The following is a 288,358-nucleotide window of genomic DNA, read 5'->3' as shown; positions in this document are numbered from 1 at the left end:
TATAATGTTTTGCATTGATCCATCGTCTGCCACATTGAGTAAAACTATATCATATTAAAACATAAAGAATAAATATATGCAATACACTTTGTTTCTACCCCGCTACTTTATCATTGCTGTCAGTGCCAACTCTGATACTAATAAAGTCACCATGTTAAGATGTTTGCACTTTTAGTAATCAGTGACTCCTCTGGTTGAGATAATGGTTATATACAAGTGTTTTTGGCAGGTGGGGAACACTAAACCCTCTGCTAAGCCCTGTCATTCAGCAGGCATACTGAAACATGTCTGGGCACTCATCTGGGGAACCACTTTTGAAACATTACCTAAATGAACTTAAATGTCAGTGGGACATTTAAACTGCATGTACAGAATATCCAGTGAAATCTGTTAACAGTAGCTTGAAATTTTTCTGGCTTTTCCCACAAATGCTGTGTTAATAAGCTTTTATCGCCTGGATGATTTTTCTTCACAACCATCTTTGCTGTTGCTAAACTATCTCATAAATTTGAATTCAGAATGCTTGCCATGTCTCTCTCTTATGTCTGCTGCTTCCATGAACCAAATCTAGCAGTGTCCATGGATACTGCAGCCTTCCCTGCACCGGAATAACATACTCCATCACTGTAACCTGTAACTACAATCTAATAACTAATAAAAAAACTAGAATCGTGCAGTTTGTTGACAAAGACATTACTCTACATGAAATAAACATATAACATCAGCAACGCGTCGTGTACAGATCCACTATTGGTTTAAATATTTAGCATGAATTGGAAAACACATGCAAGCTTTAAATTTTCAGTTTGTCAGATGTCACTTGCTAAGAAGTCTTTATCTTTAAAAATGATCCCTCAGCTTCCTCTGCCGCTCCTACATCTTTCTTGATCTCTAAGAGAGTTATCGCATTAACATTTATTTCTCCTGAGAATTGCAACAACGGTACCATTCGCTAGCAACACACATTGTGTGTCAAACAGCACAGAAACAATATGTGTTTTGGGTGATATTTGTTGAGTGGTTTGAATCACTACATTTGAGATTACCTACATTTTATATTACAAGTTATGTCATATGTGCTTGCACCTCTCAGGTTTAGCAAGCCAGACCCTGACTTACCACCACTTTATTGGCATCCACATGCCTGAACACATGACACGGGTGAGAAGAAAAAAAGAATGCATGCACCACATGCTGACTTAACCGTCTCCTGGCATTAGCTGAAGGGCTCAAAAATGGATTTACTTTATAGTGTTTTTTATGAAATGATATTACATTATTTTGTATTATGTGATATGTAATCACAGTCAAAGTCTAGAACACTTCCTCATGGAGTATGCCAATGAAGGATTTGCTGTCTGAGTGATTCTTTCCCTCATCTCGGTGCATCCTTTGCTTGTGTTGGCCTGGAAACAGGTAATGCTTTACCAAATGTTGGTTTACTGTACATAATCGCTGAGATATTCAGATCCACATGAGGGCTGGATGAGCAGATTAATAGTATTGACAAATCCTAATTAGCGTCATGCTGAATCAAATGATTAATGTGAACAGTTGTTAAGGAGGCAGTGTGTGTCTAAATAGACCCAGAGGCTAGATAATACAGTAATAGCCTATGACTCACGCTAGCACTGTTTTAATGAGAAACAGACAGAAAAAGACAGAGAGAAAAAGAAAGAATGTCAGACAAACTGAAAGTAAGAGAAGGAGGGAAAGGAAAACAGAATGAAATGACAGTGTTTTGCATTGCTATCCTGTTGAGTGCCTATCTTCCTGCCTGGCTCCCCCAGTGTTTTTACACCTCGAGTTTTAAGCAGCGATGGGATTAGTTTGTAGGATTGTTGGCTTGCATTGTGTGCTGAGAGGATAGGCAGCGAAATCCCTTTTTCAGCCACCACTACTTATCCTTGTCCCTGTGTTGTCTCTTTCAAACAGAAGCGCCTCGCTCTACATGCATGTAATCTAGGTGACAAGAAAGAATGAAAAGAGAATTGAATGTGTATGAAGGGATTGAAAATGGGATGGCTGACAGGGAGAAGAATGTGGCGGGTATGGAGGTTAGTGGAATAGTCTTCGGAGGAAAGAGGGTGTGAGTGTGTCTTGAATGTGAGCTGACTTTGTGGTTCACAGGTAGCTTCCTCGGCTCATTTAAAATTGGTGTGTAGGCTCATAACATGAGCACTGTGCATTTATGTCTGACATCAGCATGTAAATAATTCATTCTCAACTTCATGCCTGAATTATTGATGTCTTAAAGATTACAGAAACAGGCAGCAGAAAACAGCAGTCTAGAGGGAGGGAGCGTGATGCAAGATGGAGAAAAGAATTATGATTTCATCATTATTTACAGTTTTGTTCCAAAATGAGTTTTTCGCCAAATGAAAAATGTGACATTTAATCAGATAAAAAATGATTGCTAGCATGAAAATAAACTTGTGGTATAATATATTTTGTTATTAGCCTTTTGTAATTTATAAAACAATAACATTTCAAAGAATATAATTGAGCAAAACAAAACTCGAGAAACATGGAAATATGGAGAAGGTTGTCTGGGAAGGCCAAGCACAAAGGTGCTATTGTGCCCTATATACTCTATAGAAGTACAGCTTTTTATAATTGCATTGTGATTCTATGGGCAGCAGTGTTGAGCTGCTTACCAACCATCCAAGTGGGGATAAAGCCAGCTGTTGTTTTTTATCCCTGGCTTCTTCTCTTGTACCATGAAGCATTATCACCAAACTTGTTGAGTAGCTTTCTGTAGCAGAGTTGGGTAATTTAGTTAGTAAATATAAATGAAATCTGTTACATATAATCAGAAAAACTTACTAGCTAAATACTTAAATGTAGAATATAACACTTGCTTGGAGGTTCTGTATCATTTTTGTATTGCAGAAAAGCCTTCTTTTGACATATTTCCTGACAAAACTAGCGAAATGTGAGCGCAACAGCATCAAGACAAAGGGTAGTCTTCAAGGAGCATTATATGTGTTTGAACAGGTGTCAGCCATTTGACAGTATGCTCTCAAATTTTGAGTATTGTTTTTGATTAGTTGAAAATACACTGCCCTCCCAAGCCAAATTAATGCAAATCTGTCACTTGAGTTTCCCATGCCTATGACCAGCTTAATGTACCAAGGAGACTGGCCACATCATTAGGAACTAACTGGCTATTCAGTCAGTATCTAAATGCCTGAGCTCCAAAATCTCTTTAGTATTTCCTAGTTTAAAAAATCTATGTGACCCATCTATGTGAAACTGTGAACATCTTTATTCTAAATTTTCAACATGCAGCACCAAACAACTACTCACATCACAGATCTTGCAGGATCATGGGTACTGAGGAACTACAGAATCCAATAGGGTTCATACAGAGGTGAAGGAGCAGAGGTAGCATAAGTCAGATTCAAGACCTTTTACCCAAAAGACTAGGGTCTGTGCCCTGTGAGATGTAGCTGCCTGTTGGTTAGATTTAGATAACTTCTCAGTAAGGTTTAGGAAAGATTCTGGCTTTTCTTAGAATACCCCCCGTCACAAAGTAACCACATAGTAGAAAGCAAATGTTTCCATTTGCAGCTACCATCGCCACCGTTTTCTTGTTTAACAGGTTGATGAGTCACGCTGTGGTCTCACGACATCTGTTATGGTGCAGTGCTAAATGATGTTAGAGGCTGCTGCCCTTATATCATTTTTAAAAAGGACTGTCTAACTGTATGCACACACATGCACAAACTATACTCTAACACAAATGCTTGCCAAAATGTCAAGTTGGTTCAGAAAACCCCTTTTCAGATTTTTTAGAGATCAAATGTCATTGAGCACATGCAGGACACTTCTGAAATAGGTTTGTGGTTTGTTTTGTCATTTGGTCAATTGCAATATAACTCAATTTATCAACTGCAAACTCAAAAATAACTGTGATCTACCATGTATGTTGCCTTTTCTGAGAAATTTCCACAATGAATAAACTGCCCTATGAGTATGTAGCATAGAACTGGAGCACAACAACAAAAGAAAGTTATATCCATGGATGGATGGATGGATGGAAGGAACATGCAGAAAAGGATTCTTATCAAAGAAAGGAAGAGAGACTTCACATTTCTCTGTATCTTTTGTTTACTTTGTTATCCCCTTTCTGCAGCAACCAGAATGAGACTTGTGTGCTTACGACATCTTTTTGTGGGTGTAACTGTGTGTTTGTGGTGGCTGTGCTGCCTGCTCAGGGAGGCACAGGGCCCAGACACTTGGAATCATTTAGTGAGAATTTTGAGTGTGGGAGGAGAGGAATGTGCGCCCAGATAAAAGAAAGAAACGTGAAAGAAAAACAGAGCAAAGAGAGGGGGTGGAGAGTGCGACAGATAGACACAGATATAGACAGAGAGAGGGCAGGAATGGAGAGTGTGGCAGGTGAAGTAGAGGTGGAGGGAAGATAGGGGGATGTGCCACCAGAGAGAGAAACATTTGGAGTGGAGAAAGACAAGCTAAAGTCAAAGACGGGGGTGAAAAGCAGGGCATAGCGAGGGAAACAAAACAGAGAAAGGGAGGGGAGAGCCCAAAAGACATAGATCTGGAGCAAATGACAGACAGTGGGAGCAGCACAGAAAGAATAGGAGAAAAAAGCTCAGAAAAAAAGTACAAGCTGCCCACTCCTTACCTACTGTTCTCCATTAAGCTGATTTTTTCAAATGGCTCTTGCAGGTCTCGCTTAGGGGGAACATCTATTCCTATCACAATGCTGCCTACACACACCTCGCAGTGACAGGCAGAGCGCGAGAGAGAGAAAAGAGGGGGGCCCAAAGTATAAATGAACGAAGATTTATAAGAGAGAATAGTGGAAAAGGAAAGGAGGGGGGCGACCAGAGCATATTGTGTAACTGAAAGTATAAACCAAAAGTACAACATGTTATGTACCGTTTATTATTAAATCAAAGAAAATATAAACAATGTATGCATTTTTATTACTTCAGTGACTCAGTGCTGAAATAAAAAAATGCTTTAAAACCAGTGGTAAACCACTTTGTATCAAATGTGCACAGATGTTCAGACCTCTTTTCTCTTTTGTATACATTTATATTTTTGTTGTCGACACATGTACTATACCCTCCCACATCCTTATTTCATGTTTCTGGTCTCTCTTGCCATCTCTGATTTGTGCTAAAACTAACAACCTTATACGAGCATCCCTCAGTACCGACTGACTGTGGCTGACTGTAATTGCATCCGTTTGGGTGTGTACACAGGTGTGTCTGCAGGACAGCCGGAACATGCAAAAGCTCTGTGACTATCTGAAGAATAGATGCCAAAATGTAGGTCTGAATCAACAGCTGATCAGCGTGATTCAAAGCAATCACTAAGGCGTCCAAAATCATATTTCTTAATTTTTACTCATCCCAATCGGTGACGGCAGATGGCTGCCCTCCCTGAGCCTGCTTCTGCTGGAGATTTTTTGCTGTTAAAAGATTATTTTATCCTTAAGTGTTCGCTCGCTTGCTCATCAGGGATTCTTTGTTGTCACATTTACCTTCCAATATGAAGTACCTTGACATGACTGTGTCTATCATAGAACTGAATTTACGTAATTAATTAAGGTCAACTATTTTCCTACTGAGAGATGAGAAAAAAGTTATTGCGCAAGAAGCCTTTCTTTATGTTCTCATACAAATTAAAATGACAAAGCATTCAATGCAGCATCTATCCATGCAAATGTGCATTTCCTTCTGCCCTTATACAAGCTGAAAAGCCAAATCATATGATGAAAAGTGACTATCCATGCAAATCTGCAATTAGCCTCCTGACTCAGCTGATGAGCTATGTATTTCAGCTGGACAGATTATACACCGAAACAACACCAAATCAGCAGCAATTGTTCACTATTGACAAAAATCAGTCCCTTGCTAGACCCCTTGTGTGCAGGTCAAGATGACTTCCATCCAAAATCAATCTCAGGGAGTATTGCGTGCATCTCTATGGCCATTCCTCTATCTTCAAGGGAATAATATGCAATGGGCACGCGTTTAAAAAATTTAATGATGAATCAGAGTTCAGTTGATGGACGTGAGGCCCTATTGACCAGCTGGGGTCACGCAATGAACTGGGCCAGGCTGACCTTCATGGCTCCTGGCAACAAGGCGGGCACATTCAATCTCACTTGACCCACTCAGCTTTGACCCTTGACCTGTGGCAATGCTGCCCTTGTGTGAACTATCACCTTGAGGGATCAATAGCTCTTGACCATCGCCATAGGCTTTTGGCCTGAGCGCTCATGGCGATGGAGGGACCACAGAGATGGTGGAATTGGGGTGCAGGCTGGCAGAAGCAGCTGACCTCACAAGGGTCGGTCACTGACTAATGATGATGCGGAAGATTTATGCTGAAATCCAATCCGATAAGGGGAGAGGGTCACCGGAATATGTGTGGATATGTAAATTTCGAATAGATCAAAGCAAATAATTTTTATCCGTCTTTAATTCCAACTCTGAATATTTGAGCTACAAATGTCAAATTTAGCCTACAGACTTCAAAACCTCCGGCTGGAAATTTGAACTCAGTGAAAGGAATCCTTTCAAGTTCTCCCAATCTGTTAATGTCATACATGGATACCTCTCTCTGTACTTCAAACTAGGTTTTCGCATTTTGATCCTTAGTTATTGTGGTTTTGTTGTGTAGTTTAACAAGTCAGATCGCTAATCCTCTTATGCTAGAATGGTGTAGCAGCGGCATCATAAAGTTGAGCTGCCCTGCATTCTAATCAGGAAGGTAAAGTTCTTTGATCTCGAGTTGGAAAAGCTTCCTCAGTTTCTGCTTTAGAGCTGATACTGTGAATAGTAGCGGCTTTATGGTCTAAAACCCTTCCAGCATTTGCTTTGCTGTTGCTACAGACTCTGGTATTATACTACTTACAAAAACAGCCATTTCAATCCTTATTCCCACATGACAATTTCCAGCTTTATTTTAACATTAGACTGGAACCTCAAGATTTCAATACACGCATTGGCAAATGGCAAAACGCACACACAAACACACATTGTGGGTCTCGGTGGGTGTCGGAGAGATATGCTGAGGGTGTTTTAACAGCAGTGAATCATCAGCAATATAACTCGATGGGAATACTGAATGCATTCTTCTCTCTGAGATTATACACACAGCGGAAAATATGAAAATGGGGCCCTAAATTCATGACACCAAAGAGTCAGAGTGGTGGGTTGCTAGAAAAAATCACTTTAACTTTCGAATGAAGAAAAACCACTTTAGAAAATAACTAAGAAAATTAGAACTAAGAACAAAGACACAAGGAGGGAAAGAAGATAATGAAGACAAAAATATTGGGGAGCAGAATGCATGTCCAAAAGAATGAACTCAGAATCAGTTTAAAACAAAGTGATGCGGAGACTAAGATGGGAAAAAAGCACCCGAATTCATCAGATATATGAATGAATTGAGATGATGTAATTTTAAGAGAACAAAACATCCATTCTTTCTCTGATAAATGAATAAACAAACTTAAAAACAAGAAAAAAATCTGATTTGGCCTCATATAGGTTTGATATTAGCTAACATATGCCAAAAAAGGATAGAGTACTGAAAAAAGTCTAATTACACTATGCCTTAAAACAGAAAACAAGCTCATAGACAAAATATGTGCAACATCTTCACTGCATTGACAACAAATATGTTACATTAAAAAAAAATACTCCAAATAAGTAAAACAGAAGCAGCTAAGAAACACATTCAACAATTTGCCAACACATATGTGTCATAAAGAAATGTGCTGAAAATACTTAAAAGCTTATGTAAATGATTAAATGTTGCAAGTCCTACACAACACAACAGACGTTCCCACAATACACCAGTAACTGAAGAATCTAACAACCACTCCAATGTTAAAAAAAATAAATATAAAATGAGCAAATATTTTTAACACGACTGCACTTGTGGAAGCATTGTAGGGGTTTCTTTTTCAGGGATTCAGGCACATCCCAGTACATATACAAATATGTACAAATATGTGTTTCTATCGAAACAGCATCACAAAAAGCATTATTCATCCAAAGAAAACTTAATGTTACAAAAAAAATCATCAAACTCCTGCCTCACAAAGCCTTAGTCACTTCACTGCAACAGCCAATAGTTAATGGGAGAGACAGGTGCTTCGTCCTAGATGGTTCCTTGTACATAAATTCTGTGTGTGTGTGTGTGTGTGTGTGTGTGTGTGTGTGTGTGTGTGTGTGTGTGTGTGTGTGTGTGTGTGTGCATGCATGTATGTGTCTGTCAGCTTTTGTGCAAGTGTCTGTTCTCTCATTTCCCATTTCTCATATCTCATGTCTGCGGTTTCACAGACAGCAGGGCCCATCTCACGAGAGCTGAGGCATGACTCAGACCTACGCAGACTTGTGGCTGGCAGCTGTGACTCAGAGAGGAAAGAAAAGGATGGAGAGGGAAGGGGAAGGGAGTTAAAGAGGATCAGAAACAGAGTGAGGTGGAGGGTGTCGGAGAGGGAATGTCTTGTCCTCTTCACCCAGCATCGCAGAGATGAGCAGCTGGCCATGAATACATGAGTGGCAGCATCACTCACACATGCCACTGATACATGCAGACACACAGGAGCAGCTGAAAATAGCAAAACAGAGGCCTTCCGCAACATCTGCTAATTATCTGGCAGAAAGCAGGCCCGGGCCCTGGATCAGAGTAGTCCCAGCTGTGGGCCTGGACTGGAGGATGGCACTGATAGAAATGGAGAGTGAGCAGGGAGAGAGAAAGCTTGGTGAGAAAAACTGTCAATAACAAAGAGCTTTACAACAAGCAAACTGGCTCCCTGTGCGGCAAGCGCATAGATCAGTCTGTCATAAACACATAGATTTATTTTATCCATATGTGCTGCAGAGAAATAACTAAGGCCCCTGCCTTCCAACTGCATTGGCAGGAATCACAATATCCTTGACAGTCAGTCAGTTTGCCCACCTTCCCTCTGTCTCCATCCTTCTCTCTCTCTCTCTTTGGTATCTTCTGCACTCAGAAAAAGAAAGACAAACTCATTTCCATACAAATGGAGTGAAAGCCTGCAGCCCAGGGACCCAGTGGAATTGCAAATATTTCATCTTTGCCTGGGAGCCTCGCACTATTACACCTTGGCCATTATTCCCTCTGTTTTATTCTTTCTCTTCTTTTACTTCCTTTCTCTTCTTTGCTCTCTTACACGCTCACCTCTGGTATCCACCCATGCTCACGCTGACCCTGCGCGTATCTATATACCTACTGTCTTCCAAATCACCCATCTAACTTCAAAAAAAAACAATCCCACTACAGTGTTTATAGCATTTCATCCATTCGCTATTCCTCAAGTGCATTTAAAAATAACTTTGCTACAAAGTTAGACTCAATTTAGACTACGAGTCAGGAGTCTTCATTGAGGAAGTTTTTGAGCAACTTTTGGGGTGAACACATTTATGACTTTCGAGTGCTGCAGTACAGCTAGAAACCAACTGCTGCCCCTCTGTTTCACTTTCGTCTTCTTTCTCTTCCTCCAGAATCCCTCCATCCTCGCCTACTTCCTAGCATCTGCCCAGTGCCCACATTCTTGGGCACACATGGTGTCCAGCAGCTGCCAGGTCAACATAGGTGCTGGTGCACAGATTGCCTGGCGCTGGCCTCCTACTCAGGCGAACTGCCAGTTGTGGACACAGAGACAGCCGGGAGGTACTGCGGAGGGTAGAGGATTTAACAGACTTCATAAAACACAGTGTGTTGGCTGTATTTTTTAATTACTGATCAAAAGTAAAGAAAAGCATGCATGAGATAAATGGTCACATGTAGACTATGCATTGATGATAGCTGTCAAATGTGTGTTGGATTGGCAGTGCGAAATCATTTAATTTGAACATTATCATTTTATGGAAAATATCAGTGGGGGTAGATAACCTGCAAATCTCAAAAGCATTTAGCACCCCCTTTTTCATTGGACACACAAAACATATTAGGGTTTTTTCTGCTTACACTACATTTTATTCTCAAGAGGGAGCCCTGTCCATGGGAGTCCTTTACATGGCTTATTTTACTAGTAGGTTTTACAAAGAAGAGCAAAGGGAAGACAGGCTAGGCCCCAGATGGACAGTGTGTAATGTTGTTAGCTATAGTTAGCCAATTTAGTCACACTGCCAGCAGCTCTCATTACATGATCTAATTCTCCCTCTCTATATATCTCTTCCCCTCCTGTTTCTCAAACACACTCACACACACACACACACACACACACACACACACACACACACACACACACACACACACACACACACACACACACACACACACACACACACACACTTTCACACAGGGCAGAGAGGATGGAGGATGAACCAAGAGGTGAAAGACAGATAGACTGATGTGTGTGTGTGTGTGTGTGTGTACGGGTGGAGCTGGTGGAGGTGGTTGCTGCACTACCACTATGTCTTCAAGAGGTTATGCAGGGCCCCTTGCTCAGGAACTCCTAGTTTTCCAACAAGAGAAAGGCATCAAAATTGAATGATGATATTAATAATTCAGCGTCAGATCTCTCCAAGAAAACAGGTTTTCTGAAACGATAAAATAAAAATCAATGCTGCCTCTCCTATCTCTGTCTTTCTTTCACTCCCCATCTCTTCATGCATGCATGGAGGAGGAAGGAAGAGGGGGTGGAGAGGATCAGCGTATGTGGCTGCATGCCTCTTTGTTCGTGCCCCATGTGTGGGAGCTTCTGTCGGTGCGCTTCTGTCTGCGTTCTTGCAGGTTGGACATCAGCTTCGTGCCCGGCGGTCTGCGCTGTTACTCAGTGAATTCCCCGGAGGCAAGAGTGCTGCTTCAGCCTTGCCACCTCCAGACTGGGTCAGAGGAGAGGAGACACCACGTGGAAGGAGGTGCAAATCTCAGTGGACTTACAGGAAGAAAAAAAAAACAAAAAATAAAAAAAAAAACAGGCTCGCACACACAATCACATGTAAGCATACACCCATCTGAGCAGACACTAAACAAAAGCCCTGGCTGTGATACAAACAGGCTGCTCATGCGTTAGAACAAAGCCGTTTCATTGACGTGGTTGTGTGTCCATTGTTAGGTTGATGTGCTGAGCAAACCAGGATACAGCATGAGCTAATTATCACCTCGGTATGAAGCTGTCTGAAGAGGAGCAGGTACACACCCACACTGCATGTGCCTGTGTGTCTGTGTTTTGTGTCAGAATGTCAGACACACCACTGTGTTTTTAGTTGGCTCTGTCTTTTTTTTTTATATATATATCTCCAGTACACCAACCTGTCTTAGTCTGCTGCCTCTCCCACTTAGCCCACAGAGATCCAAATGTAAAAATAATACTGAAATCTGTCATTTCTCTCCTCATTTTTACGCAGTGGTCGCATGGATGGGTTGTCAGAATTTTCTCCATAGTCATTTTAAATTGGGGAGTTTGCAGCAAGACTGTGTGGGCTGGGTAGTTTACAAATGTTTTTGGAAATACTAGACTCGCAAGGTTAGTTGGTTGGGACATTTCTGGCGCTGACATGATGAGGAGGAGGAAATGTAAATCAGATACACAAACTGGAGGAGGACTGTTTGTCAAGTTGTTTCCTAAATAAAAATACGTTTTATTAAGAGATGCTGAGATTGGGCAGTGCAACAATAACAGCTATGTTATTCAGACTGTGCCAGAGAGAAGTTGGGATTTACATTTGCGCTTTACCTAGACTGTAGTGCCTTTTGCACTCTTGTCAGAAGTAATTTATATAAAGAAGATACATTAATGTTAACTAAAAAAAAATTCAGCAGGTACATGTCCGGGCCAGACCCAGGACACGCTGGAGAGATTATATCTCTCGGCTGGCCTGGGAACGCCTTGGTGTTCCCCCGGATAAGCTGGAGGAGGTGGCTTTGGAGAGGGAGGTCTGGGCTTCTCTGCTTAGGCTGCTGCCCCCGCGACCCGGCCCCGGATAAAGCGGATGAAGATGGATGGATGGATGGATGTGCTTGCAAAACCATAAGTATTTAAGTATGTACAAGGTGAGAGGTTGGCAGCTACAATGTCCACAGTTTGACTACTGGTCAGCTGAAATCCTTGTTTTTATTTATTTATTTTAATCTTGTGTGGACTTAATAAATTCATCAACACAAAAGAGGCACAATTTTAATAAAAAACTGAAGCTACAGATTCAGGCTATAAGGTTAAGTACAGTGCTGAAGGTACATTTAAATAAGAATCATCCAGTGCCACAGCCTGAAATTCTGTACGATCAAACCACAAAGTCTGCAGCTTAAATCTATTTACTGTCATGCTTTTATTGGTTTGGGGTGAAATTCACCGGTGTTGTGCTTTGTTAACATGTTCAACAACAAAGCCTTTTAGATTTGCTGCCCTGATTCATGCCTCTGACTGGCTTCTTCTGCAATGGCAGCTGAAGCTTGTGACTGCTGATGTAAGTAAAGCCATTAGTTCTTCTTATTGATGGCCAAAATGCCAAAATCTACAGTAAACAAATATAGATTTAGTTAAATATACAGTAATCTAAAATGAAATCTTAAAATTCTAACACAGTGTGGAAATCTGGTGTTCTAACCGCTTCGTAACACCACTGTCCATGCAACATTTCTTCAAATGAATGTTGATCCAAGGGATTTGATTCTACATACAAATTATGTTGTAGATGAAGGCTGCTTTCTATTCGCGTGCTCTATATGCTGTCCCCATTTTATGGAACACATCCTGCATGGGGAGATTAGAAGCAGCACTGACTAACTTCCTGTGATTGTTGTGGACAAGCGACGAGGCCTTGTATGTTTGTGTGTGGGTGGCACATCTGGCACTGGAAGCTAATAATCTGTGTTCGTGTGTGGATGTGTGACTCTGCCTTGTCTGTGTGCTTCAGGGATTCATATCTACTTTTGTGCATCTAAGTGATCATTTGTATTTGTGTCTGTGTATTAGTGCTCTCTGATGTATGTGTGAATGTTCCTACGCATGCACGACCCTGAAAGTTTGCCCATGCTTATGTGCGTACATCCTTTCCAAGTGTGTGTTTGGTGTGTTGTGAGAGATGGAGGAGGTTCTGCTCCTCTGACACAGCCACTGTGTCATGCAGACATATCCAGAGTAGAAGAAATCATTACACTATGTTCTCTGTAATAAATTAGTGGGTTGAGGTAACCCAAGGCAAGGTAATACAAGGTTAATAATGCACTGTTATTCCCCACTGGCAGAAATAAACAATCTCCTCTGTTTATTTGCCTTCGCTACACTCCCACGAGAAGCCAGAAACAGCAGGACAGAGGCGTGGAAAGAGGGAAACAGAGGGAAAAAAGATAGCGGGATGAGAGTCAGAAAGATAGATGACAAATAGATGATGCTCCATTCCCGCTCTGACACCCACCTACCCCTCCTGCCGTGTCCTTCGTTTCACTGCAGAGAAAAATTAAAACAGGTCGACCCACGTTTTTTTCTCCTCTTTTTCCCTAGTCCCTTTTTCCTTCCTCCACACTGGGTCATCTCTCTCTGTTTATCTGTCTTCCTTTCTCTGTCTTCCTCCCACTCTTCTGGTCATTGGATGGGCCAGGATGGGAGTCACGACAGGCTCTGGGATGACCCCCCCAATATCTGTCATTTATCACATCCCACAATTGACAGCTGCCTCTACCCACTCACACTTTCACCTCTGCATTTCTCATGCAAGACAATGTGTCACATGTAGCATGATATACTTATATGCCTATTCTTTCATTAAAAAGAAAGAAATTCTATATCCACCAAAACATACCAGTTTTCCATTAACAGTATTTCACTCTATAAAATAGAAGCTTTGGCCAGTTTCTCAGTGATACTATACAGTGTGTGGTTAACTCTTCACTTGGAATGTAAAACAAAATACAGTTGCGCTATTGAGTGTGGCGAGCAGGTCAAATTTCAAGGTATGCTCAAATTTGAAAACAATGTATTTATGTCTCCCTGGATCTTTTGTATGATGTACCTCTGCTAAGTGTATATGTGTGTGCTTGGAGACACACAAAGCCTCACCATTATTCAACATATGGCCATTAAATAGCAGCCTTTCTATAAGAGCACCAAGCCTCAGGAAGAAAGAAAGGGGACTCGTCATCCCCGTCGTGCTGTGAAAATGAACAGTATTTCATGATTTCTGTGAGAACACTGTGAGCCTTCATGATCATGCAGCAACACAACAAGAGACAGAGCAGAGCAAGGGGAGAGATAACGAACTTGTCACGTTTTGTTGCAAGAGATGGCGTTTCTTCTTCGTGACAGTTCTCCCCCTGGTGACATTCAGGCCCCCACAGTCATCATTCGATGATCTCATGGGTGACACTCACACATAAACACAAACACACACTCACCTGCCCAGCAATAACCTCAATGTACTTCCTGAATAGCCAATTCACAGAATTATGCTTAGTTTAAGCAGAAACTGGGTATGCTTTAGGAGCCCACACATTTTTTGCAAACAAATACATGTATCCATGCAAAGGTTATAGTTCAACCGTGAGCTCGGCCGATCAGTGCACATGCAGCCCTGGTTAATGCAGGAGTAGGAGGCAGAGACCACAGATACAGAGTGGAGTGAGCACTAGTGTGAGAGTCAGATAGGAAGTGAAGTAGCTAAAAACAGAGCTCACATGTGAGGCAAGCCTGTCAGAAGTACTGAAACCACAGGGACTCACTAACTGGGTCACCAGGGCCTCTGGGTCTGGGTGAGCTGTGCACTTTTCAAAGATAGGCCAACTTCTCTACATTAAAGAAGAGCAGAGGAGTTTTTGATCTATCTTGTCCACCTTAATCTCCACCAAGGGAATGCTCATTATGCCCTCTATACCGCCATGATCATTTTTTAGCGTTTCCATTTCCCAAGGTAAACACTTATTTTCTCCGTAGGTCTTTTGCGGTGCATGTGCATCACTAAAATGAGGTCGACATATCCCTATTGATTCTGTTTAAAAGCGCATCTCTTTGTAAAATTGACTAGAAAGCTTTAGATGAGGTGTGTTTAACTTGAAGAAACCTGCATTTGTAAAAATGCGCACTAATTAGTGTTGGGGTCATTACTCACAAAAAGTAACTATTAAGAAAAGTAAAGCAGTTAGTTGATCACTGGAAAAAGTAAATTGTTATATTACTTACTCGTTACTCTGTAAATTGACCTGAAACGTATTGTCATATAATTACTAGTTACCAGTCCATATCTCTATTCCACAAGTGCTATAGACCACTCCAACATTTCTTCAGTCTTGCACAAGTACTGTATAAGCTGATTTTAGTACCAATTCACAGAGAGAAAAAGGCATGTTTATTATTTTTTTCTTTATAAATGAATATAAATGAAGAACTTTGGACCACAGCTAATTGTAATGTAATTGCTGAATTTTATATAGTAACGCATTACATTACTAATTGAAAAATGCAGTTATTGTGATTATTGTAACCTGTTACTTTGGAACACGTCACACCCAACACTGATACTAATCCAGCAAGTGCATTTATGTATGTGCAACACAATGGGACATTTGTTTTCTGCAGATTTTGTTTTACTTTAAGCAAGCAGAAAATCTTCCACTGAAAAATGTGCCAATGACTGTTAAATCAGTTCCCAGCATGGAGCAACAAACTGATAATGGAAGATTATTGACTTAATTAAATGAACCCTGGGAAGCCTTGGTGCATTCCCTTAAATCTCCAATTTTCATTGTGAGAAAATTATAGCAAACAGTATTTTGTTAAAAAAAAACATGCATAGCAGAGATTCATAGTAAAAGCTGATATATGAAATGGGCATTGTAGTGTACAGATCAGCTGGGCAATTGGTTGTTTAATCAGATCAAATTCTGGAGTTACTTTCATAAGGACGAATCATTACTGTAGCCTTCATGCATTCCTTTTCATGGCAGAGTACCTGTGAAAAACAGGCTGCTTTCACAAATTTGAATCTGTTAGCCTAACAGAGGTTGCTAAGACTAACTTATTTACTATTTCAAACTAATATCACCAAATAAAAGAATACTTCAGTGTTGCTTCATTGCAGGAATAAACGGTCCAGTTGCAAGTATAACTTTGTTTTGCTAGGGCGTTGCATCAAATTTGACACTAGAGGCAAATTATCAGAATGATCATATTTACATGTTTTGTCTCATAATTGTTTTCATAATAATAGGGACATTCAGCAATGATTTATACGCCTTAAGCTTCAATCAACAGTATGTTCAGATCAAGCTGAAAATTCACAAATTGTATCATGATTGTTCATGACATACAATTCCATCAAACATGTCTAGCTCCATGGGAAGCCATTTACTGTCGCACTTGTTAACAGTGTGAGGTTTGGCACATAATGGATTTTATACTTTCAATAAGCTGCGAAAAAGTTGATATTTTTGGCACAACTTCACCTACCTCCAAGATGCATGTAGGAGAGAAATATGTCTGAAGAGGTTGAAAGTCAAGGAGAACTTTATTGGTTGACTATCATGATTCAGCTGCTACCTTCATAAATAAACTTTTGGAAAAAACAAGATGTGTCTCTATCTTTTCCCCAAAAAATTCACATGACTAACTCGCTAGCAGGTTGTCTGTTTTGACTTAGACCAAAACAATTGCACCAAAGCCCTTTGGAGGAAGTGATCTTGGTGCAGTTCCACACGAACTACAGAGCAGTTATTTACAGTCTGGACGTGATCACAACCAACTACCAAGTGTACATTGTAAGTCCTAAAAAACCTAAAAAAAACCCTAAAAAACTTCCCACAGTCACTTATGCTTTACATTGTGGGATGCAGCAGGTTACTATAGATGTGCTAAAGGTCTTTAAAGGCTAGCAACTAGTCATGAAACGAATGGAAATACTCCATGTTTTCCAGTAGTCTGCAAACAAAACCTTCTTCCTGTATTTTCTTTTGTTGCTCCCACCTCAGACACATTTGGCCAATAAGCAGAGTGAAAATTGTGACTTTTTTTTGTAGTGACGCATTTTGGTTTTCCTTGAGTTCTCTTGGAATTTCCTCTATAACCAAACCAAATCACTGGGAAAAAAAAAAACAAGTTTAAAATGTCATTACCAGATTCAGAGGAGAGTAAATTAAACATAGGTGTGAAAACACGCTTATATGCAAACACTGACAAACTGTTGGCCAAGTGATGGTGAAACTGAAAAGTGCAATGTAAATTGGAAACAGAGACCATATGCCTTCAAAGCAAAAAGTTCCTTTTTAAATGCATTGATTGATGCAACAATGCACATCCCTTACTGTGATGGCATTGCTCTCTGTTTCTGGTCTCCATCACACTTTTTCAAGTTTCATTACAACTCAGAGAGCAAATGCAGAGTGTTTTTTAGACAAGTTGGTGTCTTTGGAGCAAATAACAGGTGACCATGCCAATCTGCTAGCAACCAAAGCCATCTGAAGATGATATTTGGTGCACCACACTCTTTGGAGCTGATTTCACCGAGCAACAGCCAGCAAAATCCAGCAACTAACCGGCTGGGAAATACACATTTTGTCCTAGTAACTGTAGGTTGCCAGTGGCTTGCCAGCTAGTCTGTAGGCCCTTACTTGATCACTTTAGTTATATTTTTTTATTTTTATGTGAGCATTTGCTTATTGCTGTCACACACAAAAGCATCTAGAAGTTCTTGGCTCAAAGACATTAATCAAGCCAACGCCCAGAGCCCACACAGAGCAGAAGGGGCAGGCAGCCCACATGTGCACACTCATTCACAGCAGAAGCTCACATGAACACTCCTTTGCTATTATAGGCACACCTACAATCTCACATGGCCCTAAGCACTTACCTGCAGCTGTTGATTGTACTTCCTGTGTTCTTTATTTTCCCACAAAACTTCACACACCCACAGCCTCTTTGCTGCCTACTTTGTTGACAATATCTTTTCTCTTCTTTAAGATCCCCCATGCGGCTGTTTTTCCGATGACTGTGTCTGAGTCAACCAATTACGTTGGCATTCGTCTTGGTTTTATTATCTGAACACAGTGTGCCCAATCTCAAGCCTCTTCACATTCGCATGGTATGTGGTCAGTTTCATATGGGCAGTTTGGCAAAGACGTGAATGAGATCCAAGCTTTTCTGTATGATTAATGCAGGATGACTCATTCACCCCAGCGTTCCGTCATAAAGACACATACGTGCACAGGCACACACAAACACTTACACATGTGTGTACGGGCATACAACACGCACATCATTAAATACATAAAAGGAATATATGTATGTATTCATCACACCCACGAAAATTTCAGTGCTCATAGATTTCTTGCCAGATGTCAAATGGTTTTTTATGCAGTTAATATGTAGGCTGTGGCTGATGCTCTCATTGGTCTTGAAAACTCTCCGACTCTGCAGCTGACACTCAGTCCCTTCAGAGGCTAGCACCAGGCACTGAAGCTTCACTTCCACAAGAGTGTCTCCTTTCGCACAGCCAACCCGTATTTTACGGTTTTCTGTCATTCTGGGTGGTTCGGAGCCAGTACAGTAATTCCATATGTGTCAGCAAAGAAGGAATTCAATGTGGGTGATTGTAAAACATAATTGCTTAAACAAAAAACCTCAACTTTTCCTGAATGTGAACAGCGTGTTACTGGATGATCTGACATCTGACATGCCCCTCCTTCTCCCTCCATCATGTCACTTTGATTCAGGATGAAGACCCATCTGTTTGGACCATTTTAAATTTTGTAGAGTAGCCAACTATAGCATATGATGCACTGAAAAGTCATATTAGTATTTACGATCTTACAAATTTTCTTTTTTTAGTAGAAGCGTGCAAGTAGTGTTTGTGCCAAACCTGTAGCTCTGCAGGTAAATTAAGGCAGTTAAAGTATACCTTCCTGTTTTGTACATGTTCCAGCCTTTGTTTTTTTTTGTTCTGCCTTCAGTCCCCTGCACTTCGTCACTCACAGCTCCTCTGGTTACGACCTGGCCCCTCTTGGGTGCCTCTGGGGCCCGCTGGCTAAATGAGTTTCAGCAGCCCCAGGAACTGGAGTAGCTGGCCCCTAAGCTATCTTTGGATTATAGAACTCTAACCTGTCTCTCTATCAAGGCCTCCCAAGGCCTTTGAAGTTTCTTTTGGCTTTTCCTTCGTCACGCTATCCCATGAATGAATGAATGCTCTGCCTTCACCTCTGCCCTCTACCAACTTCTCTCACTCTGTTTTTCTGCTCATCTCACCACTCCATGTCCTCCCCCTTTCCATCTCTTAACCTCCACAGTGAGATACCCCCTGCTTCTCCGTCCCACTCCTGGTTTTCCTTATCCCACTACTATCCCTTTCTCTCTCCTTTCTTTGTGTCTTCAACTCTAAAGACATTTCTCCTGTCTTCACCCAGTTTTCCCTCAGTCTTTATGGTTTTCTCCTCTGGTCCTTTTTCTTCATCACTTTTATTTCCCCAACCACTCAAGAGCATCTTTTTCTCCCACACATTTCTCAACTTCTCACATCAGCTTTTATTTCCTTCTCATGTTCTACTTTTACACCAAAATGTCCACTTTAACCACTCTCTCACTCACTATTCGGTTTACCTCCCCCTTCACTCCTTTCAGTACCCCTCCCTCACACATTCCTTTGCGCTGACTGGCTGTGTTTACATTGACATCCCCTATTCTGTATGTGGACCACAGTACCGCAAACCCATCAGCACAGAAGCACACAGATGCGCACAGACCCCAGTTCATTAACCCTCTTGTCTCAGTTTCCAGACAAAATAAGCGAAAGTACGAGTAAATAACACAGTTGAGAAAAAAATACAAAGCAATGCCTTGTTTTATATCTGAAAATTCTATTATCACATCACTCTTTTCACACTAATTACACTTGTACAATGTAGTGTGCTCTCTAAAGGTGGACATTTTTCATTAACATGAATGGGACAGTGGGAAAGCTTGAAGTTCAAATGGAACTCAAACACATTAGAGTGCATTTTGCCAGCAGAGGTTACAGAGTAAAGTCAACAGCTGCCAAACTCTAATAGTGCCTTTAATCATATACCACCTGATCCTGCAGCGTGATAGCAGGGTAGCCACAGCCCAGATTCATTGATAAATAAATGCAGCCAAGTGCATCTTTTTATAGCTCCAGCAGCCAGAGGACAATATGCAACCACATGCGCTGTGTTTATTTCATTAAACGGAGTAAGTGGTAGAACAAGGTTGCATGGGTGGGGTAGAACAAGACAAAGACAACAACAGTTTATCTATCATAAGGTCATCTTTTTCCGCCCTGTAGACGTCACCAAATGACAGTCGGCTCATTCAAATGTCACTGCCTGCTTCTTGGGTTGTGTAATGCTACGCACACATGACCATTTCTGTGCATTATGTTAAGACAGAAGAGTAGTACAGAGGCGTCTTGTTTATTTGCCGAGCCCTACTCAGTCCATTCCAGGTACTGTGTTGTGCAAGATGCTCCCAACCACCACTGCCTCTCCTAAACCCTTCCATATTAGGATGTTAATTCTGCTTCATGACATACTGTACAGTATGTGTGTCACTATTTCGTGTCCTGTGGTATTCTTGTATTCACCTGTCAGTCTGGCTTAATGCATCTTATTATCCACTGAAATAATGGTCTTTTGTGGACAAGCCTAAGATGATAAATGGGTTAACACTGTAACAGTTGGCTTTATCACTAATCTGGTATTATTTATAAAGCTAATATAGCCAACATTCATGATTTAGCATAGCTTGACTAAACCCAGTGTTTATGGGTGAAACACATGCATGACCAATCCGGAGCTCCTCCTCAGTCTGCCCTGTTTTTTCTTGTTTTGCTTCTTGCTTCACTGATTGATCTTGTGTTATATCAGTCTATGTGTGTGTGTGTGTGTGTGTGTGTGTGTGTGTGTGTGTGTGTGTGTGTGTGTCTCTGAGAGAGAGATTATGCTGACATATCTACCTTGCTAGGTCACTGTTAATTACCATAAAGATAACAAGGTGTTGGCGGTGGTTAAAAACATTGGCAGAGTGAATCATTTTAACCTTACTGGAAAACACGCCTTTGCTTCCAGTAAAGGTCCCTAAGTGCACACACGCCTCTTCCCTAGGCTTCCCTGAAAACTGACATATATGCCAATGACTCTGAGACTGCCCAACAAGGAGTTAACACCTCAGATTCAGAGATATGGCAAAGAGAGGAGTGGGAGGAGAAGGATGGTGTGAAGGAGAAAAGGAGTGGCTGGCAGCAAGCTCAAAGGTGGTGAGCTCAGGGCTGTGGAATCAGGAACTGCTGTTTGCTCTTTATTCTGCTACGCCCCTGCACTACCGCCACCGCAACACCCACACCTCCACCCATGCTCTTTACTCGTGCAACCTCTGCTCCACTCCGGTCCAGCTGGAATGCTGACTTTCAACCCCCATCCACCCCCTCTATATTTCTCAGCCCTACTTCTATTGCACAACGGAGAGAAAGAAAGAGGAAGCAGCAGCGTCCCCTGTTATAGGCTGCCTGCCATAAGTTTTGTTTGACCAGCAGTCTGTCTGTGAATGCGAAATCAGAGAAAGTTACCTTCTGTGCCGTCTTTTACTTGAGTGGAAGTGCCACTGTCTGACTAAAAATATCTCTCTGAGCAGCAGAAGGAAAGTCTGATTCCATACGAGGCTCTGTTAAAACCCACAGATTCAGCAGTGCAGACCTCAGTCTGATTCCAGTGAGGATCATTCCTGCCTCTAGTGCTGAAGTTTGTACTGATTGAGACAAGGAAAAATATTCGCATACAGTCTCAACTGGGGCAGATTCCAGTAAAAGCAATTTGTGTAAATCTGTGTCCAGGGAAAATGGCTTCAGAGTGGGCGTTCTGATCTAAAAAACATTACTTTTCAGCTTTGAATGAACGTTATGGCTCTTACTTTGGCACACAGCCAGTCTGTTGTAATATCTCTGAGTCATACTGGCGGTATCCTCTGTGAGGTTCAGAAAAGAATGACAAGTCCTTTTTCGTTTAGCTGTTCTTCCTAACACATCAGCCTTTTAAATAAGCCAGGTCAAGTTAACCTTCCCTCAGAGTTCAGACACTTCAGGCATGGCTGGCATGAAGTACTCATCAACGTATTTGTCACTCTCTATCTTTGGTGGTAATGGACCATAGATGCTGTCTGTCTCCTCTTCAATGTTATGAGTCACCCACTGTACTGTATGAATAAAAGCCTTGTGTGTGTGTTCATGTGCGAAACAAAAATTACTACCAAAAGAAAGAAAGAAAGATTGTGAAAGCTGAAACATCTGTCATATGTTTGAAATGAGCAGGGAAGGGATGGATTTCTGCTTACCTGTGCACCGTCAGCCCAGGAGGGGCAACAAGGACATTTGTCATGAAGCCGGGGAGTAAATAGTGAGGAAACAAGCCACCATCTGTCTGGGCCCATTGATTTTCACATGAAAAGCAAATACATCCATTCTGTTTGCGCTGCCTTGCAGCTCTGTCTGCCTGTTGGGCAGGCACAGAGTTTAAGTTTACCTTCCGACATCATGTTCCTTTGATAATCCTTATATATGACTGAATCTCAAGCATGCTGTCTCCCTTTTGTGGGGTGTCACTGGCTTAGAAGAGGAGCAAACATGAAGTGCTCTGATCCCTAGTGAGTCACTGTAAGATACAGAAAGCCGGCATCACCAGCAAAGTGGAAGGTTGGTGAGGTAAGCAGATAGCATGCCTGCTCTTTAAACAACAAACAATACAGAAAGGTAGTGATGTGTACATGAGCGAATGGAACAAGGGCACTGACAAAAAAGGTCAAGGATCCAGCCTCTTACGTTCTGATCTTTGAAATTGCAACATTTTCCTTCTCAATCCTCCAGCCTACACCTCAAAGTGAGGTAGATGTGAGTGGACACAATATGTCACAAAGGTGTGTTTGAAGGTAGGCACAAGAAGAAAAGGCAGGAAGAGCAAGATGCAGAGACTGATCCTGAGGGAGAGAGAAAGCTTTAATGTCTTGTGTCACCACCACCTGCCTCCTCTTATGAAATCTCTTCATGTTCCACCCACTGAGTTTCCAATCCTCCATTCTGCCCTTGAACAGACACTAATTCAACCACCGAATCTAATCCCTAATGCAAAGACCTGATAATTTCCTTTCACTGTCACCATGTAAATGTTTATCATTAAATAGGTGGTATTCATAGAATTATCACTGAGGGTGTAATGACTTTTTATGAGGTCTGACTAAGGTTTGTGGGTAGATAACCTAACAAAAAGTGCCGAGGTGCTCTCTGTGTGTATTATCCTCCCTATTTGGCTTTGATCGTTTTGGCATTTTGCTGCAGACACTTTAGATATACAGCTGATGCAACCAAAATGTCATCCCTCTTTTTGTACAACCGCTGGAGAGAGGGCCTTTTCATTTAGGGGGGAGAATTTGAAACAGCTCTAACCTTTCATCAACAATGCTGCCACTTTACGCGGTGGAATTCCTAATTCAATGAGAGGCGTACCAAGGCACCTGCTTTCATCAGTGCTTAGGTCCTCTGAGAAAGTCTGCAGAAAGAGAGAATAGGGATGGAGAGAGGCATTATCAACTTGTTGACAACACTGGGGTGTCAAAAACAAAATGAAACAAGCACCTAAGGGCATGTGGCACAAACAAGCTTTTACGGATGGGACAATAGCAAAAGCTATACACACAGCTACACACATACAGATGCACAGATACAGAAGTATGCATGTGCATTGCATTGTGGGGATCAAAATCTGTCTGTATGTGTGCACTTTAGCTCTTATGCTTGCAGATTCTGTGTGTGCAAATCCATACGCATTTGTCATTGTAATCTTCTTATGATCTTATGCATGTCGAAGCATACCTGACCAGAGAAGACAAAGTGAACATACATTTTCAGCCATGCAATCCCTCAAATAGCCTCCACTCCTACATGGATACGCACAATGTGTCATCGCTCGCTTTGTAGTTGCATTCCTGTCCCTGTTCTCTAACTATCTGGTGAAAAGTCTTTGAGTATTATCATAGGGGCCACTTCTTAGTACTGTATTTCAAACTTTGCTTTGCTTGGTCTTTTATTGCCATTTTACTTTTTTCTTCTACTTGTCCCTCTGCTTCCTCCATATCCCCCATTTCTGCCTCCTACACCCCCACCCTCCTCTCTTCCTCTCTCCACATTCTTTGGTGAGTGGGTGGAAAGTTCAATGGGGATGTGGGATCCCAGAAGGGCAGGGGGTTTGCCTCTTAGTAGCGCACAGCACGAGTGCAAATCAGGGGCTTCTTATCCACTGGTTCAATCTCCCTCCCTGCATCACCACAACTTAACAGCATCTGTCTGCCTCTGCTTATCAGCAGTGGAGGTAAATGCATAGTGGTGTGGCACTCATTGACTGGCCTAAAAAATGCCCCACAGATTCATATTAAAGAAACTCTGGTTAGTATCTCTTAGTTACAAAGGTACAATGTGGTGCTAGTAGTACCTCATCACCTGAGCATCTTTTACATATAGCTATAATTCTGAAACTACTGCGGTTCACCTTTACCTCTTTTTGCTGCTGTTCTCCACTTCAAGACAAAAAACTGCAAACAGTTAATGAAAGAAGGACCTCTACTGGATATGTCTTAATACTGCAACTGTAAGAACTGTTATCTTTTAGATCGAAGTAGTGTCATCTTTGACTCCACTTTCTCTAACAAGAACAGGATTTTGTTGGATGTTTCATTAAAAGATACACATGCCTGAAGTAATTATATTAAACTGACAAACTGCCCAGTCTTGTAATGAAAAAAGTATTTACTGTCTTTGTTATCTGTGTTACTTTTGTTACTGCAATGCTTGACTGCCTCACTTAGAACACACTTGGCAAGTCCAAAATGAAAGGGTAGGGCATTGCTGGTAAGTCATCTCCAGTAAATTGCATAACTTTGCTATAGCGACAAACCCATCACAGTATTTTTTGATAGCATTCCTCACCCATTTGTCACAGTGTTTACCTTTTGTTCACTCTTATCTCTGTTGCAGTGCAAGCAAACAAACTGGTTTTAGAAGCAGCTCTGGTCCGTGGGCTGTGAACGTAGGAGAGACACAGGAAGTGGTGGGCGACCAGCAAACTGTATTTCCCCTTCCTGTCTATGTCCTCCCTCCCTGCTTGCCTGCCTGCCCTTTGGCTATTAATGTAACTCTAAGCTACCCACCACACACCCACATGGCTATTGGGAGATGTTGTGCTCTAGAAATCACAATCGCGCATGGACACACACATGCATGCACAAAAACAAACACGCATACAGTCCCAGCAGCAGATGCCAAGTGATATCAGAGTAAATAATTAGAAGCTAAACAAGCAGGCAATATATCAGGTTGCAAAGTGTAGAGAACAGAATGTGCCCTCTCGGCTGCCTCTCGTATCAGTCTATTAGTTTATGTCTCTTCTTCTTACCTTGCTGGTGCATACAGACAGCAGAAACAGACAGCAGGGTGCAATTAAATAGGTGTCCATCACTCAATCACTATGCCTATCACAGCCACGAAGGAGGTAATGTACAGTTTGCATGCACAGTAGGAAAATACCAGCTGCGTGATAACAAGGCTCTCTATTCTTTAAGTAGGTACACCTGCCCCTGCACACAAACACACACACACACACACACATTTCTAACACAAACTTACAGTTACACACACTACAATGGTACCATTACCATTCAATACTGCAGTGAAAGAAATGATTGGTCATTTCTGTTTGCTATTTTTTCCTCCCTCCTTCAAGTAGGCCTGTTATTTTTGAAAGTGGGCTCAAAAGTGGGCTGAAAAATTTGGCACTTCAGCGGTGCACTTTCAGTTTCCACATCTCTTCCTCTCTTTGTTCAATCTACCACTTGTACATGTAGCACAGCCTACACACACAAGCACACACATACTACACACATGTGCCCATGATCCATGTTCCCGTCGCAGTCCTTATCTCCTCCCCCTGGTCATCCAGCTCATATGTGAGAACACAGAGAACACACACTGGCATGAATCACAGTGAATCATGGAGCCCAAATAGCACCCAAAGAGAAGTGTTGCATTTATTTAGGACATGGGCTATTTATAATGGCCTGGGCGCACAAATTCTCATTATAGGCCACCGAGGACGCTGACAATGGACAGGCAGATGAGGGGGTTAGTGAGGTAGTGACTCCTTTTAAATGTCACCTGCAATGTAGCTTCTTATCTACGTGCTGTTGTGGTGCAGTCCATCTGAATGCAATATTTAGAGCAGGATGAGGTGGAGCGCAGGTTTTTTATAAGACACAATGATAATGTTGCACATAAAATATTAATTTTGGTTTTAATTTGCTGAGTCCTTATGGTAAAAGGCTCTAATGTTTCACCTGCTTAAAGTCAAATTGAATTACTCGTATCATGTTTAAACACTTACTATAGATCGTCCAGAGTAATTTATTGTTTATAATTGGTGATTAAATTGGAACAAAAAAAATTAACAAAACTTCCTACACCATAAACATGACAACAAAGTCGAACTCCCATGCAGACCTCTGCCTAATAAGCTTGTTTAAGTCTAATTAGCGTAACAAGTAGCTGGAAAATAAACAAACATAATTATCATATCAAATGCATTAGCTGTTGGGGGGGATGATAGACTAATTTGACAAACACTTTGTTCTTCTGTTTTCTTTTGGCTTATTTTCTCTCCCAACATGCCAATCATGCTCAATGCATCACATCAGGACCGAGATGGGAAGTACAGGCTCATCAATCCTTGGCAAGCTAACACCGAAATTACACTGTGTCTGATCTTGAAAGCAACAATAAACGGAGCCCAACCCCCCCAAAAATAGCCAAAGAAAGAAGAAAATGCATTTCAGGTGAAAGAGCTTAGAGAAGCAATCAGCACCTCAACAATTACATCCAGTGAATTGATTAGATATTGATTGAGGAGAGCTAGACACCTGACCAGAATCTACAAATCCAACACACCCACATTACCAATCAACAGACGCTGATAACACCGCAACAACAACAACATAATAAACATAACACCGTCATAGCTATTCTGTCTTTCTTCTGTTCCAGTGAAAAAAAGGAGAGGAGAAAAAAGGAGGGACCATTTCATTATCAGCCAACATGTAAGCTCATGCTGCATGGCTTTACCCAACTAGGCGTTGTCATGGTAGCAACTTGTCACCTCATCTGTGTCTCACCTTGAATGAAAGGAGGCCTGCGGGACATGTGACTTCCACTGGGAGGATGTAGGGGGGCGTAGTGGAAGTGCGTCAGTTCTAGGAGCAGCTGGGGACACACCCACGGCAACCTGTGTTAGTGTTTGTCTGCATGTGCGCGTAAATGTGCGTTTCTGTGATTTCGTAGAAGACAGCAAAGGAAGCTGGTTTTCTCAGGACCACGTTGCCACCACAGGGACAAAATCAACATCAGTAACAACAGTGGCGGCAGCAGCGAACCAGCTGCTGCTCCATCTGAAGACTGCCCTTTACTTGGTGGCTCGCCGAGGAGGGCTACTCCTGTTCTCATTATGGATGGAGCCTTGTATCCAAACTATACAGAGTTCATTCATAAATTAGCACTCCACCCTCTTGTACAAATATGATCACTGGCAAGTAACCAGGTGACTAGATTAACTAGATGAATACTTTTAACATTATTTGCAAGTTTTTATTGGTTTTACTCCACCACTTGTCGTATGCGCTAATTAGATCCCTAAATCTATGTTAAACAAGCAGGTATACACAGAGTTCATTTACAAAGAACAAAACTATGCACTGTCTTTATGACCTGACTTGTACATCAGTGGTTTGCACTGTCAATGATTTGTAGTATTTTCTAGTGTTTGTCTGTATTCTCACTCTGCCTGTCTAAGAGTCAGAAGTCCCTTTTTCTGCATTGCCTCTTGAAGTTGTTCCTGTCTCTTGAGTGTTCTAGAATGAGATTGCTGTGTATGCGTGTGTGCACGTGTGCACACGCGCGTGTCTCCAAGTTTGAGTGTGCTGAGGGGGTGATGAGGGGAGAGGAGGAAAGGCACGGCAGGTTTCCATGACAACAACTTTTTATTTGTGCTTTCTCAATGGCGTTGGTGGAGACAGACATACATGATAGATGGATAGATGGATGGATAGATAGATAGATAGATGGATAGATAGATAGATAGATAGATAGATAGATAGATAGATAGATAGATAGATAGATAGATAGATAGATAGATAGATAGATAGATAGATAGATAGATAGATAGATAGATAGATAGATAGATAGATGTGGATGGATGTGGCTAAGAGAGACAGAGGGAAGACACAGGCTAGTGGGCTGGGGTGCATGGGCAGGCGGGGGTGGAAGAAGGCAGCAGAGTTGTATTCCTGCTTGTTTGCTTTGTCTAGAACAGAATGTCTCTTTGTGTACACCCCTCCCTCGATGCAAGACAAGGAACCAGCAACTTGCTTGCAGCCATCCAGAAATACCCTTTGAATATAGTGAGATATGTGTCTACACTACTTGATAGGAAGAAAGAATACGTCTCAAGAGCAGACAGGAGCAATAAGACCCATGTGCATGTGCCTAGACAATCGCTGTAGGTGGGTGTTTGCCTTTCGGTGTCTTTTTGCGGTAAAGACCTAAATAATTTGTCACTTTCCCAAAAATAACTTTCAAACCGAAGATGCAAGCTTTGTAAGATAAAAGATTAAGATCTGACACGAGGGACCCAAGGACCGGTTACTGAAACCTCTCACTACCTTTGTTTACTTTGATGCTGAAGCCCAATGAATTTGACGCCCACCTATAGTGCCGGAATCGGGTGGCCTGAAAAGCAGAGTCACTGTGCAACTGCAACATCAGCAAATCAACAAGTGATATGCAGAGTTTTGCACATATTAATGTATTTATTTAGCATGCATAATTCATGAAATAAGGGCACTTTTTGTGTTATAGAACAATGCATGCTTAAGAAATATGTTGCAATTAAGGCAAGGCCTTTTTCACTAAACAGACATTTTTTTAAAAAAGTGGAGGTATACTCTTGGATGTACCGCAACATACTTGACAGCTCACGAGCTCATATTATCTGTCAAATACTACTGAAACCCTTGTTTACAGTTGTTTATGTGGAACCTTGTGAATCTTACGCCCACTTTGGAAAGTAAAGTCAGCCCACCTAAAGACCACTGGTATTCTCTCTTTTCATCTGTGCAATGCACAGATTAACCGAAGATATCCATTTTAATCAAAACAGAAAATTGCAAAAACACATACAAAAAAAGCACTGTGTGGCATTCATTCTTAAGATACAATGTTTCTCACTGCACTATTTTACTCTCTCAGCAACAATTTGGGCACACACATGCACACACACGTGCACACACACACTGATAGACTGTCTATCTGTGTGGGGAATGACTCACCTCCTCCACCTGGAGTAGAGCCAAGCCTTTCTCGCCTCCTCCCCCTTCATCTGTGTGAGCCCTTCACTTCACTCACTCCAGTTCCACTATGGAAGCATTTCAATCATTCAAATTAGCTGTAATCACAGCCAAAGGCATAGAGTGGGAATGGCAGCACGTCACTCTGCATACTTGAGAACACTTAATACATTGATTTTATATTGAGCATGCTGTGTTTCAAAAAGGGGGAGCTGGGGAGGAAATAAATAAGCTATCCAGGCCAAGCCTTTTTTGCCATGCATGCTTCCAAGACAAAGGATGGAAGCAGGGATGAGAGGCCGGCTTTATAATGAGCAGTGCTAAGACTCCTTTCAGTCTTCAGCATTGACATGTGAGAAGCGGTGCATCAGTAGCACCAGCTGCAGTCTTCACATAATGACACAAATTATTGGCTCGTTAATGGGTAGCTTAGCCTTGAGTGTTCAGCCTGCAACACCATTGTAGCAGAGAGGGGAACACAGGATCAATCTCTGCCTCCTTGGATGTGCTGTAAAACATGGGATGCATCTAGAGGACATCTTATCCACATCTCTGTCTCACTCTCTCTCTATTTCTTTCTCCCTCTCTCTCTTTCCCCCCGTCTCTTTCTAATTCATACTGGCCCCTGGAGACTCATATTAGGAGACTCCTACACTCGCCCCTCCTACACCCTCTTCCTCCTCCGCACACCACCCTCAGAACCACTATCTGTCCACCTCCACAGTCGGCTTGTGGACAAACCCAGAATAACAATGTGATCTTGCCTCTTAAAGATACACAAGCAGCTTTTTGCATCCTTATCTTCAGTTCATTATCTATCAATTCAAGAGCATGCTACTACATTTATGTACTCCCCGTAGCTCTGAGGTTAAGAAAAATGAATAAAATACAACCACTTATAGATTTACTTCATTTGATAGAATTGTTAGCTGTGGCATATTTGTGCTGGCATTCAAATATGCATTGTAATATGAAGCAAAATAATGAAAAGAAAAAAACCAAAAAAAACCCCAAAAATGATCATAGCTATATAATCATCAAATACAAAAAACTCAACATCACAGTTGCATTTGACCACTGAGGCACTGAAACACCAAAGCCTCTGCAAAGCTGCAGCTCCGGAATAGCAATCAACATCAAACAGAGAGTCAAGTACAAGACGCAGCACTCACAGGCTGCAGTCAATGAAGCTCTCACAGAAGGTATTGGTCCTCACTGGCCTTTATTAGGTTTACTTAGAGTGCCCTCTTCTGTCATTTCAATGAATTTTATAAATGACATTGCAAAAATAGCAAAAGCGATTATAATTTTGTATATCTAAAGAACACACATGCTCGCCCACGCACACACATACACATACGCATGCACGCACGCATGCACATAGGTTAACCTTATTGTTGATTTACTCGTCCTAATTAATTTCCTGCTAGGCAAATTGATTGATATGAAAAATTCCATAGTGTAAAATCTGTAAAATTACACGTAACAACAAAGAAGATATATATCTATATATATATATATATATATATATATATATATATTAATGTATTTTAAACAAGCACAAATGCAGATCTTATGTGCACTTTAAAAAAAAAAAATATCTCAGCATGCCCATTTTGCAGCTTCTCACCTGACTGAAGCTGTCAGTGAAGCTTGACAGGCCTGAGTCTACCACAATGGAAAACTGTGGTGTTGAACAGGAAGCCATGAGGTGCGCTTGTGTAGGAGGTGCTGAGGTAGAAACAGGGTAGTTCAGAAGTTAGAGTGCTTACTGCAGCACTATCGTCTTCTATTTTTAACCTGACTGTGGTCTTAACTTTCTAATCTTAATTGCTTGCACCAAGCACAATTCGTTTAGAGTCAGTCCACAATTACAGTTTCAAAATAGCTTGCTGCAAGCAAAAGTTTGTGTAGTGGCCCTTTAATCGTGAGTTCAGTTAAGAGTAAAACAGTTTTATCTTTCCACTTCATAGTGCGTGTGTATGATTGAGGTGGGAAGGTCGGGGGGTGTTTACTGTTTACATTTTAATAATTTTGTACTCTTGCATTTCAGCCTTCCTTTTGGGTGAGAATAATTGATCTTTTTATTCAAACATTTTTGTGCCCTTCTTGTTTTTGTTCTTTGTTGTTGTTGTTGTTGTTTTACATAAGCATCACTGATTTGTAATCTCAGCTGCACAAGGCTTAAACTGCAAGGTGTCCCTTAACCTAACCCACAGTTTGAGACAGCAGTTTACTGTAAGGCACTGGCCCATCGTACACATACTGCCACCTAGTGGAATAACACCGAATAGCATTTTGTTTTGTTTTGTTTTGTTTTTCAAGCCTATGGCTATACGGTACAGAAGAGAGATGACAAATTAAAGGAAAAAGCAGAACCCTCAACCGCAACAGGAAGAGGACTCACTGCCTTTGTTATGCTAGTTTGGACCCACTTGTCCCCTTAGAGGTACAGGTTACTGCAAATAAGGACTATGTTGTTCAGTGTAGTGTAGACTGTACAATAATCATTTTGATCTCGTGAAGTACTTCTTTTGCGATGAGTGATGAGTGTGCTCGAATCCAAGATGACAATGTCCTTATTCATGGGGCATGAGAGGACACTGGATGGCTTGGTGATTATGAAAATATTTGAATCATATGCTATATATACTCCAGTGTCACCAAAACTCATCTGAAGTAAACATCTGTGGCAGATTTTGGATATTAAAGGACTGAACAACTTTTAAAAGTAGGTTCCAATCCTTCAGTGGTGTTAGATGACTTTTCAAAGCTGTAGTCCTTTTTTAAATAATGTTTTAAATCCTTTTGTTATTTTTTGTTTTGTTTTTTTCTGGAAAAAAGGATATTGTTGGTGGAGTTGGTGGATACTCCAGATGAGAAGAAAAAAAGAGAATTTATTATCTGAACATATAAGATTTTAAGATAATGCTCATAGCAAGCATGAAGGACCATTCACATGTCCGTAAATTACATTTCAAGTATAATCTGAAGATTCTTGTTTTTCCCACATTTGAGAAGTCAGTAATGAGATGTAAAGTTGGTTATGGAGTCCGCCATTAATGTAACTGAAGTAGGCATCTAGTGTCTGCACCATTATTGTGCCAGTATGCTGATTTATGAAGAGGCCTCAAGCCTTGCTTTAGCTCTTTCTGAAAACTCTAACCCTCAGTCATTAATATGATTAATATTCAATGATATTTGTTGATGAGGTCCGCCCCGAGTTCCTGAAGGCTCTGGACGTTGTAGGGCTGTCCTGGTTGACACGCCTCTACAATGTTGCGTGGAGATCAGGGGCAGTACCCCTGGACTGGCAGACCGGGGTGGTGGTCCCCATCTTTAAGAAGGGAGACCGGAGGGTGTGTTCCAACTACAGGGGGATCACACTCCTCAGCCTCCCTGGGAAAGTCTATGCCAGGGTGCTGGAAAGGAGAGTTCGTCCGTTAGTCGAACCTCGGATACAGGAGGAACAATGCGGTTTTCGTCCTGGTCGCGGAACACTGGACCAGCTCTTTATCCTCTCGAGGATACTTGAGGGTGCATGGGAGTTTGCCCAACCAGTCTACATGTGTTTTGTGGACTTGGAGAAGGCATTCGACCGTGTCCCTCGGGGTGTCCTGTGGGAGGTGTTGCGGGAGTATGGGGTGTCTGGCCCACTGCTACGGGCCATTCGATCCCTATACAACCGTTGTAAGAGTTTGGTTCGCATTGCCGGCAATAAGTCGGACTCGTTTCCGGTGGGTGATGGGCTCCGCCAGGCTGCCCTTTATCACCGATTCTGTTCATAATTTTATGGACAGGATTTCTAGGCGCAGCCAAGTGGCGGAGGGCTTTCACTTCGGTGGCCTCAGAATCTCGTCTCTGCTTTTTGCGGATGATGTGGTTCTGATGGCTTCATCAGGTGGGGGCCTCCAGCTCGCACTGGAACGGTTCGCAGCCGAGTGTGAAGCAGCGGGAATGAGGATCAGCACCTCCAAATCTGAGGCCATGGTTCTCAGCCGGAAAAGGGTGGAATGCCCACTCCGGGTCGGGGATGAGTTCCTGCCCCAAGTGGAGGAGTTTAAGTATCTCGGGGTCTTGTTCGCGAGTGATGGGAGAAGGGGCGGAGATCGACAGACGGATTGGTGCTGCGGCTGCAGTGATGCGGACGCTGCACCGGTCCGTCGTGGTGAAGAGGGAGCTGAGTGTAAAAGCGAAGCTCTCAATTTACCGGTCGATCTACGTCCCGACCCTCACCTATGGCCACGAGCTGTGGGTAGTGACCGAAAAGAACGAGATCGCGGATACAAGCGGCAGAAATGAGCTTCCTCCGAAGGGTGGCTGGCCTCTCCCTTAGAGATAGGGTGAGAAGTTCGGCCATCCGGGAGGGGCTCAGAGTAGAGCCGCTGCTCCTCCACATCGAAAGGAGCCAGTTGAGGTGGTTCGGGCATCTGACAAGGATGCCCCTGGGCGCCTCCTGGGTGAGGTGTTCGGGCATGTCCCACCGGGAGGAGGCCCAGGGCAGACCCAGGACGCGCTGGAGAGATTATATCTCTCGGCTGGCCTGGGAACGCCTTGGTGTTCCCCCGGATGAGCTGGAGGAGGTGGCTGGGGAGAGGGAGGTCTGGGCTTCTCTGCTTAGGCTGCTGCCCCCGCGACCCGACTTCGGATAAAGCGGATGAGGATGGATGGATGGATGGATGATATTCATTAATATTCAATACTCGTTACAAAATAAAGAGGTTAGAAATTTTCCCGTGTGTATTTTAGTTACAAAATCAAGAACTGCTAAATATATAAAGAAAAGTTGATTTCATATGAAAACCAAGGCTTAGATGGGACTGACTCTCATAATTTTAAATGAAAATACTAACTCCTACTCTAACGCTTTTACTGTTTTTTAGCGATAAATGTGCCAAATCATTGTCATGTATTTTAATATCGTGTCGCTCTGGTTTGAAAAAGAATGAGAGATCAGGTTAAGCCTTAAATCTTCTTCCTGAAACGGTCTCCAGGACTCTGCCCATCTCTGGACTCCTCACCTTGTAGTGGTATTAGGCAAGGAGCCAGCATCTAGTAGTCTTCCTCATTTGAATAGAAACATCAATTAAAACATCAAACCTTTATTTTTGGGTTTCCAGTATCATGTTTTGAGAATCTAAATTTATGAACAACTATATAGTATTTGAAGGTGTTTTTAATTACAGCAATGTAAAAATGAGAACATTTGATCCTAATCAGGATCAATCTATACTTTTATGTGGTTTATGCCAAATTATGAACTTATATCTAAAAGTCACAGCAGAAATCAAGATTTATTAGACCATATTTTTTCCGTCTTCTGTTGTACATTTTGGTGATATGACATGAGTTATAGCCTCAGTTTCCTGTTCTTAGCTGACAGCACTGTAGTTTTCTCCTGCTGCTGTGGTTATTTGAGTCACTGTAGCCTTTCTCTCAACTTGAAGCACTCTGGCCTTTGTGCTCTGACCTGTGGCAACAACAATGAATTTTCATCCAATGACATACCACATAGTGGATATTTTCAATTTTTCAGATCTTTTAATATAAACCTTTGAGCTTATGTGGAGAAATCTCAAAAAATTAATAGCTTCTGAAATTCTCAGACCAGTCGCCAGACATTCGGACCATGGCACAAACAGCCAAGTTCAAAGTCACCTCGCTTTCCATCCCCTTTCTAATGCTTAACTTTAATTCGAGCAGGCCATCTTGATCATGTATGCATGCCTAAATGCTTTGTTGCTGGTGTATGATTGGCTGATTAGATAACTGCTTTACTAAGCAGTTCAACAGTTGTACTTATTTAGTGTAAAATGGTGGTCGATAATCACCGGCTACTAATGAAATATAAAAGTTTTAGGGTTTTTATGTTTGTTTGTTTTTTAGGAGTACAGAACACTGAGTATGTGAATATGTGAACACTATATGTGTTTAATTAAGAGTTTAATTACAGCAATGTAAAAAAGGAAACTGCCACATGGTGGCACTAAAAGCAAAATAAAAAGGGTACCAAACCATGAACATTAATACATTCAAAACACCATGTTAGTCACCGCTTAGTATGACTATAGGCCAGGCCATCTGGGGCATCTCCAAAGATGGAATAATTGAGCATCAGTCTCTCTAAAAGTATATTAACAGAATTTAGTGATTGCATCAAATAATCATCATTTCTGAGAAAAAGCTTGTTGTTTGTTAAGTTTCTAGTAGTAAAAGTTCTCCTAGAGCACTTTTCATCATCAATCAGGGTTACATTAGAGTTTTAAATAGGCGTGTTTATCGATTTCTGTTCATCTCCAGCCAGAGACAAGTCTCACATATAAGCTAAATTCTCCCTTGGACCACAACTTAAAGAAAGACCAGAAATAGCATTAAATATTACCATCATGTTTACAGCATTGTAATGCTTCTCAGGTTAATAGAGCACTTTTAAATTAGTATATTATTGAGTGTTTATTCAATATTACATGTATCAAAATGCTGCTATTAAGTATGGAACAAAATTTAAATAATGACATTTGTTTCTTCTACCTTAAAAAGTATTATGTCATTTACAATATGTATCGTAGTCATGATGTTTTCTCCACAGAGACATGCTGTAAGGAAATTCTGAAGGCCCAGGAACATTTTGTTGTACCTGAAAGTTGTTTGTTTTTTTAAGTGCAAAAATTTCTGGGTGTGAAGAGAATTGTTTTAAATTATATGTGTAAATTGAAATAAAATAAAATATGGACATTTTCCAGGCTGAGTGCAGGTCCAGTTTCATCTAAATGTCATTAGGGCCTCAGAATTCCTTCTAGCAAAACACAAATTCACTTCACTTTGCAATGTCCTGTAGTCATCATAAAATCCCCATTCACAATCCTTCAATGCAACATGTATGGCTGCTTTGTATCCGCCAATAATTTTCCCTGTATGAACTAAAATAAAAACATATCTTACACAATATAAACTAAAAACAAAACATGCACTATTACAGCTATAACATGATTTTATATGTAAAGGCAGCTTCAATCTTTAAATATATCATTATTTCAGAGACAGAAGGATGTCTTTGTGTTATTTGTAAATGTAAATGATGTGGCTTTCAACCACACAAGGAAAGGATTTATTTGGGCTTATTACTGTAGGGTCTTATATGTATAAATGTATACAATACAATGCAATGTCAGATGAATAACAACCTATAACATTATTTGTTTACCAAAAATTATCTCAAATGCAAAAGCACTGAGAAAAATTAAGCAAGCCTGTGATTCATTAGCTTGTAGAATCACCTTTAGAAGCAATAACTTGTCTGTATGACTTTGTCTGTCTTTTACATTCCAAAAGTTATGAGTACAGTGGTTCACAGAAATTCCCATGGACCTCACCCATGATCGAATCTTCACTCTAATCAAAATGCAAGAGAATGTCATGTATTTGGGTGAAATTTTTATTTAAAAAAATATTAAAAATACAGCCTGTTGGATATAAATTGCAAATGCTATCCATATGATAAAATGTATGTGTGACTCAGCTGACACTGGGAGATAAACAATACAAAAGTAGTAAATTTAGGTCAAAGTAATGAGTAGTATCACAAACTAACCATCTCTTATTACCAGCTTCAATTACATTTTTGATTTTTAAATAAATCAATTTAGATAAATATAGAACTGTACAGACTTGTTCATGCTTTCAGTCTCTTTGCAGTACCTTCAAGCCCACCAGGGGGACATAGCCCACACTTTTGAAATTAAAGCAGTAATCTGATGATTTGTGGTCTGGGATGAAGCCAAATTACTAGACTAAGTTATACTAACATTAAAAGAGTTCAAAATATAATAACACACTATATGTCACATAAATAGAAATAATGCAACATTGTAACATACACTGAAATAAGAGGTGTACCACAACTCTTATTGGACACGCCTTATTTTTCATGATTACATGAAAGTATAATGTATGTTTGTTTTTTGTTTGTTTGTTTGTTTGTTTTATAAAATTTTAAAAATTATTCCTGGATTGCAACTAACAATGTTTTGATTTGATTTGTAAACAAAATGTTTTGAGCTGGAAAAAGATGAACTAAATCTAATGAACTAATCAACTATGTGGTCAAAAGCCACTGAGCTATAATTGATCATTAATTTATAATCCAGATAATTTTTTATTTTTATTTCAAATGTTTGTTGTTTTTTCTTACAAAGCTGATTTTTGGTTGCAGTCTAGGCTTGGAAGTAGGAGTACTGAGGCTCCTGCAGGACACTGGTGGTCAGAGGCTATGCTTCACCACAATGACAAAAATAAAAATGAATAAATAAAGACACAAATACAAAGATTTTAAGTAATTCTTTCTGGTATTTTTCAAATTGAGTCATTTTTTTTCTCCAAATGTTTAGATCTCCCATTAGTCAATTTTGGTGAGCGTATGAAACTACAACCTCAGATTTTTTGTCTTATTTGAGTAACTGTTTCCTTCCTACCCACTCAGCAGTCTGACCATTCCCCTCTAAACTCTCGCATCCGGTGCTGCTCTAAATTGGATCATGAAAAACACTTTAGATGGCTGAGTTGGAAAATACCAGTTTCTGAAATACTCAGACCAGCCTGTCTGGCGCCAAAAACCATGTCACATTCAAGTTCACTCAAACCACTTTTATTCTAAAATTGTATGGTCAGTTTGAACTTGAGTGAGTCTTATTGTCAACATGCTCAAATGCCATCTGATTAGCAAATTAGATATTTTGTTAACAAACAGATGAACAAATGTATCTAATAAGAAAATTAAAAAATTTTATTTCACTTTTTTACAAGTGAATTTAATATTATGTATGTAAATATATGTATACGTATGTAGTCTTAATGTTTCTTTAACTGCAACAATGTAAAAAAGAAAACCACCTCATGGTGGCACTAGAGGTAAAACATTACCAAGTTCAAAATGGTTATTCATGAGGATTTAAACAGTCATCCATGTTACTTAAATTATCCTTATATGAGACATGATAGACATAAGATTGTTAAACATGTTTACTAAAAGGCCAAAGTCCCCTGTTTTTGTTTATATAACTAGATAGCACGTTGAATCATTTATCTATCCATGAAGAATGTAAACAGAACATCTCATACTACGCAAATTATACAAACCTCTGTTCCAAAAAGTGAGAAATCTGTGTAAAATGTAAATAAAAAACCAATACAATGATTTGCAGTTGTGACAAGCCTATTTTTTATTGATACTACAAAACTAATCTATCAAATGTTTAAAACAGAAAAAAAAATATGAGAGCTTTTTGAATTTTATGGCAGCAAAAAGTTGGAGCATTGCCATGTTTACCACTGTGTAGCATCTCCTCTTTTAACAAGTATCCATAAAAATCTGACATCCGAGGAGACCAGCTGCTGCACTTTTGTGGGAGAAATGCTATCCCATTCTTGTTGTTGTCATGTTTTTCTTTTCATGATGCTCCAAATGTTTTCAATTAGTGAAAGGCCTGGACTGCAGGCAGGCCAGTTCAGTCTTTTCTACTGCCAAGCCATGCTGTTGTAATAGACGCTGTGTGCTATTTAGCATTCTCCTGCTGAAATATGCGAAGCTTTCCCTGAAAGACATTCTCAGGATGGGAGCATATGTTGCTCTAAAACCTATATATCTATATCGTTTATTGGTAATGTTACTAGCTAAAGAACGAAATCCACTTTACCTCAGTCCATTTTAAATTAGCTTTGCCCCAGAAAGGATGGCAGCGTTTATGGGTCATGGATCGTATATTGCTTCCTCTTTGCTTTAACATGCATTTGTAAGTGGCCCAGTGACCCATGTTCTTAAATATTGATTACCGGAAGTGCTCCTAAGTCCAATTATTCCTACGTTTTCAATGATCTAGTGTGAATAAAATGTAGGATTTTGTGTTTTTCAGATAATTGCATTTGGTTTTATTTACATTTTACACACCCTCCCAATTTATTTGCAGCTGGGGTTGTATAATAATTGAAAGGTGCCAGTTAAAACATGTGAAAACTGACCAGTGAACCAAATTAGAAGAAGCTGATCTACAGGTATAATATGAATACATGGGGACTCAAAGGAAGTGGCAGCCTACAAAAACATTAGTACAGTGTATTTCTGTGTAGTCTCTGTGTAGTTTTATATTAAAACACAATTTTGCCTTTGTACAGATGTAATTTGCCTGGTTTATCTTAGTGTATTTTATTTTTACATCAATGACAGCATAGATTTTACGTCGGCTTGTTTTAAAATAAAATGTTTTTACGAATATCTATTTTTTGCTCAATTCATAATATTATCCTAGGCTATCACAGTATATTAAAAACATGTACAAATAAGCTCCCCTAAATAGTTTTAAATTCAACTTCATTTGAGGTAATGAAAGTTAGTGTCTGATATATAATTCTTGTCGAAAGAAAACAGGGGGTCCCAAGTACTGAGAAAATGCAGTGGGAAAGCATTAAAAGCAAAAATCATACACCTTTGATATACTTTATTATTTATTTATTTAGAGCATGCAAAGTAATACCATATCAGCACATGTCACATCTAATAAAACTGCATACAGAAAAAGATGCTTTAAAAAGTCATATCACAATAACACTTTTTTTTTTTACCAACTGATGTTATGTTTTTGTTAATTATTGTTTTTGGGGTTTTTTTTTTTTTTTGTCTTTTTACAGAGATTGGGATAAGTATTTTTACGATTGAATCTTATTCTAATCTCATTGAAGAGCTATCTTCTTCAGTGATGCAAATATTGTGACATGATCCATCACGCATTAGACGTATTAGTATTTCCCATTAACATTGATTATGGAATCGATCCATTCTTTGTAGGTGGGTATCTTAGTATACCTATGGATTGATGAAGCACTGGGATTTGGGCTACTGCTGGTAGACACCACCCCATATGCCTTTCCATCTCCACAGACTAATGGACCACCAGAGTCTCCCTGAAAAGCATTAATACATGTGCTGATTAGACCACAGAAACAAAAAAGTTTCTGACTAAAAGTTTAATTTTTTCTAGTGATGTCAGCGTTAATCTCCTTAAAATGACGTTAACGCCATAACCGCATTAACACGGCAAATCTCCATTAGCTCTGTTAACTTGCTAACCCCATTAATGCGGTTATGGCGTTAACGTCATTTTAAGGACATTAACGCGGACAACACTTATTTTTTCATGCTAAGTTACAAAAAAAGTACGTACTCTTCCTGGTCCAGTCTCGCCCTTAGAGCAATAAAACTTATCCTTAGCACACCTCTCATCATCAGTCAGGGTTACATTAGCTTCTAGGAGTTTCAAAGACATATGGTTTTCTTCTTTTGTTCTTCCCCAGCCAGAGACGACACATGATTGTGGGAGGGAGCCATCACCATGGTCTGCGAGAGCAATGGACTTCACTTTATTGTTAAATTCTGCCTTGGACTTCAACTTAAGGAAAGAGCAGAGATTAAAAAAAGGTTTATTAGATATTAGAATTATAGCATTTTGATGCTTATCTAAATTAAATCATTACAGTAATGAATCATTATTACTTATGGCATGTTATTAAGTACAAATGAATGCTTCTCCTACCTTAAGGACCATTATGTCATTTTCAAAATTATCTTCATCGTAGTCATTATGCGGAAAGGCTTTCTCCACATGCACGTGTTGTACACCATTCTTATGATGATAATTATGAAGACCCAGGAATATTTCGTACGTCCTGAAATACAATAAGAGCAAAACTGTTAAGTGACAATAAAGAGATTATTTATTTATCTACTGTGTTCAATAAAATAAACATATATGGAGCCATCATAAAACATATTTCCCAGTTTCAAGACTTATCTTATTAGGGGCATTAGAATCCCTGGTAGTTAAACATAAAGTGTGTTTAACCTACTCAGCTTGGCAGTGGGCTGCAGTCAACACAAAATTCTCATTCAGAAGGAAGCCACCACAGTGTGCTGTATGACCATTTGCCTTGTTTTGCTGTAAAAGCACCATGTACGGTCTGCTATGTGGCACGGTCTCATGGCCACCGATGATTTCCCCAGCGTGGACTGAAAAAAAATCCAATACTTTATAAAACAAAAACATACTGTCTTATAGTTCAGACATGATGCAATACATAATGGATGCTTTGATGAAGGCACGCTACTGGGGAAGCCCCTGAATGTGTTTATAAAACTCTGTGAAGACAGAACTTCAGGGTTAGATGATCATGACTGCTCCAATGTGTCTTCACCAGTTCTGCTTCATAACCAGTGGTATTCCATAATATTTATCTGTATGCTATAAATCTATTTATTCATCGTATAACTTATTCTAGGCAATTACTTCTGCACAGAGGCAAAGCAGGTTTCTTCATGAATTACATAATATAATACGTCTATCTGTGTGGTGGGAAGAATCTTACCTTGATCATGAAGAATCAGCACAACAGTGAGTATTGCCAGGTTACAGTGGGCGAACATGATGAGACAAAAGGCAGGCTGAGATCCTGAAGAGCAGTGGAACACATCACTGACAGCTTCACTCTTTAAATACTTCATTACATTCGAGACAGAAGGACGTCCTTCTGTTATTTGCATATGCAAATGATGTGGCCTTCAACCACATAAGGAACACCTCCACAGCCTGACAAAAACTCTTATTTTTATAGTATTCATAGTATTACATTACGTATATATTTAGATTACCAGTTAGCACTTCAGGCTTAATGCTTGTCATAGCACAATGAAGGAAATATCTTTGTAATATTATAAGTTAGTAAATGAACTGATTGTGAGAGACGCATAATTCATTTGGCTATAAATTACTTCAAGATTTTTAAAAAATGCTTCAGTAAAATCTCTCTCTCTATACATATACATATATATATATATATATATATATATATATATATAGATAGATATATATATATATATATATGTAGGTAGTAGTTGTTTTTTGGCATAAACAGATTGTGGTGAAAGGCCAACTGCTGGCATTATCTGGCAAGTCAGAAACAACCTAACCTGCAGATAGGGTGCTCTTTGTCTTATGTAGCCATCAGTGGTTAAGCGTGCAACTGGAAAAACAGCTGAGCTGATAAAAGCGATGCAGACGTTTGAGGTACGTAAGATCTTTTCTGATAAATTGTCAAAAGTGGGATGTCTGTTTAGTTCATGGCATGAGCGTGCGACTGTATGCCACTAAGGCCAAATTCAGCAGCCTGGGTTCGACTTCAGCCCATAGCCATTTGCCATGAATCTTCCGATTCTAGTGCTTTACTGCTACTCTCCGCTGTATTATCTAATAAAGACAAAAACCTAATAAAGACAAAAACATTTAAAAAAAGAAAACTGAAAGTGTTTTTGCAACAACAGCTTGTGCTCCAACAATTATATCACATATTATTAAGAAAGATTTAAATAGTTAGGGTGAAAATATAAGTGATGCAGCAGTGTGAAAGAAGCAAGTAATGATGTCAGGAGTGTGTAAAACTATACATTACTATCAGCTAGGTAAAGATACTTTGTCCTTCAAGCTGTTCTTATCTTTGCATAAGACAATCATAGTTTACTATATACTGAATTTACTATAGTCATTGTTTAAATGATTGTTTATGAGAATGAATTGTTAACGTGAATGCAAATCTGATACGACTCTCTGTAAGGTCTAGGTTCCAAGAATTGTTTTCAAGAAAGCAGTTATGAACAGATCTATGCCATGAAAACTTTCAGTCCACAGATCTACCAACATATACAATAACAGATTACCATGTACTTTCATAATGATGAAGACGAATAGTCACTTCACACTAGTAAAACCAGCAGTCACTATAAGAAAGAATCAGTGTGAGTTTTACTAAATACAGAAGTGCTGAAGATCAAAACTTGACCTTATTCTGTTCACCTAATGATAATGATAGAAAGCATTAGGCAATATAATTAGCACACTTGATATCGTTACGTCCCCAAGAATAAGGCTAAGGGATGAGGGGAGTGACAATTGTACGATTGGGAAAAGAGAAAGCCAAAGAGAGCAAATTGTGAAAAACTATGTTTTATTAAAAAAGGACTCATCTCAAACAGATGGCAACACAGCTATTTCAACTAAACAAAAGTCATCCGCAAAGTAAACTATCCTAAGGAAAAGACAAAGGAGATGGTTAACCAAACTAAAGGCATACTTTTGCTGCCAGCAGATATCAGCTACTCAGTATCAGCTCAAAGAAAAGACATCTCATAGTTAACGCAAGTAGACCACAACACTAACACTCTCCACCCAAGACTGGTCCACACACCAACTGAGCAGCACTTCACTAGCTTATATACTGCTGGGTGGCTGACTGCTGAATGACGCCAGTGCACTGTCTCGTCAGGAGAGATGGATGAGATATGACACACCCACGCAGCACACTGACCTGCTAAAGCAGTAACATTATATTATGAATTATCCAGTTGTTTCATTTTGAAACAAAGTGCCTATTAACTGCTGTCTGTCTCAAGTGACGTGGTACTGCTTATATTGCCTAAAGTATTTTCAAACAGTACTTGTAAGCCCATTTCCTGGTGACCTGAAATATTGTTTTGACTTGCTGTGAACAGTCACCTAATAGGATTTTAAGAGTGTATCCATAAAAACTCAATATTCAGATAGACTACACATTTTTGTATATTTTTAATCTAAACAGCAAGGCAAAGTAACAGACATAGCACCCAAAATTCTGCAAATTCTGTCTGTTACATGAGCTATTTATGTAAGAATAATAAAGGCCTTATATTTTTTGATAGGATATGATTACATATTTATTGGGGAGAATATGCACCTGACTCAAATGATTAGTTACTTCTCAGTTTCAGTTACTACTTTTTGTTACAGGTTTTAAAAAAGTAATCAACCAAAACAAAAAATTTTGAAAAATAGCATATTTTTTACTACCACTCTACACTTGCTACTCCGGAGGTCTATTTTAAACCTTCAGTTTTTCTACTCATTTATCTGTTTATGTATGTGAAGTAATGCGTTCATCCATCCCATTCTCTTCTTTGGCTTGTGTATGGTTTTAACTTTTTTTTAAATATTAAAATCTCCTCTATTTTTGCCCATTATAATTTTGTTTGTTTGTTTTTGATGCAGATTGTTCTATGATTCATTTGAACTTCAGTTCATATCTCAGTCTTGTGTAACTGATTGAAATGTTCCTGCATCTATCAATGTGCCTGCAATTTGCAGAAAGCAGAGATTACTATCACAAACCATTTCCTCTGCATGATTATGTAAAATCTCAGTATTTCACACGCAAATTTCTTTCAGTCTTTGAGGTGCTATTACATGTTTTACTCTTTTTTTTTCTTTGACGTGAAAGCGCTTGAACAGTTGCACCTTTTCTCAGACTCAGTTCGGTTTAAAATGTAACAATGGATACTGCATTAAATGTGGTAAGAATCAACTAATTTCAGAAGGCTTATATTGGTGCAGGAAAATCCTTTTGCAGCACATAGTGCTCAAAGTGAAAGGGCACACACATTTCGGTCATTGGCTCTTCTGCTAAGCATTGACAACAAAACAGGGAGACCTATATGATGTAGCGTATTTTCGACTTGCTACATAGTCATAAAGAGAAAATTATGCAAATGATTTTCTGCCCAAGACGATTTATTCTCAGTGAACCAAGTCATTTTTCATTTTGTAGGTATGCCGTGGCAACCTACAAAATAAAAATGTGCCCAAATGCTGACTATGCTAAAGTGATCACTTTTCTGATGCATTATCTTTTTGCGGCTTTTTATCATTTTATCGCCACTGTACTCCAATCAGAGAAAAATAACTATGCGGGAAAGAAGCCTTTCTGCACGCATCGCTGTGATGAAGAGAGATATGCTGTGAAACGTTCGTCACAGAGCTCCTCAGCTCTGTAACGAGCTGGGGATGATAAAAGATAAACAAGAAGTCGTGCACAAACTTTCAGAATTTTGATGGTGGTTAAAACCTACTTTACACTGGTTTCACTACCAGCCAGTAAAAGAAAGAATCCCCTGAAAATGAGGTGAATAGGAAACTACAGTACCGCAAGAAGCAAAGAGTCAAAGCAAGCAGAAATAAATTGACAGCTCTTTAGAATTCATGCATCAGGTATCAGGCATGCAGTGTCCAGGTTCTTGTATTCAGAAAAGATTTGAACATTAAGATGGACAGGAGGAAGGCACAAGAAAAAAAGAGAAAGAAAGAAATATACAGGGCAGACATGAATTGAAAACACTGGCAAAAGCGCACTCATAGACTGTTTACATTGTTGTAGCTTGTGTTCTGTGAAATCAGTGCAGGCATGAAGGGTTTCTGAAAGGTTTCTCCAAACCATTTGAGCAATTGAAATAATGCTGGACTTTTTTTTCCTTTTAATGTTTCTAGTAATATTTGTATCCGCTATAACAGGCACATTCCAGGCAATCTAGGTAGGTATGTTACTGGTTATCTTTCAAGGGTACATGGATAGAAAGTGGTAGAACAGGTACTCAGATTTGTACTCTTGTCACAAATATTTAGTTTTTGTTTATTTTTGTTGTTATTGTTTTTTTTGTTTTTGTTTTTTTAAAAATCTGAATAACCTTGCTTGCACATTAGCAAATACATTTGTTCTGGCCTATTATTCCTTATGCAAAGTGTAAAATTATGTATTCTGCATGAACAGAATGTTTTCGGACTATGACATAAGTTATAGTTTTATTTAGATATTTCCGTAGCCCTACATTTTAATGTCACTGCTATATACTGCACAGTGATTTCTATAGTAAATACCTTATTTGAACAAATATATTTCCTCCAATGGCATTCCATCAGAACAAAACAGAAAATCAATAAATTTTTTGGACATCAGTTCAAATGTAAGCGAAAACATCCCTCTCCTTTCGTCTCAAAGAGCGTCCTGTCATAAAGTTTCTGGCCTGTTTGTGTCCATTCATTAACCTCATAGGACCTGGCTGGATCACATTTTTGGGTAGTCCAGACCAAAATACAAAGTTTTGCTGTACAAGGGTCTGATATCTACTTACGAGGACATTTTCATCTTTCTCTCATCTTTCTCAGAAACAAATATTAGGTAAAAAACAAACAAACAAAAAAACCCATCTAATTCTTTGTTTTTACATTCGTTAGGTCTCAATCTGTCCAAATAGCAAAGAGAAATTAAAAATGCATGCCATGAATAGGTTCGGGTCTTAGGAGGTTAAACTGCTGCCATCTTGTGGTTACATTTGGCTAATGTGAAAATATGCAGGATTAAATCTGCTTCACTACAGCCAGGGTTCTTGTAATAATAATAATAATAATAATAATAATAATGATGATGATGATAATAATAGCATATAGCAATTATTTAACTCGTAGTATATTGCTATTCAAAGGCTTTGATGGAAACTGCCGGGACTGTCCAGCATTTTTTTGTTGTTGTTGTTTGGGGGGTTTTTTGTTTTTGTTTTACAGGAATAGACCAGACCGCGTGTAAACTCATAACCTCTTCACCAGCTCCATGCTCCAGTTCAACAAACCCTCAGCTGCCCATTGTTCTTTCTGTCTACTCTGATCCCTGAGGTAAGAAAGCTGCTTTTCATTGCTCCGACCTCAGTGGATGCGTCCTGTTCTGTAGGTGGTGCTTCAGCACCCTCTAGTGGGTGAGCGAGGTCATGCAAGAGCATGAAGCCTTTACAAATAAAAACATAAATACATGAATACAACGACTTTACATACTTTTCTCTGGTATTTTTCACATATTAACCCATGGATGGATGGATATTAATTTTTTTTATTAATATTATATTATATTTCCTGTGAGCCAGTACTAAAATGAAAAATAAGTATATAGTACATATTTTATGTACATTTTCTTTGATATATATAATTTCACAGAGAGATATTTTATATTATATTATATTAAAGCATGTTTTTTTAAATAAAGAAAACATGTCCCCATGTCTATGGTATAATCAATTTAAGATCATTTATGTGCATATGCCGTGATCTACTGCTCTAGTCTAATCTGCATTACACTTTATGGCAGGAAGAAACTGGAGGATCAGAATCAGAAAACTTTAATAATCCCTAAGGTACCTATGTGGGTTACAGTTGCTCCAAGACAGTAACAGCAACAGACTAAACTAATTAAATAATACAATGCATTACAAAGTTTACAAACTTAAGAAACAGCACTAATATATAGAAGCACTCAATTATAAATACCAAGAATATTACAGATGTGAAATATAAATGAATGACATTTAACTCTAACCTGTGAACTTTGTCATTTGTTATTTTACTGTAGAGTGTGTGCAAAACTAGATGGAGTGAGATACACAACGATTAATTTAGTCATAATGTATACTAGTAGTTAGGGCCATGCGAACTTCGATTTGAACTTCAGCAGATCATCTTGACTATGTTTAGATTCCTAATGCATTGAGTTGCTGATGGCTGATTAGATGTTTGCATAAATGAATAGTTGAACAATTGTGCTCAAAGTGGTCAGTGAGTGTACATGTTCATAAAATGTGCTTAAAAGAGAAAAACCTGATTGCCCTAAAGGCAAGCTGAAATGATCACCAAATTCTTATGTACATTCTCAGTGTTATTTAGGTCATATGAGACATCATGGATATACAAAGTGTTGGATGTGTTTATTTGAACAGCCAGTGTACTGTATCTCATATCAGGTCATTTAATGATATATCATCACATGAACTATGTAACCTGAGCAATTTTTTTCAGATCCCAACCCGATGTCTCCATTTAACATAGAATAGAATAGAATAGAATAGCTTTTTATTGTCACTGTTACAAGAACAGTGAAAGGCAGTTTGGCATCTCTCCATGTGTGTGAAGTACACAATAGCGTAAGTATTTACACAATGACAAATTTACATTTACACAAGAAAGATATGTACAAGTTATACATACACCTGCAAACATACACGCACATACATACATATATGTATATATACATATTTGCATCCGTACATGCATACACACACATATTTCCACATACACACTTACATCTATATACATACACATACATGCCATCTAACTAGCAGGTGCATTGAGAGGTGCAGTGTGATCAGTGATATTGCACATTGAGTGGGGTGGGGGGTGCTGTTGGAACTATACTAAATAATGTTATAATAAATACAGTTTAAAGAGGTAGGGGTGTTGTTTGCATTGAAGTATAAACAGAAATACGATTTATAAATAAGGTGTAATGTCCATGAGTGTTGGCAGTGCAGTTATCCTCCAATCAGGGTGGAGGTAGGGCATGTTTGACAGCCTGTGGGTAACATTGTGCTTTTGTGATTCTGTTCCTGTTTGTTTCACTTGTAATGCATGCTTTAGCTTACATGTTTAACATCAAGTGCCTTTACAATGTATTTCCTGATTTTTGTTCATATATCTAGGAAATATATATGTTTACATTGACTTAAAATATGCTGCATAATCATGTAAGATATGTTTTGTTTGCATTGCTATTATGAAAATAAGACATCAAAGAAAAACAGTGAAAGAACAACAGTTTATTGTTTCATTAAATGTTACAAACAAGCATATCGTTATGGGTTCTCTTTGAATCTACTCTAAAAGAAAGGCAAAGCAATAATTAATTATTGCTGTTTTTAAGAACATGAAATGCAGTGTAAGTATATTAGATCACAATGATATCTTGTCTGTTAGGCAGTCTCAGTTCAGTGGAATCAGTCTAAATATTGATATCTCAGTCATCAGATCTCTAAGTGATCTGAGGTTTAAATGTATTATGACTTTCACTTATGTTTTAGTATGCAGTCAATCCAGTCTCTGTATTCAGGTATCATAGTATAACCGCTGGTGTTTTGCTGGTTGCCAGACACCACCCCATACGCCTTTCCACATTCACAGACTAACGGGCCACCAGAGTCTCCCTGGAAGTACAAGCACAGTATGTAGTTATTGTGATCATAAGTGAACAATGAGCTAATTATCAATGCTGATCAAACAGTTTCTTTTTTCATTCTTGTTACAAGATGCAAAATCTACTTACTTTGCCTGGTCCAGTTCTACCTTTAGAGCAGTACTTTTTTTCCTTAGCACAAAACTCAATGTCAGTCAGGTTCACATTGACTTCTCGGAGTACGTCAGATGCTGTACCATTCTCTGTGTTTCCCCAACCAAGGACTGCACATGATTTTGGGACAGAGCCAGTATCATCACGGCCTGCGAGAGCAATAGATGTCACATTCTCGTTGAACTTAACCTTGGGATGCAACTTCAAGAAAACGAGAGATAAGAAAATTTTAGTATCAATATATACAGTATATATACTAACAGCTGTTTGTTGATGACTGAGCATTTCCTAATATAATAAATGAAAGTTGATTATGGCTCAAATTAATAATAATCTTTTTGTTAAATACAATTATTTTGGTCTTTATTTACCTTAAGAAGCATTATGTCATTCATTAAACAAGTTTTGTCATAGCCTTCGTGTGGAAAAGCATTTGTCTCATTAACAGTCACAGTCTGTACTTTATTGCGATCTTTGTAATCATGAAGTCCCAGAAAGACTTTGTACGATCTGCAAAAATAGGGGAAAAACATTTTGAAACAATAAAGATAATAATTTTTAGTATTGACAAAAGAAAAGATAAATACTTCATGAAACCTATATCGCAGTCAAAGGTTATGGCTTGAAGTTGTGTAACTTTAGCATTATTGTGATAACAAAATTTACTTGGCCACATAATTCATTTTAGATAAACATGAGTGGGTAAAACTCACCTGGCTTCGCAGTGGGCAGCAGTCATCACAAAATGCTCATTTACAAGGAAGCCATCACAGTATGCTTTAATACCATTTGACTTTTTCAGCTCCAAAATCACCATGTACGGCCTGCTATGTGGTGCAACCTCATGGCCACCCACAATTTCTCCTGTATGAACTGGAGACAAAAAGGTTTTCATATTCTATGCATCAAAATCTTAACTTCATGGACTCCGTTCTGACTTTGTATAAAAGTTTGCGCTATGAAAAGAGCCTTACCTTGATCATGAAGAGTCAGCACGAGTATCAGTGCTGTCAGTTTACAGTGGGTAAACATGGTGAGATCAAAGTCAAGGTGAGTTACTGAAGAGCAATGGGGCACTTCACTGACACCTCAGTCTTTAAATGCTTCCTTGTAGTAAAGGAGGAAGTGTTTGTGTTTTTGTACATGCAAATGATGAGGTGTCAAACCACATTTATAAAGAGATCATCTCCAACACGTCCAGAAGCTGAAAAAATGTAGCTTATTAAATGTAGCTCATTAATCTTAGTTGGAGTCTTTAAGAGACAGGCTTTGCTATAAATTGGTCCAAGATTCAAGTATATGACTTGATAGAGTTAACTCACAGTACGAACTCTATGAACAATGTTAAAGAAAGAAAAAATTTTATAACATTTTGAATTTATAGCAAGAATGTTAAAACCATGGGGTAAAATGTTTTTTGGGGTTCATGATGAAAAAGAAATTTAAAAGAAAATTAAGAAGCTGATTAACTTAATATACTTTAAGAGTGACAACAGTGTAAATGTGAAAAGTTATTGTTTGTTAGCATGACGTGTTAACTGGAAAGCTATGACTGTTGCAAGAGTTGCAAGAATTTGTGCACATGGCTTCAAGAAAGCATCTTCACACTATTCAGTGAGAACGTCTGACGAATTACTTGGAAGCAAACTATTTTCAGAATGTTGGGGGCGCGTGAAACAGGAAGCCAGCTGACATGTAGCACCAGTTACAGGTCAAGTCATCTGTCACCTTGCATTTTTGTAATACTTTAGAAGTCGGGCTGGTGTTTGACACTTACTCCATACCCTTCCTATTACCACTAAAATGTTTTTTAAAAAAAACATGCAGGGAGCAGATTAGTGAGCAGCTCAAAGTAAAGCCTGTAGATCAGGGGTCCCCAATCCCAGTCCACGAGGGCCGGTGTCCCTGCAGGTTTTAGATGTGTCCTTGATCCATCACAGCTGATTTAAATGGATAAATTACCTTCTCAACATGTCTTGAAGTTCTCCAGAGGCCTGGTAATGAGCTAATCATGTAATTCAGGTGTGTGGACCCAGGGTGAGATCTAAAACCTGCAGGGACACCGGCCCTCATGGACTGGGATTGGGGACCCCTGCTGTAGATAGACACCCATGTAGTTTGGGTATCTGACTATATGCCTACTGGACACCTCCAATGTAAAGTGTTTCTTGTGTGTCCAACTTGGCCAAAGCAAAGCAATCGTGATCTGAAAAATACCTCATCTGCCAAAAATGATGAAGCCAATGTTATATCATGTTATACAGCAATGTAGAAGTAGCAGGATAAATTCTTAAGTATACAGTGTTTTACTCAGACAGCCCTTCGCGGTATAATATGATACGCCAGTTGTACAATCACAAAGGACGTGTTTAGTTTGTATTACAATGATGAAAATAAGACATCAAGAACAAAGAGCAACAGTTTATTGTCTAATTATGTGTTACAAACATGTATAACATCGTCATCATTGTAATCAGCCTGAATATTGATATCTCAGTCATTAGATCTCTTGATAGTGATCAAGTGTTTCACTTGTGTTTCAGTATACATTCAATTCAGTCTCTATATAAGTATCTTAGTATAAGTGTGGACTGTTAGATCATTTGGGTTTGGCCTACTGGCAGACACCACCCATACGCCTTTCCAGCTTCACAGACTAATGGGGCACCAGAGTCTCCCTGAAGTACAAGCACAGAATGTAGCTTTTGAATTCTTAAATATATAAAATTACAGTCTTTAAAATTACACAGGTGTATAAAATCAGTAACCACAACAATTTAATTTCTGCTCTTCCTGCTTGCTTGCACACAGGGCATAAAGGTTGCCAATAATTTGCTGACTCAACAACTGCATAGTTTCTAACCTCCTCTTGCATAAACCTCAGCACAAAAATTGTGCACCAGGAACTTCATGGCATAGGTTTTCATGGCTCAGCAGCTGTAGGTAGTCTTTAGGTGGCCCAGTTCTTGTGTCATTATGTATGTATGAACTGCACACCCAAGTTACATTATCCCAAATACAAATCCCTCTAACCACCTTATTTATGAAATTATTTTAATGCTTTGATGCATCGCCTTTAACCCTTTAATTTTTTGTCACTTTTAAATCTGTTTTTTTCCCTTTGTAGCTCATTATCAATGATATTTGTGCTTTTGATGAATCAGTTGATGGATTCATTACCAGTTCCAGTTTTGTATATCTGGCTTGGTCACATACCTAGAAATGTTCTTGCATCTATCGTCCTTGTTTGTAATTTTCAGGGACTGTTATTGCTTGTGATAGAATACTATCACAATTTCCCCCAGCTGACTTGTGAAACTGCAGTGTATTCTTTCAGTGTTATCTGGGTTATCTTTCAGTGTATGAAGCTATTCCTGTCTGGGTATATCCTGTCTCTCTACAGAGCCATCATCTAGGCTTGCAAGAGTAATAGGTCTCACATGCTTGCTTTATACCTTTGCATTATATTATATCCTCTATGCATGAATGCCCTTATGTTCAGTAGATCATTTATGAAATTCTTTGCAATTTGGTGCTCATGTGGAAATTGTTCCATGTTCCTTAACAAGCATTTCCACATTCAGTGTATTTTATTACTTCTACACACATTGTGAACACCTGGTCGCAGGAGCTTGTCCCAGCTGTCATAGGGCGATAGGCACCTGGACAGGTCACCAGTCTGTCGCAGGGCTAACACACAGAGACAGACAACCACATTCACACCTTAGGTTACTTGATCAATTAACCTAACCCCAGTAACTGCATGTCTTTGGACTGTGGGAGGAAGCCAGAATACCCGGAGAGAACCCACACAAACACTAGGAGAACGTGCAAACTCACAGAAAGACCCCGGCCTGATGGTGGAACTGAACTCAGGACCTTCTTGCTGTGCGGTAACAGTGCTAAGCACTGTGCCACCGTGCGGCCTTAAACACCGTTTCCTGATTTTGCAGGAAAAATAAAATTAAGGTCATCTTGGAAAAGTACAGTGAAATGACAACAGTTTATTATTTGATAATGTGTTACAAACAAGCATATCATCCTGGATTCTCTTTGGATTGACTCTAAAACAGTGGTTCTTAACCTGGGTTCGATCGAACCCTAGGGGTTCGGTGAGTCGGTCGGCAGAGCCTCCGCCGTGACATGCACGGCTCATTTTGTGCACCAGTAAAAAACATATCTATGTCTTGGATTTGAAAAAATCACATTTTATTTTTCACTAAAGAGGGGTTCAGTGAATGCGCATATGAAACTGGTGGGGTTCGGTACCTCCAACAAGGTTAAGAACCACCGCTCTAAAAGAAAGACTAAGCAGTAATTTACTTATTTTTGATTTTAAGAGCATCTAAGATCAGCAGTTATCTAACATTTATACTTCTTTTAGACCATAACTAACATCGACCCTCAGGATTGTAGCTGGTAGGAAATAAAGCAGCTCTACCTTAGAGTGAAAGTATCACTTTTGTTAGGCAGTCTCACTTCAGTGGAAACATAACAACTCACTTATCAAATCACTTCTTTTTCATGGTGAAAACAAAAACTCACACGTAGAAGTTTATCAAATTTTGTGGTTTTCGCCATCACTCTGAGACAGGATGTTTGTAATTTTAGGGACAAACATAAGTTTGTAGGATTATAATATAATCCAAATATGCAGGACTGCAGTCCTACATATTTGTTTAATATGGAGGACATATTCTGGTCAAAAATGACTCCAAGATTCCTCACAGTAGTACTAGAGGCCATCCAGAGTACATATGTTTCTATGATTTTTTTGGGCCAAGTATAATAACAAGTTAAGTCAAGTCAAGTGGCTTTAGTGTCATTCCAACCATGAGCAGTGGTACTGTACACAGTGAAATTACACAATGCCCCTCCAAGACCATAGCGCTACATATGACATATAACAGACAATCAACACAGGACTACATAAAGTGCAAAAATTGCAAAAAAACCCCAAAAACAAAACAAAGACGGTGCAACACCAGCCAGAACAGAATAACTTCAGTTTTAGCTTCATTTTTAAGCAGATGCAAAGACAAGAGAAGGAAACCGTCATGAGGCTGAAAAATCAACATCATTTTCATTCAAATCATTTTTAAATCTAAGCTTTTTGTCTCATTATAAATAATATTTGTATTTTTGATGACTCACTCATTGAGTCATTTGAACTTTGTTCTGGTTTGGTCACATATCTGTGAATGTTCTAGCATCTCTCATCCTGTTTGTAATTATCAGGAAGTATAGATTTCTATCATAGTTTCCTCTGACTGATGTGTGAAACTGCAGTGTATCTCCCATGGTTCATTATAACTGAGTCTTTCAAAAAATGTCTGTTTTAAGTCTTCACTCATAGCAGTAAAATATTTCCCTAATTATGTCACTCCTTATATGGGTTAATTTTTAGAGAATACCTGTAAATCAGTGTAGTGATGAATACCTGCAATATTTGGTCAAAAGTTTTGGGCCACACTTTTTAATCGTTGAATTCATCTCTCTCTCTAATGGCACAGGTGTATAACATCAATAACCTAGTCAATTTTTGGTCTTCCCAGATAGCCTACAAACAACTGTAAGTGATTTTTTTTCTTGCAAAGTAGAAGAATTTAGGAACCACAGCAGGACAGCCACAAAGTGACAGACCACGTAAAGTTATAGAGAAGCCAAGTGCTGAGGCACATTGTGCAGCACAAGTCACCAACTATTTGCTGACTCAAAAACTGCAGAGTACTAATCCTCCTCTGGCATTAACATCAGGACAGAAACTGTGCTCAGTGAACTTCATGGAAAGTTTTTATAGCTGAGAGGTTCTTGTAGGTGTAGTGTGGTGGCCCAGTAATTTTATCATCATAGAATATGTATGAACCACATGCTACACATACACATATTGGTAGGTGAACCATATACAGATATTGAATATTTAATATAATTTAGAAATTTACAACAATGACCCTTAAAAATTACAGTTTTGTAAAAGTAAGTGAATGACAGAAACAAGAAACAAATTAGTAAAATATTTGAATTTAGAGAAACTCTGTGACAAATGACAGGAAACAAACAACTCAACATTTCAATCATAAAAAAAGAAAGAAAAAGCCTGGTGTCAACCTCTGAAAAGTTAATGCACAGTGGAAACGAAGTGCTTTCAGAGGTGTGGGAAACGTTTTCCCAAGTCTTTTTACACGGAGGTATCGCCCTCTGGTGGCTATTTAAAAGAACGGAGGATTAAGGCTTAAGAAACTAAGTTTTTAATTTTCGTAACTGAGGTCATCAGTAGGAGGACAGCGGTCCGATTTTGACGGGCTGTGAGAAACGTTTCCAGTATTTACGGTAGCCTTATTTTAATGGCAGCTTTTTTCAGTGCCTTTACGGTAGTCATTGTACATAGGAAACACACAGACCAGTAGCATGCAGTATAACTCATTCAACGTGACCCCCCTTAGCCAATCAAATTATTTATTGAAGTTGCGAATTCCCGTGTAAACCAAGAACTGCGATATCACTTATCAGTTCGATTCCTTATCAATTCTCTTATCAATTGTCATTGGTATCAAGAAATTATATTAATGCAAATCAATTGAATACTGTGGGTCAAGTGTTTGTGCATGTTTGTTACGTTATTTCCCCTCTTTTTGTGATTAGTGTTGAAATCATTACTCAAAAAAGTCATTATTACACAGAACCATCACAAAGCCTATATTCCAGTGAAAATTCCGGACCAGATTTTGAGCCATCCACTGTCTTAATTCCAACATGGTGTAAAAGTTTGTGCCATGAAAAGAGCTTGCCATGATCATGAAGAGTCGGCACAAGTATCAGTCCTGCCATGTTACAGTGTGTAGATATAGTGAGGTCAAAGTCAGAGTAAGTTACTGAAGATCAGTGGGACACTTCACTGACACTTCAGCCTTTAAATGTTTCCTGATCACAGAGCCAGAAGGAGGGATTTGTGCTGTTTGCATATGCAAAAATTAAAAAGAAAAAAAAAACTAACTGAAATTAGGAATTAGGAATGTCTGTAAATAGTCAAACAACACCTGTCAAGTTAAGCAAAGTACAATTGAATAGATTTCAGTATTTGCACAATGAGCTGGATGGTACTCTAATATTAAGAATAAAATGACTGTTCTTTTCTCATTTAAAAAATAAGTTTTACATTTAATATTTTTTTAAAAGCTTTCGAGTAATTTGTAATTTGTTTTCAAATAAAGTGACATCTTCAGATTTTTGCATCTTGTCTGCTCATAGTTGTCTGTTCATACCAATGACTTTATAGAAATTTATAACAGCGGCCCTTAAAAGTTACATTTTTTGTTTTTAACAATTTAAGTAAATCACAAAAACAGGGGATAAATTAGTAAAATGCCTGAATTATCTTATTATTGTGAGAGAAATGAAAAATCATTGCAAGATTTAAGTGTATGAGCTGATTTTACCAGATCAGATCAGACATTTTGAAGCTATAGAACATGATGGCCTTGTCATGAAAAAAAAAGTTATACTGGACACTCTTGTGGAAGAAAATAAGTATGTTGCATGGAGGAGACAGTGTTCATATGTCATAAAATTTAAACACCCCACAGTCGATCTATGCAAATACAAAGCTAGAGATGCACAAGACAATGTGTTAAAAGGCTTGTAAGTGTAAATGAGATGGCAAGATCTTCTTACCCCCAAAACACAAATGGTTTTACAGATGGAAGCCAGTGATATTTTTTCACACATCTGGCACAAGGCCAGTTGCAGACACACTGCTGGCCCTATGCTCACTGCTGTAGACACTGTAGATGTGGTTTGGTTTACGTGGCCCAGGCTCATAGAAAACCGGTCTAGCCCAGATCCGGCATCAAGCTGGCACTTCTGACTGACTGGTGTCATGGCAGTGTGTATGTCAACCAGATGTGGGCCAAGCCTGGCAATGATGGCACTATTTATGTTCCTATTTTCCTGTTTTAGTTAGAAGATCCAAATGCCATGTTGCAATACTATACTGCTATGGTAGTCAACGTTTCAAATGCAGGTTTGACAGGTTTGTGAGTTTACACTTTATCCAAAACCTGAGGGTTTACTCATGTTTACCACTGCGTGGCTGTAGCTCAGGAGGTAGAGCAGGGCACCTACTGATCAGAAGGTTAGTGGCTCCCTGGCTCCTCCAGTCTGCATGTGAAGAGTGTGAATGTGTATGTATGTAGTTAAGAAGCATTCAGTTTAGAGAAAGTGTGTGAATGTGGCATGTTGTATAGAGCACTGTGAGTAATCTGCGAGAGTAGAAATACACTATATAAGAATCAGTCCATTCACTGTCTGAACAGAGTTTCGTCATGTTACTTTTGCACTATTATGTTCCAGCACATGTTGTTATTACATGGCTTGATTAAGGTACACATTAGGCTGACATCTGGGGCCAGAGCTGAAACTGTTCTGGACCAGCGCAGGACCAACAGTGTGTCTGCAACTGGCCTTGTGCTGGCCCATGTGTGGGCCACCTCTGGCAAACCAGATCTGGGCCACCAAAGGGCCGTCATTCTTTGCGGTATGTGGGCCATGTGTAAGCTCATTGTGTGGGACAGATCCGGGCCATACCAATTTTGCTATGTGGGGTCATTAACCCATCAGGGGGACCTGTATCTACTCCTTTGTGCAGGGAGGAACAGGATGAACACTACCAGAGCCCTACAAAAGGACCTCCAGCATACCAGAGGTGTGAATGTCTTTGACCTCCCAATCAGAAACAGAGTTCATGAGGGTGGCCTGAGGGCCCAACGTCCCCTAGTGGGCCCTATGCTCACTGCTGTAGACACTGTAGAGTCTGATTGGGAATTGCCATAGCATACCAGAATTGGTACGTCCACCACTGGCACCCTGTGCTTTTTACAAATGAGAGCAAGTTCACCCTGAGCTCATGTGACAACTGTGAAAGGGTCTGGAGAAGCCGTGGAGAATATTATGCTGCCTCTAACATCATTCAGCATTACTGGCTTGGTGGTGGGTCAGTGATGGTCTGGGGGGTTGTAACGCATATTAATATAGATATAGCACTGGTTGTTTTGGGGTGGCGGGTTCCCATTGAGATCTGATATGTACAGTGGCCCTGAGAGGTCAAACAGACACCAGCAAATAGAAAAATGCTGCAAAAGCACACAAAACACTTTCCAAAATTCAGCAACAGCGTTGCCAACAGCTTTGGTTGTGGTTGAATAGGTTTGTGTATTTGTGTATTTTGTTGAGTTATGTGAATCAGTTGAACATTGAAATGTTCTAAATTCTGTTTCCAGAAAGCAGAGATCACTATGACAAACCTCTGCCTTTCCTTTCCTCTGCCTTATCGATCTAGTTTGGGGGTTTTGAGATTTTTTATAGATGCATATATCTAAAATGAACACTGCCAAAACAAAATAATATAGCTTTATATATGTGTGTGTGTGTAAAAGAGTTGTACAGGACCAGGCCTCGACATGAACAATACATGAAATTCCAGCTACTGGTGACCAGACAATGATCTGAACCACACCAGTGAGTCCACCTCTGGCTGTCTAAAAAAAAAATGTTGGCCTAGTAAAAGTCCGGCTTTAAATCGGATTGCAGTGCTTTGGCATGACCTTAAATAGGCTATTCATACCATTCATGCAGAATTATTTAACCAGTAAAATTCTTTCTCCAGGTAAGATTACTGTAATATGTGTGGTTTAAACACAGACTGGGAACTGTTGTGTGAAAATTTTGTTAAATACACTAAATTATAATTTCAGTTTTGATTGTGACTACTTACTATTTCATATCATTGTTTTATCAAATAAAGCAATTGTTCTGAAGATGTAGCAGGACATGTTATTTCCCACCATGCCCACAAGGGGGACTCCACGGACTGTACTTAGTGCAGTTGGACCACTTACAATCAGTTCAGCCAAGCTGGTAGTCACTGTGCAGGGTTTGATCAGATCCATAGTTAATTGCTGCTTGTGTCCCAGTCCTTGATTTTTTATGACAGAGTTATTAACAACAATTATAATTATTTCTGACTTTTCAGAACCACATGCATACACATATTCTCTGTGCTGCATTTAAAAGTAAACCCATCAACACTGTTAGGATTCTTTGTCTGCATTAAGCCTTAGGTGAACAAAGGGAGCACAGTCTAACTGATGCAAACTCTGTGATTACCACCAAGTATAGCCAGCATGTTAGTGTAGAGCCTTCACCTTAGCAATAATACATTTATTTATATTTACAGACAGAGGTGGAATGGGAGGATGAAAGGCAGAGAAAACTGGAGGCTAGAGCAGGCAACTAGTCACATGCAGGTCTCAGATTTGAGTCTCAGATGTCTCTCTCTCTTTGAGATGTTTGCAGACAGACAAACAGACAAAAGAATAAGGATAATAAACAAATATCTGACTTAACTAAGATATATGGCACTAATTAGTTTCAATCCATATGTAGCAGGATGGCTTCTATAGCAGTCACTGCAGTACTCAACATTAGAAGACCTTCTTTTGTTTCTTTTGAAAGCTTGGTCATCCTAAAGAAAGTTGGGGCTAGGTTGGGGAGGGAGAATAGGTGGAGGAAGGAGGGGTAGAGAAGAGAAGTTGAAAGGGAGGAGAAAAAGGAAGTGAATTAAAGATCGAGGGGTGAGTGGAGAGAAGATGAAGAAAAAGTTGGAAAAGGAGGAGGAAGAAGAAATTATTCCTCTACCTGAGATGAACTATCGCTCTCCTCAATCATTGTTGTTGGGACATATTTTCTTTTAGACTCCAGATGCCACTCTTTTTCTTGATTTTCTTGTCCACAGCCATTAGTTTGAGTCTCTATTAATTTGCTGTTTGGAAGCAGATAAACAGAAAAAAAAATAAGTATAATAAACAAATCTGACCAACATTTAAGAAACTGCAATGTTTCACCCATAAGTTATCTCTCTGTTATATACAACATTACAAGTGCAGAGTCTCAACTAATTTTAAAAGGTTTGCATCAATGGAGAAAAAAATCTATTCGAGATGTAAAAGTACACAGGCATATTTATACACTGGCCATTCACTCTTGAGAATTATCAAACAAGATGTATATAGTATTAATGGCAAAAACATGAGAAGTTGTAAAGACTGCACTAACTGCGACTCCCCAACTAACTATCATGGAAAAGTTAGATGCTGGACTGACATTGGGCAAATTACAAAAGGCCATCAACTGTCTTGCAGTGAAAGGGTTACTGGAAGTGATGGCAGTGGTGCTGAGGAGAACCTTCCAAAAGGATAGCCAATTCTGCAGTACTCCACCAATCAGGCCTGGATGGCATGACCATGCCCAGAGTGCTGTGGACCAAAGAATGGAGGAAAGGGTTATCTTCCAACAGGACAAGGAGCCCAAGCACACAGCCAAGATAAAAAAAAAAAGAGAAAGAGAGAGAGAGTGAAAGAACTTAGAGAAATTAGAGAAGGACATACACAATCAGTTAGATCCAAGAAGATTTGTGAAGTTATATTTCTATTTGCAATTATGACTGTATGCATCAAACAATTAACTGATTAAAGTGCACATTTTCTGCTCTAATTCAAGTATTTTCTTAACTGCTCAGGAAATACACACATTTCTATGCATAGTCCCTGATTTCCAAAGGCTTAAAAGTCAGTCCAGGAAGGAAAAGTGCAGAAAGAAAATAATTTTTAAAAAGTCGTCGTTTTCCGAACAGATATTGTTAGCCTTACACAGTGGATGATGAATTATAGCTAATCTTATGTACAGATGTGCATGAAGTTGGCCAATGCATGAAGTTCTCAGTTAGAGCTAAAATCTCAAGAACTTATTAATAAGAGAGTATAATTTTTGGCCCATTAATTTATATCAAAGGCAAAGTAAGTAGTGGTTTAAATTTTGCAAAACTCATGAAGGCGATCCTGGGATTAAAAAAAATGGGATATTATAGAAAGATGTCTCTTTGAATATACAAGGTATTGATCCAAGTGGAATGATTTTACTATGATGCATGCAAGGACCAATCACACATACATAGCTGATATTTTAAAACCAGCTGAAGATTCTTGTTTGTTTGAAATTTGAGGTGTCAAGAATGAGCTGAAACTCCATTCCAAAAAAAGTTACAGTGTAACTCTCACAGAGTATTCCAGTAATGTTACTGAATAACACCATATAGTGTCTACATTTTTAATATGTTGCTATGCTTAAACATGAAGAGTCCTCAGGCCTATTTTGGATTTTCCCTAAAAACTCTTAACGCCCATTTATTAGTTATAGTTAACGTTCTGTTCTCCTTTAAAGAAATCTGACAATTACAAAGTAATGAAAAGTGATATCTAACAGTAGTGTCTTTTCTGTATCTAATCCATCTATTTAGATGGATTGCTTGGACAAAATGGCCACCAGCCCTCTGTTTGTGTCTGCAGGATGAAAGGGAGGGAAAAGTTAGGAGTGTGGAGCAGTGGCTCCCCACAGAGAGCCTTCTTTACCAACACAAATGCTGCCTGGCACTGCTCGGTCCACTGGACCAGATCTGAGGTGCCCTTTCGCCCCCCAAGTTGTACCCCAAATACTGTACCTCCCTCCATCCAACCGCACACTTCTTCGGGTTGGCCGTGAGCCCAGCCTGCCTCAGGGACTCCAGGACCACGGCAACCTGCTGCACATGCCCCACCCAGGTGTCACTGTAGATGATAACATCATCCAGGTAGGCACTACATATGCGGCCGCAGCACCTGGTCCACGAGGCACTGGAAAGTGGCTGGGGCTCCGGACAAACCGAACGTAAATCTGACGAACTGGTACAAACCGTACGGAGTGGAGAAGCCTAGATGCACCATCGCTCTCCTCAACCATTGTTGCTGGGACATATTTTCTTGGACTCTGCACACAAGGGAATCTGCCAGTAGCCCTTGGTTAAATCCAGTGTCGTGAAAAATCAAGCGGTGCCTAACCGGTTCAGGAGCTCGTTGCCCCAGGGCATGGGGTAGGCATCAAACCATGACACTTCGTTCACCCTGCAGTAGTCAGCACAGAACTCATCTTTCTTCACAACCAGAACTATGGGGCTACACCATGTGCTTCTATTACTCCCATTTTCAGCATTTCAGCCAGTTCTTTCTGAACAATTTGTTGTTTATGTTCGGGCAGCCTGTAGAACAGATTTAATGCCCAATAATTAGTACCGCTCTTTTAGTGTGCGAGACATGAACGATGTGGCCTGGTCAGTAGGTATCTCTTTCGGGATGCCGACTTGGAAGATTACCTGAAACAGCACCTACACCACACTCTTTGTAGAAATGGTGCACAGCGGCAATGCTTCCAGGTATCGCATTGCATAATCCACCAGAACTAATACAAAGCAGTAGCCACGTGCACTCCGGTGAAAGGGCCCGATGAAGTCAATGCCAATGCGCTCAAACAGGACCTCCATTAATGGTAGTTGGCGCAAAGGCACTTCTGGAATGGCCGGCTGGTTAACCAGCTGACATTCTGGGCAGGACATGCACCATCAGCGCACATCCGCTCAGATGCCCGGCCAATAAAATCGGGCCTCTATTCACTCCAGAGTTTTATCATATCCCATATGCCCTGCCATGGGGTTATAATGAGCCGCCTGGAATATCATTTCCTTTTTAGGCACCAACAACTGGGTGTGTTCTTCCTCTTTGTGAGTGTCATGACCCACTCAATAAAGCCTATTAGTCAATAACAAATACTACATGCTACTAACGGCTGTGATCGCATCCCCACATACGGCCCTGAAGGGTATTAAACCCCAGCCAATTTGTTCCAAAAATCAGGGGATGCGGCAGGTCAATTTGGTTGACCTGTATTATTCTGTCATATTTCATTTATTCTATTATTGTTCATTTCAGCTTTAGCTTTGTAGTTTTAACTATCTTTACTCATTTTTCTTCATATATCAATGTCTGTTGTACTGTAGTATGTTGTAGTATGTATCATATTGTAAATCTAAGATACAAAAATAAATTTTTACTTAAAATGAGCTGTTTACTCATTTGCATTTTCATGGTGAAAAGAAGTCATCTTGAAAGATCACAGTGAAACAGAAAATGTTTCTTGCTTGATAATATGCTGCTAAAAACAAGATATTCTGGATTCTCAAAGCTGCACAGCACAAAGTAAATTACTTTTTTTGTTGATTTTAAGGGCAGGAAATCGGAGTTTTGCTTGCCGGCGGACACTACCCCATAAGCCTTTCCACCTTCATAGACTAATGAGTCTCCCTGGAAATACATGAACAGTATGTAGTTATTGCAACAATTGAACAATGAGCTTGTTATCATTATTAACCTAACTTTTTTTCTCTTGTTAAGATACAAAAACTACTTACATCAGTTGGTCCAGTTGCACCCTCAGAGCAGTACTTATTTAGCTTAGTACAAAGCTCATTGTCAGTCAGGTTACATTGACTTCCAGGAGTACATCAGAGTCCTTACTGTTTCCCGTATTTCCCCCAGGCAGGAACGTCATGAAAATAACCTTACCTTTGCCTTGAAGAGTCAATACATATATCGTTAGCGCCAGATTACAGAGGGCAAACATTGCGAGATGAAAATCAGGGTGAACTACTGAAGAGAATGATATGACACTTCACATCTTCAATCTTGAAATGCTTTCTTGGAACAGAGAGAGAAGGAGGCGTGTGTGTGTGTGTGTGTGTGTGTGTATGTGTGTGTGTGTGTGTATATTTGCAAATGATGTGGCTTTGAACCACATTCACATCCACAAATATTAGCTTTTAAAAAAAATTACATTTGATTAAGAAGACAAATGCATATGTTTTTCCTATCTTAGACTGTATTATTATTGTGAGAAGGAAAGTAGTTGTTAGCTAAAAAGTTAGTTCAGATAAGATAACTATAGCCTTTATGAACCACATTAATGATGAAGAGATTTTATGGATTTAAAGCAGATTTCAAGCAGTTTATGAGGTTAACAATAATGGCCACAATAACCATGTGGTAATGGTAGTCTACAGTCATCTGGAAAAAAAAAGGAGTGAATTACATGAAAATGTTTGACACAAGCCCAGACTTACACAAGTAAGTTAGCAGTTTCCACATCTGCTGATTGATGCATGTGAGAAAAACATGAATACAAAAATGTGGTAAAGCATAAAAGTACAAATAAAGAGAAGACGTCTTCCTACAGGGAGACTGGATGTAGTATAAAATATAATTCACGTATGAAAACGCGGACCTCTGACATTGTCTGATGAAAAGAAAAAAACAGCTGTGGTAAGGATAACTTAGAATTAATCTCTCCTGGTGATACAGCAATGTAAATGAAAAACACAAGGAGTGCAAAACTATCATGCAGGAGAATATATTTACCTTAATCATAATGTTCTAACCTTCAGTTTTCATTCCTTATACTTAGTTCTGCATAGATTACTGTCACTCTTTAAAATCTGTATTAAAAAAGAAGGCTTGTTAACTTGAATTCAGATCTGATACATTTTTGCATGAAACAGTGCACATGGGTTCAAAAAATCATCTTTGTAACAATATTGTGATCACAAGAGATAACAAGAGATATGCTGTGAACCTTTAATGCATAGACCATTTTAAATGATAAGAGATTAACAAGAAGTCACGTACATTCATAATGACGACAGTTGTGGTTGACACTTACTACCAGTTCTACTAAAAGTCACTCGGGGAAAATAAGAAAAGAAAAAAGAGATGACATTAAAATTCAATGTAATAAAGATGGCCTTCTGTTATGCCAGCTGCAAACATGCTAATGCATCTTTATCAGCTGAGTTTTCGTTTTTTCACTCAATGAGACATACGTTGTCTATCTGATTCTACTTGAGAGTTGAGAGACTTGAGAGAAAGCGAGAGGGAAAGAAGAGGAGAAGAAGAGTAAAGAAGAGAAATGTCCTTTTCAATGATGAAGCTAAATGCAAAAAAAGTCCCATTCAAGGAGCAGATCAGTCAAAAGAACAGTCAGAAAGACACCCACGCAGCCTGTGAAGATGTGTGGGTATAGTTTTCTTAAAACTAGTGCCTAATCTTTGGAAAATTTAAAACAACCTTGGATTTCAATATCCTAAAAAAATAGCTATGTACATTGTTCTGCGTGTCTAGCCTTGTGCAGTAATGTGAAAAAGAAAATGATTGGAAATTTGTTGAAGCCATTTTTAAATCCATGTTTTCTCCACTTTTGGTCTTTTAAACTAAGAATTAACATATTTCAGTTGATAAATCAATTGAAGTTCAGTTCGATTCTCAGTCTTGTATATTTGGAAAAATTTATGTATCTGTCATCCAGTTTGCAGCAATCAGGAAGTATAGATTACTATCACCATTTCCTCTGTCTAACTTGCGAAACTGCAGTGTAAAACACAGAGGTTTTCTCTGTCTTTGTGGTGTTTTGTTGTTATAGTAAATAGCCACACATATACTGTGAATTTGAATTATTCTCTCGAACATTAACAAACATATATACCCATATGCTGCACAGCACTTCCGACACAGAGATCGAACTATCTGACCTCATCAGTTATACCAATACAAAGCTAGCATAATGTTTCCTCTTCACATGATTTGATTTATTTCTATATGTGGACAAGGAAAATTAGATGATGAAACTACCTAAGAGCTACATAGACAAGGATAGATAAAGAACTTACGTCCATGTTTCTCAGAACACGGCCCTCTGTAGTTGAGTGTTTACCATTTACTGGGAGCAATTTAACTTTTCTAGTTAACATGCAAGCAAAGGTTTTTGAGTTTGGGCTGGAGCCCCAACACCGCTTTCAAACCTACAGCCAACTTATAGTCACCATTTAACCTAACATGCATGTTTTTGGACTGTGAGAGGAAGCCGGATAACGTCAAAAGAAGACATGATGAGACACTATGAGCCAGTCAGTGGAGGATTAGAACCCAGGATCTTCATGCGAGGTGACATGCGCCATGCGCCAACTATAGTGCATGCAGAAAGTATTCACAGTGCTTTATGTGTTCCACATTTTCTCATGTTACAGCCTTATTCCAAAATGGATTAAATTCATTTTTTACTTCAGACTTCTACACATAATATCCTATAATGACGAAGTGAAAAAGGTTTGTTTGAAATTCTTGCAAATTTATTGAAAAAACACACAAACAAGCAAAAGGAAAAACATGTATATAAGTATTCTATTAGAAGCATGTGCAGTTTACCACTGTCATACATACATTATACACGCATACACACAAAAACACACACATACTGTATACATACATATATTCTCATGTATCCATATGTTTGTATAATGAAATATAAACACAGTGAGTAGCACAACAGTTTCTTGTTGTTACAGTCCAACATATTATCTTGGTTTCTCTCTTAAACTAATCTGAAATCTTAAAATCTGCTGATTTTAAGAGTAGTAAATGCAGTATCTAACATTAACATTGAAAAAATGGTATTCATTCTACATTTAAATTTAAGATTTTAAACTATGACAAAATGAAACTACAGGTTTGCAAAGAAAAGGTTTGTAGCTGGAAGAAAAAAGGCAGCAGTGTGACCATTGCACCACCTTGCCACCCATCATTTTAACAGAATCAGTCCAAATATTCAGATCTCAGTTATCATATAACTTTTTTTAAAGATAGATTCGTTACATGGATTACCACTTTTGATGACGACCTATGACAGAATCAATCCAGTCTCGTTTGTCAGGTATCTTAATATAACTGTAGAGCTTAAGGCCATCTAGCATTGAGTTACTACTGGCGGACACCACCCCGTATGCCTTTCCATCTTCACAGACTAATGGGCCACCGGAGTCTCCCTGGAAATACAAGAATAGTATGTAGTTATTGCAGCAAGTGAACACTATCATTATCATTACTGACCAAACTTTTTTAAGGTATAAAAACTACTTACCGTGGATGGTCCAGTGGCACCCTCAGAGCAGTACTTATTTTCCTTAGCACAAATCTCATTCTCAGTCAGGGTTACATTGACTTCCAGGAGTACATCAGAGTCTTTATTGTTTCCCGTGTTTCCCCAACCAGGAACTACACATGATTTTGGCGCAAATCCATCATCACGGTCTGCGAGATCAATAGGTTTCACATTCTCGCTGAACACTGCCTTGGTGCTCAACTTCAGAAGCAAGGAGAGACAAAAATATTTGTTAAAATATTACATTATTACATATTTCTGACCCTTCCTTTTAATGATGTTTGTTTCAGTTGAACATTATCTAAAGGTAATAACAAACAATAATAAGAAATTAAATTTGACTTGGAAGAAATAATTAAAATTTGACAACAAACCCCCCAAAATACTGTTGTTTCTTTTACCTTAAGAAGCATTATATCGTTGCTGTAAAAGACTGGATCATAGTCTTTGTGTGGAAATGCATTGGTCTCAGGCACCGACACCTGCTTTACTCCCTTCTGGTTTTTGTAATCATGAAGTCCCAAAAAGACTTTGTAGGACCTAAAATGAAATCAGTGCAAACACTTCTTGACAGTGTAGAAGAGAAGAGTGTTGGTCTGATACTAACCAAAGAAAAAAACAATTTTTCATTCATGAAACTGCCATGAAAACTTTTATCCCAGTCCCTGAGTTTATGTAGAGTAACATAAACCCAGCTTACTGCAATAACAAAATATACTGGCCACATAATTCTTTCTAGGTAAACATAAACTATGTTAAACTTACTTTGCATGGCAGTGGGCAGCAGTCAGCACAAAGTCCTCATTAACAAGGAAGCCATCACAGTGTTTGTTATGACCACCTAAGTTGTGCAGCTCCAAAAGCACCATATATGGTTTGCTATGTGGCACAACTTCACGGCCACCAATGATTTCTCCTGTATGAACTAGAAAGAAAATTTTTTATCAGATTCTGCACATCAAAATCTTTATCATGCACTGTTTCAGTTCTGACTTTGGATATAAGTATGCATTAAGAAAATATACTTACCCTGATCTTGAAGAATCAGCACAAATATAAGTACTGCCAGGTTACAGTGGGTAAACATGGTAAGATCAAAGTCAGGGTGAGCTAATAAAGAGCAGTGGGACACTACACTGACAGATTCAATCTTAAATTGCTCCCTTATCACAGAAAGAGAAGGAGGAGTTTGTGTCATTTGCATATGTGAATGATGTGGCTCTATTCAGTAACCATATTCACACAAGATCTCTCACCTTCAGACCCTGATAGGTCATATTTTTATCTGGTATTATAGCTGGTTATTGTACAGTCTTACCTTACAATATAAAGCACCTTGAGGCATCTGTTTTTGTAATTATAATTGTTGCTGTAATTGACACTATATAAATAAGACTGAATTGAATTCAATTGAATTCACTTTAATTGAAAACAGTATTAGTGACCAGCACTTCCTAGAACAATCCATTTCACTGGAGGAATGGCTAAAAAACTATCCACTAGAGTCCACTAGAGGCCTGTGTGTTTTCAACATACCCAGAGTATCTTTCCATGATCACTTACCGTAATACTGGCAATCAGCATAGGTAGTTACACAAAGTTAACCCTAGGTTTCCTCTGCATGAAAAGAGTGGCATTGGCAGCATCTGACTAATCACAATAACTGACAATAATAATAATAATAATAATAATAATAATAATAATAATAATAATAATAATAATAATGGATTGCATTTATATAGCGCTTTTCGGGACCCCTCAAAGCGCTTTACAATATCACTATTCATTCACTCTCACATTCATACACCGGTGAAGGCAAGCTACAGTTGTAGCCACAGCTGCCCTGGGGCAGACTGACAGAGGCGAGGCTGCCATATCGCGACAAGTGTACTCACAGAAGTTTACTTGACTTTTCAAAGGAAGATTAAATTGTGCTATGGAAAAAGATATGAATAGATTAAACAAGCAATACAAATTGAAAGCATCACAGCAGTGAGTGTAAAAGGAACTGCACAGTAGTGTTAAAAGTGCGCATATTGAGGGCTTTTGTCATTATTAATGTAATAGTAATATCTCTGTTCTATTCCTAAAGTTTAGAAAAATGGAAAAAGGTAAAGATGCAGATTTTCTGCATTAACAGACTTACCAAAATTACAGCTCTATCATTAAGACAAGGGAAAATCAGATCGATTATCATTAAATATTTTGTTAACTAATTGCTAAAAATTTAAATGGGAGTGTACTGTATAACGGCATCTATACAACGTCCAATTTCCAAAAATATCAACGATTACATGAAAAGCTGTGTGAAAAGGACAAAGCTGAAAATCAATAGTGACCGACTGTGATCTCAGGTGGCAAAGCATTAAGATCAGGCATAATTCTGTTGTGGAAATCATATTACGGAATACTTCAAGAAATCAGAAGAAAACACAGTTCATAGACAGAAAAAGAGACGCAAAAGTCCTAAATCTTTAATTTTGAGGATTTTTAAATCCAAGTTCCCGCAGTTTTGGGGTTTGTTTGTTTTTTCCTGTTAATGAGTCAGTTGAAGTTCACTTTTTTTCTCAATCTTGCGTATTTTGCTGTCTTAGTTACACATATTGAAATGTTCTTCTGTAATCTCTTTTTGCAGTTATCAGGAGGCATAGATTACTATCACTTATTCCGCTGACTTGTAAATTGCAATTTATTACATACTCCACTCTCTAGTCTTCTCTACTCAACGTTAGTCAACGTTTATGGCTTGCTTTACAGCCACAGAGACCTCACTAGACACATGATCTTCTGCTCAAAACCAGTATTGCATGGGCATTGGTTTATCTCAGCGGTTGAGCAGGTGACCACATGCCACAAGGCCAAATGTAGAAACCTAGGTTCACTTCTAGCCAAAGTACATCAACTCATTTTACTTTTGCAGATTTCTGGTCAGAATCTGTTTGTTTGTTTTTTAAATAATGCACCCAACTGCTGACTATGCTAAATCATCTCTATAAGTATATATTTATACATATTTGTTTTGTGGCTTCTTTTCTTCTTTACATCTCTGCTGTATTCAACCAGTGGCATACAAGACTTCCAGACTTCCAAAAGCATTTCTGGAAACATTATAGAAAAAATGGCATAAAGCTGTAGGATCTACCAACATATCTAATAGGAAATTAAAATGTTTTGTTCATTAGAATGGGATTCGTGGCTTACTCTTGCTTGCATGCACATGCAGTTTTGATGTTCTTATACGGTGCTCATGTTTAATTTAATTAATTCAGTTTTAAATAGACTGAAGTCGTTCCTTAATTTATTTATTGTTTACTGTTTGGTATTTTGAACGCAAACCTGATGACATGCAATCGGTGTAGGCTGCAATAAAGGGTGCACATGGCTTCAAAAAGCAGATCAGCAAGCACTGCAAGAAAAAAGATATGTAGTTAATGAGACATTTTGTACACAGATCCATATATATGATAACAGATCAACAAGAACTGATAGCTGACACTCATTTCAATCCAGTCCTGTCAGAAAGAAAGGTCAAAAGTATTACAGAACATTAAAAGTTCTCTGTATCAAGATGACTTTGATTCTTTCAGCTTCATGTTAAAAGATTAAAATTCCTTATTTGAAATTCCTATTAAAGGCTACATTGTTCACCTCACATATGTTAGTGCTTATATTTTTAACAGGATTCTCAGATAATATGAGTAAACCAGTGGCAGACTGCTCATCAAGTGCACCAGGACATTTCTTGATGGCCTGAGTCTTATTTTTATCTGCTGTGAGCAGTCATTTCGGTGAAAAAGTAGCGATCAGGAATGAATTTGCAGCCTATCTCAGAATCCATAATGCAGGAAAAAACTCTGTCACTGCCACTGTCCCTGGTTTGAATGTACCAAAAGAATACGTAGAGCTGCCCAGTTTGGGATGGAATCACATTCTCTAGTGCAAGCCCACATGTTAACATAGCTCAAAATATAATGAAAAACATATTATTATAACAAATGACATGACTTAAACTTTTGGAAATGACACCAGATGCTATTGTGGGCTGTTAGCACAATATACTGTGATTTATACCTAAGTTTATATAGTTTTTTGATGCATTAGCTATCAGCTTTAATTCAGTTTGAGCATCAGTCTTGTGTGTCTGTCTTGGCGACGTGCTGAAATGTTCTTCGGTCTGGCATCCTGTTTATAAGATGAAGTTTAGATTACTGATATAAACTGTTTCCCCTGTCTGATGTTGTAAAATTGCTGTGAGGAATCTCTCAGTTTTGAGTTGATCTTTTTTTTAATCATGGACCAAAAGCATTCAACAGTTGCAACTTTTATATATTAGATTTATAATTCAAATTGTTAGGGTATTGTTACAAATGTCATTGGGAGAGTGCAGCACCTGATGCTGGATTACATAAACATCTACAGTATAGCTATGGTTCAGAAGTTTACATCCACTGAAAGACCAAAATTATGATTCATGCTAATGACGAGTGGATGCAAACTATTAACCACAAATGCATCTTCCATAAACGTTTGCCATGCCATGCCAATCTCTACAATCTCTTAAACCTATTTTCTGCATATTCCAGCATATAAAATAAAATATTTTTTTGTGTTTACACTCACTTTTTCAAATAGATAAAAGTAAAACACAGCAAAAAGCACTAAGCAGCAGCACTAAGTCCTGTCGCTCTTAAATCTATTTTTCACCTGTTTAGCAGGAGTAGAGCAGTTGGGGAGTTGCCCGGTGCTGCAGCGGTCATGTCAGTGGGGGGATCCAGGGGTTTCTCTGTGAATTTCCCATTCCTGTGGCGGCTTGCTAGGTGCTTGCTCAGATTTGAAGTTTACTTTTTCACTGTGGAAAGAAGTTTACTTCCCGCAGTAGGGACACTAATGTTTTTGTCACTTTTTACGGAGTAAAACTTGAAGGAATGTCAGTAGTTCCATGCTTTTAACGCTACATGGTTGTACTCTCTCACACACTCCATATTATCCATTGTTGATCTACATACGTCTGTTGCTGCCACGGACATCGCATTCACATCATTGTCATGAGACACTCTCACAAACAAAATCACGGTTTAGTAACGCAGTAACACAGCATGCTTACGGGACCTCCGCCTCTCTGGGAACATCTCAGCCCCTCCCCAGGTGTGGCGGCCATGTCTACAACGTTGGTGGTTCTCGGTGTATGGACCTGGGTGCTCAGGTATGTACCCGGCTCACTCCCAGTGGCTGCTTGGCGGGGCCTGGCGCCCATGGCCTGGTCAGGCCCTTTCTGGGGGTAGGGTGCCCTCGGACCTCGGGCCTCTGGGACCAGGGCTCAGTCCGCTCTGGCACAACTGGCTGGGCCTGTGGGCTTGTGACCGCAGTCCCCTGTGGCTTCTGCAGCTTGGCTGCTGGGTGACCCCACTTCTGTAGCTCTTCTCAGCTCTTTCCAGGAAGGTGGCGCGGTTGCCTCTCCGGTGGTCCTCCTTGGGCTTTCGCACTCTGGGGGGCCTCTGGATGTCCGGGCCTGGGTCTCCTCAATGTCTGCTTCATGCTCTGGGGGGCAGGGCTATGGCTGCCCACACCCTCTAGCAGATCGTTACATGCATAAACCTATTGAACTCAAGCGCGCTCAAGCACAGGTGCTCACAGACACAAACTATATATTCCTTGGCTGCTACCTTAAAGCATATTGTGCGCTTTCGGTCTTGTGTGCTGCTCAATAACAGTCAATATTTAATCTTTACTGTTACTTACACATATCTAGGTTGTTGTTTTGATGTCTGTTTGTTCTCTTGTTGTTTGTTTTTTTTCTTCTTTTAACGGGCGATCCAATGGATTTTCTCAGTGTCACCTCTTAGTATCCCCCCTTCCCCTCTGTTTATCTTTCTCCCTTTCTGTCTGATTGTCTGTTCCATTTTGTAATAGCTTAAAATAAAAAATAAAATAAATAAAATAAACAAACAGTAATAATATAGATCAATCAAGTGGACCAATATGGCTTTGCCATATTTTCTCCACAAAAAATAAATCCTTTGGGCATCTTTCCTGGCCTTCAGACAACAATTCTAATTGTTAAAATACCAAACGGGACAGGCAAACCCCCCCCCCCAAAAAAACACAATAGTAATCCCTTACATTACTCATTACTTGAAAAAAGTAATCGGATTACAGTAACGCATTACTGCCCATTTCTGGTTGTGATGCAGTGAGAGTAGAGGTTTACTGCTTTATTGTTCATTTATATATTTCTATGCTTATTGTAAACCATAAATGCATCCACCGTTTTAGCCCTGCATACTTCTCAAACCTTTCATAGTTTGGTCTTTTAAATCTAAAATGTCTTTGTTCGTTTAGCTCATTCAGTTTTGTTTTTTGTTTTCAATTTTGTTTTTGATGCATCAAAGACAAACAACAACTGGAAATTCAGTTTGAGTCTCAGTACACAAAAATATTCTTGCATTTATCATTCTGTTTGCAGTTATGAGCAAATATAGACTGTTATCTGAAACTGCTTCCTCTGTCTGATATGTGAAATTCTTAGAACTTGCTCATTTTTATTCAGACTGTATACAGTAGTTTGGTTTCAGACAGCGGATGTGACATAAAAAGCACCAAGGCTCAACAAACAGAAGGGTTACATTAGTGAGGAAAAAACAAATCTTAACCATAATGTAGATTTTTCATCTTAAAAGGTAAAATAAGTCAAAGGACATTTAAATGCTTTGTTCATGTGTTCTTTTCTTAAGCATTAACAAAGAAAAATGTAAATCTACATGTTGAATAACATCCTTGATTTGCTGTATAGTCAAAGCAACCTGATTTCAAGGTGTATAACAGACATGCCGGACCACGGTGTCAGTTTCACACTTTGGCAAAGCTCATATTTATTTACATGTAAATGTATGTAATATGTATTCACATATAAATGTGTTAATAATGTCTGTTTAAACACTTTCCTGCGATTACTTTAATTTTGGCTTGAAAAGAAACAACTCCCTCTATTGGAAATGCATCTTACTGCAATTTACTGAAACTTTTGCATGCATGTCCATTTCATGGCAGCCACCCGTGAAATGGACACCAGCATATCTATTAAACATTTTGCTGTGAAAGAGATTGCAAGAAGGGGTCATTATGCAAATTATTTGCTGCTGAAAATTGATGGTTCCTCAGAGCACCAGGTCATTTATTTTGTAGTTTTCTGGTGAGTACCTGCTTTTGTAGAATGCACTCAAATGTTGATTATGGTAAAATGACCACATTTGACAGCTGATATATTTTTATCTTCACCACTCTGTTCCAGCCCCTCCAAGGGCAGCCATAGGTCTACCAATTAAATAGTTGTGGATCAGACTCCTCCTGTTCATGTGTCAGAGTATCCTTAGGAAAGATACTGAACCCCAAGTTGTATCCATTACACTGTGTGATAAAAGTTAGATAAAGGATAAAAATGCAGAACAAAAGCACTGTTGCCCCACAGTGAGAAGGTCCTGGGTTTTAATCCACTATTTAGCCAGAGCCTTGCTATGTGGAGTTTGCATGTTCTCCTTGTGTCTGTGTGGGTTCTCTCTGGGTGGCTTCATCCCATATGCAGTTACTGAGGTATAGTGCATTCCTGAATAGGTCTGAAGTCATAAATTCCAGTTCTGAGTTGGAAACTTTTTGTGGAATGCCCCCCCAAGTCGCATTTCCTATTCAGAAAGTTGGAGCACACCAGTGTACATAATAAGTAAATCAACATAGTGGAACTGAATGTAAAACAATAGTAAAACTGTAAACTCTTGATCTGTACTGCCAGTGTATTGTGTATTTTTAACTCACAGCCCAGACACCCAAGGGCACCCCACCGTCAGCAGGGGCCCGATAGAGCCAGGGGCCCCGGGCCCTGCCAAGCAGCCACCTAGAACGAGCCAGCACACACCCAAGCATCAAGCTGAGGGGCGGGTGGAGTAGGCCCCTGGGGCCTACTCCAGTAAACAGTGCACGTCTTAATGAAAGCATCTATTCAACATTACTGTGATGAAGACAGAGAACTTATGGTACACAGTTCAACCAAATTGTGACATGTGATAACTGATTAACAGGAAGCCTTGTACATTCAAAATGTTGAGTTTCGTGGTAGACAGGTCACACCAGTGCTGCTAGCAGTCATTGTCAGGAAGAACACATGCAATGTATAAGTGTAACCTAGCAATGTAAATAAGAAAACAGAGAAGAGCAAGAGAAAGATAAACCACCACTGTTTGAAGATGACTTTGTTCTGTTTTGAACCAGATAATGATCATGGAATGGAGTATTATGATAGCTGATAGTACTTATGTGCAACTCTGGTTAACATTAGGCAAAGCTAGATAGCACAGACTTTGGTTCACCCACTGTCTTCTTGATTTTTCAAGCTGTGTCACACTTTCCTCAGATGCAGTTCAGTTTGAAAAATAATAAGGTATAACAAAATAAACCTTTAAAATGAATAGGAAAAACTTTAAGTGGAGTCAGTTCAACAACCTGATATATTCTTGCAAAGAACAAATACTAGTAAGCTTACTAGCAAGTTGTAAAAAAAAAAAAAAGAAAAAAAGAAAAAAAAACTTATGAAAAGACCAGGAAGATTATGAAAGGCAAAGTGAATGACCACAAAAATTCTGAGTCAGACTGGGACCTGTCCAGAGTGCAACCCTGTTACATCTAACAAACACTAATATTACTAAGGTAATATGATCTTCACAATAGTTGATAGCCATGTAGTCAATGCTGTTATAGGTACCCATGTACTGTACAATATGCACCGATAGATACCTTCTTATGGTGGAGAGAGACCTCTTGTGGACACTTTAGAGTGTTTATGATAGCTCTGGCTGTTCTGGGAGATGTTCTGATTTCTTATTTAGCACTTTTCTACTTTTCATACTCATGCACATTCATACTCCAATGAATGCATCTAAGAGCAAATTGTTATTAATATCTTGGAGCAGGCAGGGTTCAAACCACCAACCTTCCAATTAGTAGATGAGCTGCTATACCTTCCAAGCTCCAGCCACATATAGTGCAACATTATATGTAACAGATAATAATGACTAGTAAAAGGAATAGTTGTGAGTTGTCCACTGAAGTTAACTTTATTTATTATTTTTTTTAACCCCAACATTCATTTAGTGTAGCATAGATAGATGAAACGCAATATGATTTAAAGTTCACTTAATATGCTAAGCTGTGCTTTGCTACTATGCTGTGTATGTTGGCCACAGCAAGGTAGACTGACCATAGAGGGAGTCATAGAAAAGGGGGCTGGTGGCCTGAACACATCCAGTCCCACCCAATACCCAACTTGGATGGGAAGCATTTTGTAGTACCTATGCTGAACGCACTGGAAACCCAAGCTCTGCCTGACAGGTTTGTGTGATTCGCGGTGTAGCCAACATGTTAATACATGCAGTGTATATGTCTGTGTACAGCACAATTGTGACAAAGACAGGCAGATTCAGTGGCTGATGCATTTGCTTCTTTGTGTGCTGACTGTTCTTTCTGCAGAAGCTTAATAAACATAGACTAATGTCTTGTTAGGAGACTCAATCAGTGTAAGTGAAATTAGCCATTTAATTGACTAATGATTAGATAAATCAGGCATATTATAAAGTACTTGAGCTTCACTAAAAAAAACATGTCTAAAACTTTTTATACAGATGTCCACTTTTAAGAAGACCACCGTTGTAGAGACAGACGATCCATTCACACCTGCAGCCAATGTAAAGTCAATGAGAATCGATATAGGAACCAAAACAATAAGTAATATCGATAATGAAATCGGAATTGCTAAATTCTAATCAATTCGTAATTCTAATGTATTTACTGTAGTTTTATGCCATTAAAATGACATAATGATATAAGACTGGCTGATGGATGATGAAAAGAAGTCAGTTGGAATAACACAAAAACAGTGAAAATGCAAAATTTTATTGTTTAATAACATCTGTCAAACAAATCATCCTGAATCTAAAAGAAATAAGAATCTTTTAAGTACAGGCCTTTTTAAAAACAAAAACTCAGGTAATGCAGTATCTAACATCAGCATCTCATTTAATAAACAGCATAGAGTATATAGTAAAAGTTCAGATTCTACTTAACTGTAAGTAATGTGGAACTTAATGTTTGTTTGTTTTGTGTTGTTTTTTGGGTTTTTTGTTTTTTTTTTTAAGTTTTTTAGATGCATGTCTACCAAAACAACTCAGTTATCTAATTTTAACGCAGTATCGCATCACTTCTTTTTCAAGCTAAACCCAAGCAAAAATTCTAATACTGGGGTTTGATCAGCAAAGTTTTACATGGTTTATTTTATCTTATTTATGTTTCATAATGGAGTCAATCCAGTCTCGGTTGTCAGGTATCTTAGTATAACTATAAATTGTTGATCTATCTGGGTTTAGCTTGCTGGCGGACACCACCCCATACGCCTTTCCATCTTCACAGACTAATGGGCCACCAGAGTCTCCCTGGAAATACAAGCATACAATACATTATGTAGTTACTGGACCATAACTAATGTAATCATAACAGTAAGCTGATTATCATTGTTTACCAAACTTGTTAATTAATAAATTCATTTATTTACAGTAAAGGTTTAATAAAAAACACTTACTTGACCTGGGCCACCCTTGTCCTTTGAGCAGTACTTATTTTCCTTAACACACATCTCATTTTCAACCAGGGTTACATTGATTTCCAAAAGTTTGGGAGATTGGTGATTGCTGTTTTCTGTTCTTCCCCAACCAGAGACTATGCATGATTTTGGCAGCGATCTATCATCACGGTCTGCGAGAGGAATAAGTTTCACATTCTTGTTTAACACTGCCTTGGTACTCAACTTCAGGAACAAAGAGAGATAATATGTTATTTAATTTAATGACAACAATCAAAATTCTATCATTAAATATTATTTTAGTTTATTTTACCTTCAGAAGCATTATGTCATTTTTAAATTCAGTTTTATCATAAGCTTCATGTGGAAATGCATTTTCCCCAGGCACATTCACATGCTGTACTTGATTCTGGTTGTTGTAGTTATGAAGTCCCAAAAAGACTCTGTAGGACCTGAAATAAAATGAGTGCAAACACTTTTTCAGACATTTAAGTTAGCGGTCCCCAGCCCCCGGGCCACGGGGGTTATCATTAACTCAGTTTCCCTGGGTCTTTTCCCGTGTGTTATGAATAAATCTTATTTTATTTTATTTTTTAGTACCAGTTCTGGTTTAATTTTGTTGTATTTATCCGCAACACCTTAAAGGCCGGACCGTGAAAATATTGTCGGACATAAACCAGTCCGTGGAGCAAAAAAGGTTTGGGACCGCTGATTTAAGTGATACAATATCCAACAAAAGAAAAGTTTTTCAATACTAATTTATGACCAAACTTATGAAGCCACCATGAAACATAGATCTCAGTCTCAGAGAGTAACTTAAGCTTGATGTTCGGATAAGAAAATTTATCGGTTCACATACTTCCTATTAGGTAAACATAAACTGTTAAACTTACTTAGCTTCGCAGTGGGCAGCAGTCACCACAAAATGCTCACTCACAAGGAAGCCATCACAGTGTGCTTTCTGACCACCTGGTCTGTGCATCTCCAAAAGCACCATGTATGGCCTGCTGTGTGCCACGGCCTCATGGCCACCGATGATTTCTCCAGTGTGAACTGTGGGAGTGGGAGCAGGATGGGGGGTTGTGTCATATTCTATTAAATCAAAATCTTAACCATACACGGTCTCAGTTTTGACATCATGTATGCACTATGAAAAGAGACTTACCTTTATCATGAAGAGTCAGTACAACTATCAGTACTGCCAGGTTACAGTGAGTAAACATGATGAGATCGAAGTCAGGCTGAGCTACTGAAGAGCAGTGGGTAACTTCACTGGCAGGTTCAGCCTTTAAATACTTCCTCGTAACAGCGAGAGAAGTTGTGTTATTTGCATATTCAAATGATGTGGCTGTGAACCACATTCATAACTTTATCAGACTCTCCAGAGCTTTATTTTACAGTTGATTTGTATGCATTGCTTTAAAGATTTCTTTTAGCACTTCATTCCTGAAGGACTAAAATATGTTTCACTGAAAAATAAAATGAAACTTAAAGAAAATACTATGTTGATCATTCATTTCTTGGACTGTTATTATTGTGACACAGACAGTTTTTTATTTGCTTTGAAATGTTCTGTCAGAAAACAGCACAATAACCTTCACTACCAACATCAATACTGAGGGGAGTTTATAGGAGGAATTCTGGAGCCATAGAACAAAAATAGTTTCACAATAATGATGGCCTTACCAGGAAAGAGAAATACTGAGCCACTATGTGAAAAGTTTGTATGTTGGTAAATTGTAAATGGCCTGTATTTGTATAGCGCTTTACTTAGTCTCTATGGACCCCAAAGCCTTTTACACTACATTCAGTCATCCACCCATTCACACACACATTCACACACTGGTGATGGCAAGCTACATTGGCTGTCGGACACTGGCGCCACCGGGCCCTCTGACCACCACCAGCAGGCAACGGGTGAAGTGTCTTGCCCAAGGACACAACAACCGAGATTGTCGGAGCCGAGGCTCGAACCGGCAACCTTCCGATTAAAGACGAACTGCCAACTCTTGAGCCATGATCGCCCCATATATTGAATCATGTGTTTGTATGTTGGATTGTATTTCAAGGTCCTGTACACAGAGAGAAAGCCAGCCTTCCCATGGCATGTAAGTCTGCAATTTAAATACCCCAAAGCTGATGCAAGACAAAACTAAATTAATGTTTATGACAATGTGGTAAAAAGCATATAAATGATTAGGAGTGATCACCTTACAGAACTCTTGGATACAGTATAAAATATAAATGACTGGTGATTATACAGACTACTGGCATTAGAAACAACCTAACCTGCAAATTTAAAACAAGTCCTTGCTTTCTGTCATGATAAACTATTACACATTACAGGTGGAAAAAACACCTAGCAGCTTTTAAAGGCACTGTTGAGTTTAGATATAAGCATAATGATTGTGAAAGGGTGTCAAAAATTAAATCTGGGTGAGTAGAAAAACATCAGCCTTGTGCTCCAGTGTAGTTATTTTTGAAAAGAAATAATAGTTTCTTAATCATTTAAATAAGTAAATTAGTTTAAAAAGTTGTAAAAAAAAAATTAAAAGAGATCGTTTTCTGGTGATAAAGCAACATGACAGGGGAAAAAAACAAGTATTGATATAAAATAGCAGGAGTGCTCTTGATTTCAGGCAAGGTCAGGCAATGCAACATATTTTTCATTTAATTATGCTGTCTGATGTTTTAACCAGGATAGAAGATAAAAATCTGCACATGTGCACCAATGCATATGACTTCAAGAAAGCATTTCTGCAAACACTCCGATGATAGGAGATATGCTATGAACTTGTGGTACACAGATCCACCAACATATATGATAAGGGATTAACGGGAAATCATACGGTACATTCAGAATTATGATGGTGGCAGCTGATGCTTATTTTACAGCACTTTATTAGCAGCCAGTATAAAGTAGAATAAAAAATGTGATAGAACATTAAAACTACACTGTATTAAGATGGAGCTTTTGTTAGGGCTGTTTTATGCTAGCATGTGCTGTTCTCATTAGCATGATGCAAACAGCACACCCTTTGTTAAAATTCAGTCTGAGCTCATATATGTTTTATGTTGTTTTAACACACAAAAGTTGATGCACTCAGTTCTTATACACCCTGTTTTTTTTTGCCCCAATTCTTTAAAAGATAGCCAAGGTATGTGTTCAATACTATTTATTTACTTAAATTTAAGTATTGATAAGGTGTGATTTAGTATTTAATGGGGACAATGTCATGCCTGAATCTTATGATCTCATTACAGGAAAAGAAAAAACTTCCACACATGTTTACTTCTTGCTTTAGGTTGCTTTAAGACAACAGGCCAAGTTCCAAAAGTACTTTCTTTCTCTAATAGGAGACACATATATGTGCTTTAGGTTGTAAAGATATCTATTTGTTCAGTGTTTTGGACATAATACTAAAGGTGGACACACAAAGTTGTACTTCTTTGTTTACTTATTTGTATGAAAAATTTTCATTCACCCCATATATAAGTTTTCATTCAACTCATATATTTTCTCAGTCCACGAGTCAATTGACTGTCACCTCGTTTTTCACTATTTTCTTAGTTGCACACGTGGAAATGTTCTTGCATCTGTCATCCTGTTTGCAGTTACCAGGAAGTATAGATTACTATCACCATTTGCTCTGTTTGACTTGCGAAGCTGTAGTATATCACCCAAAGGTTTTTCTCCATTTTTGTGGTGTAAAAGGTCACACACACACTTGTTTTACACTCATTAAGAAGCCACTATGCAAATGAAGCTCCTCAGTGCAACTGCTTTACTGTTTTTTGGCTAGAAACTATTTTTATAATGCATACATCTGCAGTAAACCACCTTGATAAATAATATGTATTAATTTTTTCTTAGTTATCTCCTTTAGTTTGATATAGGGACTGACCAGTGGCATACGGCTCTAAGTTTAACCTGACTTGCTAACTTGAATCCAGATCATATTAGCGTTTTCACGGGGTATACATTGCAAGAATGCACGTCTTCAAGCATCTCTGCAAACATTACTCTGCAGATCAATATGTGATAACAGATTGACAGGAAGCTATGCACAGAATGATTAGTGTGATGGTTGATATTTGCTATGAAGAAGAATCTAAAACAGTGAGAATAAGAAAATACAGAAGAGAACATTAAAAGTTTTTCTTGTGCTGATTACCATTAAATAATATTGATAGAAAAGCTTATTATGCTGTCGGTTGTTCTGATTATTATAAGGTAATGCTAATTCTCACACTCTATTGAAAATTCTATCATTAGTAGCTGAGTTTTTGATATTTTCATCTGGTTTATTATAGCGAAAATCCTGTTAGAGGCTATGCGTCTAACCTGATACTTGTATTCTCAACAGTATTGTTGAACATTACTAGTAAAGTGGAAGACTGGAAAGCACTGAAACATTATCTGATGGTCTGAAGGTCATTATGACCTACTATAAATGGTCATGTTATCAGTAATAATATGAAAATCAGTAATAAGCTGATAGCATTTTCAGAATTCATACATCAGGTAAAATTGTCTCAGTCTTGTCATTCCGTCAGCGACACATATAGCATTGCACCTCGAGGCGACTATTGTTGTGATTTTGTGATATATAAATGTAAATGAATTGAATTTAGATGAACTCTGCTGTTCCTGTAATATCTGAACAAGAGAGATGTATAATCAGCAAAAAATAAGGGGTAGAGAAGAGAGGTGGAGAATGAATGACAAAAAGACACCCGCCATAGAGGTAAAATGCTAAAATGAACCGCATGTTCTGTAAATATGTGTGCATGTAAAGATTGTATGATGTTTTGTTCAATCATTTCAACATCAGAGATACATTTGAATCCCATTCTTTTCAGAAAATGTGTGTAAATTATATTTCCAGCAGGAATATTACTAGTGAGTTTAGTGTGCATTTATGGAAACAAAGTTATAGATTTCATAATCTGAAAAACTCATATGATATGATATGATACTTATATGATAAAGATATTGAAAAAAATGTTCTATGCTGTTACTCATTTCAAAAAGTGTCTCGAAAGCCTATAGATATATCAGATCATCTGATATTATAACCCAACACTGAGGGTGCAGTGTAACCCTACAGCACGTGCTAACATTATTAGATGATTAACATAAACTATTTCTCTAATTACTGTCATCCATTAATGCATAACCTTTAGCCTTTAGCATGGAAAAGCCTCAAAAATTTTATTGCTGACACTTTTAAATCTAAGCATTTTTTAAAATCTTTTTTTGCAATTTTTATTTTTGATCCTTTGGTTAATAATTCAGTTAAAATTCATTTTAAGTTTCGTCTTGTGCATCAGGAAGTACAAATTACAATTAAAAACCTCTGTCTGACTCGTGAAATTGCAGTATAACACCCTTCTCTACATCTTTGAGGGTTTTTTTCTGTTTTTGTAAAACGAGGTACTGCAAGCATTTGGGTTGTTGCCATTTTTCTTTTAGGCTTAGTTCAATTTGAATTAATTGGTGGATATTTTAGAAAGGTTTAGTCCCTAATGTGGAGGGATGGGGGCATCTCTTACTTGGTATGCGGCCTTTTTAACATATTGTGTCTAAAGTTCCACCTTAAAAAGTATAAATAAAGGACACATATGCACTAATACATTCTTCTTTTTAGAAACTGACAAAGAAAACATTCTTCAGTTGCTGTGCAGTCATAAAGAGTCACTATGCAAATAATTTTTCTGCTCAAAATGAGTGTTCACGGGTCCTTTTTCCATTCTGTAGTTTTAAGGTGAAACTTTTATTTTTAGAATGCACCTAAATCTTGATTATGTTAAAACAACCACCTTTGATAACTGATAGCTCAAATTAGAACTTTGCTCAAACCAGTGACTTACAACTGCACCTGAACTTCAAAGTCAACTCAATGCAGCATGTGAGATATTCTGTGGGTGTACTAATGCTGACACTAAAAGCTGGTCTGGTTACCATATGCTTAACCATGGTTAAGCATATGCCTCCTTATCTGGATACTAATGTAAATGAGCAAATTGGATATACATACACATCTATACATACACACACATACACACACACACACACACAAACAGACTTTAGAGATCAACATGATCAACTCAACCACTCTGCACCACTCATATATATATCTATATATATCTATATCTATATCTATATATATATATATATATATATATATATATATATATATATATATATATATATATATATATATATATATATATATATATATATATATATATATATATATATATATATATATATATATATATATATATATATATATTACATTCACAAAGGTCTTCAAAGTCAGGTTGATTATTTATTGCTTGACAACTGACAAAATGCTTATAACTTAGAAACTATGATTCTTACAAGTGAGCCGAGTATGGTGACCATGGGAAGTAACATATAAAGATTTGAAGTGTCATGTCACATTTGACCTTTGACCTCTCCTCTCCCTAAGTGGTAGTAATTCCTAATGGAGTTATTTAAAACTATATTTCTTACTGCCACTGTTTGCATTGACAGCATACAGACATATACAGAATTACATATGGGGATTCGAAATATCACATTATAGTTTGCATCTAAATGTCATGCCACATTTGACCTCTATCACTCAAGAAGATAACAGTGGATGAATTATATCCTCAAACCTAGTTACAGCACTTTCAGCAAGGCATTTACTGTCATGAAGTCTATTCCCCACCACTGTATAATTCAGTACTGTAAATTTTAATGTTATCAAAAAATGATCAGAAAAAAGAGGGTTTTCAAGAAATACTGTTAAATGTCTCTATGCCTTATGTTAAAACAAGATTCAGAGTGTGATTAAAGAGGTGTGTGGGTTCTTTTACATTTTGAAAGCAGCTAATTGAGTCTAATAACAGATGAAATGCCGTGTTGAGGCTGTCATTTTTAGTATCTACATGGATGGTGAAAATCCCCCACAGTAATTATTTTATCTGAGCTGAGCACTAAACCAGATTAAAAGTCTGACAAGTCAGATCATCATCTTGCTGTAACCAGGTTTCAGTAAGGGACAGTAAATCAATTTGTTGATCAATTACTAATTAATGTACTAACAGAACTTAGAAGAGGGAGACCTAATGTTTAATAATGTACAATTCACTGTTTTACTGTTTGGAGCAGTTGTGCATACTATAGCATTTTCTCTTTGTGATTTTTTTGTGTTAAATTCTTTTTTGCTGATTTGTAGTTTGTTTTTTGTTGTTTGGGAGCTGACACAGTCTCTAAGGGGATGGGGTTTCCGGGGGACAACAGTAAGAGACAAGCTACAGAGAGACGTGTGAAACTGCAGCTCTGCTTCCTGGTCCCAACTCTGGATAGTCATGTTTTGCAGGGTTTAATAAATTTGTAGAGATTTTTAGAAATGAGAGCTGAGAGCTCCATCCAACGTGGAGAAAAACTCTATTATATTACAAAGCATCTCCTTAAAATTACAAAAAAAAAACGTTTATATATTCTTTTGAATACATTTTCCAGACAAATATGAAAAGAACATGAAAAACATTTCTCAGTTGAAGATTAGAATCTGTTGTCAGTGTAAGAAAACCTATTTGGGGCCGCAATCTTTCAGCAGAACCAGATTCGGAGAGGAGCAGCTATCTGCCACCATCTGAGCGGATGAAGACAGGACAAGCTATGGAAGAGAGCCAGAGATTAATTCTAACTAATAATTAAATGCAGAGAGTGAAAAGGGTGACTGAATAAGAAACAGTCTGTGTATCATGGAAATCCCCCAGCAGCCTACACCTATTGCAGCATAACTAAGGGAGGATTCAGGGTCACCTGATCCAGCCCTAACTAAGTGCTTTATCAAAAATGAAAGTTTTAAGCCTAATCTTAAAAGTATATAGGGTGTCTGTCTCCAGAATTCAAACTGGAAGCAGTTTCCACAGAAGAGAGGCCTTTCTGTCCTGGTCGTTGTGTCCTTGGGCAAGACACTTTACCCTACCGCCTACTGGTGTTGGCCAGAGGGGCCGATGGCGCGATATGGCAGCCTCGCTTCTGTCAGTCTGCCCCAGGGCAGCTGTGGCTACAACAGTAGCTTGCCTCCACCAGTGTATGAATGTGAGCGTGAATGAATAATGGCATTGTAAAGCGCTTTGGGTGCCTTGAAAAGCGCTATATAAATCCAATCCATTATTATGAACCTCCTTCTATGTGAAGAGCAGGATTTTATTCTGAATTTAACAAAGAAGCAAGTATAGAAGAAATCTGCTCTCTCTTTCTAGTCCCCATCAGTACCCTTCTGCAGCATTTTGGATTAATTGAAGGCTTTTCAGGGAGTTTTTAGGACATCATTATAATAACAAATTGCAGTAGTCCAGCCTAGAAGTACTAAATGCATGAACTAGTTTTTCAGCGTCACTCTGAGACAGGATATTTCTAATTTTAGAGATATTGCGCAAATGGAAGAAAGGGGTCCTATATAAGTGTTTATTATGCACATTCAAGGACATATCCTGGTCATAAATGACTCCAAGGTTCCCCACAGTGTTTCTGGAGGCCAAGGTAATGCCATCCAGAGTGAACATCTAGCTAGATACTGCACTTCTAAGATTTTTTAGGGCCGAGTACAGTGACCTCAGTTCTATCTGAATTCAGGTCATCCAGGTCTTTATGTCTTTAAGACAATAAAGACATTCCTGCAGTTGTGTCTTATGTAACAGAGATGAGTCCACTGTCAGAGGCCATAAGAAGATCATTTGTAAACTTCACTAAAGCTGTTTCTGTACTGTGATGGGCTCTGAAAATTGACTGAAATGCTTCAAATAAGCCATTCCTCTGCATATGATCAGTTTGTTGTTTTACAGCTACTATTTCTGACTGCTTGGTTAAGTGATAAGTTTTTAGGTAACAGTCTAACTAACCAGCTTGAGGGTTAAAGTGCGTGTTTTACAATTATAACACAGAGTCAGGTACTTCTGATTTGAGGCTCTCTTTTTTGGAGGAGCTATAGTATCAAGAGTTGTACGAATTGAAGTAAAACTATTAACACATATCTGCACTGTTACGTGTAACTGTGTATAATGGCCTGTGGTAGTACAATGTCTGTATGAAAAAAAAAAATCTAGAGTAAATCTAGGCTCATAAAAAAAGTATGAAATCAGATAAAAATAAATCAACTAAAAAAGCATAGAGTTAATGCTGAAGCTACATATAAACACAAAATTCATAGTTTCTCCCCAGTTACGTGTAGGTCCAACAACATACTTTTATAAACCAACTTAATATACTATACTGTGCCAAAAGAGTCGGTGAGACTGTCAAGCGGATATTGATATAAACAATCAGATACTCGGTTCCACTTCTTTTTATATGTTATAATGTTTCTCTTCTCTGCAGCTGGCCAATGGACCAATAACAGCACATGCAAGAGTGGCCATCGGTCTCCAGTGATAATCAAAAATAAGGCTCTGACAATGAAAGACAAACTAAAACTTTCAATAAAAACTAGAAAACTCAAAACAACCTAACAGAAAGCCACAGACCATGAAATATAATGCACTACAATATTCTACAGAGTAATCAGTTTAGTCCACACTTGTTTACACTGTCTTGTATTCTCACACACTTTGAGAATTTCATGACATTATTATATTACAATTTGTTATATAAAATGCTTTTTTAATATAAATTAACCAAATAACCTCAGCAACATACGTTGTTCAGGTCATTTAAAAAATCTAGCAAGATTTGGGAGATTTAATGTAAGGTTGAAAGTTTCAGTGTATAAAATGCCACTTGCTGAGCATTCCTTAACTTTGTAAAATAATCTTTCATCATCTTCTCATGCCCTCTCTCTCTTATCATTCTCTGTTTCTGAGAATAGGTTTACCTCACATTCACAATATTTATTTTTCTTTTTGTTATCTCTGTGGGAAATATAGCTTATGTAAACTTATCTCCCACAAAGAAACTGCACAAAAACAGTCTGTGTGCATGGTGATATTTATTGCGTTTTTTGAAACATTGCACTTGAGTTTACCTGCCATTGCCATTTCAAAACCAGAACTTCTCTCTCGACATTTGCATATCTGAATGTTCAACAGTTATTATAAGGGGAAAAAATAGATTTAAATGATGGTGTAAAAGATCTTTAATTTTTGTTTGGATTAATCTTTTTTTTTATTTCAGTTTGTTCCAGGTTTTCTGTAGCTTTGTATTGCTTGGTCACAAGCATATAAAAATGCTCTTGCTAGATATTTTGTATGTAAATGTTACTTTCACGCATACAACACACCTAAACATTGTTGCAGATCCAAAACATCTGCTGCCAGTGCCAAAGGGCCACATACCACAGGACAACAGAGGAGACTATCCAACACATTTTAAGGCACCAACTACATGCTGACTATACGTGCAAATTTGTTTAGTTGTGGCCTCCACTGATCTCATTCTCACTTGAATTGACATTTTTTTAGATTGTCAGGCTAAATGTGTATTTATACCTATGCCCTAAAAAAATCCAATGTCCAAACGTGTGCTGCAATCTTTTCGACTCTAAGCTATTGAAGGGTCTTTAAACAATCATCATAATGTTCCTCTTATAAGAATTTGCCCTACAACAAGACTACAAGGTGTAATAAATAGGAAGATGGAGATATGCAGTAGCTAGAGATTAAGGCATTGTCACGGAGTAGCTGTTGTGTTTGTGGAGCGGACCCAAATGCAGACACGGGAGAGATGAACTGAGGTTTAAACAAAAAGCAAGCCTTTATTATGACTGATACAAAAAACCCCAGAAAAACAAGGCAAGGCGAAACTAAACTAAAAGCTAAATAGGGAATGAACTAAACTAACTATGAAAACAATGACACGAGAACATAACGTGAAAACTGAACAGGAGCATGTAAAACCTTGAATGTGAAGTAATCTAAACATGACATGAGCATGAACATGAACCTGAGCATTTGAAAGCAAGACTCTGTGGCCTGACGTGACTTGACATGAAGACAACAGAGGACTCGACAAAGGACAGACCTAGACAGGGAACTTTAAATACACCTAAGGGTAATGAGGAAAGTGGAAACACCTGGGGAACACAGCTGACACAAATGAACCTGAACGCCATAGGGGAAATAAAACTAAACACACTGAACATGGAAACACTAGACCTTTCAAAATAAAATATAAAATAATAAAACATGGCGAAACATGGACATGACAACCAAACTTGACAATAAGACGTAGAACACACAGGCATGAATTACATGACAGACTGGGGGAACGGAAAGGAACACGGGGAGAAGAACATGGGAACAGATAAGGGGGACGAGCCCCGTAAAAAACACACACACACATATAGAGAGAGTAGCAAGACATAGAGGGGCGAGACACACGAGCAACCTACAGAGACAAAGACACAAAGAAGAAACATAAACCACACTAAAACTCAACTAAGACAAACTAATAATAATACCAGAACTTAACATTATCTCATTAGTAATCAGAAATACAAAATAACTCAACTACACCCTTAACTAAGAATAACACATGAATCTAAAGTAAGAAAGAAAACCACACAAAATAAACTCGAGACGCTGGGTCACATACCCAGCCCCTGACAGACATAGATTAATAAATCAAATTTTCAGTCATTCAGTATAAATTATGGTATGATAATAATGAAGGTCATTCTATCACAATATTGAAAGGCTTATGACTGTATTTGACATTATCACTATTGCTATTTATTATGACAGAGAGAAAGATATAATACATGTTATAGATTGACTGTTTAAAAAATGATAGAATATTATAGGAGAAAAAATGTGTTTTTTCACTGATGGTTAGTATCCATTTGAAGCTTTGTCAGTGTTTAAATGTAAGTTCAGATCATACATATTTGGCTAGAAAGCTCATAAATGAAAAGACAACTGAAACAGTACATCCAAGGTGCATGAATGCAATTTCTTCACAAGGAGGCAGTGCTGTATTTGTGTGTCTGAACTCATGTTTAAAACAAATCTAACTTGCAGTACAGGATTTCTCTTGTTCCCACAAGATTAATACCCATACCCATGCCCCTTGCTACACAAAAACCCTGTGTGCTCAGAGTAGAACGTGTTTGTTTGGTTTGGAATTACGGAAAAAAATTGGGTGGGGGTGAGGGGGCTAAGAATAAATAATTACTAATAATTACACAACAAAATTATGAGTAAGAATTTCTGGGACCATCCTTCTGTGTGTTTGTGGGCTTTTGTTAAATGATTTGCATCAGCAACAAAGATGACTGCAATGTGGTGGTGTGATCTCAACTGAAATACTAAAGAGCAGCAGTGCACATACTGTCTGTTTCAGTCTTTGATTGTTTACTGGTAAGATGTGATTGTGCACTCCATGAGCCATGATGTGGGTTTGAACCACAGTCAATAGGATGTCAGCAGTCATAAATAACATTGTAAGTTTTAAATATTTAGTTTCATTAAATTACATTTTGTTTTATTTAGAGTGACTTTATAATCTTAACCACAGAAAGATGCTTTGTTTAAAAGATAACGCAATTAGTTTCACCAGTGATATAAGTTTGACCTTCAGGAATATGATGATTAAACTTTTAAAGCTACAGGGAAATTACTCAATGTACTTTCCTTGAAGGGATGCACTAATTTAGTAATACTCTGGTAATTATGAAACAGGGAGATACTGTACTGCAACCTGACTACTTACTATTTGTAGATAATCAGCAATGACTAATAACTGCTTTATGCTGTTCAGTGTTTGAAGCAAATGTATCATCACCTAAGTTTTCACTAGTCTAGTGTTTTAAGATGTTTTTTAATATATAATGATCATGTATCACGCTGGATAAGGAGTTACAAGGAAATACTTGAATAGTTCTTGAGTAGAGGATTAATGCCACTCTTTTTTTTTTAGTCTTGGAATAACTGTGCAGATTATTACATGACCTACAAGTTCATGTAAAATGAGTTTCCACTGCTGATTTGAATCAGTTCCCCTTTTCGTCAGGCAGGCGGAAACTTCCTGTGCTGTATATCAGCGGCTTTATTTTTTATTCTCATGGTCCTGTCTTTGGTCTCTCTGTAACCTTCTACAGGTGTCTCTAATTCTAGATGTTGGCCCCGCTGCTACTGTGTCGTATATTGTTTACCTGTTTTTCTATCAGGCTCTCTCTTTCAGTTCCCCCTTCCCCTCACTTGACAGTAAGGGTTTTCCTGCCCCTCCAAAATCTTGGATTGGTGGGTTTCTATCTATGATGTTGGTGGCTCTTTAGCTCAAAACATGTCTGCAGATGATGAATGTTGTGACCGAGGTCACATAAATAAAAATGAATTTAATTATTTGAAAAATAAATAAATTTAATACTTAATGATTTATTAATTTAGTAATAATAAGACAATTTAACTCGGGGGAAAGGTATCGTTGATTCATCTATTTATACATTTATTTTGGGCCACCTTTGCTTTAGTACCTTCTTCTTCGTGCTATGTGCTTAAGGTGTTTCACACTTATTTTGGTGCATCAGTGTAGGATTTTAGCTGCAGGTTGTTTGTTTACATCTTCTGTATCTCAGTATTGCTTGGCTATGTGCAAAAATGTGTTAAATAGGATCTTTAGATTAATATCAGAGACCATTTCCTCTGCTTCAGTTGTGAAAAAACAGGATGTAGTTTCTGATAACCTATCACTTAAAAAAAAATGTTTACAGTCTGTTTAAGCAAACCAAGAGAACCAACAATCAGCCTAAACCACTAACTTTAAAACCGCTACTGGGTGAACTGAATTACACTGATTATCTTATTGTTAATTAATGTTCTGGTCTGTTTCTGTCTTTGGAAACTTGGAGGTGTACCACCCTCTTAAACATTGTTACAGACCCCTAAAATAAAAATACCCCCAAGCCGTGGAGTCGACTGATTTGCTTTAAGAGTAACTATGTCTTTTAATAAAGCCTGCAGACAACGATGAGCAGTAGGTAACATCCCATGCATGAGGAGGGACGTCAGTCAGGGGGGCACTGAGATCATCTCTGCTGCTGAACAGTTCAGGTCCTCTTTTAAAACGGTTGCAGTGCAAAAGCTTTTCACAGTTCACGTTCACACCTTGGATCTAACACAGGATTCCAGTAACTGTGGGATTCTCCCCACACTTTGGGTTCTTCCTGTGTGAGCGGTCCCTCCCAACTTCCTGAATAAAGTGTGAAGCAGACATGCTAAAAACCCAGTGGTACCAAAGCATTTTACAATAAAACAATGTGACCTATACATAAATGAAAGAAACTCCAATACAGAGTCAATTGTAAAGAGACTTCAACATTTGTTTAGTGATGAGGATAGAATTAATGAAATTCTACTGGTTTCAGGTCTTCCAAAACTCAATAAGTTTAAAGCTCGCAAATAGAAATACAGTTGCAACTCTAAATTCAAGATAAGAGCACTATTTTTCACAAGGAGGAAATACTGTCTTTTTATTTGAAAGAACTGCACACACATAGTGAGAGACAGTCAGAATTTATTATTTGAAAAAATATGGCACATATAACAAATTTAAATGTAATCAAATACACTATCAAATGTCAATTCAAATTACACCTTATGCACTGCTACAGTTATAATTTTAGATTTTGAGTTACATTTAATCTGTGTGGAATGAATGAGTTGTTGCAAATATAAATTTCGAAATTCCTTTTAGAACCTTATAAAAACTTTGACACTCTCATTTTTTCTGACAAAGCTTTTGCTGTGTAGATATCAAAGTAAACTATATTCTATTTAGATTTGTCCAAAGCCAGCAAGCCCAAACTTAGCATTAGCATTGCAATGATCAATTGTCAAACACAAAGAGCAAAAGTAAAAGATGAAATTTAAACACACTGCCTTCATAAGCATTATCTTTATCATGGCATTTCTAACGTTCGGAAAAAATCCAGTTTCTAGAGTCAGGAATCTTCGAGTATCTATAGATATCTGGGCCACCTGAGTGTGGTGTTACTGCGCTGGACACCACCCCAAATGCCTTTCCATCTTCACACACCAATGGACCACCAGAGTCTCCCTGAAAGTATATACACACACAGTGCTTAAAGTGAATAATGAAGTTAGTACCATAAAGTTTGATTGTCCACATGATATTTAAAGAAATGTATGTACCTCAGCTGGACCCGTGTCTCCCTGAGAGCAGTAGAAGTTTTCTATAGCACATTTTTTATCGTCAATCAGTGTAACACTGATTTCCATGAGTTTGGGAGACATATAGTTATTATTTTTGTCTGTTCGCCCCCAGCCAGAGAGTATACAAGATTTTGGCAAAGTACCATTATCATGGCTCGCCAGAGGAATAGGTTTCACATTCTCATTGAACTTTGCCTTGGTCCTCAACTTAAGGAAAAAAACAGATATCAAAATATGATTTTTTACAGCATTTCACAATAGAAACTAATGAAGTAAATTAAAAAAGATATTATAATAAAAGAAAAATACATATGGAAAACAAATATATTTTCTGTGTGATGACATTCTTACCTTTAGAAGCATTACATCATTCACAAAGGAAATTGGGTTGAACTGTTCATGTGGAAATGCTTCTTCCACAGATATGCGTTGTGTTTCTTTGCTTGAATGAACACTGTGAAGTCCGAGTATGACTATGTAAGACCTGAAATGATAAAAAAAAAATGAAAAGCCATAATTGCTGACATCGTGGTACATATAGATACTATGTATTTACAAATTTTTATGCGTGAGCCTTAATTTTATTATGGATAAGAATTTCTGTCAGGGTCTCCATGAACTATGAGTTTTTGGCCTCATAATTAAATACATATATGAAACTCACTTGGCGTGACAGTGGGCAGCAGTCATCACAAAATCCTCATTCAGAAGGAAGCCACCGCAGAACTTTTTTTTACCATCTGGCATGTACCTCTCCAAAAGCACCATGTATGGCCTGCTATGTGGCACAGCCTCATGGCCTCCAGTGATCTTCCCCGAGTAAACTGGGAGAAGAAAAGAAAAATACCATGTTAAATAGATCCATCATCATGCATTTTCTGTAAAATGCTGTAAAATGCAAGCCATAAAAAAAAAAACACGACACCTACCTTGATCTTCAAGAGTCAGCACAAGTATGAGTAAGGCCAATAAGTGGACAGACATGGTGAGGTCACAGTTCTACTGAGTTTCTAAAGAGCAGTGGCATAAGTCACAGTCAGTTTCCGTCTTTAAATGCTTCCTTATATCAGTAGAGCAGGAAGTTTTTTTTTGTAGTTTGCACAAGCAAATGATGTGGCTTTAATGTTTCAAACCTCCAGATCCTGAGGAAAGCTGTATTTTCACAAGACAACAGATGAATAACTAATTAGTGTATTTATCATGTTGTATGTAAACGTGTTTTGCATAGTTAGTTTGTAAAATGATCGTATCTTTACAGAAGGAAACTATGACTGTGGTAAGAATGTGTGTCCACAGATATAAAACACAGACAGATGAGATTCTTAAGTAGTAATTTCTTACTATATTTTACAGATTTTTCAAGTCATGACTTTTAATCAGTAAGTTATTCTTTTCCCTGTTCACTTTTTATACAAAAAAAGAAATTCTCATATCAGTAAAGAGAGGTCATTTGGAAAAACTGAACTGAATATTATTTATTGAGAGTGTGTAGTACTGATGCCCTCTTTGGATTACCTTCTTACATTTTCATCTTTTGCACTAGGAGTTGGAGGTGGAGAGGACAACACGGGTGCTGCACCACAAGCTGGGGATTAACGTTTGAGGTTTCCACATCATCACCAGGGGGAGCCACTGTGTGAAGATTGTGTACTAAACTGTTGAAACTTCCATTCACTGTAAATAAATTCACTATCTCATCTTAAAAGGAGACCTGCATTCGAGTCCGCTCCTTCCACACCCTGACAGCTAGGCAGCTAATACCACCTTTATTTAGAAAGCACTTTAAAATAAACCAGGGGTCACAAAGTGATGTACATATAAAAATAGAATAAACATAAAATAAAATCAAACATGGTAAAAAAAATTGAAAATAGAAAAATAGAGTCAACCTCTCAAAATGTGCCAAAGGCTTTAGCAAATAAATACGTTTAAAAAAGAGTCTTAAACTCAGAAAGAGGAGAGGTCCGCCTAATGTGTAAGGGCAGATCATTCCACAACTTTGGAGCAGCTACAGGGAAAGCACAGTCACCTCTAAATTTACGCTTGGTTTTTGGCACCTTAAGGAGCTGCTGGGTGGCAGATCTAATGGAGCAGGTCTATATGGCTGTTTTAGCTCAGAAAATACAAACACTTTGGTGACACTGCCACGGAAAAACTCTCTTTTAACAGGATGAAACATGTGGCAGAACCAGGCTCAGGGAGGGCAGTCATCTGGCCCGACCGTTTAGGGGTGATGAGAGGATGACAGGACAAAGACACACTATCGAAGAGAGCCAGAGATTAATAATAACTAATGACTAGATGCAAAGTGGTGTGTGCACACAGTAAGTGAAAAAAAAGTGAGTGAAGAAGAAACACTCAGTGCATCACGGGATGCCCCAAGCAGCCTAATATGTGCAAATACATTTTTTTTTTTAAAACGATGTCTATGCAAGTTTTGAATTTAGGAAATGAGCTAGTTAAATGTTATCATCATTTATTAATCTAATTATAACATTTATGCTATACCAAAACTAAAACACAAATTACAGTGTGATACAGATAATACAATATGGTTTTAATATTTTTAATACAAATGCCTTTTGTTATGTGTTCCATACCATATTAAGCCTTATATTTAAGCTTTATATCAGGCCTAAAATGTGTGTAGTTTGGATCATCTCTGTTACAGATGGCGTATCACTGCTGACCAACAAAAGGGTTATTCTGTCCTAACATTAGTAATTTAATAATTTAGACAGGTTTTGGCTTATTGTCTTATAATATTTTAATAGAATTCCTATACAATTGTCTGTGTGAATTTAAAAATAACATCATGTTCAGTGTTGCATTTCCTTACTTACAAAGTATTCAAGGACACTTCAGTTCTACTACACAAAAAATAAATCTAATGGAATTAATTTAATTTACTTTAACCAACTCTGGAGTACTAATAAATTACTTTATTTGATAATTAAATGTATTAAATGCCAAAATATTGTGAGTTTGAATTGGAAATAACAGCATATGTTATTAGTGTCACTTGTCCACTTTGTCAGTTACTTATAAAATAAAGCTATTGGTCTTGCATAGTCAATTAGTTTTAAAACCCATAAATGAAAAGGCATTTATAACCCTGAATTCAAGAAATGAGTGGTGAGCCTTTTCTGTAATGTAATAGTACCTGTTTTACACAAGGAGGCAGTGTTGTCTTTTTATTTGAATTAATTAAATAAATAAAAAAAAAAGATTACACCACACACACATGCTGAGAGAATGCCAGAATTTAATGTTTAATATATGGTATTTGAAAAAAATTTAGATTTCAAGTCATAAATTAATCTGTGTGCAAATGTAACTTTTTTTTCTCTTTTTTCCCTGCAGTAAACTATATTCTATCTAAATCCCCCCAAAGCCAACAAAACCAAACTCACATTAGCATTGCAATGATCAGTTTTTGATCACAAACAGTGAAACCAAATTTTATGGTTTAAACAACCTGCTTTCACAAGCATTACATCTTTATCATGGCATTTCCAATGGTTGAAAAAATCCAGTTTCTAGAGTCAGGAATCTTCGAGTATCTATAGATATCTGGGCCAGCTGAGTGTGTGACTGCGCTGGACACCACCCCAAATGCCTTTCCATCTTCACACACCAATGGACCACCAGAGTCTCCCTGAAAGTATATACACACACAGTGCTTAAAGTGAATAATGGAGTTATTACCATAAAGTTTGATTGTCCACATGATATTTAAAGAAATGTATGTACCTCAGCTGGACCCGTGTCTCCCTGAGAGCAGTAGAAGTTTTCCATAGTACATTCTTTATTGTCAATCAGTGTAACAGTGGTTTCCATGAGTTTGGGAGACATATAGTTATTATTTTTGTCTGTTCGCCCCCAGCCAGAGAGTATACAAGATTTTGGCAAAGTACCACTGTCATGGCTCGCCAGAGGAATAGCTGTCACATTCTCGTTGAACTTTGCCTTGGTCCTCAACTTTAGAAAAGAGAAAGATATATACATGAAAATTAAAATATGGGGTTGTTGTTGTTTTCTTTCAGTGCAGATTAACTTAAAAAATTCTCAATATAATTACATAATATGGTAAATATTTTTTTTCATAAACAAAAAATGCTAACAGTAAATTAATGTGTATTTTCTGTGTGATGATATTCTTACCTTCAAAAGCATTACATCATTCACAAAAGAAGTTGCGTTGAACTGTTTATGTGGAAATGCTTGTTCTACAAATATGCGTTGTATTTCACTGTTTGAATTCACATTGTGAGCTCCTAGTAAGACTACGTATGACCTGAAATAAAAAAAAACACACAAAAAAAAAACGTGAAAATATTATTTCTGAATGAAATGATTACTGTTTCTGTCAGGGTATTGTATTCACAAAACAAACATTACTAATGACATAATAGATATTATTTATTAATGTGTTTTGAAATTTTCAATGCGTCTTCTTAGTTTTATTATGGATAAAAATTCTGTCAGGGACCCAGACTTTGGTGTCATCTCAGCTGATAAGTAAATACATTGGTTAAACTCACTTGGCGTGACAGTGGGCAGCAGTCATCACAAAATCCTCATTCAGAAGGAAGCCACCACAGTACTTTTTTTTACCATCTGGCATGTTCCTCTCCAAAAGCACCATGTATGGCCTGCTATGTGGCACAGCCTCATGGCCTCCAATGATCTTCCCCGAGTAAACTGGGAGAAGAAAAGAAAAATACCCAGTTAAATAGATCCATCATCATGCATTGTCTGTGAAATGCAAGCCCTCGTGTCGGTAATGATCCAAATAGAAAAAAATAAGTTATAAACATCACATACCTTGATCATCAAGAGTCAGCACAAGGATGAGTATAGCCAGTATACAGTGGACAGACATGGTGAGGTGACAGTTCAGCTTAGTTACTGAAGAGCAGTGGCACAGATCATTCACAGTTTCTGTCTTTAAATACTTCCTTGTATCAGTGAGAGGAGGACGTATCTGAGTAATTGCCATATGCAAATAATGTGGCTTTGAACCACGCTGTTTAACATCTCAAGAACCTGAGAAAAGTTGTATTTTCATAAGAGAACAGATGAGCTTTTATACAATGTGTAATTCAATAATTAATGTAAATATATTGTGTCATATTGATGTAGGGCATGCATTTTGCATTGTAAGTATTTAAGGTGACTCATTTTAGCTGAAGCAAACTATGACTGTGGTGGGAATGTATTGCAAAAAACAGGTAAAGTTTCTTAATTAGTTATAACTTGTTACTTTATTTTGTAGCTTTTTCAAGTCAAGACTTTTATTAACTTTCTATCACAAATAATTTCACCTGAGTTCTCATTTCCATAAACTCGAATTCAAGAAAATCACCTCATAAGTACGTATGTGACCACAGGTTAACTTGTAATTGAGTTAAATGGAGCTTGTGTATGAATAACATCAGTGTAGTGATCTATAATTGATATAGATCAATTATAGATTCTATAATCTGTTATCATGTCATAAGAAAGTGCATAAAAATAGGATTTGTTTGAAAGTGTGGTCCGTGGAACTTGAACTGAAATGTGACCCTTGAGCTTCCAGAGGAATGAACGAGTAGCATAGCGTGCAAGAGGAAAGGAGATCAGCTAGCAGAAGTATTTTTGTAAGCCAGCATAGTGAAGAATGTCACACTTTATAAGATAAATGTATGTTTTATATATGTAAAATGCACTTTGTGTGTCTATTTATAGCATGTGGGTTTAACAGATACAGAAAATGCACTTGGTCCTTCAAGTAAATGATTCAGTATCAAACATCAGAATAAACTTCAGCAACAAACGGATTTGAAAAGATTAAAACAGCAATAATTATAAATACTTTCTTTTTCACAGTGTAGTCAAGCCTAAAAGTATGCAGCTTACTGACCACATTGTGCTGACAAGTCTGTAACATCACTTCCTCAGTCTAGACTCAAGTATGTCCGTCTTATATCTTGGCCATAAATGTTATTGTCATTGTTTTGAATGATGCACAAAAAGGTTTTAATGTGTTGGGAAAAAAGAGAAGATGTGGGAAGATGAGAAGGAAATGAGTGAACAGGTTTTGGGATGTGAGCTCCTGGAGTCCAGGGCAGTAATGGGAATCACAGGAGGAGATGCGAAGAGGAACTTGCTTGGTAGAACAGGGCCTTTACCGTTAGCCCGTCTCTTTTATGAGGACCACGGGGCTGAGAGGACTGGCTGGTTTAGCCATTGGACATAGCAGCAAGGAAAGAGGGAATGTAATAGCAACCATCAATCAAAGTGCAAATTACATGTTTATTAAGAAGAAAGGAAAGGGACAACAATAAAATGAAAGGACAGGGAAACAGACATTCCTAGAACAGTCAAAATAGATCAAACTGTGGATTTAACTGAAATCACATATGAGAATAGAAATTTATGGCCTGAGACCCATACCAGTGTGACACTGACTCCACTCACCATTCATTCCAGCATTAACTTTCTCATGTTTGTGCTTACATATTAATCTTTCTTTAGTTAAATTTAGACTCATGTTACACTTTATTAAAAAAAAAAGTCTCTTTTCTTCAAGGTGGCTCCATCACAGTCACCTCATAGCAAGAAGTGTTGGCCTCACATTTATGTTTAGAGTTTGCACTTGCCTGTTTGACATCCACAGTCCAAAGAAATTATAACAACTGGGAACAAGAAGAGGGATGGACGGACGTATGGACGACCTGAGATTTGTTCAGTGACATGTGGTCCAGCACATGCAAATGAAGCTGGTAGCTTGCTATCCAAATAAAGACAGTAGTTTTATAGTTTAATGAGAATATATCTTAACCAGTGAGGTGCAAAGGTGTTAAAAATAAGCACATTCCTGGTAAAACATGCACACTTGACTAAACTACTTGGAATTATGTGTCACTGACCTTTAAACAAAAAAGTCACAGGTTTTACAGCATACCTTTGTGTGCAATAAGTTGTGGATTTATTTATTTACTATTTTTACGTCTTGTAAATTATACCACATGAGTTCTGAATAACTTTCCTTTGTTTCCTGTCATTAAAGAACAAAAAAAAAAACAAAGAAAAGATTTGAGTTTTGTGCTCTTAGGTTCTAGTTCTGGCTACTTTGAAACCATAGACTACAAATGGTAGTGAGGGTTTAGAACGTGTGTTTTCTCACGTCCACAACTTCACAGACAATAGATGAGCACAATGCAACACAACAGTAAAAGCTGAAGACAGCTAGACCTCTGTGTAGGTTCTTGAAGACGTTTTACCTCGCATCTGAGAGCCGGATGGCCTAGATGACAAAGAACCTACACAGCCCAATCTAACAATGGAAAGGACACCCATAATTTGCTCAACTAATTTTGAACTACTTGATTGTTTTTGATATTTAATGGCACAGAGTGAGGCATCAGTAAAACGACTGAAGTTTCATTACCATAACAGAAGAGTTTTAATCTCCAAATTCGCACAGAAATTAATTGTGCCAGTTTTCTAACAGCCCATTCGATCTAGTCTACATTGCTAGTCATTTTGAAGTCTTTATGTTGACACTCATTTTTAATCTCAAACAACAGAACAAATGAGTCACATGTAGAAGTGGTTACTCTGCTTGAGATGCAATCTGTAGTTCAAGTTTCCTCTCTCATGATGAAGAGATAAGATATAGAGCTGCATTTTCCTATTTGTTAATGCTAAACTGAAGAGGCCTTACTGCAAACTGCTAAATTACACAGGTCTTTGTATTTAATAAGATTTTAGGATAATTATGTGAATTATGAAAATAAATATTAAATGTGTTTTAAATGTAATGCCTAGAGGTGGGCTACGTCAGGTTGTTGCATTGCAAAGAATCAGCTTGCTACGAGGTGAGAAAGTCTTGTAAAAGTTTCTGACGAGAGCATCAGCTGTTGGTTTTGAGCCTGCATAAATGATTTTGAATGAAAGTCACATACTCATTTTAATGTGTTCTGAGCTTTTGCAGAGTTTTTGCAGATGGAAAACTAATGCTACACAAATAGACAGCTGGCGGGTAAGGCCCAGGGAGGATGTGAAAGAAGAGTGAGAATAAAAAGCATTCTCAGGTGCACATATAGTTTATATAAAGCATTTTTTTTGTCCAAGTCAGACTGTACTCACTTTGACTTTGACATGTTCTCTTTAAGTTAACTTTAATTCTTTATGATTTTTCTATTTTTTGTTAAAGTGATTTTTTCCAAAGATGAATACACTTTTAGCTGATTGGCACACAAGTCACTGCAAACCATTTCCCTCTTTTCTTAATGTAACTGCTTTAGTGCTGTGATTAGTCATAGAGAGATCTATACAAACCATAGTTTATAACCTTCCCCGCAAGACTCATATGTGCTTTCCATATAACACAGCACATTCAAAAGGAGAGCCCTGAAAATGACTTTTGAGATAAGAGAAAGGCTTAAGCATGTCCATGCAGAATAAATATTTATATATCATGTGCGCATATGATGGTACTGCAGTGAAACGCAAGAAAATATGTTTTTCCTATCACACTACAATCTCAGTGGCAAGCTAAGGACTTTTATGTGCACAGCCTTTGAAATGAAATCATGTGTTTGTGTGTGTGCTGGACACATTAGATATAAAAAAATATATATAAGAAAGTTCACTTTCCCACCACAGACTAACATTCTCTGATGCAAACTTTGGCTTGCATGTGTCATCTGACAGTTAGTCTTACCGCACTGACCGAAGCTTCGGGAGATATTAGATCCTATGATTCAGACCTGTGATCCTCTGCCGATTTACCTCGCTTCTGCTTGTTTAACAGCTCATAAAGAACGAGCTGTAATTCTCAGGCATCAGCTCCTGAGCACATTTGGTGCTTCTTTGCTCTATTGCTATAAGGCTATGCTTTGTTGGGCTGTTTTTTGGGGTCTCAGTTACACACAAGTAAGACCACACTTAGTTACTGTGGATGTAGAAGGACTAAAAGTACGCTGTGAAAGCATGACGAGGCAGAATATATGTAATTATTGATTGATTACCTCACAAACACACACGCACACACACACACACACACACACACACACACACACACACACACACACACACACACACACTGGTGTCTCCTGCTGAAAGTGAGCCTCTATTCAAATAACACAGCCCACAAAAAAGAGTGAGCAAAGAGACGAAGCATTTAACTGAGCCTTGAACGCATAAATTATGTCAGCTCTATCGTGTTTTTCTGTTCTTCTTGGACCATTTCAATCTGAAAAACATATGCTGTCTATCCGCTCTCGACATGGAATTCATATTTAGATGTATCAGATTTAAACCAGTATAACGAGAAGATGGGAATTCCAACAAAACAGTTGAGCCACCTTTTTTTTTTTTTTTTTGCAAGAAAAGTGATACTGCGAGCTAAAAGCTTCCAAGTTGTAAGTTGTGCTATTTATCAGGCATTTCAAGAGAACTTGTCAAAAGGGAGGAGGTGTAAACGACGTTGTAATTACCAAACATGATCTCATGAGTATGATGGCCTCTTTATCTTCATGTTCTTAGATAAAGCATGTCAAGTAGAGAAGGTATTCCTCTTATTCCTGGATACATCAGTCTTTCCTTTCTCACACACAAAAGCAGTCATATATCAAGCTAGTTAATGTTACCTATATATTGCATTAAAACAGAGCTGCTTTTTAACTTAAACACACTCCAGAAAAAGTGTATTTTGGTGAATGTTACTTCACTTTGATGTTTGGCCTTCACAGTGCAGAATGAAATAAAGTTAAAGTTCTTGAAAGTTCTTTGAATGTAATTCCAACCAAGTTTGACTAACTGAACTCATTGAAAAGTAGATGAATAGTTCCATAAACACTTTTGTGTTTGGATTTGGGGTTTTTAGACAGATTCAAAAAAAGAACACTACTTATTCCTCTTCTTAGGCTTCCTCGGAGATTTGTGCGTGCTATTAACATCACCTAAAAAAAAGAAAAAAGAAAAGTTTAAGTTTTTCATCAGGAAAGACACACGAAGCAAAAACACTTTTTTATTTAACTATTTACATAATTTAACATCTGCCTGAGATGTAAAATGTCTCTGGGTACCAACACATACAACAGAGTGAGAACTTCTTCGCTGTCCCTCAGACACATATGCATGCATGCATGCATGCATGCATGCACAGAATACATTTGCAGAGCACAGTATCTCCCCATCAGTCTGTCTGTCTGAGCAGACAGATCTGGTGATCTGAATAGAGTGAACACCTCTGAAAGAGGTGCATGTCAGTCAAAAAGCGTGGAAACATAAACACACCAGTGAAAGAGTGTTGTCTAGGCTTTCATGGTGGTGCAAAAGAGGTCTAAAAGTAGCCACCATAAGACTAATACATCAGCCCTCTTCAAAGAGGGCAAAGTAAGGGTCAGATGTAATTAATAGGAATGGAAAGCTGATATTTAGACTTTCCTGTTACCCCCGTTATGGCTGGGTGAAATGATCGAAGTGCCAGATGTTGGAAGTTAGGACTGGTTTGGTCTGACAATGTCACACTGGGTCATGATCTGCTGTGTTTAGACTGCTGAGTTCAGGATTCACCTTTATTTTTGTGAAGGCTCATTTGCAGAGTTTCTCTCTCTTTTCCTTTTATCAATTCTTTTAATAGAAATTTTAAAGTTAGAATGGGAAGAGTCATTCTTACCACATAGGCAGATTCATTAACCAGTAGGCTGACAGAAAACCTCTTAGATTTTTGTCCTCTGACCACTATTATCCCTTCTCTATAGTCTTTTTAAGATTTGTTTTCCATTCTGCTTCTGATTCCGTCTGTTTTGTGTGTGCGTGTCCTCACAATGACAAGTTTTTATCCTGTGAAAAGTGCGATATAAATCAATAAAGTAAAGTAAATTAAAGTAAGTTTACATTTAGATTTAAGATAGTTACACTAAAATAAGCCACAGTGGTTACACTGGTAAATGATAACATGGTTTTAGATCAGGGAAACAGATTGAAGTTAGTGTTACGTTATTTGAAAGCTGCTATTGACACGTGTTTGATTTCTTCTGTGAAAATATGAGGCCAAAATCCTTGAATTCTTCCTCTACTCCCAACATCTATTAATTTTGTTTTGCAATGTGAGGATTTCATAAAGCTATTTTTAAAGAAAGACTACTATCACCTGTTTGTGCAAAGCAGGAATACCTGCACTGTGGATGTCTTTTATTAGGGCCAGGTTTCTCTTTGCCCGATTCCCCAGATTTCGTTTTTACACAGGAGGCCTTGAGTAGATTGCTCCCACAGAGGATAAACGAAACTGGTATTCTGAGTATTTGGCATTCAGTATTCAGCTGCAAGAATAAAATGTCAGTATCTGCAGGCATTTGAATTAATGGTGGACACAGAGGATATGGATAAAGAGGATGAGAGTGAGAACAATAGAGTATGTATCTTTAGAGTGGTCTGCCCTGAGGTGGAAGAAGAGGCAGACAGTCTGTGTTTGTCATTAAATGAAAATTTGCAATGGAGAAAACAGATGAGCACTTCTTATCTGACTATTCCTGACAGCTGTGATCAGACACGAGAGGTGCATGAGTGTGTTATTATGTGCATTTGTGCCTGAACAAGTCTTTGCATCTCCTTTTTTGTGTTTTTCAGAAAGAAATGGTGACACAATTTGTTTTCACTCCTGGACCACCCACACTATTACCAATGTACTCTGATTTCTCTATGATTTACATTTGACTGAACTGAGCTGGTAATGCTATAAAAAGCCTCTCAACACTGTAATCTCAAGATGAAAACTGTAAAACAAAGGTCATTTAATTGATCTTTTATTAATTTCCATGAATTCAAAACTTTCTTTTGCTGTTTTGTTGTGCTGTATTACAGCAGACCTGGCATTACACTGTTTCTTTATGATTTGGTGTGACATCACTGGCTCGGTTACTCACTTAATAGCTTTAATATATCAATGTCACACCTGCCTTTTACTGACCTAGCTGTGATTCCATTTGGCTAAGTAGATCAAACCCATTTAGAATAATAGTTCAACAAGAAATGAGAAAAGACAGAGAGACAAACATCAGAAAGTATGAGGAAGAATGATGAAGTATTAAAAAAAACAGTGGAAAATTTCACCTTTGTGGGATTGTTTACATGACTGTTGATGGTCTAGAGGCTGTCAGGAAAATGGGTCAGAGGGAAAGACAAGTATCCATATTTTACAAGTAATATGACTACACTTAGACCTATCATGACATGAAAGGAGTCACATGACATACTGTTTAGAGCACAAGTTCAGACATATTATTATAGCGTGTTTCACCTTGTACTTCTTAGGTTTCATTTCTTTTAACAGTTCCTTGTTTGTCACAATGACTCATATCCCATATGTCTGCCTCCTAACAGTGTAGTATTCTTTTCAAGGTCTGAGACTTTTCATATTACAGGCCACTCATAATCTCGTACAACAGACTGCAAAATAAAGCATGAGGATGAATGCAAAAGCAATTATAGAAGAATTTAAAATGCTCTGACCTCCTTTCAAAACATTTGTTTTTGAAGTTTGAAATGATTATAGTATATAGCTATAAGATATCGCTAAATACATTCACCATCTTCTTTATTAAGTACACTTTGTTGGCACTGGGTCAGAACCCTTTTTGCCTTCAGAGCTGCTATAATTCTTCATGTCACAGATTCAATGAAATCCTGAAAACATTCATCAAAACTTTTGGTCCACATTGACATAGCAACATACTGTTACTGCAGATTTGTTGGTTGCACATCCATGATCTGAAGCTCCCATTCCAAAGATCCTCTATCACAGCGGTCCCCAACCCGCGGGCCACGGACCAGTACAGGCCAAGAGATTTGAGGCTCGGGTGTGAAACTTATGGTTTTCAGGGGTTTTATGGTTAATTCAGTTTCCCTGGGTCTTTTCCCGTGTTGTAGGTGTGTGTCTTATTTTGAAAGAAATATTTACACATTACCATAGCTACCAGAGAGCATTAAGGGGCAGAGAGGAGGATGTTACTCTCAATGTTTTTGGCGCATTTCAGGAGGACGCTGTAAATACAGTTACACAATTACACAGTGAATTCGCATGTATTATCATTAGGGGTGCAACGGATCAAAAATCTCACGGTTCGGATCGGATCACGGTTTTAAAGTCACGGATCGGATCAATTTTCGGATCAGCAAAAATAGAAAAAAAAAAGACAAAAATTCTACTGCGTTTACTTATTTAAGTATTTTTGCCTATTAAAAACATTCAACTGAAGACTCATTCCACGCACTTATATAAAAACAAATTAAGGTGCAATATGGACATTATGGACCATGCTGGGCAGCCTCTGCATCATCTGCATATGGCCATAAACAACCAGAGGAGTCTGTTCAGTGACAGGTTGCTTCTCCCAAAGTCAAGGACCAGCAGACTTAAAAAGTCCTTTGTCCCACACGCCATCAAACTGTTTAACTCCTCGCTGGAGGGGAAATGGGGACAGAGGAGGGGGGAACAAGTAAGCTGTAGTGCCTTTTCACTGTGCAATAGTTTTTGTTAATATCCAACGGTGCAATAGACTCACAATACTTGAAATGTGCCGTTCCCTTGTATTCTTATTCCTATTTATTCTATTTATCCCTTTTGTATACTCTGTATTTATATATGTGTAAACATTGTATATTTCTGCTCACATTCTGCAACTTCTGTGGGTGCTGTGCTCCTGGAAACTGAATTTCCCGGAGGTACCCACCCGAGAAATAAATAAAGTTTCATCTAATCTAATGTAATCTATAGGGCAGTGCAGGGCTTTGTATCTACCTCTCCGCTGTGATATAACGAGCGGTCACGGTCACGGTCACGTGGCTTTCCGTTGCCCTGGAGCTCCACCCATTTGTAGTTGGAGCAACAGAAGATGCCTGGGACAGTTCAGCCATAACTTTAAACTTCTCCTGCTCATACATGCTTGGAACGATCTTGTCACTGAAGTGGACGCGCAACGGGATATCATAGCGTGGCTCAAGCACGTTCATCACAGTTTAAACCTTGTTTTGCACAACAGACGACGGCCTCCCGTCTGCAGCTAAACACCCCATTAGCTTTTAGCTTTAGCCCGGTCGGACTGGGCAGCAAAGGGCTGCTTAAATGCCGCAAACTCCTCTGCTCCGCTACTTGGACCGCTAGCGCTACCGCTTGACAGACTGACGACGCGCACCATACACATACTTTTTTTTCTTTTTCGAATCTTCGGATCACGTGCGTACCGAACCGTGGAGTGGGATCGGTTCGGATTTCGGATAAACCGTGATCCGTTGCACCCCTAATTATCATATTTACAAAATAAAATAGTTTTTATCTTGGTCACATCATTTTATTTTGTTGTCGTCAGAAACTATAGTCTGTGGTGTTTTCCAATCTTTCATTATGCAATTTTGATGATCCTGTGGAAATTATAGCGTCATTTTCCCGATCTTATCTAACAGGAGTGGCACCTGGATTGATCCTCCATTAGCCCATCTGCTTCAAACATGTCATGCATTCAGAGATGCTCTTCTGCATACTTTGGTTGTAACAAGTAGTCATTTGCGTCACTGTTGCCTTCCTATCAGCTCAAAACAGCCTGGCCATTCTCATCTGTCCTGGTATTTTAGCCCACAAAGCTGTTGGTTACTGGAAATTCGTTTTTTTGGACCATTTCCTGTGAATTTTGGATGTGGTTCTTTTGGAAAATTTGTGTAGATCAGCAGTTTCTAAAATACTCAGACCGGTCCATGTGGCACCAACAACCATACCCCATTCAAAGTCACCCAAATCACTAATCACTGATACTTAGTTTGAACTTCAGCATTTATTTTTAATCATGTATGCCTAAATGCATTGATTTACTTGGGTGATTAGATATTTAAAGCAGTTCATCATGTGCACAATATAAAGTGTATTTAATATTGTACTGCAATCTTGTTTTTGGAGGCTGAAAAGCATCTTGCATCTTGTGAAAAATCAAAAAGGTCAAAGTAATAACAAAAAAATTAATTAAGTATCTACTTTTTCTGCAGGACCATTTAGCTTCTTGAACGGTTTAACCTGTGGAAAAGATGAGTGAGCTGTCAGGACTTGGTTTTTAGAGAAAAAGAGAGGGGTTCAGTTTACATCTTTTAAAAAAAATGCATAACTGCACTTTCAAAAAACTCTAATAAATGCAGATTCAGCACATGTAAGAGCTAACTTTGAGGAAGTGGAAAATTAATAACATCTACAGTTGTTTAAGTAATTTTGGTCTTTTGCTCATTCATTCTTATTTTCCATGAAGTATGCTGTCAGAACTGCTCGTCAATAACCATTATACAGCAACACCACATCCCAGAGAGCACTTCTTTCCTGGTATAACCGAACTCAGAGTCAGAGAAGCTACAGTAATCTATAGCAATAGTATATGTCATGCTGCAACAGAAAGCAGTTCATAAAAACCTACTATGCAGTTCACACATAGTGTCAACTTTTATTATAAACCACTTCCTGAGATTTAATAACCAAACAAACATTGGCCTTTGACTCATTCTCAGACAGTATATTTTCAGTAGTAGATGATCAGAAGGTAGAATGGCCTGATTCAGTGATCTGTAGTCAATATTTAACTGGACAATCACAGGACCTTTTAGACCTTCACCTCTGAAACTCGGATGTCATGGCACCTCATTTATTGTTCCACAGTGACTCCTTTGCTCCTAGCTCACACTCATGGGCAGTCAGAAAGGCACAGAGGTTTCCCTGAGAATACACAGCTTATGACAAAGCACCTCCTTCCATGACCTAGTTTTTTGAAAATGTAAGTCATATAATTTCCAGAACTGAACTGAAATTTAGGAACACATGGAGAGACAAGCAGTGTCTGAGGTTTGGACTGATTTTGCTCCCCCACATGATGAGTGCAATGTGGTAAAATACATATCTGCAACACCTTCCTGTTTCACCAGCAGCATTTTTTTTTGTCTTGTGATGAACATATGAACAAATCATTTGAAAGTGCTGAAAGGGTATGTGAAAAGACACATTAAATAATAAAGTGCACATATTTGTTGTATGAAGTATAAATTATGAAGAAGGATTAAAATTATTGTGTTATAATTAAAAGTAAAGGATTCTTACATCAAGCAAAGGGTTACAACCACCCCCTGGAAACCCCAGTTTTGTTTGTAGTACTTAGTTTGAGCAAAGGGGTTTGGATGCATAGTCAAAGCATCCACTGAAACAATAAGGTCATACTTAATTTCATGAGTTTCTTTATAGTGAATGCAATTGATACTTGTGGTTACAAAAAGATGTCTAATTAACAGCGGTCCCCAACCCCCAGGTCACGGAACGGTACCAGGCCCCGAGAGTTGAGGCTCGGGTGTGAAACTTATGGTTTTCAGGGTTTTTATCGTTAACTCGGTTTCCCTGGGTCTTTTTCCGTCTTGTAGTTGTGCGTCTTATTTTCAAATAAATATTTACGCATTACTATAGCAACCAGGAAGGACGATGTTACTCTCAATGTTGTTGGCACATTTCAGGAGTACGCTGTTAATAAATGACAATGACAATGACACAGTGAATTTGGGCTCCTTGGTCTTGCTGACGTTCAGCTGGAGGTGGTTATCCCGGCACCATGATGCCAGATTCTTCACTTCATCAATGTAGGCCACCTCATCATTGTTGGAGATGGCACCCAACACCACTGTGTCATCAGCAAACTTCACAACAGTCTGAAGTATAGAGGGAGTAGAGCAGTGGCGAGAGTACACACCTCTGTGGTGCTCCCGTGTTGATGGTGATGCTGTTAGAGACGCATCTACCCATGCTCACCACCAGAGTTCTGCCAGTCAGGAAGTCCAACACCCATGCACACAGAGGGCTGTTGAGTCCTAGATCCTTCAGTTTTGTGAACACTCTGCTGGGAACTATTGTGTTAAATGCTGAACTGTAATCACCAAACACCAGTCTCACATAGTTACCCTGTTTCTTGTCCACGTGGCTAAGGGTGGTGTGCAGGACATGGGCGATGGCATCCTCTGTGGATCTTTTGGGCCGGTAGGTGAACTGAAGCGGATCTGTGCTGTTTGGGATGGAAGAGGAGATGATGTTTTTCAGCAGCCTCTCGAACACCTTCATTACTACTGAGGTCAGTGCGACTGGCCGGTAGTCGTTCAGGCATAAGGGCTTGTTGTTCTTGGACACAGGGATGATGGTGGATCTTTTGAAGCATGCGGGGACAACAGACTTCGCCAGGGACTCTGTCAGAATTAATCATTTAAGATGTCATTTGTGCTAAGATACATATACAACCATTGCTTTTATGTGTCCTAATATGGTTGTCATTGTGCAGAAAGAGCTAGATTAGCTTTAGTTCCATTGCTTGTATGTGTGCTGATTAAAATACTAATGTATCTTGTGCAGACAGGAAGCAGCCTCGACGTTATAATTTTCCATTATAGCTTAAGAAATCAGACTGTTCTGTTCTATTAAAGTGCAAGACTTCACACCTTTAAATGGTCATTTGAGATATGACCTATTGCAAGTTCCTGTTTTTATAAGTTTAGCAGGACTGCTACTTTTGCTTTTGTACATGTTGGTTTGTTAAAAAGGTCATGCTCTAAATGAAGTGACTAGAGATGTCGTTGAGAGGTCAACGCCATGTATGGTGTGTCAGGAAGTGTCACACACCCACACACACACACACACTTTGCTTACAAATGCTTGCTTTAAAACTGTCACGTGGTTAACTGTATTATGTGTAACCTCTGTTGTCAATAAAAGACTGAGGCAGACGCAGAGGAGTCGGAGTTGCTTGGACAGGCGAGTGACAACACTGCTCTCCAACGCTCCCCTTGCAAGTAAAATGTACAGTAGTGTCTGTGTGGTTGCTCTCAGTAACAGTTTCTGTTTACCAGCAGGGTTGACTTAAACCCAACAGACTCATTGAAGATGGAATTGAACACACCTGCTAGCTGGTCAGCAGCCGGTGAGGCCGTCTGGCCCCACCACTTTCCTTGTGTTCACTCTCCTCAGTGTCGCTTGGACGTCATGCTCCGCGATGCTGTGTTTATTATTAGATTTATAAAATACCACAGTTTTTGTCTTGGTCGTATCATTTTATTTTGTTGTATTTGTCAACGACACTTTAAAGGCCAATCTATGAAAATATTGTCTGACATTAAACCAGTAAGTGGTGCAAAAAAGGTTGGGGACCACTTGCTATAGAAGTCTGAGGGAAATTGGCCCTCTGCCTTGACCTCCAAATGGTTTCTTGATTTAAAAAAGAAAAAAAAAGAAGAAGAAAAAACAGCAACATTGGAAAGTCACCTCTCTTCTCCTCATAACATGACTTCACAAACCAATGGGTGACAACATGGTGGCTACATCCATCTTCAGGAACAGATTAAAGTACAGGCTACATACAGTAAAATGAAAAAAAGTTTTCACAGGACTGAGAAAAAATGTACTGCTTCCAAAGGAATTTAAAGGGTAAACAGCATCCAGGTGCTGCTAATCAAATGCACTTGATGAACTGATCATCAACAAATCTGACCACTTTTGGTAGTTTGTTAGTCTGGATTGTTCAGGCATGTGTTAACACAATGCCACGATCTTGCTCTGAGTGGGCCTGAACATGTATGGCTTGTTTGGAAAGAGCACCAAGAGAAAGCCTCGTCCCTCTAAAAGGAACATAGCAATATAACTGGAGTTTGCACAGTTGCATCTGTACAATCCACAAGATTTCTAGAGCAGTGTCCTTTGGAGAGACAAGACCACAGTGGAGATTGTTTGGCCATACTACAAAGTGGTACATTTGCAAAACCCAAACACAACATATCAGCACACACACCTTATACTGTCAAGCACAGTGGATGAAAAATTATGATTTAGGCTTGTTTTGCAGCAACCCTAGTCACATTGAGTTGACCATGAACTTCGGTGTGGAAAGCTGACAGAAATGCGGCTTTTCAGACAGAGTGACATAAACAAAAACTGATCTTTATTTAGCAAAGCTTGAATTCAAAATGGGCAAAAACAAAGTCCACAAAGAAAGCAAGCTGACAGGCAGACCACAAACAGTATCATAGAACTAAAATCTAAGGCAAACTGAGGGCTTAAATACCCACAAGAGGTAATTAGGAAGAGGGAACAAGGAACAGGTGTACTGAATCAAACTAAAGAGACAGATGGGAAGTAAAACCAAATACAAGGCACGAGGAAACATGGCTATCAAAGTAACACAGAGAGTAGCATAGCAAAAGAATACCTAACATAGAGATGAAGGGTTGACAAGATACAAAGAACAAGAGGGAAGTGGAAACTATAGCCAAAATTCTAGTGACTAAACTGAGAGCATAGCCAAGGAGATCTATTATTTTTTTTAAAATAGCAAAACCCACCATATGAAGAATATATAATATATAACTCCAAAAAATTGGTGGTTAAGACAAAAAGTAAACAATAACTGTAAGCAGTTATAAATCCATCCACAGCAGTTAAATACAAAGGAAAGCACAAAGGAGAAAAACTAAGCAGGAAACAGACTAAAATGATGTTTTTTATCATATAATTATGTTGACTTTACTCAACATAATTAAGCAAAAATGGAACTTAAGAGTCCAAAAACACAAAATGCTGGATCCAAGGTCCAAGACAATGACAGAAGCCCTCTGTACACCATATTGTTTTAGAGCCAAATTTGCTGCCATCTGTCTGACAGCTAAAGCTAGGATGAAACTGGGTCATGCAACAAGGCAATGATTCCAAGCATAGCAACAAATCTACAACAAAACAGCTCGAAAAAAAGAAAAAAAAGAAAAGGTGTTGTAATGACCAATGATTGAAATGCTGTGGTGGTACCCTAAGTACTTCTCTTGGTTGTTGTTGAAATCCTTGATGTTGAAAGAGTTATTTACACTCTAAAGCCAATTAATGCATTTTTTGTTTGACGCATGTGAAGTGGTTTCTGTGCATATGTAAGATGATAAAATCATAATTGTACAAGCTTGCTGTGCAACATGTTGCTATAGTTACAAACCAAATGTGTTGAGAGTTCAAAACATAGCAAAATTGTGGTGAATTACAACCAATGGAGAGGAGAGACGCGTGTTAGCAACAGTGAAGTAACTCTTGCAACTTCCCTCCAGTGATGAGACTCCAATGATTACTTGTGATGTATATCTTAGCAGTTGTATATGGGTCTTGTTTCGATATCACCACACAAAGATGTAGGTGATAGAAAGTGAGCGAGTCAAAAAGGTACCCTGCAGAAATATTTCAGTTTGAAAAGAATTGGGCGCATTTTATGAAGCAAAAATAGATATAAAATCAAACAAATCAGAAATAAGTTACCACCGGAACAGTCTGTTTTGTTTTGTTTCTGTTCTATCCATCCATCTTCTTTAGTTATCCAATTTAGGGTTGCACAGCCGCCATAGAGTGAGGGGCAGGTTACACCCTGGACAGGTCACCAGTCTGTCATAGGGTTAACACAGAGAGACAGACAATCATTCACATTCACATCTATGAGCAATTTAGAATCAACAGTTAACCTAACATCACTAACAGCATGTCTTTGGACTGTGGGAGGAAGCTGGAGTGCCCAGAGAGACCCTACACAGACCCAAGCAAAGAAAGTCCCAAGCCAGATAATGCAGTCAAAGCCAGGCAACGATACTAACCACGTGGTAAGAAAGAAGTCCCAATACTTTAAAGATCTTGAATGTACAAAAGAATTTCACCAACTATAATAAATCCAGAGCTGTGTGAATGAATAAAGCAGAAAATTTAATGAAACTGAAACTAAAATGAACAAATCTACTTTGAGCCCAATAAGTGTCCCCAAAACTTTGGTGGAAACGACTCTACCGGTTGCCTGGTGTATCACTTGACCAGAAAGGTTTGAGAAGAGATTATAAAATTTAGTAAAGATGGAGTCAAATTTGACACAAAAGCAATGATTGTAAATGTATCCCCATTTGTCCAAACATTACATGACTCTCCCTGAAGATGCTACAAAAACAGTGAACATGCTGAGCTTCACACCATGAAACCTTTGTCTCTGAATGCTCACTTTCCCAGATGGAGGGTCCCCCTTTACAAATCGATCCGTCCACCGTAAGCCCTGTGTGCTCTCATACTCTGTGAGACACCTCGCTTGGAGGGAATGTTTGAACTGAGTGCTGTGATGTGGTTGAAAGCCACGGGCCAACACAGATTACGTTTTTCCTTTCATGGTCTATCAAATGGCCTTTTATAGAGCCAAGCTTTCTTTTCTTAAAACCTAACATTCATTGTAAAAAGCTTATGCATAAGATTGATGGTTATGTCTAGTTTGATGTTGTTTAGTAATCTTTTATATGTCCTCTGACCATTACACCATCATCTCTGATGGAAAACTGGGGAACATTTTAGATATATTGCTGTTGGAATGACATAGAGGCCAGTTTTACTGTGAATAGCTTCTGTTGATCTCCTGTGTAAGTACAGAGCAGAATATGTCTCACAAACCTTTCTTACCGAATGAACTGTTTTATCATCTGTTCTATAAAACAAAGCACCCACGTACAAGTTCGATTTTTGTTTACTTTATGAGAAAGTCATTATCCAATCTCTGATCTATATTGTTCCAGGCTGTAATATTCCCTCATAAAACATCCTCTCTATTTTCGAGGGCAATGGAGAACAGGACGTTCCTGCAGGAGTGCTGTTATGGGACATTTGCACATTTGTGAGGCTTGAAGTATCCTAGGGAGGAAAGTTATAGTCAGTCCTGCTGATTGCAACAGACAGTAACAGACATAGCCTAAACAGCACGTGTGCATGGGCCACTTTTGAATGCAATGTTCCAGAAGCAGTTTCTTTGTTTTTCTTTTTCCTTTCTTTTCCTTTTCTTTTGTCCTAACTCAGACCCACATCTGTTTGTGACATATCTAAATGAGGTTTGTACTGTCTTTATAATATCCTACCTCTGGTCAAACTCCAGGAATTTATGTGGACTGGCTCCATGTCATCTGCACTCCAAGGTAAAAAGAGCCGAAGCTAAATTGGCAAATAGCCTCATGGTACCATGAGAAATTATATACCATGACAAATTACAGGTTGTTGGCATGGTACTGTAGAAGCAAAGTTATTAAATATGCTGGCCTCTGTGAGCCTTGGGAGTGGAATTTAATAATATATCGCCTGATGTTTTTCAGAGGGTCCAGTGGTGTAGACATCCGTTGACTGAAAGGTGATTTGCTTTCTGTCCTTTTGTGCCAGAAAGTATATTTATAATTGTCACTCTTGCTTTATAATTGTAGCTTATGCTTCTGTAACAGCAGTATAGATGGGTTTGTGAAGGTCCTGTCTTTATTAGAGTCTGTTTCTGTGTGTTGTGGGATGTTCTGCATGAGTCAAAAGAATGAATGAGAAAGTTAAAGTATGCATATATTTTATTGTTTTGAAAAGGTATGCAAAAACAAACAAATAAATACAATTTATGCTTGAAGATTATTAGATATATTTGAGTTCAGAATTCAGATCACTAAATCTAGAATAACATAAAAGTGTGTTCACGTATTTGCATGTGACTGCAAGAAGTGACAAAACCAAGAATTTATCAAAACACAGGCGGCATGTTATGACAGCTACAATATGTAGAATATTTTAAATAAAGGGGAAAAGAGTTGAAAACTCCTCAGCAGTTAAAAGCAGAGATATTACACAGAGATATTACACTTGTTTCCCCACCTCCAGGCCACAAAGGCCAACACAGCTCATTTAAGATAAGATAAGATCAGCTTTATTAGTCCCACACATGGGAAATTTGTTGTTAAATGGCTAAATTACCTCCTCAGCATGTCTTGAAGTTCTCCAGAGGCCTGGTAATGAACTAATCATTTGATTCAGGTGTGTTGACCCAGGGTGATATCTAAAACCTGCAGGACACCGGCCCTTGAGGCCTGGAGTTCCCAACCCCTGCCCTAGGCCAACAGCATACCACTTGGGATGGTGACAAATGGTATGCTGTTTTACAGTACTTTTAGCCTGGACAGAAATATCGCTTTCTATTTATTACAGACATTCGTGGGTTTTCAGTGGACAAATCCTGATGACTTTAATGATCATCTGATATTTCCTTCTGATATCTGGCGGCCTATGATGCTAACATTTGTTCATTCATCCATCACAGACACAATGTTTACCTGTCTTTTAATCAGTTGGTTGAAGATTGATTTTATTCATTATATATTGGGTGCTGTGCAAAAGTTTAATACGCCTGATGATTTGGCTTTCAGCCCATTAATTAAGGTGAAATTTATGTCAGTAGAGTCCTCATAATCTCATATTGCAGGTTGCTAATCAGTATCATTGATTTATGTGCATTTTCCATATTCTGGTACACAGCCAGAAAACTGATTAAAGTCAGCACTGGCTAAAACTATACAAAGTATAGCTGATTTTATTTTCTCCAATCAGCAAAATATGTCAACACAATTCAACATAAACCATATGGTGCACTGTAAAATCATCATCACAGAGGCACCCCCATGACAACTACATGTCTACATTTTCAGATGGTGAACTGCTGCCTGCCCTCTTCAGACATTACATCCTCAAACAGTCTGTGTGCTGTGTGCTAAGCTGGGAGCCTTGAAGAACAAGATGTATTGTGTCTGGATATAATCAGGACTGAGGACATGAAGGAAGGAATGTAGCACAGTCTGATCTCTCCTGCAGACACGTAAGGAGGTGAAGGTGGGGGGTAGGGGGCACAGACTTTACAGAGAGTGACTCAGCATCTCGAAGTCATGCTCTTTTTGTCTCACGAGTACAATTAAATGATGTCTTTCCTCTGCAAACCGGTTGGAGAAAACATTGTAAGATTTAAGATTTTTTGGATGCTAAATAAGGCACACTTGATGAAGTAATGCCATTTGGAAATCGGTTTGACGCTTTCTCCCCCTCTCTCTCTCTATTATATTGTGTGACTGTTATTTAAGATCTGTGATCTATGATCTGGTTATAGTTATCTCCTGAAAATAAAAAGCACGCTTTTCTTTATACAAAAACTGCTTTTTACTTTTCTGCACCAATGGTATCACTGACATGATGAATACTTCATACCTTAAAAGATCAGTAATTCAGATAAAGCTTTCAATTTGAATCTATCTAGTGCACATCCTTTGTGTGTGTGTGTGTGTGTGTGTGTGTGTGTGTGTGTGTGTGTGTGTGTGTGTGTGTGTGTGTGTTCCTGTCTAGCTATCTTTGTGAGGACCGAAATCTCCATTCTACTATACTTGTGAGAACCAGCAGTCACTTGTGAGGACACACAACCCGGTCCTCACATTTTTGAAGGCATTTAAAGGCATTTTTGAGGCTCAAAATGTGGTTTTAGTGTCAGGGTTACAATTAGGTTATGGTTAGGTTTAGGGTAAGGGTTAGGGTTAGGCATTCATTTTTAATGGTTAGGGTTAAGGTAAGGGGCTAGGGAAACCATTATGTCAATGAGGGTCCTCACTAAGATAGCTGAACGGGGTTGTGTGTGTGGGGGTGGGTTGTTGTAACAGAGAGCCTGTTCATTGTCCTGTTTTCTGTAAGTTTCCACAATTCAGACCAAAATTTGGTCTGATGACTTAACTTGCCTTTCACCCATTTTCCTTTCCTCATGCAGCTTTATGTTTGGGTAAAACCAAATGATGCCTTTAGTCTGCATCAGCTGCCGCCAGCAGTTTAATATTGTAAATCTGTAATGGTGTGAGCAGCCATCTCGTGTCATTAAATCTGATTATGGCTCTTCATGGTCATACAACAGCCAAAGAATGAGACTATTTAACCAATCCAGGTGCAGCAAAAAATACTTTTCCCTGACTATGATCCTGTTTTCCAAGACCCTGATGCACCCATAATGACTGTTAAACAAATCAAAGACCAGTCTCATGAACACTATTAAGAACAAGAATGTGTAACCTGATTCAAACATCATCAAACCTTTATGAAATCCGGAGCAGAGAGTTCAGAGCTGCCTTCATCACAACCCTCAAGCTGAGGATTTCCTTCTTGAAAAAGAATCTGATATCCAACTGCTTTAACTTCAGGATTTGAGTGGCTTCATTCCAAATACCATTTAGACTGTTTTCTTTTTATTTACTGTTGTTGGACTTAAGACTGTGCTACACCCTGATCAGAGCTCTCTTGCTCTGTCTTTCTTGGTGTTTGAATCATTTTGGGCCTTTAATTTTTAGACAAAGTCCAATTCTAATTCAATCATCAGTCTGAAGCAGTGACTGACTGTTTGTAAATTATGCAAGGGCTAAATTAATGAACAAATAATGAATTAAAAGACTGTAAATATGAAAACTATAAACATAAAAAGTTAGAGACTGGACACAGGCTTAACTGTTAGCCTCGCTTACTCTGAAACTAACAATATTCTCCAACATGCTTTGAATTTATTTAGATCATGTGACAGACTTTTTTTTTTGACCAGCAGTGACTTTGTACTATTTTGTTGTCACCTGCTTGTTGTCAATCAAGCCACAACTTCAGCTGCATGCACCCCAGCTCAAGTGTAGTCTGGAGGAAATATCTCCAGACCAAGCCAGCCTGGCTCATTTTCCCATTTCCTTTGTACTAAGCTAACTTGCTGGTCGTAGATTCATATTTAAATTACACATATGAGAGCAGTATTAACCTTCTCATCTAATTTACAACAAGGAAGCAAAGAGGCTCAAAATACCTCATTAAAAATGGGACAGCACAGGATGAAATGCAGGTTTGTGAGTCAGAGAGTGATACTTGGCTGAAGCGTCAGCTGTGGTTTCAGTTGCCTGTCCACTAACGATCAGAGCTGAGTCTGGATTTGCATTTGAATGTTGCACAGTTATAGGGGATATCACAAACAAAAAAGCTATACTGTAAATTTGAGGAGGTTTTTTTTATAGGAAATGACACTGTTCTCACTTTAGGCACACTTAAATGACAAGCTCTATTAAAATAAGGAGCAGAGAAAGCAGGGAGTGGTGTTTTAAGTTTGGGCTAAGCATTTGCTTAGCTAATGAAAACCATCTTGGCTGGAGAGCTGGTCTTCCATCCATCCTTGGCGGATGAGTTACTAGACTAGGGTGGGTGCTGGGTTGTGGACAAGATGAAGCTAATGATGGATGAGGTTTGGCTCCACTCTGAGTCTAGTATCCCATCTGAGCCAGACCTTCTCCACACTGAATGTTGCCTCAAGCAAATAGTTAAACTGTCCAGTGGTCGAAGTGCTGCAATGAGAAGTCAAAGAAATTTATAGACAGTGGAATGCTCCTGCGATCATTTTGGCCTGTTTCTCACTGTCTGCAGCTTTGTTTATTAAGCCCATCCAGCCTACTGATTCAGACTTTCCACAATACATCATTTTCATTTCTATAATTGTTATTTTTTTACTCTCCAAAAACTCAAATCACTTGAGCTTATTTAATTTATTCCCCACATAAGCGCAGCATGTTTTGTCACCTTTCTCCATACCAAAGCGGAGCTGTTGGTTATGACTGTCAGTTTGTTAGTGCCACCTGAAACCTGCACACTGCCCGCTTCACTGTATAGCTTTTTTTGGCTGAAATCCTCTGCCACCTATTACATAACCTTAGGAATCCAACCTTTTAATAAGTAATTCTTGGAAGCACTGTTGAAAATAAACACCTTTGGTCATTTTCCAATCTAACCCTGCTGTATGAGGTGGAGGCTGCACAACTCGAGTCTACCTGTAATCAGCATAGCAAATTATTTCCAGCTGTGTTTTAATGTTGGGTTTGGGTTTATTTGTTTTAAGCTGGGTATTTCCAGACAAATGCTGCTATGATTCACTGTTAAACAATCCCTGAAGTTAAATTAACTTGTAGCTGTGATGCTGTTTTAATTTTTCATGTTCAGTAGTTTTCATGTGGAAGTGATTAATTAGTCATGCTTAGATAAATTGGTCTTCTACCAGACTGAATAACAGAGTATCATAGACTGTGATATCCTACTTCCTCAGTGAGTTGTAGTTTAAACATGGCACACAAATATTGCATTTGTCTAAATTATAGTTTAATTTGCAGAGAAGGGAAAACCAAATGTCTGTGCGAGTGATATTGAGAAAAGAAAATCAAAGAACACTCTCCATCCATTTTATTTCAGACTGTGAAGACTTATGAGAATTATCCCATCTCTTCCCTCACGTGTAATCTATCTATTTACAAAGTTTTTAAAGTTCACAGCTAGAAAGTTGTACAGAATGGCTTATAATGGTAATAATCTCTTTTTTGTATATATATAAATGCTACCTTTGCCATATAATATTGCACCCTTGTTGTTTTAAATGTTCCTGCAAACACCACTGGAAAAAAAATGGCTGTTGCCAATGGCAGAGTAAGGTGGAGATTATACTCAGTCACGCTCATGAATACAGACATCTGCAGAAACAATGGATGAGCGGTCAGAACTGTTATAGTTCTTTAAAATCTTCCTGAGGAGCACATGCAAAGGTGGTGCACTGTAGTGGAGTGTCTGGATGATTCTATTCTGTCACAAAAAGAAACAGAGATGTCATTTAGTGCTATAATACACTTTTAAACATAAAGTGGCAATGAAAAAAGAAATTAATTCATTAAGAAGTGCCAAAAATCTACAGTTCTTTGAACGGCAAATAAAGGCTGGTTCCAAAAGAAGGCAAAAAACCAACAGACAGTATAAAAGATTTGGCTGTGTTGCACAGAAAAACAAAACGCATTGTGAAGCAGAGGTAACATTGACCTAACATCTTGTGGATAGGCAAGCAGTTGTGTAGAGAGAGGTAGAAGTAGGCAAAGTGTAGAAGCTACCACCACTCACACAGTGCAATTAGGCTTGGTTGGCAATATATAGTGCGTATATAGCACTGTGCTGGATGGAGCGCAATTTAGTGATTTACCGACTACGTTCCTCTGTAATGCTGACATCTTGGTGACGGTGCTCAGTTAAAAAAAACAAAAAAAAACAGATGCAATGAGGAGCGGAAGGTCTGATTGTGAAAGTGCTCGCGTACTGGCTAATGTGTTGTCAATCCTTAGTCAAACAATAAGTCTCTAGCCAGTGAGTATTCCCTGGATAATTCTCCTTTTTGAAAATAATTGACCCTGATTTACAAAATAAACAGAATTTTTTTGTATTCACTATGACAAAAAATGACTGATTAAACCCATAAACGCACCAGGAAAGTGTTTACAGGTCAATAGCGAAAGCCATTTTTCCACAGTCTTCTGTAGGAGCTTAAGTTTTTTGCAACCATAACTATCGCCATCTGGTGGCCTCCAGATAGGATGCAGGTTTTTAAGGCACACTGACTTCATTTCCCTAATCAAGAAGCTATGTCTATCTTTTGTAATGGCTATGGTAAAAGCCTACAGGATCCTATGTTAAAGTGTGAAATTTACAGCTTTCACAAACACACACACAAAAAAGAATTTGTTCTCAGTGGCTCATTTCCCACTTTATAATAATTATACAGATGTTTCATTTTTGTTTATATATACATAATTTAATAATTTAAACTTTATTAAGGCTTGAAATGTCTCTACTTTGAGTGACAGGTGTGTTCTAATAGCAGCAGCAGTTGCTGGTCGCAACTGCTCTTTCTAATATTCAGTGTAAACATGTCTGAGATATTTTTTTTATTTGCACTGCAGATACACAGTTGGTCCAGGTATATATTAAAGGTACAGATTTTACAGTAATCTAGAGGACAACGCAGCAATTTCTTAGGAGCAAGGAGGCAGAAAGTTTGCTTGACAAGGAATCTCAAACTTTATCTTTCAGTACGACTGCACACAAAATCTAACTAGTGATATGACTCCGCTGAAGGAACACTGACAGTTGTTCATAAATGGCAGCTGGTAATATTTTTAAATATTAAACTGCAAGGAGAATGAGGTGAATCGTGACTTCAGGCACATTCCATACACAGTTTAGCTCAAATTTCTTTGCATTGGCTCGCCCTTGCTTTGCATCTACATTTGTAGAGCACCTACTCTTGACAAGATGCAGTTCCATTAGTTCTTCCTGTCCCTGACACATTTTCACAGTATTGCTATTCTGCCTTTCACTCGTGTTGCGCACTTACATGAGTCAGTTTCGCAAAATCACGATTCAGAACAAGTGGCCTCTGTTTTGCATCACTCCAGTCTAGACACTACGGCACATTACTTAAAGGCAAAACTACCACCTGCATAATTACTGGCTCAATAAAGTGATTGCAACAATTTGAATAATAGTTAAAGAAATGCAGGTTATCATTTAATGTGTGCGTTTTTGCTTTTTGCACATTACCATTTGAACAAATTTGTAGATCACAGAAACCTCAAATGTGGTACTACTCTAAAGGTCAGCTTTGTACATAGTGTTAATCATGAACCCTTGATCTTTGATCAAAGACAGATGGCTGATGTAGACTCACACGATGGTCGTCAGTGTGGTTAAACTGACAGACCAAAGTTGTTCTATATGTTTTTTTAATGTCTTTATTTGGTTGAATTGTATATGTTCTTTATCTGCTGACGCAAGATCACAGAACTGACATTACAGTTAAGAAAATTGCACCGTGGAAAACGTTAACCTAAAAATAATCAGTAGAAATACCTGTCTGGAGCACAGTATGGAATGTGCAGTGAAGGAACAATAACCTGCTTTGTACCAAATAACAGAAATTATTCCGAACTATTTGCACAGTACATAAAAACTAATGTTCCACATTTAGCACACTCCTTTGGAAGATGTCCAATACTTGGTGGGCTATATTTAAGTTTTCCAATAAACTCAACGGGCCACCAAGAAAGCTTCCATAATGGGAATGTTTTTTTTTTCTTTGTGTGTGCATTGTTTGAATATAAAAGACTAAAAAAAGAGCGACCTGATGTTACAGACTGTAATCAAAGAGCATTAAGGTTCTGATCTCCGCCCATTCATAATGCAACAGATGCATTTGTGATGGATTTCTGCATCTGCATTTTAAACTCCAATAGCTGCTGCTGCTGTTATTTTTAGAGCATCTGCAGTTCCAACGGATAGCCTGCACACCTTTAGCAGATTAGCCTAGGCTAACTTTTCTGCTCATTCATCATTTAGGCTACAGTCATATTCATATGTAGCTCTGTGTTTGTGCGCTGTGCTGTCTCCTTTTTTTGACGGGGTCCCGCGGTTTGCTGGCAGGCTGCAGCGGGGATGGCAGCAGCTCAATCCGATCGGATGAGCGTCGTACCAGTCGGCCTGGTGGTTAATATGGAATATTTGCACAGAGCGATCTGCCAAATCCATTTGCACCGGCGGAAAAAGGGAGGCCTGTAGTAGTGCAAAATAGAAAAACAGCTCATTTCGCCGTTCTTTATGGCTTCTGGCTCCGGAGATGAAGAGGGAAACACGGGGGGCGTTTCATGGAGACTCATAGGCCCAGCCCCGGAGCTTTCCAAGAAGCGCTGCCGTCTAATGCACTCCTCTCTCGGCTATGATTCCGATGTCTGCCTCTTCTATGTGAAGGGGGAGTTTTTTGCAATGGATGCTCGCTGTTCACACTCCGGTAAAAAAAAAAAAAAAAACAACAACAAAACAAAACAAAACACATTCATACCCGCTTAGATTTAGCTTTAACCTGGCCTTTAAAACGCGAGAGTAGAGCGCAGTCATAAGTTTAACATTGCAAACGCTTCACGTCGCGTTTTTATATGCAGCCTATTGAAAATGTCTCTGTGGGTGATTAACTAAAAATGAGAGAAGGCTGAGAGGGGGAATAGCATCATGCCCCCTGCTGTCTTAAGTTTTAGTGTTATGAAAGCATCGGATTTTGTAGAATAAAAATGGCAGCAGGGATTGTTATGAGAATAAACGGTTATTAACAGTTTCCCGTGTGGAAATCCAGGCGGTCCTCTGTGTGAGGGGGACATTGAGGAGGCTGACGGAGTCCTGCAGGTCTTCTGTCCCTGGCATGATTATAACTTTGATCTCAGGACTGGAAGGTCAGGGACATCACTACAGGTCAGTGATAAAGTGTGTCCTGATTGTGCTGCTTTAGTTTTACACCAAGAACGCTTTTTATAAGCAGTGTTGATTAATCACTTTATTTAACTTGCATCTGGGAGCAGTAAAATTTAGGCACCTAAATGTATATCAGGTTTTTTACATTTACTAAAAGCTGATACTAAGACCTGATTTAAGCATTCACATCAATTATCCTTTAATCTTAGACAGATGGCGTGTTTTTGATAGACAGGACATAAAAATCAAAGCTCGTCAGATGGAGTTAAGGTGATTTTCAGCTTGAGATCTTCTGTTTTGTTTTGTTCCGTTGAAAAAATCAAATTTGACATTTTATTCTCTTTTGTATTCATCATTTTCCACATATGATTTAAATATACATCACTTTATGTCACTGATGTCAAATGTTAGACCTTAAACAAAACAACATCAAACAGTGTGTTGTGACAGGCAGAGGTTTTTTGACTTGGAAGAGTGCTCCTAAAGTAGCTTAGGGAGTTGTGTTTCTTCTAACTTCTGTTTCTTTTTTTTCCCTTTTTTACAGCAACAAGTGTATGAAGTCAAGCTGGAGGATGGAAATGTTTATGTGAAGCACAGAAGTCGTCTGTCCTTACAGCCTTTTCCTCCAGATCGGAAAAGCTGATCTACCTCAGAGCAGGTGCTTCGTCCTCCTGTCCATTTGTTAGACTTCTGTAATGAACCTACTGTAGTTTGTTTTGAGACTTGTTCCACAAACCCAAGCCGTCCAAAAACATTCCTAGGCCTTATCTCTCATTTTCTCAGTTTTGTTTCTCTTGGATTGCTGTATTCTCAGGACCAAATCCAGGAGAGTTTTTTGCGTTTTTCTTGCTGCTGGCATTCGAGATGGAGAACCATGCAAAGCCACTTAACCTGCAGAATCAGCAGGTTATTGTTGATTTTTGATAACACAATAGATGCAAGATAAAGGTAGTGGATTTATGTAGTTTCATGTAATTTTTTTTCATCCTTTATAAGATAATGTCGTGATTTTTAGTGGAAATATTGCAGAGTAAATTTGGTGTGCACTTAACTTTTTTTGCCTTCAGATTTGAGCCATTTGCACTTTCCATTTCATTGTTGATCAAAACCCAGTAATTGCAGTGGATCTCACCATTTTTCATCTCAGTTCTCAAGCTCTCAGCCTCTCCGCCTTGTTGCACTGATATGCACTAACAAGCAAAAACAAATCTGTTTGTAGAAACTGAAAATCCTTCCAAATGCTGTTTATAATTCAAATATAATTTACCAAAACTCCGAACAGATTTTTTTCTGTTTACACTCCACTTGTAATCCGAGTTCTGTTGACCAATCACATTTGAGCAGGCTTCGGTTACACGCAAATAAAAAAATCCATGTGGGCAGCAAAAACAGGAACACATTCACCAAACTGCAATCTTGAAACTATCAAGTTGTTGTCTGATGATAGTTTAATTTTATATTTGCTTTGTTAACTTTATCTTCAAGAACAGAAAATAAAGGCTTGACTTGGATATCCACTGGCTGTACTGCAAGTCTTGAAAAAACGGTTATTGCACCAAGATGCTAAGTCAGCAGACTGACAGTTTGGTTTTCGAATCACAGAGGCAAGAGGAGTCATCACAGTATCCAAAATGTAGCACTATGAGTTTTTAATGCAATTAAAATTGATAAAATAACGAGTAAAAATGAGTAAAAACTGAACATCATCGTCTTGATTTATTGCAAAGAATCATCATATTTTGCGTGTTAGCATTTTCGAATAACCTGTACAGGTCTCCTTTAGTGAAGCCCACAATTTTCATCTAAGTGTCACTTTCTTTCATGGTTTACTATATTTCCTATTTTTCCAGACTTGAGAGGCACAGTTGTTTAGTTGTGCCCTTGAAGCGATGTCACATTGGAAGAAACTCTGTTCCAGGATTTATTTGCAAAACTTTTTTTTTAACCCAATTAGAGTTTAAGCAAATAGAAAACACATCAAGGACACTGTGGTTACAGTTGGTGGCAATTCTACCGCTAACACGTCTCCATCAGCATTTCTCTTCATTCCTGTCTTGTGCACAGACAGGTTTGTCTGTTACTGACGCAGTGGGATTTACGAGGAACGGTTAGTAAGGCGCCGGAGGAAGGTTCACGACCTGAAATGCACCACTGACTTAAGAAAAATGTGTTATCCTAGTTGTGCGTGTGTGTGTGTGAGCAGTGATGCCAGTGTGGGGTTTTTTTCTTCGTGGTGAGAGCAGTCACTCACTATATTTTCTGTCAGCTTCGTTTTTTGGCAGACGCACAGAACCCCGTCACGAAGGTGTCAATGACCGTGTGGCTCAACACTCCAGTTTTCCTCCCTACTGTGCTCCCTGTTGTGCAACTTTATTACAATAATAATTCCACTGGCTAAAAATGTTATGTGCACCAGACGTCTCACTGTGTTGTCTTACATTTCATAACCTGAAGGGTAATGGGCAAACAAAGTGGAGATATGGCTATTTTGTGTCAGTAGAAAAGTCAAAGTAACAGTTTGAGATTCCGCAGGAATGTTTTGAGTCACTTGAGGTACATTGGGAAAATTGGGATTCTCATCAGAATTTTGTTATGTTTCCTAAAATGTACTTTATATACTTTTGTATTTCTGATGTATGTATCTGGGTTTCATGTTAATAGAGTTAAAAGTCATTCTGGAGACTGCATACACCGATGCATTTAAATTCACCCCTCTGTTGTAAGCTAGTATCATCAGTATCATGTTTGTTGTAAACTGTGCTTATTGCTGTAAGATGGGAAAAGTAAAACTACATCTATGCATTTTATTTATTAAAAACTATATATGCATGTTAAATAAACATTTTCCAATTTTCAAACTGTTCATTTGTTAAACTTATATACACAGTTCAGAGGACAACATCAAACAAAATGTTTACACAAAATCATTTATTTACACTTGTTCGTTCGTACATTTATACCAAATTTAACACAATACACAATTTACACATAAAGACATAATTCAGAGAGAAACAAAGCATTCAGCATCTCCATGCAATAGTTAGCATTACATACTATTATCAAGAGCTGATTTATGTAATTCTTTTACTACTCAGGATTGCTTCCTGGGGTGCAGTGGCAAGTATGCAACTCTCTCCATGTCCTCCAGAAAGTGGTGGAAAGGTGTAAGGTTGACCGTCTTGTGAATAAATTATGATCTCCCTGAGACCCTGCTGGACTATACAGAAGAGAAAATGGACATGTCTGTTCACGCTTAAGTTTCTGATAAATTGTAGATGGTTTCTGGTGGATTCAGAGACTTGTGCTTTTCCGCTTTAAAGTCAGAGTGAGCCAGAAACATTTCAGTGACAGAGGCAAACTCAGGTCAAGTATTTTGAATAGAAATCCACTCCTTAGATTCTTTTTTTTCTAATATCAGTTGCCACAAAAAAACTCAAATTTTGCCAGATGGATTGAAATACACTTGAAAATCTCCAATTTTCAACCATTCAAGAATTCTGCAAAGCTGTAACTATACCAATAGTATGCTTTAGACATTAGTTCCCTGTTTTGGGAAAAACGCTCATTCTCCTCCTTGCCAGAGTTTGGAGATGAGAATAGTGATGATACCCTTACATTGGTGGGTTCATTAAAAAAAATACAGCCAGTACCCAGCTAACTCCAAATGTCAAACAATTTATTTAGAAGTTTGAAACACAAATGCATAAATCATATTCATGATTCTGACACTAAATAAAGTAAAAGTCTTGCCACTACTACTGCCAACGAGTAAAGTTTCTTTTAATTAAAAAAGGAATATTTTCATCTTCTTTTATCTGTTGGTTTCAGGCTCAAACTGTCTTTATTTGATTTTAAAGTATCTGGAAACTTTTTTTCTTGAGCGATTAAACCAAACATTGCAGAGGTTCTTTAATCTCCTTTGAAGTTCCCTAAAGACAAAGTGGCTGTTTGGAGAGCACAGCTTATTTTTCCATGCAAAGCCTTACATAATGGTTTACTCAGGCTATTATTGTTACCTTGTCCTTCAAACTCTCCTGATAACTTCTTCTCATGAATAAGCCAATTCTCCTGTCAAAGCATTCCCTGAAGAAAATCTGCATTCTTCCATGTGCAACCACTTTCAAAGCTCAAGATTCTGTAAGTGATGGGCTATGAGGCCAAAGACCACTAATATTTTCCCTTCCCTTTTTTCTTTTTCAAACCGTACCCTGAAATGATTAAACCCATCACTAGATAATCTTGCTTCTCTTCCTTCTGATGTCTTTGGTCTAACATTTCCTTTAGTTGCTCTACATCTGTTTGGCCTCTTCAGCTGACCTCACAAACTATTGCATTTTATAGGACTTATCTCTTCCTACACCTGGATTCAATCATCATCTTTCTTATGGGGTGGATGCTGTATCTGCTGCTGGGACATGTTTGTTTCCAACTGGACATCTGAACTGTTCGTTCACACACAGCCCACAGGCCTGTGATTAGAGAGGTCAATGATAATGCTGAAGTTTGCACAGGCTGCCACTCTATAGATCTCTGTTTGGAGTGCTGCTATGTGCTCCACATAGAAAGATTTACAAGTTTGAAATGATACCATTTACAGCATATTAAATGATAAATTTGTTGCACATCAGAACTAAAAATATAACAAATGAACTGAGATTTTTTTAAAAAGACATCTTCAAATGTTAAATGTGCAGAGAGCTCGGTAGCAATTTCAAAGGAAATATGTGTCCATAATACTCTTGTGCCCAATTTATTGCTGATTGCTTGAGTTCAGTTTGGTTGTTTGTGAAAGTCAAACTGTTTTTACAGTCCTCAAGAGAATATGTAATTTATTTTCTAATTAGCAGCAGGCTTATATTTACTTGTCAGCCTCTTCTGGTTTCTCCAAGGTCCATAGTGCACCTTATTCATTTTGGGATTAGTTCAGCTCGAAGGGTTTCTCCCATGGGTCTGCAGAAGCCCATACTGCAGATAAACAATAGATTTTATCACTGAGTAAACTCAATTCCTATTACTGAGTTCAGTTAAAGTAGCCAAATAGTCAATTCATGTGTCTATTTCCATATCCATATGGCGTTATAGTCTACTAACAAGATTGCAAACTGAAGCCAAAAAGATTATTGTAAAATCAGCGGATTCATGCTACAAAGAATGAAAAAAAAAAAAAAAAAAAAAACAGTGACTCAGAGAGTCAAAAGGTTGCACAACACAACTTCAGTTATTGGCTGAAAATCACACAACTAAATCAACAACAAGATTCTTGTGCAAGGTACAAATACCTTAGCCACACAACATGCAACATGAAAAACTTGTTATTTAATTCACCAGCAGCACTTTTCATGAACTGTTATAGTTTGAAACATGCTGAATTTTATTAATTCTCAAGTTTAATGATATTTATTGCACTTCAAAATATAAAGGCAGCTCATAAACACTTTGCCCTAGAACAAAAACAAAGTTCATTTAGACCCTGAAAGAGCTTCTTGTTGAGAATGAAATTATTGAGGAATAGATTATTATAAGTAACACTTTGTTTGGTGATGTTCTAATGTGGAATGTGCAGAGGGGGGAAAGGAAATTATGTCATGCTTCCAAAAACAATTATCTTTATTTTGAAGTGCCGGCTACGAGTAAGGTCCTTGCTTGTCTTGACGACAACCTCAGTCTTCCACATTTTAAGTAAGTGTGGAAGAACGTCTGTCTGAATCACAGTTGGCAATATGGTTCACTAATGAAAAACACTGAGAAGCATGACTGAAAACATTCTCTGTTCACTGGGTGGCATGCTTCACCCCACTGTCTCTTTTGCATGTTCCTCCACTTCATGGAGAGTTTCTGAGTTTGTATAAAAAGGGCTCAGTGTCTGCTTCAGACAACAAGGACCTCATGTTGGTTTCTCTCTGATCTTGAGGAAAAGCATGAGTTCAGTGGAAAGCTATGGCCAATTACCAAGTGTTTGGGGTCTACCATAGTATTTATAGTTTTTAAATTTCTGGTTTCGGGTCAAGCATCGAGACATGTCAGCAAAAACACCCACTATGGAAGTGGAATGCCACAGATTAGCTCTATAAAAGTTCTAATTTCAACCCTCAATTTAGTGTATTCAATCATAAAATGAGAGCACAGTCAATAAAAGCCAGTCACCAAGTTACATAAAGACAAATGATACTTGTCTTTTACTACTGATGGGAGAAATTAATATAACAAATTCTTCAAGTAAACATCAGACCTAATGAGTTTTCTAAATTGCTGTCTGTCTCAGGTTTGTGATTTTCATAGTAAAGGGGGAATTCACACTCATCAGCAGACAGACAATCTTCTGAACTTGATGCCATCATATGACTCTCAACTGAAGACCTAGCAATGTAAAGAAAAGATTATTATAGATATGTCATTTTGATGTGATTGCTAGTGTAAACACTGATCAAATTATATTATTTCAACCTACTTTTTATCACTTCTGTTGGCATTACTGAATGCGTGTAGATACTCTTCTCCTGGTGGTTGAGGTGACTCTGCGATTCTGGGTCCTACCCCGTTGCTCTGAAGGATAAGCCACTACCTGGGTGGATGATCTCCTCACCTGCAGACCATCTAACTCTCTCATGTCCCTCGCCATCTGAGACAAAGTTTGACCTGGGTTGGTCTGCAGACGCTGGAAAAGACTTTCCCTGTTGATTTTTCTCTCTGGACAACTGAAGGTCAGTGCAACACCAGAGTCTGACTTCATCTCTCTGGAGAAACCATCTGAGGTGCCATCGAAGCAGCGCCCAATAGCGATCTCTTTGGCCACTCTAGGGTTCTGGTCTGTGACTGTGTAAATACCATAGTTGTGTCCCAAAGGGTCAACGGGTGCTAACATGGTGAAGGCATGAGACTCATTGTTTTGAGCCACTGGTGGATGTTTAATGAGATACTCTTGTAGGAGGTTGTTGGTGTTGATCCTGCGGCAGTTACCTTGTGGAAGGATTGATATGAGGGACCGGTCCACCTCAGCTTGGTCAAATAACATGCCACTGCATTTGAACTCAACACATGCTGCTGAGGTATTGGACTCTCGCATATCCCGAGTGCTGCGAATGTCTCTGATTCCATAAAGCTGGCCCTTTGTCTCTCTGTGTGTTCCTCCCAGATTCCTTGACCTGACCATGACTTCTTTCTGTCCAAGAATTTTGATCTTGATGAAGCATGCTCTAAACTCTTGGGGGTTAGGCCACCAGGAGAGGTAATCTCCTGTCCAGGTCGTCAAATCATTCTCCTCAAAGGGAACAACATTGTATTCATACTTGTCCTTTTCTACTCTAAAAAACCTGAAATGATTAGCATCAACAGGGGCATTTTCACAAGCTATTAAATTCTGATATGGATATATTGGCCCATTGGTCTCATCAAAATTGTTTTGGTTAGGCTTTGCCAAGTTGATTTTGAAGGCAGTTTTCTTTAATGCTGGATCGTCATGGTCTGAACGCTGGTAGTCTATTTTATCTAGATAAGGTTGAGAGACTCCAATTATGTTTGGATTCATCTTTGGGGAGGAAGGAGCTGCCTCCAGTTCCTCCCCACCCAGCATTGCTGTGACATAAGCTGTGTAAGCATCAGGCCTCTGGGCATCACAGAAAGCTGGTAAACAGGCTCCATTGGGTCCTGTTATGACACTGTCAAAGCGGCCCCATGCCCTGGGATTAGAAGAATAACCAGGCTTGGGCTCCAAGTTTATCAGGCTAATCACGACACCCTCCAACTGTTCAGTAGGTAGGAACTTGTCACTCATGTAGGCACGAACTTTGACATAGCAGCGTCTATTTTCAGGCACGTCTAAATTGAAAAGTCTGCGTTCTCTGATTTCCATGTTGCCTATGAGGAATGTGCGCTCCTCGCGCTTGCTCCTTCCATGACCACCAGTAGTTGTTGTGCTGTAAGAAAAGTCGCTCTCCTCTTCCCAGACTCCTGTGTCCGGATTTAAAGACCACAGTTTCATCTGGGGTATGTGCTCTTGCATTTTGACGTGCTGTGTGTCAAGAAGGACTTGGACAGTGCCAGCTCCAAGTACCTCCTTGTTGGACTCATCTCTGAAGTCTACAGAGAACATGCCATAGGTCCTTAAAGGAAGCATGTCACCTTCATCATCCACAAAGTTAAGGTCGCCAGGGGCAGCTGCTGCAGTAGTGATGTTTCTTGGGTCAATGAATGTGACACTGGCTTTGACAGTTCCTTCGTAGATTTCTCCATTGTCCTTATGAAAAGAATTAGGAGGAATAACCAACTGCCCTATGGGGTCTTCATCCTTAATTTCTCCAAGGTCAATAAAATTGGTCTCTCCTGCATTGATATCAATTGGTGTTTGTTTTCTCATCACTTTCACATCATGGTAAATAGATCCACTTTTCTTGTCAAAGATGAACACCTTGGGCGTGTCAATAAACTTTTGACTAGGGTCAACAAAATTTACAACTAATCTCTGTGTGTCAGGGGTGATTCTTAACGTGAAGCCTCCTTGGTATCCAGTGGTACCCACTCTCTCTTTACCAATGTAGATGTGCCCAAAACGCAGAGGCTCATTATTGTCAGCTGTGACTACTCTACCACGAACCAGCACAGTTGGCTGCACACATTTCTGACAACCGCACTGTATCACAGCACGGATGGGGAGGCTGTAACTACCACAGTCAATAATTCTGCTTTCCATATTTTTAACGCTACAACAGAATCCAGCTCCATCTCTGCAGCCCATATCAAAATCTAGGGAACCAGCACATTTGTTGTGAGGGCAGCGGCCAGCATTGTAGTACTTGGAGTCAGTCCCGGGTTGAACACAGTCTATGGGTAGCCTGATGAGATGTGTTTCAGGGGTAGAATTGCATGCTGGTGCTCCTTTGTCTGTGAAATAGACAATAAATGACATTAAGCTTGTGTTCTTTCATCATCATGAAAGAAATATTGCCATAAATTTTAAGTTGACTGCTGTGTAATGTGACTTTGATGGTGTTTCGGAAGTAAATGCAGAGTTAACATATTAAAAACAGGCCTGTTCATGTTCTATTTGCTTAGCTGTATCTGCACTTGAGTTTGTCAAATATAGAATCTAGCATTAAAATAAAATTCCTGGTTTGAGGGTAATTGCATATTGATTTATAAGCATAATATGGAACAGGTATAGTAAATAGTTGGAACTTGCTGGTAGAATATATAAAAATATTTATACCTTTATTTTTCACACATGGATGCTCACATTATAAACACAGTAAACACAAACGCCCAAGGTCTACATGGCCCGAAAGTGCATTTAAGTGGCCAAGTTGGATTGTGAAATATGCATAAAATGGTAATTAGACTTCAACCTTAAGAAAAGGTTTCTTCACCAACCATCCAACTGGGAGCTGGAAAGAACGAACAATTGTTCAACAACCCACTGGCAGCATAATTATTATGCATGATGTCATGGTTGTTTGTAGTTAAGTATCCCTGTCAAGCTCACCATCTCCCGCATAAGTCAATAACTGCAAACACATGAAGCAGTTTGATTTGTAGATTGCTGTATTGCTTTGCAAGTTTCCTTTGATCGTGAATTATATAACTTATAACCTCCTGAACAGTTGTAAACATAATGTGTTATTCAAATTAAACTTCTGCATTATGTAAAAGGGGAAAAGAAACTATTGGGATGAAGGTATGTTTATCATCCCGCTCTGAGGAGCAGGTGTTGTTCTGCACACATAAAGTGTCTCCAGCCATAATGACTTTTGGAGTACAGGGATTTGTCTGTTGCCTAGAATTGATTGCTTTAGCACTGTTCCATGAAAAGCCTGTTTGTTAATCTGTGTCTTAACTAACAAGCACCTGGAGAATATAAGCTGTGTATGTGGGGTTCTCCCACATGGATGTGGAAAGACATACTTGTCTGAGTCTGAGAGAGAAAAGAAACATAATTTATTGACAATCTTGGGTTTCATCTCAACACTGGGTGTTCTGGAAAAATTGGGTTTGAGGTTTTACAGTGTCCAGAGCCCTCTCACACAATAAAGAATCCCTGTTTAGAAAGCTGTAGTTTCAACCAATGTAAACACAATAAAAACCTATTCCTCCAGGCTCTGCCAGATCGTAAGACTGATATTTTTCATTTTCCCATGTTGGTTTTTTCAATGAAAGATAGATTATTAACTGACTTTCTCCTCTCTTTCAGTTGTAAGCCACTGTGGTTTTGTTTGATTCCTCTTAATGCGTAGACATGGCTCATGGATGACTTGGTTTGAGCTCAGCACTGACATTCCTCTTTAACTGTGTATTCAATCTCTGAGGCAGCTGCTCTTTATACAGTAGAGTTGTGGTTGTTTGCTTTTTGTCAGTGGTTATACTTGAACCAGTGCAAGACATTGACTAAATACGTCATTGTCAAATGCACTGGGGTGGTAGCCATCCCGAGCTATAATCCCTGTGTGCCGCTTTCTATCATCATAGCAAATTATTTCTTCTCAGTCTGATGAAGATGAATTACATTTTACCAGAACTTTACTATTTTTCACTTAAAGAACAACCTGAAAACACAAAAAAACCACTGATATTCAGTATTCTGCATGCAGTACATGTAAATACACTATTCAACTTTTTCCAAGGGTCAGATATCTGTCATTCTCTTAGCAGGACTACATAAATACTACTAGTCTGCATTTCATAAACTTGGTGCGGAGGTGGCGCATGGCCTAGGGAAAAAACCTACTTAATTTTGGTGCCAATCCAGATCAGTATCTTCACTTACAAAACAACTAAATGGGGCATTAGCTCTGGCAGAGGAAGTGGTTTCTTTGTTTCTGCCCTTCTTGTTTGGTGCTACACATACCAATTACAGTAAGGAAGGCGGGGGAGGACTTGATGCTTCCTGCAGGGCTGCTGGCTTTACAGTAATACTGTCCCGACTGCTCTGGCTTCAGATCTCGCAGTACAAGGTCTTCTTCATACTTGTATACCTTCCTGTCTAGCAGAGTCCCATTGTGATACCTTGATAAACAGACACAAAGAAGGAAACAGAGAGAGTGATTTGTTCTTCACTTTACTTTTTTACATTATTGCGGAATGTTTATTGAACTTTAATCGGCTAAGCAATTATATTTAAAATTATATCTAAAATATGCCACCAATTATACATATTTTGATAATTTATGCTAACAATGACTGTACAATACGACTTTCATAGGGAGATTTATCCGATGACTTTAGTTTATAGAGCTTATGTTTTAGTTTTATGACCTGTAACTTAAAAACTATACATTTCATAAGTGTAGGAAGGACTGTAACTATTTTTTGAGTGTTATTCTATGAGAGTGTGCCAACAATGATGTTCATCTCACCAGTAGTATTTGTCAGGTGTTGGTGATCCTGTTGCCTTGCAGCACAACAGCACCCGTCCTCCCTCGTAACGCACTTTATCCTCTGGGTGCTTCACAATGTACGGCTTTTCTGTGGAAAGCAGAATGGAGCAAATCACCAAGACTTTACTCTGATTGTTGTGAATGGTGCCGCAGGTCATAGAGAGCTCATAAAATTCAAACATTACACTTTATTCAGTCTCTGAGCTTATGAAAAATGATTGTTGAGGGAATTGCCTTTTCGAAAGCAGCTCAAGTCTATTTTTATTTGGTTTCCATGCAACCAAGTCGCTGCTCAAGGCTATGTAAAGTCTCACAATAGTCCAGACTGTTTATGTTGTAGAGCTGTCAATTTCCTGTTTTCAGTCGTCTGAGAATATGATTGAAGGATTTGTAGACTATGTGGAATAATAATAATAATGCTAGTCTTGTAATAATACCTATTTAAAGAACAATCCAAAAGTATGTAATCATTTTTCTTTCATTTATCTGCACTTACCGGCTGATCTAAGAATAGCCCGGACCCAGGACATGCCTGTGGTGTTACTGGAAGTGGACACAGTGATAGGGGCAAACTTCTCCTTCCTGATGGTGATTAAAGTTGGGCTGGAAGAGCAGATTCCTAGGAGCTTAAAGTGACCCATAGCATCTGTACGGGCACGGATGACCTTGGGATGGCTGGCTAGTGACACAAAGGCTCCTGCCACAGGGACACCAGTCACACTGTGGATATCACCATGTAGGATGTGGCCTTTACACACACAGTGACTGCAGTCTTCACTGGGATGGCCTTCAGTGCACACATACTGGCATTTGGCTTTTGTAAAGAAATCATAGAGATGTTAGCACATACTGATCAAGACGCCAAAGTAAAGCAATGCCTGACTACAGCTAAATGCAGTGTGGCTTTGCATACCTGGGCATGGAGTCTTTCCACATTTCTGGATTTCAACAGGCCGTCCCACACACTGCACTGTCGCTGAAGTCCTTGCACAGGTCCTTCTCCTAATTCTGCGACCTCCACCACAGGTCACTGAACATGACCCCCAGCGACCCCATGGACTCCATTTAGCTACAAAAAGACACAACGGAAGGGAGTTTCAATGAATCATTCTATCAAACGGATTGTTAACTCCCTTGTGCTGCACTATAGGATTTGTAAAGGATTTAGCTGCATTCAGAACTTTACTGAAACAGCTTCAATCAATAAGACTGCTGTAGAGACGGCTGCCTGAAAACACACAGCAGCAAATGGCACATGGGCATTTACAATGTCAAAGTCTTTACAAAACTAAAGGTTTTAATTGAACAGTTTCACTTATACTTATAACTGTATTCATAAGGATGAGAAATAAAATATTTTATTCAAAAGCCTACCGAATGGTTTAAAAAGAACATTGTGAGGAATTCACCAATAAAAAGGGACATTATGAATCACTTTGTTGATTAAAATAGTTTATGTGTAGTTCAAAGACCATATTCTCTACAGTAGATTAGGGAACTGTCAGAAATTTGGTGGTGATTGATTTTTGGCTGTTACCTGTACATGGTGGGGTGATGCACTCTCTTCTCTCTGAATGGTGCCCCTGACATGCTGGCACCAACAGCAGAGGCATGGGCTGTGCGCTCACGCATTTCCTCCGACGGACTTGGACACCCACGTCATTACAAACTGTGGTTGAACAGGGGCCCCACTCACTCCAGTCAGTCCAATAGCTCTGCACTAAAAACATATTACAGAGGACAGAGGGACATTTTAATCTTGAAAGATGTAGCTATGCACCACAGATGGTGCTAAAACACACAAGTACGATGTTTAATATTTGTTGAGTTTTTGTAGTGTTTTGGCTAAATATTCATATCTGTGAAGAAAAAGCTTCCGCAGCCCTGGGCTGCTGTAATCAGCTCTACCTGGGGGGCACTGGAAGCGAACATGGTAGTTAGAACAAACGCGACCATGTGGCTGTTCCTTGTTGATGCACCAGAATCCCTTCTCCAGACTTGAATGAACCACTTCCCCAGTTTCTGCCGCTGCCACCCAGTCTGTAGTACGAGCCTCCATAGCTGTAGGCCGTGCACAAACTCTCTCTCTGTAATAGAAACGAATTGCCTCCAGGCGCTCATAGTCTCCATTTCCCCCAGGATGGTCAATGTTGAACCAAGATGTCCATTCAGTCACGCCTGGAGGCACATCAAGGGAAGACGTGGATGAAAACCACAAAAATAGAACATTAGAAAAAAATAATAATTGTGGTGTGGAGGTTGGAGCTAGTTTTACATGGGGGGACACTGTTAAGAATTAAGAAAGACTTGAACAGCAGGGATGGGTTACAAGCTTTCAGAGGTCTGCAACTATCATCTGAAACTGACTTCATATACTCCAGGGAGCTTTGTATTGTTGAGGATCTTTCCATGCCCCCTGGCTTGAGTCATGAGGCATTCTGTTTAGTTTTCCATCTGTGGCATGTTCTGAAACCTGAACAATTTCCTACTGAGAAACATGAGGAATTACAAATAAAAGGAACCCATTAGCCACATGTGATAGATTGTTTTCCTTTAAAAGTAAAGCACTGCTTTACTCCCAAAAAATAATGTCCACCAAGAATTGGTGGAGGGATTATGTGTTACAGACAGCTGTTTCTGTATAGTTAGAAAACTGTTGTTTATTGAAAGCTTAATGCTCTCAAACTTTGAAGAAAATGCTCCTAATTGTATTAATGTTGTGGTTTAAAGCTGTTCACATCACGGAAAGCTGACTGAGACAAACGATCCTCCCAGCTATGCTAACAGTGAATGATTAGAAAGCAGCTTAGTCATACATCTTTTGTACAGAAAGGTCTTTTAGTGTTACACCTCTATCTGTTCTTAATAACTGCTGAAAAAACTGTGATATGATTCCACTGAGCTCCAAGATAACCTCATCCACATAAGTAATTATAGTTTTAAAAACTCCCACTCTTTGTTTTACTTCACTGATCAGAAACACAGTTTCCATAACAACAGGCCCTTAGGGGAACAAACAGGAATTATTATGGTGCACTGAATGATTTTTAGTTAGCTTTGGGTCCAGACTTGAGCCCTGTCTTTATTTGCTTCCATTATTCCATTGATAAAAGTATCTGTAATTAAGTATTTTTGTAATTAACTATTATTACTACTGTAGCCAAGGATGTCTAGACAGCATCGCTGGATGAGTTAGACAAAGTTAAAAGGAGCATCTTTTTTCTATTATTTCCAAGCAGATGTGTTCGTAAAAGCAATGGACACCATACAAAGACAAAACACACTGCGTCTAAAATTATGTCTCGGCCTCATGCCTTGGAGTTTAAAGTTTGCTGAGTTATGAGTCTGCAAAGGAGTAAAATCTCTGAGGTAACATCTTTATCGGGCACTAAAGGATTTACCTTGAGTCTTTAAAGTTTTAGTCACAGCCATTAGTAAGGCTGCTAAATCAGCAAGTCAAATAGCAATAACGAGCGTACTGATAGTTTTATAATACTGGCTGGAATCTGCCTGCACTTTTGCTTTCAGCTGATATTTAAATTCTCACAGTTTGAAAACGTTTGCCAAAGAATTAGCTCTCAATCTCCCTCCGGTACCTGTTGTCTGTGAGTCAGCGTGCATGTTGAAGGCCACTCTCCGTCTCTTGTCTGAATGACTCTCACTTCTCACAGATCCTGCGTACACAAGAAAACAGCTGGTTATAGAGCGAGCTTACGCTTTTTGTCCTTGAGAAACTTTGAGAAGAAAGAGAAGAAATTCTAGAAGTCGTGTGTTGGAGATGAGAGTGTGTTACCTTTTTGAAAATATGTGTACTTGTGCTTGCTTAAATTACACTATTGATAAAATCAAGTTTTCAATGTGTGTGCGTTTTGAACAGCTGCTGAGATTTACTCCAATTTTGTATGGACACATGCACGTTTTGCTCTTTCTTCGAGGCAAGGAGACTTTCTGCTTAAATGACAACAAACTGAAGATTTATTCCCTTTTCTTTCTCTCCGATGTAAGTTTTCATCAGTGTCTATCCATCACTCTTCTTTTTTCCTATATTTCCCCTTTCCCTCCTCTCTGTCTTCTCTTTTATCATAGCTGTTCTTCAGCAGCGGCAGTCTCTTATCCCTCCATCTATCATCTCCCCCAGACATCTTTGTCATACGTCTTTTCATTCTTTAGTCCTTCTTGCCCTCCTCTGTCCTCCCTTCTCCTCTTGATCCATCAATAAGCACCCACTGTTGAGGATGCTAATGAACCTTCAGTTGAGAAAATCTGAACCTGCAGAGTCATCTGATATTCTGTGCAGATGCCAAGCATGTAAACCTTACTTTAACTTTCTGTTCACCTCTTTCTCTTACTCAAACACATGCATATAGGCAGCAATTTCATGCCAGTTGTTTTTATTTGAAGGATGTATGACTGTACAATATGTATTGCACAGAAACTGCATGCCTATATCACTAAATAAGTCTTACATCATCTTCTTGTAAACGCGTGTGTTCATACACACAGCAGTAGATGTAAGCAGTAAGCAAATACTGACCTTTTACAAAAAGAATGATATTAAAGCTGGCATTCATGTAATTTTTTTCTCTTTGATTTATTAAGCATGCACCGTACATTTTCACGCATGCTTTGATGTGCAATGAATCATTTTCCTGCGGTACAAATTTTTTTATGTTTTGAAAAGTGTCAGTTGTTTGCTTGACATTTCTTCTTTCGCTTGAAACTCTGGGAAGAAATGTGAAATGTGACCATGCGGAAAAAATAAATGTCAGTCTGTGACAGAAACAAAAAGTGGCTTATGTTGCTTCAGTGTGCGTGTGTGAAATGTGCAAGCGCTTAGAACTGTGGGAGAGACACTGCTGAGTTTACGAGCAGAGACGCCCAGCACAGAGACCAGTATCGATCCCAGTCCCCGCTGGTTTTACAGCTCGCTTCAAGTCTTTAGTTTCATGCCAGCACATTTCTTTTCAAGCCCTGATGGCTTTTGATAGATTTACCAAAAGAAGGATAACAGTTCAGCAGGACACACATCAACTTCACTTTTTAGGGTAACGTAGACTGTCAGCTGACCTTCATGGTTGTTGATTTTTTTTATGCCCTTGGCTTTAAAAACCATTGATATTTTTCCAGATCAGCTTTGTCTCTCTGATACCCTGGAATGACTTATAAACAGAAGCAAATGCTTTCACACTGATCTGGTGAGCAGATGTGGCTCTTCCTGCAGATTTAGTTTAGTAAATCAGTTCAAATAGTTTTTCACAATTTTCTTTTGTCTCCCGAGCAGGTAAAGCACAGTTTTTCTCAGTGACATGTTGCTCACAAATCATCAACACATCCCAGAAACAACATCAGAGATCCCTGTCCAGAAGCGCAGTCCTGGGAACAACTAAGATACTGCGCAGGACCCTCAAGCTCCCAGGCCTCCGGTAGAGGACCCGAGCTTGAAGGATAGACCGCTCGCAGGGGCGAGAGGGGAATTTTTTTAAATTTATTTTTTATGTGTGCGTGTGTGTGTGAACAAAGAAGCCTTTTGTTTCTTTTATTAAAAATGAATTAAAACTCCTGTGGCTAATTAATAATGCTCCCCATTCTGAAGTGCATGTTATTTCCAAGAAGTTCCAAAACACTATTTCGGCTCCTGTTACATAACATTTTTCTTTCCTTTTCACACCAGAGCAAAGGGAATTCACAGCAGAACCACGGGATTATCATTTCAAGATGTCTGATAATGATGAAAATGAAATGGCAAACAATTCGGTGGATTTTATAGGGTGACTAATGGTTTTAGAAAGCAGACAGAGGAAACCCAGATTAGCTACAGAAGAAGGCAAATGTTGGCGTAGTGACCTCAGTAATGGCTGGGATGAACTGGCTTGGCTCCCACAGCGCACTCAAAGCTTATTGTGCTTCTGAGGGATATGTTAACACTTTATGAATTTTAAATGCTAGGGGATTTTATTGGGGCACTGCTTCATGCGGCTGGTATGTGAGCGAATTTACCTCATCAAGAGGCAAGTAACACACATTTTTCAAGCCAACGGGAGCAAAGTTAGAACTTCTTATTTCCTTTTTATGCTTTAGGAAAATACACCCTAAAGGGACTGACTGGTGCACTATACCTTGTTCATGTGCTCCTTGTGGGTTTGGTTTTGTGAACAGAAATGTCTTTACGCTTTGACTTTTTGCAGCTGCTGTTACACAGCCCAAACGTTGTGTATGTTGCTTCTGATTTTCTGATTTAACGGCCCATTTGGCGCTTGTCAAATCACAGCTGAACAATAAACTTCTTTTATGACATGACAATGTTGCAGTTTAGCTTTGTTTAGATCGCATGGTTAAGTTTAGGAAATAGACGCAGTTTGGTGGAAACGCGAGGCTGTCCTGTTAGAAACGACTGCGTTAGTCATTTCGAAATGAAATATGTTTACATTCAAGTGCCAGCAGCTTTAGCCACACTCACTGTGACCCTCATAAACCTTGGACAAACCTTGGACAAGGTAACAAGATAGCTGCACTGGTGCGTTCGGACAGATCTGCATCCTTTTCCATATATAGCAACATGGTAAGTTCCTGAATACCAAGCAATGTCACTTATATGTCTGAAACACAGCTACTGGATTACTTTTCATCCACCGCTGCATTCATTGCCCTCTTTATCCACCATAGGTCTGTTGTGACAACTGCAAGTCTTATTTTAGAGAACTAGCTTTGGGTTCAATGATTTACGTCACAGTGGTTCATTCTGAAATACAGCTTCTATTAATAAGCCGTGGTGCCTTTGTGAAAGACAGCCTTGCTCTCCTTCACTTTCTGAGTGAGAAATTTCTGCCTTAGCCAAAATCTAATAAAAAAGCTGCTGAAGAGTGGAACTGTGGAGAAAATGGAGGACCTTATGAAGTTGCACCCAACACGATTTCACTCATATTAGGGAGGTATGGTTGTGCCAGATGCAGGCTGGCAGACAGATGAGGCTTAAGTAAAAGGTCTGGATCCTGTTTATTTATAATATTCCAGATCCCTACAAGAAGGAGAAGATGTAAAAACACCGGCATGCTTCCTCGTGTTACATAACCTACTAGACAAAGCAAAGCTGGCGCAAAGAATGGGGTTATGCTTTATTTGTTGATGTTGCTCATGCTCGGGCTCAGGAGTGTGTGCAATAGCAGCTGCCACAGGAGTGCGCGAATTAAGTTAAAAACAGAGGCATTCCATGCATGAACTGTGTATGTATTGTGTGTGGGCCTGTGTATGTGATGATCCGTTTGCCATGTCATCTGGAAGTTGTTTATGCGTTTGGCTAGCTCCTTAGCTGAGGTGTGTGTGGTTTCAGAAAAGTCTGGTCTTTCTCTCAGTGCCTATCTCGCTCTCTTTACCCCAAAGTTTCTTCTTCTTCTCAAAAGTCTCTCAAAACTTATAAACATCTGTAGCTCCTTAAAATCAGCACTTTTGTCCGTGACATTAACTAATGGTGGAAACCAACCACATGATTTAAGGATTTACAAAAGTATAACAGAGGATTTGTGTATTTAAAGGTAGGTATTTGTGGAAGACCGCATTGTTTCCTTGGTACTATTAAAAACAGTTCGTCAGTGTTGAATTTCTCAAGAAAAAATATCTGGAGGTTGAACTTCTCCACCTGTGCACAGGTACTGAGCCAGAAGCTGAAAATGTAAAGCAGCTGATTAATCCTGCAACAAATAATTTCTTGGCATCTCTTCTTGTGTCTGTACACATGAGTAGAAAAGAAAAGCAATGAAAGATGTGATTGTGGCTTGCTGCATGTCACTAATGGGAGTTTGCGCCTTTTTGTTTGATTCTATGTAATCTCTGTGTCAGTCATTAAAGTCAGCTGGCCAGACAGCTCTGTGCTTTATAGCAGACAGTGGTCAGCATCTGGAGAACTACCCCTCCGTCTGACTAACAGCCCTCCAGCTACTCACCAACTATTTTGGCTTTGCAGAGAAGAGAAGAGAAGAGAAGAGAAGAGAAGAGAAGAGAAGAGAAGAGAAGAGAAGAGAAGAGAAGAGAAAGAGAAAGATTTACACCCGAAGGTGGTAATACCACTGTTTTCCCCTCTAAGTTACAGTGGGCATGCAGCAGCAGCTGCCAACTTTAAATAGAAAAACAGCTCATAAAGCTCTAAGCTCTAAGGTGTGTGGAGAGGGTGACTGAGAAATAAGGCGAGGAGAGAATGTTTGATGGAGTAGGACAGGGGGAAGTAGGTAGAGAAAGGTGGAGGAGGGAGTGTGATTGAGGGAGAGACAGAAGGAAGAAAGGTGGGGAAAGTATTTGTGAGGAAATACCTGAGGGAGACAGATTAGAAACAAAAGGCGAGCAGATGAAGACGAGCGGACAGATGGAGACACACAGTCGTTACTTTAGCAGTGGATTGAATGCAGTTATGAAGGCTGAACTGGTCATCAAAAGTGAAAAGGAAAGAGTGAAAAGCTGGCCAGTGTGACTGTGGAAAAAAAGAGGGCAGTAAAGTAATTTTACCTGTGCTCCTATTACTCTTTTTTATTCCATTTTGTCATTAAGCCGAGCACAAACCAAGCAGGTGGAAAAGTGGGCCACTGGGTTTGTGATTATTGCACCTTGTTTCCAAGGTGACTGCGTTTATATCTTTAGGGACTGCTCCCAGTGTTAGAGGGTGAAATAAGGACAAAAATGCACCACCTCACTGCAAGATGTGGATGTACTGCTAAAGGAGCGTGGCATGAGGTGTTAAAATTTTACGATCCATTTTAAGGTTGGAGTGTTCTGTTCAGTCAGAGTCAGTATGAATCACCATTTATACATACACTTTCACTGGTCTCTCATCTTTTGATATATACTCATCAGTGAATGGCATAAAGACATTTACAGTTCAGAGGCTTCAGAGCCCAACAAGACATGGAGACTATTAAGGTGTATTCACACTCATTTGCTTTTATGAACTGCCAGCTCCCTTACTTTGGAAAAAAAGAGAGAAAAAGCTAATGTGAAGCAGCTGTAAGGCGAAGAGAAAGTGACAGCTCTGGAAAAAGTGCTGCTACTGGTGTCATTCAGGAAGAATGGCAAACTTTCAGTGGATGATAAGAGTGAAGTTTGCTGGGAAGAACTTCTAATCTCATCTGGAAGAAACTGTGTTGTGCTAATGTCTGCAGATAACCAACACTTAACCAGCATTAAAAACTGGGAGCTACATTAGAAAAATAGTGCGAAAAAGCTGTAATTTCAAACTGAGTGTTGGTCGAATAATAAAAGCTGGACGCAATTTTCATAAAGCAGGCCTTCCGTTTGCTGATAGTGGCAGCTACTGTGCTGGGGCTTGGTGACACACGCTTTGTTTTCATAATCATGAAATTGTTGTTTTCACGACCTCTTCTCCTTAACATCCCACTCCATCTCCATCCATCTCCTTTGTGTTACTAAGAGTGCTGGAAAAACATGCATATGGCTTTAGATTCGAGATTTCGAGATAAAGAGGTAATACGGCAGTCTTATCACACGTTTCCATCACTTCAAAGGATGTTACTTTGACTTAGTTTTACATTGCTAGAGACTTACTATACCCATAAAAAGTATTTCTACTTTCCTAAACCTAACCTCAAACTACATCTTCTTCTCAAGATTTTTGGATTTACAATACGGACTCTATGACTTTACATCCCCAGAAGGGAGTAGGCTGACTTTGAACACAGATTAATGTCCCTACAACGTAAGTAATCCAAGCACACACACACTAATCATGCACTACTCTTATCATATGAGCTCATCTTCAGACATTTGTCTAAATTATTTCAACATCCTGCTCTGACATCCTTAGGGAAATGCCGTCAACTTGGGAACTCTACAGTTACTGTCGGTTGTGCGGCACATGTGTTAATACTCATAAACTGGCCCTCTTTCTTGTGTGATTATGAAAAGAGAATTGAAAATTGCTCAAGGTTCATTTTCAACATTTGTTTCACGAGCATCATTTTGTTGGCAAATCTGTAGTTACAACAATTTCTTGGGATTGTGTCATTCCGCCATGATAATAACATATTAGCAGTTCAATCATCAATCTTCACCTACCTTGGCTCAGAGCCACCGAGGCCAGGAAAGACAGCAGCAGCGCCACTTTATTTAATCCCAACATTGTGCTGGCGTCTTCTGTTAGAGACGATTCCCTACAGCATCGATACGAACTAATTCAGCTCTCAGCTGAGCGTAGCTACTTCAGGTCCTCAGGTGTGACTGAGGCTGCTGTTTGGGCAGACTCTTGCCTCTGCTCCTTCGTGTGAGTTGAGTTGCTGAGCTGGAGACAGGAGCTCAGCCGTTTTTAAAAGAAGGGGCATCGGGACTGCACACCAATCCAGCCCCTCTCTCCTCACCATTGGCCAGTGAAATGCAACATCTGGGTCCCCCATATCATGGTCCAAAAAAAGGTAAGGGTATGGTGGGGGAAGAGAGGGGAAGGAGCACACACACACACACACAGGGAAAGAGAAGGCAAATGTGTACATGTGTCTGTGGTTACTGAAAGTAAGAGGGTGCTTTCCTGTTCTTCTTAGCTTTTTTTCACTATTTGTGGCTTATTTAAAGCATTACTTGCATTTGTTTAACTCAAGGGTTACATTGATTTGTAACCCCCCTCCACCCTATTGCACCAGCAAATACATATTTAGCAACACAACAGGTGTGTGGCTTCACGTGTGTGTTTCCAGCTTTAAAGCTCTATTCTAGTTTCTATGTGTGTCTTGTCATGCAAAGAATTTTAGAACTTTAATTCCGGATGATTGAAAACTCTATTTTTATTTTTTCTCTTGCTTTTTTTAAAAGGCATTTAAAATATGAAGGTCTAGCTGACACAACACATTTTCTTGTGATTTGCGATAATAATTCAAGACTGTGTTTATAAATAAGAGATGACAGTTATAATCATCTTCTGTAAATTGTCATGTCCTTCGCTGCCCCCCCTCCCAATCTGTGTTACCTCTGTCTTACCAGCAGACATGGGACAGTGCCAGATGCTGCTCTCCCTCGGGTTCAACTTCTGGTTTAGTTTTGTAACTCTTTAGCAGTTGTTGATTGCTGGGTGATGCACTGCCAAAGAGTGGAAGTGGCGTCATATGGCATGCCATTCAGGAAAGTCCTCAGAGCGCAGACACGAGACATACTTATGAGGTGCAATGTACTTGGGCTCATTTACAGGATGTGAAGTGTTTTATTTGGTAAAGATCCTCATAAAAGCAATGGAAATTAAAAACACTAATTAGGCTGAACTGTTTAAACATCCCACTGGGTTAAAACTTTTAAAAAGGTGTTAAAAAGTCCCCAGAGTCCCTGTCTGCATCTTGATAAAGACTAAAGATAAGTTCAGTTAATTGGCTGAAAAGTAATGAGATTTATGTTTAAGTTCAATTCTGAAATCTAGAAAAAATGTGCTTTTAATGCTAATCTTGTTATCAGTTACTTTTCACATTAAGAGTTTCCTGTTAAAATGATACAAAATACAATGCACTCCTAAAGAAAGCACCAGTGTTTTCTGAACCTCCTAACTGCACCAGCCACCCACCTTCACCCTTAGCTCCCTGGCAAATGAAACTGGCTAAGAGGATCGTAAGGTTTCATATATCAGATGAGCTGTTAGCAGCTCAACCAAACAAACAAGTCCACAAAATAAATACAGATTTGTGTATCAGAACTTTGTTTTTCCTTCTTTCCTCTCTCATTAATCATCCAGTGGCCCCCCACATTTTTTCTTGTGACCTGTTAGACAGGCCTGCCCCCTGGGCTGGCAACCAGTGGAGTACCAGCACCAGCTCCATCTCAGACAGCTGAAATATGAAATACTTCTTAATGAGGTAAAGACTCATTTTCCACCATTGCATGTGGATTACAGTTCACCAAGACAATATTTATGAAATAGACTCTCATGAGTTCTCAGTTCTGTCACGAAGAAATATTAAGACATGCATTTTTATTCTATATTTACTCAAGCTGTTTTGTGTTGTTTTGCTTGTAGTTTACTGTTGTTTATAGTACTCATACTCATCCCTAATTTCTTTTGTTTCCAAGGAGCCAGACTTTTTTGTAAGTTTTTAAAGTGGTTAACAGGAGATTGAGGAATAGTTCTCCAGGCTTTCTAAAGTTCTTTCAAAGTTTTTCTTTGGACATTGGCTGCTTTTCCATTCATTTTGTGTCCAGTCTTTGTACTTGAACACTTCCAGAAGAATGCTTTTTAAGCCGCTTAGTACTGACCTATGAATTGTTCAAGCATCAAAAAGGAATGGCATGGTGTTGTGTCCACACATAACAGACAACAGACAAAGATAAGACTGTCTAACCGGCATAAAGCACAAATTTTTCACCACCAAAAAAACACATTCTGAAACAGTTATTAGTCAAAACCCTGCATGTTTTGGCATGGTATGCTGAGTACCCTTGAAATTTTGAGGAAACAAAAAGTGGGAGGCCTAAAAAAACTGGCCAATATCTTAAAGTTGTGTCCTTAAGAAATAGGAAAAAAATCCAGTATACTGAAAAAAAGGGATTGGCCATCTTTTGGATTTATGTAAGCATCTTGTGTGTATTTAACACAACTGCCTCATTCTTTAAAGTTAAGTGTGACTATATAGTGCAGAAACTACATGCAGAGAGGGTAGATTAAATTGTTCATATCATGTTCGAGTGAAGTAAGTCAATAATATCGCAATGTTAAATCTCGCGACACCGCACGGGATTTCAGTCTTGCGCCCGTTGGATCGTGGTTTGAGGAAGGCGTCCATTTCAGTCAAGTCGAGCAGCCGCCTCTACTTATTTCGGTATACCAAAAAAAGTAAATTGGGTTGTTGTCATATTAAAAAAGTCTACCTTGTAATTTGAACACACAAATTTCATGTTTCTATCTTGAACGTAATTAAATCATGTAGGATCTGTATGAAATTCAACAACTTAATTTGTTCTTGTTGAGTCTAGAGTCTAGTAAGAGTGGTTAGTTGCCTGGACTCATGAAATTCACAAGATTGCAAACTGCAGGAAAATTACTGGAGTTATAAGAAGCAGACAACTACACACACACCTCGTGTATGCTATCGCTATTTATTGTGGTTTAACCTGTCAAGGACAAAAATGTATAAGAAAATTCTGCATCAAGCCTTGAAATCATAGCTTTCCTACTTTTGTTAAGCCTGGATTGGTGGCGTGGTGGATGCTATTGCCTCACAGCAAGAAGGCCCCGGGTTCAAATCCACAATCTGGCTAGGTTGTAGTGGTTTCTCTCTGGGTATTCTGGTTTCCTCTCACAGTTAAAAGCCATGCAGTTGTTAGAGTTAGGCTAATTTGTGATTCTAAATTACCTGTGAATGTGAGTGCAAATGGTTGTTTGTCTCTATGTGATAGACTGGTGAGCTGTCCAGGGTGTACCCTGCCTCTTACCCTATCACTTCTGCGTTATGCCCCTGCAACCCAGATAAAGATAGGAGGGTGGTAGTCGTTGTAGATCCATTCAATTCTTATGTTAACCAGACTCTAGTTGAACATTATGTAATATGAAGACAACATGTAGTATTTAAGTGACCAAGTAGTACTGGGCTAAAAGTTATTGAATAGTGTTGAAATAAAATGACAAAACTGCGAAGGATTAAAATATTCCAAGAGCTCACCTTACATCATCTAAACATGTTTCGATCGCGTTTTATCAACACAAAATGCACAGGTTTATTGAATATGAATACGTGTTGATTTAACTCAGTTGTTTCAGTTTCTGCCAAAGCAAAACAGTTGCGTGCAATCAATGTCCAGTATTGAATTAAGTAAATCCAACATAGCCTACAGGCCTGACACGAGGCCTGAGATGCATAATCAAGCTACTGGTCACTGAAACATTATCAAAAATGCTTTCAGTGGAAGGGTGGCTGTGAAGAAGTTATTCTTAATAAGGCAAGCAGGTAGAAAAGAAGTGGACTTACAACTGGTGCGATGAAGCAATGAATCCAAATGTTAAACTTTTGGTTCAAATATATGTACAGAGCCTGGCCCTTAATATTCCTGAAGCACTGTGGGATCATCTTGACAGAGGACAAAGCTAAAGGCAAAGAACATCCACAGAAGAGCTTTGAATCCCCTTCAAGAAGCCTGGAGAATTATTCCTGAACACTAAAAGTAATGTCTGCCCAAGAGCACAGGTGTCGAACTCCAGGCCTTGAGGGTCAGTATCCTGCAGGTTTTAGATTTGTCCTTGGTCCAAAACAGCTGATTTAAATGGCTAAATTACCTCCTCAACATGTCTTGAAGTTCTCCAGAAGCCTGGTAATGAACTAATCATTTGATTCAGGCGTGTTGACCCAGGGTGATATCTAAAACCTGTAGGACACCACCCTCGAGGCCTGGAGTTCGACACCCCTGCCCAATAGAGTTCATGCTGAGTTGCTTAATTAAGGTGGTCATACCAAAGATTGGCTTTCAAGTTCATTAGAACTGTACAAACTCTGTTATTGCCTTATATGCTGTATTTCTATGTTTGTTTGCACAAACAAATCGATTTGTTTCAGTAAATCTCTACACCTATTTCACCATTTCCCTAGCATGATATATAAAGAAATGAGTTGTGACTCAATACTTTTCTACAGTACCGCGTAGGTAAAGGTAAGATTTTTAAATGTGTTTTGAATCTTAGAAATTGTCAATGATTATCTCTCCTTAAAGATGACAGTTATCGTGATGAAAATGTGCTGGAGTCCTTTCAGAGGCAGATCCTTTAGTTTCTTTAATTTTTTTATGCCATAGACATTGTTTTTTGTTTGTTTTTTTTAGCCTACATTTCTTACCCATGTAGGATTTTATCTCTCTGACTATACAAACAAGTGCTAGTGTCAGTTATGGCTGTTCGCTTCTCCAGGCCACTGATGACACTAAAGCTCATTACACAGCCACTTTAATGAAAAGCACAAAAGACAGAGTGGCAACAAGTCTTGTTTCCTGACAGCGACTGTACAGGCATGAAAGGGAGGGCTGCTGAGAGCCGAGACATATTTCTACAACGTTTTTCAGTTTGCCTCTGACAGATTTAATACCACGGAGCAAAAAAGAAATGAATCAACATTCCTTTTCACTGACTTTCTACACCCACTCACACATGTGTACCCACACTGGGCATTACTGAATTAGTATGCACTTCATACATATACACATTACTTCATTTATAAACAGCACAGCAGTTTTAGCATCACTGAAGGCCACAACCTTGAGCTCAGTAATGAGGGACCTTCCTCTACAGCGAATTATAGCCTGATGACACCTCTTTGTGGGTTTCATTACCAAATCAAACCCAGTTTGGAATCTATAAACAGATGTAACAGTGTGTGCACACCTAAGATGCCCGGCAATAATCGCATGAGAAGTGCACATTACACAGCTTGGTGGCCTGGATGCTTTTAGCAGAACAGGCAGCGTTCAAGTCTATTTTGGCAGCTATCCTGACACTGAAGGGCATTTCCTGAAGATCAAAGGTAATAAATGAAGTAAAATTACTTTAGTATGGGTATACAGTATATTAGCTAGAATACCAAGAGGGAAATGTATGTTGTCTATGTTTCTTTAAGCCATCATCATTTAGTTTTCTGGCACAAGCTGGACTTGGACTTATTCAGCTTATAAAACATTATTATTGATGTTGGCATGTAGTTAAAAACATCATTAAAATTATTTTAGACTCCAGTTTCTGGCAAGGTAATGCATTTACCCTTACATACTGTTTATATTTCATGCCTTTCCAGTCAGTTTTGACACTATGAAAGATATTAATCAAGAGAATTAATTAATATCTTTCAAGTATGGAAATAAATGTCCATGCTGAATGTTAAACTACTGATTTAAAAGGTGTAAATTGCCTGTCAAACATCAATAAATAGATTAATAACTTTACATCTAAGCTAATGGCAGCTCAGATGCCTTTATAATATTTATAGGTCACAATAAATGAATTCTGATTTTTTTATTTTTACATTATTTGTTACATTCCAGGTGCCAACGTACTGTATTCATTCATTCTCTGACCTCTGTATAACCTCTGTTCCTTATGTGCAGCTTGCATTACCAAAGCTGTGCTGTGGATCTAATTCACTGTTTTGAGATTCCCCAAGGACCGATCAAAGATCAGCAGGTGACCATGACCGTGTGGTGAGAACACAGACAGTTCTCGTGACAGTGTCAAGGTCCCCCTTGAACTTTGACATCACGGTGCCATAAAAACTACACTAAGACATGGCACATAAAATCCATCTGAATAGATATCCGTATATCAGTATAAAAATGTAACATACTTTTGGTTTTGTATGCTTTGTATCACTTCAGGAAAAGTCCTCCAATTTCAGAATAAAAGAATGACATTTGAGGTATTTTCGCTCCTGTCAAATGAGTCAAATTTGTCCAATATTCTCCCATAATTTTGGCTCCAATTCTTAATTTCTGAAAAATTCCTGAGAAATACTACTAAAAAAACTGAATGTATTCACCAGCTGGTTGCAACCTTGGTCCATTTGCTGTCGGGGCTGGGAAACTGGCATTCGCTGGGTTTCTATTAGATCCTATTTACTGAAAACAGCTGCCCACTGCAGCTGGAAACATAGTTAATGAGAACAGATCAGTAGACCTGAAAACCAAAACAATGAATCAGAATAAACCAAAAGATCACATCAAGCTGGTGTAAACGGCGAGTTGTTTGTAATTTTTCAGTTATTTTGTCATTACAAATGATTTTTTTCACATTGCATAGTTATTTGATATTGACGTTATAAAAAGTGCTGTTTGGTGCAGCTTTTATCCATCTGGAGCCTTGATCGTTTCATGATTTAATTTTTTTTAAGACAAGCTGTCAGTGCCATTTAAAGTGAAGAAAAGCAAAACACCAGAAATTGGACACTTCTTTGAAATTAGTTCTTTGTTTTTTATTGGACAACAAAAAGCAAATGAGGTAACTGAAACAAAGGTTATGCAAAAGTGCAGCCTGACCACACAAATCAACAACACATCTGAAAAATGTAATTACCAACCTACACCAGTGTGTCTCAGCAGCACACCTCAGTAGAAAGTCAAGCATAAGAATGAAAAAGTATCAGAACATTAAAACATTCCTCACATTGGCACAATAGAAATCTCACCTTCCTCTGCTGAGCCTGGAGAAAGACATTTGTTTTGCAAAGTAATCAGAAAACAGTGCAATGCTACAGCTTTTACAAGTAGACTGACACAAAACTCCTCATGCCATACCCTAAATAGACATGACTCAAACCACAGTTTCTATATATGAATCCACTTACTGTAGCTCAACAGCACATCTGGCTAATGCATAGCCTGATCTACACAGCTGAGATGTCAACATTAAATCACACCGATAGTCTATAAAATACAAAACAAAAGAATAGATCAGTTGTTTCTTTTCAAAATCAGGAGTGGTCAAACTAGGCTCTTGTGGTTCCACATGTTACAATTCTATGAGACAGTCTGTGCCAGGGAAGTCTGGAAGGTTAAGCTCATATTTTTTCTGGATGTCATAGGGTAGGAAGCGTCCGGCCAAGAAATGCTTCCCCGTGAAACTCGTGGCACACTTCTTTGGTGCTGTAAGTGAGATGAGAACTTCTGGGTTTATCCCATCCTGACTTCGCTCTTCTACATCCCAACCTGGAAAAAATGTGTTTAAGGAAAGGAGCTTTTCAATAATTTTTTGCCATTTTCAGCACATAGTGTATTTGGAGTAGGATGAACTCATAGTGATCTGATTTTAGCACTAGAGTTACCCTCCAAGTGTGCCTCTAGACTTGGAAAACTGAAAGAGCTGCCTGGAGGGTAATTTATCATCTTATTTTTCTGGGCCTCAAAACTTATATCTACAGTTTATATTAACACTTACCTGAGGGCACATCCACACTAGCAATGGGAATCTTGATTTGCTTCAGGGTGACCAGAATACCAGAGTATGGCTCCTTTATGTTGGCACAGTCTGCTTCTGGGCCCAGCATGGCATCAATCACTAGGTTGTAGGCATCGTTTATAAGCTGCACCTAAACAGAAAATACCTCAGTATGAATAAAATGACAAACTTACTTCTTGTACACAATTCACTGGAATCACCTTCCAGTGGTTAAAGGCAAGATTAACATTTACCCGTGTGGGGTTTACAGTCTGTGCAGTTGTTATTGTCCGTTGTCATTCCCAGACTGACAGATAATCTCAAACCCAATGTTGTCTCAGAGGGTCCAAAATTTTCCAAAATGAAGGGTAAATGTTACGCAGAAGTGTATGAAAAGTGAAATGTGAGCAAAACTTGAAACCAATTAGCAAATGAAAACAAAGCAAAACAAAGTTAACAAAACCCACAAAGATCCCACATGGGAAACAAACCACTTGGAAACTTGTGATTTCCTCCTTTTGCAGACTTTGAAGACTGCTTCCTCTACTACCAGAACTGTGAAGATCCAGTAGTGTTGCAATCAGTGCTCGGACACTAAAGGACCCCTTTTGCATGTCAATCAATGCTGTCCAAAAGAATGGCATTAAATGGGGTGAGAATGCGTTAGACGCCTTCTGTCATTAGATTTTCAGTATTTATGAAATATTATGAAGCACAAAATCACAGCAGTGATTAAAAATTTTGATTTTTTCTCATCCTAAACCCATCTGAAAAGGTTGTTTAATAAAATGCAACCATTCATTAAACATGAGAAACAAAGATATAGAAGTAAATATACCACCATCTTCTAAACTGCACTTTTTATTTAATAAAAGTGAACAACAGGGGATGCTGGAGCCTTTCCCAGATGGCATTAGGCGGACAGTTTTGTATGATCTGTAATTAACACAACTGCTATGTCTTTGGAGAACAAAACCAGAGCACCAAAAGGTAACCCACAAAGGTGCAAAGAGAACTTGCAAACTCCATACAGAAAGGCCTCAGTCATATAGCAGTAAGGTAATACCACTAATCACTGCATCACTGTGTCACATCATCTCCTATTTGCTGATTAAATAAAAGTCTAGAGAATGCAGCCAATTAGGTTAACATAGCATAAAGGCTTGAAACGAGGGGAAAGTGTTAGTCTGACTCGGTCCAAAGGTTACAAAAAACAAACAACAGAGCAACCTCTATAGCTCAGTAATTAACTGACTATCTCCTGCAACCAGTAGAGACCCAAGGGAGCTAAAGGTCTCAAAAAAAAAGTTCAGAGATTTAAAAAAAGAGAGAATTATTGAAAAACTCTTTTTAAATTAAACTTTACACTCAATCTTTTCAGCAGCACGCCTAAAGTTTCTGTAAAATGTGATGTCCTGTAAAGGAATTGCTGACCTCTGTAGGGAGATAGGAGAGGAAAGGGATGTCCATCTTCTCACATTGAACTGTGAAATCCTGATGTAGACTGTGAGAGGAGCGTTTAGGGTGATAGATGGTGGGCTCATACTCCTGAACCAGATGAGGCAGCAGAGACAGAGGGCAGAAAGAAGGGGAGAAAAACACAAAAATGAAGAAAGTTAATTATGTTGGTTTCAGCCAGGACTGACATGATTCAGTGTGGATAGTGTTTCAGTACATTTAGTGTGCGGTACAACTGAAAATATTGTTGACTGGTGATCAGCAGCAGTGGTTTCTGCAGTCTGCTTTCTGAATGAATACTACCCTCAGGAAGTGGAAGGCATGTAGAGTAGAAATCCAGACCCCTGCAGTCTGAAAGGTCTGTGATGCTCTGCAGGAAGCATCTGTGATCCATGAACTTTTCACAGTCACAAACATAAATCTTAAAACAGAAGTGTAGTCTGTAGTGTCAGTGTCTGACTGAGTGTGTTTGTAAGTTCATGTTAATCTTTTATGTTAAGCATCATAAATATACTTAGAGTGATAAGACACATGCATACGCATAATTTGAATCCAAAGAAGGAGCTGTGGATGATATACAAAAAAGACAGAAGAAATGTTTTGTTGGAGGTCTTTTACTAAGATGAAGTACAAAAAAGCTAGGAATATTAATTCTGGATAGTGACATGTGTGGTATGTATTGTTCAGTCACTACTGACAATCTAATCTAATCGCTTTCAAAAGAAAGCATATTACTCCCAGGAATGGGTACAGTTTTTTTTTTGTTTTTTTTTTGGCTGATAATACTCCTAATTTTAATTTAAGTCATATTTTAAATTGACTTTGATATGTTATCTACAGTCAGTGGCCACTTTAATAGGTACAATTATCTGTTAACGCAAATATCCACTCAACCAATCACGTGGCACTGAGTCAGTGCATTTATGCATGTAGGCAAGCCGACCCACTAAAGTTCAATCCAAGCATCAGAATTTAGAAAGGAGTGATTTAAGTGACTTTGACTGTGGCATGGTTGGTGGTGTCAGATGGGCTGCTGATCTACTAGGGATCATTTGCAGGTGATTTGCATCATGGATCTGTGGACAACAAATCTACATCAACTGTGTGATATTGTCCTGCCTGAGGAATGTTTACCCCACCTTGTTGTTGTGCCACAAAAAAAAAAAAAAAAAAAAAAAAAAAAAATAGGCAGTTCAAAAAACCAAAGGGGTCCAAACCAACACAAGCAAGGTGTACCTAATAAAGTGGCTGCTGAGTTTTTTTTTTTTTCTTTTTTTCTTTTTTAAGTTAAGATACTGGTGAATGTATTCAAATTATTAAAATAGTAGTTTCCTCATGTGTGGAATTATCCCCTTTCTCAAAAAACACTTAATCTCCTCCTGTGCCTTTTATATACCAACTGAACTAATAGATATTGATACATTTTTACAGTAAGAATGAGTAAATTAATAAGCAAAAGTATGTTTTTAAATCTGTTTTAGCTGAGGCTATCCTACAAAGGAGGTGATCTGACAAGTTAAATACCACTTGGGGGATTTGAAATCAATCATATCACCAGTATCACCGATCACTGCCATCATCACCACAGACCAGAGAGCAGGGAAGAATACAATCCAGTGCCTGTGTCTCTCCTGGGGTTAGCCAGCGCCACTGGGGTGGCCTTGACCTCATCAGCAGTTAGGCCATCAAAATGTGTGAAAGTAAGGGAGAGTGTGAAATGACTCTCAGTGTCATTGAGCGTGAAGAGAAATGAGCCATGAGACAGAAACAAGCACACAGCATAAAAAGGGTCTTTCTCCAGTTAATGCTCAGTCCTAACAGGGTTACACTTGCTCTCCCTGAGGAATAACGGTGTCTTGTAGTACTCTGTTTTTACATGCAGCCCATTAGCAACAAAGGAAAGAGGTCTGCAGAACACAGGACACTCAAATCTTTAAAAGGATACTTGCTATCCTCATTTCCTTCTTTCTTTCATTACCCCAAACCATAAAAACACCCCACCTATCTAATGATTGGCTGCCACCTGGTTCACCTGGCTTGTGAAAAAACAACCCAGTTCTTGTAAGCCTCATCTTTAGGCCAGACAGAGCTAAACATATAAGGAAATCTGTGGTGAGCTGACATCAGCCCACACAAGAGAAGAGGAAATCTCTGGTAAACAAGCATTCACAGCAGTCTGAGGCTTGATCTTTAGCTTGGATGGATTGCTTTAACACACACTGACCTCATTTTGATGAACAGTAAAGACTGTAATAGGTATATATGTTAGAAGCATAACATGTCCCCTTTAATAAAAACTTCAAAGAAATGTCTCAAATGTTACTTTGAATGTTAGATTTTACTGAACTGTAATCACCCAGAGTTAATAAAGGTAACAAAACTGCTAAGCAAAACAGTAGTTTGCATTTTTAGTTCATACTGTAACTAATGCCACAAGTTTCCATGCGGTGAATGCCTCAGAGCACATGAACTGAGCCAAACCTAACATGATGTCCACCTGTTTTAATATGAGCAGTGCACCAGAACTAATGACCACTGTAGTTGTTGTTTCTCCTCATCAAACACTGGCTTTGATCAAGGAATATTTGTGCCCTCAGGTATGTGGCATTGCGGAAAATATTAAAGAATCCATAACAGATTCAGACACAACCTGTTTTTGTTAACATGGCTGTCTTGGAGTGACGTGGGAAGCAAGCTGGACTGTTCTCCTGCAAATGATCATTTATTTCTCTGCTCTGTCTAATCACATTCACAGCTCTGCATCAGGGTTTGTGGCTGTGCATGAGTGTCTGTGTGTGTATGTATTAAAGTGTGTGTCTCATGTGTATACTTGCATGTCATCCTGCTGACAGGGATCACATCACACCATGAAAAACATACAGTCTTAAACCGAGAGAGCGCTTCACAGTCCAAAGTAAGTATTCAAGTTTCTCAAGTTAGAGCAAGCTCAGACAAGTGTGGTCCCAGATCAGGCTGGTGCAGTGTGCAGACTCTTTAAAAATAATAATAATAAAATTTTATTTATGCAGCACTTTTCAATACGAAGTAAATGTTTCACTTTGGGGAAAAGGGGAAAAAATATACCAGAAATTATGGACACAGAAGGTAAAAACATTAGGGGAAAAAAAGGATACACAAGCAGACATAATAATACCCCACGCCCAATATACTTAAAGCAGGGAATCAATACCCAAATCCTTAAGTTAAGTTACAGAAACGTTTCTTATTCATTTCTGGAATTCCAGGGCAAACTAGATCTTCTCAAAGCTAACCTCTGGCCTTGTTCTTGGACTAGAGAAAAAAGAAACAGAGTGGGAGGTGAAGGAAGATAGAGCCTTCTCAGAAAGCCGTTGAGCTCCTTAAATAAAGAGAACATGGTTTTAATCAGAACTATCGATGTGTTGTAAATCTAGTAAGTCAGACACATATGGTAAAGTGTACAGATGCATTCCATTCTAAGCCAAAGATCCCAAAAACACATATCCGAAATTTCCCTTGTAATAAAGTCATAGACTGGGGCTGACCACAGCACCATGTACTCGGAATAAAGGACCCTCAAAGCTGTGATCTGCAGTGGGGTCAGTGAAGATGGATAGCTCCTTGAAGAATAATTTGTAATGTCAGTCAGTATGTGGCCTAAGCTGCAGACATCATGGTCATGACATCACATCGTGGCTGTGGAAGCAAGGCGCAAGACGGCTTTAACTAGAGTAACAATACAATGATATCATGACTGTCTGAGAGCTCTTGCAGGGAGGGTAATGGGATAACTGCTTGCAGCCATTTACAGGAGCTGAAATGAAATTCTGTAAAGTGCTGTGGGCCTGTATATGGGATCCCCTGTTAGTCATGATGTAATCATTTGCAAAATTAGTTTCTTGTATTGTCTGAATAGCTCAGTGAGTCCCATAATGTCCCATACATGTCATGTTGTTGAATATAACTCCTGCCTTAGTGTACTTCATAGGTTACTTACAAACATGCGCAGGTGTCGGGCACACACCAGGCCAATAGAACCATTTTGATCTGGACCACAGATCACCAGTACTGTTGGCTGCTTCTTTGTTAAAGAGCCAAGAGGGTAGGCCTGGTGGAGAGACAATAAAACAAAGAGAGAGAGAGCGTTAGAAATAGATTATGAGCTGATGATTGAGGGAAAGCACCGCAATAAGACGAAGTGGATAGAAGAGGTTATTGATAGAGAACAATAGTGACAGCGAGAGGAAGATAAATTCTTGGCAATATTCTTTATCATCCCTCCAACTTAGGCTTCTTATTCAGTCCAGGTTATCCGATCCTCACCTCAGCCTCTCCATCATACTCTGAGTGCCTGGGATGCCAGACGAGGGTGGAAATGGCACCGGCTCCCCTGTCTCTTGTGTCTATGAGAAAAGGTCCAATCTCATTAAAATAACTACAGTGGAAAAAAATCCCAGTGTCCTCACCACGGGATGCTTCCATATATATATTTATATATAACCCACTTTCTGTCTGCATCCTGGTTACAGCGAGCTGCTGGCATCTGTCTCTTTTACTGGCCGCACATTCCCTTGTAAATCACCCTGCACCTTCTTAAACGAGACAGGTATTCGCCTGTGGAACTGTCATCATGATTGGCTAATCTTCCATCTCCAACATGTAAACAGAAGTGCTGCGTGACTGTGTGAGTGTGTGTTTGTGTCTGTGTGTATACACTCTCTGTCTGTGGTTTCTTTTCCCACAGATTATTCACAGCATCAAAATCAATGCCACAATATACAGACTGTAAGCTGCTGCTAACAATGATAGGACGGGGGTATAGAAGAGTTTCTGCATTGTGGCATTACACAGGAATTATTATTCATTATTATAAAGGTTACAGCATGATTTCATGAACCAGAACAAGCTGAACATGAGGAACATTTGAGTTCATGTCCTGTCCAATTAGAGCCCAATAAATGTGTGTCAGAACACAATTTGTTGGACCAATTAGCCAAGTTTTATCACTGCCATAAATAGTTTATGGCTACAGTTCATAGTAATGTTCAGATCATAACCTACAAACTGCAGTCCAAGCATTTCATAATAACAGGGCACATATAAAGTGATGTATTAATAGAACTGATAGATGCTGTAAAATAAGAGTTATTTTAGAAATAGTATAGCTAATAATAAACCAATTATTACAGGGTGTAGTGATACAGTAATGACTGAACCTATTATTATTAAAAGGCAGTTCTTTAAATCTATGTATGTAAAATGATGTGTCATCTAATAATTTTACCATTACTGTACCATAATTACACCTTTATACACCTCATAGTACTCATAATCACCTTTTAGAGTTTTCTCTCTACCTTGTATTTGAGAAACAATTACGCCATAACTTTTGGCTCCCTGTGAATGTTTTATTGCACCCTATAATTATTTATTGTTATTATATAAAAAAATTAAAAAAAACACCCAGCACGCCCCTGCGGGCGGTTTATCCTTCAAGCTCGGGTCCTCTACCAGAGGCCTGGGAGCTTGAGGGTCCTGCGCAGTATCTTAGCTGTTCCCAGGACTGCGCTCTTCTGGACAGAGATCTCCGATGTTGTTCCCGGGATCTGCTGGAGCCACTCGCCTAGCTTGGGAGTCACCGCACCTAGTGCTCCGATTAACACTGGGACCACCGTTACCTTCACCCTCCACATCCTCTCGAGCTCTTCTCTGAGCCCTTGGTATTTCTCCAGCTTCTCGTGTTCCTTCTTCCTGATATTGCTGTCATTCGGAAACCGCTACATCGATCACTACGGCCGATGTAGATATATATATACATATATATATATATAGATAGATAGATAGATAGATAGATAGATAGATAGATAGATAGATAGATAGATAGATAGATAGATATGTGCAATATAACAATAAAATACTGGCTAGTGTGTAATTCAGGACATTAGTGAAAGATCAACCTTTTTGCCATGATGGGCCTCCAAATATTGGAGATGAACTTCAAGTAGGCCAAAATTCTTCCACTGTGCATAAAACCCATTTAGTTCCATTTTCACTAATGTATTCCAGACAGAAGAAAGTTCAAATGGAGAGACAGGCAGTTCTCCACATTGGATAATTGGATATAACAAGACTCAGAGTGCATTAGGTAGAGCGATGAATCCAGGAGAAGAGAGACAGCAGCCATTATCTCTATCGTAACAGCTCGACTGAGAAATCATAACACAGACTCAATGAGATGGAGGACAGGCTGTTACAGCTGCTGAGGGTCACACAGTTCATATTAACAAGAAGAAAGAAGGTAATGATTGATAGGATTAAAAGGTAGAGGAGAGTGAAGTCAGCCAGCGTCTTGTGTCTCCTTATTTAATGAGATGAACCAACTGGTATTTATATGCAAGTTGTACTACAAAGAGTTAAAACAAAACTCTGCAGTTTCTCTCAGATATACCAAGAGTGTTTTAGTTTTCCTGGATCTCTGTTGTAGTTTTTGAGCCCACAACTCGGCCCTTTCCCAAGCTGCAGCAGGCAGCTATACTCAGGAAACCTACTGTTTACTACTTGCTTTGAGTCAAGTGTCAAGCAGACAAAGTTAGCTCCCACCATATAAACTGTGTAGCGTTTGTGAAGGTAAATTGTTTGTAAAAAGGGAAACTGAGCTTATACTTAAAGTGGTGGTGAGAACTACAACAGCATATGAATGCCTCCCCCAAATGGCCAAAAACACAATAATCATAAATCACAGATTTTTAAATGGATTTCCTGTGTGGAACAAAACCAGCCAGCCCATAATAACTTGGCCATCCTGTGTCTTCCTCACGCTACACAACTCTCTTTTTCTGCTTGTTTTAACAAATTCACATGAGAAGGTTTAATGACATTTTTCTGTAAATGTTGAGGACCATCGGGAGGCTCAATCTTGCTTCTGGTGAAACCATTAGAGATACTCTCTTGACGGTGAGCAGCTATAAAGGGATCAGGCCAGATCAATTCAGGCAGGGTTCTTATTCATTATGAAAAATGTATGTAATCTTACTGAGAATGCTTAATATTCTACGATATGTAATACTAAAACTTAATAAATGAAAGAAATTAGCAAGAGAAGGGACACAAAGCATGCTGTATCATAAGGTCAGTACTGTTGATTGCGTTTTTTATTAGTTTAGAACGAAAAATGAGGTTCTGTTAGAGCAATTTTCCCATAAATATGAAATTTCACAACTACTTTAATTATCATATTAAATCAAGCTTGCCAGTTTTGGATTTTGAATGGATTTATAGGCAGCTATGATGATAGCTGTGCTTCTTCGTTTAAATCAACTAAATACTTTGGTACAAGTCTAAATAAACATCTGTAACAAATGTACATTTTAAGGTTTCGGTAAACTTTTGATACTAAACAAAGGGGCAAACTTGGAACGAAAGGTCACAGGAGTAGCTAAGCGATTTTACGACCCCCGCCCCCCCTCCCATGCCCCCCTATGCTCACACACACACACAAACACACACCAACTATAGGAAATATGCCTGTCTTGATTGTAATAACGTCTCTAAGGGTATACTGCTTTGAATTAAATGTAAAAGGCACATGAGCCTTCACCTCCAATCAACCTGAAACACACACACTGAGCCTGAGAAAACATTATCAGGCTCCTAAAAACACAAATATACTCACATATCCAGAAAAATATTACCTTTAATATTTGTACTAGAAGACCAAACCAAAGTCCAGGGGCTACTGCAAACTGTAGCCTAGACTAATTTATTGCTGTGTGGCAACAAAAATGTCTCCTGTCTCCACTCAGGTGTTGAAAAGTCTCAGACTGATACAGAAAGACGCACACACACACACGCAGACACACACAGTCTGGACCTGGTGGCTGCTGCTGTTGGAACAGTAAAGGGATTACTTACAGAAAACCTATAATCTATCTGGCAAGGTGTAGGTGTGTGTGTGAGGAAGCACATGCCTGTTTGTGTGGTATACTTGGAAGCCAGCAGCAGTAGGCCAGCAAGGTAATCAGTAAAATCAGACTGTCTGCATCTCCTTCGACTATAATTTTCTTTAAATAGCAGTGATGTCATGTAAGCGGTAGCGTGCTGCTGGCGGCTGTGGGCAGCAGTGAGACACCCCATCCAGACCATGTTTGTCTAGTATGGCTTTGCTGTTGGGGGGCTGGTGGTGGAGGGCCAGGCACGGGGCCAGTGACAGCTAATGGTAATAGTCGGGAAGTGGATGTGGTGGGTTTAATCACACACTATGAGGGGAGAATACTAAGCCTCCACCTCTGACTGATGTTGCCACTCTGCCACTGAGCGTTCACTTTTCTTGTTCCCGCTTCTGTTCTTTTCTGTTTTGAAGGGGGATATCAAAGGTGTCTCACTGAGGTAATGTTGCCTCCTGTAAGCATAATGCCCCACTTTATGAATGTGTAACTTCCTGTTAGCCGCTCTTTTGTGCTTTTGCTTGTTTTTTTTATTTCCTTTTGTCTCTCTCTTCTTGTTTCTTTTTCTTTTCATCCTTCCTCCTGACAGCAAAGCAGGGTTTCATGTGTCTTGTAGCTCAGACTCTTATTCATCAGCCTGCTGAAGAGCCCACTGAGGAAACCAGCGTGGCATTAAACCAAGTCAGCGGTCTGGTCAAAGGGAACCACATGTGTTCCTAACAGCCCTCAACTGACACACACATACACACTCTTCGCTTGACAGAGTCCAGATCACAGCACGATGAAACTGCAGCCACACCAGAGCTGAAAAGTTGCGGTTCTGGACCGGCGTGGTTTGGTAAGCGGAGCAGTGCCACTGGGTGAGCTCAGGTGTTGTGCTGCCCGAGGTGAGCTGCTCACATTTTTGGAAGCAAATGTCACAGAAACTTGGAACATTTCCTCCACACAGTAATCAAACATTTTCTATGAAAGTTCATGCAAAATATGAAATTGTAAGTAGCACAATTGTGACTTTTTGCCCCCTCGTACAATCACGAGTTTTGCTGTGATTACTGAGGCTCAGAGGGATAGAACGTGAGGAGGATGGGGTGAAATCTGTGACCTTTAGAAATGGTCTGCTGGAGAGACACATGGCGGAGGTTATTAAACTGGGTTGCTGAGGCCGCAGTCTGATGTCATTGGACGTGAGCTTTAAACTGCGGTTTTGGATTGGATTATTTTTCTCAAAAAGTTCTGTAATTGGAAAAATTTGCATGACATAGTTTGGTTTGAACAGTTTTATGGAAGAAAAAAAGTGTGAATTTGAAGAAAAACTTTCTGAATGAACGTTTTAATTGGATTTGAGTTAATCCCTACAAAACTGTTGAGGAGAAAGAAAAAACAGCTTTGACACTTTTAAATGGTCATTAAATGTTTGCAGTGTTGCCATTTTCACTAAAGTGCAAAGTGAAAATAATTTGCACTTTATATCATATTAATAATATAATAATCATATTAATTAAAAATTGAACAATAAGATTGAAATGCTAGTTATATGGAACAGATTGTAGGGATACTGCTAAAACACAGGAAAATTCAAATACAACACACACAAAAATTCCACAGTTAATAACCATTGCCCTGTGTTTGATCCCTCTGGTGTAATGGTCCAAAGAAATAAGCTTTTTAAAAGCACAACAGCAGATTAAAGATTAATTCACATTAAAAAGAACTCCAAAAACAACTGACTGGAAATATGTTTCTTGTCATCCTTTTCATTCGCAGCAATAAATTAAGATAGACTGGATGGATCCACACCCACAGAAATTTAGATGCTTAGTCTGATTGAGACGGCTGGATAGCGATAGATGGATTGGGGTTTTCCTCATGCTGTTGTTTTGGCTTATACTTCTAGTAAAGTGAAGGCAACAAGCAATGAGGGAAAAAAAGGAAGAAAAATGCAGTGTTTCAAACTTTTCAAATCTATGCTTTCTTTTGAGTGTGTGCTGACCATGAGAGTGCTTGAGTGCATTTGCAAGCACAGCCACTGGAAGTACAAAGAATATCTTGGTGTTAGAGAAACTCATAATAACAGGCAAAAAGGCTGAGTGGGTCCCACTGTGAACTTTTCATCCTGAATAGTTAATGTCATGGTTGTCCTGCAGAAAGGAAGTGACCACCACATTTTGTGTTCATGAGTATTAAAGTGTCAGCCATGTTCAATTTGAGACACTATCACCTGAAATTCACATATGCAGTGCACTCATGTGTAAGTAATGCATGCATACACTAATGTAATTTACGTAGCAGCTTTCTAGTCAATGAATGCGCTTAAAATTATAAGTCACCATATATTCATACAGCACTTTGTCTACAGTCAATTTAGAATTACCAGTCTGTCTCGCCCAGGCACAGGCAATGATGGTGGAGTGATGGGCTAGGCAGGTAAGTAACAAGTAGGCTATACATGCACTGAAGTGGCTGAACTGAGAATTAGTTGTATATAAAAAGAGAAACAGAACAACACAGTTTATCTGAAAGATGGGAGATACACTAACCTTAGTGATGGCGAGGGCGCACGCTTGTCCCCAGATCTCTATCAGCTGCTGTTGTCCAAACCTGTAGTCCCTCAGTAGTTCTGTCTCTATAGCTGCTGCCTCCCCTTTACTGCCAGACACAAATACAGACATGCTGTAAGCAACATAAGTTCATCATCAGTAAAAGCATCTGCAGCATGTAGGTGAGGCTGTTTAGAGAGAAGACCGTGCTAGATATGTAGCACATGTGGCGTGTTGTCAGTGGTTTGCAATAAGAAATGCTTTACGCTTTATCACTTGTAGCAAATTAAGCTTAACTAGCTCAAATACATTGAAATGTGTATAATTTTTCCTCTCTTTAATCCCAGTAAGGTTGTTTTTTCTGTTTCCACTTTAGATAGTAAGTTTTGTTCTGTTTTTGTTTATTGGGGCAAATAAACCCCATGTTGAACAGAATAATTAAAAAGAGCCTGTGTGCCTGTGTGTGTGTGGTGTGTGTGTGTGGTTGTGTGTTAAAATAGACTAAAAGAAGACACAGCAAAATTGGTGTATTTACATGTGTAGCCACTTAAATGGTTGTTGTATACTTACGTTGGTAACAAGTAAGAGCCTCCAGGTTTTTAAGTATTACTCAAACAGGTGTACACATCAGTGGTTTCTCATGAGAAAACAGCTTCTGGGAAACATGGTCATGGTCTAAACATGTGATCCATAAACAGCAGCAGCCTTTATACATTATACACATTTGTGCAGAAGTAAACACAGCTTGAGGCTGCTATGTGGTCAATATACTTGTAATCTAATGTTCACTCATGTTCTTTCGGATCTAACTGGCTATTGGCTGCTCAGTGCATGGTGACAGTGTGACTAATGTTGCCGTATTGAAGCTTCTGATGCTGCTTTTACCATAGAGCTGTGAGTGTGTGTGTGGGTGTGTGGGAGAGTATGTTTGTCAACAGGGCTGTGGGCAAGTGGTATGACCTGTTACTGAGAGAATGAAGACCAAGTAAAACCATTAAGTCTGTAATCTACATTTGAGATCTGAGTCTTTAAAATAGGATACATCTCTATTACTCTACAGACACCTGGTGGTCCTCTGCAGTACTGCAATTCAAAAATAAAACCAAAATTAGTGAAACATTTACTTTGGACTTTAACAGATGGATGTATTAATTGTTCCAGATTCCTGAATGTAGGAATGCTCTACAGTAGAGTACAGTAGAGGCTCCAGTTTTTGGAGGCACTAGAACAACTTAAACCATTTTAGTCATGTGATTGTAATGTGACTGACTGATGCATGTGTATGGGTATTTCTTCTTGTTACATCATTTGTGCTACTTCTCATTACATCATGTGTCGACACAAAAACACCCCACATCGGGAACATGGAAGAAATTAGACCACAGCTAACACTGACATCTACTATACTCCAAGTTTAACTATATAAATCCAGGAATCTAAATATGCATACAGATGACTAAGTTGTCCTAATGAAAAGCAAGGACAATATGCATTAAAAAAAATCTGTATTTTTAGACTATGGAAACACTCAATCATTAGTGCCACTGTAATGGAATCATTTTAGTGCTATTCAGCTGTAGTTCTATTCATTTTCCAGGAACAAACTCAAACACAAGCAAGATAAAGATTATTATTGTTCTGAACCATTACAGTGAAGGCCTGTTTCTGAATCCCTGGGTTCTTCTCTGATCTTGCAACAATGTGTGTGTTTTATTGATGTCTATGAAGAAAACAAGGGACACACATAAACTCCTTCTGGGTCATCTGTCTCTGTTCTCTGCGGCTTGTAGTGTGACTAATGCTAAACCTGCTTTTGTTCCATTTAGATTTTTATAAGACACAGCAGTTTGTGTGTGTGTGTGTGTGTGTGTGTGTGTGTGTGTGTGTGTGTGTGTGTGTGTGTGTGTGTGTGTGTGTGTGTGTGTGTGTGTGTGTGTGTGTGTGTGTGTGTGTGTGTGTGTGTGTGTGTGTGTCAGTAAGTCAGTGTATCCAAGTGGGGCTCCTGGCATTTACCTGTGCCAGTGGAGCGGCAGCAGCTGTCACCCATGGCTCACCTCAGGGATGTTTCCTGAGTCGCTGAGACAAGTTGATCTTTGGAAAGTTCATCTCAGTTCACAGGGTTTACTCTGTGTTTTGCTGTGCCCAAAATATTCAGAGCTTCTTACAGCTTTTGTTGAGCAGAATTGATTCTGCGTGAGGATGGGCTATTCTGCGAGTTTGCCTTTAAAACAGAAATGGGAATTATCCAATCTGTGTAAAAATAGCCGTTGATGGGTGTGCGAGTGTGTGTGCGGGGAGGCTAAATCTCAGCCCAGGATTGTTGCGTTAGCGATAATAGTACCGCTCCTGAATGGGCAATTAGTATTGATCCTTAACATCACTGACAGAACAAAATGTTGTGGGTGTGCAAATCAACGACTGGTAGTTTTAGCCAGGAGGCTCTACCACAAGAGGAACAGCACACTGTGTTCAGGACTAAAGACAGATGGCTGCTTCATGCCACATACTGCATGCTCTCTCAATTACCACTTATAATCATGCTTGTTAGTATTTGTTTAGCTGAAGCTAGTGAGGAAAATTTGAATGTGCAACAAGTTTTAATAGAAAAGTGCTTCTGAAGAAAAGTGCAAATATATACACGTTGCGTTAAAACATTAAAAAAAAAACAAAAAAAGAAGCGACAGCTGTGTCCATGCATATGTGTGTGTGTGTGTGTGCATGTCTTTGTGTGTGTGCATGTCTGTGTTGCAGAAAAACAAGGCCTCATGAGTAATAGTTTCTCTTGCACCTGTAGCTACAGTCATGCAACAAGCTAGGAGTCTCTCCCTAGAGGGAGAGTTGATTTCCCCATAGTGCATGAGTTGAGCCCCTGCAGTGTGCCACCCTCATTGCAGCAAAGCTTAACTATAATCACAACCTGCTTAATGAGTCTGTTTACCTTACACACGAGATAAGACAAAATGAAACTTTAAACGGCTGCTGTGGGGAAATTGGGCCAATGCAGCAGCAGCAAATGGCAGGAGAATATGTAGAAAAGATAAAAAAGTTGGAGGTCATAAAACCATTAAAAATTTTAACACAAACATCTGAATAAATAATAATGTTTGGATAGATTTGTGGCAAGAGAAAATTACACAAAACAAAAGCAATGTTTGATGTTTGTTGAAAGAAATATTTCAATACATTAGGAGTTTAAATGTATATCATGTAGGCAGTGACTCATATACAGAAAATATTGGAATATCTGGCATGAACAGATGTTAAATATAGACAATCCAATTCAACAGTTTTGCTACAAAAACAATAAAAGTGCCAAAAACAGCACCCGAGGATAATAAATTTGATACAGGCGAATGGAAAACTCATAAATAATATGTTCTAGTGTGGATTTTCTAGCTGTGAAGCATCCTTGAATCACATGAGAGATGACTATTCCCCTGAATATCAGAAGGGCTTCTATTTTCCCCACAGTGGAAGACTGAAATAACCACATTTCACAACCCCCGCCCACTCACTTTGCCTAATTTCCACCTTTCAAGAGTGATCTTCTGGCGCGATAAGGAGCATGATTAAAATAATAGTGAAAGACTGTGGTTGACATTTTACTTGCCAGGCAGAGCGGTATATCATGATGCAAAACAAGTGAGACACAGCAGTGTTTCCCCTACTGCTGCCTTCAGGGCTTCCCGCCAAGAAGAGAAAAAAAAGAACTGTATTGCATTTGTTAGCTTACGATAGGAGCAGGTCGATGTAGACGTGGTCATGAAAACCTACTAAAGTTCAAACAGAGCATCAGAATGACGCGTTGACGTTGTGTAATGTCGTGGGGTATATTTTCTTGGCATACTTTCAGTGCTTTAGCACCATCGGACCATCATTTAAACACCGCAATCTACCTGAATACTGTTGCCTATGACAGTGCACCCATATTCAGGTTAACTCAGTGTCACAAAGCTCAAATGAAATAATTTCTACAGTGACCAGATTTCAACAGGAGAGTTGAATCATGGGCATCCAGCCAATTCAGTCAAACTTAATGTAGTAATAGCAAGAGGTGCATAACAAAGTGGCCAATGAGTGCATTGTTTATTTGTTACATTTATATAATGTTATTTTTTTCTAATTTTTCTCCAATTGTTTCATTTCAGTGTCAAAGTATCTTCTCCTTTTTTAGTATTGTGGTCATTGCTTTCACTTCTCCACAGCCTCTGGACACTGACCGCTCCACACACAGGGAATAGAAGAGGCCACTTAAGACAGAGACACAACTTGTTGCTGTAGGTGAAACAGAAGCTTCCCCTAGAATGAAGACAAGAATAGGGCTGCTGACGCAGCATAGCTCACTCCTCTTTCTCCCCTATGCCACTAAGAGATTTTTGGTTTTGGTCAGCCTTTGGGGAAATTTTTTGATTTGTTGTTTTTTGATTTATGACCAGAAAACGAAACACTTCTTTTTCCCGTATTTGGTGTTTCAATACTCAGAACCAGCACTTACTCATAAAAGTGACTGTACAACATCTCTGCTACCTGCCTCAAATTTACTGTTTTGTAATTAACTGAACTAGTAGTAGGCCGTATGTGTCAGGGGGCCATCCTGGTCCAATAATGAGCTGTTAATAAATAGTCAGACTCCTGCTTGGAGGGGACAAAAAGAATAACAAAAGCCACTGTTCATTAGTTCAGTAGCCCTCTTTTCCCTCTCTCGGTCATTATCTGTCCACCTCCTGCTAAGTCTATTACTTGACAGCTGTTAATGATACTTCAGGCCTTTCAAACACAAATAAAGCACATGAAAAAAAACATGTTGATCTGAAGAAAAGCACTCTTTTATGTCTGTTTATGTCCCCTTTACAATACTAATCTGTGACATTTTCATTAAATTATTATCTATTTTGTTGCAAGTTAACAGGAGAGAGCGATGATTCAGCCAGTTCAGCTGAAGCATTTGTCTTCTGTAACTGCCCTTTTAGTGCAGTTCTGTGCAAAAGTATTGAGCCACTTCTCAGTTACTTATATTTTGCTTCCAAGGAGCCAGACTTGACTTTGTAGTTTTTAAACCTATACTGATCAACAGTTCTCCAGACTTTCTGAAGGTCTTTTAATATTTTTCTTTGGGCAATCTTCGCCTTTTCAGTAGCTCCAATACTTGTACCTGATCATTTTCAGCATTTTCTGAGTAATATTTTTATTTATTTTTATGTCTATTCTTTTTGCTAAGCCACTTAACCCTGACCTATGTGTCACCCTAGCATAAAAATGGCACCTAATTCAAGAGACGAACCACTGTGTCAACACATCACAGATAACGTGGAAAAGAAGTCATTTTAAATTGTGTCTTTAGGTAATTTGATACTAGTAGGCTGTCTCAAAGATATATATTTTTTTCCCATTTTGTTGATTTATTCTATAAAAAAAATACAAAAGATAACACAGTCTGACAGACATGAAATAGTTTTTTATACCAATAAGTGACTCCCAAAGAGCTATTAACCAACCTAACAAGTGGAGGACAAAAGAAGAAACGGGAGGCCTAAAAAACCAACTACAGCAGACCTGACACGGGACCCGAGAGACTGTCGGTGCATATACAGTTAAAATAAACCTGGTTAGTTAATCTGTGCATATGTCCCATTTTCCTGGCAAAATCTGTTGACACAATAACAGTGACTCAAAACATCTGCATAGTATTGTAATGCAAATTCTAACATGCTGATATTAACTGCTTTTCTAATGCTCACAAGCTGAAAGTTAGCACTTTTCTAATGAGGAATAAATGCAACATAATTTCATGCAAATGACACAACAAGACTATTTTTTATACATCTGGACAAACTGGAATTGGGACTTGTAAATGTGGCATCTTTAACTGTAATCGATCCAATATACATTTTACTTAAAGTGATAAATGCCAGTCTCAACATGGGGACTAAAAATGAAGTCAGTCCACCTCAAGTGTCAGTAGGGGGAGCATTTTAACACAAATGTTTAATCTAGTCTGTCTCCAATTGTAAAATATCCCACATTACAAAACAAAACTTTGACCTGCTTGTGGGAGTAGAAAAAAAAAGTCCATGGTGGTAACCATAAATGTCTGCACAGATTACATTATATCCGCTACACTCGTGTGTCTTCTGCTGTATTTTCATTAGGCCTCAGTCACACAGGTGTACTGGGAGAGTGGGAGTCAAACTTGAAAAAACATGATGAAAACAGAAATGGAAAACGTGCAAAGTAAAAAAGCAACAAGCAATGGAGACAACTGACATTCAGAGTTTTGCCTTATCATTCCAAGCAAGAGAATTGGAAAAGATTTTGTGTGATGCATTTCATAGCGTCACTACAACTCTGCAAATATTGTAGTTGTCAAGTGCAAACTACAGTTGACTGCGACAACAAAAGCAATTTCAAGGAGATTTTTGGTGCAGCACCATATACTTTGCAATTACCGGCAACCACTTGCCAACTTGTGAGCAAACACATATTTTTCCTCTTGCACCCTGTGATTGCCAAGGAGTCACCTATTGGTCTCTAGGCCTGTATAACTGAGGCCTTAAAGCCAACATGTCAAACTGTACATGTCAGTTAGGGGAAAATTCATATCAGCATGATTCATCCTTTAGGGAACAATAATATTGTCATGGTCTCCATGCCTCGCTGGCTGACTCTATGTCAGGCTACATGTTTTCTGTTTTTGTTTTTGTTGTGCTCTCTCTCTTTCTCCCCTGTCTCTGTTCTGCCTGGGCGGAGCTCACCTCAGGCTCCCGCCTCTGGCCCACGCACCTGCCCTGATTGTCACATATGCTGCTAATCTACCTGTTATTCTGAGTACTACTTAAGATGGCGCTTCTATGGTTCTCATCGCTGGATCATTGAGTAACCTGTGTTAGTTAGCCCGGCAACCAATATCTGAATCTGTGTGTTTTCTCTAGCCTGTTTCTGACTAAGCTACTCTTGTAAATATATTTCCCTGGACCTGTTCCGGTTTCTCCGCTGCGGAGGAGAGTGGAGAGTTTTCTGGAGAGCATCGGTGTGTGAACTTTTCCCCGTTTCCCTCTCACGGACCCTGGAGCCCTGAACCCACCCCACCCCACCCCACCCCCTTTCACATTGTATATATTGCACTTGGTGAACAATGTAAATAAATCACAATCTCTTTGCAAAAGGAGGTCTGAGCCTGAGTCTGTCTGAAACCCGTGACAAATATCTTACAAAAATGTCTGTGCAGTTGTCTAATGAGACAGATGGAGTCTAGTCTGAGTCAAAATACTAGGTTGCCTAATTAATGAACATTGTTATCTCTAAGTTTTTGCCTTGTATGGACATATAAATGACTACAGAAGCATAAAGACACTAGTAGTGATGTATGGACCAGACGAAGGAATATCATAGAAATTCAGGTGAAATCACCAGAAATAGGCAGAGACAAAAAATGTGAAGGTGGGACTGTGTGGATGAGTTTCACATTTATTTTCTGTCACCTTCTTCTTGTAAAACTCTATCTCTCAAGTGTATTAACACATGCTCACACCATTCTGAAGAGTGGAAAACTAAATATGAACCACAAAATTTACAGGAAAAAAAGCAAAAACAAAAAAACAGGATCGTTAAGACAAAAATACACAACACTCTCTTCATGAAAAATTTTGGCAGACATTCTTCTGCTTTTAGCTGCCTACTTTCAATCTCACACCCTGGTAGCACCTTCCCTTCATTTCTGTCCTTTCATCCCCAGTTTTGCCAATCTTACTTTATGCCTATGCATTTTTTTTTCTCTGCATTATCTCCCTCTGCCACTCTTGTCCTTCCTTTTTGCCGCAGTCCATTTCTCTTCTTCCCTGTTGTTCTGATCGAGGTTTGCACTTCACTGAACCAGACTGATGCCACATGGAAAGGTGACAGAATGAAAGAAAGAGAGAAAAAAGCGCAAGAGAGGGAGCAAGAGAGAGATAGGGCGAAAGAGGGAGAGCACACACGGGAAATGACTCACCAACAGTTGATTTAATCTGTTTGGCTTTATTATTTTTTTATGTACATGCTTTTTGATCTGAGAAACGCCTTTAGAGGGAGAGTGGAGCAGGTAGATTCAGAGGTAAGTCTACTGTCATCATCCTTCATTGCAAGCATCACTTTAATCATTACTCTGAAGATAATCTCATTATAGACCCTCAGCCATGTTCCGCTAAAAGGTTTTGGTCATAATTTTGATATCATGCTGATGGTCAGCCATGCTTCATACCCTCCTAAGCATTAAAGTGGCTTGTACTATGTTACAAAAAGACGACTCCCCTGCAATTATAACAAGATTATCAGTGGGCTTTCTCAGGGCTATGTCTGTATGTGTGCATCTAATTTAACATGTGTCAACTCAGGACACCTTTCATCATCAATTGCACTGCCTGCAGCGTGCCTCCAGGAAGTCCCACAGCATCCAAGGAAAGTAGAGAGGGCAGAAGAGAAAAGCAGTAAGGTTCACATACAAACTGTCTACATTTAAGAGAAGACAGATGTGTGACTGCTGGTAATAAAAATAAAAGAGAGAGAGTATATCTGAATGGATGAATATTTAGATGCTTATATATGTTTATGTTTATGAATGTAGACAAAGTAGCTCATGTATTTTGGTTTGATAGATGTGAAACAATAAACTCGCTCTAGCTTAAGTGACCACGGTGCAGAATAATGCAGAATAATCATAGCAAGCCAAAATCAAGGGAGCATGACTCATTAGGGGTGTCGAGTGTGTAACTCTATTCAAACTGACATGTGTATATTGCTGAAGGCATAAAGATTGTGTTGTTTTGTGAGTGGTCCTATAGCTTGTCCAGTTCTATGTCCTGTCATATGCTTCAAAATGAAAAACAAATATAAAATTGTGATGATTCACTCTGTATAATTGGCTTGCTGGGGGGATCAGGTGCCACAGCGGTGGGAGCGTCGCCTCAACAGTCTCAGCTGGCAGATGGGAGTTGGCTCTGAGCCGCCATATGTTCCCTTTCTAACTGGCCAGCATGAGCCCGTCATGCTGCTCAATTCTTATCAAATCAGGACGCCATGATTCACTTTTTTCAAGTCTCCTTAGGCGATAATTTAGGACTTGCTGTATGTCGTGTGTGTGTGTCTGTGTGTGTGTGTGAGAGAGAGAGAGAAAGACAGCCATAAAAATCACATCCATACGACTATCTCCGGTAGTATCATTCTTTTAAATCTGCCTTAATCAGTTTAGTTGTCTGCTCATGTTTCTCATATCCGGTACAACGAGACAGACATTCTTGAGATAATCCCAATCAGCGGCTCCTCTATTTGCTCTCATAACTCATTTCATCCTCCAGCAGCCGTGTACCTGTAGATACAAAAGATGAGCAAGGATCATATTAACCTAAAGCCACAGGTGATGGCAAGTTCATTTCGGTGTTACATTTCCTGTATGTGTGAGAGAGTGAGTGTTCTCAGGAGCTAAAAATATCCATCCATGAGTCAAGTCTGCTTATCCCTCATTTTTAGATGTCATGTGATTTCACAAGGAGAAGAGCTTCTATCCAGATGGATGAGCACCCACCTACACACACACACACACACACACACACTCGTATCCATACAGGTCACACAGATGTACTGAAGTACACGAGACAAACAGAGGTGCTCGCGCACCCACATACCCACAGGTTACATCATCCCATGCCCCCTCAGTGGTCTTTAATCTCTGCCTCTCCTTTAAGCCCAGTCTCTTCAGTTTGAGGCCAGGGGCCATAAGGATCATAAATTATAGGGCATGCGTTGTCACATCCTGTTTCTTTCTCCTGAGACAGATCTTTGTCCTCCAGGTACTGGAGGCAGAGCAGAATGGATAACGCAGTTTATAAGGCCACTGGCCAGGACACACAAGAAAGATGACCCATTTATGTTACTAAGTGACCTGAAGTTTAAAAACAACTATATATCAGATGAATCAGTTGTCCCGAGCTACTGGAGAAGCTGCTCTTCAGCCTGGCTGTCATGTTTGAATGCACGTACAGTTTATCTACCCATCTCTAGATTAAGCTCGAGACTTATTTTACAGAAAGTAAGCATCCATTTCATAATGTTTCTGTGCAATACTAATGATGGTCTATACAAGGAAAAGGCGACCTAATTTTTCTCCCTCGTGGGCCCCTTATGCACAGCCCTGGTGTCATAGCAACAGAGTTACCAGAATCACTTGACTGAACATAAAGAAGAAAAAAAAGTCAGTACACCCTTTTACTACAGATGCATACATTACTTTACCCACAGCATTCTATGGTTAAATTTATCATCCGCAATGCACAAGCCATCACCACCACTGAATATGATATGGAAGCCTTAGCTTGCAGTGCTTTTTCAGGCGATTCACATATTTACTGCTTGATTTTCTGAGGTGTTTTCTAGTAGCACCTCTGAACAGGGAAACACGATCACCACCTGTTTTGAATCAGCTATATTCTTCATAATTTATCTATACAGTATGTATGAAACTATCAGAAAAGTTAGAAAAGCTTCTGGGGTCTAAAGCATTATGGCGACATCCTGAAAGTAAGTGAAGAACAGATAAGGAAAAGTGGGGAGAGAACAGAGGCGGAGAAAGTGACACAGTATAATTAGTACAGCCACTGGCGGTACTGAGATACAAAGAAACAAGTCAGACTAATAAAAACCTGCCATGAAGAGGACAGTCTTCCTACAGCCTTCTCTGCTATATGTGGCTAAATAAACACTTTTAAGCCAGAGTGCAAGCTGAGAGCACCAGGCCTCACCAGGGCATCCTGAGAAAGTGTTTAATCAGTGTCAGCAGTCTATCTTTATGTTCCTTATGCTGACTGGGAACTGGTAGGACTATTGAAAGCAGCCAAAAAGAAATATGTAGTTTTTCCTCTATTTCAGGTCAGTCTATAATCCCTCTAGGCCTCTGTCTGCAGCTCTAACACCCATTTAGCTCCAGATGTCACGGCTGGTTAACTACAGGACACAGAGTAACAGTTTGTGTGTGTGTGTGTGTGTGTGTGTGTGTGTGTGTGTGTGTGTGTGTGTGTGTGTGTGTGTGTGTGTGTGTGTGTGTGTGTGTGTCCGGGGTCCGGGGGGGGAATCACAGGATGATCAATAAGCAGGAAAAGAATGGAAAAATTAATGCAGGATGTACAATACACACAAAAAAGATGTGCCTTTTTAAAAAATATTTCTACAGGTTAAATTACTTTGTATAAATTGTATATATTGTTTATCTAGAACTGTTCCTGCAAATAGCAAAACACAACCAAGCTGCCGATTGCAAAACTATCCTGTCAAAATTTTGACATGAAATAAGGGTGTAATGTGGTCTACAAAGGTGCTGTGTGGCTGAAATCATAAAGAAATCAAAACAAACCTTCTGCATAATTTTTCCCATAAATTTATTGCTTCTACAGTTTACATTTTGCTGCTGGTCTTGGGGAACATAATGACATTAAAAACAATTTATAGTTATGCAGGCTTTTTGTGAATTCCAGTTCAGGAGTATTAAGACTACCTGGTCAGTAGTAACCATGGCCACAAAAAAGAATGAAAATATCTAAACGCATCACCATATATATCACAGCACTGACCTTATGACCATATTACTGATATTAGTATAATGGCGATAGGAAGGTCCCAAGTCTTCCTGACAGGAGAGTGAACCAGCAGGACCACTCCCTCTGTGAGCATGACCAATAAGATCATGATCAGTACATACCAACAGGATACAGCTGGTTTGCAATATGTATAACAAAGCGATATTTTAAGCAATCACATAATTTCATGAGTTCTTTATCATTTTGTGTATGCAAAATATATTAAAATTGAGACTCTTATGTTAAATTAATTGTAAAAGTACCTGAAAAAAGACAAATGTGACCTTGACCTTGAACACAGTGTAAATGATAACCGATACTCTAGGTGTTGGTTAAAATTGGTTCTAGTTCTTGTAAATTGTGGATGAATGGATGAAAGACACTTTACCGTTGAATTAGCTCATCAGTCCTTTGGCCAGACAATCTAAAATTGAAAAATAGTGAAATAATAATAATTCTGAAAACTCTATGGCTGCAAGAGGGATTAAATATTCACTCTTGAGGAACTGTGAAGCTATGCTGTTCTAAAATACTGCGGAAATGTGATCCACGCAATACATGCCCAGGCTTATAAAAACAGAATTAGCAGCAAGGAAGAAATTATTAATATAGTGCACCAATTTCAGCATACTGTGACTGTGAAATGTTGACTTGTAATCTTTTAATTTATTGTTGACTATATTTGACAACAGTGGATATTTGTTACTGGGAAATGCAGGTGCCCCAAAAGTTGTTTATCCACTGCATCCACTGCAAAAAACAAGGGGGGAAGTGGACTTGACCAGACCTTTAGGACATGTATGTTGCAACATTTGCATCTGACCCTCTGTGCAGCTTATGCCCCAGCCAGTTATTCCCGTGGGGGCCGTAAGGCAGGTTCAGCTGTCGAGTGGAGGATGCACACTGATCCCACCCAAATATGAATCTGTCAGGTCTGTTTGTGATTTTTGCATTTGTAAGAGTCTTGTTGTAGTCATCAAGCTTTCAATCTACAATTACACTCAGCAAAAAAACATAAAAGTAGCTAATGAGTATAGTAAATGGCTCTGTGCATAGTTTGGAGTTCAAGCCTGCAGTTTGGGTAAAACTGAATATAAAAATCTTTTCAGTGTATTTTGTTGTTGTGTATTTTCATGTGTTGTTGTTGTTTCCATGACATGTCCCCATTACAGGCTTTGATGGCCCTGGAGGAATGCAGTGGGCCTCAGCTTAGTTGGTTTGGTTACAAAAGACTAATTTCCCTCTTTTTGCGTTCTATTTTGTAGCACGACCAATAAAAGGCAAGACGAGAGAATCCCCAGGCAGAGCCAGAGGAGGACAAAAAAAGAGAATGATGCTGCTACTGCTGCTGAAAACTCTCCAAGGATGCCTTTGAACTCCCTCCACATAGATTGTTCACTTTCTTCCTACCTAATCATCCTCGGAGTGCATGCACGGGTAAAAGTGTGTGTGCGCTTCTGCCACAAGTATGTGCGTGTGTGATCTAATTCCTTCTCTCCTGAGAAATTCTCTTTCACGGGGCAAACTATGCAGTGTTTCATTTGGCAAAAGCAGGTGGGTCAACTGAAAGGCAATTAGATACAGAACACATGCAGCACATAAAAACCAGAGAGCATATTAATGAGAAAGCCTCAAACCCACACTGCCACTGTGTCTCAGTGTCTCCCACCTAGTTGCCCATAAGCTGTCACGCAAAGTGTTGTTTTGTTTCTGACAAAACTGTATCCCCACCCAAGCACACCTGCATGTGTACACGCACACACATGCACACACACTCAATGTACTAGTTGTTTATAATTGATGAGCCCAGCAGTAGGGGAAACCATGAGAGGGACCAGAGAGACCATCGAATTGAAACTGGCATTCGGCCGACCTTTCGTAGCTTCGCTGGCATGTGAGCATGCGTGTGTGTGTTTATGTGTGTGTGTGTGTGTGTCTGTGTTTGTGTGTGTATGAGTGTGTTTGTATGGGTGGTTGGGTTTACGATGTCTGGGTGGCAGGTGGCAAAGAAGAAATGTCTCAGAGGTGTAAGGAGATCAAGGCTGATGGCGAGAAATGATAAGCGTATACTTCAGAGATGCTTTGATGATGATGAGAGAGTTGAAAGAATGCTGAGGAGCAACAGAGTAATATTCCAGCGAGATGCTTCTAATGAGAGCAGAGCAGACAGGGGTTTCAATAAACCTGGACACAACTTGGAGGGGGGGGCTATTTTGGTTTGACTCGCATCATTCTCTGATGTGCGTCAATCACATAAACCTAACACTCTTCTCTCTGTCAAATGGAGTTTTACACAAGCAATTAGCCTGCCGCTGTGGTGGTGTTGGATTATAGGCCACAGACGCTCACACTTAACAGCCCCACAGTGTCAGAAATGACTATCAAATTCCAGCTGCTGCTCAAACATCCTCACAATTCCGCTCGCCCTTGGCACCTTCCACAACTGACAGATGAGTTTGTCTGGTAAAGGTCCGTGCGTGCAGCTGTAACCTCAGGCTACTAACGGCTTTTACATTGACAGATTTAGCTGCATAATGTATGCACATGTGGCATTTCCCATACATTAGGAACAGATTGTCACGCAAGCTGCGCAGCCCGAGGAGCCTGGCAGGGTGTCGTATATGAGAATTGGTGGATTTTTGCATGCAGCTGTGTGATTGTTTGAGTCCTCAGGGGCACACATTCTGTCTTCTGTGACAGTGTATATGTGTGCATAGAGTCAGGCTTCCTCACCACCCTTGAAGATGATTAGGAGGTGAAAGTGCAATAGTAGCAAAAGAGGTAGGCACAGCTGTGTCAGCTACATGCTGCAAAGGTGTGATGTGGGGGTGGAGCCATCATGCAGAGCCTGCTTCCATCGCTGCTGCCCACACAAACAGACCCATCTCCTGCTATATTCCACTGATTTACACTAGTACTGCCAGCTCATAGCTAATAGAGTGAAAAATGTCATTGGCAATCATTTTCATTCACAGGTGTCTTTTCATCTTACTACAACATAGAAGTTTATTTATTTAAGTTTATCACTAAAAATCTTAAAGTCTTGCTTTAACTTGCTTCAACAGGAGATACATCTCATGCATGTAAGCAGAGCAGTCAAGTAGATTTTTATTATTAATATGCATAACTAATTGCATACTCGTTATTCAATCTCCTCGAGGATGACTAATCTCATTACCTTGACCTTGACTGTGTGGTGAAGGAAAATTGAATTGACAGGGGAGCTTTAACTTTTGCTGCTTTGAAAAATGCGTCTCCATTTATTCTCATAGTCCTCCATACAGACCACATTTACACACTACCGATCAGATGTATGGATAGGATGTTGGTCCAATCCTGGTCCAATATTTTCAACTCATACCTTGAAAATATTACATGGTTGGTACAGTATCCTTTTTATTTTCCTTTTTTCTTCTTTTTTTACTTAACTGTAAATTGTGGCCAATGTGAGTTGATAAAGCTAAAAATGGATGGGCTGCACCAATGCAGCCCTGTATAAAATTAATAGTGAGCAGAATTGAGTTCAGCTTATTGGTGCAACATTTCATACCAGTCCCAGTTTCTCATGTGGCCCCATGAGAAAATGAATTACACATCCCTGGTATATAGGACAATAGCTGACAGGACAGTTCAGCATAATGCTTGTTGTGTTTTTATTTCAAATACTTAAACATAATGTTTATTCAGTAACCTAATTCCTATTATTTCATTTCAGCTATCTCATATCAGCTGCACATACTCTGGTATGCTTCTCTTTACACCTGTCTTACTCCTCTAAAGAAAGCAGTGTGGAGCTGAATCAGGCATAAGATGTAAAACTTTGTTTTGTAAAAGTCTGAGGTAGTGATGTACACACAGCACACACACAACAACAGAATTACAGTTTGTCGATAAATCAAAATCAAATCACAAATAGATTTTTATTTTATTTTTTTGCTGTCCACCCACACAATAAAAACAGAATGTGGCAAAACATAACAGACCTGGTTTGTTCAGGGGTTGTGGTGTTTGTTCACACAAACATGCCAGCAGAAATGAAACAGAAATAGGAATGAGTCAACATCAAAGCCTTGGATATTTGAAGTAGCCGATGAACCCAGGCCAAACCCTCCTGGACAAAACAAACCGAGAAGCCATGAAGTCAAAAAAAAAAATGTGGCTTAATGGTTTAAAATGGTCAAAAAAAGGACAAGGACTGAAAAAATAATAAATCCTCAGTGCATGTCTCATATAATGCAATAGCTACATTTTTTCAGTGCCACAGACTGAATTAATTAAGACAACAAGTAAGTGTGTTTATAGTGTAGGAGTAGGTGGCAATTCATGCATTAATGTGGTAGCATATGTTCATGTTTATGTGTATATAATAGTACGAGAGTATAAGAATGAAATGTACAGGGATTAGACTAAAGCTGAAGGGGGTTACCATAACACTTGCGGTGGCCTGAGGTCATACTAATTCAGAACTAGTTTGAAATATGTGCTGTACAGTCAAAACATTTATTCAACATCCATTCAACAGCCTCTCACAAAGACCTTCTATGGGTACAGGCTGGACTCGCCCAACCTCGTGCCTCTGTTTGTGACCAGCTGGCTTAGAGGATGCTAGGTTAGTTATGAAAGCCACACACTGGAGAGTGTTGACCACAAGGGCTGTACTTCCAGCTCACAGAACTATGGCTACAATTGGTAATGCTTGTTTTTCTTTTTCCATCAGTCCTGACATTATCTTCCTTCTTGTATATCTTTGTTAAACCCAATTATAATCATGTGTTGGCAGTGTTATATAAAGTCTTGAGAAATTACATCCAGTGTTGACAATTTTAGTGCCACCCACTCAGTCTCTTATGACTGTGACAGTCCTTGGGCTTTATTTGTACTAATTACAGTGAGCTAAGAGAAATCCACAAAGCCACAGAAGCTTGTGTCCCTGCCCCTCTGTCTGACTTTTTATCATTACAACAGTTATGAGATAATGCAAATGTAGAAATCAGATTTTTAGCTGTGAGAAGAAAAAATCTGAGCAATGTGAGCTAATAAAAGCTAATAAACTGAAAAAAAGAGAAAACAAAAGGCAAACCCAGAGCTCCTACCCTTCTTTCCAAAGCATGTGTTCTCTCTTATTTTCTCTCCCACCCTCCTTATCTCACCGGGGTTTTGATCTGCTCTTTCCGAGTAAACACTGAGTTGATTGTGGTTTGACTCTTTTGTCTGGCTCTCCAGTTTGCTGCCATTCTTATTGCATACCTCTGTCTGCTTTACCATTAAGCTGCTGGCTCCCAGGTGAGGGAGACCAACCTTAGCAACTGTCCATCAAACCAAGAGGAAAGAATTCCCCTCCACTTCTGCTGATTGCTTTATTATAACACATCTCAGCCTGAGCTCTGAGGTGTTGTTAGGCAACGGAGAAATCATATCCTTAATACAGCTGTTTCCAGGCGATTACAACTGCACAGAAACAATAAAGCCTAAATTAATTATTAATAATAATTGCACAAGCCAAATGATTTCAGTTCTAGTGTTTGTATATGAATGTGCGATGCTGCGGTTGTTTTCTGGCAGCTCTGAACAATAACTAGCCTTAAGAAAGTAACTGGAAGTATGCATATATGATGATATGCTGTATGTTTGTTGTACCCCATATAATGAATACACAAGAAAAATTGCCAATTAAATTTGGACATTATTGTTTTTTGTTAGTCTATTATTAGAACTTTCAAAAACAAACTGCAATTTAAATGTATGATTTGGTCTCTACTGTTTAAATTTGAAAGTAGAAGATGTGGTAAACAAAAACAGAGAGCCATATAAAAGACAAGACAAGTCATTTACATAATCTCAATTCAGTGATAGCATTCCTCCGAATTGAAACAAAACAGAACCACAGTCAGGGCTCAGCAGAGCGAGACACTAAACCCAATTACTGAAAATTGGGAAAGCCTTCCTGGCTGCAAGCAGTGACTCACACTCTCAGACGCTCACAAACACACGAAGCCGTAAACAGTTTGAAGCACAATACCTTCAGACAGTCATAAACACAGAAGTCCTTATTTCTTAACCTCACTAGGACACAAAGGGACGAAAAAGTACATCAACAATGTTAATGCGGTTTCACAGTCCATTCCTCCTCTCTCCTCGTCAGTTTTATTTAATCTTCAATCACGTCCTAGTGGAGAGTAGGACACGACTGGAAACTTGAGAGTAAAAATTTACATTAGATTACAATATATTGTGATGATCATATGTGTTCTTTTGTAAAAAAAAACAAGTGATTTAACTTGAGTGCTACACGCCTGGAAAATACTCTTCTTCGCTGGAGGTCCCTGTACTGAGACAAGGCAAACAGCAAGTTGGTTTCTTTCTGCTGTAGTGTTTGTTGTCGTTTTTGTGAAATGTGGTACACTCACTTCAGAGGACACCCAGTACTGCCCAGAGCCACTCAGTGAGGGAGTCATCTCTGTTCACTCCAATGGACCAATTTTTTACAGTAATGGCAGATCAAGGAGCCTCACAATAGTTCCAGAAGTTAGCAACATATTGTACACGGTCCATAGAGATATAGCAGCACAGAAGTTTGAGATGCATTACTAAAAGGTAAAACGTTTTTAAAAAACTAAACAGAACAAGTCTTTTCGTTATCAGCACACATCGCAACTCTGGAAACTATTTGACGGAGGGGGGGAGGGAGTCATCTTCAAAGATTACAGCTCCTGCAGAGTTAAAATGCTAGTGAATATCACAAATTTTGAATGTGAAGAACGACCTGAGAGAGTTACAAGTATCAGCGGCATACATATGAGAAGGAAAAGAGTCAGGAGGACTAGTCATATGATTAAACAAAGAAAAAAGAGACTTAGGGTTATATACACTAGTATAAATGGGAATTGTATGTAGATTTGGAGGAGGTAATACAGTTCAATGTGATTATTATACATTTCTTTGTGTGCGGTTAGTCCAGTTTTCTTAAAGAAACATTTCAGTTGGCGCCCCTTAGCTTTGAGAAGGCGCAAGCTGGGTGTAAGGTGCTGAGTGAGAAAAGGAAACAGATCTGTGTTTGAGAGGAGCACGGTATTAAGGTTTTGAAGGTTGGTCTTGTAACAGGAAACCAGATCATGAGGAGTTGAAAAAATACAGGTTTAAGGGAGGTCGTTTACAGCTTTGATGTTCCTAAATGTAATATCACGGGTGCAGGTTTTGAATTGGAGATAAAGTATCGGAATTTCAGTAGCGGGACCATCCCTCCAAACACACTCCTTCCGGTTCTTATCTATATATGTTCCTCCAGTTCTCCAAGCTGTTCATTCTCGTTTTCGTGCCCCACCCTCCCTCCCCTTGTCTATTCTTTAACTTCTTCACTTCTATTTAGTACATGGGGATCTGCCAGGCCCGGGAGCCGCTGCCAGTCCCCTTTGAGGCCTTCCCCAAACCGCAGCTCAATTCATGTCCAAGCCATTCACCTTTACCTACTAAAACGCTGTCAAACCTAGAATGAGGACGTGGGCCCAGCTAGTGAAAAGAATATTAAAGGAGAAAAACATATGATCTGAAAGGTTAAACAAATTGGCTTTGCAGTCAGTGGGAATGACACTAGAACAGCACACTAGATCCAATTTATGACCTTTGCAGTGAGTGAAAATTCTATGTATTGTTGCAGTCTAAAACAACCCAGACAGGATGTGAAGTCTCTCGAAAGGGGGCTATTATCACTGTCCATATGAATGTTAGGTTTATCATGTTAGAAAAAAGTACAGAGAAATGAGTTAGAAGAACAGCAAAGTCATTTAAAAAAATCTTTATTTGTCTTAGGTGATAGGCAAGTGTGGCGTGGGTGTGGTCTCTGGCCGGCTGCAGAGGAGGGGTGGCACAGCGAGCTCCCGGGGTGGCGCAGAGGCAGGGTGCACAGGTGTGCTGGGATGTGAATGTGATTGTGACTCTTTATATGTTGTCGCAGTGACGGTCGGAAGAGGGAGAGAGCGGACGTGACAGCGGAGCGGGAGTGTCTGTGTCCCATTACAAACCACAATAAAAGAATGTTTAATAAAGAAGTGCTGTCACCACGTCAGTGTCTTGTACGTGTGCAAAGGGTCCAACTTCACAGTAAACAGTACATATAATCGTAGGGGTAGGTCCAGAGAGCTGTAAAGTGGTTTATTCAAACAAGTGGAAGACGGGAGCAGACCGAGAAGAACTTGTGGAACAATGGATCATTGCAAAACCCCTCCTCTCCTCAATCAATGAGGTTTACAGGTGTAAATAAACTCCAACACAGTCAAACAGAGAAAGTCTAGTTTATGGTCAGAGAGGAGATCCTGGTCGAGATGCCCTTACCAGTGAGTGAACGGATGTTTACTAAACCAAAGTTGACGCTGATGTTAACATGTTTGACAGAGGAGTTAACTGACCAAGCTAGGTGGGCTAACACATTGTGGCTAACATCCCGGCTGATGTTACAGGAAGGACAATGAGTTGCAAACCAGACTTTACTGGGTTGGTGTGATTGTGATTGAAATTCTGAAGCGAGGCTTGAAAGTGATGTATATGCACTAAGATGGACAGTTGGAGGGAACCTGATTATGCCCAGCAATTATAAAATTATTATAGTAACCTGTGAGCAGTGGCAGCCAAACGTACTAGCACATTTATATCTTAATAAAATGTTTAAAATAGGCACAACAAAAATTGTCAGACAGGATCATTATACTCAAAAGGGAATTTTTTATTTTTTAATTTCCTATGATACCATTGAAGGCTCCCTTATTCACAAGGGGTCTCCTCTCATGTTTTTCTACTCCCTTCCTGACGCAATCCCAAAGGGATTTGTGTCTCCTCCCAGATTCAACCCAGGGATCTTTTTCTTGTAAGGTGAATGTAAACCACTACACAGTGGTAATTTGCATTTGACACAAGGGAGATCTCGGAAGAAAACCAAACATTTCCATATGCATGCAAGGAAAAGCATGATAGCAGCAGCAAAACCAGCACCGAACAAAGAAGGCATCAAAGACAACAGATGCAGGAAAAGGCATTCTAGGGTGGAGGTGGGTAGCAAAATTACTTGAAGGCTAAATAGTATGGTCATAAATGAAATTTGCTAATTGTGTGTAGGAACGTATCGGGTATTGAGATCAGCTGATCTGCTGGTATCCCTGAAGTGATGCTTTGTTGCATTTATTATGTTTCTAAAATTCTTACATTTATATCATGTTCTGGGGAATCTTTTTGCAGGTGAACATTTCAAACAAAAGCCTAGGGTTTAAAGGGTGAACAAAAAGATCATCCCTATACTTCACACTGAGCCAGACTACATCCCTCACTGGGGTGTAGCCAGGGCTGGTTTCTATGGCAACTGGCACAAAACCTCTGGATCTTATTAACTGTTCACCGGACCTCACCCACTCTTTTTTCTCTTCTCTGCTATCCTCCAGTCCCCCCACCCACCCACCCACGCTCTCTACATGTACTTCTCCGGCTCCCCACGCTGATTTTCCAGCAAAGACGACATAAGGCGAGTTGCTAGTGGGCATCACTCCCATTCTGTCACCATGAGAACACTTTTCTTTGTAGTCACATTCCTCAGAACAGCTCTGACCCCTGTCAGCGAGTCTTCCACAGGCTTCAGAAGAAAAACCGCTGAAGGAAGAGAAATTACAAGTGGAGCAATTTGTTGTGAAAGGCGATATAGTAGCTACCATTTGAGGAAATTGTCTGTTTGACAAAGTAACTCCCAGATTTTAAGGATCAGGTTTTTTAGGACCCCCTTACCTTCAAATACCACTTACTATCTCCAGTGGAAATAGTAAATGGTTTTTTTTTTGTTGTTGTTTTTTTTTTTTTTTTATTGTCATCAGCTTAAGGCACTGGTGAAGAGAAGTTGAAATGTGGCTCAAGAGTTTCCACTCAGCAGCTTCCTTGGGAGATGCTGCAGGCACGATCACCCTGGAGGAGACTCCACTGTAGTGCCTCTTGGCACTGGAGAGATATGGTGCGGTGCAAAGTTGGATAGAAATTCTCCAATTCATAGAAATGTCCAAGTAGACCTACTAAGCTTAACTTTGAAAGGTGGATACTGACAATTTTGAATATGGAAATACAAGAAATGTTCAGCAGCAACAAAGGCACAGACTGCTTGTATCATCTTTTAGTTTCCACATGAAGAAATCCAGATGCAAATCTTCTTTTCCATTTACTTCAAATGTTCAGATCTATATTGCTTAAAAAAACAACTTAAAAAAGTTAAAATACAATAAAAGGCATAGTGTATGATAAGTGTGCACCACTCATATTTAGTGCACCGCATTGCTGAGTAAATGGCAGAAGAGTGTTTTGTCATCATGACTAATGTGACTAATGTCACTGAGATGTCACATGCTCTATTCCTAATGGTGGGGAAAACAGGATTAAGACCCAAATGCACAACACAGACACCTCGGTGGTTAGCACCGTCGCTTCACAGCAAGAATTCTCTAATGTCTGTGTGGGTTCTCTTCAGTTACTCCAGCAGTACAAAGACATGGGTTTAAGGGTAACTGGCGATTCTGTAGGTGTGAATAATGAGAGCATGAATCTGCCCAGGGTGCTCCCTGCAGGTCTGTCCTCGTGTCGATAACTCATAAGAATTTACACTACAACAGCTGGAACAGGTTTCAGGCCTCCCACAATCCTGAAATTGATAATTGAGAGAAAATGGGGGGACATATGATGGCTAACTCAGTGTAATTGGTGAGTTGAGCTCTTTCATAATATTTTTAAATAATTTTAGTACACAAACTACAAACCTCCGACAACCAGTTTTTAACCTTTTCAATAGGCAACCTAAGTTCAAGCTTCCAGTAAAAATAAAGTAAGCTCTACCCCACGTCCTGCCAAGAAAACCAACACTTTCTACAAAGAACAGGATAATTCCAACTTTGGTTTAAGCACGTATGCACACATTTACACACACACACACACACACAGTGAGTCACAGACTATTCTGAAATAACAAAGCAAGAGTTTTGCAAAGGTCCTCGCCCAGATAACTTATAAGAATTCCTCGTAACCATACCTAAAGTGGACCTAGACTTTGAAGCTACAGTCACCAATTATAAAAACATCAGTTGCAACTGTATTGGCCAGACAGACTGAATCTAAATCTGAAAGAATCCCAAGCAGGCTAATGTCTTTTGCCAAATGACCACTAGGCCAGTAGTGCAGTGTTATCTAACATAACACGGTGACTGTGGATGAAACTGTGTTTAGTTTTTATAGATAATGTTTGTTGTCTTGCTGCAGTAGCAATGTTTCAGCTTCACCATGTGAGATTTTTCTCTTATATTAATTTACAAGCCAGGCATTCTAGAAACTAGATCTGTGTCACAAATATAAAATGTGCACAAAAAAGATTGATAACCATCTTTCACTTTCAGAAATCTCCATGTAAATTCTGTCATTCCTCTGTGGGCATGATGATGTCTTGATAGATTTGATGGCTTTTTCCTGTATGTTAAGGACACTGAAATGTAAACGCTTGAGCGCATGTGTGCACAGCTCAGTCTGGGTTTAAGAAGAAAGTGAAAAGGAAGTTATAATAATCAATCCCTCAAAAAATCAATACTTACAATAATAATACAAAATAATACAAAACAAAACTAGAGCTCAACATGGATATGAGGCAGTAATGACAGAGGTATGATAACAAGGATTATTCAATACGCAGTAAAAGAGGCCATTGTCTTTTTTTCTTTTCAGCAGACTGAAATCTGTTATTCAGTGAAACACAAAGCTAACCTACAGCTTGGATGTGAGCCTCCATCAGAGGCAGATATGGTTTGAATTGTTGGAAGGTTGTTATCAAAAAAGCAGCGTTTTCAAGTGTTCTTGTTGAAATCCCACCCTTACTGAAACAGAAAAGTGAGGTGCCAGGCAGCGTACACTAAACCATCTTTAAGCTCTTTTATCTAACGCCACCATCATCTACACAAACAAACAGGGACATTTCACACCCACAAGCCGTGCCTCTTTTTTCCTCTTTTTTTCATGGCTGTCAGTTTCTAAATGTAGCTCGGTAAACAAAATAGTCAATAAATGCTCACGCACAATGATGGTGCATCCTGTCTGCACACACTGAAGCCTGCATGAATATAATCTAGGCAAATAAACATATCACATATTTGAGAAAAACACAGATTTTCATGAGTTCTTTTTTGCCATAAATAATGTGATAAGGGAATTGTACAACCTTTTAAAGAATATAATGAAAACTATTGGTGCTAATATTTTTTCAGTTTTAAATTTAGTGTATAGAAGGCCCCTTCAATGAAAACATTTTTCTTTTAACCTTGATCTTGTTGATACACTCACCAGGCACTTTATAGGTGCACCTGCTCAAACAGTTATTAATATAAATATGTAATCAGCCAATCAGATTCCAGCAGCTCTATGCATTCTGGACATGTAGACATGGTCAAGATGACCTGCTAAAAATCAAACTGAGCGTAAGAGAAGAAAGGTGATGTAAGGGACTTTGAATGAGCCATGGCCATTGGTGCCATATTTGCTCGAGTATTTCAGAAAGCACTGATCTCCTGAGATTTTCCCTACACAATCATCCCTATGGTTTACAAAGAATAGTCTGAAAAAGAGTTGCAGTTCTTAGGGAAAAAAAATCCCTTGTTGATGCCAGAGGAGAATGGCCAAATTTTAAGCTGACAGGAAAGCAACAGTAACTCAAATAATGACTCGTTACCACCAAGGTATACAGAAGAGCATCTCTGTTATGCTACAGCAGCATATGACCACGACTCGTCAGCAACTGCATGACGCTCTCATATCAATAAGAACTAAAATATCTGAGAAACGTTTCCAGCATTTTGTAAAATGCATGTAGTTAAAGCAGTTCTGAGGAAAACCAGGTGTAAGCAAGGTGTACCTAACAAATTTGCCAATGTCTGTTTGTGGCCCTGATTTCTATTGTTGATTATAACATTTCCCTCACTAATTGCATTGCTCAGAGCTTGGGAACAAACAACATCATAGGCAGGAAACCTGAGTGGCCAGATAATCATGTTGATTAATAACAGCTATATTATTCGGGCTGATTAAAAAAAACTTAAAGTGAGATGGAACAAGGAGAAGGAGGGGGAGAGCATGTCTCACCCGCAACACTATTAAGCCTACTGAAATATATGAAAAGCTCACATTCAAGCAACACAATAGTTTAATTAACCAAAGGTAATTGAAGCACAGTGTGGACCTGCCAAATGAAATAATGGCCTGTCTCTAATAATAGCCTGGTGCTCTGTTTCACTGAGTCAAATGAAAGTGCCTGTCATCAGTGGAAGTTGTACTCACACTTCTATACCTTTTTTAAAAAAAAATCACAAAAATATGAGAGTAACAACTGAATGTGCCACACGAAGACTGATTATGCGAGACATAAACTCAAAAATATTAAGCAAGGCCATTGGTATTGTATGTTCTTTAAACTAAATGTAAATAAACACATTTATAATTAATTTATAAACCAGCATTAAAACTGCAGACTATATTCAAATCATAGCCCAAAACTACTATAGACAAATATGTTATTGTGCTTTCCAGGCAGCTATTGGTTGCCTGTTCCATTTAGCAATCTGTTAGCACTTTATGTAGGTTTGAGCATTTGATGAAAATTTAGGGGTGAAGGCCCCTGAGGCATCTAGATGAAAGGTTTTCAACAGATGTCATAGATGAATATGTTTTCTGCCACCAGTGAGACAAAAGAGCTTGTCAAACCGATCTGATACACATTAAGTCATAGACACACACAAACAAGCATCCTTGACGTACACAGTGAAATGTTTTTCAATTTTCAGGTTTTAAGTATCCACATCCTAAATCTTTAAATGACATTAAATGTCTGAGGAATAATACATAATATATGTCTCTGTTAAGAGACACCTGAAATGACTGAACTCAGAGAGGAACCCTCTTAACTCCATCTTGTTATGCATGTACAAGAATCCACTGTTTCACAGCGAGCAACATAGAGAGCTGAGCACAAATGGTAGGAAAAGAAGGTCCACTCCTAACAGCTGGATGTATTGAGCAACCTCTTAGAAAATCATTAAAATTTGCTCCAGTGCTTACACTCTAACAGCCTCTTTCTATCACAGTTATCTGGGCTAATACAAAACTAGCAGCCTTTAGAGGTGAGCAGATGGTGATAAGCACAGCTTACACTTTAAAAGAATCCAGGTGAGCTTCTGCAAGAAGGTCGCTCCTGTGATCTCCTACCACTTACGATATTTAACACTGTTTGACCATATTACATCTGGTCACTTTAAAGCACGAATGATTTTCTTGTCTTTTTTCAAAGAAGTGTCTGTCTTACCGCTCTGAATCTGCACATGCAGACATATACCGTGTGCACCTGCTCTAGTTGCAGGTTAATTTGTAGTATATGTCTTGTCACAGAAAACCACGAGTGGAGATAAGTGAACCAAACCCACCCCAACACTTCAATCCGCAGTAAGTGTTTGACCTTTTGTGCCTGCTCTTATTTTTCTTCAAACTGATGACTGCTAAAGCAATTGTTGGGTTTTGTGCATGAGGGTGCATCTGCCATTGTATGTGTGTGTTTTTGTTTAAATAAATTGGGGCACTTTGTGGGGAATATTGCTTTTTCTCCAGTGTCCCCTGATATCCACTGAAATCCCATGATTCACAGTGTGGGCATAATGAGGAGATGAGAGTCTGAGCTCTGCCTCTCTCAAATGGCTCTCTTGTGTTCTCGATTAACAAAGGCTGCTGCCTGGAGACTGATGTAAACCTGAATCTACAGTATTTTTTTATTTTAGGTGGTCAGGGAAATGAACATAAGAGCTGTCAAATCTCAGGTGAAACAGACCTCAACCTCACCAGGGAGGTGGTGTTTGGTGTGAATTCATCAACGTGAAAAATTAATTACCACATCCCTGTATTTACCTTCTTAATTTCTATTTAGCCATTTAGCCTTTGGGTGATTGTGGCTCCTTCCAAATAATAGCTACTGTGTCAAAAAAAATTTATTTATTTTTAATAGCTTCCTGATTTTCCTTCCAGAACTATAACTGACAGTACAAACAAATAAAAATCACTTTCTTCAATGCAAACATTATTTTAATAATAAAATGATCAAACTTAAAATTTTCTGTAAACTCCAGTAAGTTACAAGATCTTCTGTCACTGAAAAAACTGAAAATAAAGTGCTTAGCTATTAAACAGAGGTACAAATGATTAACAACATATCTTACCTCACCAAACAAAAGCAGGGTCATGAGATTTTTTGAACATTAATTCAAATTCACAAGTTAACAAGACATTGACCCTTTTCTCTTTTTCACTAAACTCCATAACTTTCCCCCGAACCGCTTTGATCTTCTGCTCATACCGAGGCTCTGAAGTTGGAGCTTGCTGCATTTGGATAGCTTTAGCTTTTGCCACTTTTGTTTGTTTAGTTTTTCTTCACTTCTTTAAAATGATTTAAGTGTCTGATTAGGTTTGTTGTTATGATGTTTTTCTGGTCATCTCTGCACACCTTACTTTGGTGAACCTCACAGTGAGGTGACTCCACGCTAAGTTATTGTTAGTGCGAAAGACCAACTGGTGTGAGGCTGACTGGCCGGTCACCAATCAGGGTCTAGAATGCTGCTGAAAATCTGACAATTCCAATTTTAAAATTGCACTTATTCACACAGGCACCACAGCATTACTATACAACATCATAATTATAATAAATACAAATGGCAAAATGAAAAAATTTGATAATTATCTGCAGAGGAGAGTGTCAACATGTATAAAAATCCTACTTGCTAATCATCAAGCACTTAGTGTGAGCATTTAGCTTTCAGATAGGCTAATAAAATTCATAACTGGACTCAAACCAACGACAAATCAGCTGATTGAAAGCTTTTTTCACTGATCACACCACTAGTGTGTGAACTTACTGCAATGATAAGGTATAGCAGTGACGTTATGACATATTTTTCCTAATAAAATTTGACAGGCTTCTTTTTATGTGAACTATAATAAAATAATAACCAACAGGATGTGTAGAAAGATTTTAGTACCGTCTGAATTATATGTTTTTGCAGCATCTCAATTTCTCTGGTGTTCTACTTTCTAGATCATCCCCATACACATCTCATGGTGCATTTTTCCCACACTAGATAATCAATTTCAAGCAATTTCATCAAATTATCCAGCCTGAATAATGAAAATGGTTGTAACTCGTGTACAGTTGCAAAGATGTGTCAGTTTTCTTTTTACAATGTTTTAATTTAGGGTTTATTGATTCTGGTAGCTTGAATTGATCAATATCTATCAACTATACTCTAGTCAAAATCTTCCTATTAGAGACAATAAAAGAATTGCATTTCCATGTTATTCAATTTTGTGTGTTTTTTTAAAGATTTGTAAAACGGGTGGTTTAGCGAATTCATTGAGCTAATTCATTCTGGTGTGCGTGCACAGAGGTCAGCTGCCCACACTATGTCATATAGATGTGTTATCTTTTAATTTAGTGTGTGAAGTGTGTGTACAAATTCATAGGCAGTGGGTTTGGATTACAATAGACAAACACACAAAAACATACGCACACTATTTGATGGGCAACGCAAATTCTGTGTTTTCATGAGAAACAGCAAAATGGAAGGAAATGGGTCCCAAATGTATTAGAAACCCAAGAAAAATGGGAGACACAGGATCCCACTGTCAGTATATAATCTTAAATAATAATGGATCATAACAAAAAAAAGAGCCACCTGTTTACTATATTTCTTTAAAGAATATAATACTAAATAGCAAACTATTTTCAGAAAGTACTACCTCTTGTCTAGCATAAGAGAGCAATTTGAATAAACTTTAAAGACAGTGAATGTTTCAGAAATAAAACTAGTAATATAACCATAAACCTGGTTTGTGTTTGGTCTTACTCCAAGTACTCCTAGCAAGTAAATGTTCTCAGGCTAATGAGCTATAATAGGAGGTCATTTGTCATTTGGAGCATGTTAGCATGCTGATGTGAGAGTCTCTAGCCTCAAATAGATGCTAGCCTGGCTACCCTTCTTTGTGTTATTACCAGAGAATTACATCTGCTGTGCGCTGCAAAAAATGCATTGCCTTGCCGTCAAATTCCTCCTTCAAATAGCCTATATGCTTAAAGTCGAGCAATGTGAAAAAGTCACAAGGCTTTTGCACACTGCTTGACTTATTGTAAGTTCTTTAAATAATCCTCATGAATAGTTCTCCAAGCTTCTTGAAGGACATCCCAAGCTCTTCTTTGGATGTTGGCTGCCTTTTGTTCTGTTCCCTGGTAAGAGGATCCCACACTGTTTCAAAAATGTTTAAACTTCAAATTTGTATTCAGGCAGTCAGACTCTTTCTGGGTGCTATTGTATGCTGAATCAGATTCTGATAGAACATTTTTGTGTTCATAATTCCCTCAGTTTTGACAAGATCTCCAAAAACCACTGGCAGAAAACTGTGACAAAGACTCCACCATGTTTTACAGATGTCACTCCTCTCCTGACTTCCTACATACACACTGACAACAATCCAAATTTGGATTCATCACTTATCAGACCTGTTGCCACTGATTTTAAATCTAGTTCTTGTGTAATGTAGCATGCCTCAGCCTTTTCTCCCTGGTTCCCTTCCTTCAGAATGGCTTCTTGACAGCCACTCTTCCAATGAGTTTATTCTGAAGAGCCTTCAGTAAACAGTAGATGAATCAACTGAAGGGTTAGATGCATCTCTCAGGGCCTGTGTGAGGTCTTAGTTGGTCTTCTTTTCCTATTTCTAAAGGACATGACCTTCAGATACTGTTTATCTATTCTAAGTATAAATCTTAAAATAGGAATTCATTCTTGTCAAATGGGAATAAATGGTGTGCTTTTGTGACAGGCTGCTAGTAACAAAGTAACTAAAGATACCATCTAAAACTGTTTGTTAGTCTATTATGTGTAGACACATCACTGGTTCATTGCTTTGTTAGGTGCCTTTTTTATGCCTCAATGATTCATAGGTCAGAGTTAAGTGGCTTAACAGACCATAAAAAGAAAACATTCCTCTTAAAAAGGTCAGGTACAAGAACCTGACAGAAAGATTCCCAAAGAAAAGTTTTTAAAGACCTTCAGAAAGCCTGGGGAAATAAGAAAAAAATAAGAATTAATAAATAAAAATACAAGAAAATCTTACTTAAATCTTCTTAAAATACAAGAAAGTTTTTTTTATGTTATATTTCGTTAATAATTGGGGGGTTATCAAAAGCACTCAGTGAACTTCATTAATTACAACTGCTCTATGTATGCTAGAAAAGTAATGACATTTTAAAAAAGTAAATCACAAAATTTTGAAACCCCTGCCCACACACACACACACACACACACACACACACACACACACACACAATGTTCCTCATTCACACATGGTGAATGGGCTTAATCTGTCTTTAATGGAGGAGAAAAATCATTGCCAAACATTGCCCCTCTGGCAAATCATCTCTCGCCTGATCCTCCCTCTCTGCATCTCAACCTCTCTGCCCTAATCATTACATGAAGCCTATAAATAAATGCTGGAGCTGTCACACAAATAAATGGAGCTGCCAACATGGGAATTGGTGGCGGGGAGCTGAAATGAGGGAGGCAAGCCAAGGGAATAACAATAAGCTCAATAATAATTTTCGTCAAGGTATGAAGAACATAAAGGCAAAGCAGGTAAATTCAGATAGCTGAGCGTTCTGGCAGGAGACAGATGAAAACATCTCAGACCACGAGTCTAAAATTTCTCTGTGTGAGTGGCTGCAGGCCTCAGGTGCAGCAGGCCCAGCATGGGACTAAAACTACAATCACTGTTAGAGCTGAGAGAGAGGAGATATTATATAAATATGAGGATATATTGTGCTGGCAAATGTTGAGAAGGCCTTGTAAAATTTTCCACTGAACACAATTACTAAATACAGCCTGGTAAACATCCAGGCTTTTGTGTTGAGGTATTTTCACTTCTTCTGCCAGGAGGACATTATTTGCCTGAATGCACAACACACAAGCCCAAAATTTGCCCTCTGCGATTTACTCATCTGAACTTTTAGAGGCAGCATCGAGCACCTGTGCCGATTCCAAGGCCAAGTCATCACAAGCTCAGAACTACTGCCAACATTTACAGGTTATCCACTGCCTTGGGCATGAAATCAACTCAAGTACTTGAGTTGATTTGAGATCCAAATAAAATGTCTTCTTTTAAAGAATTAGTGCTACACATCCTATATTGTATTATCTGTGTATCTCTGTAGTTTGTTATTACTTCTGCAGTCACCACCATTAACACACTAACACAGCATGATTGTGGCATATTGAGGATTTCGTTAATTAACTAAATGGGTTTCTGCTTGCCTCTGGCAAATGCATTAGAGTTTCTGTATAATTATATCAGATCACTGAACAGCTTTATTTTTCTAAGGCAGCGATTATTTGCAGGTTTGCTGTACGAACAGCTTGTCAGCTACCGACTATTAAACTGATATCAGTTACCAACTCAAAATCAATATGTCATTTTAGAACGAATTATGAATTACTGCTTCATTTCATTGTGGGAATACATTAGAAGAATGGTGCATACACAGACAATATGCCTATAAGCATACATATAAATACATGCTGAAGCTTATAAACGATGAGCTTTATGCTGTTTTGAATTACATAAGCCAAGTCCCGTTATTTAAAAGCCACACCTTGTGTACTGACAATGAGAACAGCTTTATAATCAGCTACCCCAGTTATGTGTGTATGGGGGCTTTAATTGACTGCCTTAATTGACTGCCAGCCAGTCCCAGTCAAGCTGCAGAGATCTGAGAGGTTGACAACTGGGAAAAAGCCTCTTGGGTGACAGTTAATCTGTGAGCCTCAGCTGCTCGGATGTCAACACACAGGGAGAAGAATGCAAATGCAGGCAGTGCATGAGGAAAGAAAAAGTAATGTATCTAGAGACATTTAAAAAAAAACTGATTTATTGAAATAATATGTACACAGTGAAAGAAACATGCATCAGAGACTTTAATATGAAGACGTCCGAAGGTACCGTGTGCCTACATATATTATAAAATCCAATGGGGGAAACAGAATATTTTTTATTTAAAAATTCTAAAAAGAAAATGAAGACGCCATCTGTCAGGGCTTTGTTAATTCTATTATCTTATTTTAAGTGCACTGATGGAAGAATAAGGCAACTGACATTCACTTGTGAGTGAACACACACAGTTTTCAGCAGATTAGCCTGAGACAAAAACAGCAGGGCTGGAAAGCATCCAGGCGTTCGCATCACTAATCCTGCCATCACACTGTAAAATTTAACACTGTTCAGAGTCTTTCAAGGGGTTTGATAAGCACCATCATTTCTGACTGTGCATGTGGGAGTGGTATTGTGTGCCTGTTCATGCCTTAAAATACCATTAGTGTTACACAGTTATTAAAGCACATAAATAAATACATAAATGTTACCGTAGTTATTAAAACATTTACAGAAATTAATAAAGCAAGGCAAAAAAGAATCATCTTTTTTTCTGCTTGCTATTCTTCTTCTTGATTGTCAAAGCTTTATACAATATCTCATAATTGCAACCATTTCCCATACCCAGCAGACGACTTTCATGTGTAAGCTAGTCTTCATCTCATTTAACTCCAGGGGAAGAATATACTCCACAACAATATGACAGAACGACATCCAAAACTGTTATTCTGTTAGAAACTGAAATTAATCACTTGTCTACATTTGGGTACAACCTTTGCTCTTAATGACCAAAACATAAAGCTAAATGGCCTGTAAAGTGTTTTCTCACATGGGGTTTCTGTTATCTGTGCAGACTCTTTTGACTTCAAAAGGTTTTCTGGAAAAACATTTTATTTTTGCTCTGGGAGTGTTATCGCTGTTGCACTGCATCCCAGAATGACAACAGATTGGTGTTTTGAATATAAAGTGGATCAAAATAGGGTTATTAGTATGCACATATACACTTTAGTGTATAAGGATGGGAATAATGAAATTGGCTACATGATTGAAAATAAGTGACTTTGCTTGAATAGCACTTTTTCAATTAAATAATGCAATAAACAGTGGTTTACTATACAACAACAGAAATAATGAAAAAAAACATTTTCTTGTTAAATTATGCAATGTACACAGTGGAGTTTATTTTAAAAACAACTCTGACACAGATTCTTTACTTAAAACTGACAGCTGTCAGTAATAGATTAAAAACATCAGCACATCTAATATTTAGAGGCAAAGAACTATAGAGGATCCTAAATTTCTTAGAGGATCAAAAACAGAGTCTAGGATACAGGTGGGACGAGGCAAATCCAGTCTAAATTATCTACTGTAGTTTACCTAAAACAGCAGGTAAAATATTGATTTCATTGTTTTCATGGCAGCAACTTTCTGGGTGGTGTGTTATTCACAATGGCAGTTCTCTGTATGTCACTATAAAGATCATTAAAATAATCAATATGCCTACGAGCCTAAGTGAAGTTTCAGTGATGGCATTTATGATCGATTAAACTGATTGTAAATTTATATCACCTTCTAAAATAACACTGAGGTTTCCTACGTGCCAAACTGGGGCATTTTATAAGGTCCCAGCTTGGCAAAACAAGACTTGGGGTGAGGAAGAAAGATCTCAGTCTTATCTTCATCTAGCTTTTAGAAGGTTCTTGCTCATCCATTCATTAGTGGCTGACACAAAGTCAATTTACATGATAGCATCACACAGCTGCTGCAGACTGGTCAGCTGCACATCAATGATCTGAGTCTCCTGTTCCACCATTTCCCAGCACTGTTGGGTTGACATCTGGTGACTATGAAGGCCATTTGAGTACACTGAACTCATATTCAAGAAACCAGTTTTGAGATTATATTAACTTTGTAATATGGCGTGCTATCCAGCATGAAGCAGACAGCAAAAGCTACCGTCTAAAAGGGATGGGCATGGTCAGCTCAAAAGTGAGGTAGGCTGCGCCATTTAAAGGATGCTCATTTGATACTAAGGGTCCGTCTAGCCTCAAGGACTTATACAGCTTGACCGCTGTTAATGTTTAATGTTTCAGATGAATGCCTGACTCTGATATATAAGATTTAAACTAGCCTAGAATTCCTCCAGAAAGCCCAACCCTTTATTTCAGAAGACTAAGTAAAGGATCTCCTTGTTAAATGTGGCTGTAATAGAGAACTAGGTCAGATATTTCAGTTATGAGTATTTAATTTGAGTTAATTTAAACTTCACTGAGCATTGTCGCTGTACTGCTGTAGCTCTCAGACCAGACTTATATATATATATATATATTAATCACAATTGACAAACAGAAACATCCAAACAAATGTTTAAACATCTTTCTCTCCGAAACCTTAAAAGGTAGACATGGGATAGGAAAGGGTGTGAATGCTGGGAGTAAAATGTGCTCCAGTCTTTGGAGGGTTAGAGAAGATTCCAGATTCTGGAGAATTTATAATGGTTGTATTTTAAGACAGCAGCCTACATGAAAAGTGCCTTATGGGAAAAAAGGCAAGGAGGCAGAGCACATGTCTATAAACCCCAAATACAGCATAAGCGCATGATACAGTAAGTATTACTATTTTTTTCACCATCTCCAATTGTCCAGGAAAAGTGATGCTATGGAGGCAGCGAAGAGAACAGCATCACTACACTAACCTTAAATCGCATAGCAAGATTACACAGCTTATCCTCAAGGACACAGAATAATTTGCTTGGTCCATATTGTGCAGCCTACTAATGCCAAATTAACCGTGGGTGTTCTAATTAAATAATAGCCTATATCTGTAGTAATTTGATTTGATGCTTGACTGGAAGAGCAATGAAGAAAATACACAATGGGCAAAGCAGCATAAAAGTTTCCTGGGGTGGACCTCATAATCATTACTTTAACTATTATCTCCACTGTTGGTGACTGTAATTGATTGCCCTCAGTAGTTCCCTAAATATCTTTCAGCAGCTTGTCCTGAACAAATTGTAACATTAATAAAAACTAAGATTCAAATCAATACTTGTCTTTGATCCCTTCTCTTTGATATTTCACTCCATCTTTGCTTACTAATTCTGCCTGTCACTATCTATGTGTTTCTCACACTGTGCTCGTGAAGTGATGACAGTAAACAGTGTGGAAGGAAATTTAAAAGACACGAGTTCAAAGCAGAGACGAAGCAGCAAAAGAGCAACAGAACAGAACGGAGCTGGTGCCTACCTGAGATAGCGCAGTGGTTCTATGGTCTCAGCCTCTGCCTCAGCTGAGCTGTGGTTCATCTTGTCCATCTGTTTTCACCCAGCACGACTCGGCAAATATGAGAAGGGATGAGCTGTGCCGCTCCAAAGAAAACACTTGCGTACCTTCTGTCTGACTCAGATTCAGTGAACACACTGACTACTTCTTTGCCTGGGAATAGACTGAGAATCGAAAGGGGCTTCCTCCCTCTGTATCTTTCTCTACGGCTCTTGATTGGTTCAGGCGCTGGATGGTAATTACTGGCTGCTAGATACACTCACACACACACACACACACACACACACACACACACACACACACACATACTGAATCTTGTCTCTGTATCTCTGCCTCTCTCTCCTTCCCACTGTGGCCCCGACTTGTTCTCTGATAAAACCAGCCGGCTGTGTGTATCAGCTGCACTTGCCGGGAAACCCAGCCAATTAAGAATCAGGAGGCATGGTGCTCCTTGGCTGATTGGCTCGGGCTGCCACGATCATAGCTGTTCAGTCATCGACGGTGCAACACCCTCCCTCACTTCCCCTAAATTCACAAAAGCACAAAGACGTCCATGCATACTCCCTGGTTGCCAAAGGATCCCTTGATGGAGAATCGAGAGCAAGCACCAGAGTGAGGAAACACTCGACTGCTCCGTGAATCACAAACACTACCATCTCTCACGTGGTGGTGGGAGATAAATTAAATCTATTACCTTAAATGAAGTAAAAACACTTTAATGCCAACGTGGCTACACAGCAGTATTTTGCAGCTCCCGCATTAATCAAAGGTGATATTATCAGAGTGATTGTTACCACCTAAATAAGTGCCGCCTCTTGATATCAATCTGAAGCAGCTGATAAAATGTAAACCTGTTGAAAATGCAAACTTACTCATTTACACAGAGCTGCGCATGCACACAGAGAAGGGATATGTATGGCAGTATCACAAGGAGAACCTGTGGTTGCCAAGGAATGAGGCTCATGAGTGGGTTGTGGTAATAAACAATAGCCCACTTTCTTTTTTTTTAAAGGTCTCTCTCTCTTTTTCACCCTTCAGTTTGCCCTGACTTTCTGACTCCTTACAGCACAGTTAACAGACTGACGCCTGTATTTCTTTTCCATTACAGAATTATTCTCCTGCATTTTTTTCAAGCTGCATAAATGTACCTATTAGGAAGATAACGACAAATTCCAAGGAGAAAAACAAAAGGACCTGAGCGTAAGGAATGTTGGTAAACTCTGTCCTCTAGTGGTCTTAATTAATATAGCAATAACAGCCCAATAGCAGCAAAAAAGGGGGCAATAACCTTTGAAAACCTGAACCATGAAAAAATTACAAGAAAATTCAAATACTTTGAAAATTTGGTATTTACAGAACCATCTGACAATATTTTTAATTAATTAAATATTCATTTGAACACAAGTGTTTCAATTTGCATTATATTTGCTGGCATTTTGAGGGCAGTAACAATATTGCTGTGCCATACTGCAAATTTTCTTATTGATCCAACACCAAGTATATACAGTACAGGGCCAGCATTGCCGATACGGATACGTTAAACATATAAAGGTAACTTTATATGTAGGGGGGAGCAGCGTGTCATGACTAATGAGATTAATAATCATTAATTTACAAATTCTGTACGGAACACATTTGTAACGGACACTAAATCTGTGATTTTTATTTTTAATGTTTTTTACTTTCCACAATAATTAATAAACACAACAAAACACACCTTTCAAAATGGTTCCGAATTTTTTTTTTCTTTTCCATTTGCAAAAAAAAAAAAAAAAAAAAAAAAAAAAAAAAAAAAATTAACAAAATTCAGCGAGCGAAATACTAAACTTGGACGAAAAAAACAACGTCGAAACAAAGAAAGAAGCACATCGATCCGATACCAGTACCAGCGCTGGTATCGACACTTGATTCGGTCTGCCCACCAGTAGCAGAAAAAATAAGAGACCAGGCAGGTTAACATCAGTGTTATCTGTCGAGGGAAATTAACTAATTTTTGACTGGAATTTTACCTTGATTTAAAAAGGAATTTGACCTTTTTAACCCACTGCAAAAATCTTTTAAATGCACAATGTATTCTAAAAGAAAGAAAAAGGGAAAAGTGCAAGGGCAATGCACAGATATGGATATCTGGTAGTGGTAACTAGAGCAAGGAAACAAAAAAAAGGGGGGGGGGGTTCAGTTTGCATGACTCAAACACACAAATAGGCTTGATGTTTTTAAGAAAATGTTCAAAGTGGCTACATGCTTTTTGTAGAATCCAGGTAGATGTCATGTAGGGAGGAAACTATAACAGGATGTAAACATTCTTTTGTGCTGCTTAAAATCAACATTTTAGCACGGGAGTGTATAGGGATTGTTCTAAAGTCGCCCTCAAGTGGTCACTAGCAGAAATGCAATTGTTGACTGCAAGCTGTCAAACTGAAGGATTAGGTCACTTTGTTATATTTATCCTGGAGTTTTCATATACACATACTGTGTCTAGGTCATAGGTGTCAAAATTTGGCCCGCAGCCTAATTACATTTGGCCCGCGAAGCCATACCAAATTACTATTAATGCTGGCCTACTGGTATTATACAGCTAATATATATATTGTTTAGTATTAAGCTTTGCTTGTTCCATATTCAGTTTTTCAGCAAAACCTGTTTGAGTCCATAAGAAAAGATTCATTCTTATATCTGGAGGAAGATTTTTTTTTCAATAAATATTAATGTTGGCCCGCGACTTTGTTCCAGTTTTGAATTTTGGCACACTGTGTATTTGAGTTTGACACCCCTGGTCTAGGTTAATGTGCGATTTTTCTAGCTTCATTGATTATTGTTTATATGCAGTCAGTTCTAGAAGCTGCTTTACACCACAAATAAACAGGTCAACCAGCCATGATAGAGGGATTAAAATTAGTTTTATTATTTGATAGAGCAGGAGAAAAAAAAAAAAAAAATCACAAAAAAAAAAAAAAAAAAACATTTTTCATACACTGTTTTCTTTTTCATTTGGGCAGCACTTCATTTAACAGTGTGTCAACCCCAAATAAATGGAATGGTGATGTTGTGAAACAGCAGCAGCAGGCGGCAGTAGTCAGGACAGCGCAGGGTTACTTTTAGCAGGGCACAAAGTGATGGGCTTATTTCAATTGCTTTTCTTTCGCATCCACAAGACGTAGACTGCTACCTTCTGCCTGTCAGGAATGTGCAGATAACCTGGAATATTTCTGATGCTACTTTGAGACAGAAATACGAGATCTTGAGCAAATCAAGTTAGAAATATTCCTGTATTTCTATCAGCAGTGTACTGGTGCACCATCCTAAATGAAACCCAGGTGTACAGTGATAACACAGCGCAAAGGATGTTCATTTACCCAATGCTGGCAGCACATACCAGCAGGGCACCTGACAAAAACTTCTGAGCTGAATAGTATAATATGGACACAAATAAAGGACTCAAATCCTTATGCCATTTAAAAACAAACAAACAAAAAAAAAAACATTACAGCTGTATTGATGAAATCCGGAGTGAAGCAACAGGGCTGTAAGACTGGGAGTTCTGATCAATGAAGACATATGAAACTAGATCATTTCTATGTGAAAAGTGTAAAATAAAAGATAACGGAAGCTGGGGAAAAAAAACTGCTGGGGTGGTCAGCTTCTTGTCAGATGGCTATACCACTTCTCATTAAACAAACCTCTGTGATTACATTTAAGACAACATTTGAACATTTTAATTTAGAGACATTTTTCAAAAGGTGCCCGTAAAATCATTGCTAAGTGGAGGCACCTGGACCACCCCAGGGGTTGAAATGAAAGGGGGAGGAGGGACAACACATGGTAGTAAAATAACAGAAGTCCACATGCAATGGAAAAATCCCATTTTAAATGTAGACATATTGTACTTCACTAGCTTATCCTGTGCTGCTGCAACCTGATAGAAATGCACTATAGCTCATGTGAAAGGCAGAGTTAGCTCAATTCAATGACCTGACAGAAATCACACACACTTTAATGTTAAAGACTAGAAGTTCATGTCATTTGTTGCTATAGGGGTTTTTGCATAACTACATTCTGAATGCTGTCCAGCTTCTCTCGGACCAATCATAGGGTATGTGGGAGCCACTTGACAAACAAGAGAAAACAAATTCTAAGTGAAGATCCATTCAAACTTAGGGCATACGCATATGTCTTTACTAACCCTATAAATAAATTCAGACAGTTCGTCTATAGAAGGGAAAAGAAAAAAAAAAGAAAAAAAAAAAAAAAGAAAATGCACCACAACCTATGACTAAAAGCAAAATAATGTCAAAAATATGACATTCCTTACACCCCCTCAGTTTAGCATGAATTCATGTTTATATTCAGAGAGGGTTCAAATAAACTAGAAACCTTCTAGCAGAAGGGATTCCATTTGGGCTCCACTAGTTCTTTGGAAGGTTTATTTTACAATATTCATTAAGAATATGCCCCATGTTTTTCTTTTCTTTTTTTTTTAACGAGTCAGTGAAACCTTAATTTTTATTCTTCCTCTTGATCTTAGAAAAAAACAAAGCATTTAAAAGTAGGCCGCAACATGGAACCCAGCAGATGTAAAACCACCTCAACAGTAACATTAGCCTTTAAATTCAGACCTCGACATGAGGCCACCTCCAAAGTATCAGGGAGCACAATATTCCAAACACAGTATATGACTTACAGAAGAAAAGACAAAATCCTAACATTCAGCCATACAAAATAATCCAACACACATCAACTTCTCTACTATACACGCTGTAGGTTTGAGAGAAGAAGCAGTCTGTGTGTAGATAGATTTTTTTTTTCCTCCAGTTTTCTTTTTCCTTTTTTCTTTTTTTTTAACTTTATTCATTTTTGCAAAGCTGAAGCAGTTCTTATTTTGTGGATGGTCCTCAAAGCTCAACAATTCCTGTAATGAGGTCTTCAGTTAGGTTCAGTTCAGCCACCACAGCCTCAGTCTGACTGGTTCAGACTAGACAAGGGCAGGAAGTAAGACAAATCTCTTACTCTGGGTAATAGTATTTATTACTTTTCCTTGCCTAATCCAGAGGCAGAGGAGCTCAGGGAATCTCCAGCAACTTCCTCTTGGTGCAACTGGAAAGTTCAACCAATATACAGGGAAGGGGAGAGGCAACATCACTGAAGAAGTCTGTGAAATTGTACACATGTCATCCATATCCCTCTGAAAGGGTACCCATATTATATTTAACATATTCCTTGTATCTTGAAGCTGTCACAGCACAACTCCAATGGGGGAAGGATTCAGAAAAGGAAGAAGGTAGCAGAAGTATATGGTGAAAGGTGTAAGGACACCTCTATCCAACAAGAAAAGAGGCCAATTCTGCACCGTTTTGGCCAGAGGCCGAATCCATAGAAAGAATTAGAACAATAATGTGAATGGCTGTTATTGATGTTAAGGGAGCTAAATGTTATGGTGTCAAAGGGAGTGGGATTGCATTATTTCCATGCGTTTGCTGCTTGGGAGATGGAGCGGGAGGGAATCATGTCCAGAAGATATTCTCGCTGACGCTCAACTGAAGCAGAGGTCTTATGAGCAGACAAGCTGGGGTTCACGTAGGCCATGGTCACACCTGTCAAGGCACAAATACATAAGTGACAATATAGTGGCTGTTATTAATCGTTTCATAAAGACTTTGTTTACATGTGTACCAGTATCCTCATAAGTTTTGATCATAATAAAGATGTCTTTTACACAAAATTGAGAAATTCATTTGTTTTTGTTTTGATATACACGATCACACAAATTGGCTAAATTTACATTCCCTTGCTTAAATTTAAATTAGTTTGACTCTGCCATTTAAAGACTGGGCTACTCTGCCTTGTATTTTGGCTCATTTTGTGTCTTTTCTTTATTTGAAATACCAAGTATATCAAACTCTTTTACTACTGAATGACAAAATGTTCTTTCTTAATTAATTCTTAATTACTGAGATGCTCGATTTTGTTGCTAACACTAGGCAGTCAGGCAGCAGTCAGAAACTTTGATAAAATGTCTTTGTGCATCAAATATTTTGGCTCCAATTGGAATTTTCCAGGTAGCACATTTGATATCTTATCGAAATATTCAGACATCTTATTCTGGAATCAGGAAATGACATTTAGATGAGCAAACACCTGAAAAGTACTACAATGAGATACGGAAATGAAAAGGTGATGCCAGAAGGAATGGCACTAAAGAACAAAAAGCAACAGTATAACTCAACCTTACAAAAGAGCAATTATTCCAAAGATGAGTAGAATGTAAGAACATTTGAAATGCATTCTCTACATAACTGCGTCTCAGGTTTATATACCTGCATTGCCACCGGTCTGCTTCCTCCAGGCAGCCACGTTGCCCTGGTTACCACTGCTGCCAGCACCGACCTTTGCCCCCTGCTGCAACGAGCGAGCTGCAGCATGCTTACCGGACCTACTGCCCAGTGCTGCTGCTGTCACCGCATTCTGCAGCTGTGAGGAGGAGAAAGAGTGGGCCACACTACGAGCGTTAACTGCAGACTGGAGGTGTGACAGATGACCCTGTACAGACACACAAAGAAATCAGAGTTTTGGTGCAGCTGCACTACATTACATTAAACAAACATTGTGGCTGTGGAAAAACATTTAAACCACAAGACTGGTCAGTTAAAATGCTTACCTGCTTAATGCTGGAGTGGTGAGTAGACACAGGTATGTGCTGCATGGCAGCCCTGACCTGCTTATATTGCTGGGCGACCAGCACCTCATTTTTGGACAGTGAGGGGGAGGAAAAGGTGGATTTAGAGATTGAGGAAGCAGAGGAGGAAGAAGAGGAGGCTGCCTGCTGGAGGATACGCTGTTCAATCTCCTGCTCCTGTTGGAGTGCTTTGACAAAGGCTGCCTTCAATCGACTGGTGTGCTCAGCCTTTAGGGCCTTTTTCTGATTGGACGACATGCATTGGTCACAGAGGATGGTCCCAGCCTTCTCCTTTCTCCAGCGAGAGGTAAAGTCAGTCTTACACTGGGCACAGGTGTATGGCTCTTTGGGAATGGAGCTGGCCATTGCTGCAGCTGGGCCAAGATTACCTACATGATGGATAACAGGCCCATGGTAAACGCAGACGTTCTTTGGACAAGGTTTCATACTATAACATTCTGCAGGTAGATCTACTGCTGTTCTGTAACATCTCCAAACTTGTGCAAACATGTACCCACCTCTGCCGTGCATCTCCAGAAGTTTTTGCACCACTTCCTCTAAGCCCAACAAATAAATGAATTCATTATTGGCTGCAGAAGGCAGAAAGTTGAAATCAGGGGCAGGAGGTTTTGGTGGAGGGATCTCGAGCAGCGTCTTCTCCAATTGCTTACGTAGTGCAAGTTTAGCAGCTGCCTGCCGGCTGGCTGGAGAGTCATTGACACTAGAGTTGGGTGAGACTGAAGAGCCCTTTAGGCTGGTTGGAGAGGCCTAGACACCAAAAAGAAGAAGAAAAAAAAATTGTTAGAAATTACTATGAAGACACCATTTTCATATTTAGCAGACTGATGCAATGAAAAGGGTTCCCAAAATTAAATGTCCTCTCATCTAGAATTTCTCCATATTCAAATGCAATGACCATGTATTGCCTTACCTGAGGGATGTTGACCATGACATTACTGTTGGCCACATTAGCCACCCGAATGAGTCCCTGCTGAATGATCCTCTGGCCCTGGACCTGGACATTGGGCACAGAAGCCCTAGGAGCCAGCAGGAGTGGAGGGGGCCCTGAGCCGCTATGCTGCTGCTGTTGCTGACGTAGACTGGCTATCTGCTGGGGAGTCACTGCAATAGGCTGATAGCCACCAATGGACACACAAAAACAGACATTAGAGAGGACAACTATCCACGAAATCATGGAGAGATGTGAGAAGGAAAAAGAAAATATATAAATCAACCAAGAACCTTAAAGTTGACAGAAGAATAAAAAAAACAAAAGAAACAATTAAGGCTCTATATAGTTCCAAAACACTAACCTGGGCTCCTCTGACCAGGGGGGGCATGACACTCTGAGAGTTGTGTTTGGACGGGATGTGTTGGCCACCCCGCACCAAGGGAGGGGGAATCACTGTGCCTGAGCTGCGACCCGTCACCTGTAAAGTAAAAAAAAATTGATCAAAACTGAAGGGCCTTCCTCCACACAAGTAGTAAACTGTCTGCCGTGTGTGTTATACGTCTTATCACTGCTATAATATTCTGTAGTTTTACATGCAATTACACAATAGCAAGACAAAGTTTGTCAACCAACAACTCTGGTCTGATCATCTATATTACAATAACAGTCAAATACAATGTGAATAAACAAACAGCACATGAACTATGTTGTACAGAGTAGGTAAAGTTTAGTAATTCAAAGAACTAGATTATGCAGCACCAGCCACAGTTGCTGATTAACTTGTGTGCTTTCTTGTCTTGATATGTCATCCAACCTCTCCAAACCACTCATCTGCCCAAAGAACGCAATCCCAAGAGTGTTTTGTAATGAACTTAAGACATGTCTCAGCAGTTACATTCTTTCATATTTGCATTCTGTTGTCTTGGTGGAATAATAGCACGATGAATACCAAGACCTGAACTTTCAACAACTGTAGAAAGTTTGTCTCACTGTGAATAGATGGATGCCCAAGTTGTCAAAAAAAAAAAAAAATACTTTGGAGCCTCAGATTCATCTTTCTCTACAACTCTTCTATTAGAGGTAAAAGTTGTAATCAAGGCATGAATCTCACCAACTGGCTGGACTGTAAGTCAATACTCAGTGAGTTTGATGACAATGAAAAGAGAACTTGTTTGTAATTCCTTTTTATTCAAACTGTGACTTAGATGATGACAAGACCACATAATGAGAGCAGTCAATGCAGAATTTCTGGTTATTCCAAGTGGTTCACAAACAACTAGTGCAACTGTACACTCTGCAATACAAGTTCGGACGAATAAGTGAGTAGCTACCTGAAGGGATCCTTTGCTTGATGTACCTCTCACCAAAGGAGGAGGAGTAGCCACAGAGCCAGTAGCCTGAACATTAAGGAAACAGCATTACAAAACATAATATTTTAGTACAAACATTACATCATATGGAAAACAGACATTTGTAGCCCTTCATCACTAGTACCTAACTCAGGTCACCTCGGCATGACTCTACACAGTTTTTAGGGTTTTCCATTAGGTGGTAGTACCTGGTACTCTTTTAGTACCTACTCAACCAGGGTTCCAAGTGATCTGAGGCCATCCGAAAATGTGATGTCAACAGACTGCATGCCACCGATTGGCTAGTCAGTAGTGTCACTCGATTACTGATGAGAGTGTCTCCTTCACAAAAATCAAAACCACCCTTTCTGAAACCTGGCAACGAGGTAAATGGCAACACAAAAAAAAAACAAAAAAACAGTGTGGTCCCCAACAAAAAGCCATACACTGAGCAGCAGGTATACCATAGCCTCAATGTCCTTTTTTGTGCAGGACGTCACAGGACTTTCAGCCGCACTATTATAACAACCCCATGCTCATTAGGTGGTACTCCATTGTAAAGGAAAATGACAGAAACACATTCGCGTAGGTACCAGTGGAAAAGGGCTATTAGAAGAATGGGACTTGTCTGATAAGAATTACTTGTACCTACTGGCTCATACAAAAATAACAGATAAAACTGCAAAAAAAATGTTAAAAGGTCTTGTTACCTTCTGTACTGTGCTCTCCTTTTGGATCTGGCTCTGTCGTAGTTTCTTCAGCAACACTAGTTTGGCCTCTTGGAGTCTTAGTTCCTCCTTGAGCTGTTTGATGATGCGCTCCCTTTCCTCAGGTGAACTCTTCTATAAAATGCCATAGAAGATAATAATGAGAAATCAATGAGAAAATTATAAGACTGGGATTTTCCACGACAGATTAATTGGGCCAACTCGGCACATTAGATGACTGAAATAAAAGCGTATAGAATGTGTCAACAAAAATTGCTGCATCTGTTTAAGTGATACATTTCTCTATCATTTTTCGCACAAAGTGGGAAAGTAGAGTTTCAACCGATGTATAGATTTTTTTTTTTTCCTACCATAAGTTTATCTGTGTCAGTCTTTGTGAAGCAGTGGCCATTCATGAGAGGACTGGATGGCTCATTGTCCGATAACACAATCACATCATCTGGAGAGGGCGGCTGTCGCTCTTTCTTAATGTCGCTGAGGGGAGAAATATTGAAAGATCATTTAATAACAGTCTGCTTTGTATTATACTTCAATACACTTTAGTGTTATAAAAAAAAAAATTGCAATTACAATGTAGTTTTGTCTTTCGTCCAGTAGATGGTAGTATTCAATTATAATTTTACCTTCCTTGTTGTAGTGTGAATGTGTGCTAGGACACACAAGAAGGAAAGAAGCAAGAGATCAATAATGGAGTAATGGCGGCAGGGGAAGAAAGCAACAACCCATTATCTCTGAAGAAAGGTAAAATCGGCAGTCCTTCTGAACGCTCCCGTCCAACAGCAAGATTGCACCCAAACAACACATAAACAAAGGCCAAATTTAATGCATTTTTTGGGGGGGGTTAAATTGAAGAAAAGGCTGAAGACTTTTGATGAAATGTTAAGTAGCTTTTCCTGAGCACCAGGGAGAACAAAGGCGACTAGCGGAAAGCTTCATTTGCATGAGTCTGCAGAAGGGTGGAGATAAGAAGTTGGGGGTTGTTGTAATTTAACAGCTCATGGACCATGGCAGAAGAATAAATCTCCCTCTGTCACGGTGGGGAGCCTGTCAGGTACTAAAAGACTCAGTGGTAAGGAGAACTAAGGGAGGATGGGCTGTGATATGACACTATGTGAGGGGTAGTGGTTAGTGCCATACTGTGGAGTTATGCATGTACACATGCACTGTAGTTATGTAATTGTTCAATTGCTGTCAAGCTGGAGGCTTCAGGGCTTCAAGCGCAGACCCAGTTTGCCACTCAGACAAGGCCTCACCCCTCCCCTACCTCTGTGGCGAGGCCTGTGGCCTAGCCAGATCGGCATAGCCTGGGCCTCAGCTCTCCCCTCCCTCCCAGCTGCCGACATCAGAGTCACAAGCTGAGCAGAGCGGCGGTCTGCTGGAGACACTGGAGAGGGTGACAGTGAGGGGGAGGGGAATATACATGGCCAGGAGCCAACCTATTGTGTACACTCTCTCTCACTCGGTTACTTCTTCACACACCCCTCCCCCATCCTTACTTACTTCTTCATCTTTTATACTCCAACTCACTGACTCAGACCTTCACATTTTTCTCTTCCTTTTGTTCACTTCTGTCTCCAGACACGTTTCTGTGCCATCCACTCCTCCTTCACAGCAGCTGCCCTGACAACAACCCTCAGCAGATATTGCACGATCAGTTCAATAAGGCAAGCAATAACCATGTTGTTTATGAGACAATCATTTCCTCAGACTAAGCAATCACAACACAAATCCCAAAAAACATTTGGTGTCATAAAAAAAAAAAAAAAAAATCCAGCTGCTGCCGAGAACACGAACGCTCCTAAAAGAGTACTTCCCTGACAGGATTCATCAAAATCTGGTAAAAAACATGAGTTAACCTGCAAGTTTTAGAAAATGCTATGCCAAGAAAGATTACCCTCCCTAAGCACAGCTAAGGTTTTTCTCCCCATAGGTTTACATGTCTTTCTATACAACATGATTAAAAACAGCACAACACATAACTAGCACTAGAGGAGAGGTGAGAGCGTCATCCTCTCAAACAAAAGCTTAATGGCAACCCAGCTCTTTCACTGAGTTAGTCGCTCTGCCAAATGACACAGAGTACCAACCACCACAAGCTAGTAACTATTGAGAACAGCTTACACAAGCATCACAACACACACCAACTTGGTTATGTAATGTCCAGGGTTTCTGCAATCCTCGGCTTCCCCAATCGTAGATTCACACTGACCCTAGTGTAGGACTGCTGAATCAGTCATGAGGTGCAGTGGAATTCTCATTCAGAACGCAATGCAATACTGCCAAGTGCCATTTCAGACTACGCGTGACTCTCTGAAGGTACCGAAATTCCATGGCTAATTACAATAGCAAATAGAACAATGTACTCAAATATTGGCATATAGTTATAATGTACACGAAGCATTAACATGCATGCAAACTACTTGAGTAATGCCTCACCTTAGGGCAGAGGTCGACAACCTGCGCTCGCGAGGCATGGGTTAGAATTAGGGTTAACTGAAAATTTATATGAATTAATTTATCCTCTCCCAATTACTGCCATCCACCCATCACTCGCATGTGCTGCTCTTTTTTTCCTCCGCTTGTTTGGTAGGAGGAGCTAAAACGCCTCTTTTTATGTCGAAGGCTGCCGATGCCTGCTTTAGGGACAAACTTGTGAAATTGCAAAGTTGTAGTTTTGAGGTCTTTATTGAACACACTGAGGAAAAACGTGATCGAAAGGTCTGCAAAAGCTGTAAGGCTATAAAGTAAAGTAATACAAATTCTGGTTATGGTCAAAGTCTGCTCCTATATTAAAGAAATACTTCTTTAAAAAAAAAAAAAAAAAAAACCTTTTAAAAAAAGTTTAAAAAAAAAATAACAAAAAACCCCCCAACCAAGACTAGTTGGTATGGCATGGAGATGGAAAAAAAAAACCTATAAAAGCACCCTAAAGATCTGGATGTTCATCAATGGGGAAAAAAAACCCCAAAAACAAAACACAAGCTTCCCCCAAAAAGACAGAAGTCTCTATGAGCTGCTAAAATTTGGCTTCACATGTCCATGCGAAGTAAAACACTGAATAAGAATGGTGTTAATGGAAGGACAGCACAAAGGAAGTCTGTGCTGTCCAAAAACACTACCTTGTTGTACGTCTCAAGTTAATTTCAAAAGGCAATGATGTGACTGGATCAACAAGGGCATGGCACACCAAAACCAGCAACTTGTTCTGACTATTAAAAATGTGAAAGCATCAAAGGTTGAGGCTGAACTGCTACTTCTGGGCCTGGATCCCCTTCAGTTCTTTAGGGAACAATAAATTCAACTGAATCAAGAAAGTTTAGCATATTACAGGGCAGCATTTAATGATCTGAAGCTTAAGAAAGGAGCTGGATGATGGTCATGATAAGTAAACCTGTGTTTTTGAACTGTCCAAGTTAAGAGTCCCAACACCGACCTAATGACTACACTAGGTTGTGGACATGGTCAGCTGACAGATGCCCTGAACAAGTGGTGCTGAAGGAGCTTGAAAGATGCATGTGTAGCCAGTTCATTATAGTGCATCATGTGGATGAGTCTGCAAAATCACCCCCAAAAAAGGACAGCACAGACATCTAACTGGGGCCTTGCAGTCCCTCTCATTTGATCTAATTTATGCTGCTCAAACCCAAGGAAGTGATCACACACTTGCAAATGTGGAAACTGTAACACCGTCTTAACTGAGACGTTGCACTATGGCATAAAAATGGGCTGTTGATACATTTGAAATATATTTATGAACTGAAACAGTGTTTTGTAGTAGCAGGAACGATACAAAGCTCTCATTGTTGTGTAAGACTCCTGAGCATCTACTGATAACATCTCAGAAGCTCACTAAATTTAAGAGGTCCCTTGATTTTTCCAGCCTGCATTGTGAATGATGACTCAGTGTTTTCAATAAAGATCTTTTTTTTTTTTCCAAAGTCTAGTCAAGTTTCGTTTCTCAATAGTTGTGACGTAGAAGAGGATCAGACCATATTTTATGAGTAATCAATTCAGAAATCCTGGTCATTTGAAAGGGTTGACTTATTTTTTCTTCCAACTGAATACGTGCACACTTCCAAGATGTCCAGCTCAGTTCAGTTACTATATTTTTCTCTGGCGAAGAAAGATGTGGTTTGCATTCCATTTCAGTAATAGTTTTACAAAGCTTGCCAAGACACACCAACTCCTCTATATAGTACAACAATAAAATCATCATTATGCGGTGAGTATGCACACAAACGCATGCTGAGAGTTAAACGGGGGCCAAAGGTGACGCCTGTGCGTCGTTATGATGCACCACAGACAGAGCCAACAAACTTTCAGCATAATCACAACCCTGTTCCACTTTAACTGCCATCAGATCAGTGTGTGTATTTATCGCTCTACCAAACACACATCACATGACATCAGGCATTTCTCTGAGTAGTCATGTGACACACCCACTACCCCTCCTGGCCCCTCCTTCCTCCAACTGCTCCTTCCAACGTGGAAACCATGGCAACGGCCAGTTGGAACCAGTTTGTGACACATAGCCTTCATTTTGTGTGAAGTGTGAGGCAGAGTTCAGGTGCTGCTGTGGGAGAAAATGGAGCCCAGGCCTCAGGAGCCTCAAAGTTTTCAAAATGGGGGCAGGCTGCCGACAACCACACAGCGACTTCCTGTATGACTCCTGTCAGACCACTTGCTGGTGCAAAGAAACGAGAAACTCCAATCGACACGTCTCAGCACAAAACCATGTGTTGTGCATGAAAGCATGAACTTCGGGGCCTACAATACATAAATAACTCTTGAGAAGTTTTCAAACAATCTTGCACACAAAAATGTGGATGATTACTCCACCTCAACTGTCCTTTTAACCCATTTGATGATTGATTATGCTTAACTATTACTCAAATAGAAACAGAAAATGTTCTTTGCATTTTGATGATTAGGGTCTATTTTATGAAAGTACAAATATGTGAGAATTGTTTTTCTTTGGAGACAGCTGGCTGACTATGCAAAACTCAAGACCCAGTGTACACGCAAGTGATAAACACTTACCGATACCAGTGGGCGATAATTGAGTCAAATCAGTTTTGCGCTGACTAAAATGTTCAGCATTAACGTAATAAAGTTAAAAAACATTAAAATTTAACTGTCATTACAGATCTGTTCATTTTCAGTTCAGAAATGTGAATATAAATCACATCTGTTATGAGTTAAATTGAAGCTAAACATCTGTATTGTTCCCCATTTTTAACACTTTACTTTTTAATCACAAACTAATGTCTGCAACAGCACAATGTAAACTAAACAGGAGTACATTCCCTGTAGCCAACAAACTCTGAGCCCCTACATTAGCTGTTACTGTTAATATTACTTCTTCTTTTCTGATCTTTTTACTTTTCTTACCTTTTGGATGTGCTCATGTCAACAGGCTCATCTCCAGTTTGCACTTCCACCTTGATGGTCGCTTTCACTTCACCAGCCTTCAGGATGCTAGCTGCTACCTTAGCAGCCTGCTCACTCTTGAGCTTGACACTCTCGGTTCCAGATCCCACAAGGGCCAGAGGGGTCCCAGCTGCATCGCTCTTCTCCAGTTTAACACGTTTACTGTCCATGTCCCCCAGGGACCCAGCAAGAGCTGCATGGTCCCTCTCTAGAGCCCGCTTCTGGCTGCGTGTTTGACGCACTGCGTCCTCTGACATGGCTGCTCTCACCCTGGAGAGAAAGACAAAGGAAAATATTACAAAATTACATTTAAAAAAAAAAAAAAAAAAAAAAGATTTGGTTGTGGAAAAAAAAAAGTAGTCATCAAACAGATTAAGGTGCAATGTTACTGTAGGGCTAAGGTTCACAGATTTTGGGGCAAGCCCCAGCAGACTGGTGAAGAATATTAAGGAAATATAAGATGAATAAATGTGGGTTTTTAAACAAAATTATTTTGCCATTAAAACAAACAAACTTGCCAATGCTACTGTGCAGAGTTAAGTGAAATCCAACTTCATCTTGGGGCTTGGATGTTTTTCTCATGCAAGAAAATGCTTGAGAACCACTAAACTTCATCTACGGAGGTTCACAGTCATCTAGGTCATAGTAGTTTAAAGTGCTTCAGTTGAGGGCAGCTGTGAACAAAGCTTTTAAACAAAAGGCAAAATGTCTTCAAAAACGTAAAAGTTCAGCTGCCTTCGACCTGAGCACTAAATTCAACCTCTATACTAGAGTATTTTCTACAGCTCAGCATTACTACGAGAATTAGAGTAACTGGTTTCCCCACACTATTATAAAGTAAATATTTTGCATGATTTGCTAATACCACAAAACACACAGTATCAGCAAGGCTGCTCAATCCCAGGGCTCGCAAAATCGCTAGCCCGACGTCCCGGGGCTAGCGATTTTTCCAGTCGGGCTACCAAAATCCATCTCAGCCCTGCCCGTCGGGCTATCATAGGAAGGAAAAATATGTGTCAATGCTTTTGCATTTTCTTTTCATAAATGTAGCTGAGTAATATGTCATTGGCATCGATGAGCCTCTGTCAATATGTGACATATTGAAATCGCGTTTGAATTTGTGCTTGTTTTTGCTTTCACTTTCACCTTGCGATCGCGCGCGAACGGTGTATAGAGAGCGGCAGCACTGATTGGTGAGTGACGATTAATTGCGCGCAATTCCTCTGACATCGTCTTATCACTCATTAGCTTACTATTCAAAGCGTGACAAGTGAAATCTCCCACAGCAAGCTTAAACATGTGAGAGGTTGATTGCGCAGAGAGAATCGCTGACCGTTATGTAATGCACGTGTGTAAAAGCAGCAGGATTTACGCCGGTATTTTAGTTCTGCTGAGCCAAATAAGACAGGTCAGGGTGAAGAAGGGGCAGCCAATGAAAAGCCTACCACAAAACGGAAAAGTTATGACAAATCACACTTAGGCAAAAAGAAAGCTCAGCTTTTTTGGTTTCATGGACAAAAGAATTTATGTGGCTGGAATATGACGAGATAAATAACATGATGTTCTGCCGGGTGTGTCGTGAGTTTCCCTCGATATCTGAGTCGCCAAGCGCCTTTGTTACTGGGACCAGTAATTTTAAGAAAGACCCCATCAGAACCCATGAGAAATGCAAGAAATGCATTATTGCCCAGTCTGCAATATCTTTCCCAGAACAAACAGCAATTGCAAAAAAACATACTAAAAATAAACCAAGCACAAGAAGAAGTCCTGAAAAATCTTTCAAAAGCGTACTATGTTGCAAAGAGTGGACTACCATTGTCAAAATTTAGCAGTCTTTGCAAACTTCAAAAAGCAAATGGCCTAGATCTTGGTTCCACTTGCCTCTTACCCTTGACTTCAGTGGAAATTTCAGATTCAGGATCTGACACAGACTGATTCATGTTCTACACAGTTCTTACAAGTTCATAGAAATTTCTGTTCAATTAGAAACAAGTATTCGAGTTGATGATTGTAATTTTTATACAGTTGTTGTGATTTGTATTTTAACAATTTTCTGATTAATTTTTGTTTCCGTTACAATATTATACTTTAATGTATAATATTGTAAAGGAAACAAAACATTAAAAAATTAATTGCTCTCTTTTTTTATTCGGGCTACTTAAATTTATTTTGGGCTACCAAAAACTGAAGAGTGCCTGCCCGAAGGGCTATCAGAGATTTTGAAATTTTGCGAGCCCTGAATCCTACTATGTAGATTTTTATGACCTTCATAATTTTCATAATAATCCACAAAACAAAGTAACATGTAACTCCTGTTTTAATCTCTATTCCCAGAGACCAGTGAATAAGATGCACTTGAGCACTCTGTCAAGTAGGGACTGATTGTTCAAATGTTCTAATTCAAATCTGATTTTGGAATTTGAGACATAGAAATGGTGGTATCCATCTCAATTAAACTACTGATCAAGATCTCTAGATACCTAAGCTGAGGTATACCTGGGCAAAACTGAATAGCAGTCTGTGTGTCAACTTTACAGTGCTGACATATATGATCTTAGAAGTAGCCTTTGTCTTAAAGCAAAAGAACGTGTGAAGAGTCTGGGAGGTAGTTTAATCGAATAATCTAACATGAACCCAAATTAACAGTCAGGGTAGGATGCCATTCAAGTTTAAAAGATACATTTGTTTGAAGATTTCAAGCAATACATTTTATTCCACTCATTCCTATACCATGAAACATAAGCAAGAAATATGTCGCTATAAGTTGTAGAAGTATGCTATAAAAAGAATATACCCTTAAATGGATTTTTAGTCTATAAAATGTAGAGTTTAAAAATGATAACAATGTAATATTAATATCTAATACAGGCATCTCCTTTCCTACTGCCAGTGTCCCAGATGCTGACCTTAATCTCATTCAGTACAGTTGCAGCAGACGATGAGAGACCCACTTAGGTTTCTGAGAAAAAGCCATTACACAGCAGAAAAATAATGCCAACACTGTGCAACGCTGACACCAACCACACCAATGTAGGCCATGTATTCATTAAGCACTTCGTGCTTATAAACATTTTCTCTCATGTATCCAAAGTTTCAAATATGACAGACTGAACTGTCCTCAGACCAAAATCATGAAAATGCCTATTGCATATCTAATGACACGCTTAGACTAACCACTAACTGTATCCCAGGATTGTTTGAAAGACAAAAAATGTTAGAATTTATAAACTAGACTAAAACTCGTTTATGCTTGACAAGAGATGCAGGTTTAATCTCAAGACAAAAGGGTAGAATAAAGCAAGGGAGATGGTTGGCTATAAGTACATTCTACACAGGGAACAAGGCAGTAGACGAGGAGAAGAAAATGATTGGACATTCCAAAGCATTGGGGCTGATGAGCAAACATGGCTCACTTATGTGTCAGTTAAGAAGAAAAAAATAAATATTAAGGTACTAAATTTTAACTGTCTTAAGCCAACAGAGAAGAAGGAAAAAAATGACCTGCCATTGCAAAATGATATTATTCAAACAACTAATGAAAAAGCAGTACATAAACCTAAATATCTTTTGATTTGTACCAGTGAACGCCCATGGTCATCCCCTGTCACTGTATATTACACAAGCACAGCATACGTCACCTACATTGCATTGTTGAGTCTGGATCTAAATGCTCTCTTATCAAATTAGGGCTAATAGGATCTGTGGTTATTTTAGAACTGGTACTCAATCCCTTTTTAATGTTCAGAACTATTTATACTAGTTCTACATTTTTAAGGTATAAACAGTTAGGCTGTCCAGTTCTTTGGGTTCTTTTACCATGGTGGCTCACTCACAGGATGACCACGCCCCAAGTTAATTCTCACTCATTTATTGAATAGGTCTCATTTGTTTATTAAGTTACTATGCATTATACTAACACAGCATAAATGTTTACTGGGTGCATTTATATTTAACCACAGGGCATCTTATTTGTTAGTCACACATGTCTGCTACATGGCATAATTTGTATTGTAACAAAGTCTTGTGTCTCCATGTAAACTCAGGTATTAACTTGTTCCCAGCTTATGAGATGTGTACTGTGCTGCGTTTGTTGATAAACACTGAAAATCCAATGACAGGAAAAACCTGATTGCTGATGCTTAGCTCTTTGTTTAATATTGACCATTAAATGAGAATAAAGTCTTATCTTCTGATTGGTTGTTGTTCTCTACCTATATTAGACCATTTAATAACAAAACCATATGATTTTTTTAAAGTTACTGTATAGCAATGTACAGTAGGGCTGTGCCACGTATCATCTGTGACAATACCAATATAATTTTGTTTTTATTTTAAAAACACTATATTATTAATTTTTTTTTAAAAAAAAGGTCATATCGCAATATCACTGCTATAGCATGCACTCGCCATGCACTCCCTAGTGCACACAATGACAAGACAAGCCTGGACATGTCTAAGGGAGCCACAAGAGCAAAAGCTGAGTGTCAGCCTCTTATAACAATGAAGTACCCCAAAAAAACACAAAACAAAACAAAAAACCTCCAACAACCTTTGCAAAATATGCAAAATTGCTCCTGTTAAAAATGGAAACAGCAAATTTGTTTTGCCATCAAATACAAATGGGCTAGAAAAGAGGAGATGTTAGCAGCTGGCAATGTTCAACCCAAATGTAAACAAACAACTCTACCACGCGTCGCTGGAGCACTCACTAGCTACACTCCATATAACAGGAAGAGCTAACGGTGAATGGAAATTACCGACATGATTATATGGTGGAAAAGCAGCACTTTACGCAAATGACTAAAACACTTGATTCAAGATACAAAAACCCAGGCAGAAAAAAATGCTTCACTTTATGTGAGAAAATAGTGCAGCTTTACTTTAGTTACTGTTAAACTAAAATTTTAGAGGGAATACACATGAGTGCCATCTTTGCGCTCATGTTACATTATATTGCTGTGTCACTACTATTGCACTCTACGGCCCCTTTTCCATTAGTACCTACTCGATCGACAGGCCACGCTTTTCAAGTGGGTCATAGTACCTGCTTGACCGGGGTTCCAAAGCGATCTGAGCAGGTACTAAAATGTGACATCGTCAGACTCCATGCCACCGATTGGCTGCAGTGGCGTCACTCGATGACTCATCAGAAGGTCTCGTTCACGAAAATCAAAATGACCAATTTTGAAACCCGGCAACAAGGGAAATGGCTACAAAAAACAATGCTGTGGTCTCTGCGTATGACAAAAAGCCAAAGACTGAGCTGCAGGTATATTATCGCCTCGGTGTCCACCTTTGTAGCATTTGTGTCGCATACTAATTACGTCACAGAACACTCGACCGCGCTGCTTTAACGATGACCACGCAAATTGGGTGGTACTTGATTGTAATGGAAAATTAGTCGATCAGAGGCGCAAGACGTGAAGTCGATCTAAGTAGGTACAAATGGAAGTACAAGGATCAATGAAAGTCCCCTCGCCGCCCCACATCATCAGAAATGTAGTAAACACATTTTCACATTGAAATACTGTGATATAACTTTGACAGTATATCACGTTCGCCCTAATGTAAATTATTTGTAACACAGTAGTGGCTTATTTTATTTATCTGGGGCATCTACTTTTTTGACACTACTTCACTGGCATGACTGATCTTTTTTTTTTTGTTAAATCTCTACAACCTGACGCATCACTCTAATCAGGCAAACAGACCCAAGCTACACAAGCAAAATGCTGCATGCTGCCTACCAGAGCCACTCACCCTAGATATAGGGGTTTTTTTTCCTCCAATTTTGGAACCGTAATCTGTATTATTTAAGAAATATCACCATAGATTGCATAGATATTCTTCCTAATCATGCCACAGCCTATTTTACACTAATATTTAAGATTGTTAGGACAAAAGGAAAAATAATGTAGCATTTAGTAGGGGAAAAACAAAGTAACAAAGAGACACTATAATGTGTACGAACATCTCTTTATGAATATTCCAGCTGTAAAACATACCACTTAAAGAACTTCACTGTGAGGTGGAAATCTGAAACTGCTTTTCAGCAATTTCTACAAAACACTTATCACCAAGACTGCAGTTTGTCCCAACAATTCATCTCTGTAAATATGCTCAAATTTAATTTTAAGACAAAGGCATCCCTGACTCTTTGCAAGACGTTGAGCTTTTAGCAAAAAGTACACCAAAAAACATTAAAAACAAAATAAAAATACATACAGTGCAATTAAACATTCAGGTTTGTTTGCATACGTCTGCACTCTCCTCTGGTACGCAGCAAGGACAGATGTGCCCTGCCGTACCATCACAGGACACAAAGGCCATTTATCTGCCAGAGATGACAGCTTGCGTGTGGGTGTATACATACCACACACACTGCTTCAGAAATCACAGTTGAAGCAGTAAGGATGTGGAAATGGTAGCTGCACCTTGCTCACACTTTAACAGTGGCGGTGAACCGTGTAACGTAAAAAATGACTATATTCCTTTGGGACAGTGCAGTCACATCTCAACATCACTAAGACGGATATGGCTCCTTGTTTCCCCAACTAGAGACACGTGGCTACCTTTGTCCCAGAAGACATGGACGGCATCATGAATCGAATAGTTAATGTAATGATGCACTGCTGCTAAGCAACATGGGGGGCAAAAACAACTGTTCTACATGCACATGTGATGTGTTGTGTATACACTTGAGACTAACTGGGAGTAATTTATATTCACTGTTATATCAAACTCAATTATGCTTAGTCTTAAGCAACACACGTCACCTGCAGTATCCACAACCAAGAGTACCAAATAACATATCTATAGCATATGACTCAGAGGAGGATCAAGCATATACCAGGTGTTACTGAGCAGGTAGGACCTGAGCTGCATGACCTCTTCACTACCACCAAGACCTGGAAAAGTTCATCTATACCAGTGACACTCAAAAGAGCTAAAAGGCAGAAAATAAACACCCTAATAAATCAAATTAGGATTCCACAACTGTGACACTCTTCAATATCAGAAGCATGTCTAAGATACATCCAAGAGCCTCACTGATAACACAATATGACAGACGATCTGAAAATTCGGATTATGCTGGATATTCCAATTGCAATTAACTGCCAACAAAAATCTTTGATTAATTAACCATTAGCACTCCCTGCACATTCCATGTTCCCACAGTTTCATGTATACTTACGTAAAATCAACTGAAACTAACAATACAGTCCCACAAACAGGTCTGACTTGCCAGTCAGCAAATCCACTGGGAGATGGCTGAAGGAAACCAGTACCACAAGTCTCATTACCTGGGACTGCACAGAAAATCAGTTCTGAATTTTAATGTCCAAAATCATTGATCAAAATGGTGTAAGTATGCCAACCACTGCTACTACATATGGTGTCTTATTTACTGCTCTCTGGGATTAGACAGTAACACAGGAGTCACGTAAATAAATTCTACATCAGATGTTCCATCTTTGGTCAAGCTTTTCAACCAGCTGCTTAAAGCCTCCCTTTTTAAACATTTAAGTGTATCATTAATTTCCATCCACAAATGTTTGGTTGAATAATTTTTCACACTAGCTGCATCTCCTCCTCACATACCTTCTTACCCTGGTTGTACACAACAGTGTGTTTTTGCCTTAAGCGGCAAAACAAGTTTTTCCATTCCCACCTTTGCTAAATATGCAAAATAATTTTCTGCAAAGCATTTTTAGAAACAAATTATTATGATTTTATTAAATCATATTCAGAATCTAAGAAGGGGCTCTCACTCTCAGACATACCTGGACTTGTCTCATTCTTGTGCACTGTATTACTGATATTGTCATATGACACCTGTGACGTAAAACTTTATACCAGTATTATCTGCCAAGACGGTATTGCACAGTCCTTGTCTGAGCTCATATTACAGACATTTTAAATGGTAACCAATTATGCCCTTAGGTTAGTAAAATATTTGCTGCCAAAGAAGAACACATTCACCCAACAAGATTAAAAACAGTGCACTTTGTTAAGAATGCACTATCCACATGTCTTTGCCACAGACCATAAATAAAGGATGGACAACACCCATTTATTTGTAGCCTACAAGTATTGATATTCAGACATTCACCATCTTGGTTGACGGTTAGACCTAACTGCCAACTACAAAGTAACACATATGTGGACATGGGTAGACCACAGGTCATATTTCAAACATTAAGATCTAAAACAACAAAACAAAACCACCCACCCACCGCCCAAAAAACAACAACACTTTTATGAAATTACAGGTTAAATACAATGGACAGTTACTTAACTACTCATTTAACATGGATATTGGCCCAGCATTTTGCAATTAATGCATCCATGCTGGTGTAAACAACATCATGAGGATTCATCTCTTATATTAAAAGGGCACTGTCAACAACAAAAACCAAAATGACAAGAAAATGAGGAAGAGGTTAGATGAGCACCAGCTAGTGATTAGTTATCTGTGTCTGTTTTCTCAGGAGACTGTAGAGGATGAGTGGATGCATGTCTCTCTCATTTCCCCCAGAATAATAAGGCCTGAGGGCAAAGTAGATTTTAGACCGAAACAAAACACACACAAAAAAACGCAAGTGAGTGAGACCGGATATCTCTGATTCCCACACAATTTGAATTATAAAACAAATTAAAATCTTTGCGCCAAGGCCTTTGCTTCTCAAATGCCACAAAAAGGGCTTGTGTAAATCAATGCATTCAATAAATGTACAATTCTCCACAAGTGGCGTGTAGGCTAACAATAAACCTGCTATCTGGGCATGTAGTGCAGGAGGGATAAAATACAGTTGCGTAAAGGCAATGGAAATCTTGTGACCTGGACTGACACATCACGTTTTATTCTCAGTCGGAGCTTCTATTGTGCCCAGCAGTTCACAGAGACAGATCAATGGGAAAAGCTCATACCCTCAGGTAGCATGCTAGCCTCTCATCTCCAGCACTGTAATGATCTCTCCCACTGGGAATGGACCCAGCCAAGCAACACATTAACAGCCATTTAAAAAAAAAAAAAAAAAAAAAAAAAAAAAAAAAAAAAACTGGGGCTTTTCAATTGTGTCCTTAGGGTTCAGTACAAGGGGAAACAACAATTATACTATCCAATAAAAGCAATACAACTATAGATTATTACTGTGCAATAAAAGCCAATCAGCAACTGTTTCATATGTAGCTAAGGGGCCCTGGACTTTGTAATATTAAACTTAAACTGCCAGTTACCATACTGTGAGATATGACCAAGTGATGACCTTAAATTAAAGCAATTACTACATGCCATCACGAACACTTTTTTCCCTTCGTTAATTTTGTTTTTTTATAAACATATTTTCAAAAATGGCACCTTCCCTTTCCTTCAGGATCTATATAATCTTTGGGATATAAAAAAAAATAAAAATAATAGTAATTATGAAAGATGAGGCTACCTATGCTAATCTGTGCACCAGGCTAGGAGTGGGGGCAGGGACCCAGCTGAGGTGGTGCCATGGTTGGGGGAGGGAGAAGGGTGCAGAGCGCATGTGGTTAGCTGAGCCATAATCTCACTGTACCCAAGTGAAAAATACTCTTCCTTGTCTTCTCTCTCTCTCTCTCTCTCTCTCTCTCACACACACACACACACACACTCTTCGTCCTTCCCCTTCTCACTCTCTCACACACACACACACACACACTCCTCAGTTCTTCTGTTATAGGCTCGCCAGCCCGTAAGTGTGTGTATGCCCCTACTGGTTGTGTCCTGAACGCCAAGGGTTAAGCCCCTGCCATTTTAACGCCACTGACAGATCAGACCATTAGGGTGTTACCTAACAAAATGGAAGCCTTTAACCCTGAATCTGCCAGACTGCTTCTGAGTGAGTGTGTGTGTTGCTGTGTGTGTGTGTGTGGGTGTGTGGGTGTGTGCACAAGTGAGAACCGGAGCCACACAGAGCCCTGTGTGTGTGCACATGTCTCCACCTGGATTCTCCCTCAGCAACATGACGACAAGGACAACAACAGTAAGTCCAGGTAAAGGAAAACAGACCTCTGTACATGATCTCTCTCACACACAGACACAGAAAGGCTGTTTGTATGAGGAAGACACTTACTTTTTCATGTATTCTCATCAAGACCGCTAAGAAATAAGTGCACACATTCTCACTGCCCACATCTCATCTGGATTTTGATAAGAATACACAGACAGAATGTGCAATTAAATAACAAAAATACATTAAATAAAGAGCAATCATTTCACACAAATAACAGAAAATGATCTGCAGGGCCTCAAGTATCAAGATCATCGAAATCACGAAAGACTAAGAAACACTAACATCTCAGTTAATGCTTAAACAGTCTTCTCAAACTCCTAATCACAAAATTACTGGATACATTTTCAACCATTAATGTTTACTTTCTATAATAAAAGGGAATCACTAAATGTTTTCAAAACTCCTAGACAGGGATAATCTCCAATTTCAGCCAAATTGCTTCCAAATGGTTACTCCATAATCCTGTAAAACCAGAAGCACATACCCACATACAGAAGGAGGGCCAGGACACACGCAGACTGCTATCAGATTACATTTCTCAGAAATGAATGGTAGCAGGAAGTGCCCAGAGTACAGGGGGGGAAAAAAAAGAGCTTAAAGGGTGATAAAAAAAATAAATAAAAAATACAGTGTCCCAACATCTACAAGCTGAGTGCAACATCTGTGCACAATGTTAAAGAACACAACCAGGTAAATTATATTTGGGTTTTTGAGTAGCTATACTTCTGAGTTAGAAAAACAAATCATCAGGTTTCACAAGATCTTGATTAGGTGGGGTTCAAACAACAGGAAACCACAGGAAATAAAACATTTTGAAGTATAGCTGAGAAATCAAAATGTCAGTAGGCATATTCAGGCTGCACTTCAGACATGAAAGAAAACGCATCTGAAGCAAAGATTTGCACAGGCATAACACACGGCAGTTACAAATTTGGTTATGTGAATGACTAGACCAGTATTGAAAAAGAAAAACTTAAGTCTTACACAAAACACAATCACCACACTAACCTTCTCATTCATACATCATGCATGGAGGAAAACTATTGTTAATTACTCTTTGGCAACTTGTCATTTTCCAAGAAAAATGGAAATGAAAATGCTATATGGATGGGTATGATGGCTGATGTGCCAGAACTTGTTAGCCCTGTTGATTGAATGATACAAATAAAAGGAGAAGCTCAAAAACAAGAATATGGCACCCATGTCCTGTCTCTTTTTCCTGATATTCCAGAGTAACTTGTTTGGTACACAGGAATCTAAAACTAAACCAGTACAACAAGGATTTTCTACCTTTGGAGGATCAACCATCATCTAGCATCTAAATGATGGTAAAAGTCTTAATAAATTTAAAAAAAAAAAAAGGATATAAACCACATTCACAAATGAACTCCCAACTACATTACAAGAATCACTCCATGACACTGAAGTCTCAAAGTAGCTCACAATAACAGATGTCCAATTTACACGTGCTCTTAATACAGGAAATAGATGAGGGTTGTGTAAGGGCAAAGGGTGACCACAGTTGTGAATTCAACCAGTCCATTTCCTGGATTATTCTCACATCACCATGAATTGGTGCAGTTGGACTTAAAACTGTCTTTAATTTGCCATCTCGTACAATGTCCAATCCGACTGCATAAGACACTTGTGTTCGCCTATGCACTTTTCTTTGGAAACGTTCAGATGTACAGAGCATGTGTGAAAACAGCTTTCAAGACATTCACTCGGTTTAAGTATGTGCAGCTCTGTAATGGTCAATGGTCACTAACTAATTGTCATTTTGCAAAATATGCCCACCCCCCACCACAATCACTCGGTTGGCATACATCTTTGACCCTGCTTAAAGTGTGTGTGCGTGTCTACACCTAGAGGTACAAAAGGGATTCAAATTCAAAATCTTTCCCTAGTTGACCCTTTCAAAATTACAGCATCAACACACCCAGAATCCACATTAGGTGTGTCGTTAAGCACGTCTGTTTGACTTTTTAAACCACACCCAGTATCTTGTCACTCTTTAGATGGCCCCACATATTTGGTCAGATTCTTGTTTACTTGTGCTATGACAAGTCTGTTTACAGGTGGGAGGAATATCATTTAAGTACTAAATGACAGGAGGCGGGGGAGTTTACATGTAGCTGGGCAATATCATGTTGCAGTTAGGATATGCATGCAGTTTGCATTTAAAACCATTGAATTTAAAATACCTCACATAAGTGCAGGTAAAATGGGCAAGTGCTCTTTTAAATTGAAGGTAAACCTATCATTATCCTTTATATAATCATTATATTTTTTAACCTACACACAAATGCTCATGACTAAAGTATGCCGTTTTAAGCCACACTCCACCAAAAGTGTTATCCCCAAGTATCAAACACGTGACCTCTGTGAAAGGCCTCCATACTAAAATTTCACTCTGGTGCCACTCCTTTATGTGACCCCCCCCCCAAAAAAACAAAACAAAACAAAACAAAACAAAAAACGAGAAAGATGTTAAAGCACATGATTAACAGTTTCAAATGGCTTTTGAATACACAGATACTACATGCGGGGTACAAGGGTTAATCTCTTCTGTTTGATTGGGTTCATTTTGACCAATTTCTCACTTTTTAGATTAGTTGAGTAGGTTGATTATTTTTCCCTTTCATTTATTAACCAGTAAGACCAGTAAGCATGTCCCAAGCAGTATACATAGTTGGAATAGACACTTTTTGGTTAGCATCTTCTTTCGTGCATCTGCCATGTTTTGCCTGTGTGAAGCACTTTCAGAGGTGTTAGGAGCAAAGTATGACTTGACAGTATGTTTAAGAACATGGTTAAAAAAAAAAAAAAAAAAAAACACCCCAAAAGGAAACCGCATTCTGATGTTAGCTGGCAGCATTAGGTAGGAATCCAGGAATATTTCTCCCAAAACATCTGTATCACACTGATACTGGCCTTTGTGGACTGATATAGGATTATCTGCAAATAAGATGACATTTAACGGATGTTAGTGGCATGCGTTTCTGTTGCGTCACATCAATTTTATGCTGCCTGAATGTTCAAAGAGTGTGATAAGGAGGTAAAAAAATGAAGTAGGAATGACACTGAGCTTCTGGAATGATAACTTCACTTTTATGTAATGAGATGTGGGATAAGACAATGTGTGGACCATCTCCCAGTACTCTGACACAAAGATGAACATTTGAGAACCACTTTTACAATTTTTTACTTGGTGTAACACTACAAATTCCCTCTGGTTTTCATCCTTTTCCCTTTACAATCCCTATCCACAGATGGAACTTTACAAACATGATCCATATCTACTACAGAATCCGGACTCTGCAAATCATAACTTGGGTAAGCGGCCACACTGTTCAAACTTCCACAGCCAACGTTATTAACCTTCGTTTTGATTACTTTTATGCCAGGCAGATAGTGCACTAATGAAATTACATGTACACAGAATTCACCCAATTCAGCCATGTGGCAGGAAGTCAGCCAGAACCGTTTGTCCCCTCTTGGACTCATGCCTTGATGCAACATGTATCCAAGTTGCCGGCTGGTCTGCTTGATGCACTGAGAGTTCGAGAACTGTCACGTTAACCCTGCCCCCATAATAGAACCAGATGTAAGAGCCAGCCTGACAGAGAGAAAAAAAAAAAAGTGTATTTCATAAACTGCCTTCCTTATAATGGAGGCGGTACCCCTTTTAGGCAACATACTGTTCATGTGGGGAACCAAAGAGAAGCATTATTTCCATTAGCATTTTTGAAATGTTACTAGATACAAACCAAGTAAAAATACCAAGTCTTGAGAATACGTTTGGGTGGAGAAGAAAAAATAAGTATTACCTAACCTTAAACTTAGGATGTTTAGTTGTGTAAGTGGCCAGTCAGACAGCATGTATGTGCTACATGTAGGCAGCTGTTTAGGCAGCATCCAGTGTCTGGGAAACCCCCCCCATGAAACGCATCTTACTGTAAGTGTTGCATGAATTCAAACTAAGGAAATGTGGTTGTAGCACACAGCAACACTGAAGAGGAGCAAAAATGGACGCTCTCACTCAATACTACATGGTCATGCAGTAGATAGTTATTTTTAGAGAGTTTAAGTAGAGATAGGAACATACTGAAACCCACAATACATATCAAAACCTATGATGGAAAATGAAAAGTTACATTTTAGTTTCTCACTCATATCTCAAGGTTCTTTCTTTGTCATGTAGTATAAAGTTTAAAGAGGAATTCAAAAGTCAAAGGGGTTAATTCCATTAAACACAGTGCCAAACTTATCAATCAACACACTGTACTTTAAACTGTTTGAGTGATCTCATTGCAAGAATATATGCATGATGGAGTCCAACGGGGTAAACAAGAAATCATTCAGTTCAAACAGTGCAGGATTCCTCTACAGAGGCCAAAGAATTCCCCAAGGCCTTTGGGTGGGAACCCCTGGCTGATATGTTGATGGCTGTTCTCCAACATCTAGCACAACTACCAGCAGAAAGACAATTTCTTAGAAGAGCTTAAAAAAAATAAATAAAAATTAAAAAATTAAAAGAGAAAAAAAAAAAAAAAAAAAAAAAACAACACACACACACACACACACACACACACACACACACACACACACACACACACACACACACACACACACACACACACCCCGGTCTACCCAGCTGACACATCACTTCAAAATATCAACCAATGTAACCCTAAGAGTCATATTACATAGAGGCCTTTAGGAAAACAATGCAAAATTAATCTTATTGCGGCAAGCAAAGGATGCAAAACTGTCAAGAAATTGAAAGCAAGATGGCAAAGGGAACTACTCTTACACCACAGGACATCAATTTTCACTATCTGACGTCTTTTAATTCACTTGTGAGTAGATTACCTCTGATGACATCACTGAGACAAAAAAACAAATAAAACAACACTCCCTGATCTTTCATTCACACAATGCTTGACAGCAGATAGGCGATTGATTCTACTGAGACTTCATAGTTTCACCAGCACTTCCTGTTAGCCGTCTCAAAATGTCTGGCCTCAAACTAAACCTGACTGACAGCTGCATTAAACTGTTACACTGGGCGATGGAGATACTATTAACAACCCTCTAAGGGTATTGACTAAGCCCATTAAAAAAAAAAAAAAAAAAAAAAATCTGTGTTCATGAAATCATATATTCTTTCATATATAATTTTTTGTTTTGTTTTTTCATTTAAAAAAAAGCTCTCATCTGAGACATTTCATGCCTTGAATAGTCTCAGATGTAAGGCCACACCTTTGCCTCTCTCATTACGTAGAGATTTACGACATGCAAACTAGTACCTGCCTCTGACCTCAGCTGCACTCATATTCTCTTGCAAGGTGAAGGGAGAGACAGCAATGGTCCACACTCTGGGTGTGTAGTTGAGCAGAAGAGCAAAAAACAATGCTAATTTATAAAACAGGAAGCACATGAAGAGCATGGTATTCAGGCATGCCAGGAGAGGGGAAAAAGTGACACAACACATTAAAATATGGATATATTTTTTGAAATTCACAAAAACTGGACTATATCAGACAGTGAACAAGCGCTAGCCAATACAAAACTAAAGGCCCATCAAAATCAAAACATTTAAATTAAACTTATTAACTTTAAACTGTATGCAGATGTACATGTTTCAGTCTTTAATTTCCTCACCTCTCATACCTTTTGAATGAGGTGTTGTCATCCACTGCCAAATTAAAATGTGGATCTGTTATTTTGCTTTTGTGGCATTCAAGAATTGAGAAAAGTTACACGTTTATAGCACCAGTGAAATCGATCAAATTGCATTTACATTCTCAAACATGGAAATATTGAAACAGTGAGCACAGAAGAAAAGCAAAATACAGTACAGGGCTAATAATGTTGTTCTGGTATCAATTTGGGCATCAAGAATCGTGTAATCCTACTGGTGTTGGTACCAACCAGTACATTTCTGGTATAGTGACAACTCTTGTTTTAAGGTGAAAATGTTCAGTTGTTGCACCAATTGTTTATCTAATGACTGGTATTATAAAAAAATTAATTGCCATTATATACAGTTAAAGACTTTTAGTCTTAAACACCTCAGTCAGATATGGAATGTGGGAAGAGTTCAGACACACAACCCTGAAAAGATGTATTGCTTATAGTCACTAGAACAAAGACTAAGGATGAGGACTAAGAATATCTTTAATTTCATTAACTTACTGTCTATTGTCATCATTAAAAAGGCTGCAATACCTTTTAGTGTTTTTGTGATTACCATAAATTCACAATACAATGTAACGATGGTAAAATAAAATCAAGACCCTTCATTTGGAACCATTAAAATGATCATAACTATGGGCAAAAAAAAAAAAAAAAAAAAAACTATTCTGATGCTTTACTTTCATGCTAAACAATTCACAGATTTGCAAGAAGGAACAAAAAAAAACTGTAAAACTGTTACAATAAGATTAAATTCCAGACACCAGCAAACTCCAAGGCTAACTCTAACCACAATAAACTTAACAAGGCACCCTGGAGCCTTGAAAATGGCAAAAGCAAAAATATATTTATGGTTGGTAGAAAATAGACATGTATCTTAAAATGGTTCAATCCCTGTGTGGCAGAATATGAGAGGATCTCGAGTCATGCCTGTCTAGTTACATCATGGGCCTTGGCCATCATAAAATGCAAAGATCACCCCCCACCCCCTACGCAAAAAAAGAAAAAAAAATCACTAGCCAAGAGTGCCAACTGTTTGCTTGCTATAAACAGTAGGCTACTTGCACAGCATAGGTGGGGATAAATGCCCACTGCTGTTCAGCTAAGGAGACACACCTCAAAGTCAGGTGAAAACAAAACTAACTTACCCACTGAAATAACATGACCCACAGTTCACAGATTGCTGTAGATAAGGCCCCCCCTTTAAGCATAAAGAAGCCTCCGACACTAAGACCAGGCAGCGTGACTGCAAGGCTTGATAATTAAGAAGCGTCTCACAATTATCCTCAAATGACTAAAATAGCAGGAACGCCTTTAAACGTCTGACTTCAACGGGAAAAGATCGGTACAGCAGCTGGAGAGTGTGCCCTTAACCTAACTGTAAGACGTTTCATGTCATACATTAAGTGGTACGATTTTTATCTGACTTACACAAACATCCCTATTCCGGTTTAAAAGAAGAAAAGTATGCGTTTAAGTTTACCACGGTTTGGTGTGGGTGTTTGATACCAAGCTGTCGTGGACACACCAACCCGACGGAGGCATTACCGTCCACCATTACGCCTCCATAAAAAGGCTTTTCACGGTTGAGCTAATCTGACAAAGTTCTTAGATCAATGGCTCATAAAGCCATAACCATGCCCATCTGCGATTAAAAAGGCACAGCGGTTTAACATTATCCGGTGGCAATACTGGTTATGGTGTTCATAAACTTCAGTGACTCAACTTTGCCCAAAAGAAAAGCTGCCCATTTTCAACTAACCCATCAAACAACAACAAGCTATCGCATGCTAACGTTAACTTGGCTTGCCAACAACAACCTGTCCATCTGTCCGGCTACTAAACCAGCGGCTAACTATCACGAGCTAACAGCCCATTGTGATTAGCAGCAGTTTCAGAGATTAGATGAAATGGGCTCAACCCTGCAGCCCTTGCTCCTTTGAGTATTGTGGCAAAAATGTGATTTTTTTTTAGCACCGATGTCTGTGCAAATAGCGATACACGACAGACAATGAAACCGACCCCGTCTCAAGTGAGCAGCTAGTGTTACAAGGCTAGCTAAGGGAGCTAAGTTAGCCTGCTAACGCTATCTCCACGGCCACTAGTCTGATGGCAGACAGTCGCTAAATTTATTCACAAACAATCGAGCGTTAATTACATACAGAAAATGACAGTTTTACATCAGCGTTCTGCAGCTTCAACCTAGGTGAATAAACACACTCACTTACATTATTTACTAATATCAGTGCATCCATGTACAAGTTTCGCTGGGAAGTTTGGTTAATATTTCTGTACTTTCGAAGCTGGTGCACTCAGTAGGTAAGTGTGTGTGTATGTGTAGCGACACACATACTATTACCTTGCATGTTAGCTGAGATCAAGCTATGCTAGCTAGCTAAACTTAGGTTAGCTGAGCTAACACCGAAAGAGAAACTTCCGTCGTCGTCATGTTTTAATTGAAAATTAAAAACCCTAAATTACGTTACATACTAATGAAATACCGCTGCGCGAACTTACAGAGTCTAGGAGGATCTTGGCTGAATTCCCCCCGTAATTTTAAGTTGTCTGTTGCGACTGTTTAGCTGGCTTCACTGTAAAAAAAAATCCCGGGGATCCCCTCTCCTCTGTCCGCTGCCACTCCGGCTGCCAGATAATGTAATGAGCCACCACACAGGCGGCGTCATGCTGCGTTCATACACACCTCGGAAATGCTAAGAGCTCAGAGAAAAAGGAAATGATGCGTTTGAACACACTCCACTGACGTACAGCAAAAGAGGTGAAAGTAAAAGCAATTGCAACACAATTATGGAATGAGAACTTTAAACAATTAGACCGACATTAAATCGGTGTATAGAAATAATAATAATTATAATAGGAAGAAGAAGAATTGCATTTTGATGCTTTAGCAATATTGCTTTTAGAAACATGCCGTTAAGCATATTTGAAATGAGAAAAAGACTACCATAAATATCACAATCCACTTTCTGAGAACTGATTATATTATACCATGTTTTATGTATTGTTAAAAAAAAGTTTGAGTCTCTAGTTTCATGTAATGTTTTCCTGGAACGTTTCCTGAAGGTCATATTATTCAGCAGCACAACTCCCCAGAGGTCATCTGAAAGTCTAACAAACAAAACCAAACAAAAGACAACAAAAGGTTTTTGGAAGTTTACTTCAGTTCAACAGTTAAAACCCTTTGGGGGAAGATTCACAAAAGACTTTCTATTCCTCAGAGAATAAATAAAAATTATCTAGTCAATATTTTCTAAAGCTTTCACACACAAAAAGAGAGAGCATGTCCCTGAAATATTCTTTAAAGGTTGAAAACAGCTTTACTTTCAGGGAAAATATTCTAAAATTTATTTTATATTTCACAAAGATACCTTTAATAGTCTGCTTCTACAGTGGGATTTACAGTAAAAAGAGATTGTGCCATCATTTTTACGGTGAGTCTGAACAGATATAGGTGTTTCACTATACAAGCTAGTTCCTGCTCTTCAGACTGCTCATTTCTGAGGTTCTCTGGGTGGCCAATTGCTGAAGTACAGTCCTGAGACAGAAGCACATCATGTGACAAAGATTATCCAGGCTACTAATCTACTGCCATAAGCTTTGGAGCTGTTGTGTGAATTTATAATTGTATGCCCTTTAACTGTAAGCATGCAGACCTGTTTAACCTGACCTCATAATAATCCCCTCTGACTGTCATTTCATCTGTGAGATAATGGTGACCACAATGTGTTTTTTTCCGAAGCAATGGTCAAAGTTTATCACTATTTCAGCTGCTCTACAGGCACTGTTACATGCAGCAAGAGTCACAGAAGCAGCCACCTTGCATTGTCACACTTTTCTGTATTAACTAATTAAACAGGTGCAGGAAGAGATGTAGGTACAAAGGTCCATACAAGTTGGATAGCTACACAGTTAATCCTAGTTAAAGTCAAGCCTTTGTCATGCTTTGAATTTGTGCTTTGAAAATCCCAAAGGAAACATAAATGAGTAAGATTATACTTAGCTACACACAGGCCTCATAACTTGTTAAAGGCACTTCTGAGAGATGCAAATGAACATTTTTCCAGTGAGATTGCAGGACCCTTATTCGGTCTTATAATCAGACAAAAAAAGGAGTGGCAGTCTTAGTTTAGAAATTTGAGAAACGGTTTGGAAGAATTATTTTAGGTCAAACTGCGAAAAACTACATTTTAATTTTAACTCTGAAATTACATGTAGATATTGGATGAAAACTTTAGCACCATCTAAGGGTTAGTAATAAAACAGACTAACACCAACTCTTACCACTACAACAAACTATAGGTAAACAAATTATTGCTCTGGGAAAGCATTTATTACATTGCATGTCATGTGGCTGTTACTTTGACACCTTCCACCCAACTAAACATTGTTGTAGAGCAAGCAACCTCACCATAAACCCAGCACACTGCAAAAAAGTACTCAGGAACATTTTAAGGAAGACAAAAACAAGCCCAAGGTGTGGACTGAGTAGTTGACTGAGGAGCCAACTGGTGAGCCCAAACCAAGGATGACCCAGAGAATTCACTGTCAACATCGAGAGGACACCCCCAGAGAAATTATGCTCACAACCCAATGTGTCATAACTATCAAAGCTGCACCAGGGGGAACTATACAAAATTAGAGAAGTGGTTTTGACATTGTGGGTGATTGGGTGCATGTGGCATAAGGCCTAGCTTTGCTTCCTACTATCTAAAAGCATATAAAATATGCAAACAATGCATTACCATTCAACACAATTAACTCTAGCACATCCAGTACTTGTAGCAGTATAAGTCAATGAATATAATGTCTACAAAGTGAGGTAAAACAGTCAATTACAAAATTTCAATCATATTTTTATTGGAAAATTATTGAAAACAATGTAAGAATTAAAAACATAGGAACTGGATAGAACATAGCAAGTACTTAAGCTTAAACTGTGTCCTTACAGAGTGCTTTAAATACCAAGCCTCAAGTTACCTACACAGGTTAGCTAAAATAATACATATCACACTTTACTAAATTGACTTTATAAAACGTCACTGTACAATAAAAGGTTCAACAAGTGGCAAATCTATACAAACATACTGTAAAGAAACCCCTTAGTGGAACTATCAAGACAAATTAAAATAGAACAAAATAAAATAAATTCTTTTTTTTGTGATATCTGAAGATTACTGAAGGCTCCAAAAGTTAAAACATGATTTGTAAAAAGTAATACATCTACAGGAATTTATATATTATGCAACTTCCAAAAATACATTGCTTAATGTGTGTGTGTGTTTTTTTTTAAACTGCATGTGGCAAACCTTGTGGCCACCAAATCACATAAATTCTACAAGTATTCAAACACTGTTCGTTAACAGACCAAGCATCTTCTGCACAGTGGATTCTGCAGCAATGTATACTGTCAATTTTCAGAAGGAAACTTTTTCAAATTATTATCCTGTGAAAATAAATTACAAGGTTTCTATTTTTTCCTACTGTGGATTTTGTGCAAAAGTTATCTACCAAGAGTTTATTGTTAGCAGGTCAAAAACTATCATACAGGGAATCTGCATCAGTAACTTTCATGCAAGAAAAAAAAAAAAAAAAAAAAAAAAAACAGTATTCATACAAAAAAGGCAAGATGTAAAATATTTACCAACAGTTACAAAAATAGCAAGATGAATAAATTAATTTCTTCTACATTTCTTTACTGCCCACATCTCTCCTCTTGGTTTTCCAGCAAATGGAAAAGAGTCCTGGCAAACGTAGTGAAAAGCAAAGAAGCCTTTTACCATGTGTCCTTCACTCCTTTAAATCAACAGAGAGCGTGAAATACCTTTACAACTGCAGTTGTAATTTTTCTACAATATTAAAAAATATAATAGCAGTCAATCAGGAAGAAATCTCCAGAAGCTGATAAAGTGAAGGCCCAAACTGTCATCTGTTAAATTCCTTTTAAGCTACAGTGGTCTGGATAGCGGGTTGGAAGGGATCAATTTGTTGCTTGTGATAATTTAGCATCAACAGTCACATGTTAGACAGGAGGTTCCTTATAACAGGCTTGCAAGGCTGGTTGTTGGACCGTTTTGGGCTTGGATCTGGACAGGAGGGGGGCCATCAGTCCACTGAAAGAGAGACGGAAGTAAACCGTTAATGCAGCCATACACCAAAGCGCCTAGCCTCGAAAAGGCCATTATGCGTCATATTCAAGGTCACTGTTTAAACATTTTTAAAACAGATCTCTTGAAAGTCACCAATGAAATCTGCTGAGTAAAATTAAGTGTTAATGTACAAGTGGTAATATTTTAGTGTATAATAATGGGACAAGAATTACATCGTCTCAAAGACTTTTCTTTTTTCTTTTTCCTGTATTTGTGTAGAACTCAAAAATCCATCTATCATGTTTACTGAAAGATCCAATAAACATACTGGGTTTTTCCTGGCTGAATAACACCGCTCTTCAGCAAATCACCAATGAAAGATTATATTTTTCTTCAAAATTAAATGTAACATTTATTGAAAAGGAATGAAGCTAATGCGTGATTTTACGTTTTGCAACACATCAAGACTCAAACTCAGGTGAAAATGTTTGAATTTTAACCAAAGCAGTGGTCAGCGATCAGTGAGAGACTCGGCTTGACGAAAATAGCAAAATTTGTGTCTTCTTAAGTTCTTATTTAACATTTGAGAACTTCCAAGTTAGTTAGTATCACGACTCAAACAACGAGCAACAAGCCTATTGTTAACTAACATGAGCATACCATTTTGGAAATGGTAATGGGTATTTTTGGCTTCCTAACAGTTCAACACCGCTTGTTGCCTTATTTGTAGCATTTCCCACACAAGAACCTTTAAATTGTGTCAGGCAACTGTCTGTCTGTCTCTCTCTCACAACACTGCAAAAACATGTAGATTTATGTCAGCCATGTGATCAATAAGAGCTTCTCCTCATCCGTTTTAAGCCATTTGCTAGTAAACAAGTGAAATAACGTATTAATTATCAGCACTAACACTTGACCAGTTCTCCACTGGTTTTACCGAGACCACAAATCAGTTTCTCACTGGTGGATATTATTGCATTTGATCCTTTCCTATTCAAAGCCTACCAAGCTAATAATTCAAAGCTGTAATCCGTCATTTATCCACTGACTCGCCAATTTACCTTTTCAACTAGTTCAGTCAAACATACTGTTTACGCGCCATATTTCTGCAGACTGAGCTTAACCACATCCCTCATGTTACATCACGACCAAGTTCTGATGCATACAGATGCATTGTGCACATTCTTTTTATTTCTGGCCAACAGATGAACAATAATAGAAATATTGAGCTTGAGCAAAGTAACCAGATGTAAATACCAAATATTTTTATCATGGTCTTTGTCATTTTCCCTTAAGGCCATAACCTTTTTGATTTGAAGCTTCTTTTCTTTTTGTTGCAAGAAAAAAAAAATTGATAAAATATTAATAAAACAGTGTGATAACAATAAACCTAGGACACTAAGTTGCTTTAACGTACACTGATGAGGTTATGCTCAGGAAGGCTGCAGGCAGCAATGTGGTCCTGTAGCAGCTGCTGGGAAAAGTTCTGGTGCATCTGGGCGGCTTCATGGGCATCCATGGTGTTCCCAAGAGCCTTGTTCAAATCTGCAAGCACAGCACATGGTCAAAACCTTTAAACACAGTAAACTGTGATAAACTCAAAAATGTTTTGCCAAGTAGTCTACACGGATTAGACTGTCTGTGCAGCTCTAAAATAACAAATTATGTTTTACTGAGAAACAGGAAAAGGTCATTCTCTACCTTTCAACAGTGCTGAAGACCAGAGCTGAACTGACATGTCTGGGATCTTGCTGGCCAGCTGCATTGCAGGTACAACCATGTTGTTACTTTCCTACAGAGAAGACAGAAATTTAGAAAATGTCTGCAAATTTTCTGCAAAGCGTAGGTTTAAAAATACAATGTTCATTTATTTGTACAAGAGTAATGAGGACCCTTCAATCAACACAATGACTTAATTTCTGCTCACAAATGACAAAGAAACCAAATGCTAAAACGGTTGTAGCTACAGCCATCAGCTGAGGAAGAGTCAGCTTTTAAACATGTTTAGCAGAGATGGCCAGAAATTACTGAATCATTTATTTCACATTTTAAAATATTCATGTGCATATTGCAGTCTTTCTCTGTTAGTTGTTTTGCTTTGCCTGAGACTCAACTAACAAGCAGAACTATGCTTTTCTGTATCGACCAGCAAATGCCTCAGTAGCCAAACTAATGTTATGGGCTGTCACGGGTCCATGCAAATTTGGTTAAGTACAATGATTATGAGAGCAGTTTCATAAACCAGGACAATTTATCACTGTGAATTCTGTTCCTTTTATGGGCAAAATGTATAAACAGTTCAACGAATGAGGCTCCAGCTGCAACATTAAACAGCAAAAGGGGAGTGAGATTAGACAGGTAAGCCATTTTTCTCTTACTTTGTTCTGATTTAAAAATATGAGATAAAACGTTCTACTTTAGTGACCATATTCTTCAGATCTATCAGGTTACCATTAGTGTGAGCGTTAGCCCCATTTGCCAAGTATTTAGTCTTACTCTGTGGTTGCCCAGTACGTAGAAGATGTGGCCTAGCAGAACAAGGGAGCATGCCGTCAGTCTGTTCAGATCCTCAGCATTAGACATCTTCAAGGTTTCTCTTAGGAACCGTCTTCAACACAAAGAAATAAAATTATGCAACAGCGCAGGGTGTGTTTTGGGGTGTGTATGCTTGAAACAATGAAAAAAATGTGCCATACTTTGCCTCGTTGTACCGTCCCTGAAAGAAAGACAAGAGTCCCCTGATGTAGAAGGCAGCAGCGCGGAGGCAGTGGGAGCTGAATGAAAAGAGAAAAGTCAAAGGGTGTATATTTCAGAGTCTGAATTAATATTGTCATTTCATGCATTTTCTTGTGTTAAACATAAAACATGGCTCTTACCTTACGGGAAAGTTATGGTCTGGGTTTATTCTCTCAAGAAGGCTGTACAGCTGAGGAAATTAAAAAAAAAAAAAAGAAGTGATGTTAAGCATTACAAATTCAATAACAAATCTTTTTATGCCCCTTTGTCTCAAAGCCATAATGTTTACTTTTGAGATTACTTTAATCTCCTAGATGTGGTAGAACTGGGATAAAATGTAGTTCTAACTATGCTAAATGAACATTTTTCCTTTGAAAATTTAACTCATCAGTGCTCCCTGGTGGACGGAGAATGTAATGGCAACACCATGTTTACAAGGACGGGACAAAAGTATTTATTCAGCCAGGCATTGAATTAACCCACAGCTCACTACATTTCACTAATGTACTTAAAAGCGGTAACTCATTATTATGAACGGACCTCCTGGTGTCGGTTGCCTTCCCTTATGTAGACGCTGGCCAAGTTGGTTACAATGTATGTCCACAGTTCCTGGTGTGTGGTGAGCTGAAACAGAAGAAGAAATGTGGACAGATTTTAGATGAGAAAAGAAGTTGCTGCAAGACAGCATTGAAGCGTTTGAAATGGAGGAACTTTTTCACAATTCTAAATTTTTTTTTGAAGGAACAGGTACTTTAACATTTTTTACATTAATGTTAAGTGAGAGCTTAAAAGCACAAAAACTGGGTGCTTTCAACCACACATCTGCTTTCCAACTCTGTAATTATAACCAAACCCATGACAAACAACAAGCACACAGCTATGTTCAGGGCCTCCGTCTTGTTGTTGTTATTGTAGCTGTTGCTATGTCAACTACCCACTGGATAATAAGTCACATTAGCATTCCTATCGGTGGTGGATGTGCAATAAGGGGGAAAAAATAGAATAAATAACAGAGACCTGTAAGCTATGTAGTTCTCATGGGAGCTGCCCTGTAGCTAGCTACCCACAGGGAGTCCCTAGAAATGTTAAGTCTAAATGCTTCTTATAAGACAAGAAGATACGAGAACTGTTACAGTAACTGAGGAAAGAGTGCCCCCCTCACCCAAAACATACAAATTGTCACATACTCACCCGCAAGGCTGTAGTAAACTGTGCTTCTGCATTATCCATACAGTTTACTGAGATACAGTACAGACCCTGTGATATGGGAAGGACAGAAGAAGACATCTTTTAGACTGATTATTGAAAACAAAACAGGAATAAGACTAACGCTTTTTTTTTTTTTTGCAAGTCATTTTTAGAGTTCCTTAAATATGAAGCTGTGTTCTGTAACTTTTGTCTTGTATGGTATTGGTAACACTGATTACGTTCATCAAGCACAGAGTTTAGACAATTTAAAAAGGGCTTTGGCTGAAAATGCTCACCAATAGTGTGTGAAGCTGAGCAGCATGGTTGGTGAATAACCTGGGGGACTGTTGGCACAGCTGACACACCTGTGAAATCTAGAGGGACAGAACAGAGACTTCATTTTCACAGTACCATTTAGATATGCAAATTATTTTTAAATATAATCTGCAACAAAAATACGATTCCAGAGGCACTGGACATGCCTCTGGAATTTTTGACTTTAATATATGCTCCGTCAATCTATTATACTTTTCTTGTTTTCTGCCACATATACTGTCAAAATGATGCATGCACATGTTAAGCATGGCCAAAATTTGAAATAATGATGTCAGTGTTTATACAAAAAGTCAGTCGTCAAGCTGCTCTACAAGCTCAGTTCCCAGGGAAATTAATCAGAAGAAAAGCAGCCTTAAATAAGGTTGGTTTTCCAATGGCTTGCTTCATATAGAGGACGCACAGAGGGGCTGCACCAAGGTCCAATAAAAGATATAAAAAATAAAAACATTCTTTTGAACAGTGAATTCTGTAAAGATACACTAGAAGAGTTCAGGGATAAAAGGCGGAAGGAAGCATAATAGCATGCTTTGAATAGAAAGCAAAACTCAAGAACTGGCCATAGAGACAGAAACAATATACCTCTTGTAATGCAGTGGCCTTGTGGCCTGTGACGAGTCGGCACATGATAATGTGTTCCAGTAGAATGACTTGAAAGGTAGATAGGATTGGGCTGCAGTCCAACACTGGAGCATAAAAAACACAAGGACAAATTTACAAAAGTGTGTTATGTAAAGCAGTATACAGGTGTGTTTTTTGTTTGTTTTATAAACAGTGTGAATATTTTTAACTCACTTTTTAGCTTCTCTAGTTGCATAAGAGCTTTGTCTGTGTACTTCTGGGCTTTCTCCAGATAGCCTGCTTGCATGGAGTGCATGACTGTCACCTGTAAAAAGAAAAAACACTGCAGTCAAATCCCTTGCAAAGCGCTAATATGGGGGTGGGGGGGGTCCTCCCAGAAGGTTAATACACAACCATGACTCTCCCAGTGAGAAGCATTGTGTTGCATGGGGCTCCCACTATAGTTGCCCCCCTCCAAACTGTAGTCCCAGAAGCTTTCAAGCTCTACGCTTTTGATATCTACATTTTTAAATGTAGTTGCGTTTTCACTGCAAATTAAAGCTACAGACTACCTGCAAACTAGCTGGAAATATCTGCGTCAGTACTTGAAAAACATTTTACAGCAGATGTTTGCCTTGGACTGTTAACGATCTCACACCATGTGACCAAAAGCAGACAGAACATTGAAAGGACTAGATTTATTGGTAATCAAATTTGTAAAATACAGAATTTTGCAACTTTCAAAGAAGTGCAGCACAAGACAAATAAGGATCATTAGATCACACATTTATCACAGATTTTCCTCTTATGCCCTTTTTGGAGACTTAATAGTGTTTATACTACAAAATATATATGGTTATACGTGTTCCAGTCCACTGTGGCAAATGGTTTAAGTAAATGAAGCGAATATAAAATATGCATATTTGTGGTAATTTACACTTTTATAAAACCCATTTGAGATGCGACTCCCCAAGACGCAATCACATCAGAATGACCCTGTTTGCACTAAAAGCCAAGTGTAAACAGGGTCATAAACTGCAGGACGACCAAAACGGACTATATACATTAAAAGTTTGAAAGCTTTTAAAGTAAGAAACCAAGGTCTAAAAGTCATGCTGAGGTTACAACTTTAAGCGAATTTCAAGTTATGGAAAGAAACACGCCATTACCAAATATACGAGGACACACATGTGCTCCTTGGGCAGCCAGTGGAACAAGTCAGCTGGGTTGCTCGGCAGAATCTCATCATCGTGGAGTGTGGAGATGGTTTGGATACACTGCTGCAGCTGCTTCAAACACGGCTTCACGCTCTTCACCTGGATATGTTCATTAACATCTGTCATACCTCTTTGCAGCATTTAGCACACAGATATACCTCTCCCTATGCCACTAAAATCAATATTTGAATGCTTTGAAACTTTCATAATCCTACCGATGTTACAGGAGAAAGCCATGGCTTACAAATAATCTGCAAAAGAAATCTCTTGCAGGACTCTGAAATGGCAAATACTGCGACTGTCAATTGCACTGACCCATGCATGCAGTCTGTGCAATGGGTAGGCATTTGTTGAGTTTTGTTTCAGTCTTGTTACCGTAACCATTAAATGAATCTTATCCCAGTGCTCTGGTGGGATAAGCCAGAAACACTTATCATGTCAGCATTCTGGACTGAGCGTTTAGTAAGGCTTTAACAAGCTTTTAAACCTTATTAACTAGTTTTTAATCAAATGTAACAGATGACTTGATACACAAAGTTTTTATGTCCTAATAACCACTGAAGTTGAAGTTATAGCTCCCTCCACATTTATTCAGATAACAGAATAACTGCAGAGTAGCAAGCCTTGCTTTTCCAAGTCTTTTGCTTAACACAATTTCCTCTTACCTGTCCAGCATCCAGGTAGTGTGTGACCTGTAGCACAAGGAAGAAGACCCTCAGAGACTCCTTCTGGATTGGGTTTCCCTGCCAGTTTTCCACTATAGTTCCACATAGTGTGAGAAGAGGATGCACCTCCCCAAGCTTCCTCTCCATTAGCAGCAGCTAGAAGATTGGAGGATATTAACACAATCAAAACTGCACAAAAATGCTTTTTGTTTATTTTAACTTGCACTGTAATGCCATTAGCATTGTGTTTAAAAAACAAACAAACCCTGAAACAAAACAACAAAAAACAAACTTATTGTATGCATTATTTAATATAGTATGTATTACAATTGTATAGCCGTACAAAGTGAAGTATGACAAAAGACTCACCATTCCTTTACTAAGGAGAAACAATGCCCTAAAAAGCAAGAACAAGTCAGGTGAGTTTTAAGAAGACTGACAATCTGATCTTTGTTTCCTTACTTCACTAATACTTTATTTCTCTTAACACAATATCTGTTTTTATGTCGGAGGAAATATGCAACTGAATCAGAACAGGTTAAGCGATTATGAAATGTATTTGGCATTATTTTGTATAGCACTTTTTTTCCCTTTTCTTTGCTAAATGAACCCCTGTATATTGTTTACATAATCAAAATAAACCGAACACAAACAAACAGTTTAAATATAAAAATCTGACAAACATGTATGACATATCCTTTATTTCACACCAGCGTCTGTGTCAAAGTAGGACAGTGTCAGCTGTGTTGTCAAGAGTTTCATAGTCCACTTCCTCATGACTAAACTTTTTAAGAGACATAAGAAACCTCCAGCTAACCGCTCAAAGCTTTAAATGCAATTAACAAAAGACAGAACCATCTATTTACCTGGTATATTCAGAGCCCACCACTCGTGCATACTCAGCTCCAACTCCCAAAAGGTCACATGCTGACACCAAGTCTTTCTCCAGTGTATGAAGTTGCTAAGAGACACAATTAAAAAACTATGAATAAATGAAAACAATGAATGAACACAGTTATCTACTGGGACGTTTTGGGTTTTTTTTAAAAATTTCATTATAGACACAAACTCTAGACTCCAATAAAATCTAACCAATATAGATCAAACAGCTTTCATACTGGATTTATTAAGTTTATTAATATTAAGAGTACACTATTATACCTGCTTATGAAAATATCTCGCATGAGTGAAGCAATACCCTCGAGGGAAACATTCACACTCATTGTACTTAATACATACCGCCAGCTGGAACAACAATCTGCAGTGCCAGTATGGTGTTTGTTGTGAAATCTGGATGGCTTTGCGCAGCAGGGGTTTTGCAGAGTCCACCAAATTCTGAAAATCGATTTGCAGGATCAATAGTTAAAAGTCAATAACAAAGACAACGAGGCATATCTGCTTTTTTTTTTTTTTTTTTTTTTTAAATACAGATATTAAAATGTCCTAAGGTAAGCAGTAAAAAACAAACAAACATTATAATGACCTTATCTTGAATTAGAATGGCTTACCTGTTGGCAAAAGAGTTCTGACAAAATGCTGGCAGCTTCAAACTTGACATCTTCAAACTGAGGAACTTGCTGAGATATATACCACTGCAAAGCAAAAGACAGAAAATGTTGGCGGCGTCGCATTTGCTGTCGTTTCTGACAACATTAAACGCTGATAGTAGCCTTTTAAGCTAACAGCAAAGAAAGAGCGAAAGTCTAAGACTCGGACGGCTATCTAACAAACAGCTGATCAAATCAGACACGAACTGACGTTATTTCTTCATCCCTTTACGAATCAAACCTTCCCGAATAAACAGCGATTTAAAGACTTCCGCCGTTCACCGTTTTCGCTCCCTGCGGCCTACACCCGTCCCCTTCTCCACAGCATCCCCGCTCTTTCCCAGATCAAACGTCCCTCACCGCTTTCTCCAAGTGGTTGCGGGCCAGCTCGCTGTTCTTGGTGTGGTGGTAGAGAACCGAGCCAAGCTGAAGATGTGTTCTAGCCTCGATCCTCTGCGGGGGCTTAAACTGAAACACGGCCTGTAGACAGTGCACACAGAGTCGTATTTTGGGCGGACTGGAGGTTCGGAAATGCTCCGCAAAGCCTAAAAGGGCGAGGTACCAGCGCTCCGGGGCCTCTACGTTTGACGCCATTTTCCCAGACAACAACAAGTTTTTCAGCGCTACGGCCAGACTGGCGGGTTGCCAGGTTCGGCCATGTAGAAAGAGCTGCTCACTACTCCTGTTGGCGTTTACTCTGTTTAGTAAACCTTAAATTATGTTTGACTACTAACTAAAATCACGATGAGTTTATTAGAAGTGAAATACTTTATCTAATTGCATTTTACTTAAGACACCGTTGCTTAAATATCAATATCAGGCTGTAACTCATGATATATTACTCTTCTTCAATATATTAAGTTTTCTTTCCCTGTGCCTGACAAAGTATGGTTTTACATATCAAACACAGCTAGTCCAAGCTCCCATGTGAACTCACAACACTCAGAACATTAAAATAAAAATCTTCTAGGTTGACATGCAGTAAGTTATTTAGGGGGTAAGTTGTTTCCTGGGGGGATCGACTGATCAGTAGACATATTATTTAATTAATCAATGAATTTGGAGTTGTAAGTATTTGAGCCCATTTCCAAGTAGCACATTTGATTATTTCCTGTCTTTTATGTTAGTTTTTTTTACAAGTTTGAGCCTGTTAGTCAGGTAAACCGAGCAGTGTAAATAAATATCCTTAAAGAATGTAAACATTTTTCTCCAATAACCTGAATTAAACGGAACATTAAGGCGATGAAGAAAATGATTGTAACAGAATTTAAACGTCACAACAAAGAAAATGTACACAATGTACAAAAATGTAGCGACTATCAAAAATGTTGACAAAACCTGGCAACCCAATGTCGTGGCCAATCTCGCGAGACTTTACTACAACACCGATATTAGCTCTTGGGTATTGTAGTCAAAATAATGTTATAAGCCGTCCCAATTTTTCTTTAAGACGCTGGAAAGCCCAAATAATCTCTTGCGTAGAAGCTAGGGTGCAGCTCCGAGTGCAGTTTTCACCCAGACGTCATTTCTAAAGGATTAACACCCTTTGCACTGCTTGACACTTGTGTATTTTTTTAAAAATAGCCATCTCCAGAAACGTCAACATCGTGAGGAGACGTGCAGAAAGACCTCGAAGCGTGTTCCAGGTTCAAGTTTGTGCGAGAACACAACACATGTGTGCATCAGAGACCAGGTCGGACTGATTTATCACGTCGAAGATTTCCAAACACGGAGTCCTTTTTGAACGCAGACTAAGGTAACAAATGAGATAATCAGTCGTCGTGCAAATAGATTTAACTGCATAGAGGTTACACAAGCTTGTTTATGCACTGTTTGTATGGATAAGACGCAGTTTATGCATTTGATTCGAGGTGCGGTCATTAAGTTGTTGGGTCAGTTTTAGAGAATAATCACTAAGTGTGATGATTAGTATTACTTGGATCAGTGATGGAGAATAGCGATGGATCGATCTTCGGTAATGCAATACTCTGTTTACAAGCCAGACTGTTTGTGCAGAACATGGGCGTGCGTGCAAGCACGTACTCGCGTCAAGTACATATAGAGAGGGACTGCGACACAAGGGGCTGTGTAGTGTTGAACTCAACTGTAATATCCTTGACATATTTCTCTATATTTCTCTTTGTCTGCAGTGTTTTGTTTTCTTTATTGAATGAGCAGTCTGGTGTTTGGCAGCTTTGGTAACCCTTAAAGGGGAGACATGGCCCATCGTTTGCAGGACCGTCAGCACAGGCTGCCAGTGGCTCAGGCCACTGTGTTGACTCTGCCCCCAGCCAGCCAAGCAAAGGTGAGGATTTGTCTCTCTTCATACCTTAAACTTGAACACAGGCGATTGATGTTACAGGCATGTTTCAGCATGCCAAGGTGTGGTTGGCGTTTAAAGTTTGAGTCATCTTGTTTACAGAAGAAGAAGAATCAAAAATGAGTCCGTATCTAGCCTAATGACTGTGTATAAATACGTTCAAAACTGCATACAAACTAATGTTTTTTGCACTCTGTGATCAGCACATCCTGTCTGTCATCTATTTGTCAGTCACATCAGGTGATGAGCATTACAGCAGCATTTTTTTTAAAAGGCACCAGCTGTGAAAATAAATAAATAAATAAATAAAAGATTCATTTATGATTATGATAAAACCTGAAACAAAACCGGCCATGCAACTCTCTCAAATCCAGCTCAGTTATACGGAAGTGCTGTTGTTATTGTGAAATCTACTACAGTCTTCCTTATAACACCATCTGAAGGACAAGTGTCTTCTGCTACGTGCTTTAAATAGCAGTGAGGTGCCACATAATCCAAAGCTGCTCTTTGTTTACAAAGCAATGGAGTGGATAATATTGAGTAACCAGAATAATAGTTTCATATGGTTAGGATTGCTGTAATAGTGGATTTTTAATGCCCTAAAGTTTTTGTTTCCTCATTGAACACCAGTACAAAGTCAGTTTATAAAATTCTGAACCTGAAAAAAAGATTTTTATTTTATTGGCTAAAGTTAAATTACAGCAGTTAAATCTGCAATCATCATAGTAATAATGCAGCATCTTTGTTCTTCAGTTCAAATGCTCTTCTTATCAGTTGGGAGTGTTTATTGGGTTCAACTGTCCCACTCACTTCAGGGTCTTGCACACACAAACAGCTCCTGGTCTTGTGAATTGTTACCTTTTGTGATTCTTTCATAACTGTGAAATTTTTGTGTCTCTAACCAAAATGCGGATTTCTGCTGTCGCATAAACGTGGGAGCCTACGTGCTAATAAACATGTGATGTTTCTGATGCAGTTCATGAGGATTAGAAAGCTTAATAAACCCAGATAAACAATTAAACTGACTTTTTTTTGGTCCTCAATTAAAGCCAGTGTAATATTTTGAAGAAATGGGAAGTTATGGTAACGTCAGCACTAAATAACAAAATGTTTTCAAACAGGATATGAGGCCTAGCTGGTCCGCTCTGGAATCCCTGTTATGTGGTGCATTTGCTGGAGCTGTCGCCAAAACAGTTATTGCACCTCTGGATCGCACCAAAATAATTTTCCAAGGTAAGTGTGACACTCCAAAATAAAGTTTACTTGCAAATATGGAAAGAATATAGGCTGGCATGTTAGCGACTTAACCTCTGTTTTGTTAGGTGTCACCATAAATGCAGCCACTGTTTTTCTGTTTGTACCAGAGTTTTCTTGCTAAGTGTTCCTGACTAATTACTAATCCTCTTAGTAGATGTTTAGCTTATGTGGGAGAGTGTGTGTGTTTTTTTTTTTTGTGTGCGTGTTTTGTTTTTTTTTAACCTTGAGGTTCATTGCGTCTCTGTTGTTTATTCACAGTGTCCTCAAAGAGATTCTCAGCTAAGGTGAGTTCAGGCGTCTGTCCTATCAGTGAGTCAGGAACTGATAAGTTGCAGATTTACGCAGGTTAATTCATGAATGTTGTGATAAGAAAATACAAATAACAAACAAAGGAGTGTTGTGGATTTTTGCATAAGAGTAGTGGCCTTCTTTTCTTCATTTTAAAACATTGGCAGCTGAGTATTTTTGATTTAGGTAGCACAAAAACATGCAAAGTAGATATTGTTAAAACATCTCCTTAGTCTCTGGTACATTCAGGCACAAAGTAGTATCGTCTTCTCAAATGTATTTTATAATTTAAACAGTTAATTTTCTGATTTATAAGCAGTAAATACATCAATAATAAAGAATGCTACCATTAGCTAGAAGACTGGTGCAGTGCTAATATTGTATATGTTCTTATGCACAAGTTTGCACAAGGTTAGTTAACTTGACTATATAATGTCATTATCCTGATCGTGATAAGATGATTAGGTGCGGAAAATATGACCGGTCTGTACCCTTGTTCCTAACCTAGGAGGCTTTCAGGGTCATTTACTCTACATACATGGAGGGTGGGCTGTTCAGTCTGTGGAGGGGAAACTCTGCGACCATGGTGAGGGTCATGCCCTATGCTGCCATCCAGTTCTGCTCACATGAACAGTACAAGACACTGCTGGGGAGCTGCTACGGCTTCCAGGGCAAGTGAGTAAGCAATTTATATCCATACACTATATTTACAGTTTAAAAGCCTGTCTAGTTTTTAGCTGTGCTAGCAGGAGGATTCTAGAGATGTCAGTATAAATCACTCACTTTGTTTGTTATTGGGTTCTTATTACTGGCAATCTATCTTGAAACTCTTAATGGAGTGTTGTCAAGTCCGACCCATCGTCAGGTCAAAATTTCTGATGCTGAAATACAGCATCAGAGAGCCTCTAGCATTATTAGTGTGTTTCTTTTATTTTACTTTGCTCATTCTGTCTATATATTATTATCCTGGTTGTTTCAGAGCTCTGCCTCCTTTTCCACGTTTCCTGGCTGGGTCTCTGGCTGGTACAACCGCTGCTATGCTTACCTATCCACTGGACATGGTACGAGCCAGGATGGCAGTCACTGCCAGAGAAATGTAAGTACCTAACAATTGTGGTAACATGCAAAAGTATACCTCTCTGTGTCTTTCCCAGTGGAATGAATGAAGCACACTTCATATTGTTTGCTGAATGTTACAGTATCGCACAACACAAACAGGTTTGTGTCAGTTTGGTAAATGATGTCTTGCCTGCCATGTGTTCCTTCAACAGGTACAGTAACATCATGCACGTCTTTGTGCGGATCTCCCAGGAGGAGGGTGTCAGGACACTTTACCGAGGCTTCACCCCCACTATTTTAGGTGTTATCCCATATGCAGGAATTACTTTCTTTACCTACGAGACCCTCAAAAAATTACATTCAGGTACTGACCATTAAGGCTTTTTTGTTTCAAATCAGTAAAATGGAAAACATATATATCTGTTTTTCACTTATCCATTCTTTCATGCATTTTTCTGTTGTTGTTTTTCTCAATTCAGAAAAGACAAAGCGATCCCAGCCTTATCCTTATGAGCGCTTGGCCTTCGGTGCCTGTGCAGGCTTGATCGGACAGTCGGCTTCGTACCCCCTGGATGTGGTACGTCGGCGCATGCAGACAGCCGGAGTTACCGGTTCATCCTACAGCACGATTCTGGGAACAATGCGTGAGATCGTGACTCACGAGGGAGTTATACGCGGACTGTACAAAGGCCTGAGCATGAACTGGGTGAAAGGGCCCGTTGCAGTGGGGATAAGTTTCACCACATTCGACATTACACACAACCTTCTGCTCAAATTGCACCAGATGGGCAACTTTATCCACTGAATTATGTGGGAACAACATAGGCGTAACATATAGCACAGATGAGACTGGCATAAGAGAGGTTGTCAGGTCTGTGCGATGGCAATAATATGTCTCTGGCCTCTGCAGGACTATTGTGTTGCACACCCCTGTTCCCTTAAGACAGGGTGTCAGAAGAGTGGACAGGAGATCTGCTGTTCACAAAGATAGGCTTTATCTCAGACTTTGAAAAATGCACAGAAAATATTCACTTTCAAAGAAAGTGAAGAGACAAAAAAGTGCTTTGAAATTGTTCACACAATCTTAGCTGTGTTGTGAAATCATAATATCTTTGTGAAGGTTAAAGCAGTGAACAGCCAGGTGTGTTTTTGATTGCATCAGTATGGAGAAAATATTTGCACTTTATTAAACATGCAATGTTCTTTCAGTTTGACCCATTGTCAATACAGAGAACTCAATGAGTTTGAAACCTTTAAATTAGGAGACAAATTTAGATTTTAAATAAGCACTTTCATTTTGTTAATATTAAATAGCCTGATTGGGTAAGGTATTGTTTGTAATGAAAGGGTGAGTACCTAGTGTTCTTTGTCTTACTTATGAAATTGTGTAACTGTGCCAATGTGGACTGATGGAGTGAAAGAGGGTGATCATGTCAGCAGGACTGCGCAGTTTCACTTTCCATGCAGCACTGAGGTGCAGTGAATTTATAGTACTTATGTTTAATAAGTGGACGTTAATCAAACCTTAAACCTAAACAAAAGACAGATTTTTGGGTTATTTGCATGTTCTTGACATTTCTGCTTTTTTACTCTACTGTTGTCACATTGCTTGTACTTGCTTGTAAAGCATTGTTTACTCAGAATCTAAACTTAACACACTCATCCTGGTCTTCATTTGTTTTAAATAAAAATAAATAAAACAGCAAATGGATATTTCAAAGATGGATCATATCCAGTCATGTAAATTTAGTTCTTTTGTTTGTTTGTTTTTAAAGATTGTCTTTCCATTAAAGGGCCCATCCACACCACTAAGCAATGAATCCTTTTGTCCACTTGAGGGGGCCATGTAACAAGCAACGCTAATGGTGCTGTCATCAGCATTCAAGAACAGATTTAAATCACTGATGTTCAATCAGTTTTTTAGGCTGAAGAAAAGCCTTCACTAATGGTTGTACTACCAATAAAATGCTTTTTGATTGTCGTAAGTGTTTTGTTTACATTGGGTTCCTCAAAGACTGGTCTGTTGTGTCACTTGTCACAGTTTAAATACACTTAAAAACACTTATTGGACATTTCAGGTACACCTTACTGGACTCTCTCTGCCTTCAGAACTGCTTTAATTATGGTGCAGGTTCAAAAAGGTGCTGGAAGCATTCCTCACAGATTTTGGTCCATATTCATAAGTTGCTGCAGATTTGTCCGCTGCACATCCATTATACAAATTTTTGGTTCCACCACACCCTAAAGGCGCTTTATCAGATTGAGATCTGGTGACTGTGGATGTGATTTGAATACAGAGAACTCATTGTCATTTGAGATGATTTGTTCTTTGTGACATGGTACATTTTCTTGCTGAAGCCAACATCAGAAGATGGGTAGACTGTACTTGTAGAGGGATGGACATGAGCTGCACCTGTGGTCGGGTAGGCTGCGGCAGTTAAACTATATGAAGCTGGTACTAAGTGACCTTGAACCTTTGACTCGATAGAGCCATGCTTTCATGCTGTTTATGTCAAAAACCTGATCATACCAAAATAGTAACAGAACTCACACCAGACCAGGCATCGTATTTCCAGTCGTCTGCTTTTCAAATTTGAAAAAATTCATAGTTGACAGGTGTGGCACTCAGCCCAGGGAGATGCTCTTCTGCGTACTTGGTTGTAGTGAATGGTTATTTGAGGCACTGCTGTCTTCCTTCTCTGACCTCTGACATCAACAAAGCATTTTTTGCCTGTAGAACTGCTGCTGGATATTTTCTTTTTTTGTGACCATTTCCTGTGACCCCGATAGATGGCTGCATGGGGAAATTCCCCCAGTCGAACAGGTGTGGTGGAACCCGAGACGTGTAAATAGGTGTACCTAATAAAGTGGTGGGTGAGTATATGTGTTGCTTGGTCTTCCTTTACTTTCAGTAGATGGCAGCACTGAGCAGCTACTTTCCCTGCACAGCCTGGCCTATAATGGGGGATATTTAGGCTCTGATCACCTCATGGCCTGAACTTGACCTGTGCTCTTGTTCATTTAGAAGCTTTTTCACTGTTATTTTATGAGTTGTCTTTAATACATACATGCAGCTAAGTTACCTATTTAGTTAAAAAATATATAGGAAATTAAAATTACAAATCCCAACAAGGTTAATTACATGCTTAAACACTGTTTGATGTGATGTATTTTTTCCCCAATATATGATCCCAGTATAACTTTTCTTTATATTTAATCTTTGGGAATTTTATTTCTTTTTAAAAACGTTTGTATTATTTTAGTAAACTTTATTACAAAACAAACAAACAAAAAAAACAACGAAAAATGTAAAATCACTCAGCAAATGAAAAATAGCCAGAAACAAAAAGCAGTTGTAAGTAAACAAACAAAAATAAATAAAAATTACAAAACATAATTTATGTGACATCTTAAATACATTCATCTAAATCTTTTGTAAAAAAAGGAACTGATTTGAGATAGAATATTACTTTGCAATACTATTTATATTTTTAATATTTAAGACACTTTTACATTTTAGTTGTCATTCTAAACTGTTTTCTCAAATATATTTAAGCAAAGAGGATGTGCTTTGTTCAAATCTTTCCTCCATCTTATCCTGTTTTTTTGTGCTGCGGGTACGCATGAGCTCTGAGTAACTCTGAATTATATGAGTGTGTGTCCCCAGTCTGTCGCATTATTCGGCACCCAAAAACTGTTTCATCAGTTTTTGGGTGCTGGATGGAGGGATGCCTCCATCCGAGCTGGATGGAGGGATGCTGCCCTCTTTGCGTCTGCCAACCTTTTCTCGCCCACCCTCCCTACCTATATGACCTTGACTATGAATTATGGGATATCCTGCCACCCTACAGTGTGCAGCCACCCACCCAGGTACTGCAATAGTCGAAACAATGCGACTGGCTGGATAACATGGTTGGAGGGCGGGTGCCTGAGAGAAGCGGGCGGAGGAAGAAGAGGAGGAGGAGGGGTGGAAGGATGCTTCTTGAAGGCGCCGTTGCCATAGGTAACCTGGATCTGTGCCAAGGGAGGGGAGTGAACCATTTGCATGTATTCAAATCTCGCATGAATAATTCACTTTGAAGCCCCTGCTGGAGCACTGGCAGACAATAGCCACACACACTTGCACATAAATGCACAGTATAAGGTGGAAATGCACACAAAAAAGCCTTCCCGCACACACACGCATCCAGTCTCCGAGGGTGTGAGAAAGGTGAGGAGTTTGGACTGGGAGGATGCTTTCTATATAGCCTTTCACTGGAAAGAATCAGATTGGGCTGAAACTGTGGCAATGCCGGTAAAAATTTTCCACAAGAAGACTTGAAAACATTCAGACGCTCTTCACCCGTAACACAATAGATGTGAGCAACCTGGCAGAGGGGCCATTTGACTTTGAATCTGTGCTGTGGATGTCACAGCACAGATTTGGGAGGTTGAGAATGTATGATAAACATATGCACACATGTTCACACCCCTTGTGGTGTCCTGCAGAGGAAATGCTGGCAGGGATCCAGTTGCCATCACTTTGAAGGCCTGCTCTGCGTTAGACTCCCGCGCACCTGTCTCCAAGGCAGCTTCCATAAATTCACAAGCATTAAAATGCCTTGAGGGATGTTTTATCTAACATAAACGGGCCTGTAAACGTTTAGCCGTAAACTTCCCTTAAAAAAAGCCAAGAAATGGGTGAAAAAAATTTGCTAATCCCACTGCCATGGCTATAAAACTCAGTCAGGAAAAAGCTACAATCCCTCCATGCACGTATGCTGATATTTACAAGTGCTATAGGATCGTCATCCTCTCCTACTGCCACCTTCAGAGCACCCACTCCCCATAGCTCAGTCTTGTTAATTTTATAAGATCCTGCATATTGCCACTTATCGGCTGGCAGCGTTGTAAAAGCTCTGGGGTCAGTGCATTACTGAGCTGCTGGGCTCCACTCTTCCATTAGAGGGAGTGTTCAGGCTGCGTTGGCCTTCACTCAATCAAATACGGGCTGCGAACGGCTGCTCCAAGTGCAGATGAGGGGGCACAAACACACACTTTCCCACACACACAAACATACAAATGGAGACTCCTTCAATGCTTTTTTTTTTGTACGCATAAATCTGAGCATATAAATCTGGGCACCTGCATACACACACACACACACACACACACACACACACACACACACACACACACACACACACACACACACACACACATAATATATGCGTGTTACCTCTACTCACTGTTTAAAGCCCTGAGGCAGTTAACAAGTTCATTTGCATAGCATTTTTGCATTTACAGAAAGTAAATGCATACGTGTATGTGCTTGTACTGCTGCTGACATTTTCACCACTTGGCATTTAAACATATTCAACACGCAATGAGTTGTAGCTTCCTCCAATCCCTGGATCAGGTGAAATGGATGAGAGGTGCAGCCTACAGCAGCAAGCAGAAATAAGAATCAGGGTGAGCGGGTGATTTAATAGAGATTCCAAAATAGAAATTTAAATAGAAGTTGTGTTTCTTGGAATGTACAGTTAGGAAATTATTTTTCACAATCAGCCAGGAAATGAGGTCAGTTTTATGCCACTGCCTGTCAAGGTAGTGTCAAGGTCATAGGAAGTTAAAGATGAGTGTTGATGGGAACAATGTTGCCTTTATTTCTCAAAAATAATTTGCAACTGCTCTGATTTTCTGACTTTCTGGCATATTAATGTTGTCTGAAGACCTTTTTCAAAATATTGTACAATAGCATTCATGTTTAAAAGGAATATTTTATATACATTTTAATAACAGTAATAATATTTTTTTTCATGTAACACCATTTCTGCACTCATAGTCTACGCACAGAATGAGACACCATACCCACCCTCCAGTGAGTATGTGCCCATTTATAAACATGTATGTATTTCTTCTGCCTGAGAAGAAGCTGGGGGTCGGTGTGTGGGTGTGTGGCGGGTGGATGTATGAAGGAGAAAGCTCTGACAGACTTTGCATGTGAATAGCCGGGGTCCTGTGAACCTTCTGCTCCCTAGCTCCGCACTCAATGGCATCACTGCAGTTAGCATGACAAACTAGGCTCCAAGTTCTCGGACTTTTTGAGACAGCCTCTCCCTCCACACCCCCACCCTCAACAGCCCCACCCATCAATGTCCTGACTCCACCATAACAAACCCGTTACCCCCAACTTGCTCCTCAGTGCTTTGGGCTGGGCCGAACGAGTTTATTAGGTGTCTGGGGGGGTACCAAGTTCAGGGGAGCCAAGGAGATGACCCCTGCACACAGACACACACACTTCCTGAGCGTGAGAGAAAATTTCAAATTACACGATCACTGGTTTTAAGTATGAATTGTTTTCTTCTTTGTTATACACCAGAATTAAAAAGAGGTTTCATTCCCAGCCTTTTTCCTTTCTCATTTCAGCTTCCCTTACACTCCAACATCACATCAACACATTTCATAAAGCCAGCCCTTCATTATACGTGAGTATGATAGCAATCATTGGAGTCTGGAATTAGAACACTTACATAAGAATTCCGTTTGGTTTTTCAAATGCTGGAATGGCATCAGTGAGCCTCAGCTGACCTTGGATCCTTTGGGCGCTGTTGCCATGAAGTAAAAACATGTTACTTGTACTGTACAGTATATCTTATTTGCAATCCAAAGATACACGCTTTTTGTTTAGTTATGTTAATTTACTTATTACCACATGTACTCATTGGCGCACACATCTTTGCATGTTTTCTTTGAGTTCTGTGGCTCTAATCATTTTGCTCGTTTGAAAATGTCGCTCAATTATTTGAGCTCAGCGTGATAATATCTGGTAAAATAAATAGATCCAGTTGTCAGTGGATTGTGTTATGCGAATAAAAGCACTACATCGTGGGATGACTGCAATGCCGTTAATAAGGGCTGTTCCTTATTTTGTAGTGTTTGTGCTGATGGTCTCTCTATAAAACACACAACACTCCTGAGGGCCCAGAATACACTCCAAGCTGATGTCATCTTACAAAGGACAATTAAGATGCTGTTTTATGAGCCCAGCTTGGAGAGTTAAATCATACTGTACTTAAGAGCATTTCTGAAATATATGCACACAAATAATCCATGGAAATACGCTCTTGTATATAACAGGCTAAATATCTTATTTACTGGGACTCCTTATTCAAGCAGATTGGTTTTTCGTGATTTGTGTTATTGTGCTAAAACAAATTAATTGTCCTGTGTGGTTTATATAATTAACCTCTTGCACAAAAGCAACAAATCAGAGAACTCGTGTGTTTTTTAAAGGGTGCTAACAATGCGCTCCAAAATGATGGAGAAAAATGATGGTGATTCAAATATTTCTGTGCTAAAATAAAATAATTTCAATCATGAATTAAAATATACAATTTAAAGCTTTAAATTGTGATGCTGCTTGTTTATTCCAGCACATTTAATGAAATTAACACAAAGAATATAAACAAAGACCTAACTGCTTTCTTAGCCACAGTTTACATGCAATGAAAAAAACAATAAAATTCACACCGCCATTTAAATTGTTTATTTGTTTTTCTAGCCACCAAGCTCTGTGCAGCTCTGTCCTGCTGTTACAGGCCTTTGTTCTGCTAACAACCAGGATGTTAGAGACTCTTCATTGACAAACAAACAGCTGAGCTATTAAAAGACAATTAGCTCGCCCTGGAGGCTTTACTTAGGTCAATAAAGGGCTGCTTTTACAACTCAATGAGCTAACAAATTAGTGCGTTGGTCAGGTTTTACAGACTTTTAATAAACTCTTGCATAGCTGTGTTAATGTTTTTCTGTGATCTGTTTATTAATTGTATTTCATGTAGTACTATAAATATATTTGAAACCATAAAAAGGTAGAAAAAAGAACACTACAAGAAACTTTACAATGATTCAAAGGAGACATGACTCACAAAGCTGATGAAGTATATAAATGTAATTACATGTAAAATAAAAACAACCGATTCTATTTTTTTACACAACCTTCTTTTGTGTGTGTGTGTGTGTGTGTGTGTGTGTTTTTTACGCTTGTCTTCACATTTGCCATCAGGAGGGACCAGGCCTCGCTGTCAGAGTTGTAACCTGTATACAGACTTTATGTGACATGATCCGTAACTCTATCTATAGGTGTTATGGTATCATTGCCACCATTAAAGAGGTTTTCCACCTTCCCAATGACCTCCGCCTCGCCTCACAGGACACAGAAAACGACCTGATGGCAATGTCTTTCACTGTACAGAGGCTACGACGAAATGCATGTGTGTGTATGTGTATGACAGCAGCTGTGTGTGTGCCTGTGCACGGAGGGTCGGTCACTTCACATACAGTGTCTTTAGAAAGAGTCCAGCCAGTAGGACTCGGCCTTCTCCCCGGTGAGAGTGAGGGAATCTAGCACGGCCAGTAAGCATGTATATCAGGCCATCTCACGGCTGGCTGGACGCTCCCTGGGTGGCCCACTGTGGTCAATACCGCACTGGTGACTGGACACACAGAATGGGATAATCTCCTACTTTCTTTCAGGGCCATGGTGCACACACATACACACACAGACACACATACACACACACACAGATCTCCTTTTATGCCGGTCTGGCCATGGTGGCTTGCCTGGGCCTAATTTCAGGTCAGGACCACTCACGGGGAGGCCGAGGGCTGGGAAGCCTGGAGTGAGCGAGGGGACAGCATGGTTGGGGGAGAGTGCGGGGAGGGGGCTTGAAAGGAGAGCAGGGAGCCCATTTCACCCAGAGCACTGGAGCACACTGGGGGCACTGGGGCATCGCCTCTACTGGTTGTTGAGGGAAAACAAAAGGAGGTGTGATCTCCACAAAAATAGGACCGATGCCTGTGTATGCGTGTGTATGTGGTTATAAATGTGTATCATTGTTCAGAGTTTCCTTCAGCTTCAGCAATTCGCTTCAACACCCCTGCTGCTCACATACAAAGGCACCTAATTGACACTACAGATTTAGGCCACTTGCTTTAACTGTTCCCCTTCCAACCCTTCAGCCACTGCTGGAATAATCAGAGTAATCTAAATAAACGGGTTCCTGTAGCTTCAGAAAATGAAGCATCTGTGCTTTGTTGTGCTGTGCTAAAGGATCAAGCTCAGTGTGTTTGTTGTCATTAAAGGCTGTGAAAGTGGCAAAACCAGAAATTTGTTAAACACCTCTCAAAACTTTCCCAGTCTGATTCTGTCTGTGGGTTTTAGCCACAAATAACAGTGGCTAAAACCCACAGTGGAAGATATTTTTTTTAAATAGGCCAAATGATTTCCTAAAGCAGCTGGGAACTGTAGCTTTTAGCAAATTGGACCCCAACAAGAGTAAAGAGCATATTTGTTAGAGAAGTCATTTGGAAAAAGTAATTAGGAGCGAGCATAGTGTACTGGCAAAGTAAATTCCAGTGAGCAATAAGATATATCAAGACTTGGAAAGTAATACCAAAATTATTGCTGTTTGTGTTTTTATTGAATTATTTGACATTATTGAAAATATGGAACATGATCAGTCCTATAACTTTACTGTATGCTTCAGGTATAATCACAACTATTAAAAACAAACATTTCTGGCAGATATAAAAATGATACTTCAGTAGAAAGAAAACCCAACACAGGCAGTTTTTCATTTCACAAATTGATCAACTTTATTCAAAATATGTATATCCCATTAGAACAACACTTTTGGCATTTTGCAATATCGTTCAGTGTTTTGTGATGAACGTATTTCTTTATAGAAAAAGATTTTCTAAATATATATGTGTACATAATGTCGCACCAGCAAAGAGGAAAGTAATTCAACAACAGCAAACTCTCGCTGAATGATTTTACAATCAAATACTTGAATGTAAATTACAGAGTGAAAAAGAAAGACCCCTTGGGGTCTCATCCAATCTCCGACCTAAAATTGGTCTCAAATATAGTAATTCATATCTAATGAAACTAATTTCGGAAAATATTATTCGGAAGCTCCATTTTACACTTTAGACAGCACTTAAATTGATTCAACCTCTAAACTTACCTTTTAGAAGCAGCTCTGACTTACCTGTTACCATCCACAAAGACGAGCGCCTAGACAGAGGATAATCAGACTCTAATGATGTGTGTCTAAGTGACTGTTCTTGCAGGTGTAGAGGTGGCATTTTCCATATGTGGCCAAGGCTAAACGTGTTCAAAGAAATTGGCTACAGACAGCGTGCACGCTTTGTTATTCAGGTGGAAGCTCAAGAGTCGATTTTATCTTCACGGTGGCTTTTCTGACTGCATCTGTGAAGATACAAGCATGTAAAAAAAAAAGAGAGACTCATTAGTGAATAGAAAATGCAATAAACTGTGCAGTTAGTCCAGAAATATTCTTCTAATTCCAAGTGTCCTTTAGTGTATGTTAATTAAGCATGTGAGGATTTCTGCAGAAAACCACAAACAGGAAGAGCTGTTTCACATGAAGATACACTTAAATCACACGAGCTCTCTGCAGACATGCAGTGACGATGATGGTGCCTTTGTCATCATCACCCCAGACATACCAAACTGTTAATGTTTACTAGATGGGGGGAGGGCGCATGAAGGCAAGTGCACGTCCGTTTGTTTGTGCGTCTATCAGCTGTCTGCATCGCGAATGTGCATGACCCCTGAGCAAGCAGACAGTCATGGGTCAGAGGTCAAGATAGAGCCCTGTCTGGGCTTCCTGGCTGACCCCAATGCCTGAAGCACAAACACAGACACACACACACGCACGCTTAAGGGGGAAGGGTTGCCCCCTATGAGACTAATATCACCTTTGGGATTAGAATCCAGACAGAAATACATTGACCCAAACGGGCGCGCACACACACACACACACACACACACAGTCTCAGATGCATGATTTGCTTGGTCATAAAACACGAGTGGCGTTGTACAGCAGAGAGGAGCAGCAGAGATGCTGAGTCTGAGAAGGCCACCCAATTATCGTTCAATGCTGAAGTAAAGAGGAGACCAGAGGAGACGCGGGAGGTCCAGCCCTCATCATAGTGAGCAACGAAAGAAGCTAGCACATAGCTAGCTAGCTACACTGGGTTGTTATTCTTGCAAGGCTAGAGGATGCCAAGGATAAACAAATATAGTATGTAAGGTAGCTACTATGACACCGAATTAAAGGGCTTGTGAATAAAAAAAGACAGCATGTGCTTCCTGTCATAGAGTATATAAAGTATTTTAGCTGTTATTTAAACCAAACAACTGATGTAGCTGCTGGAATTGGGAGCTCAGAGGACCAATCTGGGAAAGAAATCAGCATGCCTGACTCTTGCAAAAAAAAGAGAGAGAGAAAAATCACAAATCAAAGAGGAGAGAGACTGCAGGATCTCAGCACAAGTGAGTGAAACAGAAAAAAGGTCAAATTCAGAAGAGCTGACGAGCTTCGCTACCACGCCATCGGGAAAACTCCCTAAATAAGCCTGAGTGTTAAGCCTTCTAATCCCCTGTATTATTGCAACATCTGTGAGGTCTAGAGAGGCTCTGTCGGTGATTACCAAGACAGATGTAAACAATATCCTGGCTGAAAAGGACAGGAGAGGAGAGGAAAGGAAAGGAGAGGAGAGGAAAAGGCTTGGTAGATATGGATAAGAAACTGCTAGCAGGATAAGAAAAGCAGACAGAGAGAATGTGGAGAATATAAAGCGGGTTAGGTAGGAGGGAGTGTGTCAGGGGATTTAAGGGGGGAAAAAAAGAAGAAAAAGGAAGTGGAAAATTGACAGAAGCAGAAGGGGTAGTGACTGTGATTTTGGAAGAACTTGGACACAATTCTCAAGATGATATAGAAGAAGATTGAGGATTGATAAAATACAGTAGATGGTGGAGATGGGGAAACAGAAGGTGACAGCATGAGGGGGGGCAAGAGCAGCAGATTGGAAGATGGCAGACCTGGGGCCAGGCGTGCCCCGAGCGGCTGACGAGGCACCAGGGAGACGTGTCTAATTTATGCAGAGTTAGGCTGAGGGGCTGAAGAGTGGAGGGTGTCTGGAACCCCTTCAATAGCCCTGAGAACTCAGGAGAGCAGCTATGGGTGCTAGCCGTGTGAGAGCAAATGGGGCATGGGGGAAAGAGGGGGATGGGGGAGTCTCTTTTTTTCGGAAAGACAACAAGGGGGTTGCAGGCTGTTGTCCCAGCTCAATTCAGGCGAGGCTGTCCGTCTGACGTCCCATTAAGGTTTGGGACAGGGCATGGGGAACGAGGCGAAGAAAGGGTGATGGAAGGGGAGCGGGAGGATAGAAGGAAGAGAAGTGAACAACATGCTCTTTCCCCCCACTCCAGCCTACTTCTCCAGTCTGGCTACCTATTAGATCCACAGGGCCGTCTGTCTGCTTCTCTGCATACTAATTCCCCATTACCACAGCCTTGAACGTGAGCAAAGAACAGAGTCGGACTAAATCAGAGACAAGTAGCCTGGCTGATGGGTTGGCTGTATGAGAGGGTTTAAGGGTGCTTTAGCACTTGGGCACACAGGTCCAGTGGGCAGACTGTGGTTTATTGTAGTGTGCTTAACTTGGCAAAACATTTAAAACTTTTTTTTTCATATGCACATTTTTATTCACTTTTAAGTAACCAAATTTTCTTAGTTTTTCTTTTCATTTGTTGAAATTGGAAGTGGTAACCTGGCCTTATGAACCTATTAAACATTACAGCCAATAGAAAAAAAAATTGCTACCCTGGTTAAAGAGACAAGAAGAAACAGATTTTTTTTTACCTCTATAGGTCTGTGAAATAATTGACCTGAAAAAATGTTGAAAAGAAAAATCCCTTTTCATTTAATTTTCTTTTATTATAAGGGGGTCACAAACGGACACCGCTTCATTTTAGGGCTTCACAAGCTGGACAGGTTGGGAGTATGACCACAACTAATATTTTCAAAGAGTTTTTCCTGCAAAAAAAAAAAAAATCTATGGAGCATCACTGTATAAAAAAAAAAAAAAAATTGGCTTGAAATTTGAGTAAAAAAATTTAACTTTAAAATTAAACGTCTGCAGCATGAAATAAAAATATCTGTATTTGCTAATGTAATCTTTCATATCAATGTGAAGAGGCAGACTGTATGCTTTGTGTATGTGAATCCTGGCTACAGGCCAAGTGAATCTGACTGTGTGTCTGTGTGTGTGTGTGTGTTGTTCTAAGACCTAGCATGAAGCAGAATGGACAGCCAGCCTGGGTGATGGTTGAGTCTAGTGATGCAGGCAGACAGTTTAATGACAGTCCTCACCCCTGAACATACAAACCAGTGAGCGCCTGGCACGCTTGCAGATGTACACACGCCGTATGACAAATGCACATATGTGTGATATATGGTGTGGCGTTTTCTGAAAAAGACACCAGGGCTGGCGAAAATGAAAAAGAAAGAAATCCGTCGGTGTATGACCCTGGAAAAAATAACTAGAAGGTGTAGAATTAGCTTCCAGGCAATTCCTTTGAGTGCCACTGTATTCTGTTAAAAATATATAAGGGTTTTGAGCTTGTCCTCGAGCTAAGGGGACAACAAATGCTACATTAAAACTCCCATCAGAAATAAGAAGTTAAAATTAAGTATGGCCCTGCTTGCTTGTCATGTTCACAGAGGAGCAGTGTGAAAGTAGAGACCTATTCACTAGCTCAACAGAAGCTGAGCTCTTTGTGGGTTTTTTGTGTGCTAAGTTGTGCCTGGCCATGGCCTTGCATCTTATTCAGCAGGACTTGCTCAGGTCTGGACTTGAATTTGGTGCCCAAACAAAGACATAGAGCCACCTCATTAAAAAAACATGTCATTGGATCAGGCCTAGGCTGAATTGTGTGATTTCTCCTCCTACCATAAGTGACCGTGACTGAGCGTTGGGCTGAATGAGAAGCCGGATAGAAGCCTACCAATGGAGCGCCACGCCACATCCCTATGGGAACCACCCTCTCACAGAGGGGGGCACATTTAAAGCTTTGTTGGTCTGTTAACACAGCTTTTTAAGATGCCTCTTTATGGACTCGGCTAAGCAAACTGCAGCCCCTGGTTTTCTAGTGACAGAAGGAGAAAGTTTTTAAAAAAAAAAACCCTAGAAAGGAGACAATGGCAAGAAAACAAGAGGGGAAGAAGACACTTATTTTAAGGGACTTAAAAATAACAGAGAGCAGAAAAGTTTGAGTGAGAAATGGTTTAATGGTTTTTAATTTGGTGACATAAAATGAACACAGGTGAAAAAAGCTGAATTCAAACACAAAATGACATTTTAATATTTCAAATCCAACTCCTCACCTCAATGAAACAAATATCAGCCTATGCAGAAAAACTGTACATCTGCTCTCATTGCGCCTATTCACCAGAGATCTGAACTTTGCTGCAGCTCAACGCGGTGCTACTAAGTCACAGACAAACTGCACCATCTCACTGCATCCTCCGATCCAGTCAGCACACACCTTTACCCGGAGGACTACAGCCATCCTGATGCTGAAACAATAGGTTTGTGTGGATGTTTGTGTGTGTGTGCACTTGTGTGACAAACACAGTCCTGCCAGGACAACCTAGGCTGGAGACTTGGACAGTCTCGCAGGGCACCCTGGATGACAGTGAAATGAATAACAATGAACTTGCTGAGTGTCAAGTTCAGAGCATTAGAGATGAACCGGAGTCGAGGAGCACAGCCGTACACAGCCGCGTGTGCGTGCATAATTGTGTCAACATGCTCAGGAAATATCTCAATATGAGCAGAATACCGAGCTCCAGAGAAGAGCACCCAATAAGATGAAAATGCACACATGCACGCTTCTCTATCTCTCTCTCTTGTTCCCCTCCCCTTCCACACGCAGCAAGGACCCCGTCCTCGCTATTCTATTGCTGTCTGCTGTGCGCCTGATGAAAAAGCAAAACGGCATAGGGGGTGCACATGCCTTAAGGCACGAAAACGCACATTTGTAAATCACAGCCCCAATATAAACATAGGGTTTAATAGGGGTTTCTCAGGCACGTTGGCAGGGGTCCACTATGCTTCACCAACTGTGCTGCGCATTTTTCAGCCTGCTACAGGAAAAAATAAGACTGAACAGCCTCCACCACATCCACCCAGCAGAGATGATGGTCTAGAGGGCTGAGAATGCATCTGAATACATTTACATAAAGATTGTGGTATGTTGACTGAGGCACTGCTGAGAATGCGCTTTGCTCGTCATTGTCCCCAAAAATCAGCGTAATGATTGAAATGTGGTACAAAGGGTGGGGGGTTGCTTCAAACGGGAAACGGTCACTTATTCTGAGAAGAACCAGGGTGAGATTTTTGTTTTGCGGTCTGCTGGGAGCTCAGTGATGACTGTCCCCCCTGTATGTTAATGATATCAGCAGCGTCTATGAACCAGAGACACATGAAGGGGAAAAATAGTGAGGAACACCGCATTATGTAGCACCACAAGAGCATAACAAACTCAAATTGCACAAATTATTTTTACAACCCAGGAGGCTAAGACTTCAGCTGGTGGGAGATTAGATCAAGACTAGGTTTGTGACAATTTAGATGAATAAGGAAATCTCTTATTCCCTAAATACTACGATAAACAACTGCAGCCATTTGCAAACAAACAAAGGTTCTCTTGCGATAGGTGAACCTGATCTCTTCATATCATAGATGCCTTCATCAGAATATATTTCTAAATCTCCCAGCAACAACATTATAGTGAAAGATGTAACTATGGTAGATAATGCAAAATAATAACAAAAAAAGATTTTTTAAAGTATTCATCTGAAAAAGGAATCTGCAAAGAAAAATTGCAAAAACCTGTGTTACAGAACATTCCTGGCTTCATATTACATCCCTTCTGGAAAAAATAAGTATTCTGCAGTAGAGCGACTTCAAAATATGGCAGATATGAGAGCTTATTTCTTAACACACAGCCCAGATATTGCAGCTGGAGATTGTATTAGAAGATAAACTGACCAGATTTTACTGTAACAAATTTAGAGGATAGGATTCCACTAACCTTTTAATCAAAAAGATGGGATGTAAAGGTGAGCATGGCCTAAGGTACCGAGTGGCTTTTGGAGAAAGCACTTTAATTTTGAAAATAAAAACAGGCAGGCAACAGAAGGAGTGCAGTGAAGCTCTGTGATAAACCTCTTGCACATACAGTCAGCTAGCCAAACCATCCTGTCAGATTGGTGCCTGAGGAGAGGCAGAGGGGGAAAGAAAGTCGGCGGGAAGGGGAAGAGAGCAAAACAGGGGTGAAAAGGGTCAGCAGGGAGGAAGGCTAAACCCCAGAAGCAAGCAAAAGATTGTGTGTGTAGTGCATTTATATTTCAGCATGTGCATTTGTGTGTGTGTGCGTCAACCCCAGCTGGGAAGACATTTACTTGACATGCTGATAGGGATTTAAGCAGTGGGTGGGTGGTGTGTCTGACCAAGGTGAGTGAATGAGCAGAGAAGAGGAGCTGGTGGGGATCGGAGGATGATAGGAGATGGAAGCAGGGAGGGGGGGGCGTTGGACCAGAGGGGCTCACAAAACTGCTGTTACTAAGCTTGATTTCAGGGCGAGTTGAGACGATTAAGAGACGGAGGCAGAAATGAGAAGGAAAACGAGGGTAAGGGAGGTTTTTTTTTGTAGGAGAACCCTCCAGGCTATGGAAGAGAGAGGGGGACTAGTCTATTGAGGTGATGAGGGAAAGCGGGTCTTTCTTTCAGACAGTCTAATGAACCATAAGTACCCGATGAAGAATGGAAGCAGGCAACCGCAGGGTGGGTTAGCTTGTGCCTCTGCTTCTCTCCATTTCTTCCCTCACTTCCACTGTCCTCTCTGTTCCTCATCTGCCTCCACATCCCGTCTTTCTCCTCTCCTCATGTGCTGCAGTCCCTCCTCTTAAAGGGGTTACACTGCTCATGTCAAACATAACTTGCTTAATGTGCCACATGATCATGGACTCACCTCCTGGATGATTTAATGAAATGGCAGTGATCTGCTGCATTTTGATACCAAACCAGATAAATTTGGTATCGATGTCTGGCTTCATTAAGAAAATGTCATATGATGAAGATGATGGCACATCAAATTAGCGCATGGTCCAGAAATCTATATATATATCTATAGATATCTCTCTCTCTCTGTATATACATACACACACACATATATATATATATATATATATATATATATATATATATATATATATATATATATATATATATATATGTTTAATTATTATTTAATTTATAGTTATATTTATTTCTACATGTATCCATTCAAGGCTTTCCAGAGTGACATGTAATGAAAGATATTTCTGATTAAGGTATGCACATTTGATTAATCCTGAGCCAACATGCTAAATTACACAAGGCAGCAGACTGAGAAGGACTGGGGGGGGGGTGTCTGTCAAAGTGTCTGACTAGGTTTGACTGCGTTTGACTGGGGGTTGTTTGACCAGGGGCTTTACTAGGCTGCAGGTCTGATTTCTGGCTCGATTTGGCTCAGGGCCGGCTGGAGACTGGCCAGAGGCTGACGGAAGGGGGTTGGGTTCCCTTGCTTCTCTGCTCAAGTTGTCCCTGGAGCGAGGCAATAAGAAGCAGCTTATAAACTAAGCAAACATGCAGTCAGCTTACAGACAAGTGAACCAGCCAGCCAGGAACAGACGACAGACCAATGGCACACACACACACTCACACACACACACACACACACACGCATATTGCTCTATGCTGCAGTGATGACCCCTTTCCCTCCACCCCCTCTAACCTTGACCTTTGAGGTCCTCCTTAACCTGTTTCTGAATGGAAGTCAGTGCAGCTGGGGTGTCTGACCGTGAACTAACCGAAACCCCCTCCACCGCACAGACCCCTCATCTCCTAATCATTTAGTCTGTTCCCACGCTTCATGACTGGGATTCTGGCTCTGAATCTAAATGGTTAAATGTAATATTTATGTGGGCATGGTGGTCTAATTTGCATGTCACCTATAAAAAATCGTAATTTTTTAAAATTGTATTTTCTTTAACTGGAGAAGGATGTTTTTCCTTGAATTATTTCTCTGTGCTTTGTGTCTCAAATTACATCTGTGGTCTTTCTTAACGGGCCATCATATAAACCATCCAACCTGAGCACATACATACACTATATAACTCATGTGCAGCCACCAGAGTGTGTGTGTGTGTGTGTGTGTGTGTGCTCATACACATCATTCAGAGGGTTCAAACCCCACCACCTTCACATTTTCATTATGGCCAAATCTCAGGCCTGTGTTACACCAGCGTGGCCTTTTGCTGGCAAGCAGGCAGTTTAATCACACATACAGCACTACTCCATTTTCATTTCCTTTTCATACAGCCTCCATTCCACTCCGGCTTCATAATTCTCCCCTCAGAGCTGTCTACCCAGTCTGAGTGTTTGCAGCCTGTTGAAATGACATAATCAGTGACTTGGATAAATGCCTGACTGTTTTTCCCTGAGTCTATAATCAGACTTGGGGCTCAGTGTTGCAGCTCTGAGGAAACCACAGCAGCAGCACTTGACTCAGGAATTACTTCCTAAGAAGGGTAGTTTCACATAAGGAATTTGCTTGAGTATCATTGAAGTGAATTTAGTTTGGTCTATCAAGTGTAACTTGGCAAATAAAATGGCCCGAAAAAGATCTTAGCCTGTTCAACGAATTACCTTAATTATCGTTATAACTGAAAGAGGTTCAATATTTTAAATGACTCCCTTTTTAGGAAATAATGGCTGTCATTTTAATAAAAACTGCAATGCTTGAAATGAATAGATATCAGTCTTCTGCTTACATTTAAATAAATGTGTGGAAATAATTGCAGCTAGAAGCTTTTGTGATCACTTCAGCTCGATAATCTCTGCAAAATAAAATTCATGCATTTGAGCACAGTAAAGAAAAAAAACTGCACAAAATGCACATAAAAATTGCAAATTTGCTTACTGTGGCGACCTCAGCATACATGTGTTTACATTTCATTTTCGACTTGAATAATAATCTGATCTTAGACAGAACTGATGACTTATTTGTTTGGTCATAACCAGAAAAAGAATGACATGTGAAACTGGCCAGGATAAATTGAGTGATGGCTGTAAATGCTTTCAGCAACTATTACTTCAGAGGGTGCACCACATTCAATCAATACCTAAGCAAATAAAAAGCAATGGGCAGTCAGAATGAGAAAAGCTGCAGTGGAGTGAACGACACTCTCTCGCACACAAATGAACAGTCCACATAAGAGTCACTCCAATGAAGACTGCACAAAAAAACGCCCTAAAAACTCCTCAGTTAATGCCATTTAGGGAAAATTATGCTATGCTACTGTACTACAGTAGTGATGCTGATCTTTCGTGTGTTTGAGCAGATCTCACTCTGATTAAATAAAATGTTAAATCATCTATTAAGAATGATTTTAATATAAAGTTTTAGTAATGTTTAGATTTTGGAAACTTTATATAGAATATTAGTTAAAAAACATTTAAATGAAAACATTTGGAACCTAAATATATGCTTTAGCCTTTAAAGAAAAAGGTGAGTCTTGTTATTCTGCTTAATTTAGTGTCTCAAACTCACAAACAGCTATATTCAACCACAGGCGGTGCCGCCTAAACCAAGGTCTACTGTACTGTCCTGCCTGTTGTCTGTGTGTTGAATTATGCATAATTGCAACACTGTAAGTAAGACACAGGGCCCTAACTGTGATTAACATAAAAGCTTTCTGCAGGGGATGGCGATGTGGAGCCCCCCCCTCCTCCCCATTTTTTTCTGTGAGTAAGCGTGAATGAACACATGAAAGTGTGTGTGTGTTCATACAGTATGTTTCCATAAGCAAGTACGTGTCACTTATGATGGCTGACTGGCATATGCGGTGAGGTATCGTGCTCATCGGTTGCTTTTCATACCATATGGTCGTCCTTGTAGTTTTGAATACAAAAAATACGATGGCCCCACCCTTTCAGCTCCTCATGATCCAGTCTCGTCTCTCTTCTTCTTTGAAACATTTGACACGCATCCATATCTAAGACTGCATGAGAGATTTGAACAAATTCAAACTGATTTTCTTCGCTCTGCCTCTTTTATTTTCTCTCCTCTACACCGTTTCTGAAACTCAGGTATGTTTCACTTCGAAAGCAAGAATTTAGACAAAATTATTAACCTAGGAACATCGTCAAAAAATTATATAAAAAGTTCAATCTAGCTTGCATTGGTTGTTATTGCCTCCCTGCTGAGAGATGATTTTAGTCCTCTCCACTGCCTGTTTCCCCACAAAAGATACTGTAGCGTCACCCCACCTAGGCTAACCACTGCTAGCATGGGCTCTTTATCCTAACCTGCTCCACTCTACCTCAGTCTCATCAGTGTCACTGTGGACTGATTAGACAGAGGCTTGATTAAAACTGCCTCAGTTTGATAGAGGAGATGATAACGGGGATGAACCAGCCTTTTGGGGAGGGATAAAAGACAGCAGTGGTTACTACACTATTAAAATTTTCAGCACTAATCGCACCACAGATTTCAAAAAATGTTATCTGCTTTATTGTATTTTGGACAACCACAGTACTTCAGTTTTTATTTTTTGTATGGCAGTGCTTATTGTTGTTGGATTTTTTGGGTGTTTTTTATGCTTTTAATAGTTGTGTGAATTATTTTACTGTCAAACCTACATTTAACTCTCAGTGTGTGTCCTTTTGTCTCTGATCACACAATTCTAAACATTCATTGAGAGATATGATTTATCCAGAAAAAAGAATTCTGGTTTTGTTTTAGTGTTGGCTTAAACCTCTCCGATTTAACAAAAAACGTAAATTTGTATGCTTTGATCTGTCATCTTGTCCTAGTCCTGAGAGAGAGCGAGAGAGAGCCCATATGTAGTGGTGTCACCCTACAGTCCTCACTGCGAAGTTAAGAGCTACGCTGCTACAGAACGACAACAGATGCCATACAGCAGGTCTGCAAGGTGGCTGATAGCCTATTTCCAGGACATAGACGATTCACCAGATCACTCTTTCCAATAATTAGCACTGACAGGTGAAAACCGCCACGAATGCCATGGGAGCTGACAATGAAACGAACAATTACACAAACACACACAAGTATAGGGGCTCAGAGACGCACACACACAAACATAAACACACACATATCAATGCACAACAGCAGCAACAGAGGATCCATCAGCACAGCTAACACCACATTAAGACCATAAAGCACCAATACATCTCCTGTTCCACGTACACAGTGCGTATCCTGCTGCTTCTGCACTGATACCCCTGATCCCCCTGTGCTTTGACAAGGCGTAATAAAGCCTGTATGAAGCGCCGCATTGTGTGGGGAGAACACAATGTTGCATGCTGAGTGCTGTGAGAAGGGCGTACACCGGTGGGTCCCACGGCGCAGCGGCGCACCAGGGCCTATAGCAGGGAGTGCTGAGCATGCTAATGAGGTCATTATGTTATGCCTCTCCCTCGCTCCTGCTCTCCTTTACAGTGTGGGCTTTGCCTGTCAGAGGAGGCAGGGTACCCTGGTTATGCAGCCAACCACAGATGCCACATATGGCACAATGAGAAGACACATGAGCGTCTCTGAATGCGACAGAAAGACGAGGTGCCGCTCTATTTTTTCAGCTAGCATCAAAAGCAAAGGCATCGGTGATTTGCATGCAGAATAAGGTGAGCTTAAAGAGAAGTAAAGAGCAGAGCAACTACAGGCAACATTCATTTGCTAATTGTTCCTGCTGTGTATTCAATCAGCAACCGCACAGGGTTGTGTTTCTTTTTATTCCGTCTACGCTAGCGCCATTATTTACAACCGATGGGGAGGGGTTAAGTATCAAGCGCATGCAAAGGCAATTACAAGATATTTGCATAGCCGTTAACAATTAGAGGGCAGATGGCAAACAGCGGGCATTAAAAAGAGACTGAGCGCCATCTTGGCTGAGGGAGACAGCTGGCAGACAGGAATCGGCCATTTTGTAATCGCTGCCAGGCTGAGGCGTAGAGAGGCGCCAGTTTCTCTCTGTGTGCCAGGAGATTGGCAGGCGAGGGGGAATCGTGCTTTAATGCCCTGCCTGGTACAGTCAACAACAACGAGCTACTCCAACAGTCGGTGACAGTGTGATCACAGCGCAGACTGTGGAGATCAACTACAACACAACATGTTCTGAGTTCACTTGAAAAACACACGTGGTCCTCTGAGCAGAGATGGTATCTTATGCTATCTTTTAGTTTAGTTCAATATGGTTATCACAATAACAGAGCGGCTTGTGTTAATAAAAATAAAGAACGAAACCGTGACATTGTACTCACCAGGAAGTAAGAATCCCATCGTAATCACTGCACATTTGCATTCTTGGGAAACTGTCCACCTGTCCTTTAGTGTCATTCCAGCCCTCAGACATGTACAGTATCTTTTTGTGCCGTGATACTCACTATCGCCGGATAAAAATTCTACTTGTTTCTCCCCTCTTTTTTACAAAGGTCTGCACATTTACGCTGATGTCAAACCGGCTTTTCATTTGTGATTATTTTGGCAATTTTGCTTAAACATCTGAATAGTGAGTCTCTGTGTGGGGAAGGACTTTTGTGTATGTGGAGGAGACAAAAAGTCAGATGAAAATGAAGGCAGACGATTGAGGGCATGGCACTTTTAAAACTACTGTCTTTTTCATCTCTCATTCAATTAGCAGCCATTCACTTGTGCTGCCATGGGATCCCTGCTGCACGGCGGTAAGTGGACTTCAGGTGCTATTTCCCCACACATAGTGAGAGAGAGGTATGAAAGCCCAGGCCTGCCTTCCTCTCTTCCACCTTATAGATCAATACTGCACTGCCATATCCTCTTATGGGAGCTGCTGTAGTGAGGGTAAGAAAATCTAAGACGAAAAGACAGGTTGTGTCTGATATAGCGGATGAGAGAAAAAGTTCAAATTGTCCTTTCATCCTGGCTCATGAGATCTTAGGAATATTGTGCTGGGAAGTGGGACTGAGCAGGTTGCTCAGACAGATCCTTATTCAAACGGTTAAGATGGAATGAGTAATAAGAGGGAGGCAGGTGGAAGAAAAGAGACCCTCGACGTCCTGTCTCATTCTTCTTCTCTGCCTCTCCTGCTGTCTCCACGTCTCTCTGACAAAGTTTTATGAAGTGGTGTTGGACCAAGTAAAAACCCTCCAGCTGAACCACACACAAAGACTGCTTCTCTGTCTCTTCCCTTTCCCTTTTCTCTGTTTCACACACACATGTGCATGCAGTGACACACACACACAGCGTGTGGGGCGCTTCCAAGGTTAGGGCCCTGGCCCTAGATGGTGGTGGGACTGCTGGAGAAAGATAGAAAGAGAGATGGAGAGAGGAGCTGGGAGCAGTGGTGGTTGGTCCCTGGGCTCCGAGGCCTGCAGGCAGTGCTGGGCAACCTCTGCTAGCCTCTCTCCTCTGTATTGATTTCTGCTACTCCGCGCTGCTCCACTCTGCCGAGGAGGCTCCTAGCCGGCGGGAATGAGAGCTCAGCTCACCCGCCTCACCTGCCTCTCTCCTGGCTTGGCTGGCCTAGCCTGCCCACTCTGCCGCAGCTTTGGCTGGCCCCTGCTGGTTCACCGGGACCCCTGTATGCAGCACCGGGGCCACAGGAGGAAGGCAGCCAGAGAGCCCATGGCGATCCACAGCTGTGTTCACCTGCTCTGGGTTCACCCGCTTCGATACCACCTCCTCGAACTGCTTCTATCCTTCTCTTTTTCCATTCTTCCACCCACTCTGCTTCTCTTTTTCGTTCTCCACTGCCTCCTCCTCCTTCTCCTCTTCCTGTTGTACACAAACAACCAGAGACAGAGATGGAGAAAAAAACAAGTTAATCTTAACTTTTAGGATTTTACACACTCTGAATGTCAATCCTGGTCTTTGATCAGCAAGAAGTCTGGGGTGAGGATTCTGGCATCCTCTCTCAGCTGGTAATATGAACCTGCTAACCTCAGAGAGCAGAAACTGCGGGGATTTGAGGCCTGAGAGTTAAGTGTGTCAGGCAGTGAGATACTGCCTGCCAAAGGTACTCTCAGCTATTAGATTCTGATGTGCTGCAGATAGCAAAATATAGCAAGAGTGGGCCCATTATAAAAATCACTCCTGCGTCAATAGAATACATTAAAAATATTTACGGGAAAAGTTTTTCTTTAACAGCTATGCTTTTCTTTCCGCTCCTTTGGCAGCGCAGGTTTGCAAAATGTAATATTTATTTGCCCTTAATGATTATAAATAACAAAAGTAATGTTAAACCTGACAGGATATTTCACCACCCTGTGGCAAAGTTAGTGTGAAGGAATGGGAATGTTTTGGCCAGACCAGTGGTGCTCTATAGAAACCTTGCCAAACAAAACATCTAGCTTTTGTATCATCCAGAATTATTTAAATTGGTTCAGCGGCCCTCTTCTTATGATAATAGCAGTTGGGGGGGAGACATTTCTTTGAGGATCCATGGTCCTATTGTGTTCCACAACAGAAAAAGAGCTATGGCCAAATTCAACCCCCACTACCTCACATTGCAACATGCTGCCAGAACCACACAATCTGCAAAATACTCTTGCAAGAGTCACTACAGCCCTTCTTTTCACCTCTCTTAGCCCCTCTGCAGTTCTAAAAACCAGACTAAAACCCATGGGCTGACTGCCAGTGGAATAGAGAAGTAAAGTGCTGAGGTTTAGAGTCAGTGGGCCGGCAAGGCTTTGGAAGTTAGAGCTGTCTGTTAAGGAAAGAGCGAAGGGGGTGCAAGAGTGGCGTGAGAGGGGGGCTACACTGTTGGGACAAGAGAGCCAAGTTTGGGGGGGCAGGCGAGTTGAGTTGGGGGACATGGATGGGGACCCGGGGTGCGGTGTATGTCTCAGACACAATAATACTATTCATTGGGCTCAGACATGGGTGTTAACTCCCCTCTGACAGAGCACAATGGGACTCGGCGGCATTCAGGCAGCCTTGGTGATATTGTTAGTTCAGGGTTGCATTCTCCCTGCCGCAGGATAGAGCGCCTGCATTGTACCCGTCCAGGCAGGATGGATGGAGGGAGGTTTGAGAGGTGAAAGGCAAAGAAAGAGAGAACAGTATGTCTGTCTATCTGTCAGTGCTGAAGGAGAGAGGGCAGGGGTTGGAGAAGGTGGGGAGGGCTGATGGAGGTAGTGGGGTTGGTGGGGCGGCGATGCGTTTTGCCTTGCGGCACAGGACTTGTTTGTTTCAGGGGGAAACGAATAAAAAGGAGAAACTGAGGCTAAAAGAGACTGTGCAATAAATATTACTCAAGCAGCCAAGTGCAGGGCTAAAGAGACATTAAAGGGGATGGGGACCTAGATGGATTGCATGGTGGCATTTTTATGGAAAGAAAAATGGAGGTTTGCATGGTGCTTCAGAGTTTAGATGCATTTCTTATGTTTGAAGAAAATTAACAATGAAAATGGAGAAATGGAAATGACCAAAATTAGGCAAATGCTGTTGTTCTTGCGACTCAGATGCGATTATATAACTACAGAAAGACCAATAGGATAGGATAGGATAGAGAGACAGGTTAGCATCACGTTTGCCTCCAAAAGAAGTTCAAAATGTTAAGTAATTTCCCCATAATAACAGCTTAAGAAAAGAAATACACATATTCATCCACTCTCAGATATTAGGAGTTAAGAAAATTTATAAGGATATTAATCCTTGGTGTCCCTCAATAAAAACTGCTCTTTCATGTCTTAACATTAAAGTTGTTTCAACAGGTTTCCAACTTCTGATTGGACACAATCAAAATCTTTACTGTTGTTTGATGTTCTAAATGATTAACTGAGAAAGACAGACATTACCAGATGAATTGAATATGAAAATTCTTGTCTGTTTCAGAGTATTTTCTGCTTTTTCATATAAATTCATTACTCTGATTAAAATGAACTGAAAGCTGTGTTGCCACATGGGCTCGTTGAGCAGCATGAGTCGGATAATTACTTTACTGGCTTCCTCTTGATATGTAATCAATAAACCAGTGCCAAAATAACCAATTAAAAAAAAAATCATGCAGGTATCCAAAACTGATTCCCATGACAATTTGACTCATCAGACGCACTGCTGCAGGTTTCTTGAAAAATTGTTGTATCATGTTAACTTTAAATATCATACCACGAGTTACTCTGCGATTCCCATCCCTACTGAGAAGGTAGTGCACAGGTAAATTGTACTTCTATATTGCCATTTCAACCTACTTGAGCACTTAAAGTACTTTTTACTACAAGCCTCATTCACCCGTTCACACACTATCATACAGCACTTTTTTCCATGCCTTTATAAAGGCAACTGTCATGCACCCCATCAGGAGGAATTTGGTGTGTCAAGGATCTCCAGGCACGTAGCCTGGAGGAACCCCGGGATCAAACCACCAACCTCCTAATCAGAAGGTCACACTCTACCTCGTCAGCCGTTCCAACACAGGTGAGGCGTAGTAAAAAAGGAGGCGAGGATGCAAATGTGAAAGGTTACAGTTTGAATGTTTTCACACACATATCTAATCACTTAATTACCAGACATGATAGCACACAACCCACAACTGGACACACGCACTCTCACATACACCTGCTCTCAGAGTATCACTGCTCCTTCTGCACAGAACAACCTGCTCTCATGAACAGTACTTTGTTTGTTTCCCCTCTGGTAAACTCTGACCAACCGTTCCCATAGCAACCCGAGCTACTTGTTCCCTGTGTGAACGTGTGCGTGTGTGTGTGTGTGTAAAAGAGAAAAGAGGAGAAGAGAGCAAAGTATGTGGGGTTGTGTAGAGGTTTAGAGTAGGACTCTGTGGTTTTACAGCAGATGTGTCCATGTGGAATATATGGATTAAAGGGTCCCTATAATGTACCCCTACAATAAATACTCTCCTCCTGAAAGAACATGATATATGAGTTCTTTATCTACTCTTAACTGTAGATATCATCATACATACACACAAATCCTTGCCATAGTGATCTGCATTCAGTCTCAGCAGCCAAACCAGCGAAGAGTCAGCGGTATGATGCTGGTTTGTCAGGATGGCAGGGGGAGGCCAGGGCATGGCACTCATCAGGGGGCTAATGCCCTTTGGGGGTGGCTGAGGTAGTAAGGGTAGTGCCCTTTGTCCCTGGAGGAGGATTACACTAGTCAACCAGCACAGACAATGTACCCCCTTCCTGGGATGGGAGGACCAACCTGCTCTCTACCAATGATAGGGGCAGTCAACTGATCTCTAACTTAATTAAGGATAGACGAGAGTAAGAGAAGAGGAGAAGGGGTGATATGGAAGACACAGGGAGAGAGACTGAGAAGATATAGAGGCAGGGATGATAAAAGGGTGGACAAAGAAGGCAAAAAGAGAGGAAAGGAAAGAGACACAATGGGCACAGGGACACACTAAAATAAGAGGAGGCATGGAGTTAAAAAGAGAGCAATGGAAAGCGAGGCAGGGGTGTGGGGTGGCTTCTCTAGCACAGGATTAGGGGAGAGAAGATGAAAGGATCAGGTCTAACAGAGGACAGGAAAAAGGCCAGGAGAGATGGCCAGGAGGAGGGAGACCAGAGACTTAAATTCCAAGCAGGGAAATCAAGAAAAAGAGGGTGAAAGAAAAAGGGAAGAGAGTTCAGATGACCTGGAGGCACTGCTGGAGGAGTCACCAAAGCCTTTTTTATAACAGGTGCACAAAGTGACAACTCCCTCTCTGTCCACTATTTATGCCACAGCACACACGCCCATTCCAATCCAATGACAAATGCAGCAGATAATTCTATTACTGAGGAGTTTAATAGAGGATATTTAGGGGACAGTTAGCGGGCCCAGGTAGCATAGCTTAGGCCCACTGCAGACAGATATGGCTCTGCAACACTTAACAACAGGGATTTGGCAGCACTGTTGATTGAACATGCCAAATCCCATTTGTCAGAGGGCTGTGCGGGTTTGTATCGACACTCTGTAACCTTGTGGCTACGCAAAAGGAGACCTCAGTGTACGTGTGTGTGCGGGAGTGTGTGCTTCCCTGGCGGGTGGGCAAGCAGGTGTGTGGCATGGTTTAGCTGGATAGGTGTGCTGGTTTTAGCTCCCCTCCACCCTGCATCTGTGTTTCTCTGCTTCCTTCTATCTTTACATCTCCATCCACCTCAATTCCCCCTCTTCGCAAAATAGGGTGACAAGAAGGAGATAGAGAGGCTTTCTCAACACTTCTTTTCTTGCTTTTCCCTCCTTCCCATCCTCCCCCCTTCCCCCGATTCCTTCCATCCCCTATGGTAGAGCTGCCAGACAGGAGTGCTCAGCAGCTCTCCGAGCATTATTGATCCTGAGAGCAAGCCGGCTGGGGAGTTGGTGTCTCTCTCTCTCTCTCTCTCTCTCTCTCTCCTCCCTCCATCACAGCCTCATCCCCCAACACAGCTCGCAACTTTTTCCTCCCACCCTCCCTCACTCCCTTCCCGCCTCTACTTCATTTATCAAGGTTAAAGAACTCTTATAAAAAAGGGAAGAGGGGGTCGCCTGGATGTTATCTGACTTCATGAAAGAAATCCCCTCAGGCCACTCCACTAGAGGAGGATGCTCTTCGCTAGACCCAACCCTGCACATCCACATACACACATACATACACAAAAAAACTCAGTGGCACCAAGCGGCGGCCCACTCATAGCCAGTCAGAAATAGAAAGCAGAAGCACGTCCAGTTTGGTACACAGCAACACGACAATCAGGAATAGAAAGGAAGGAGACAGATGGGCAACAGCAGAGGAAAATAAAAATAGTCATTGCCACCCAACAAGGTCAAGTTCACTCCTTAGAGTTTTTAAGTTGTGACTGTCGATTTTGATTATCACCCAATTCATTACAAATATTTTAGATTTTGGGTTACCAGGTTAAGTGGTAGACAAATCTTTTCATTAAAGTTTCAGTAATGTTTATGAAAAAAACCCCATAATGTAGTAGGATGGGCCCCAATGAGATGGATTTGCAAGATAAGTTAATTAGGTTAAGATTAAGAAGGATTGTAAGAAAATTCAAAGTTGTTATGTTGTATTCGATCAGGGGTGTCAAACATATTTCAGGGCCACGTGGGCCAGACCAGTAAAATCACCTAAAAAAAATCCAACATTTTCCCTATAAGTAGAAAAACATTTAGAAAACGTTCACATTCAATGAACTATCCATTATTTTCAACAATTTACAGAACACATGATAAGTCTGAGATATGCAAATCATTTGTGCAACTTCAGCAGTATTTTAGTATACTGTAATAGTAAGTGCATTATAATTTCTATGTGTTTGAAGTGGACCTGCAAAATCATGAAACCTTTGCTGTGGAGCTTGACAAAATTGTATATTACTTCTTTGTGATCCAACTTTGTCGAGATCTGCGTATGCTCAGAACCTTTCATACGTTTCCACCTGTGCTTACCATCCTCACACCAGGAATAGTAGTGAATTTGACTGAAAAATCTGAATTCTGTGCAGTTTCTACACTTTGCAAACCCATCCACTGCGCTGTATGACATATGGAACCTCTGTATTGGATGTTTGCAGTTGTTGTTGGTGTAGAGGGATCTAGATTAGTTAGAAAAATTATTTATTAGCAGTAACCCCAATTAGCTAAAGCAATTATATATATATAAAAAAAACCTTTCAGTGTGTTGTTAGAACACTCAGCAATAAACAAAGGACATTTTATGTTTTATTTTAACTTAAATACACTTCAGAAGAACAATCAGAAAAACCATCTCCAGAAATGGGATCATCTAAAGTGGATGGTTTGAAGGCTGTGCCATACTGGCATCTAAATCTCCTCCTCTTAATGGTACTATGCCTGTTTAAGCTGACAACCATTACCCAACAATTAAAAACATCTGTGTTAAAGAATTTCTTTGACACTGTCGACAAAAACAGGCTTCTCAGTTTTACTAGTTTGGCTTAAATAATTATTTACCCCAAACTATTTTTAGTTTTTGGATAATTAAAGTGACTGATTTTATTTTGTGTGTCCATGACTGCTACTTAGGATTCACACATACTTTGTCTGAAGGCCTATTTTTTTTTTTACCCCTTGGATTTTGCCGATTCCATTTTTGTTTTTGTTGAGGAAAGTATCTGCAGATCACCTATCAAGACTGTCCAGAAGTTCAGTCCTCTTTTTTCTATTTATTGGCATACAACCGTACTTAAAGCCTCAGTAAATTATTTATGACAATATCTAGTTAAAGCATTGTTATTAAAAGGTGTTATGAAATGTGCACAACTGATCTGTACACGGATGCAAACCAGGATAGCTAGTTTTCACACAGCCACAAGACCTGTGCATTTAGAGCCCAGTAATCCATCAGTAGAGTACATACAGTTTCTATATTTCCAGCCTTTAAGAGACTGTAGATGCTATTGTCCCTGTTTGTAAAAGGACTAGAAATGGCTCTACATGTGGAGTACATCCTGTCTTCCATTGTTACTGCTTTCAGTCTCCCCTATAAAGACCTGCCTGCACTCCAGGCTACAACAGCCAGGCAAATACAGACAGCAGCGCATTACAGAGCCATACCTTCCCCTCCCTTTGTGCTCGGTAATTGCCACAATGCATCTTCTCGTCCAGCTAATTAAGTGAGTCTTCCCCATTGTCTCCCAATACTATCACCTCTTCACACAGCCAGAAAGAGAAAGAGAGAGCGAGAGTAGGAGAAAGACAGAGATGGGAAACGTATTAAAGCAATAGATGGAAGGAGCAAAGAGGTGGAAGAAATACAAACGCAGGAGACCAAACAGATAGGGGATGAATGACAAAGGTATGCATCTGTGTCCCAGTAAATGTTTACCGGTTGAAAAAGGTGCCTGTTGTCTGTGTCTGCTGGTGGGCTGTAAATATCACATTAATGCTGTCAGATGAAAATCTCCATTCTCTATAAAGCCAATTCAGGAATCAAGAAAAATAACATTATTCCATTATTTAGATTGACAGTAATGCAGCAATGAGTTTTCTAAGCACTTTCACAAATTTTAAATGTTTATATGAACCTTAAAAACTAAAACTAGTGTTCTCAGTTCCTTGGCTGATAACACAGTGAATAAATGAGAACATCACAGCTGAACGTCCCTCAAATAAAAGATCTTGCTTCAGTTGGCTAGTCGAGCTTCAGATTGCAGATTGCGGGTCTCTAAAGGGCTATTTTCACATTTTGATGAGGAAAGTTTCTTTAAGCTCAGCATAAATCTGAGTTAACAGTGAGCATGTACCGATTTGAGAGGCAAACCACGATGTAACCTACAATGACGTAATGTGGAAATCCAGGACAAAGAGAAGTGCAAGACACAAAGGACTTCTTTAGTACATTCATACTAATTCATCTTCATTTTGAAACTTTGCTAAGTTTACATCAGCATTTCAGACCTCTAAAACAGAGACATTTGTAACTGCTGCTGACCTGGTTTTAGTTTTAAAAACAACATTTTAGTCCATATATGCAGGAATAGACACCCATGTTCACGTCCTAATTGGGTCTAATCGGTCACAAAAATGAGGCCAAAACATTGCAACTAGGCTGAGTGATCTCATTATTCTTGTGTGGTTGCCATTGCCATGGCTTCCTTTAGTAATGCACAATGTACCCCTTTAATATATTGCCACATATAAATCTTTATGTATGTTTTCCCTCATTGCCTTATATTTGTGTGTCACTTTCAATAACAAAATCTCCAAAAATATTTGCAGTCTGACTTTTTTTTTTATTGCTGTTCATCCTCAGTTATATTTTTGCCATGTAACCAACACTCTGCTTCATGTTTACGCCAACATTTATAAGTAAATAGTCAAAATGATGCATTTATAGGCATGTCAGGAAAAAGGCAGATTATTTCTGATACTATGCTAAAATGCTTTTCTTGATCGAGGCTGTGTTTAAAGCACCCTGCTGAAATAAATACATACTAGTGTGGATATAGCCTCGGGAAAGCGAACTGCATGTGTCCAGCAGTTAAACTTCTGCAATAAGAAATATTTGTTTAGTCTGGATTCAGAATTTTAGAAGGTGTAAATGTGATCAGGGAATTCACTGTAATAAAATTTAGCTTTTATTAAAAAAAAACAAAAAAACCTGACCTGGCCTCATTTGCATTACAAAAAGATCTGTCACAGATTTGTTTGAATATATCTAAATTTCATATTTTTTAAAAAACTGCCTACACAAACTAAATTGGAGCAGGTCTACGAGTGCACTTCCCTTCCCACATTTCTAAAAATCAGAAGGAAATATTAATCAAAGAGCTTGAATTTGATCAGACTCATTTAGTGATTCAGCTCGGTAATCAACACTTGTGTAATGTAATTCTCAACATGCTAGAACAACATGTTTTATGCTTAAGCTGTCACGTTGCCTTGAATCCTCTACATCTGTGCACAATTGTGAATGTACTTGATAGAATTCATAATAACAAAAAAAGGTGCTTTTCTTTCCTTTTCTTCTTCACATCCTCTCTCTTCAGGCCCTTTGTGAGAATAACACTGAGGAGTTTGGACTCCAGAATGAATTACTAGAAGACACAGATGAACAGATTCTAAATTCCACTTTGCTTTAGAGTTGCTAGGAGAACCCCCCCGACACCCCCACCCTTAAACACACACATAGAGACACACACTTGCTCCATGCTCAAGTCCACTTACTGACCTCTTAGGGCAGACACTGTCTTCCCAACACATCAACCTCCCCCCCTAAATCTCCTCCCTAAAAAAAAAAAAAAAAAAAAAATCCCCTACCAATCCTGAACCCCTCCTTGAACCTCTCACACCACCATCACCCCTCCTACCCTGAATGCTTTCCCTTCCCACACTTAAGTTCCTGTCCAGGCCCTGATAGACATACAGACAAACCGGGTGACATCATGGTGGAGAGAGAAAGACAGACAGAAGAAGGGGACTGCCTGCCTGTCTGCCCCCAGCACCCACACAATACAGAAGGGCATCTGGCACTGGGTTGTGGTGGTGGGGTATGTTTTTTTAAAGGGGGGGGGGGGGCTGTCAGGACAAAGAATTTAGATCCCCCTCCCTGGAATATGATTATAGTTTGTAAATGGCGGCCGAGACGTAAACATGTGAGAAGAAAGGGGCTGCAGTGTGGTGGTCGGTATGAGAGTGAACACACTAAAAGAAAAATGCATTTTTAACTATTCGAGGAGGACTTTGGGGATTTCATGAGTATGTAAGCCTGAACTGACAGACAGAAAAAGAACAAAATCAACATGTAGGAATTAAAAAAACAAAACACAAATCTTCCTCAAAATTGTTGTAGTGTTTTCTGTCAGAAAAAAAAAAACTATAAACCAGAAGATCACAAATGTGGTGGTGGCATCTGAACATGTGCGTTTGTGGATGCACTCACAGTTTGTTAATTTGCAAGATGAAACAATGGTTCCAGCGGGATAGAAATCAGTGTCATAATACTCTCTCCTGGCCCCCACCTCTGTCGCCGTCTGAGAGGCTGCCTACTTGCTGTGTGCATACAAGTGTGTGTCTGTCTGTGTGCATACATAAAATAAATGAGCTGTGCGTATGCATTGTGAGAGTCCGCAGGCCCAGTGTATATATTAGAAATGTGACTTGACCCTGGCAGGCTGAAGCAGGGTTTCTGCGTCGTACTGGGCGTGGGAAAAAGGGGAGACCTCTTTTCACAGCTGCTTCGGCCGTTGCATTGAACCAATGGAGGCCCCCCGCCACCCCCAGTCTGCCTCCGCCACTAATGCCCCCCCCCCTTTCCCCTTTCCTATTCACTCTGCAGCCCGCTGCCTTTCAGTGGACCCCTGTCCCTCCCTTCTGCGCTCTGTTCGTCACCCTGCTGCACCCCACCATCCTCGCCACCACCAATCTTTAATACAGCCACCATTCAGCCAGTGCGCATTGAGATGCCAGAGGCCTCTCTGCTTTAAGGAGGTAAAGAATAACAAATAAAGAAACAAATATCAATGCAAAGTGAGTAACTTGTATGGTAATTTATATTTGCTGAATGTACTACATGCACCAAACTATACAGTAGATGCACATATATGTAAAATATATGAACTCTTTAACAGTTAATATCACTTATAATTTTAACATGGACAGCTTTCTCCCAGAGGCTGATTCTACTTTTAAAGGGTTTTTTTTGTTTTTAAACCCAATTCTATTTTCCTGACACCCATATCCTCCTCTCTCTTTTCCTTTTTCAAGCCCCTTAGCACAGACTTTAATTTCAGTTAACATACTTTAACACAACTTTAAACCTTTGTGCCGACACACACCCAGGCAAACACACATTTGGCCCCTTTCACCACCTCCCTCTATCCAGTGTATTCACTTGAAGAGATTTATTTCCTATCAAGCTGCATAATGCAGAGGGTATAATTTAAATCAACTTTTAAGAACAGCCAAGTAGCGCGGTTTCTGCATACAAATCTAGAAAGCCTGGGAAAAATATTCCCAGCAAACAGCCGGCTGTTAAGAGCAGATTGCCAACTTTAAGAAGCCATGGGTGGGAGGTAGGTGTTTGGTTTTGCCAATAAAGATAACCTATTACAGATAAACCTCACAATCAGTCTGTTTAAACACATAATGCAGGCTTCATTTGTTTCTGACACTCTCACTAATCTGACAGTATTAACCATGCAACGGCAGGCTCAGAGCAGAATCATAAAAAACACACACCCACATGCAATTTTGTAGAAACTTTAAAAGGTCACATAATGTGCAGAATAACTCCAACAGATTCTTAGGAGCAGTCCTATCATGCTGTCTAGCTACCCTGCTGTTACACCAGGCGTGTTGAGGAAATGTTGAGAAGCAGCAAGGGGGCAGCGACAGGGGAGGAGGGAGGGAGGTTGTAGCCGAGAACCTGAAAGGACTCCATCTCCCTTGGCCAACATGCCATGACGGTGTGGAGCTGCAGTCTGAATTGGTTTCTCTGGGGTGGCGGAGCTGGAGAGGTGATGGCAAGATGAGCCTGAATTGGGATGGAGGAGGGGGTGGGAGGTTTGAGCAGGAGGAGATATGACATGCTGAGGTGTGTGTGTGTGTGTGTGTGTGTGTGTGTGTGTGTGTGTGTGTGTGTGTGTGTGTGTGTGTGTGTGTGTGTGTGTGTGTGTGTGTGTGTGTGTGTGTGTGTGTGTGCGTGGGTGTGCGTGCATGTGTGTGTGTTTGCGTGTTCAAGAGAGAAACTAAGAGAAAGAGAAAGAAGGCACACCAGATCTGAGGTACTGTAAATGAGCGGATTACTGCTTCCCTCTCTTCGAGTCTTTCCATATACATGAGAGTGCTCAGCTGTGGAAGCAACACTGCAATGTGTGAAATCACACATGCTCCCACCGGCACTTGCTTATGGAACAATTGCAACTAATGCACAATGTGTATGTGAGTTTTATGAGGGGAAAACACAGAATGAATGCACGCCGGTGCATGCTAGCTCTTAATTGCTGTTATGAATACAAAGAGGACGTGAAGAGTGTCACTTCTGGATTGATGCATTTCTGTGTCAAATTTAGCCCGTAGCTATGCCTCTACTTCTAAAGCTCATGTCCAGCCAAAGCTTGTTTGCATCGATTTATCTAGTTCGTGGATATGATATTGACTAAGTAGACCGGCAGCCCTCATCGAGTTGAAGCAAAGCGAAGGAGGTTTAAGAGGTGGTCGAACGCTATGGAGGAGGATAGCCACAGGCTGTGAAATCTCCTCTGATCTTCCCTTGTCTGATTCTCAAACGCAACCTCTTCTCTTGGGGGGCATGCTGATATAGAACTAAGCCAATGTCACAGAACGCTCATCTAACCCTGGAGGGAAATAAAAAAAATCACTTCTTCTGTCTATCCCCAATGACGGCCCTCAATCTCTATGGAAGGGGCTTCATCTCCCTTTGCTTCCCTCTCCAGTACTGCCTCCATCACTCCGTCTACTTTGTTCTCTGCAGGAGGTTGAACATGCACGAGCTGAGCAGCGTTCTCACCCTTGATGGCCTGCTATAGCAACTGTTAGGATAGAGAAGGTAATCTTGTCATGTCACTCAACACTCAGGAGGCAGTGGGGAGGGAAGTGGGTGAGTCACCTACATCTGGTTTCAGCCTTCCATCATCTGCAACATTATAAAACACACAGCTTGCAAGGTTTTGCCAACTAGGTAGCAAGAAAGAAGCCAGAAATATCTGTAGATAAAATAGGATATATACTGTGATGAGCATCTAATAGAGGGGAAAAAACAAAAAAACAGTGAACCACACTTTCCCTTTAAAATAACCAATAACTATGCAAGAAACTGAATGGGAATTTTTTTTTAAAAATTCTACCTGTCGGGTTATTACCTTTTATAATAATAATAATTATAATAATAATAATTATTATTATTATAAAAGTAAAGAAGGAAGTATTTCTCTCTGGGAGCATTGGACAATAGAGACCAAAGAAGAGCAAACTAGAAAGAGGAGAGAATAGAGAGAGAGAGATGGAAAGGGAGAATTAGTGAAGTGAGGGACTTAGCCACCCTCAAAGTCTTTCCACATGAGCACACCTTATGCACACAACAGGCTAAGGCCCCCCACCTATGTATGTTTAAAGGGATAAAGAGCATGGACAAATGAATTAAAATATAGATTATACAAGTGGCCACCCCTTCTTATCTGCCAAATCCGAAGAATCTAACAAATTGGATCAGGCACTATTAAGCAGAGGGCAAGAGACGAGTGAACAAAAAGGGTGTGTGTGAAGAATGAGAAGAATGTAAAGCTCACCACTTTTCCGTGAAGACATAAACTGTCATACTCTGAAGACTTAATTTAATGCACATTATAAAGTTTTCAAGCAAACTAGTTCATCTGTTTATGTGAAATTATTTGAGGGTAGTTTGTAACTGTTTCAAGTTCAAGTGTGTTGACAAAAACAGATCATTAGCATAGCACTGTGTGTCTCACCTTTGCACTACAGTGATGAAGCCTCATCCTGACCCAGTCAGTGGCCTTTGCTCCTCGGGGCAGGAGGCTGCTGTTTCCCTTCTGACCTTGTGCTGTCCTGTAGGTCCAGGCGCAGGCCTGCTGGTGAGGTCTGTGTATTTCTGTGTGACTGCCCTCACTCTGCACTGCACAGATTCCTGCAAAAACATAAAGCGTTACGTTGAGAGAGGGCCCACTTCTGCAGCAGGTCGTGGTCATAATCTACCTGAGCCCAGGTCACAATTTAATTTTGCCACCATAAACCTTTTGCCCACGCTTTCACAGGAAATATTCGAGGATTGTTACACCAATAAAAAAAAACCTTTAATTTGGACCACCTAGTAATATTACAGCATATTTTTGCCTAAGTTTTGATTCATAAATTGAATCAAGACTATTAAACTTCCCTTTTAAATTGTCAGCTACAATTAGTGCTTTTGGTTCTTAATACAGAAACACTTTATTTAAAAAAAATAATATTAATACCTGAACTGGAGCAGGAATATAGTAAAGCTACAAGGAAAAAGCCACCCCATCTCTAATGAATTTCATTTTTGTATTTAATATAAATTAATATAAAGAAAACCTCTATTTAATACTACAGTATTAAATGTTAAGAGTAATGCAGATTACTAATACAGCTTTACCTATTTAGAATTACATGGAAAGTTTCTTATATTTTTCTATTGCAGTTGTCTGTAACACCAATCTCTTCAACAAACACACACACGCACGCAAACACACACACACACAAGCGATTACACAAAATACTCAAAGATTACATCCAGTGAAATCTGACGTCCTTTGCGGGTTTAAAGCCTGCATGTCAGCCTTTCAATTTTTTTCCTCTTTCCCTTGCACGGGTCAGAGGCTGTTGCTAGGCTACCAAACCCAGAATTCATAAGTTCAGAGAAGAGGTTTATATAGGCCACTGCAATTCAAGGTAAAACGATAATAGAAAGCTGATAACGCTGGAATATGGGTTCAGACAATATGGAATCATATAGACCACAAACACTGATTTATTTCACACTCAAAGGCAAACGTATTACGTTAATCATAATATTAGCTAATTTTTTTTCCAAATCTGAAGTTTAAAAATGTAAGCATTTTTTAAGGGAAAACGTATTATAGTAACTTAAAATAATGCTCACAATTATTCAAGAA

General features: G+C 39.4%; 12 protein-coding genes across 12 annotated transcripts; 2 read left to right on the top strand and 10 right to left on the bottom strand.

Annotated features, from left to right (window-relative positions):
• Positions 1-39,865: 39,865 nt before the first annotated feature.
• LOC116327936 (granzyme E-like) lies at positions 39,866-41,886 on the bottom strand. Its single transcript, XM_031749631.2, has 5 exons — positions 41,798-41,886; positions 41,282-41,441; positions 40,969-41,101; positions 40,600-40,824; positions 39,866-40,339 (listed from the first exon to the last, which is right to left on the bottom strand). The coding sequence occupies exons 1-5, from the start codon at positions 41,853-41,855 to the stop codon at positions 40,175-40,177; spliced, it is 741 nt and encodes a 246-aa protein (XP_031605491.1). The 5' UTR covers positions 41,856-41,886; the 3' UTR covers positions 39,866-40,174.
• A 7,022-nt stretch (positions 41,887-48,908) lies between these two features.
• LOC116327927 (mast cell protease 1A-like) lies at positions 48,909-50,581 on the bottom strand. The gene is made up of 5 exons (XM_031749620.2): positions 50,425-50,581; positions 50,164-50,323; positions 49,822-49,960; positions 49,427-49,651; positions 48,909-49,307 (listed from the first exon to the last, which is right to left on the bottom strand). The coding sequence occupies exons 1-5, from the start codon at positions 50,480-50,482 to the stop codon at positions 49,170-49,172; spliced, it is 720 nt and encodes a 239-aa protein (XP_031605480.1). The 5' UTR covers positions 50,483-50,581; the 3' UTR covers positions 48,909-49,169.
• Positions 50,582-66,523: 15,942 nt separating this feature from the next.
• Positions 66,524-68,515, bottom strand: LOC116327934 (granzyme B-like). Its single transcript, XM_031749630.2, has 5 exons — positions 68,384-68,515; positions 68,120-68,279; positions 67,756-67,894; positions 67,334-67,555; positions 66,524-67,238 (listed from the first exon to the last, which is right to left on the bottom strand). The coding sequence occupies exons 1-5, from the start codon at positions 68,439-68,441 to the stop codon at positions 67,074-67,076; spliced, it is 744 nt and encodes a 247-aa protein (XP_031605490.1). The 5' UTR covers positions 68,442-68,515; the 3' UTR covers positions 66,524-67,073.
• Positions 68,516-77,269: 8,754 nt separating this feature from the next.
• LOC116327923 (granzyme-like protein 1) lies at positions 77,270-79,262 on the bottom strand. The gene is made up of 5 exons (XM_031749614.2): positions 79,138-79,262; positions 78,866-79,025; positions 78,286-78,424; positions 77,973-78,197; positions 77,270-77,826 (listed from the first exon to the last, which is right to left on the bottom strand). The coding sequence occupies exons 1-5, from the start codon at positions 79,193-79,195 to the stop codon at positions 77,674-77,676; spliced, it is 735 nt and encodes a 244-aa protein (XP_031605474.1). The 5' UTR covers positions 79,196-79,262; the 3' UTR covers positions 77,270-77,673.
• A 13,211-nt stretch (positions 79,263-92,473) lies between these two features.
• LOC116327950 (granzyme G-like) lies at positions 92,474-94,231 on the bottom strand. Its single transcript, XM_031749653.2, has 5 exons — positions 94,079-94,231; positions 93,814-93,973; positions 93,501-93,633; positions 93,129-93,356; positions 92,474-93,033 (listed from the first exon to the last, which is right to left on the bottom strand). Exons 1-5 carry the CDS (start codon positions 94,131-94,133, stop codon positions 92,887-92,889), a joined length of 723 nt encoding a protein of 240 aa, XP_031605513.1. The 5' UTR covers positions 94,134-94,231; the 3' UTR covers positions 92,474-92,886.
• Positions 94,232-96,394: 2,163 nt separating this feature from the next.
• LOC116327949 (granzyme G-like) lies at positions 96,395-98,080 on the bottom strand. Its single transcript, XM_031749652.2, has 5 exons — positions 97,977-98,080; positions 97,694-97,853; positions 97,314-97,446; positions 96,903-97,130; positions 96,395-96,807 (listed from the first exon to the last, which is right to left on the bottom strand). The coding sequence occupies exons 1-5, from the start codon at positions 98,032-98,034 to the stop codon at positions 96,643-96,645; spliced, it is 744 nt and encodes a 247-aa protein (XP_031605512.1). The 5' UTR covers positions 98,035-98,080; the 3' UTR covers positions 96,395-96,642.
• Positions 98,081-122,612: 24,532 nt separating this feature from the next.
• si:ch211-212d10.2 (uncharacterized protein LOC557710 homolog) lies at positions 122,613-129,322 on the top strand. Its single transcript, XM_031749577.2, has 3 exons — positions 122,613-123,691; positions 124,031-124,146; positions 124,691-129,322. Exons 1-3 carry the CDS (start codon positions 123,502-123,504, stop codon positions 124,787-124,789), a joined length of 405 nt encoding a protein of 134 aa, XP_031605437.1. The 5' UTR covers positions 122,613-123,501; the 3' UTR covers positions 124,790-129,322.
• On the bottom strand, positions 127,060-145,762 carry cilp2 (cartilage intermediate layer protein 2). The gene is made up of 10 exons (XM_039607258.1): positions 145,566-145,762; positions 139,106-139,183; positions 137,418-137,687; positions 137,047-137,229; positions 136,423-136,578; positions 136,006-136,323; positions 135,489-135,597; positions 134,981-135,138; positions 130,595-133,023; positions 127,060-130,503 (listed from the first exon to the last, which is right to left on the bottom strand). The coding sequence occupies exons 1-9, from the start codon at positions 145,627-145,629 to the stop codon at positions 130,616-130,618; spliced, it is 3,744 nt and encodes a 1,247-aa protein (XP_039463192.1). The 5' UTR covers positions 145,630-145,762; the 3' UTR covers positions 127,060-130,503; positions 130,595-130,615.
• A 6,635-nt stretch (positions 145,763-152,397) lies between these two features.
• Positions 152,398-200,556, bottom strand: yjefn3 (YjeF N-terminal domain containing 3). Its single transcript, XM_031749619.2, has 6 exons — positions 200,145-200,556; positions 165,299-165,407; positions 158,816-158,926; positions 154,816-154,929; positions 153,382-153,532; positions 152,398-153,152 (listed from the first exon to the last, which is right to left on the bottom strand). The coding sequence occupies exons 1-6, from the start codon at positions 200,210-200,212 to the stop codon at positions 152,956-152,958; spliced, it is 750 nt and encodes a 249-aa protein (XP_031605479.1). The 5' UTR covers positions 200,213-200,556; the 3' UTR covers positions 152,398-152,955.
• Positions 200,557-203,069: 2,513 nt separating this feature from the next.
• gatad2ab (GATA zinc finger domain containing 2Ab) lies at positions 203,070-233,766 on the bottom strand. Its single transcript, XM_031749592.2, has 11 exons — positions 233,573-233,766; positions 215,274-215,582; positions 210,233-210,356; positions 209,865-209,996; positions 209,137-209,202; positions 208,167-208,283; positions 207,785-207,985; positions 207,372-207,621; positions 206,836-207,242; positions 206,495-206,717; positions 203,070-205,771 (listed from the first exon to the last, which is right to left on the bottom strand). Exons 2-11 carry the CDS (start codon positions 215,567-215,569, stop codon positions 205,638-205,640), a joined length of 1,950 nt encoding a protein of 649 aa, XP_031605452.1. The 5' UTR covers positions 215,570-215,582; positions 233,573-233,766; the 3' UTR covers positions 203,070-205,637.
• A 2,139-nt stretch (positions 233,767-235,905) lies between these two features.
• Positions 235,906-246,043, bottom strand: LOC116327899 (MAU2 chromatid cohesion factor homolog). Its single transcript, XM_031749588.2, has 18 exons — positions 245,767-246,043; positions 245,368-245,451; positions 245,099-245,194; positions 244,726-244,820; positions 244,229-244,256; positions 243,860-244,015; positions 243,147-243,293; positions 242,212-242,302; positions 241,999-242,102; positions 241,380-241,457; positions 241,087-241,152; positions 240,436-240,519; positions 240,036-240,085; positions 239,856-239,933; positions 239,656-239,767; positions 238,861-238,951; positions 238,577-238,704; positions 235,906-237,183 (listed from the first exon to the last, which is right to left on the bottom strand). Exons 1-18 carry the CDS (start codon positions 245,998-246,000, stop codon positions 237,109-237,111), a joined length of 1,797 nt encoding a protein of 598 aa, XP_031605448.1. The 5' UTR covers positions 246,001-246,043; the 3' UTR covers positions 235,906-237,108.
• Positions 246,044-246,821: 778 nt separating this feature from the next.
• LOC116327933 (mitochondrial coenzyme A transporter SLC25A42) lies at positions 246,822-252,315 on the top strand. Its single transcript, XM_031749629.2, has 8 exons — positions 246,822-247,162; positions 247,557-247,711; positions 248,848-248,959; positions 249,242-249,267; positions 249,780-249,946; positions 250,251-250,367; positions 250,543-250,694; positions 250,810-252,315. Exons 2-8 carry the CDS (start codon positions 247,625-247,627, stop codon positions 251,133-251,135), a joined length of 987 nt encoding a protein of 328 aa, XP_031605489.1. The 5' UTR covers positions 246,822-247,162; positions 247,557-247,624; the 3' UTR covers positions 251,136-252,315.
• Positions 252,316-288,358: the final 36,043 nt, after the last annotated feature.

This window comes from Oreochromis aureus, linkage group 23, assembly GCF_013358895.1.
Source record: "Oreochromis aureus strain Israel breed Guangdong linkage group 23, ZZ_aureus, whole genome shotgun sequence".
Lineage (NCBI taxonomy): Eukaryota > Metazoa > Chordata > Actinopteri > Cichliformes > Cichlidae > Oreochromis > Oreochromis aureus.
This window is presented reverse-complemented; position numbering and strand designations above follow the sequence as displayed.

Coding starts and splice junctions, on each gene's coding strand:
- LOC116327936 (XM_031749631.2), bottom strand. CDS start 41,855: ATGTTCGCCCACTGTAACCTGGCAATACTCACTGTTGTGCTGATTCTT. Junction 41,442..41,797: donor GCTGATTCTTCATGATCAAG/GTAAGATTCTTC, acceptor ATTTTTTTTCAG/TCCACGCTGGGGAAATCATC. Junction 40,340..40,599: donor GCGAGACTGGACCAGGAAGA/GTACGTACTTTT, acceptor AATGCTTTTCAG/GGAGACTCTGGTGGTCCATT.
- LOC116327927 (XM_031749620.2), bottom strand. CDS start 50,482: ATGTTTACCCACTGTAAACTGACAGCACTGATACTCGTGCTGACTCTT. Junction 50,324..50,424: donor GCTGACTCTTCATGATCAAG/GTAAGGCTCTTT, acceptor TTTTGTCTCCAG/TTCATACAGGAGAAATTGTG. Junction 49,308..49,426: donor GTAGAACTGGACCAGGCAAA/GTAAGTAGATTT, acceptor TTGTACTTCCAG/GGAGACTCTGGTGGCCCGTT.
- LOC116327934 (XM_031749630.2), bottom strand. CDS start 68,441: ATGTTTACCCACTGTAACCTGGCAGTACTTATATTTGTGCTGATTCTT. Junction 68,280..68,383: donor GCTGATTCTTCAAGATCAGG/GTAAGTATATTT, acceptor TTTTCTTTCTAG/TTCATACAGGAGAAATCATT. Junction 67,556..67,755: donor ACGATATAATGCTTCTTAAG/GTAAAAGAAACA, acceptor TTGCTTCTGAAG/TTGAGCACCAAGGCAGTGTT.
- LOC116327923 (XM_031749614.2), bottom strand. CDS start 79,195: ATGTTTACTCACTGTAACCTGGCAGTACTGATAGTTGTACTGACTCTT. Junction 79,026..79,137: donor ACTGACTCTTCATGATAAAG/GTAAGTCTCTTT, acceptor CCACTCCCACAG/TTCACACTGGAGAAATCATC. Junction 78,425..78,865: donor GCTGCCCACTGCGAAGCTAA/GTAAGTTTAACA, acceptor ATTTTATTTCAG/GTCCTACAGAGTCTTTTTGG.
- LOC116327950 (XM_031749653.2), bottom strand. CDS start 94,133: ATGTCTGTCCACTTATTGGCCTTACTCATACTTGTGCTGACTCTTGAA. Junction 93,634..93,813: donor GCTGCCCACTGTCACGCCAA/GTGAGTTTCATA, acceptor TTATCATTTCAG/GTCTTACATAGTCATACTCG. Junction 93,357..93,500: donor ATGATGTAATGCTTCTAAAG/GTAAGAATGTCA, acceptor TTTTTCCTTAAG/TTGAGGACCAAGGCAAAGTT.
- LOC116327949 (XM_031749652.2), bottom strand. CDS start 98,034: ATGTCTGTCCACTGTATACTGGCTATACTCATCCTTGTGCTGACTCTT. Junction 97,854..97,976: donor GCTGACTCTTGATGATCAAG/GTATGTGATGTT, acceptor TTCTTCTCCCAG/TTTACTCGGGGAAGATCATT. Junction 97,131..97,313: donor ATGATGTAATGCTTTTGAAG/GTAAGAATATCA, acceptor TCTTTTCTAAAG/TTGAGGACCAAGGCAAAGTT.
- si:ch211-212d10.2 (XM_031749577.2), top strand. CDS start 123,502: ATGGCTTCTGGCTCCGGAGATGAAGAGGGAAACACGGGGGGCGTTTCA. Junction 123,692..124,030: donor TGCTCGCTGTTCACACTCCG/GTAAAAAAAAAA, acceptor GTGGAAATCCAG/GCGGTCCTCTGTGTGAGGGG. Junction 124,147..124,690: donor GGTCAGGGACATCACTACAG/GTCAGTGATAAA, acceptor CCTTTTTTACAG/CAACAAGTGTATGAAGTCAA.
- cilp2 (XM_039607258.1), bottom strand. CDS start 145,629: ATGTTGGGATTAAATAAAGTGGCGCTGCTGCTGTCTTTCCTGGCCTCG. Junction 137,688..139,105: donor CGCTGACTCACAGACAACAG/GTACCGGAGGGA, acceptor ATGTGCCTCCAG/GCGTGACTGAATGGACATCT. Junction 136,324..136,422: donor TGGAAAGACTCCATGCCCAG/GTATGCAAAGCC, acceptor TCTTTACAAAAG/CCAAATGCCAGTATGTGTGC.
- yjefn3 (XM_031749619.2), bottom strand. CDS start 200,212: ATGGACAAGATGAACCACAGCTCAGCTGAGGCAGAGGCTGAGACCATA. Junction 165,408..200,144: donor GAACCACTGCGCTATCTCAG/GTAGGCACCAGC, acceptor TGTGTCTGGCAG/TAAAGGGGAGGCAGCAGCTA. Junction 158,927..165,298: donor GCGCCCTCGCCATCACTAAG/GTTAGTGTATCT, acceptor TCTCTCCACCAG/GCCTACCCTCTTGGCTCTTT.
- gatad2ab (XM_031749592.2), bottom strand. CDS start 215,569: ATGTCAGAGGACGCAGTGCGTCAAACACGCAGCCAGAAGCGGGCTCTA. Junction 207,986..208,166: donor CCCTGGTCAGAGGAGCCCAG/GTTAGTGTTTTG, acceptor GGTGGCTATCAG/CCTATTGCAGTGACTCCCCA. Junction 207,243..207,371: donor TCTGGAGATGCACGGCAGAG/GTGGGTACATGT, acceptor TCCATCATGTAG/GTAATCTTGGCCCAGCTGCA.
- LOC116327899 (XM_031749588.2), bottom strand. CDS start 246,000: ATGGCGTCAAACGTAGAGGCCCCGGAGCGCTGGTACCTCGCCCTTTTA. Junction 242,303..243,146: donor TGTGTGTCCTCGTATATTTG/GTAATGGCGTGT, acceptor TTCTTTTTACAG/GTGACAGTCATGCACTCCAT. Junction 241,458..241,998: donor AGGCCACTGCATTACAAGAG/GTATATTGTTTC, acceptor CTGTCCCTCTAG/ATTTCACAGGTGTGTCAGCT.
- LOC116327933 (XM_031749629.2), top strand. CDS start 247,625: ATGGCCCATCGTTTGCAGGACCGTCAGCACAGGCTGCCAGTGGCTCAG. Junction 247,712..248,847: donor CCCCAGCCAGCCAAGCAAAG/GTGAGGATTTGT, acceptor GTTTTCAAACAG/GATATGAGGCCTAGCTGGTC. Junction 249,268..249,779: donor CAAAGAGATTCTCAGCTAAG/GTGAGTTCAGGC, acceptor TTCCTAACCTAG/GAGGCTTTCAGGGTCATTTA.